This window comes from Sarcophilus harrisii, chromosome 4 (assembly GCF_902635505.1).
Source record: "Sarcophilus harrisii chromosome 4, mSarHar1.11, whole genome shotgun sequence".
NCBI lineage: Eukaryota > Metazoa > Chordata > Mammalia > Dasyuromorphia > Dasyuridae > Sarcophilus > Sarcophilus harrisii.
Window position 1 is genome coordinate 354,650,512 of NC_045429.1, and position 288,358 is coordinate 354,938,869.

A 288,358-nucleotide genomic window follows, 5' to 3' on the forward strand; every position below is an offset into this window, starting at 1 on the left:
CAAGGACTCAGGCCCATTTCTCAGGACCATATGACTTCAAGGAGAGACAGGCCCTTTATCCTACATTACAGCATGGATCTCTCACTAGAAGTCATTAGACAGGAATGCTATAGAAGTCACAACATAGGAATGTTATAAAAGGTCTGGTAGGTGCTGATTCAAGCCCTTCAAAGTCCAATCTGTTTCGGTCTAGTCAGCCAATGAAAAAAAACTTCTTTCAATTTTGTGGTTGGCCAACCAAAAACAATTGTAGGATGTCCATAAGCTATTGAACAAAAGTGCAGAACATCATTCAATGCCTTCAATGCTTCTAACTTACCACAATAGCTCTTCCAAACTTTTCTATCCCTCCCCAGACTTCCCACATGTCTTCCTCAACCCCTTAACTGAGAACCCTGTCTTATATTTTTACAAAAAAATGGAGGCTATTTGTTGACACTCTCTTTTTTCCCCCCTTCTCATCTCATATCAGCCACAAGCCTACTGCCCCTATTTCCTCCACCTGTATCTCACACAAAGAGGCATTTGCCAAGGCAAACCTCTGTATTTGCACAAATAATCCCATTCCAACTCATCTTCTTCAGCAGATTGCCCCATTGCTCCCCAGCAACTATGGTCACTTATATCTTCTGCCTTTTGTGGCTAATCTCCTTGAGAAGACCCTCTATACTAGGTGCTTTCACTTCCTTTTCTCTCACTCCTCTCTACAATCTGGCTTTCCAACTCATTCAACTGAAATTATTCTCTCCAAAGTTACCAGTGACCTCTTGACTTGCTAAATCCAACAGTCTGTTTTCAATCCTCATATTTCTTCACCTCTCTGCAGCCGTTGACAGTGCTGTTTACCCTTTTCCCCTTGGTTTCTCCTCCCTTGTTCTCCTACCCACCTGACCATTCCCTCTTAGTCTTTGAAATTTCTTCATCCAAATCATGTCCCACAAGGCTTTGTTATGGGCCATCTTCTCCTTTTTCATTTGGTGATCATTTCAGCTCCCATGGATTCAATGATTGAATTCATGAATTGAATTTACTATGTTAAATATACATATACATATGTGTGTATAAATATATATGTATATATTTACATAATTCTCAGATCTACTTATCCAGCCCTGATCTCTCTGCTTTCAGTCTCACATCTCTAATTGTCTATTAGCTATCTTGAATTGAATGTCCTATAAATATCCTAAACTCAGTATGCCCAGAATGGAATTCATTATCTTTTCTTCCAAAGCCTCCCCCCCTTCCAAAATTCCCTGTCATTGCATTATCAAATTCTCCATCACCCTGGTTTGAAGTCGAGGCTCTCTTTCCCACCATCATATCCAATCTGTTGCCAAGGACCATCCATTTTAGCTTTGAATATTTTTCTCATGTGCCTCCTTCTTTTCTTTACCATTGTTACCACCTGATATAGTTTATTATCACCTTATACCTGGACTGCTGCAATAGCCTGCTGATAGATCTCTCCAATTCAAAGCTTTCTCCACTCAGGTCCATCCTTTACTCAGTGATCTTCCTAAAGAGCAGGTCAGCCCAGTAGCTTGTAAACTCCATTGACTCCATATCACTTCCAGCCTCGGTTTGGCTTTTTTTAAAGTCCTTAGGCAAATTAGGTTAAATTGAAAGAGGCAGATCCTGATATTTCATTGTCTCAGTTACTTGCCCTTAGTTTGTTCTTTTCTTTCTTTTTCCTTCTGTCTACATAGGGTTTCATATACTTTCCTGTGCATGCTCTACTCAAAGAAATGTAAATTTGGATCACTGAAATTTCCTAAATTATCTTGGGTCTTACTATATTTCTTTCTTAAGGAACTAGCCTTAAACCCAAATCACTAGTAATTGACCAGCAATCCCACGTCTCAGGCCAAGTTCCACTTGGTCATTGTTTGAGCCCTGGCTGACTCAGAGTAAATACAAATAGGAATTATTTCTGTTTTAGCTAAAAATCCTAAGGAGCTTTGGCTTTCAAATTGGATTTTTTTTTTTGACTAGGTAAAAGAAGCCATTCTTTGCCTCATTTCTTACTTTGTCTTAATTAATGAATTGGTTTTAATCAGACTGAGCTTAAAAAGACCAAGATCTCCCACCACTGCATCCAGAGCCATCTTTGATCCTCCTGCTCTTGCCACTGGACCCATATGGTACTGGAGGAGAAAATAAAGTTGCTATCTTTGCACAAGCCTCTCACTTAAATCCAATTCACTTGCATGCCCTGATATCATCTCCTTGATGGTCATGGTCCTGAATGAAAGAAAACAATAACCACAATTTTCTTCCTCTCCAATATCCCTCCAGATGTCTTTAGTATAAGCTCTTTGACAGGAGGGATTGCCTTGCTTGCTTGTATCATTAGCACTTAGCATTGTGCCTGACAGAAAGTTAGTAGTCAGTAAATGCTGTTTCTCTTTGTTTGGCACCTACTATGTGCCAGACATTGGCTGGAAATATAAATACAAAGAATATAATGGAGTGAGACTTGGAGACCCGGAGGGGATGGAGCTTTCAGGAATGGGTATGAAGGAACAAGAGTGCCCTTCAGGGAAAAGCCCTGGACCAGGCAGCCATACAACTCAAAACCACAGGGGATTCTGAGTAGAATCATATGACAGCAGATGGTCAGGTCTTTACAATATAGTGAAGGTAATATAGGGTTTATTTTATTTTATTTAATTTTTTTGGATTTTTTGAGGGGGACAATCAGGTTTAAGTGACTTGTTTTAAAAACAATTGAATTGGGGCAGCCAAGTGGTACAGTGGACAGAGCACCAACCCTGAAATCAGAAGGACCTGAGTTCAAATTTGGTCTCAGACACGTAACACTTTCTAGCTGTGTGACAAGTCACTTAATCCCAACTGCCTCGGCCAAAAACAAAAAACAAAAAAACCCCAAACTTCCCAAAAAACCAATTGAATTAATTCCATTGATATTGAGGGGACTTGAGTAGTTAGATCTAAAGTCAAGCATAAGTTCATAATCTAATCTCACATGTGTGATATTGGGCAAGTCACATTATTGCTGCCTGCTTCAGTTTCCCTATGTATAAATATGTATAATATATGTATATGTATAATAATAGTATCTACCTTCCAAAGTTAATTTTGTTTATTGTTTTGGGCCAGGCAATTGGGGTTAAGTGACTTGTCCAGGGTCAAACAGCTAGGAAGTGTTAAGTGTCTGAGGTCAGATTTGAATTCAGGTCCTCCCAAATCTGGGGATGAATGCTCTGTCCACCTCACCATCTAACTGCCTCCTTCCAAACTTTTTGTGAGGATCAAATGAGATACTACTTGTAAAGTGTTTTGCAAATCTTAAAGTTCTATAAAAATGCTATAGCTCTGATGATTATAAATATTAGTATCATTATGAAAATCATGACAGATTAAGTGCCTTAGGTGACTCCCAGCTCAGAGCAACCTTTTCTTTGGGCATCTTTTCCCCTCTCCTCTCAGCTTTTTAAAGTCTACTCATCTTATTAAAACCTGCATTTCAGGAAAGGAACTAGATATCAGAACAAGCTTAGTAACTGATAACGTTTCCTTTTCAGGCATTTTATAAAGGGGGATCAAAATGTTCAGCTGAAGGGGATAAAGCTTGTGGGGAAATGTGGTTTCAAGCCTTGAGAGTAAGACAGTAGAAATATTTTGGGGGCATCCTCAAATCAGACCATTATAGGCAGGCTTTGTTCTAAGGAAGTATAAAGCCCAAGTTACAACCCTTCTGTGAATCAGCCAGGTGTGTCCATGTTATTGTCAGTGTATTAGGAAAGGCAGCAATACAAGGGAAGGACACAGCTTTTCTTTGTCTGGACCTATAAATGCATGATTTGTCCTATGGGCAGTCATCCCGAAACTATTCAGGAGAATATTTTTGGAACTGCAGACATCAGAAGCCAAGCAAAACAAGGGCTCCCACCCTCTACTTATTGAGATTATTATCAGATTAGTCTATTTTTTTTTCTGCACAGAAACCGCCCAGATAGACTGTGAGATGTCCCCATGTCTTCTTGTTGTTTGTCCTTTGTTCTCAAAAAGGACCATGACATCAGGGAGATGCTGACATGACTTGCAAGTGATTGAATTTAGGTGAGGGAGGGGTGTGGGAGGTCACCTGTCTCAGTTTCACTTCCAGAGCCATTTGGATCCAATGGCAAGATACAGTCCAAGACGACTGGAGATGGCCCTGAATGAAATGGGAGACCTTGGCCCTTTTAAGCTAAGGTCTTCAACAGGTCTCAAGTTTGATTTGAGGTCCCAGCCATTCATTGAATGTGGCAATTGTGGCAAAGATAGTCTTCTTTCACCTAGTCCAAAAAGAAAAATCTAAATAAATAAATCTGGGAAGGGAAGACCTTCAGGGTTTCTGACCAAAGCAGAAATGACTACTATTTACATTCAATCTGAGTCAATCAGGACCCAAACAATGACCAAATAGGAATTTGGCCTGGGACTCTTTGGTGGCCAATTAGACTCAGATTGGTTTTGGTTTAAGGCTTAAAGGAAAAAAAATGCTTTTAAGAGCATCTGTAGGTAAGGCCCCGTGTCTTATAAAGTTAAATAATGTGAGTGATGGAGACACCAGATAATGGCAGGCACCAAAAGTTGGGATTGGGTCATGTGAAGAATTCACAATGGCCATTCTCTTTGGCAAAAGGCAGATTTAGGGAAGAAGTTACAGAAAAAATGAAAGGAGACAGTAGACAACAGGAATGGTAAATATGAAATAGAGTTGGGAGAGCATATGAAAGGAGTTTGACTTAACAGATTTCAGACTGAATGACCTTCTTAGAGAGTGGGATCATGGAGCTAAATTGATCTTTATCTGTGCCTTCTCCATGCTTGCCTCAGGGATCAGTTTTTTTAGCTTCTCTCTGTCTAACACCATTCAGGTCCTCATAGTAAAAACATACAAACTGGATCTTTATACAACACACCCACACACCTTAAGTGCCCTCTTCATTTAAACTATCCTCCATACTATCTGACTTGGTGACTTTGTTAGCTCTTCATTCATTCAATTTCCATCTTTATGCTGATGATCCTCTGATTTATATATTCACTTCTTTCCTCTTTGCTGATCACCAGGTTACACCAGGATCACACCTCCAATTGCCTTTTAGACATCTCAAACTGCATGCCTTGTAGACATCTTAACCTCAATGTGTCCCAAACTAAATTAATTATTTTTTTCCCCCAAAGCCTCTAGCCTTCCAAATTTTCCCATTATTGTCCAGGACAACAATATCCTCTCGGTCTCTTAAAATGGTATCATGAGGTGTCATTTTCAACTCTTCACGGTCTCTCACCCCCAATTCTCCTATATCCAATCTATTTCAATTTTACTTTTATAACCTCTCTTTCATATGTCCCCTTCTCTCCTTGCCACTGCCACTACTGCGGGGCAAGCTCTCATTACCTCATTCCTGGACTATATCAGTCAGTCAATAAGAATTTATTAGATGCCTACTTTATGCCAGGCATTATACTAAGCCCTGAAGATACAAAAAGAGGCAAAAATACTCCCTGATTTCATGGAGCTCACAATTTAAGAAGGAAGACAGCAAATAACAAATATGTTCAAAATTTTGTAGGCCTGCTGATTGGTCATATTGCCTCAAGTCTTTTAAAATACAATTCTTGTTCCCCTCAGCCACCATAGTGATCTTCTTAAAGAAAATGACTGATCATGTCACTCTCCTATTTAATAAACTCCAATGCCTCCCTATTGGCTCTAGGATCAAATATAAAAATCTTATTTTTGGAGTTCAAAGTCTTTCATAATTTCCCCTCCACCCTATTCCAGTCTCTTTACACTCTTATGTACTCTGTTCTGAGATCCAATGGCACTGATCTCCTTACTGTTTCTCAAACAGGGTACTCCATCTCCTAACTCATGGTATTTTCAAACTCATGGTATTTTCACTGATTGTCTCCCATGCTCTACTTCTCCTTCTCTGCCTCTTGGCTTCCTTTAAATCCCAGCTAAAATTCCACCAACTAGAGAAAAATCTTTCTCAAGCTGTCAGTTCTAATGCCTTCTCTTGTCAAATATCTACAAATTATTCTGCTTGTAGCTTGTATGTACATAGTTATTTGCACCCCATTTTTCCTAGTAGACTGAACTCTGAGATCAGGGACTATCTTTTGTCTTTCTCTGTATCTTCAGAGCTTGGCAGCATAATGCCTGGCACAGTAGGTGCTTAATAAATGTTGAATGACTGACATACAAGAAAGTATCTAGCAGGTTATATTTTATTTCCTTTATGGTAAAATACACAACATCAATGCATGATACACAAATGTTCTGTGAATTGCTTCTTCAAAAGGGAACCTCCCACCTCTCACTGACCCTCCTAACATATTACATGGATACCTTGGGTGTTTTTATTTGCTTTACTTATAAACTCCTTTCTATCTTGAATTTTTTTCTTCCATTGCTTCACTCTCTATCTGTTATATTTGTCCCTTAGTACAGTTTGCATATGTGAGGGGTCACATACAAAGAGCCTTTTTTAGTCTATTTTGTACCCCATCAAATGAGATATTATTTGTAAAATACTTAGTATAGTACCTGACAGAAGGTGCTTAATAAATCCCTGCTTTTTCCCCTTCTCCCCCCGATCTTTCATTGTAGATTTGGTCCTCTCATTTTAGGAAATGCCCATATCCTTGTCTTCAGCCAGAATGCCTTAATATTTTTTTTCTCTTGTGCAACATATTTAGTTCTGGAAGGACAGGGGATGTATTCATCTGTGCTGCTGAGTCATGGAATCGGCTCAGGGAAAGAAGAAATAAGAACCAAGGGAATGAAAGTTGCATATGACCTAACTATTAGGGATTCTGTTGTTTTGGTTTGGGAAGTGGAAAATCCGTAGATGAATTAATAAATTGGAGCTCCTTGGTACTGGGAGATGCTGCTTTATTCTTTACCCTGCTTATTCCTTCCTAATATACTCTTTCCTGATTGACATCAATATTAACATCCTTGGGCAATTCCTGAAGGGATGCAACTTAGACTTCCTTCCTTCTGGAACCGATATCCCTAACAGGATTTGAGACCTAGACGAATTTTCACTTATTTTTTTTTTTAATTAAAAAAATTTTTTTTTCACAGTGAATTGGACAGTGCCCTATTTTAAATGATTTTGATTTTTTTTCTCTCTGGAGGCAGAGAGAAACGAACCCTTCCTTTCTAGGTCTTTTAAAATCCCTAGGCATTTTTGGAATCTTCTTTTCGTGGGGGAAACAAACTCTTAAAGATGCTGCTATCCAGAGGTCGGAGCTGACTGAAGAAAATGAGGAAGGACATCGATGAAGCTACGAATGCCAGGAAATCAATAAATGAATTGTGCCTTTCCGGTTCCCTTCATCTCACTCAGCCCCACTTCTTTCACCGTTCAGCAATTTTTTTTGCCAGCGATTTACACGGACCAACGGAGTTGGGTCCGGTGAGTAAAACACTGGGCATGGAGTCAGGACTCCCAGTGGCTGAGTCACCGAGGAGTCTTAAGGAAGTCTTCCCCTTCCCTTCAGATGTGAGGTTGGTGGTGGTGGCGGCCGCGGGGGTGGGAGACGGGATGCGCTTGTGTGATAAAGAGAGGGTGAGTTGGAGGTGCAGAGTCCTCCCTATTCCTCCTCTTTGAAATAAACACAAGTGGAAACAAACACTCGAGAGCCCAAAGTGACATAAGCTTAGTTTCTTTCTTTGCGGGGGAGGGAGGAAGGAAAGATTGGCCCAAAAGATCCCGGAGTAGCCTTGCAGCTCTGGCGTTCTAAGATCCTTTGATTTTTAATTCAGATGTGTTATTTACCTCCGCTTGAAAGCTCTTTGAGAGCAGGGACTCTTGCCTTACAGGGAGGGCTTGGGACCCTCTTTTGCATTTCTCTCCGCTTAGTAACGTGTGCACCCATCAAACTTCTCAAAAACGCTTCGATCGCCGCGGGTCTCCTGAATAAAAAGCTAGAATGGATCTGCAGGGGTTAGAGAAGCTCGGAGGAGGAGGTGAAGTATTGCGCTATTGACCTGAGGTAGGCGGAGGGCGTTCTCGGGTAACCCTGAATTTCAGGTACTAGGCAACTTCCTATTAGATCCGACTCGGTGCAATTTCCCCCTGGAATACCTATCCTTATAAAATTCCTGCAGGGGCTTGAAAGAAAAAAGGGGTGCGGGGGAGACTCTCCTGCTGTGCCCAGTCCCAATCTCTCGCGCCTTCCCCCGAGGCTGGTTACGGCCCGGAGGCATTAGCATCCCTGGTGAGTCAGGGGGAATTGAGTAACTAGGACCGCAACCGCCTTATTTGTTTTCCGGTTTTCCTCTTTCTCTGCCGGTGGAGTATGAGGACCTGTGTTCAAATTCTGTCGCTTATGTTTATACTGTCTGGAACCTTCGGTCGTTTGAATTCTCTGCGTTTTTTTTAACAAGGAGGGTTTGGTTTCTGAGAGCCTCTCCGTTTCTGAGACCCCGTAATTTGAGGATTCTCTAGTGAGGGTTCAAACATTTTTATTCCACCTCATTCCCCCCAAACCGGACTGAAACCAGACCAGGCCAAACCAATTAACCACAGATCTGGTTTTTGGATTCTCCTTGTCTTTATAGGAGTGCTTTCTAGAGACTTCTGGGGGGTTTCAAGTACACAAGGGGATATCTCGGCAGAGGGAGAGAAGGAGACGGAGGAGGGGAGTTCCAGAAGGGGATGGGAAGGCTCTGTCTCCGACTCATGGCTAGTCTCTGCCTCAGTCTCCCCCCCCGCCCCGGGGCTGCCGCCTTCCCCCCTCCCTCTGCGCGTCTGCCGCGGGGCACGGGGGGGGGCCGCGGGGGAGTGGGGGAGGCCCGCGCACGCGCAGCCGGCCGGGGCTTGGCGCGTGCTCCCCTCCTCCGCCTTACTCCCCCTCCCCCGGGACCAGGCGGCGGGCGCAGGGAGCGTGCGCGCGGCCCGCCCCGGGCGCGGGCGGAGGGGAGAAGGAGGGGCGCGCGGCTGCCCCAGCCCGCAGACGCTGGAGGCCGCGCAGGAGGGCGGACGGGCTACGCGAGCAGCGCAGCGAAGCGTCCGGGACGCACCGTACATCCCAGTCCTCCGGAGCCAGGCGGCGAAGCTCGGCCCGGCGAGCGCCGAGCTGGTAAGCAAGCCCTCGGGAGGCAGCGGCCGCGCCGGCCGCTCGCAAGCTTCGCTGCGCCCCGCGGGGCCGCCTTGGGCCCGCGGGGCGCAGGCCGTCACCGACCCCGGAGTCCAAGAAGCCCGGTGCCCACGCGGGACCGCGGTGGCAGACGGAGCGAGCGGCGCCAGGCCCGTGGGGACGTCCCGCGGGCGGGCGGGCGGGCGGGCGGCGGCCGGGCTCCGTGCTCCTCGGGAGCCGATCGGGGCCGCGGCGCCCCTTCTCCCCCGGCCCCTCCGCCTCTTCCCCCCATGGCTCGGTGGAACGCTCTCCCTCTTCCTCGCCCCTCGTCACTTGTCTTGCCGTGCTTGCCATCTCGTCCCTCGTCGCTGCCTCTGCTCCCTCCTCCCTTCCTTTGCTTTCCGTCCTTGCCTCTCGTCACTCCGAGTTGTTCATTTCGCCTCTCTTCCCTCCTTTCCCCATTTTTCCTCCTCTTCCACTCACCCCTTGTCTCTCCCTTCTCTTACGCTTTCCCTCTTTCCTTTCTCTTAGCTACTTTTTTCATTTCTCGTCAGGCCCCCGATCTTTTCTTCCTTCCCCTCCCTCTCCTTGTCAGTAACTCCCCCAGTTCTTTAGCGCTTCTTCTGCCTTCTTGTCACCACTCCCCATTTAATTTCTTTCCGATTGCCAACCCCTCAGTCCCTTTTTTCTCTTCCTCCCCACCCCGTCTCATCTCGTCACCCTCCTTAAAGTCCGACCTTCCCCAGCGCATCCTTTCTTTCTCATCTTTGCGCTGACTTTTCTTTTTCATCTTCCCTTCCCTCTGGACCTCTTTTCTCCCTTTGAGAAGCTCTTTGCTTCTCCCCTACCGCTTTTTGGGGCCCTTTCCTTCTAATCTGTCTTCCTGTTGGTGATTTCCCTTTTTTTAACCTGTCATCTTACTCCTCATCGCGCAGTACTCCTAAGCGGGCTGCAGCTGCTTACATATTCAACATTCGTGCTTGTGGATATCTAAGGAAACAGTTTGTCACGGTGTCAACGTTCAGTTTGATTATTTGTGGTTGTAGAGCATTATGCAAGCAGTCTTAATTCCCTATTATTTCCCTCTAAGTACTCCTTTGTTTCTGAGCTCAGATTCCTGTTGTTTTAAAAGTTGTGGGTGAATTTGTTTTTGTGGGGAAGGGTTTTGTACAGATAACATAACTTATTTTACTTAAGTTAATGTTACCAGTGTTGCCACTGGTGCTGTGTGGGTATCTGGGCAACCAAGTGACAGAGTCCTTTACAAAAGCAGTTTCATTGTGTAGGTATAATAATGACCTTTGTACTTTTAATCCAGGGACCTTGGGGCACTTTCTGAATATTAGTTCTTTAGGTTTGACAATAGCCATATATTTCAGGTAGGTGGAGAACATTATTTCATTTTACAGGTATGGAAATTGAGGGCGAGAGACAGCTTTTGATTTCTTTTTTGTCTGAGATAATAAGGCGAGTGATTAGCCCTTATGGGAAGGGAAACTAGCAGATGTGACCCATAAATTTTCTGGAGTATTTAATTAGAAATTTTCTAGAAGTAATAAAATAATTGACTATCTGTTTTAAGGTTATACTCCTACTTCAAAGTCAAAGAGCCCTGGAATGGACTGAGATTCAGATTATTTGGGTCTTGGGCTGCCTCCGAAATGGGGAAAGGCACTGACTCCCTAGTTGATAAAATGGTTGATAATCTAAAATGATTATCAGACAACACTTTGTTCATTTCATACCTCAGAGCTCTTGCTTTGCCTTTGGGAGCTATTTTGATCTTTGATCACATGAATTCTTTCAGTTGGAATTCCCCTATAGCAGATGGTTAAGCTCTTCCTTAGTGTTGCAAGTACTTGAGAATTAACAGTGATTGATATAGGGATGGTGTTGCCTAGTGGTTATCTGAATTCCACGCCAGGAGTCCTGACACATGGAGTCTGTTCCTTCTGGGAGCACTGACTCATCTTGTTATGCTATGTATGTGTGGTTCTTTCATATTTTGGCTCACCCCCATAAAAGAGAACATTTTCCTCATTCTGAGACTTTTAAACATCAGGGTTGGATATTAGGATCACTAATAAAAGTTTCTTTGCTGAGTGCCTATTAAAAGATTTTATCATTCCTGTCTGCATATTGTTTTATTACATAACAGAATAATCTAAAATTCTAGAAAAATTCAAATCAATCAGGCATTTGTAAAGATGAATTTGAAGGGATCTTTGTTTAATGATTACTCTTGCACTTGAGATTTTATTTTGAGATGTTTAACTGAGTTTATTTTAAAACTTGACACCATTCCCAGATAACCAATTTTGTGAAACTTTTGAAATAGGGCAGATAACAAAGCCATTGTTTTAAATATGACATATAAAGTTTCCATAAATAAAGTATCTTTATGTTTGGGACACATACACACAGTGCAGTTAACATCTTTGAATAATCTTAATGCTGTGAATATAATCATACTGAGTCTTCTAGGCTAGCTATCAACTACAAATGAAAGCTTTTCCCATTCTTTTGTGTATAACTTCTGGCTTAATCATTTTTGCCTAATACAGAGAAGGGGAAAGAATTGCTAAAAGAAGATTATTTAGAAATAAATGAAGAGTTTAAAAGTAAGAGAGCATTTATCTACTGTCACAATGTGAGTTGTTATAAAAAGGAGTAAACAAAAGGACAGATAAGGCCAAAAGAAATTTATAGTGGAGTGGTGGTTTTTTCCCTCTAATTGAATGTAAAGATAGTTTTCAACATTCATTTTTTTGTAAGCTTTTGAGTTCCAAATTTTTCTTTCTCCTTCTCTTCTCTCCCCTGTCTCCAAGACATCAAACAATCCAATACAGGTTATATATGTACAATTATGTACGACATATTTCCTTATTAGTCTTGTGAAAGAAGAATCGGAAGAAAAGACAAAAATCACAAGAAAAAAACAAAAAGGTTTAAAAAGTGAAAATAGTATGCTTCTATCTGCATTCAGACTCCATATTTTTCTCTGGCTGTGGGTGGTATTTTCCATCACAAGTCATTTAGAATTCTTTTGAATCATTGTATTGCTGAAAAGAATCAAGAGTATCAAAGCTGATCCTCACATAATGTTGCTTTTACTGTATACAGTGTTTTTCTGGTTCTGCTCACTTCATCAATTTTTGTAAGTCTTTAGTGGTGATCTTTATATTATTAGTTTGGATAATTATATAATTATATATATATATATATATAATTATATAAATAATAATTATATTATTAAAGTTTGGAATGCTCAGTTCCTGAAGTGGGTTTTATAATCTGAATTTCTACTTGAGTAGAAATATTTCAGTATTTCAAAAAGTCAGATTCTATCCATATAGGTATTCCTTTCATTGATATAGACTGCAGTCCAACCACATCTTCATCATTTCTGGGTCCAGAAAATTCATCTCTTGGTAGTCATCTCATAATGAACCCCTCTTTACTCAGCCCTAGACCAATCTACCAGAGCTTGTGAATTATTTGTATAGTCATTGAGAAATTATACTCCATTGTTTCATGAGAAAATAGAACTTTGATGAAACACTAATTGTAACTAGAAATGTAAGAATGATACAGAATGGAAATTTGCATTTATCATGTACTCATTTAACTTGCATATCTCACTACATTGAAAATACATTGAAAACATCTGAAAATATGGGCAGTGTTTTATAGCTGTAGAGCTACTGCTTTTGCAAAGAGTGCTACTCTAAAAATGTTCTGGTGAATGTAGAGCCTTTTTAAAAAATCAGTGATTTCTTTGTAGCAAATTTTTATCAGTGGAATATCCGTCTGGGTCAATGGGTATCCCTATTTTAGCTATTTTATTTAATTTAAAATTGCTTTCCAGGATGGTTGAAGCAATTTATTATTCCAGCAATAGTGTACTACTTTTCCATTGTCCCTCCAACAGTAACCAGTCCAGTCTCTTGTCATCTGGGTCAGTTTTCTGTGTATGAAGTGATTAGATTTGTTTTCTTTTCTTTCTTTTTTTTTTTTTTTAACTAGTAATTGGTAGCATTTTTATAAGGTAGTTAAGTTTAAAATTCTTGCTTTGAAAGCTCTTTTTCCTGTATTTTTTGACCACTTATCTATTTGGGAATGGTTTGAGATCTTTGATTTTTCTGAATTTGGGATTCTAAATCCTTTTTTTAGACATGACTCCCCCCCCCCCCCAGTGCATTTATTGAAACCTAATATTTCTATTTGTCAACCTATTTATAGGATCATAATCTTAAGATTGGAAGAGACCATGAAAGTCATTGAATCCAAACCCTTTATTTTCCAGATGAGAAACATTAAGAACTAGTGAGGTTAAGTGTCTTGCCTATAGTCTTGCCTATGGTCACTGACTTAGTAAGTATGTGAGGCAAGATTTTGGAAGCCAGTCTTCCTTTTTTCAAGTGCAATACTATATACATACTGCTTCTTAAAATGTTGAATGTGGCACCTGGATTTCAAACAGGGACGTTTTTGTGTGTAGTCAAGTATTGTGCCACTAAATTGGATGGAATAGAGATGCATGATTAGGGAAACTGCTTCTTGTTGGGAGGTAGGATAGATAAGGAGGGAGGCAGATTGTTGTCCTTGACATATTTCAGAGGGATCATTATGGTGTACTGTAAAATGTTGTATGATTTGGTTTGGCCTTCTGACATATGCCTTACCTTGAGAAAATCACATTATTTATATCTGAACCTCATGTCCAGATAGAAATCCTGGCCTTCACTCTGTGATGTTTATAATTAACTAGTGAAGTCTCTGTTAAATTAGCCTCCAGAGGATTGATACTCATATGCTTGTGTAAACATGTCTATTCCTTTGGCTCTCTGGATCTGCTTGGAGCAGAGACTGCCCCATCCTAGTACTAGTAGATACTTAGTGACAGTGGCTGCTTGGCTAGCTTGCAAATTCCTAAGGAACCACAATATATAGAACTTCAGTATATTTTCCTTTAATAGGATATATGGCTTCTTTAAAGCTAGATTATAATACAATAAGACTTAGTCTTTGGTTGTCGGGTCAATGGAGGAGAACTAGGAATTAGTCACTAGATAATTACTAGTGCTATAGTAGTGCAGTGGGGAGAGGGCTGAGCTTGGAAACAGGAAGACCTTAGTTCAAATATGGCTTCATATACTTACTAGCTTAGGATCCCTGGGCAAGTCACTTAATCTGTTTGCCTCTGTTTCCTCTTCTGTAATATGGGTGTGATAACTCTTATCTTGGGGTTTTTGTAGGGATCAAATGATAATTATAAAGCAATTTAGCACACTTCCTGGTATATAATAGGCGCTATATAGATGTTATTAGGAGCTATAATAGTATTGCTTTCTTTATTTCTTTTCTTTTTTTTTTTTAAAGCTTTTTATTTACAAAATACGCACAGGTAATTTTTCAACATTGACTCTTGCAAAACCTTTTGTTCCAAATTTTCCCCTCCTTCCCTCCACTCCTTTCCCTAACTGGCAGGTAGAGTAATAGTATTTCAGTTGCCTTTGTACCATGAGTATCATGAGCTAGAGTATGTAGGAGGGTACTAAGAGCTGTCTCTTCCTCTCACCTGGGTTTAAGTTTCTTACAATCTAATGGGGAAGACAAGTAAACAGATGTTTAAACCAGCTATAGATGGGGATAAATAGGAAATGAGAGAGGGAAGGCACTAGGGTTAAGAGGGATTGTAAAAGACTTTCTTTGGAAGTGAGTTGAGACTTAAGGGAAGCCACGGAAGACCATAGGTGCAGATAAAAAGACACATGCCCACCCTGAAGTGAAATCTGAGAAAATGCCTGGAGTGAAGAAATAGTGTCTTTTTCTCAGAACTGCCAGGCCAGTTTCAGTGGAGCGAATTAGGTTAATAAAATGATATTCTTTTTATTAATTAATGTAATCGCCAGTAAACTAGCTACCAAACAATTAGGAATCTTCCCTAAAACTCATTACTTTGGCTATTCAAGGAAGACTGATTAGACCTTATGTTCTGTGGAGACCTTAAGACTTCAGAGCAGCAGAGTTAAATATTAAACAAATTTTTACAGTACAACTGGAGCTTGAGTGCTGTTAACTTTCACAATAAGAAGCCTAATTTTTCTAATTTCATAACATTTAATATGTTAAAACATAATTTTTTCAGGTTTTAATATTTTATTTCTTTCAATTACATGCAAAAAAGTTGAATTTTTTTTTTAAATTATGAATTCCAAATTTTCTTTTCCTCCCTCCTTGCCACGCCCCCAAGAAACTAGGAAATTGTAATGTAATGTTTCCTTAATCACAGGCAAACATTTTAAATGATTTTTTTTATTAAAGTTTTTTATTTTCAAAATAGATGCACAGATAATTTTTCAACATTGATCCTTGCATAGCCTTGTGTTCCAAATTTTCCCCTCCTTCCCCATCCCCTCCCCTAGATGACCAGTAATCCCGTATAAAGCATAAATATTCTGCTGTGCTTGTTTAACTTTGTTGTCTTAAAAGTGGCTTGCTTTAACTGACATGATCTTAGTATATTCTTATCTTTACTCAGGAAACAAATAGTCTTATCTACTGTTGTCAGTATTTTCACGCTCTCTGCCATCTCAAAGGCTAAGTATCTATAAGGGCCTTTTAAAATCCATGTGTTAATGCTAGATTTTTCTTCTTCCCGTAAAAGAATCAACTTACCCGTAGTGAATTTTTTTACATCCTTGCTTCATTCTTAAAATTATAACATATAATTAATTAATCCTTCACAAAATGTGTGCTCTCCAACTAATATATACCTTTTAAAGCATCAAATATGGTAGAAGCATCAGGTTTTACTAACTAGAAGAAAAGAGAATATAAGTTAGATTTGCTTGTTCAGAAATTGGCAGTGTTCCCTATACGCAATTCTAAAGCAAAGGAACTAAGAATACTAATTGCAAGTGAGTTGCTACAAATTCTAAATCAAGATTTAAAATTATGAATTAATTTTGATAATAGTTGTTATACTGTATAGTGTCCTCATTGATTTCTCATGTTATATTTAGCGTTAGCTGTTGTTGGGACTTGATGAAGTTTATTGCGTGAGTAAAATGTGACAAAGAATGAAAGGTGTGTTGGATTCCCAATCATTTCTTTTAATTAAAATTAACTTTTGATGAGCATGAAGAATGCCTATTTCCCACTTTACAAAAGACAACTCTTTCAGAGTTAGATTTTTTTTTCATCTCTAGCACATAATTCACTTGATTTTATGAGTTTCTTTGTTCACTTTTTTTTTAATGAGTTTCTTTGTTCACTTTTGTGGGTATTTTTGTAAAATGTAAATTTTTGTAAATTTATTTGGTCTCTCACATTGTGGCTTCCCTTAGTGCTCACAACAGACACCTGTGGCTTTTCTTTTATTGAAAAACTTTATTGAAGGTGAAGAGAGATAACTGGATGCAGTTTAGATGATTCCCATTTTGTGGGCAACATCCAAAGCATCATAATTCGGAGCAAGTTAGACATAGATCTTTTTTCCATCAGGCTGGATCAGTATGTTGACCCTTTGCCACATGGATGCCATACAGCTTTTTACTGCCTGCTTGTTTTGATGCTTGTTTGCCTTGATGTCCCCAATGAAGACAAGGGTGGTATTGTCCTCAATCATCTTCCTTGCAGACTCAGTGGTCACAGGAAATTTTAATGATGGCAAGAGTGATCAAGCTTGTTGCTCCGAGGGGCACTTTTCCAGGGGTATTTGGACTGCCTTTGAAGTCTTAGTGTACCTGGCAGGTGGATAATAATTTGATTTTCTTTTTATGGTTGTGGACAGACACTGTCTGACACTGTCTTCTTGACCTTTAAGGCCTTGGACTTGCCTCTGTCTTGAGGAGGACAACCACTTATTTCCTTTTTTGCCTTTGGCACCATCTTGGGGGAAAGGTTGATTTTACTTTTATTAAAAAAATTTTTTTCTTTAAACATTGCCTGCAATTTCTCCCTACCCCTTTCAGAAACCAATCCCAAAATTTTTAAAAAGGAAAAAAAGAAAATGAGGAAGAGAAAAACAGCAAAATCAGTACATTTTAAAAAACTCTGAAAATAATTGCCATGTTTCACCCTTGTGAACCACTTCCCCCTACCTCTATGAAAAAGTTGGGAGGGGGCAGACTAAAGCTAATAATTTTTAAAATTTAAAGTAATGTTTGGGTTAGGGACAAAGAATCTTCTTATATCTTTTCCTTAGTTCTTTCTGATTTTTAAACGTTTTTTCTACGTAAATTGATGTCATGGTGTGTATTTTCTTTGTTATAAATTCATATGACTTTCCTTGCTTCTCTGTATTTGTCATATTTGTTGTTTTTTCTAATACCTTATTATTCCATTACATCCAAGTCTCACTGTTTGTTTAGCCATTCCCTAATTGATGGGCAATGCTATCACAAAAAATGCTGCCATAAATATTTTGGTATGTAAGGAACTTTTAAAAAAATTATCATTTTTTTAATCAGTCACTTTTTATTGGTGACCTTTCTAGTGTTCGTACCAAGCAGTGAAATATTTATTTGAGTTAAAAAAAAACATGGATGTTTTGGCCATTTTTTAATTTTTAAATGCTCTTTTATATAATTGTTAAAAGTTTACAATTCTTTTGCAGATTTTTTTCACATTTATTGACCTTATCTCCTGGGGGAATGGCCATTGTCTGATTTTTCTTATTAATAAAAAAAGTTGTAATGTGATTTTAGGGCTTTATAAAGAATAAATTGCAATACTTTTAGATTCTATATCCTAATGTTTGTTATTTTAATTTTCAAACAAAACAGTGGTATTATAGAGGTAAGGCCATCTAAAAAGCTAGCTATTCTCTGAACATTGCTCTTACCCAAATGTGTGAGTAATGCTTTGGGAATATTTTAGTAACTAGTAAAATAGTCTCTTTCAAATATAGTGAAATATGTTGAGAGCTAGATAGATGAAAGGAACTTCCTGCATCATCTTATTTTTGATTAACCACTAAGTTTACAGGTCAAAGAAATCAAGGGGATAGGATAGCTTGCATTACGTTTTTTGTCTTTTGTTTCCTGTTAGTTGACAACGTTCATTACATAGGTTGACATGGTTTATAGTTTTTGGGAACATAAAATTTTCAGAATTACATCAAGGAGTGTCTCTGGGGCAGAGAGCTAACATAGACTTCATCAAGTCAGTGATTTGAATTCTTCTTCACTCCACAAGAGGAAATTTGGTTAAGATGTGGGATTTCTCTTTAATTGTCATTTGAGATGTACTACTGATTTGTTTTTATAATACTATAATACCTGTAGTAAACAATATGATCTTTTAGAAAACCTGAGGTAAATGCTCTTGGTTTTAAGAATGTTGAAGTCTTCATCAAAGGATAATTAGATTAACTATTATCTATAAACATTTAAATTCTGTGGACTTTATTCTTATCCAGAGATGCTTTTTTTTTTTTTTGCCTTCATTGAAAACAAATATATATTTAGAAAAGTGAACTCCTGAAAACATGTGGTTCTTCAATGATTTTCTTTTATAATACAACAGATATGAACTATTCTGCTTCAGATTCAAAATCTGGTTGTATTTTATTGCTTGCATAGGGTTTTTTCCCTTTATACTCTTATAGTAGTTCTGACCTATATAAATCAAACTTCAGCATTCAGATCTATGAATCATATTATAATTTTATAGTTTACTTCTTGAACATTTTAAGAGAAGATTTATAGACTGTTGCACAAATTGGTTTCCAGTTACCACCAAACAGGTTTAGACTCATGTAATTGTGGAGCCTTGTAAGTATTTTCTGGGTTTATCAGATTTCCACACCCAAAGGAGGATGAATATCTTTTAGCAGCTAATTTTAGATTTACGTTTAGGTTAGGGATAAAGAATATTTGGAACAACTCTGAATTTCTTACCTTTTTTTTATGTTTATCATTACTCCATACCTTTATCGATTTATATTTTTCAGTTGTTTTTACATTTTGTTAAAGCTGTAGATTAGTTGTCATTAATCTTGTTAGTGTAATAAAACTTGAAAGTCAAGGAGTTAAATTTTTTCTTTGGTTACTCCACTGATTGACTAATTCAGAATCTGGATATAATTGAGTATTTTGTCTATGACTTGTTATTTGAAAAAAAAAAAGGCTAATACAATGACATCCTTAGCAATGATGTTTGTTTATATAGGAGACCAAGACAAGTTATGTTTTGCTAAATCTAAAAACAGCAGTCAGAAGGAATGAGGAAAATGAATGAAACCTAAATATGCTTTGGAGCCCTTGTAACATAAAAGACAATGCAGGTTCAGTGTAATAGAGGAAGCGCAGAATCTCTTAACCAATGTAATAGGGTACGAGTTAATCGTTTTACTTTTTTTTAACTTTGGCAACCATAATTCCTTTTTCTCTGAGAAAAAACTTTTTAAAAACTTTAAACAGGTCTTCTAAGTGGAATATATTTGCTCCTTTAATATAAGTCAGTAGGGAAAAAATGGATTCAAAGTCATTTTATAACAGACTTTCCCTGACTACATCTGTTTTACTCATTCCTTTTTAGTATGTGCTCACTCTACCACTCATTTTGGTACTTGTTTACTGTCTTGTGTGATTAGATTTTGTCTCTTCACTAAGATTGTAAGTGCTTTGAGGTCAGGAATTGTGTTCCTATTCTTGGCACTGCCCTCCGCCCTCCTTTCCCCCCAACAGGATCTAACAGGAGGTCGAATACAGAGAGTGAATGCTTAATATACTAATTTTTTGAATGAGTGAGGAATCAGTATTTATTTGAGTAGGATATCAAGTTGCTTGTTTTGATTTGACACATTTACCTTGAATGTAGATGTATATGAGCTAAATTCTGATTCTGAATCAGGATTTTAATCAGCAATTCAGGAAGCATTTATTAAGCATTTGTGGTGTTCAAGGTATTATACTTGAACTGCAAAGACAAAACAAAAATTAGTCCTGACTTTAAGAAACTAGCTTCCTATTAGTTGGATACAACATTTAAATAGGTATGATTTGAGGTGTGAGAAAATAGGAAGGACTTCCTATAGATAGTGCCACTTAGTGTGGAACTTTGAAGGGAGCTGAGTATTCTAACAGATAGAATTGAGTGGATATATTAGTTATGTGGGGTAGCCTCTGTGTGGTGAGAGGGAGATGGGATGCTGTGTTTAGGGAATAGCAATAGAATAATTAGACTGAAATAGATATTTGTGTAAGGGGACTAATGCTAACTAAATCTGGAAAGGTGGGGAAGGAGAAGTGATGATTAATATGAGAATAGGACTGAAACAGTGTGAGAAATGATTTTTAGGTAGAGTTATGATCATAGATTTAGAGACAGAAGGGAGTCTAGTGCTCATCTGAGATCAATTCATTCATTTTCCAGATGAGGAGACTGAGGCACAGAAAGGTTAAGTAAATGACTAGTGACAGGACTTGGTAACTGATTGGATATGGGAAATTAGATAGGGAGAAGGAAAAATGGTGCATGAATCAGATTGCATACTTGGGCAAATGGAATAAATGGGGTGCTCTCAAAGATGTCATTGAAGACTAGCAAATCTTGAGTTTACAGAATTTTAATCTAATACTATTGTACTATACCTGCTTGTAATATCCTTTTTACTGTCATTAGAGTGATAAATTCCCCCTGCTATAACATGCAGTCCAATTGCTGATGATATGAACATAAATAGCCATAAGATGACAAGATAATAGTTTAAATGAGAACATTGGAATGGTCAGTATTTGTTATACACAATTGCTAAGCCTGGGTTCCAACAGACTAGGGTGAATCTTTAATAAGCAAGGATTGGGTATTTCAGGTTTTATGACTCAATATATTCTTGTATCCAAGTGTACTCTTAATTTGACATACAGATATTTTCACAACAGAAATATTTGGAAATAAGTCAATTCAGGCAATAGGAGAAAGTGCAGAAAGAAAAAGATAATAACCTTAAATGTTAAGTTTTAGGTTTTAGAGTCATTTAAAGCTGGAGTGTTTAAGCATATATAGAATTCCTCTGTGTGTATGTGTGTGTGTATGTGTATATGTATATACGTGTGTATATACATACATACATATATTTATGTACATAAATTTGCTAAACTGCTAAAACTTTGAGGATTGCCACTTTTATATTGAACAATTTGTGGGACTGAGTGTTCTGCCAGAATGTCTGGTGCTGTACTGTACTTCTTTTTTCAGCATTTAATCTTAGTGTTTATTTTAATATAACTTAGTATTTAATATTTTGAGTACTGTTTGTAATATTTTTTCAGATGCCATTTTCTCTTATGATTTAAAGTTTGTTAGATTGTTAATTTAACATAGATAAAGACAAGATTTCTAGTGAAATACATTTCTGATTTTTAAAAATGGAAGACAGGAGAGAATAAATTTATTTAATTGAAATTCTCTTTATGGAAAACTTAACTGTGCTTCATCTGAGTCACTAAGTGGATTGTGATAATAAAAACAGCTGAGATTTATATAGTATTTTAAAATGGGCAAAGTGCTTTATATATAATATCTCAATTTGAGTTTCACAACAATCCTATGAGATGGATACTGTAAGTATAATAATAATAGCTAACATTTGTACATGTTATCATCTGTTATTATTACATATATTATCATTTAATCCTCATTTTACAGGTGAGGACCCTGAAGCTCTGAAAAGGTTAAGTGATTTCACATGGCTAATAAACGGCAGGACTCATGCCTCGTCATTTGACTCGCAGTAAAGCTCTGTCCATTATGCACTGCTTCCTCTTCATGGATGCTCACAGATATTTTTTGAAGAGCTAGAGAACATTGAGAAATTTAATTGAAACTAAAGAAGATTGGGGCAGTTAGATGGCTCAGAGGATAGACCACTGGCTCTGGAGTCAGGAAGACCTGAATTCAAATGTGGCCTCAAGACACTTCCTAACTGTGTGACCCTGGGCAAGTTATTTGACCCCAATTACCTCAAAAAACAAAAAGAGAGAGTGAGTAAAGGAGATTACCTAGCATTTATATAGGGTAGACTCTAGTGTATATTGTGTATCACTGAAATTTTGCAAAGCTGAAAATTTAATTTATAATCTTTTATACATTTGTTTCTTTTGCAACCATAATTTCTGCTTGTTAAATCTGAGGAGAGAGTTCCATTGCTACTGATCTGATTGCTTAGTTGTCTTGATAAAAAATGATTAGCCCCCACTGATAGTAGCATGACTGGTTTAACCACAATAGATCATTAGCTCTGAATTGTGGTCACTGCTTCAGGAATGGAGACTTTCCCCCTCATTCCTGATATGAGCCACTCTAATTTATCAGTGTTAAACACTACTTTATAGACTGACCCAGAAGTTCTGTTCTTCATGGAGCTATAAGTAATTGTTACTGGTTTATTTATTATTTACACTGTATGCCCAATGGGAACAATTAATTTTGTATTTTGTTTAGCACCCAGTGCTTTGATGCTTATTGTTAAAAGTTATCAACATCAGCTTTGGCTTTTGAGCTGTCTGTCTTAAGGATTTGGTTAAAATCAGTATGATGGATTAGTTCATGACAGTTTTCAATGTTGCTCTTCAACATGGAAAACATTTTTTTAATTAAAATTGCATTCCCCTTTCAGTATGTAATGAGAGCTGGAAAGGGCCTAATCCTGTTTCTTTTAAGTACCATGGATAGCAACGGTGAGCTCTCCTGATCTTGGTGATTTAATGCTCAATTTAAGAGAGACTTTTGTTCTCTACAAGGAGTGTTCACTCAGCAAGAATTAGGATTTCTTTGATTATAGTAACAGGTAAGATTTCTATTTCCAGCACATCTTCTGTCTGTCATTATATATAAAACTAAAATGAATTTGTTGTGCTTATATGACAGATACAGTAATTTATTTATAAATCTTACCTGCTTTTCTTTTAAAACATTTGGTTACTTTATAAAACCTAAGCACAGTTGGCAAAACAGGTGGGCAGAATGGCCTTTCACTCTCCTATTTCAGCAAATTTGGGAGGAAATGTTGTTGAAGGTCCCTGTTTGAGTGACCCTTTGATAGGTTCACCAGTCCATGGCAATATTTCAGTTTTTAGCTAAGGTAATCAAAACTGGAACATCTGGCTTAACCTATATAACCAATATGCTCAGGCATATTTGAAGGGAATTTACTTTCTTTTTTTCTTCTTCTGCATTTAAGGGACTATTTGGCATTGTTTAAAAAGTGCTGCTTTGAGATAAATAATGAGGACACAACCACATTTTTTACTGACATGAAGAAGCAGTTTAAATAGTCTCCAAGTCTTTAGACTCTGATCGTTTCTAATTTCTGTTACTTGTTAACTATGAGGGCAAGTCATCTTATTGCCCAGGACTTTGGGTTACTCTCTTTAAAATATAGCTAGTAGTGTTTATACAAAGGGGGAAAGTCTATTATATCTATGTCCCCTGGAAGTTTTTTCTTTTGTTTTTAGCCTTTGGACCATATTAACATTTTAAGCAGGTTTGTTGGCACTTTTTACCAGGCAAAAGATCATCAACAGGGATCAGATATCCTGACTGTCCAACTTGGATTTTACCCTGAAGATACACAGTCTTTTCTTATAAGTTCCTTCTTGTACAAAAAAACTTATCAGAGCTCAACAAATTAGTCGTTACAATAAACTGAGCTTGGTTTATACTTTAAATAAACTTGATAAATGACAGAAGCATTTGTGCTGAATAGTCCAGTGAGGACAAGGGACTTTTTTTTGTCCATAGTTGGCTTTCTCACCAGTGTTGCTGCTTGGGATACCAGGAAAAGTGCTGCAAAGTTGAGTCTTGATCATGAATTTAGATTAATAATTTAACATTTTTTGCTTTTCCATGGTTTTTCCTGTTTATCAAATATTGGGACAAATTATAGCTAATTCATTGATTTACAAAATTGAAATGAAAAAAGCTGTCAGTAGACTAAGGCAAAAACTGAATATAATGTGAAATTTAATAAGGATAAATATAACATTGTTTCACTTAGAATCAAAAGTCAGATGTGCAAACTTTGATTAAGAAAAGATGGCCAGAGACTTGTTCTTATAAAAAACACTTTTAATGGATTGCCATGTCAGTCTGAATCAACCCAGTGTCAGAGAAGCAGGCCCTTTAGCACTCCTTACTGCTCCCCTCTTCCTTCCAAAAAACTTTTGTGATTTTGGACTGAATGGTAGTATAGAATCTAGAATGAATGAAAGGAATGGACAGCTATAATCGTGCTCTGCTCAGATGTCTGTTGAATTATCTGTAGTATATTTTAGAATGGACATTGTCAAAATGATTGTTTTCATAAGAGGATTAATTAGTGTAATAAGTAGACTTGAAAGTATACCATACCAGGATTGGTTGGAAGCCTCAGAGGTCTTTAGCTAGAGGAAACTGAGATAGCTATCTTCAAATATTTAAAAATTGCCTTGTGGGCTGGGCTCCTATTACTTGTTCTTAGCACTTAGAATGAGGATAAACGAGTAGAAATTACTTGTGGGGCAAATTCAGGCATGATAGAGGAAATTATGACAGAAGTATCTAAAAGGAGAGTGGGGTATATCAGAAGGTATAGTAAGTAAGTTGCCTCTCATTTGAAGTTTTAAAATGGAAGCTGGCTGACCAGTCTCCTGCCACCTAGTTTTTGCAACCTCAGGAGTTCTTGGTACTTGGACTGGAGTCCACTCATTTGCCAAATCTTATTGCTTCTACCTTTGTGATATCTTCCATATTTATTCTCTCTTCTCCTTTCACATAATTCACCGATATAGTTCAGGTTCTTATTAATTATGTTTAGACTATTACAGTAGCTTCTTAACTGCATATATAGTATTTTCTCCTCAATTCATCCTCTACACAATTGCCAAAATAATCAGCCTAAAGTATAGCTCTAACCATGTCAGCTCCCTTCTTTTTTATTGGAGGACTGAATACAGAATTTTCAGACTGAGCCCTCCAAATTGTGGTTCCAGCCTACCTTCTCAGAATTATTAATGCTCATACATACACTCTCCTCCAGACATACTGGCTTATCTTGTTCTCAGCAATTCACCACTTTATCTGCTGTTTTCCTGTCTCAGAGTCTGTTATTTGTGCCTGAATGTTGTTTAAAGTAGTTTTTAAAAGCTTTAAAACCAGCCAGATTATAAGGATAGTCTCTTTGTAGACTATAGACGAAGCCATTTGTACCTCTACCTCTTCAGGAAGCTATCAATCATGTTGTGAAAGAAGAATCAGAACAAAAGGGGAAAACCATGAGGGAAAAAAAGCAAAAAACAACAACCAAACAAAGGTGAAAATAGCATGTTCAATCCATGTTCAGTCTTCAAAGCTCTCTCTGGATGCAGATGGATTTTCCATCCCAAGACTATTGGAATTGTCTTGGATCACTGTATTGCTGAGAAGAAGAAGAGCCAAGACTATTATAGTCGATCATCAAATAATCTTGCTATTACTGTATACAATGTTCTCTTGGTTCTGCTCACCTCATTCAGCAGCAGTTCATTTAAGTCAAGGTTCTTCTGAAATCAGCTTGCTCATTATTTCTTATAGAACGATAATATTCTATTACATTGCCATCATAACTTATTCAGGGATTTCCCAACTGAAGGGCATCCACTCAATTTCCAATTCTTTGGCACCACAAAAAGAACTGTTAGAAACATTTTTGCACATGTGAGTCCTTGCCCCCCCTCCTTTATGATCTCTTTGGGATACGGGCCTAGTAGTGACACTGCTGGATCAAAGCAGTCATGCAGTTTTATAGCCCTTTGCACATAGTTCCAAATTGCTCTCCAAAATGGCTAGATCAGTTCACAACTCTACCAGCAATGCATTAGTGTTATAGTTTTCCCTCATTCCCTCCCAACATTAATCTGGGAGGTATGGGTGTGGTAACTCAAGAATTTTTTAAATTTGCATTTCTCTAATTAATAGTGATTTAAGTATTTTTCATATGACTGCAGATGGTTTTAATTTCTTCATCTGAAAATTGTCTGTTTATAGCCTTTGACCATTTATCAAACTGGGCAATGACTTGTAGTCTTATAAGTTTGAAGGAAAAGAATCTGGAACTCAGTTTTTAAAATGAGTGTTAAAATTGTTTTTACATACATGTAACTGGGGAAAAAATAAAATACTAAATTTAAAAATATTGACAGTATGATCTGTAATGGGAATTCCATCTGTGTTCCATTAAGATAGTGATTTTGCTTTATATAACAGGAATTTTTAGAAATGCTAGAAACGAGCTTCCAAACTTAAATGGCTATAATTAATATTTTGCTCCATGACATTGATAAAAAATTTGTTCTTTTAGAAATTCCTGACCATAACCTAAGTTTAATTGCTGAGAAGATCCAAATGTTCCCATGTGACAATGTCTGTTTGTTATGAGATATGAAAATTAATCCTCTCTTGTGTATTGATGTCAATTTTCTAGCTAGTTAAATTCTATGTGTGCTGATTGCACTATCAAAATTTGAAACAACCCAAGAATTATTTTTAGTATTTCAAGTTTAAATTTTGTGTTTCATGTGAAGATCAGGATAAGTGTTATCCAGTGCTGTAAAGAGTACTGATGAGAAGTGGTAAATGGAATTGCATACCTTTTATAAAATTAAATTTTATTTTCAGAAAAAGATCTAAAAATAAAACTAGGGGTTGATTTTATGTGGAAAAAAAAACAATAAAAGAGATACACCATTATTTTATTAAAAAAAGAAGAAAATCAAATTCAATAGTATCAAAAGTGAAAAGGGTGAATTCACCAATTAGGAGCTATTTTGCCCAGTTGTATGTCAGTAAATCTAACAGTCTAAATAAAGTGGGTGAATATTTACAAAAATAAGTTTCCCATCTTAACAGAAGAGGGAATAATGTATTTAAATAACCCTGTCTTAGAAAAAGAAATTGAACAAGCTGTCAGTAAGCTTCCTAAGAGAAAATCAGATGGATTCATAAGTAAATTCTACGAAATGTTTAAAGAACAATGAATTCCAATACTATGTAAACATTTGAAAAAATAGTCAAAGAAAGATTCCCACTGAATGCCTTTTATGACACAAGTTTGTGTGGATACCTAAACCAGAAAGTGCAAAAATGTAGAAAAAAAATTTAGACCAGTTTTCCCTAATAAATATTGATGCATAAATTTAAAATAAAATTCTAATCAAGATTTCATCAATACGTCACAAAGATCATATACTGTGACCAGATGGAATTTATATCACGAATTCAGAGTTGAGTCAATATTAGGAAAGCTATCAGTATGATTAACAACATCAATAACAAAGCTAACAGATTATTTCAATAAATGCAGAAGAAGTCAATGCTATTAAAAATATTAGAAAGCATGGGAATAAATGGAGCTTTTTTGGGTAGTTCTGACACTTTTTTAAAAATAGCATTTTATAGTTAATAACTATATGTAATCATCTAGTGTTTGACAAACCCAAAGACCCCTTTTGGGATAAGAATTCATTCTTTGACAAAAACTGCTGGGAAAATTGGAAGCTAGTATGGCAGAAACTAGACGTTGACCCATACTTAATACTATATATCAGGATAAGGTCAAAATGGGTTCATGATCTATGTATAAAGAACAAGATTATAAATAAATTAGAAGAACATAGGATTGTTTACCTCTCAGACATGTGGAGGAGGAAGGAATTTGTGACCAAAGAAGAACTAGAGATCATTATTGATCACAAAGTAGATAATTTTGATTATATTAAGTTAAAAAGGTTTTATACAAACACAACTAATACAGACAAGATTAGAAGGAAAGCAATAAACCGGGAAAACATTTTTACATTCAAAGGTTCTGATAAAGGCCTCATTTCTAAAATATATAGATGAATTGACTCAAATTTTATAAGCAGCCAAGCCATTCTCCAATTGATAAATGGTTAAAGGATATGAACAGACAATTTTCAGACAAAGAAATTGAAACTATTTCTAGTCATATGAAAAGGTGCTCCAAATCACTATTGATCAGAGAAACGCAAAGATACCACTCCACACCTGTCAGATTGGCTAAGATGACAGGAAAAGGTAATGACAAGTATTAGAGGGGATGTGGGAAAACTGGGACACTGATGCATTGTTGGTGGAGTTGTGAACAAATCCAACCATTCTGGAGAGCAATTTGGAGCTATGCCCAAAGGACTATCAAATTGTGCATACCCGTTGATCCAGCAGTGTTTATATTGTGTTTATATCCCAAAGAGATTTTTTTTTAATAATTAAAACTTTTTATTGACAGAGCCCATGCCTGGGTAATTTTTTACATTATCCCTTGCAGTCACTTCTGTTCTGACTTTTCCCCTCCCTCCCCCAGATGGTAAGCAGTCCTATACATGTTAAATATGTCACAGTATTTCCTAAATACAATATATGTGTGCAGAACCGAACCGTTCTCTTGTTGCACAGGAAGAATTGGATTCAGAAGGTAAAGATAATCTGGGAAGAAAGACAAAAACACAAGCAGTTTACATTCATTTCCCAGTGTTCTTTCTTTGGGTGTAGCTGCTTCTGTCCATCCTTGATCAATTGAAACTGAGTTAGATCTTCTCTTTGTCAAAGAAATCCACTTCCATCAGAATATATCCTCATACAGTATCGTTGTTGTATATAATGATCTCCTGGTTCTTCTGCTCATTTCACTTAGCATTAGTTCATGTAAGTCTCTCCAAACCTCTCTGTCCAAAGAGATTTTAAAGGAGGAAAAGGGACCCACATGTGTAAAAATGTATGTGGCAGCCCTCTTTGTGGTGGCAAGAAACTGGAAACTGAGTGGATGCTATCAGTTGGAGAATGGCTGAATAAATTATGGTATATGAATGTTATGGAATATTGTTCTATAAGAAATGACCAGCAGAATGATTTCAGAAAGGCCTGGAGAGACTTACATGAACTGATGCTGAGTGAAATGAGCAGGACCAGGACTATACAATGGTTAATTCAGATGGAAGTAGTTCTCTTCAACAATGAGATGATTGAAAGCAGTTCCACTTGTTCAGTGATGAAGAGAGCCATCTACACCCAGAGAGAGGATTGTGGGAACTGAATGTGGGCCACAACATATTATCACTCTTTCTATTACTGTTTGTTTGCATTTTGTTTTCTTTCCCAGTTTTTTTCCCTTCTTGATTCAATTTTTCTTGTGCAGCAAGATAACAGTATAAATGTGTATACATATATTGGATTTCACATATATAACATGTAACATGTATATAACTGTATTGGACTACTTGCCATCTATGGGAGAGGGTGGGGGGAAGGAGTGGAAAATTTGGAACAAAAGGTTTTGCAAGGATCAATGTTGAAAAAATTACCCATGCATATGTTTTGTAAATAAGAAGATGTAATAATAAAAAATTAAAAAACTAAACAAAACAAAAAAATAGCATTTTATTTTCCCATAAAATGCAGATAAGTTTTCAACTCTCACCTTTGAAAAAGTTTGTGTTCCAAATTTTTCTACCTCTCCTCCCCCCTTCTAACCTTTGCAAGACAGCAAACAATCTGATATAAAGGATAAACACATGCATTTCTTCTAAACATATTTCCATATTTGTCATACTATGCAAGAAAAATCAGATCAAAAGGGGGAAAAACATGAGAGAAAAAAACCCCAAGCAAACAACAAAAAATTGATGACTTACACTTAGTCTCCATAGTTCTCACTCTGGTTGCAAGTGGCACTTTCCATCACAAGTCTATTGGAATTTCCTTTAATCATCTCATTGTTGAAAAGAACTAAGACCATCACCGTTGATCATCACAAAATTATAATATGTCAAACTATTAACAAGCATTATTTGTAAAAGACTAAGCTAGAAGTAAAGTAATCACAATGTGATCAGAGTTGAAGCAAGGATGTCCATTATCATTATTGTTATTTCAATATTATATAAGAAATGCTAGTTATAACAAGCAATAAAAGAAGAAAAAGAAACTGAAGGAATTAAAACAGTTAATAAGAAACAAAACTCTCATTTTTGCAAATAGTCCTAGACAATCAAAAAAAAAACCCTAGAAATAATTGTTTAGCAAAGTTACAGGATATAAAATAAACACACATGTTATCAGCATTTCTGTATGTAATCAACAAAGTTCAGTAGGAAGACATAGAGAAATTCTTTTTAAAAGAACTGTAGACAATATAAAATACTTGGGAGTCTACCTGATAAGACAAATCCAGAAACTAACTATATGAGCAAAATTACAAATTACTTTTTAAAAAAATTTTTTTTCTCCAGATCTTTATTTATTTATTTTTGTGTTCCAATCATTTTTAAAAATATAACTTTTTATTATTAACAGAGCCCATGCCTGGGTAATTTTTTTACAATATTATCCCTTACACTCACTTCTGTTCTGACTTTTCTCCTCCCTCCCTCCCTCCCCTCCCCCAGATGGCAAGCAGTCCTATACATGTTAAATATGTCACAGTATAACCTAGATACAATATATGTGAGCAGAACCGAACAGTTCTTGTTGCACAGGAAGAATTGGATTCAGAAGGTAAAAATAATCCGGGAAGAAAAACAAAAATGCAAACGGTTTAACATTCATTTCCTAGTGTTCTTTCTTTGGGTGTAGCTACTTCTGTCCATCATTGATCAATTGAAACTGAGTTAGATCTTCTCTTTGTCGAGAGAAATCCACTTCCATCAGAATACATCCTCATACAGTATCGTTGAAGTATATAATAATCTCCTGGTTCTGTTCATTTCACTCAGCATCAGTTCATGTAAGTCTCTCCAAGCTTCTCTGTATTCATCCTGCTGGTCATTTCTTACAGAACAATAATATTCCGTAACATTCATATACCACAATTTACCCAACCATTCTCCAATTAATGGACATCCATTCATTTTCCAGTTTCTGGCCACTACAAAGAGGGATGCCATAAACATTTTGGCACATACAGGTCCCTTTCCCTTCCTTAATATCTCTTTGGGGTATAAGCCCAGTAGTAACACTGCTGGATCAAAGGGTATGCACAGTTTGATAACTTTTGGGGCATAATTCCAGATTGCTCTCCAGAATGGTTGGATTTGTTCACAGCTCCACCAACAATGCATCAGTGTCCCAGTTTTCCCACATCCCCTCCAACATTCATCATTATTTTTTCCTAGCATCTTAGCCAATCTGACAGGTGTGTAGTGGTATCTCAGAGTTGTCTTAATTTGTATTTCTCTGATCAATAGTGATTTGGAACACTTTCATATGAGTGGAAATAGTTTCAATTTCATCATCTAAAAATTGTCTGTTCATATCCTTTGACCATCTATCAATTGGAGAATGCTTTGTTTTCTTATAAATTAGAGTCAATTCTCTACATATTTTGGAAATGAGGCCTTTATCAGAACCTTTTAACTGTGAAAATGTTTTCCCAGTTTGTTGCTTCCCTTCTAATCTTGTTTACATTAATTTTGTTTAGACAAAGGCTTTTAAATTTGATATAATCAAAATTTTCTATTTTGTCATCAATGATGATCTCTAGTTCATCTATGATCACAAATTTCTCCCTCCTCTACAAGTCTGAGAGGTAAACTATCCTGTGTTCTTTTAATTTTATTTATAATCTCGTTCTTTATGCCTAAATCATGGATCCATTTTGATCCTATCTACAAACTACTTTTAATACAAATAGTCTTCTATAAAGAACTGGAAAAATATTAATTGTTCATGAGTAGACTGAACCAATATAATCAAAAAGACAATTCTACTTAAATTTATTTATAACAATCTATTAAAAATTATTTTTACAGAGCTAGAAAAACTGTTAACAGAATTCATATAGAAGAACAAAAGGGCAAGAATGTCAAAGGATTAATGAAAAAGAAAAGTGAAGGAAGGTGGCTTAACCTTACCAGATCTCAAATTGAATTATGAAGTAGTAATCACCAAAATGATCTTATATAGGCTAAGAAACAGAGTAGTGGTTCAGTGGAATAGATTAGCTACATAGTACACAATGTAATGACCATAATAATCTAGTGTTTGAAAAATGCAAAGATCTAAGCTTTGGGGACAAAGAAATTAATCTGTTTGACAAAAACCTCCTGGAAAACCAGAAAGCAGTATGGCAGAAACTAGGTATAGAAGTATCTCATGCTGTATACCAAGATAAGTTCAGATTTGGTACATGATACATAAAAGATGATTCCATAAGAAAATTAGGGGAGCATGGAATAGTTTACCTGTCATATCTATGGATAAAGGAAGAATTTGAGACCAAACTAGAAGATAGCATTATGAGAGGTAAAATGGGTAATTTTGATTACATTAAACAAAAAAATTTTTGTACAAACAAAACCAAGCATAATGATTAGAAAGAAATCAGAAAACTGGGAAATTATTATTTTTACAGTAAGTCTCTTTGATAAGGGCCTCGATTTCTCAAATATGTAGAGAATGAAGTCCAGTTTATAACAACAAATAATTTCCTAGTTGAAAAATAGTCAAAGGATATATACAAAAGCTGTTTTTGGAAGAAATCCAAGTTATCAGTCATATGAAAAAATGTTCCAAATCACTATTGATTAAAGAAATGCAATACTATCTTACACTTATCAAGATTAACTAATAAGACAGAAAAGGAACTTGACAAATCTTGAAGGGGGTATGTGAGAAAATTGGGACATTAATGCAGTGTTTAATGTTGGTGGGGTTATGAATTAATTCAACTATTCTTGGGAGTAATTTGGAAAGATGCCCAAAGGGCTATAAAACCATATATACTTTTTGATTCAGCAGTAGTTGGATCTGTATCCCAAAAGGATTTTTTTTTAAAAAGAAAAAGGACCTATTATATACAAAAATATTTATAAGTAGCTCTTTTTGTGGTAGCTAAAAATTGGACATTCAGTACAAGCCATCAATTGAGCAATGGCTGAGCAAGTTGTGGTATATAAATGTGATGGTACTGTGCTATAAAAAAACAACCAGAATGCTTTCAGAAAACCAGATATGAACTGATCTAAAAGGAAGTAAGCAAAATAGGGAGAACATTGTACACAGTAAATAGCAATATTATATGTTGATCAACTTGAATGACTTAGCTTTTCTCAGCAATATAGTGATATAACACCATTTCAAAGGACTCATGATAAAAATTTACTTCATATCCAAAGAAAGAATTGATGGAATCTGAATGCAGATGGAAGCATAATTTTTTATTTTTCTTTTTCTTTTTTTGTCTATTTTCTTTTGCAGTATGACTGATATGGAAATGTTTTGCATGACTGTACATATATATGTATATATAATATAATAGTCAATTGCTTGCAGCCTCAAGGATAGAGGGGAAAGAGGGAGAGAATTTGGAACTCAATTTTTAAAAATGAATGTTAAATTTTTTTTTTTACAAAGGGAAAAAGATCCATTCTTGCAGAAAAGTTTATAGCAGTCCTTTTTGGTAGTGGCAAGGAACTGGAAACTTAAGTGGATGCTCTTCAGTTGGGGAATGGCTGAATAAGTTATGGTACATGAATGTAATGGAATATTATTATTCTATAAGAAATGATGAGCAGGATGATTTCAGAAAGGCTTGGAGAGATTTACATGAACTGATGCTGAGTGAAATGAACAGAACCAAGAGAACATGTTCACAGTAACAAGATGATTATATGATGATCAATTCTGATGAACGTGGCTCTTTTCAACAGTGAGGTGATTCAGGCTGCTTCCAATAGAAGGTTCTCTTGTGATGAAGAGAACCATTTGTCCCCCGGGAAGAGGACTATGGAGACTGAATATGGATCACAACATAGCATTTTCACCTTTTTGTTGTTATTTGCTTGATTTTTGTTTTCTTTCTCATTTTTCTTTTTTTGATCTGATTTTTCTTGTGTAGCATAATGATTGTGGAAATATGTCTAGAAGAATTGAACATTTAACATATATTGGGTTATTTGTCTAGAGGAGAGGGGGGAAGTAAAAAGGAGAACAGTATGGAACACAGGGTTTTGCAAGGGTGGATGTTGAAAACTATCTTTGCATGTATTTTGAAAACTAAAAAGCTATTATAGAAATAAATTTTTTTACATGTAATTGGGGGAAAATAACATGTTTGAAAAAATAGAAAAAATGTTCATTTTCTTGCCCTACTATCTCCCCCATCTTGAGAAAACAAGGAAAACAGAGTTTTCTCCAAAAATTGTATCAATATGTATTCTTAATCTCTCTGATAGGAAGTGAACATCCTTTTTCATCATGAGTTCTGGAATTGTGGTTGATTGCTGTTGTGTATCAAAGTTCCCAAGTCTTTGCAAGTTGTTAGTTGCAACTTAATGCTGTTGTTACTGCATAAATTGTCATGGATTCAGTTGAAGACCTTTTGAAAGAAGATAACTATTATGATATCAAAAAAACAGGTCATTCTGATTATCTTAGTTTCTTCTTTGAAAGATAGACCAGTCTGGTACACTAGGTTGAGTTAAGTATAGATACTATATACCTACATTTCAGCATAGTTTTTGAAAGTTTTTCATACTATGCTTTTGGACAAGAAGATGGAGAAATAGTGAATTCAGAACATACCAAATGAGCAGAGTACTCATTAACATTGGTATCAGCTTGGAGAAAGATTTTTAGTAGAACAGTTCAGGGGTTAGTTTGTGATCCTGTGCCATTTGTTGTTTTCCTCAGTAGGATAACAGCATAGTTGATCCAGTTTGTCAAATTTGCAGTTGACATGAACTTGGGAGGGGTTTTATAGACAAGGCCAGAATTCAAATGGAGATGGAACTCCTATTACTAAGTTGAAATTTAATTTGGATTATTTATAATTCTATACTTTGTTCAAAGAATCAGCTTCCCAAATCCAACTTTGGGGTAGAGGAGAGGAGGCTTGGTTAGACAGTAATTTGTGTGAAAAACATCTATGAATATGACTGTACTGAAAGCTCACAATGAAATAATGGTGTGAGACATGGCAACCAAAAGAGCCACACTGAAAGACATGATATTCATAACTACATTTGAATTTTGTCTGAACTGATTATAACATTCTTGAAATATTTACTTAATTAAGTTCTGGATCCTATCATTTCATGGAAAGCATTGATAAGCTGAAACTTGAATGTGAACTTAAACATTTATAAATCTTTCAGGTATTACACTGAGAAGTATTGCACAGATCTTCAAAGAATTTGCCTTCTCTACATTCTATTGGGAAAAACTAAGTGGGTGGAGAATGCCATGTTGTTCATACTCTAGATGGGGAGTCCTTTCAGATGGTCCATCAGTATTAGAACACCTCTTCAAATGAATATTGAATTGAACCCAGAATCAAATTAGTTGTTATTTAAAGTTTGATCTTTTGTTTTCATATCACCTACTGTATCCCTTTACCTGACACCTTTCCCAGAGTGCCATTATAACACACTCATTGTCTCCAGCCTTTTCATAAGAACTGGGGAAGTACTTTTTAAAATTTATTTTTGGTTATTACAGTTTCACAGCATTTTTATTTTGTTGTGTTTCCATTTACATTATTCTAGTTGTTTTTTGTGGTTTTACTTTGCTTTAGTTAATGTTCTATTTTCTGCATTCTTCATGTTTGTTTTCTTATAATTTTAAGTAATATTTTCAAAATAAATTTTTTTTAACATCATTAAAGTTTCTCACAGCATCTCTTCTCCCTTCCCATCCCAGAGAGCTGTCATATAACAAGTAATAATTTTAAGGAAAAAGTCAAAGTGAAAAAGTTCTCAAAAGAATTGCAAAAATATAATGACCAGAAAAGAACGCTCCAACTCACCAGTTAGAGAAATGTCAATAAAAAACGGAAGAATTACCTAATACTCTAAAAATTGACCAAGAAAGATGGAAATAATGTTGAAGGAGGCTATGGGAAGAGAGGCAGGTATACTAGTACATAGTGGAAAGAGCTATATATATTATCAGTGCAATTATTTCCAAAGCTTAAGTTCAGCAGTTAAAGTGACTAAAAATGTTTATAATGTTTGACTCTTATGAGTCCCATTATTAGGATTATACTGCAAGAAGGTCATTAATAAGACTTCATAAAAACCAAAATATTTATACCAGTACTTTATATGGTAACAACAAACTGAACTGTGGAATGGCTACTTAGATGGCACATAATGTAATAGAATATGACTGCTATATGAAATGATGACTTTGATAAATACAGAAATGCATGGAAAAATCTATGCGAATTGATGTAAAGTAAGCAAGTTCAAGAAAACAGTATACATGACAACAAAAAAACCCACAAAGGGCAAACATGGTTCCAAGGAAATAAAACACACACACCTTTGTAGAGGTGGGACACCAATGGGTAAGAGTATACTGCACATATTTTCAGACTATTTTGATGTATTGTTGAGTTTTCCTTTACTTTGACCACTTCTCTGTTAGGGAATAAAAATGGTATATTATTCTCAAGATATTCCAGTGTTTTTATAGCTGTGAATCATGGAATTAAGTTTCAGTAGAATCAGTATCTGCATCCAGAGAGGAAATATATAGAGACTAAATGTGGATTGAAGCATAGTGTTTTCATCTTTTTTTTTTTTTTCTCGTGTCTTTTTCCCTTTTGGTTTGATTTTTTCTTCCACAACATGACATGAAATTTGTTTAAAAGAATCACATATTTAACCTGTATCATTAATAGATTGCTTTTGCTGTCTTGGGGAGGAGGGGGGAGATAGGAGGAAGAAGAAAAAATTGTAGCATAAAATCTTGGAAAAATGAATGTTGAAAACTATTTTTACATTTATTTGGAAAAATAAAATACTATTGACATTTAAAAAAGGAATCAAAAAGGCATAAATATGAGAGATTCACAGAAGTTCAACAGATAAGTTTGGAGAGCCTGAATACTGTACTGTGATTCCTGGGTTACATTAAGAGGTCAAAAAGAAGGCCATCTTGTGAACTGTTTTATAAGAAGACACGACCAGAGCCTAAAGTTATTTTAGAATAGAAATAAAACAACAACAACAACAAAACATTTCAGGTCTAGAGAGAGGAAATGATTTTCCTTTGGGTTGAGATATGTGTTGGTGACTATAGATATGGGAGAGGGGAGAGTCACAGAAGTTCAAGGAATATGTTTGGAGAGCCTGAATACTGTACTCTGATCCCTGGGTTACAGCAAGAGGTTAGTGTTCATATGATGAGGAATAAGTTTTCCTGGGAGAAATGAGCTCTGCAAAAAACCTACAAAACTCAGGGACAGTCTTGTGAACTTGCGATTTCCAGTATCGGTTTTAGAAAGATGCTTATTCTAACAGTACTCGAGCAAATAGAAATGTTCCAATGGCTTCAGAAAAGAACTGAAAAAACATAATAGTCCATGGCCACCCAGCTAATCAGAAATGGAAGTTGTGCATTGTTTTTAATTTTTTCATGGAGCATACATGGTACAGCTTTAATTAACTATATTGAGAAGGGAGCACAATTTGCTTCTAAAATGTGTTATTGTTCATCTTCTTGAAAAAGTGCTGCCAGAAAAGGTAGATGAGCTGCTTATTTAGCATTTTAAAATTTTACAAGCTTCAGCCTGTATATGCTTGACACTTGGAAGGGCTCTCACCTGCAAAGCCCTTAGGACGTAACAGAACAAACTGAAGCAGCCCCTTCTCTCAAGGAACTGCCAGGGGGCCAGTACAGAGGGGCCTGCGAAGGCCATTGTTCAGTTACCCGAAGTGAAAAGAGTAGAACCAAAAGAATGAAACCATACTGAGTGGTCATTGAGGGAGACCGGGAACAGCCACAGGAAGTGCTGATAGGCCCGGGGTGGGGGGGGGGGTAAGGGGGAAGTGCACTGGTATATGTTGTTGTTCGGCCTTTGTGTCCTCCAAGAGGGCCATGACCGCAGGGAGGTGATGCTGGAAAGAGGGGAAAGTTGATGCTTCGCTGTGTTTAATTTAAATGTGCTTTGGCAGTTAAATGGTCAGTCTTTGATTCAAAAGATTGTTAAATAGTGCAAAATTCTAAAAGATTTCAGTAATATCCATGACACCTGAAGAATGTTTCTTAAATGGACCATATGTTCTTTTCTACATTAGGAATTGTGATGTGAAATTTAACACATTTGAAGTCCTGAATTTTGCTGTGCTTAATATTAAACAAGCTTTTTCTTTCAGTGTTATTTGATGAATGATTCTTTCCCTTTCAACGACATAATCTCAAACATTGCATGTTACAGCATTCTTGTTAGAGACCATACTGTATGTTTTATTGCAGAAAAGTTGCACATTAAATAGTCAGCATTCCTTATAGATGTGTTTTTCTTGGGGGGCGGAGTATTGCATCTAAAATTAACACTTTGCCAGGTTAAGCCAAACCAGCTTTAGTTTAGTATATATTCTGTTGTGTTCTTTTTTTTTTTTTTTTTAAATAGATGATCTCTAAGGTATGGTCTCTACCAGCTCAAATCTTAATGATTTTTATGAACTTCTTGATTTGTCTACAAAAACAAGTCATATTTTTTACATTGCTATTTTTATGCAGCTCCAATTCATAGTCACTGTGACCATCACTGCTTACCTGGGATTTTCCACATACAAAAGAGGGCTCCTGTGTACACCAGAATTTTCACTGCAAGTGAGTGAGCATATACTATTTTTGTTTATTGTTATTGCTAAGGCTAATTTTTTAAACCATGGATATGGATACAATTTTTGCTCCCTATATTCCCCTTCTAAACTAAGCCCAGGTGTAGGATCTTCATCAAATATGATTTGAGGTGTGAGAAGAATTGTTACACCTTAATATGACATAGTGAAAGACTAATCCTTGCCAGATCCGTGTCCCTAAGCCTATTTATCTGAGGATTTTTTTCATAGGGTTTAAGATTGGCAGAGGAAGGTAAAGATTTATGTGTAGAACATATTAGAATACCTATATGCATGAAACCATGAGTAGCCCAAAATGCCTGGGGCATAATAGTCTAAAGCTTTTTTCTGGATAAGTTTTGTCTTTGAGTAAAATGGCTACACTTTACATAATATACTAGAAGAAGTAGATCTCAGAAAATATTTGTACTTAGTAAAAATACAAACAAAAACATGGCATAATTTAAAACTAAAGGAAAAAGTGGTTCTTTTTAAAAGGCTTTCCCCCCTCTATTTTACATGTAAATAAACTTTAACAGAAGCTGTCTAAAATAATTCTCCACTATCTTCTTTCCTTCTTTCCCCCTCTTTGAGAAGACAAGTAGTTTGATGTATATTATATATGTACAGTCAATGCCCAATTCTTGGCAACTACATAAAGAGCTACTATAAATATTTTTATACATATAGATCCTTTTATTTTCTTTTTAAAAATCTTTTTGGGAGAAAGACCTAATAGTATATTGCCAAATCAAAGAGTATGTTGAGTTTTGTAGCTCTTTAAGCACAAATACAAATTGCTCCCCAGAATGGTTGGATGAGTTCTGTTCCAACTGTGAATTGTGACCCAATTTTTTCACATCCCTTCAAAAATTTGTCATTTTTCTTTTCTCATATTAGTCAATCTGATAGGTCTAAGGTGGTGCCTCAGAAATGTTTTAATTTGGGGCAGCTAGGTAGTGCAGTGGATAGAGCACCAGCCCTGAAGTAAGGAGGACCTGAGTTCAAATGTGGTCTCAGACACTTAACACTTTCTAGCTGTGGGACCCTGGACAAGTCACTTAACCCCAGTTGTTTCAGGGGGGGGAAAAAGAAAAGTTTTAATTTGCATTTTTCCAAGTAGTGATTTAGAGCATTTTTTCATTATGACTAACGATAGTTTTGATTTCTTCTGAAGACTGCCTGTTCATATCCATTGACCAAAAGTGGTTCTTTCTAAAAGTCCCAAATTTCTTTTTGTAGAATTCTGTTAAAAAGTCATTGTTTTTGTTAACTCTGGGGCTGCGGTCCTTACAACGTAAAGTGGAATAAGGATGCTGGATTTGGAGTCACCTGACTCAGGTTAAAGGAAAATCCTAGCTCTGCCATCTGTGTGACTTGGACAAGTCCATCATCTACAGGGGCATGTTTTCTTAACTCTAAGGTGAGGGAATTAGACTGGATGACTCTGGGCTCAGCGTAGTTCTTTGTGTTCCTATGTTTCTAAGTATATTCTTTCTATTGAATAGTTGTTCAGGAAGTTTGGCATTTTTATGCTTTTCTCTTCCTTGAGTCTGTTGGCAAGTTATGTTTCACAGGAGCTTTTTCTACGCCGTCATCTGTTTGCATTTGAATTTAATGTTCAGATACTACAAATAAAATATTCCTTCAGTGCTTTAGAAAATGATCGGTCTAAAGTTGGGAAAGCAGATCACCAAGTTCCCTCACACTGATGATTATTTGTATTTTGCAGGAACGAGGTTGTAATAGTTTCTGATTTCTTGGTGAAAGGACAAAAAAGGCGGCTTCCTCCCAATGATGAAAGTGTGATTGCTAGTGTCTTCATGAGCTCCAGAGGTCATAGCACACTTCCACGAACTCTGATGGCCCCTCGAATGATTTCCGAGGGAGAGCTTGGGGGCATCGCCCAGATCACGTCTTCCCTCTACCTGGGCCGGGGCAGCGTCGCCTCCAACCGCCACCTCCTCCAGGCCCGCGGGATCACCTGCATCGTCAACGCCACCATTGAGATTCCCAATTTCAACTGGCCTCAGTTTGAGTATGTCAAAGTGCCTCTGGCCGACATGCCCCACGCGCCCATCGGGCTGTACTTTGATACTGTGGCCGACAAGATCCACAGTGTGAGCCGCAAGCACGGCGCGACTCTGGTGCACTGCGCCGCGGGGGTGAGCCGCTCCGCCACGCTCTGCCTCGCCTACCTGATGAAGTACCACAGCGTGTGCCTGCTGGAGGCATACAACTGGGTCAAAGCCCGCAGGCCCGTGATTAGGCCCAACGTAGGTTTCTGGAGGCAGCTGATAGACTACGAGCGTCAGCTCTTTGGGAAGTCGACAGTTAAAATGATACAGACGCCTTATGGCATTGTCCCAGACGTTTATGAGAAAGAGTCTCGACACCTGATGCCTTACTGGGGGATTTAAGGCCGCCACAGCCTGCATCAGCAGCTCCACGGAGCAGAACCAGCATCTGCTACACACAATCTGCTACACCTTTCTTTTCAAATGATCGACTTTTGGTTTTCCCGCAAGTGTTTTTTACACTGGGTGTTCAAGTCTATTTTAAGAGGTAGGGTGGGTGGGGGAAGGGACACATTGCATTGCTAGTGACATTTTTAAAAGTAACCTTTTGAAATAGTGTTTACAAATGATGCTTTTAATCATTTTTAAACAAACAGTTTGAAAGTTAAATAATTTAATGACATATGTTTTGCTCTTCCTCACCCTAAATCTTTTATGCCTTTGACATCATTGCAGGTATCTGAGCTCACTTGAGAGTGACAATCACTTTGTGCTAGGATCAATCCTTCAGACACAGGCTTTTTACTCAAGGCTGCCAACTAAAACAGCTGCTTAGAAAAAATTTCTATAATGCTTCAGTCGTCAGTGGCGTCAACTGTATTCTTTCTCATTCATGATTCACTCAACCTGCAACTTCAAATAAGTAAACTTTTATTTAATTGTAAGTAATGATAATGAAATTTGCTGCAGAGATCATCTAGGAGTCACTTTATATGTGATCCTAGATTATATTATTAGTACTTTTAGTAAACTTGTAATCTTCTTAAACTTTTGTTAGGCAGATTTTTGTTTTTTCTGGTAATGATTTACTTTTATGTTTCTTATAAGGGTTAAAGAAAACATGATAAAATATGGGTCTTTCTGAAAAAATTATGAACATTATTTAAAATAAGCTTCCCAGCTGAGTCACGTATACCCATTCACACCATGCAGATGGGCAGATATCAATATCACAGACGAGCACTGCTGGAACAGTGAGAATAATGTGTTTGTTTAAAAAAAAAAAAAAAAGGTAAAAGGTCTTATTCTTTATCAGCCCATTGTTAAGTAGTATGCTTTCTAAAGCACTAGGGCCCCCATTAAAGGTATCTATTTAAAAAAAAAGAGTGCCTCTACTTATATTTTAAAAAAGTTAATAAAGATTATAAATGCAATGGATTTTCTTGACTGCAATTTGATTTAACTTAAGAAATGTCATGCAACCTCCTCAGTGATTAATACCTTGGGCAACACAGCTTTACAGGGGTTTTGTGGAACTTTATTTTTTTTTATTTATTTTTTTTTTGTTTCTTTTTTTTTTTTTTTTTTAATAGCCTTTTATTTACAGGTTATATGCATGGGTAACTTTACAGCATTAACAATTGCCAAACCTCTTGTTCCAATTTTTCACCTCTTACCCCCCCATCCCCTCCCCCAGATGGCAGGATGACCAGTAGATGTTAAATATATTAAAATATAAATCAGATACACAATAAGTATATATGACCAAACCGTTATTTTGCTGTACAAAAAGAATCAGACTCTGAAATATTGTACAGTTAGCTTGTGAAGGAAATCAAAAATGCAGGTGGGCATAAATATAGGGATTGGGAGTTCAATGTGTAATGGTTTTTAGTCATCTCCCAGAGTTCTTTCTCTGGGCGTAGCTGGTTCAGTTCATTACTGCTCCATTGGAAATGATTTGGTTGATCTCTTTGCTGAGGATGGCCAGGCCCATCAGAACTGGTCATCATATAGTATTGTTATTGAAGTATATAATGATCTTCTGGTCCTGCTCATTTCACTCAGCATCAGTTCGTGTAAGTCTCTCCAGGCCTTTCTGAAATCATCCTGTTGGTCATTTCTTACAGAACAATAACATTCCATAATATTCATATGCCACAATTTATTCAGCCATTCTCCAAATGATGGGCATCCACTCAGTTTCCACTTTCTGGCCACTACAAAGAGGGCTGCCTTTGTGGAACTTTAAACACCTGACATTTAAAATAAAATCACCCATAATCCTAGGGAGTAGCTGTATTAGACCAAAACTAATTCTAATTTACCTAACTCTCAAGCCTTTCTGGATTTGATGTTGACACTGACGGTGAAGTATACCAGTAGCTATCACTGTGTTTCTGGACTTTTTGTTCACTCCTATCAATAAAACATTATTTTTCCCTGCCTGGTGACTCTTCTGGAAAGGAGATGGCTTTTTGTTCTCACACCTGTTCTGTTATGCTTCGTTAGGGAAAGGTTGGAAACCTGTGGTACAGCAGGGAGAGAAGGGAACCAGAGGAATGTTGCAATGGTGCTAACAGATTTTGCTTCTGCACATGGATTTTGAGTATGAAAGTATAGGATTTTGCACCTTGTTAGGGAAAACTCCAAATGATCATCCTTTTATAATGTCAAAAATTTGTAACATTTCTTCTTGAAAAAGTTACCTCTTAAAAGTGAATGGAGAAATTCTTTCAAAGAAATCCTGGTAAAGACATTGGGAAGTAGGGTAGCTATAGAGAAAATTTAGCTTCATAAATGAGACTTTGAAAAATCCCATTTTTTAATCTTGCCCTTGAAATGTAAAAAGGCTGTAAACTGAAAAGTGTGCCATTCTCTAGGATTTGAATTTTAAAAGGTTGGTATTTATAAACAGAAAATATTTTCCTGAAAGAAATTGCTTAATGTGTAATGCAAGGCAATTATTAATGAAGAGCCATTCCATATTTGATAATATGGAACATACAGCATTCTACTAAAATGTACAGCACAAATCAGTCTTTTACCAATTTTTGGTTATGTTCCAACAACTTCATTTGGTTATTAGAGGGGTTTATCACTTTGTCACAAAGCTCACACCAACATATTGGTTTTTAACCACATACAAAATAGAATGAGAATATTGGGATTGTTAAGTAAAATTTCAAATACTGGTAAAAATGGATGTGTGAAAAGTGTTTGTAGAAAGCACTTGAGAGTTTATTTGTCATAGGGTGGGTGGTATATGGGAAGTTTAATTTCTTTTATAAAAAGTTGAGTAGTCCAAAAACTTTTAGGGGCAATTTAGCCTTTAATACAAAGCAAATAAAGTTAAATTTTTACATTATAAAACTCTTCAAGATCTTGAACAGAATGATTAAAAGGCAAGTAGTCAGTCACTGAATGTTAAACCTTCAGTATGCAACTGGATGCAATATTGGCTATTCACTGCTTAAGAGAAAAGATCCTTTTAGAGATATATCAACAAACGTCACCAGTATAGACAGAAGAAATTTAATTTTTTTTCAGCAATAAAATCAGAAGCCAATGTGACGTATGAAAAAAATTTTTAAAAGCTTATTTGTTCATCCTCAGAAGTAAAGCTCTATCTTGACAATGCCTGCTGTGGAAATCAGTCACCTTGGTTACAGTTTCCAAGGGCACAGGCCCAGGGCTAACCATGGAAATATCACTGAGGTGAAAGTAAACACAGCAGTACTGAGTCATTTAATGAAGTGGGTTTGTGTAAGCAGAGAAAGAAATGAAATTCCTGATGGGAAAATTTCAAGATATTCAAAACTGTCATTGCCCTTTATGCCAAAGGGAATCTTACTGAAAGCACTTCATGCAGTGTGTCATATAGAGAAATGTGTCATATATCCCTGAAGTCGGTTGTCCTCTTTGGAGATATAGCATTCTGGGATATGTCTTAAGATTTAGAAACTTCTGCTTAATAGGTGAACCAGAAGCGAAAGAACAGCATTATTCATTAGGGACTGCTGTCGCAGGATAATGTCCTTTGAGCATTTGCACAAAAATAAACGAGTTGCAAGCCTTGGTTGGCCGTATTTTCTGCTATCATCACTGATAATTATACATGGAATCTACTAGCTCAATCAGAAATGATCAAATACTTGTATTAAAATGACATCTATGGAATTACATTTACAGGTTTGTGGGTAGACCCTGTCAAAAAATCTACTTAACCTATGGAAACTTGGTTTAATACTAATGGAACTTGGTTTAATACTAATAGGTGGAAGTCCAGTCTAAACACATCCGGGCCATCCATCTGTCATACTGGCTGATACTGTTGAACAGTTCCACTCCAATACATGTTACACTTTTCTCTCTCTATTCATTTGTTAACTGGAGTCAAAACCAAAACCATGAATAAACAAAAACTGAATTTCCTTTACGGTTTGTCATGGGGAAGGGGGAAATAAAGCAATTATAGGTAAATACTATAAACTCTTCTTAGCAATCCAAGCTAAGTACAGTGCAGTGAGATAAGGAAAAATATATAGTACTTCAATTTGATTTTAAAGTAATGTTTTTCTAAAAACCAACTGCTGGATAGAGTAACTGCCTGTTTTGGTATATTTTCCATAGTACTGATGAGTCCTCAGCAGCCTTGTTTTTTTTCCTCTGACAACTGTTTTCAATTACATGACCATCTCAGTTTAAAAGGCAAAAAAAATTCACACAGAAAAAAAAATCCACAGCACATGAGCCTTGTCTTTTTAGATTTTAATTTGTCTGAAATGGTCAGAAGCTCTTGCCATAACTACTGCTGTCCTCCAAAAGTGTTAAGAAAATTATATACCCACAACTAGGTCAGGGAGTATTGATCTTTTTATATATTTTTATACATATGTAGTCATCTTCAACAAAGGCCACTCATTGCAAATAAATACCATTCAACTGTGTGCAGTTTCACTAATAGAAAATCTTCTTGGAAAATGTAATGGTTTTGGGCTTTGTCCAGAGGATGGGATTCAGGACAGGAATGTTACCAAGGAAGAAGAATCAGAGGATGGATTTGCAAACTGAATGTGCGTGGTCTGGGGTAATCATTCTAATGTGAACACTTTCCTATCAAGATGTCTGGATGTTTTTGAGAGATGGTCTTCTTTAGCAAACTCAGTTCTAGAAATTGGGGAAGAGGAGAGGTTTTGTAACAATGTGATACGGTAAAGTTCGCTGGGACTCCACACAGTACTCTTCATAAATCTAGCCATCAGACCAAACATTAATTTTAATCCTTTTATTTAAACAGTAAGCAAACAAATGCATTTTTATCCCACAGGACAAATAACATTTCTATATCTAAATAAGTAAACTCGGTATTTTCATAATTTCTAGTCCTACAATGGTATTTCTTAGGTAATTATTCACAGTTTTAAAATTGTAGCAGCAAATGCTTCCTTAGAGAAAAATGATCATCTCTATGTTAAAACGTAAGAGAATGAAAGATTTACAAACCTGGGGTGTCTAACACAGTCTGGACAGGAGGGTAATAATCAATCTCCCTTCTCTTATCAGTAGCTCTGCACGATGGGGGCAGCTCTCAGAGTGCTAATTGCTTTTATTTCAGATCCTAAGTAGGATCAATAGTCCTCAGAGGTTACCAGTCATGGCTTGGAGTCTCTGTAAGTGCCTTTTGTGAAGTTCCTCATATGGATTCATGGAGATAAGTTTGCATTACTCATTTATTGGTCCCCTCACTACCTGGGGCACGGCAGGAAAAAGCTGGTGGTTTGGTAGAAGGCCTTCTTAGAGTAGATCTGGTAGGATGAGTCCAGGAGGTTTGGGCTCTACACAATTGATCCAGAAGTTGGCACAGCTTGCATGATACTGATGTCCTCCATATGCCAGTTTGAAACTGTCTGTCTCAGAATTGAATGCCTAGAAAAACAAAAACGTTGAGGTAGAAGGGAAAAAAGTCAGGCTTTGTGGAGTAACTGCACTATAATTGGTCACTTTTCCTTGAGAGGAAATAGATGGGTGTCAAACTCTGTGAATTCCCAAATAGACTGAGGTTTGTAGAAGAATTGGCTGTGGCCAAAATGGTAAGGTCTGTGAAAGGTGAAGTGACAGCACTATGCCTTTGCTCAAAAAGAATAGATTCCTGTCAATAACTTGGCTTTCAGCAAAAGATGGCAAATGTTTGTGAAGAAAAACTGCACAAAGAGAGGCATGTGAGGCCACAGTGACCAGATGAATTTCTTGGGCTGCAGAAGATCCTTGCTTTCATTTAGTGGGATGGTCCTTTTCTAATAATTTGATTTACACATAATCTAGCAACTTATTAATATTCACATTTGATTAATGAAATCTCAAATGAACTAAAAATAATTCTTATGTGATTGAGAGCTGATCCCATAGTGATATCTGAATCAACTAAAAAGTCTAAAGCAATTGCCAATAACGAGAATGCTCATAGCATTCACCGTTATCAAGACTTATAGCTCAAAAATGAAAGAGAATTAGCAAGGAGAATAAAAAAAATCGCCTTGTCTTCAGTCACTTGCGTTGGTTATTTAGCATTCTTGGAGAGATTAATGGAAATTAAAAAAAATCACACTCCAAACTTAAAAACCTAAATTATTTTGACTCTGGAGTTTAATGGACTCGACAAATCCTGTAGCCCTTTAATTTTGTAATCTAATCTGGTCACTACACTTCCATGGGTTCTCCATAAATTGGCCACAAAACTGTCCTGCATGATGTAGGAGGAAGAAATATGTGAAAAACCAATCATGGTATACAAAAGCATGCAAAACAAAGACAGAAGGGAAGTCACAAAGACACTGATTAAACATTACGGCAACAAAAATGACTGAAGGATTCATGATAGGAACAATTCAGAAGGGCAGTGGAATTATCCAATATGTCTTCCACACAGAATTAAGATGATGAAGCTAAGAAAAGATGTGACTGGTTCATACTTTTTTAGGATGCTCTTCTGCAGGTTTCTCTTCTTTCTGAAATAATGTTGAAACCAAAAGGTCAACAAGACTCTCAACACGTTTGCCTACCTCCAAATTGTTTCACGTTTGACCCTTCTTCACAGCCCCACTGTGCTTTGTACCTTGGCTATACACACTGAAAGTAGTAAGTTCATTAATTTAAAAACAAAAACAGACTGATCTCTTTTCCCCTTCCCCCAACCAAATCAGTATTTAAACATTCTGTCCTGATTGCTCTTTATAAAGAAAATAACCACTGGCTCCTTGGAACTTTATAACAATTATAGCTTCAGGTGACACCATACATGTGAGGAAGATACTACAAAGACTGACTAGAGGTTTTCCCAAGGGACCTTGAAAACAGCATTGGAATTAGTCTGGGCCAGCGGGCGGGCCTGGAACTTACTCGGCTCCTGGAATCGACATTCAGGAGGCATACCCCACAGGCAAGTTCCTGGGCATTTTTAATCCCAGGACGCAGCATACAGGATGAGAAATCCAACGAGTTTTCATCTGGCTATAAAGACAATGAGACAAACAGTTAAAAGCCCAACAATTCCAAATGCTATTTATTAGTTCACCCTTTGATCACCGCACAGTGCTAGCAACGATCACATAATTACTAGTATTTGTCAGGAGGTTTGAGGCAGCGTGCATGTTCTGATTTCTGCCTGAAAGTCCCTGTGCCCAAACAGTAATTATTTATGAGCAATAAGGCAAAATGACGTTCACTTTACTTTTGTAATGAAGTTTCCTTATTCTCTATTCTCACCCTCCCACCCAACAAAAACCACGCCCATTTTAGCCCTGGTCACTATGGAGACTCAAAAACAGGTATTGTAGTTTCTTGAGCAACATCCCCCAGTTAAAGTTGTGCCTTTCCAGATCATACAAAAGGAACAAAGGAGGGAAAATCTTTCTCATAAACCTTAGATTTGGAAAGTTTTAGAAGTCACTTAAGTTCAATCCACATCTGATACATAAAATTGTTTCAGCACATCTGATACGTGGTCAGTCATGTTCAGTTGCTTACATGTTCTGTAAGTTGCGATAATTTATGAGCTTTTGCCCACTCTGGTCAAAAGCAATTGGTGCTTCAGTTTCTCTTTTCTAAAATTTGGGATAGCAGTTGTTCTAGTTTCAAATAGAGTTCTGGAGGATCAAAAAAGATTCTGTATATACATAAAACAGCTTGGAAAATATGGTTTTCGGCAGTAATACTTTAGGTGGAGATAAATGGGGAGACGTGTATAGTATTCTAGACAACATGCAATTCCAAAGTGCAGGTATGGCAACTCCTGATACATTAAACCTATCATAAAAATTAGATAATTAAAAATATAACTGAAAGGGATTTTAAAAGGACTGATTAAAAACAGAACACCATCTTTTGTAATCCAGACTAGAGATAACTCTCCTCATGCTGCTAGAACAGAGCCACTTGAGAAGTGGAAGGGAAACATTTTTGATCTTTAATATTAATTAACAGAAATATTCTAGTAGTTATTTGTGCAAGGGATAAAAGAAGTAAGGTTATACCATATTCAGTAAAAAAAAATTAGGGTTTGGCATAATTTACCTTGTAGACAAATTATGCTTTTAGGTAAAAGGATAAATTTAAATTTTGATCTTGTATAAAATCATGTACATGCAGTACACTTTGTCTATACTGAGACTATTGTTTGCTAGTCTACATTTTAAAAGACATACATTTCATACTACATAAAAATGCAGGGCACAGAATCCTAAGTCTAACCAACATTAAATGGCTATAGTACCTCCCAAGAAAACATGAAACATGATGTAAATACTAGATCTGTGACTACCCGAATTTCACTCTACCACAAATTCCTCTGTCTTCTCCCTCCTTTATCAGCTGGCTCTCAAGCATATTAACTGTAAAGTCCATAGCATATACTTATTCACTGCATGTCAAAGCAGTTGTAAGTGTTTGGACTGAATTTAAGATAAGTGTGATTTTCATTACCTAAGCAATAGTTGGAATTCCCTTCTCTAAGCCATTCCTGTTTGGCAGAAACTCTGGCTTTCCTTGTTTTCCAGAGCTATAGTCTTTCTCCTTTTTTAAACTTAAAAAGGCCACTGGGTAGGGGAAACAAGGTGAAACCTGGTTTAGTCGATCACCATAGAGCAAGCCACTCACAGCTCTAAGCATGTCAATAAAGCAGACGCTATTCTAACTAAGAAGCTTGGAACCATCACAGTCTGTGTCCTCCTAGCTAATCCTATTGCAAGAGGGAGACTTTCTTCAGCAATACAAGAAATTGTGATTATTCCAATGAAATGAACAAGATGGGGCCCTGCCAATCCAGAGAGGAGATTCTCAGAACCTCCGCTAGCATTAAGTAATGGTCAAACAGTAAAAACTTGAATTTTTCTAAAGGTACTGCACTTGCAATAGCCTAGCTGACATGATTCTGACAGCTCACTTTTCTGGTGGCTTCTCTTAATGGAGAAACGTCTACAGAGTCGCTGCAGAGGTTTACAGATTTGGAGCTCGAAGGGACCTTCCAGGTAACTGAGGAAAGAGAGGCTCCTCATCCTTGGAAGAGGTCAGGCTAATAGTAAGGAGCAGGGCTGGGATCTGGACCTGAGCCCTAACTCCAAGGGCAAAGCTCTTTTCCATGTGGTCATACTCTTGTCATCCCTAAATCAGGGCCTCTCAGAACCCTAGAGGACAAAGATCAGAAAGAGCCCACAGAAGACATGCTGTCACTAGTCTCTAGTGAACCTTTCCTCGCCTATGTTTCTTTCTTTCTTTCTTTTTTCTTTTTTTTTTTTTTTTGCTGAGGCCATTGGGGTTAAGTGACTTGCCCAGGGTCACACAGCTAGGAAGTGTTACGTGTCTGAGACCAGATTTGAACTCGAGTCCTCCTGACTTCAGGGCTGGTGCTCTATCCACTGAGCTGCCCTATTGCCTATGTTTCTTACACAGAATGTGTGTGGATCAGGCAAAACAGGTTCTGGATACCAAGTTTATGTGCTCCTCTGGCCTCTCTTGTTCTCCTAACTTCTTGATGAACAAAATACTCAATCTGATTCCACAAACACTGTATGTACTATGTACTAAGCACAATGGAAACAAAGACAACTGTTCTTCCTCCACACAACCCTCCTCTCCCATACAGTCTCTGTCCTTAAGAAGTTTAAATTCTAGACAAATCAGGAGAGGAAAGAAAAGATTCCATGTGTACACAATAAATATAAAGTAATTTCAGGAGAAGGGGGGACAGGGAAGGCTTTGTGGAAATGGTGACACTTGAATTGAACCTTTTAAAAAATAGAAATTTTTTTCTATGACCTATGTTCTTTAGGAGTAAGGTATATATAGGTGTCAAATGGATTTTTAAAATACTAATACACTGGAGCTGTGAACTGATCCAACAATTCTGAAGTATAAGGAACTATGCCTAAAGGGTCATAAAACTCTGCAGACCCTTTGATCCAGCAATACGACTACTATGTCTATATGCCAAAAAAGGGAAAAGGACCCACATTAGCTCTTTTTATGGTTGCAAAGAACTAGAAATTGAGGGGATGCTCATCAAATAGAAAAAGATTAAATAAGTTGTAGTATGCTATAAGAAATGATGAGCAGGTTGATTTCAGAGAAACCTAGACTGACATGTACTGATGCAAAGTGAGCAGAATCAGAACATTATACACAATGTATCAGCAACATTGGACGATGATCAACTATGACAGACTTAGCTTTTCTCAGCAATGCAGTAATCCAAGATAATTTCAATACACTCGTGATAGAAAATGCCATCCACACCCAGAGGAAAAAACTATGGAAACTGAATGCAGATTGAAGCATGTGATTTTCTTTTTTTTTTTTTTTTTTCTTTCTACTGGTTTTTCCTTTTTGTTCTGATTTTTTTCTTTTGCAACATGACTGATATGAAATAAGTTTAAAATGGCTGTTGTACATGTATAACCTATATCATATTGCTTGCTATCTTAGGAAGGTGGGAAGGGAGAAAAATTTGGAATTCAAAAAAAATTTTTATACTCAAAAATCTTACAAAAAAATGAATGTTGAAAGCTATCTTTACATGTAATTGGAAAAAAATACTATTAAGAAAACAATATCCCCAAACCAAACCTCCCCCCAAATAAGAATTTAGATAATGTGCATATGGTCCATATATATGGTCCACAGTATTATTCACTGTTTATAGTACCTTTTAGCAAAATGTAGTATTCCTGCCTATCTCTTTAGATGCATTTGCTTTTGCTTTGTTTGAGATATTATAATAATCCACTTAAAAAAAAAAACTTCTATTGAAGTAAAATAGATTCTGCTCCAGCCCTTTATTTTAATTCCATTTTCTTTTTCAAGAGTTTCTTGTAATAAATTATTGTTGCGTTTTAATTTCTAGTCTATTCTTTTTTTTTTTTCTAGTCTATTCTAAGGCAGAATTTTGTGAATGGATTCATCCCGTTCACATTTTACAGTTATGATGTGTTTTTCTCTCCATTCTATTTTCGTATCCGCTTTTCCTCCGACTACTGTCTCTACATTGTATAAATTATTCCCTACTCTTACTTTCTATTCTACTTTCCTATTAGATAAATGAATTTTTATACCTAAGTGTGTATGTGTATTGTATCCTCCTTTAACCAGTTCAGATGTGAGGTTCAAGTGTCTCTGATTCTGCCCCGTGTTGTATAAACTCTTCTTTGCATACCCCTTTGATGTGAGATAATTTCCCCCATTATTCCTCTTCTTCTAGTGCATACCTGTTCCCTACCCTTTTATTCTTTTGAGATAGCTGAACAGATTATCAGGCTCTCTGTCTAATTAGACTGTCAAATCTTTAGTGATGATGAGGTATCACATATATCACTTGCTTATATAAAAATATAAACAGCTTAATTTGGTTTAATTCTTTGTAATTACTCACTCATGTTTACCTTTTTATACTTTTCTTGGTTCCTTGTATTTGTATGTCAAACTTTTCAATCAATTCTGGTCATCATCAGAAATGCTTAGAGATCTGTTATTTTGTTAAAGGCCCATTTTCTCTCCTGAAAGATTATATTCAGTTTTGTTGAATAGGTTATTTTTTGCCTTCTGGAATATTATACTCCAAACTCTCCACTCCTTAAGTTTAGTAGCTGCTAAATCTTGTACGATCCTGATTATGCCTACTACATATTTAAATTCTTACCTTCTGATTTTTTGTAATATTTTTCTTTGATGTGTGAAATCCAGATTTTGGCAAAATATTCCTGGGAATGTTCATCTTGGGGTTTCTTTGAGGAAGTGACTCTCATGTTCTTTCAATTTCTATTTTCCCTCAATCCTAAGAAATTGGGAGGTTTTTTAAAAATGTTTTTTAAAAATATGATATCTAGGCTCATCCTCCTCTTTTTCTTTTTTATGGATTCCAGGTATTCCAATGATTTCAGATTATCTTTCCTAAATCTGTTTTTCAGGCCAGTTTTCCCTGAGGTAGATATTTCACATTTTCTTCTATTTAAAAAAAAAAGTCCCAAACTTTTGTCTCTGTTTTATCATTTCTTAATGTCTCACAGTCAGTCATTAGCCAGCATTTGGCCAGTTCTAAATTTCAAGGAGTAAGTTTTCTGCTTGTTTTTTTTTTTTTTTGGCAAGGCAACTGGGGTTAAATTACTTGCCCAGGGTCACACAGCTAGTAAATGTTAAGTGTCTAAGACTGGATTTGAACTCAGGTCCTCCTGACTCCAGATCCGGTCCTCTATCCACTGTTCCCCCGAGCTGCCTCAAGAAGTAAGTTTTTTGTACCTCTTTTACTAGATTTTTCCTGCACAGCTAACATTTCTCTTCTCATTTTCCCCTATGGCTCCCATTTAAAAAAATAATCTTTAAAAAAATTCTTGCTTTAATTCTTCTAGGAATTCTTATTGAATTTGTCTCCAAGGTGCATTTATGTTCTTTGAGGTTTTGCTTCTAAATTTTTGTTTTTGTGCATTGAGCTTCCCTGTCTTCATAATAGCTCTTTATATCGTCAGTTTTTCTTTTTTTGTTGTTGTTGTTTGCTTCTACTTTTGGCCTCCATCTTGACTCTGGAGTTTATGTTTGTGTTGGGCTCTGCATGCTTTGGGGGTGACTCTGGCTTGAGCTGCTGATTTTTATATCTGGCTGCTGCTTTCACAGCTCAATCTGGGAGCAAGCTTTGAGTGCTGTCAACATAGTTGAGATCCCCAGGGGAGATCTGTTCTTTGACCTTTTGGTTTGAGTTCTGCAAGTTCCTTGACCCAACTTTGGATCTAATGGCTTGTTCCTGGTTGAGATTTTCAGCAGCCTGTTCTGGACTCAGCCACTAATAAGCCAGCCCATTGGTTATCTCGGGAGATTCACAAGAATTGAACTCCAAATCCCCGTTTGGTCTGAGATGTTATACTGTTTAGTTTTCTTTTTTTTCTGGAGGCAATTGGGGTTAAGTGACTTGGCCAGGGTCACACAGCTAGGAAGTGTTAAGTGTCTGAGGCCAGATTTGAACTTAGGCCTTCCTGACTTTGGGGCTGGTGCTCTATCCACTGTGCCACTTGGCTGCCCGCTGAGATGCTATACTGTTCTGGGGATCAATGCCAAATAGCTACCATGTTTCTTGGAATTTGTTCCTTGTTCAGTATGCAGCAAGAGCCCATGGTTAGGTTCCTCTTTGCCCTGGAGCTGTGATGGAAAATTGGGTAATGGGGATGTCAAATGGCACTCATTCTTATACCAATGCTAGTTCAGGAAACCTGTGCTAACTCTGCATCTGGTGCTTCCTGCCCCCTGAAATGAGTCTCCCTCCCACCACTTTTAAATTAAATCTGCATATTAATACTTTATCCATTATTTTCTTAAGACTATCAACAAAACAATAACTCAAACTCTGATTTATAGTATTTGCCAATTTTTCAGGTGTAAATACTCACAGTGAAAAATTTAATGAGTGACTCATAGTAGTCAGTATGAGCTGACTCCAGCACACCCTTGATCTAGTTTAAATCCTGCCTTGTCTATTTGGTTCTTATGACCTTGGAGAAGTTATGTAGGCTTTCTTTTCTTTTTTATGTTTATTTTTTTCCTAAAATTTTTTAGGTTGAATATGTGCAATTATTTAAAAAATATTTCCACATTTGTCATGCCATGCAAAAAAAATTAGACCAAGAGGAAAAAAACCTTGCGAAAGAAACAATCAGAAAGTAAAAATTCTGTACTCTGATCCACATGCAGTCTCCATAGTTCTCTCTCTGGATGTGGATGGCTCTTTCCATCCCTAGTCTACTGGAATTACCTTGATCACCATATTGCTTAGAAAAGCCAAGTCTATCATAGCTGATCATCACATAATCTTATACAATGTTCTCTTGGTTCTGCTCACTTCCTCAGCATCACGTCATGTAAGTTTTTCTAGGCTTTTCTTAAATCATTGTATTGATTACAGTTTCTGAATCTTTCAGAATTTTGTCTTTACAATATTGCTGTTACTGTATTATTCTCATTCTGCTCACTTGATTCTGCATCAGTTCATACAAATCTAACCAGGTTTTTCTGGAACTGCCCCTTTCATAGTTTCTTCAGTACAATATCATTCCATCACATACACATACTATAACTTGTTCAGACATTTCCCAAGCAATGGGCATCCCCTTCGGTTTGATTCTGTTTATGGCACTCCTAACCCCTGATTACTCAGGCTTAAAAGCAAGGTTTCTGGGTCAGTTATAGTATAATGGGTATAATGGATAAGGCTCTGCACCAGGAGTCAGGAAGATTTCAGTTCGAATCCAGCCTCAGAACTTTACTAACTTGTGTGACCCAGGCTAAATTAATTATCCTCTGTATACCTCAGTTTCCTTATCTGTAAAGTGAGAATAATAATAGCATCTATTTCACAGGGTGGTTGTGAGAATTAAATTTGTAATAGTAACAAAAGCACTTGGCACAGCACCTGGCACACAAGTAAATGCCATGTGGTTATTATTATTAGTATTACCTTTTGATTTCCCTCTCTCTGTCTAAATCCAAACATTGGGCAATTTCTATTAATTCTATTTCCACAATATATGTCCCATCATCACTCTCCCCTTCTCTAAACCCCTGTTCCTCTCTCCTGAAATACCATATTAATTTCTTAGCTAGTCTCCTACATCTTTTTCTAGGCCTCTTTTATTCAACTCCCCTTATCTTTGTGATGCTGTTTGAAATCGAGGATAGGAATTTCTGTCATACATAAACCACTTTTAGTTATTTTGATGAATTTACAGTTAACATTAAGTGAACTGAACAAAAACTTTCTAGTCAGAGGATCCTGAACCCAAAATTTCCTTCAAAATGACAAAAACAAAAACAAAAACAAAACAAAACAAAAAAAACAGAATCCCATTTCTTGTTGTGAAAGAGCTACAGGGTTATAACCAGTTGACTATAGTTCTGCTGCTTTTGGTATGACACAATTATAATATTCTGGGAATTTTTCTGATTTAGAAGATACTTATTCCCTTTAAACATGGTACGCTTAAATTTCAGAAGCCCCCAAAGAGCTTGTCACTGGCTCCTGGCAAAGATGATCATGAAAAGGATTTTAGATTTGGAGCTGGATGAGATCTTAGCAAATTTCAGAAGCCCCCAAAGAGCTTGTCACTGGCTCCTGTCAAAGATGATCATGAAAAAAATTTTAGATTTGGAGCTGGATGAGATCTTAGAAGCCATCTAGTCCAAGCCCCTCATTTCACAGAAAAGAAGGTTAAAAATGACTTGTCCCAGGTAGAAAGAGATGGAGCCAACAAGCTAACCCAGGTCCCTAGACACAAAAATCAGCCTGTTTTCCACTTCCCCACCAGCAAAAACCAGGCTAGGTTGGATTCTGAAAGGCTGTGTCATATTCATGACTCACAGGCTGCATGGAAAGGGGATGGAGGAAGAATTCTCAGTGTTTTGGAATCTGATTAAAATGTAAATTGGGAAACGATTAACAACAACAACAAAAAAATACAATACAACAAAGATAACTTAATTTTTTTGAGTGTGTTTTTTAAGTCTACATTTAGATACTAGGGATCTGTTTTTATTTGAGCTTGACATCACCATTGTCTAAGATGGTTCAATAAATATAACTCCTTTTTTGTTTTTTTTCCAAAATATAATAGGATGGGACAATTCAAATTGAGTTTGGAAAGAATACTCCCACATTTTTAAATGTCACATTATCTTTTCTTTAAAAAAGAAAAACCTCAAAGTATCTATGCTTTTGCTAGGTATTTTGTAGATGTATCTATTTTTTCTTTTCAAGAATGAGTACCGTAAGAGTGAAAAAAGAGGCTTCTTTTGGATACTTTTTGCATAAATCAAATTTTCACAGAATTTGACCTAAGGACTACTAACAAAGTGAAATGACTGATATAAAATCAAAGCACTTTGCAATCTTAAAGGAAAGATGGCTTTTTGAAAAAAAAACTACAGCCAAGAAAGCATCAACAAAAGCATGAGAAGCAGAGCAGTCTTGCCCATTAATATCTGCCAAGTACCACCACAAAGCAATCTGCAATTGCCTCATTTTTCTTTCACTGCAAAATGAAGGAACTTGACTCAACTTCTGCAAATCTGGAGACTCAAGTCACATCTCATGCTTTCAAATGAGAATCACTGGGGTTGGTTCTGGGGGGAGGGAGGGAGGAGGAGAAAGAGAACTAATAAGGCCCTTAACATCATAAGATTTCTTACTTGAAACAGATAGGAGTATGGGCTACTGATGAATTCTGGAGGGTCTTTTTTGCAAGGTGGGACTGCTTTTTCCCTTAATTGCATTATTAAATCAAGTAACCCATTAGAAGATGCTATTTATGAATGTGCATTGGAGGAGATAGACTTTGGTGATTCTTTCGTCCAAACACTTATTGATTATAAATGAAGAAATGGAAATTCAGAGCAAGTAACTTCCTTATAATAAAGGAGCCAGGGGGAGGGGGAGAGTAAGGACAAGATGTTCCCCTAACTTTGTAACAATTGTTTCCTTTACTATGGCTCCACTGGGGTCCTTGGCACACAGCTCATTGAATGGCTATTGAGTAAATCCTAGAGAATCTATCAATAAGTTGGTTTTGTTAAGAAAAGTATACATTCTTAAAATCTGAGAATATGGAAGTTAATTAATTCTGGCACAGGTACAGGATAGAATAGGTAATTAATAAATGATCATATATTGATTTTGGCACTTAAAAGATTTTTAGTGTATTTTAAATATATTTTTTTAACTTTGGGCATCAAATTTTCTCCTTCCTTCCACTCCCTTCCTCATCCCCTAGTGAGAAGGGTAGCAATGTGATATGGCATATAAGGGGAAAAATGTACTTGCTATTTACTTTTCCTATTGGACATCCTCTTATAAATTCTATTTATAATTCCAGATTTTTACAAATATAGAACAGAAGCCTTTCTACAATTTAAGAGCCTCAGCTGCTGTAGCACTGTCAGTCATCAAACATTTATCAAGAACTCACCCTGAGCTCAATGCTGGGGATACAAAGAAAAGGCACAAGTTAGTCCTTGGTCTGTAGGAGCTCAGAGTTTTCTAATTGGGGAGACAGCAGGCAAACAGCTACATACAAATAAACTACACACAAGATCAACAGGAAATAATCAACAAGGGGAAGGCACTAAAATTAAGAAGGCTTCTTGTAGAAGATGTTTTAGCTGGGCCTTAAAGGAAGCCAGGAGGTAGAGGTGACGAGGAGAACATTCCAGGCACGAGGCACAGGCAGACCAAGTGTCTGAAGTGATGAGATGAGATGGAGTGTCTATTTAAGAAATAGCAAATTGGTCATTATCACTGGATCAAAGTGTGTGTGTGTGTGTGTGTGTGTGTGTGTGTGTGTGTGTGACAGACAGAGAGAGAAGGAATAAGAAAACTGGAAAAGTGGGGAAGGGTGTTAGATTACAAAACACTTTGAACGCCAAAGGATTTTATAATTAATCCTGGTGGTCACAGGGAGCCACTGGATTTTACTGAAGAGGGGAGGTGACATTGTTAGATTTGTTCTTGAGGAAGATCTCTAACAAGTGAGAGAAGAACGAACTAGAGTGGGGAGACCCTTGAGAAAGGCTCTGCAGGCTACTGCCACAGTCCGAGTGAGCGGTGATGCGGGCCTGCACCAAAGGGGTGGCAGTGTCAAGACTGAAGGGGACCCAGATGGCAGATAAAGATAACATCATCAGCTTTGGCAACTGATTGGATATAGGTATTAAAACATAGTGAGGAGCTGGGGAGGAGGGCGTTGGCCTCCAGAGTAATCAGAAGCCAAGGCACAGGTAGATGAGTTTAGTTTTAGATAAACTGAATTTAAGAGGGCGACCGGACTTCCAGTTCAAGATAATCAGCAACTCTAACTAACAGGCAGTTGAAGATGTTAACTAGAAGTCAGTAAAGAGATGTTAAGGTTAGATAAATGGATATGAGGATAATAAGCATAGAGATAGTAATTAAGTCCATGGGAGCTAATGTGATCACCAAGTGAAATAAGATAGAGGAGAGAGAGAAGAGGGCCCAGGACTGAGCCCTGTGGGATATCAAAATTAATGGGCATGACCCTGGACCAAGATTCAGCAAAAGAGACAACTTACTCATTTCCCACAACTTCTTCCCCACTGGCTCACCCACACACCAAGATAGTCACATCCTTGATCAGACCTTTACCCATAAATGCATCAGTTCCATGTTTATGAATTCTGAAATTTCCTTATTGGATCTTAATCTATTGCATTTCTATTTCTGCTTTCCAATACTAAACTCTGCTCTTTGTCCACTGTGACTACCAACCCCTTTTGGTTTTCCCCTAGGACAACATCCTTGTAGTAACTGCATTCCCCTCCTTTCTTTCCTATCTTGACCCCTTCCTTGAACCACTTCAACTCTATACTGCTGCTCTTCTCATATTGCTGATTTTGACCTTGTAGCCTCAGCCTTGGATCACTCTCACCATCTACCACAGATGCTGTTGCACAAAGGTGGATAAAATCAGCAAACTGTGCTGATTGGGTCAACTATGTTTTTTTTTTTTTTTTTTTTTTTTTTTTAATAACCTCAACTGGACCTTCATTACCACTTGGCAATCCTTTTCTACCTTCCTAAATAACACAGTATCCCATAATTCACTAGTGGTTCTTCCAAACCTTTTCATCCTTTCTCAAACCTCCCATGCTTCTCATTCTCCCTACCTTCTCAGATGAGAACCCTTTCTTATTTTCAAAAAATTTGAGACCATTTTCTAAGATTTTCTCTTTATCTCAGATACCTTCAGCCACTTTCTCCACCTATATGAGTCTCATATAATGAGGCTGATGGTCCTTCTCCTGGTTAAACACTGCTTGCTCATGTAATTCCATTCCATTCTGTTTCTTACAACACAGATCCGTCCCCTCTATTAAACCACTCTTTTACTTAGTTTCAATCTCTCCCTGTTTACTGGCTGTTTCCCTACTCAAACATTCCATATTGTTCTGAATCTCTCCTGAACATTCAGTATGTCAGAAGTGGGAACTGAATCCAGATCTGATGCTGAATAACTGCTTTCTATTCACTGTACCTGATTAATTAGGTAATCATGGAACATGACTATTTTCAAGACAGATCCCAGTAATTCAAGTCTTTTAATTTTAAATGTGGGGCTGAAGAGGACTAACATTTGTTTTCTTCTACTTTCTGCCCTTCCCTCCTCCCTCTTTTTCCATTTTCTCCCCCCTTCCCCTCTCTTTCGAGCCTGTCTCTCTGTCTCTCTTGCATTCATTTTGTCTTCTACTAGGAATCAAGTTTGTCCACAGACCAGAACACTTCTCTGGTAGCTTACATGAAATCCTGTTCTTCTAATTGCTAGTATAAAAAATGATTTTCTTTTCCTCACTATGCTACACACCCTCAACAAACGTCACCACTTACCTGTTATAAAGATTAAGTATGCATCATAAACACTCCTGACAGCATACCAAAAGAAAGCCTCTCTCTACTTTTAGAACAAGGCTTCTGGGGAAGAGGACATTGCATGGGATGATCTTACCGTGAGTGTGGCAAGTGACATGAACCCTATCAGGTTGTTCCATGTCTTATCAATGTCCTTCAGCAGCTGCTGGAGATTTTCACTGCACACTGCGGTGGCCTTGATCCCTAGCTCCACACGTTTGGTTACTCTGTACACCTCAACAACACCTGTGAACAAGAGTAAACGTTTGGAACGCCAGGTAAAGAGGCAAGCAGCATCATACTTGGGGTGATACTTTAGTGGGAACAAAGAAATGATCACAATAGAGTCAAAAGCCTCACTGACCCATGTATACAAAGCCCACAAACCAAGGATCTTCCCAAACACACCATACAAGTCTGGAGACTTCATGGACCCTTCTTTAAAGTCTTTTAAGATTCATTTGTTGACATTCAGAGAGTGGTTTTAACCTGACTTAAGGAGGAACACAAAGTCTAGTTAGAGGAAGAAACTTAGGTTATACAATAAGAATCAAGGAAACCACAATTTCTGATTCTACTCCCATTTTATCACTATCCTGGGATGCTTTTGTGTCGTCATTTTCTCCATTTGCAAATGTCAGTCTAACATGAATTATATCTGGCTTGAGGTTTTTTAATTAAAAATGCTTCACAGCATATATGAAACAGACAATGAAAATCGAAAGCACTATGATTTTCAATAAACAAAATACAAAGTTACATACCTAATAAATATTCCATGCCCTGTGCTGACTGAATTACTTCTGTGCAAACAGATGAACTACTGATTCCATTTAGAGTGTCATTTGCCTTCTTAATGATCTAAAAGACATGACATGACAATGTCATTAGATTATCTCTAAGAAAAAAGTGATCAATGACACAATCAAAAGTGAATATTGCAAAATTATAAAGAAAAAGCACAGCCCCAAGGAAGAGATATGAAGACACCTTTCCTAACTCTTTTGTAGAAATGAGAGGTTCATGAAACACTAAATATATCTTCAGTTATTTTGATGTATAAATCAATTTTGCTGGTTGTTTATCTTCTTTTCTTCTTCTTTTTTTAAATAGTCTTTATTATATGGGATGACTTTCTACTGGGGTGGAGGGGAATGGTTAGAGTTAGAAATTTAAATCATGTGAAAAGATATCAATAAAAATGTATTTTTAAAAATGGTTAACAGTAACAAAATTAAATTTACCATTGTTATTGAATCAAATTTAATAGCCAAAAGATAAGTATATAAATCTTTATAAAAGTTCCTTTTGAAATGTAGACTTTTGTGATCCATAACTTATAAACAAGTTTATAAAGATCATAAGATTTTGAGCTGGAAGGGATCTAATCCATTTCCCTTATGTTTTATCTGAAGAAACAGGCTCTCAGAGAGTTTAAAAGATGTGCCTCAGGTCGCACAACTGGGCAGTATCTGAATTTATTCTCTAACTTCAAATGGAGTACTGTTCTTTTGCAGTACACCCCCACTGCTCTCAGAATTTCATTAAATCAGGAAGAAATCATCCTTCTGCTCTTGTCCTCCTGCCACTGTCTTCTCTTCACTCTCTCACCTCTCCTCGTTGGAGTGACAAAGGTTTGTGTTTCACTCACAAAATCTCCAACTTAGAGATAGTTTTACTTTAGGAATAAAGTTAAAGATAATTCATTATCTTAAATTCAGCCACACTTAAAGGAATACTGACTTGGTAAGCCAAACATTCTTGTAAAAAACTTTATTTAGATGGATCAAATTCAAAGAAAAGGGGGGATATCTGACATCAGTAATGTGTAGTACTCATCACTGAAATTTGGGTGTAAACTCCAGTTCTCTTAGGAACATCCTTCCTCAATCCTAAGGAGGGTAAAATATGGCCCTAAGGGGGAAAAAACTATGTATAGGAAGATATCTAACACTATAAACTATATACTCACAAGTAGGGCACTTCCCAAACATCTCTGCCATTCATATGCATATCTTTCATTCTCCTGTTAAAAAAGAAAGGACTACCTTAAAACGGCAAAGAGCAAGCCTGACACTTTTTATTTTAGCTTAAATAATTTTAATTCAAAGGACATTCTCATTTGTAGATTATCCACTGGATATTTATTCTCTAACAAATAATAGCATTTTATGTACAAAGCTTTAGGTATAGCAGGTGAGAAAGTTTGGCTAAATCAAAGTATTTAATCACAGGGAGGTAACAATCTAATAAGACAAGAAACACAGATTGTAGAAGACTTGAAATACCAGGTAGAAAAGTTTGAACTTTACTTGGATACACGATAAGGTTTGAAGAAAGGACTGGAATGTATGCATAAAGAAAAATGATACTAGCACTTGTACAAAGGACTGGGAAAGGAGAGCAGAGGTGGAAAGACCTTTAGTAGAGTGGTTACAATGATGATAGGGAAGGGACAGATATTTCACCTATAACAGGAGGACCTACCAATTGACTGATTGAGAGAAATGAGAAAGGAAAAGAATAAAAAGGAACTCCAGAAGGTTCCAAATGTGGGAGAGTACAAGTGAATGTAGAGGTTATAGAAAGAATAACATTTAAAGGGAAATATAATAAACTTTTTGGATACACTGAGTTTGACATATAGATAGACCATTAACAGAAATCATCTGTAGGAATTTGGAGATGGGAATTTAAGATTCAGAGAAAGATCAGGACTACAGACACAAAGTTGGCACATTTTGTTAGCATGGAGCTATAAAGTTTTAACTCAGAATGAGTGAGACTGCCAAGAGAGAAAGAGTGTCAAAAGAAAAAAAGGTCAAAGACCAACTATTTGGGGAAATCCTTTAAATGATATAAAAGAAGCAACTGATAGGACAAGAGGGACAATGTGGCCTAAGCAAAAATGGATGTTGAATTTGAAAACCCACCATATGAGCCTTGGGCTCTGTGTGTTCTTGGGCAAGACATTTAATCTTCTGGTTTTCGTTTTCTTACCAGTAAAATAAAGGGCCTATAGATAACCTCTAAGGATCCTTCTTGTTTTAGACTTAGGATTTTAGCAGAAGCAGTGGAATAAGAAATCTCTGAAGCCAAGTGAAGAGAGAATTAGTTTTGGGTTCCCCATGGTATCAACAGCAGAAAAAAAAAGGCTCTGGAACTTAGTGATTGATATGAAAACAATTTCTATAGAAGGTGAAAAGGTCAATTAGTCAAAGAGAATTTGTGTAGTAACAGCAAGAAGAGGCATGGGTTTTAGGGGTCACGAGAAGGCTTTTTTAGGTGGGGGGGCCCATACATATTTATAGACATATGTGAAAATTGAAGATGCATGGAAGAGTAGAACTAGTGACTGGATTAGAGTTGAGGTGGAGAGATAACAGCAGGGAATGGGGCTTGCCAAGATTAGACTTGCTAGGCAGCAGGAAAAGTAATCTGTCCTTGGCAGGGCAGGAGAGGTGGTGTAAAATAATGCTGAGGCCTGAATGGGATGAATTAAGGCCACACTTGATGACCTTAATCTTCTCTGCAAGGTAAGAGGCTGTTATGTACTCTAAGTATGGGGTTATCGGCATGTTTAGCATCAAAAAGCAAGAAGAAAAAGTCTGAGAGTCACTGAAAGGTTATGAGATAGCAAGTTAGGAAGGGAGAATCTGTTTTGCTTGACTATGAATATTTGTTGCATAAGGTTTTAGTTTTTTTTTTTCCTCAATGAAAGTGGCGGGAAAGAAAATAAATGCTAAACTGAAAGGGGGAAAAAAGGAAAGCAAATAGGTTTGTCAAATAGCAGTAAAGGCCTGACTATAGTTATTCCACAAACTTGTAGTGGATAAAATTAGTTCAGTTTCACTACTTTCTCTGTTGCTGTTTAAATTTAACTACTGGAAGAAATGGTAAGATTTGAATATTCAAAAACAAAGACACAACTCCCCATCCTAAGAATCCCAGGAATACAGTCTGAATCTCACATTGATTCCATTTACAGGATGCTATTTTTGAGGAGGATTAACATTTTCATAGATGTTTACTCCAATGAAATCACAATAATAAAGGAAAATTTTCTCAAGCTCTTCAAGAAACACTTTTTTTTCCCATGTGAAATTATAAAAGAAATAAAAAAATTGTTATAAAAGTTTTCAAAAGCTGGAAATTTGCTCCTCCTAGGAGCAAAAGCATGGGTAATCTACATGTCTCTTGTATCAAATAACTGTACTTACTTCAACCTCCCCAGTTAGGTCCTTGTATTTATCCCGGATAACAGGAAGAGCGGGCTTTTCACTTAGAGTGTTGGAACGATCTCTGAAAGGTTGCTCTAAAGCTGGAGATGGAGTGGAACGGCTTATTTCTTTATCACCAAGGCTCAAGCTTCTTTTATGAGATCCTAAGAAATATTGAAAGTGCAATCAAAGGGTTTCTATAATGTCTCATGAATTTAAACTTGATTCCAAACTCAGTCAAGGAAAATCTTTTTAAATTGGAAATAGTCAATTTATTACTGATCCACTTCTTCTAATCTCCCCAAAGCATGTGTTTGCCTGATGGAGATAAGAGGTATGGCCCACATGAGAAGCAAACCTATGACATCTTGATTTCCTCAGCAGTGCTCTAACCAAATGAACTAACTAGCCACATACTATTATCTTCATTTCTTTAGCTTACTAAAGGTAAGGTGTAATCTCAGTGTAATTGTCCTACTGGCCTCAGTTTAGTCCTAAAGAAAACTCATTCAGCCTTTTCCCATAGACATTAATTTCATATCTAGAAAATGTTTCTTTCATTTAGTAACTCTGATCAAAACAATGACCAACCACAATCCCAAAAGACTCATGATGAAACATGCTCTCTATCTCCAGACAAAGAGCTGATGGACCTACAGATTTTGAGGCTTATTTTTTTCTACTTCTTTTGGACATGTTTATTGTAGAAATTTGTAATGGGTTTTATTTTTCTTGTCTTCTCAATGGGTGAGGGAGGGAAAGAATTTGGAACTGGAAATAAAATAAAATTGAATTAAAAAAGGGAAATTTTTCTTTCATTGATAATAGGAAACAAAATATTCTTAAGAAAGAGAGAATGTGTAATTCCAAGAAGCAAAACCATGACAGAAAAATCTGCTCTTAATTTGCTCACCTTGAACAGAAAGGTCAAAAGTAGCCAGTTCATTTTTGATCATTTCTTCACTAGATTTCATCTTGCTTTGTGTATTAGCCACCAGAAAGTCAAATTTGCTGATTTTGGGCTTTTCACTTTGAAATTCTCCAAAGTCATCAGGACACTCTTTTGGAGTTTCCTGAGACATGCCACTGGCAACTGAGACTGAAAACATGGTATCTTGGCTCTGTTCAGTTGCAGGTAGGTCCTGTTTTTTTATGAAATCCCCACTCTCAATGTCTCTTTGTTCAGTGGGCTGGGAAAGACCATTTTTAAAGTTTTCAAAAGCTGAAAATGTAGCCTCTGGAAGAGTATCATCACTTGGAAAGGTTGTCACTTTGGAAACTGTTGTCATGGTAATGTTTTCTGAACTGCCAAATGAAGTCTCTTTCTTCTGAACAATTGAAGTAGCTGAGGAGGAACTACTTCCTGCAGAGAGGACAAATGGAGAAAGCATTCTGCCCGGAGAAGCATCATCCCTGTCTGACCACTCACAGCTTGCAAGGGCACTCATGGAAGAATTGCTACCATAAATCCCCAAAGTAGCATACTTTAAGTCATCGATATCTGAAAGGAAAATAAAATCCTACAGTTAGAAAAGTGGCTCATTATCTAACTAAAATACCCTAAACTATGCACAAGTGAAACGTAGAGAGAATCAGGTTTAGAGTTTTATGTTACATTGGAACTAAATTTTATTTTTTATATTGTATTGTATTTAGTTTTGTATACCTTAGGTCAAAGTGGTATTGAGGTTTACATTCAACTTATACGAAACCATTTTCTTGGGGTATGAAAAAGAAAAAAATCACATAAAAGGACTATTAATTATGTGTTGTTTATAATAAAAATTTTAGGTCTTTTATAAGCTTAATTTATGTGTAGCTATGTATATAAAATAAATGACATTAATAACACACTATTCAATTGGGAAAAAAAACCCCAAAACACCAAACCCAAAACAAACTTATCACTTTAACTATTTATCTTTGTCCTGATTTTGCCCAGACAAGGCCCTCAGACAACACAAGTGTAAGAGAAAGAAGAAAAGCATATGTGTGTGTGTGTGTGTGTGTGTGTGTGTGTGTATAGGGTAATTAAAAAGGAAACAAAAGATTTCCAACATTAAAATTAAGATGAAAATGGCAGTACAGGTCCCTAGCTTTGAATTAGTAAGGACTTTGTTTCAGACTAAACCAAAAATGTTCTAGTGGGACTTTAATTAGGCAGTTACTTACCCAGTCATTATTTGGACCACTGTGTGCTTCCCACTGTTGTGACGGGGTGTGAGGAAGGAAACAATCCGATCATCTATTTTAGCCCATAACACTGATATTAATAACCAAAGGTCTGGTTCTTATCAAGCTGCCTGCTTCTCATTCAACTTTTTCTTCCTCTTCTTCTTCTTTCTCCTCCTCTCTTTTCTTTCTTTTTTTAAGTGAAAACCCCAAGCCAGAAAACATATTACAAAGCATCTAAAATCCAAGTATGTGCTTGGTATGTTTTTGCTGGCACTAGTGAGAGCTTAGACAGGACTATTAAAAACATGAAGTGAATGCTCCTGAATGAAGTGAAGCTAAATTGCTATTTAATGGAAATGGCTTCCAAGTCAAAAAAAGAAACAACATATTACTACTTGTGGGAGAAGGAAAGGCAAAAGGGTTTCTTAATTGGTTTTCAAATAGTAACCTTTTTCTTGTGGCCTTGCTGGGTGGGTTTATGGGCTTAGACTATTTAAGATATGCCTCTTTTCACCTGATTACTACAGAAGTGAGACAAACGAGTTAACATCTCAGCTTCTTAGACCCATATTTATTATCCACAGCTGTCTATCATCCCAATTTGCCAGGCCAGTGCACCAGGTAGTTTATTTTTTCTTCTCAGAAAAAACTGGGTAGGATTCTGACATCTCTGCAACTCCCTGCACAAAATGCTCCCCCAAATTACTCTTTTTCTCTCTTAATTAGTTAGAGAAAGGGAATTAAGACCAAAGTTTAAAAAAAAAATCTGCATGTTTTAAAAGGAACCCTTTCTAGGAAATTAAGTTTTTTTCCACAGGATGATAGAATTTTAAATGTTGCCTCAATTATAGCTCATTCAAAAAAAAAATCAAGTTGAAAATATATAGAAGATAGCATAATCACTATGAGAAAAACCTCATTATAGATGTTCTTGTTTCTCCCTTCTTAAAAGTAACAGTAGGTATATTGTCTCATATAAGGTCAAACAAATAGAAAGTTTGTTTCAATTAAATGTGATCAGGGCCTTAAAGTGGGGCTATTTTTATTGTACTATATCAGAATATTGATTCATGAACCCATGTTAAGAATTATCATGCCATCTACTAAAGAAATTATAAATTTCCTAAATGCTGGAAATTCACTTACTGAAAAATCAGTTCTGATTAAAAATTATAAACCAGTTTCCATGGAAATAAAAAGCTCCCTTGTGCAATTATGGTCATAATTTTTTTTTTTTAAAAAGAGGATGATAGGGGCAGCTAGGTGGTACAGTGGATATAGCCTTGAAGTCAGGTTAGACCTGAATTCAAATCTGGCCTCAGACACTTAACACTTCCTAGCTGTGTGACCCTGGGCAAGTCACTTAACCCCAAATTGTAAGCAAAAAAAAAAAGAAAGAAAGAAAAAGAGGATGATTGTATATAATTATAAATATATCATTTTAACTAAATAATTAATCTGGAAAGATTGAAATTATTTGTATGACTGCACACCCAAATCTTCAACAAATTCCAGTTCATATTGGAAAATAAGATCAGCAAAAAGACTATGTTTTAGAATAAATCACAGAGATATCCCAAATAAGATACATGTCAAAAGACAGAATTTTTTTAAAAATTTAAAAAATAAGTTATTAGCTATCTAAGAATTAAAAATTGATTTTAAAAATCAAGTTGATTTTCAAATGTCTAACATTTATTTTTTCTAAACTGATTTGCAAATGTAAAGTGTGGAGGGAAATCACATACAAAAATTGTTATTCTATATGTTGGTTTATCTTAAAAAAGTTAAAATCATCATTAGGAATTTCACTGTGATTACCAAAATTTTAGTATTGCTAAAGAATACAAAATCTCTGTAACATATATGCATATTTCTTCAAGGTAAACTTCATGAGCACCTCATTCTTCCCTCCCTTCTCATTCTATACATACACAATGTGTATCTGAGAGTATGATAATCTTCATAATACTGAAGAGATTGCCAAGCTAAAACTTTTTATAAGATATATGGTATAAATGATAGGAGAATTGTCTGGCAAACTAAGGTTTCACCCTACTACTTTATGTTGTATAATCATTGAAGCTTCTAAAGCTCAGTTTTCAATGAACAGGTACAGTTAAGTAAAGTGTGACAGAAAGAGGAAAGAAAAGCAAAAGTAGTCTTTAACATAATACAACAAACCAGTAACAATTACTACATTTCAAATTTTATAATATTCTTGGATTGTATTAAATAGAGCCATAATTGAGCTCAAGAGAATGCACCTTTAGTTGTGTGTTTTAAATACATGTATTTGTCTCATACCATACCATGTCCTACAACATTAACTTCTTCAGTGTGCCTAGGGGACAGACCAAAGTAAAGAACTATACAGTCTGCTTTTTCACCATGGATCACATATCAACATTGGATTTCTTGCTCATGCTACAGCAGTAACATTAGAGATTCCCACCTTAACCTATAATTATATTTCCTTGAACAAACAGGTTGGTTGAAACATTTTGTTCACTGCATGCACAAAAAATTCAATTCTTTCAAAAACCAATTTCAAAATGAAACTTTCAAACAAGAACAGTTTATTTTTAAAATTAATTTTGGATCAATGTGGGCAAGAGGTATATTCTAATCAAAAGATATTACTACTTTTACTGTAGGAAGCTCAGGATTTGGGAGTCATTTCCATACAGATCTTTTCTAAAACACCAGGCACATGTCCAGAAGACAAGTGTTCTGGAATGGGGACAGAGAATAAATTCCATTATCCTAAGGAAAACTCTTATGGAATAATAAAAATGTTTACTGGATCATGGAAGAACCTTTTTTACCACAGCCTACATTGTGATGTTAACTTTCAGTTTCTTTCCTCCTAGTTTCATATTAGCATCTCAGAACAGTCAAAAGTCTGGTATTTTCTACTAATTATAAATATAAGATGACATCAGTCTATGAAAAAGTTACAAACCAGGATTAGTGCTGTTGAAGAAAACAAGAATGATATCATAGCAGATTTCTGATAGGTTATTAAATGGTGACACATAACTGCCTTCCCAGTATTACTCATATACATAAAATCTGCCATTTTTCATTTGAACTAACTAGTATAAATTTAATTACCCATAACTTATTTTTATCCATACAATCCACAAGCAAGTTACAGAGTTTCCATTTGATAGTGCTAAGTGGCTATCTAAAAAAAGTAGAAGATAAAGGACTGTTGACATCTTTCACATTCATGCCACAGTTCAGGAGAGTGGAGAAGACCAGTAGCTAGGTGGTTATCATTAGGCAACTGATCAGAACCCCAAAGACCATCCCATCCATCCCCATGTTGAACAGAATGGCTATGCCAACAGAGAAACAAACTGATAAGGGAGTACTCCCAACTAGAGATAAGAGCAATTCCACATGTTCCAAGGTTGACTTCTTTCAGTAACATATTTTCTACTCTTAAAAGTTCCATTGCATTTCTATAGCATTTGCAGAAGTACTTTAAATGTGCTTAAGTGAGAAAAATAAAGATTTCAAGTAATCTCTAATTACGAAATAATCTGATTTTTTAAACAGGTTGAGAATTCAGCATTCTTTCTTGTAATTCTTTTACACCAGTTGTCTTTTAGGCCCAGCTGATTTTTAGAAATCTTTAAGACCTTTAAGAGGAATTTATCAATGTGTGATATTGGACATTTCTTTAATTTATAAGTAACAACTTATAAACTACATACTAAAGATGGCTTATGGGTCACTATGCTATAAACATGCAAGAAAGTTTCCCATAATACTGCTTTTGCTTTCTTTTACTTAGATGTGGTTACAACAAATAATCTGAATTCTTTCCCACCTCCAGAAATTCATTTTCAATACTGTAGTATTGAATCCAGCTAGCTTAACTTCTTGCCTCAGTTAAATTTCCTTTCTTTTTCAGTCAAGAATTCAGAATTCTGATTGAAAAATTAGCCTAGGATTTTCACCACCAAAGGTTTCCATGGTTTTTATTTAAAAAACAATATCTACAGGTTTTTCTTCCATTCTGCTCTAAAATGAGAAAAACAGCATATATGTTTGACTAACACAGATTCCTAAGTTGCATTGGTAGCAATAAACATGTTTTACAATATGGATTTTGTCTTGACCCATCCAAAGTCATTTTGGGAGTGAGGGGAGATCATGTTCCATAGATTATTAATAATAAATGAAAACTCAATCAGACCCCCAAATAAACTCTCAAGGTGGGGGAGAGGGGAGGAGGGAAGTGTGTGGAAATACCAAAGGACACAGGAGCTAATTCTGAATCCGACTCACATTTAGGCCTGAAGTCCTCCAGGAATTAGCAGTAAACAATTTTCACTGTAGGATCATCAATTTAAATTCAGAGTAGGTCTATGGTGACCAAAAGTCATGTCAACACCATTTGATGAGCTATTTTGAAATGAGTTTGTAGATATCTAATTTTCAATGGTTCTGTTAATTTTTCTCTCTACTCCTAACGTTAAAATTACCACACCTAATGTGAATAGGCTCTTACAATATGAAACCCACTTACATGGTTCTTCCCTCCAGAAAAGTCAGGGTAAGCTTACTTTAAAAAGGTAGGGAGTTTCCTCTAACATTTAAAAGGAACAGCCCAAGTCCAATATCTACAAAACGCACATGAAAGGATGTCTATCAATGGAATTAAAAAAAATCTAAAATGCCCTTCCCAAATAGCTATGGTATTTCTGTAGGAAACAGGAATTGGAACAATCCAAAACAAAGGACAAATAGCTCTGTGGATACTACTGATTCTGAACTTAGGTATGACACAAGTTCTAGCTCTGTTTTCTCCTTCTCAGGTACAAATTACACACACCCCCAGACTTTCAAAATATGCCAAGGTATTATTTATTAACACAGGACTTACAGATCACAAAAAAGATAGTGATACAGAAGAGCTCAAAAAGGAGTCATCAGAATAAGCATGCAGGTCAGTATTTGCAGAGAGGAATATACTAACGCAAGTTTGAGAAGGCACATTCACACAGAAAATGTTTAAATTGAAAAAAAGACATCAGAAAAAGCAGCAAAAAACCAGGTATTGATTAAAATACAAAGATTTTTAATGTCAAAGAAGAGCTACTACACAGGTAGGCAGATGCAGCTAGTTTGCTAACCTTTTGATAATGTTACAAAATGAGGTGAGCTCCTGCTGCATTTAAAATAAGAGTAAGGTGGTCTTGACTGAACAATAATTAAAATATGTAAATGAAGAGATTAAATTTAGAGGGGAAAATATTAAAGCAGTCTAGTCAAAACTATCCGTAGCAAGTACTCAAAGTGTTAACTTGAATATATGCAAGAAATCAGGCAAAGTTATTAGTATTCTCTAACTTCCATACAAAGAATTATAGCAAAGTTTAAAGAGACAGTATCCTTTTACAGAGTTAACTTAGGTCACTCAATCGGCTTAAGGTCCTTGGAAATTGCATTTTATTCCCTCTTCATGAGCTCTAATGCTTACTTTCCTACTAAGGGATAAGTGCAACCTACACACTCAGAGGGTAGGATACTATGATGTTCATGGGTAAAGCCAAATCAAGCTTTCAAAATTCACTGCCCTTGATCCCTTTTAATACTTTTCACTGCCCTTGATCCCTTTTAATACTTTAATGCAGCAATTTTGTGCAACCATAACGTAGCACAGTGGTCAAACAACAACCCTTGCTAACCACTCTAAAGGGATACTGCTCCTTTCTGACATGAAATTTACAGATCAAAGGGAAGAGGAAACAATATGCTTTTGAGAATATATGCAAACTGAAGAGACTTGGCTTGAACATTACAGGTTCAAAGCTAGAAGTGTTCCAAACATACATAAAAAGAACATGAGAGCACAGGAGGTTATTTTAACAAATAAATCAGAGCAAGCTCAGTCAGAAGACTAAAACAGAAAAGGGCTGGAATAAAACTTTCCTCGTGAAAACATTTAGCTTGGCATTGTGAAAGAATACAGACTTACTTTCAGAAAAATAGCTTCTAATTAATAACTTCAGTGTTCAAAAGACTACTACCCAGATTACACACTATTATTTCTTAGATATAAATGAAGACAATCATCACAAAACAGAGCAATCTGCAATTAACTGCCATGGCCCCCAAGTAGCTAGTTTATACCCCCCCCCAAAAAAAAAGAAAAAAAAGAAAAAAAAAGCAGCATAGCAAAATCACTGTATTGAACAAAAAAGAAAAAAAAAGATAGAAAAACATTTGAGAAAAAAGCACATAAAAAGTAAGTAAACATTCAAGAGCATGAGGTGCTATTTGGATAGCCTGCTGTGTTTAGAACATTTTGCCAAGCAGCAACATGAAATATGAACATTCTGACTAATTGTTGTTGCTCTTGGTTTCAGTACCCTTGTCAGGAACATGTCCTGTCCATGTCCTGCATACACTTAGGAAGCCAAAAGAAAGATCCAGGTTTGTTTTCAGACATAAAAATACCATATGATGCAAAACTACAGAACTATATAATTTTTAATCCAGATCTGTAAACTTGGAAGAAATTTCTTTTATGGAAAGAATTGATCCTTACAGTAATAATTCTTACAGTTAACAGTGTGTCCCCCTCCCATTCAAAAAACTTTCAACTGCATAATGCTTTCTTTATAATAATACAGTAATACTGAGATATTTCTCATTATTAAAGGCCACAAAATAGGTTTAACTGTCTCTCTATGTACATATCAAAAGAAAAAAAACTAGGACACTTGGGAAATTAGTTTTTATGCTATGAAGTAAGACTGGAGATACATTTGTTTCATATGCTGTTCTATTATCTAACTTCATAGAGAGTTTAAAGAGGGCCACTTAATAAGATACATTCAGCTAACTTTAATTTTCCCCAAATAACTAACTAGAGCTCATCTATCCTAGATAGATTTGTTATAATTAAATGATACCAATATTAGCGTTAACACTGAAAACTGTGATTTCACTGACAGTAACGATGCAAAACCTCCTCCTTTGCCAGTACCTGAAACACAGTACATCAATATAATCTTTTTCCCTGCTTTTTTGAAAGGACATATTACTTAGAAGCTTTTACTCTTGGCATAGAGTGTGCTTCTGTAAACCTAATTAGAACACTAAGTAGATCACTTTTGATAGCTGTAAAATGTACCCATAATATGAGAAAGCAAGAGGTATACTGACCTCACAAACTGCAAGAGCACTGCTAACACTGAAAATGTTTGTTCAAATCCCTGGCAATGCTGAGTTTTTCTAAGTGTTAAGTGTTCATGTGCCTTAGAGACACCAAGTTGGTGTAAGATCTCAAAAACAAAAGTATTTTAACTAATCAGTCTCATCAAGTGGTCAAAAAAGTCAACAATTACAGTGTTTTAGAGGGATATTGGCAACTAAGGGGTTTGCTATGAAGGAACCTCTCACAATGGTAAAGGGTTAGAGTATTAATACTGTAAATCAGCAACACAGAATTATCTTTGAAATGTATTACTATCACCAGAGCAATCGCACCAATTCCTCACCTGCTGCAGGCGGATGCTGGCCACTAACTGTGGGCAAATCCAAAGAGCTATCAGACATGACATGCTTAAGATCTCCTCCTACATCAGCCAGTTTCATGTCAAACTGGACAGAGAGCGCATCTTCCGAGTCCTCCTTGCCAACACTGCTACCACCAATGGAAGGCAGGTCCAAAGACTTCACAGAAGCAGAGTCTTCTTTGGCATGTCTGAAAGCTACCACTTTTTCCACCAGAGATTTGTCTGAATTACCACACAGAGATGAGAATTTGTTTGAATGGAAGTCAGCAAAATCTTCGTCACTTTTCCCTGAAGGAGTGCCATCTTTTAACTCTTCCATCCCTATTCCAGGGCCCTCCAGAGAAAGCTGTTTGAAGACATCATATTTGGTTGGAGCAGCGGCTGAAGAGTTCTGCCCATTTCTCACGGCGCTGCCTATGCTGCTAGTCAGAGGAGCAGTGCTAACTTCTTCTTTAAGAATATCATATTTATCATCTGCCTTTTGCTCAGACAAGCTGGAGCTATTACTGAAAGCCATAAAATCTGCAAAGTCATCTTGTCCCCCAACAGATGCTGAACTAGAATATCCCCCAAAAAGGCTGAATTCTCCAAAGTCATCAGCTAAGCTAGAATTTTTAGTTGGTGCTGATGTGGTGGCAGTTGCGGCAGCAGTTGTTGGGAGTGATCGCATGGACAATGATTTTGAAGAGCTAAATGCATCTGGAAAAGAAAGTGGTTTCTCGCCAGGGGCACCAACAGAGGAAAACATATCTAGATCTGCCAAGTTCAGATGATTTTTAGCTTGTGTTTGTTGTTTCTGTTGTATGGTTAAAGAGGGGAAGGGAATTGGAAACATTTTGTCTTTTGTTGGTGGTTCTAATGGTGAAATACTGTCGGCTGTTTTAAAATCTGTGAAGCCATCATCTGTTCCTGTAGATCTGAATTCTGCAAGGCTATCTCCTGAAATGAAAAACGGAACAAGGATGTTTAACTTAAAATCACATAATGTACACTGAATCCAATATCCTGCAAAATGTCAAATATATTTATTAATTCTGCTTCTTCCATTGTTGAGTTGAATTCACATATTTAACTTCCACCTGATCTTTTTGTGTGTTCACTCTCCTCTAGATGCTTATTTTGGAAATCATAGATTATTCCCACACTGAACATGGATAAGGAAATAAATAAAAACCCTACTGATGGCTCATTTCACTCCTCAAATGCCTTTTAATTAGTCATTTCCACAAATGCTTCAATGTCCAATATCAGCAGTGATGTTGCTGGTCTTTCATTGTCAGGGTCAGGGCTTCACTACTTTCTGTCCTTGTATATGGCCCACTGAGCATACAGTGAAATGAGAAGGGTTTGAGGATTATTGGAGGAGCTGTGCCTGGGAATGGTGTTCTCCCAAGAATAAAACTTTTATATGTTAAACAATAAGGGGGGGGTCCAAATGAGCTAATGGTATTGGTAAAGTAATAAGAAATTCCACATTCATACCCAGGGAAAACATTTTTTTTAATTGTGCATTTTCAATACAAGACTAGATATAAACTGATATTCCTGAATTACATGGGCATTAATTTAAAAGAAATCTTTATCAGAAAGAGAAAAATAATTCTCCTTTCCCAAAAATGTCATCTAAGACCATAGAGTTCCCAAGTACACAGTGCATAGTATATTGTAGGCACTTAACAAATGTTTATTGATTTATTTATCTTTGCCTCACACCTACCAGTAAAAAGGTTCAGAACTCTTAGAAAAAAGGTACTCAGTCAGGAAATATAAGTCTCACTCTTTATGTTTCCAGCTTCCCTTGAGATATAGCTCACTTCCTTTTTAGGTCTAGTTAGATATTACTCTCACTTAAATGCAATGGAATTCTGGCAATCAATGTCATTTTATATTTCAACCTCAGAGATATGCTAAAATTTTGGTTCTGTATCTAAATAACCTAAGGAAAAGGCTGCTAACCAAAATTTTATTGGTAGCTAAAATACTATACAGGAACATTTCTTTATTTTTTTAATGTTTTAAAAAATTAAAAGAAAATTTCTTTTTGTTTGCTTTTTTTTGGGTGAAACATTTGGAGTTAAGTGATTTGCTAGTAAGTGTTAAAGTGTCTGAGGCCAGATTTCAATTCAGGTCCTCCTGACTCCAGGGCCAGTGGTTCTATTCACTGTACCATCTAGCTGTTCTCAGGAAAATTTCTTTAAAGAATTAAACCAGGCTTTGTTGAAAATATAAGCCAACATCTGGGTCTAAGATTGACAGTTCTCATTCTTTGTTACTGTGATAATGATATCATCACTTATATCCATAATATTTAAAGATCTAATTAGTTGTAGTTTTCCAAATTTCTAAAAATCTTTTATAAGGCAAAAATTAGATAGCACAGAACTTGGTACATAATAAGTACTTAACAGACAAATCAAAATTATAACAAATATTGCTATAAAATATGGCAAAGCTACTTTTCCAGTTTTATGACACATCTGTCACAGACCTGTGCCATCTTTATGACACATGCGCAACTCCTGCTCACAAATGGCACTTTAATTCCAGGTTCTGAGCTTTTTCTATTGGCTATTTATTCCCCCATACCTGGGATGTACTCCTTCCTCACAATTGCCTCTCAGAATCCCCAGTTTTCCTCAAGTCTTAGTTCAAACAGCACCTTCTACACAAAACTTTTCATAACTCTACTTTCCCCTCACTTTCCAGTGTCCTTATGTCAATTTTGTGTACACACACACACACACACACACACACAGATTTTTGAGGGAAGAGATTGATTTTTTACTATCGTGGTACTATTGCACAGTAGCTAAATGCTTAATAAATGCTTACTGACTGTCTAAAACTCATGTCTGGATAATATCCACTATAATGTTCCATTATTAAAAGAAAACCATTTTTTCCTGTCTAAGGAAACCTCAATTCTTAAGTCACAAAATATAATCTTTAATACTTGAAATAATTCCATAGTAATAGATTTTGTAATATTTGTTAATTTAGTAACAAGATTGATTGCATATATTAATTTTTTTTTGCATAAACAAATCCAATGGAGCTAAAATTAAAAGAGAAACACTTGGGGGAAAAATCTTTGAAACAAATTTTCTCTGCTAAAGTCCTTATTGTCAAGACATGTAAGAAACTGATTCGAACTTAAAAGACTAAGTGTCATTTCCCAATTGATAAATAGTAAAAAGATATAATATACACTTCTCAAGGGTGCTCCCAAATCACTACTAACTAAAGACAATTTAAAGCTTTTTTGAGATTCTATCTCATACTCATCAGATTTGACAGAGATGACAGAAAAGGAAAATAACAAATTCTGAAGAGGATATAGAAAAACAGATACATTACTGCACAGTTGGTAGTCCTGTGAATTAGTACACCATTCTAGAAACTGATTTGAAATTAAAAAGAAAAGTTACTAAACTAAACCTTTGACCCAAATAAACCATTGCTAAAGCCTATACCCCAAAAATGATCAAAGAAATAGGAAAAGATCCTTTATGTATAAAAATATTTATAGTTCTTTTTTTGATAGCAAAAAACTGGAAACTATTGAATCCATCAGTTGAAGGACAGCTGAGTAAATTGTGGTTAATGAATATGCTAGACAGACATGAAGAGATTTGTGTATATTGATAGTGAATTAAGCAAGATAAGAACAATTTACACTATAATTTCATTATAAAAATTAACTTTGAAAACTTTTATAAAGTGATAAAGAATGAAAAATGCAGAACCAAGAGAACAATTTCTATAATAATGATACTGTAAAGACAACTATAAAAGCTTTAAATACCATGAATGATATACTTACCATCTATCATTCCAAAGGACTGATGATGAAACATATTATATAATCTCCTGACTGAGCTAATAGATTTAGGATGCAGAATGAAACATATATTTCTGATAAATGAAGGAATTTGTTTTGCTTGACTATGCATATCTTTTATAAGAAATTTGTTTTTCTCTCGCTTCTTTTGGTTGGAGTTAGGAATGAGAGTGAGACACAATAAAGTTTTGTTAATTAAAAAAATAATAATTAAAAAAGAGAAATGGGAGGGTGTTAAAATTGTGGAAATGTTTCATGCACTTCCAAATTCACTTAATTGTGAATTTTGCTTAATTACTTTATTTTGTTAGGAAATCTTTCATAGAATGAAGATAATCTATAAATGCTTTACAACAGGGGTCTTCAAACTTTTTAAATAGGGGGCCAGTTCATTGTCCCTCAGACTGTTGGAGGGCCGGACTATAGTAAAAACAAAAACTGTTTTGTGGGCCTTTAAATAAAGAAACTTCATAGCCCTGCGTGAGGGTGATAAATGTCCTCAGCTGCTGCATCTGTCCCGCAGGCAGTAGTTTGAGGACCCCTGCTTTACAATGTAAAAACAAATCATCAATAAAACTTAAAAAATATGATGAATATAGAAAAACATGGACTCATATGATCTGATGCAGAGTTAAATAAGCAGAGACAAGAAAACATACAATAACTACAACAACATAAATGGAAAAGCCACAAAAGAATCAAAAGTGAATGATGCAAAATTACAAAGAACAAGCAGGATCTTAAGAAGAGAGAAAACAAGTTCCCTCAATCCTACTTGCCTGCCTTTTTAAAATTATTGACCAATTTTTGTCTTTTTTCTTTAAAAAATAAGATTTGATATCTGAGAAAGGGGAGAGAGGCTGGGAGAAATTATGGTGATGTAAAAAAAAACCAAAAGTTTAATTTTAAAATTCTAAATCAGGGAAGCATGGGAAATAGAGGAAGTAGAACTTCTCTGTTAATCTAAAATATATAACCAGTTCACCAGCATAAATGTCTAAATGAACAAAGACATTTTTATTCATTATCTTCATTTTTGTACAGGGAATAAAATTGCACTCAGATTTCCCCGAGTCTTATGTTTTTAATATACAGTACTAACAAGAATGAAGTCAACTTCACAAATGGACAGAAATCTTGTTAAACATTCTCAAAATAACTCTGGATTTTAGGTAATTCTATCCATGTTTATACCAGAAAACATGTTTTATTTCATATGAATGGAATAACAATTCACATTTAAAATTTGATGTGCTACTCTAAAATAATCTGTGAAATTGACAACTTTTTGTTTTATTTTTTAAAACAAAAACACCACAAGCAAACTAAACTTACTGATGAATTGTACACTTTTCCATTAGTGAGGTAAGCTGGTGAAAAGGTCAAAAACAAATCAGCATTGGGTAATTTATAAGTTGACAACTATTTACAAAATAGTGGCAGTAAATAGAAACTTTCATATCAAAAACTACCATAGCATGACATATTAAGTAAATTATTCCATGAGTATCCTTTTGAGGTTACTTGTTTCCAGTGAACAGTTCTGAGCCTTAAAAGTCTATCTCTATCCTGTCACATTTCTGTAAAGGATATTGCAAAAGGTAATTTCTGACACAGCCCCTAAGAACACTTATCGTCTTTCTACTGTTATAAAATAAATTTGTCATTATCTTTCTAAGAAAGATGGCTGGTTTATAAAGATTTGTTGTACACCATCCTGAAGAGAAAGAAAGCAGAATTATATCCTGTCAATTAGTAAAAAGAAGCCCAGTTAATCCCAGAGACAGGAATCCTAAAATGACATTTCTAGCTTGGTAGAGGCTAGGCTTTTGTGTTTCTAATCACTGGTGATCTGATATATTCTTATTAAAAGGAACATGAGTAGCACCAAATGACAAAGTTGGAAGGGGTAAAAGGGGGGAAAGGGAGAGAGGGATATGAGAGAGAGAGAGAGAGAGAGAGAGAGAGAGAGAGAGAGAGAGAGAGAGAGAGACTATTTGTTGCTTTAATACAAAGTAGCTATAGCTCAGCAGCTCAAGTCTTGATCTCCCCACTTAATTCTGTAATATGACAGTCTCCAAGAGGAAGCTTAAATCCCTAACTAGAAAACTCTATTCCAATGTTACTGTTATTGATTTATTCTTTTTTTTCCTAAATAAACCTCACTGACATGTCCAAGGATATCCTAAGTTTTTACTAAAAATAAAAACTCAAAACAATATATTTTTAGTACATTGCCAAAAACTTACCTAAGGACTTATTTTCTGCGGGCTGCTCTAATTCTCTGAAAGCACTGTATTTGTCTCCATGTTCTACAATGCATATAAAAAAAAGGCAAAAGTTTCATTGAGATTACTGTGAAGGTATTCCACAGCTAAATATAATTTAAAACCTAAAAGACTAGTATTTTGCTTACAGCATAAAATCACTACCAAAATCATAGAAACATGAAAATTATATGTTTCATATTTTGAGCCAACAAATTTTGTTTTTACCTCCAAATGGAGCTGTGTTTTCTGATGTTTTATCAATAGCAATTCCTTTAAATACAGAATATTTATCTGTTGAAGGCGGTGCTTTTGTTCCTGGAAGTGGTATCAAAGAAGGGGCACTAGAAAGGCAAGAAAATCCTTTAAATGTTTAACACATTAAATTCTTCAATATTACTACAAATCATATAAAAGCTTGATTTCCAAAACAGAAATTATATAATTTCCAAAAAATCATTTGCATGCCAAAAGTTAAGGTAAAAATTTTGATACTAATACAATTATGAAAATCCTTTTACTTATTTTATCTTTTTAAAAAATTCAGATTTAAAAGCAGCAACCTTTTTATGAATTTATGAATATAAGAGTGGTCAGTCACATACTAATTCTAACCACCTCTTCAAGCCAAAATAATAGATGAGTTTGTGGAGGTGAGCGGAAGCAATGGTGTGATTATGGATATAAAGCCCCTTTGATACAAAAGCATAGAAGTGAACTGCTCTAAACATGCATAACCAATCTGAGAAACTAGATTTTAAAAATATATTATGTTAACCTTATTATAAGTTATATGCTTTAAAATGGGTTCAGAGAGGTAGAATAGGAATGATAAGAATCAGAAGTTATGAAATGTTGTTCAAGCTAAGCTTGAAATTCTCTGCTTTTGATTGCCACTGGCAGAAGTTAACCCATCTGATATGAAATAGTAGCATTAATGCAATTTGCATTTTTACAAGAAACACACCAGTGGATTCTAAGAGTTATCTTCATAGCAAAACAACAATCATCTCACAATTAGATTAAAGGCTTTTACTGAGAACATATTTCTTACTGCATAAGGAAAGTAGCATTATCTATGTTGGTAATTTGGAAGGCTCAAATACACATGCCAGCTGCTGGTCTCCTTCTCCCCCCCTTATCAGACAGTGGCAAGCTCCCAGGAAGAACAACTTTTACATATGAATGGTTGTATTCTAGCTCCAGTTTAAGTCATTCAATACCACTGATAGAAACTATATAAATGAATTTCTTTTTGAGTCCTGTGCACCAGAGCAAAAATCTTTCCATAGTCATTTAAATCTTATCAGTTGCCTACAAGCAAGTTACAAACCCAGCTCTTATACATGCATGCTAATGGTAGTCCACAGTGCTTCACAACTATGATTGCATCAAACTATAGTTGAGATATAATTTAATTTTACACTGCTGTTAGATAGCTAACAAATGTCTACTTTGCAAATGAAATGGGTAATCATATATACACTATAGATAGACTTTAAAGAAAACTCTATAAGTAATTAGACTAGAGCTCATTGTACAAAATGTTGTTAGATGTTTTTACAACTGAATAGAAAGAATTAATGCAGTAGAAAAGACAGGCAGCTGCACGATATATTTTGTCTTTTGTGACTAACCAAAGAGAGTTTGTTATAGCTTTGTGATTTTAAGTTGGTAAAATCTTTTTGCTAAATCTGACATTTAACTAAATAATATTAATTTTAAAAATATATTCACCATAGAATAAGGTAGTTAGAAAAAAATAGAGCATCCTCAGGGTAATGAAGTGTTGCTGATTAAAACCAATGAAATGAAATCTCATTCAAGAAAGGCTATGACTCAGTCTGTAATTTTATGCATACCGAGAATGAACAATTCATTGTAGTCTCTTCTTCTGAACTCATTATTAAAAAAACAACTGCTAATTGCCATGAAAGTGTTTGTATCATTTACATATAAACAGATTCATTCCCAAGATCTAAATAGGAAAACAGTTAGAATTTTTGTTCTCCAGTTCAGATGAAAAGTATATAACCCAGTATTTAAAATTTCAAGAACCATGATCCTTTCTACATAAACTAAAAGCTTCTTGAGAGAAGAGGTCCAAATAAAGCCTCTAAATTTGTTCTCACTATTGTCTACACTGAAACAAAAACAAAAATACATAGTGGCTACTGCATACTTTCATCTTCCTTTTTGATATCTGTGGAGAAGTAGGCATTGATGAGTACCTCTATTCTCTTAGACAATTTTTTCCTCCCTTGACTTCAAAGATTCCATAGTCTCTTGATTCCTTTCCTCCTTCTTGAGTCCCTTTAACAACCTTTTCTCTTACTCTTAAACATGTGAGTCTTCAAAGTTTTGTCTTTTCTTTTTGGTTTTATTTCCTCGTGCTATATCCTGTCTTTCCTTGGCATCCTTATTCATTCCCATGGCTTCACTGACAACCAAATGGCACTCAAATTTCTCTATTTTTCCTGTCAAGACCAAGAATCACATCTCCAACTCCTTCACCTGCATCTCGAACTTAAATGTCCTAAATTCAGGCTGAATACATAATCTTTTCCCCCAACTCTGTTCTTCTTGAAGTCACTGTTTGTGAGTGCTAACACAATCTCACTTAGTTTGATATATTTGGAATCTTGATGTTGTAGGACTCTTCTTTTCCTCTCACCTCTCATTTCCAGTTACAAATGATATTCACTTTACCTATAATATCTTTTACTACCAACGCCTCCTCTCTAGTTCATCATTATTAGCCTAGGAAAAACTCTTATTTCCATTCATCTTGGCTACTATAATATCTTAATAGATTTTCCAATCATTCTTTCTTCACTTCCATTTCCTCCTCTATTCCCTAACAGACATCTTTTTTATGCATGTCTTATCATGTTATTCTGTTTAAAACTCTAGACAAAGTTAAGACTCTTCAGCTGGCATTAAAGACCTTTAAAATCTGGCATCAATCTATCTTTCCATTTCCAGCTTTATATTACTCACTTACACTGTGTAACTTACAGTTCTTCATACCTGCCCTATGCTTTTTTGATTCAATGCCTTTGCTCAAGCTGTTCCCTAAGCCTAAAAAATTCTTACCCACTCACTTACCCCTCCCCAAGCTGAATTCCTACCCAAGTTGATGATATAGGCCTGTCTTTCCAACTTTCAAGCAATGGGTACACTTTTACTCCTTCCTCTGGACTCATTAGATGTTATGGGACTGTTGAAATACACTTTGTTTCCTACTGCCATTTCCTGGTTCTCCTACCACTATCACTTAGTATCTTTTCCTTTGACATTCACTCAATGCTTATTTACTATCCAATCAAAATTCTGGTAGTCAATGTCTACTGAGCTGTACTGATTTTCTATTAGTTCAGTGCTTAGCCTACAGACTTTTTCTCTTTCCTTTGAATCTTGCCCTCCTACTGGGGTTCTTCAACATACATATCAGTTTCCTCAAACACTCAAACTTCATAGTTCAACATAGTCATTTCTTATGATTTTATGTCCCATTCCCACTATCCTACGATGGTTCAGCCACATATAAATGCTTGATCTTGCCATGATTCACAAATGTATCAAACTGAAATTCCCTTATCTGATAACAATCTGCCTTGTAGGTCTTGTTTGTTTTCTATACCATGATCTCCACCCCCCTCTCCAAACTCTTCGTTCTTTCCCAGGCCATTATTTTTGCACTAGCCACACTCTCCTTCCTTTCCCATCTGGATCCACTGGTGAACCAGTTCAGGTCTATATTGTCCTCTGGAATGCCTTGCCATCACTGTTTGTGCTCTTCTCAACTCCAGCCATCACTGCTTTTCCTATTAATACATGTGTTTCTGAAACTAGAGAAAATCACAAAATCATATTAACTGGTTAATTACAAATGTAATTTATGTAACTTTAACTGGGCCCTCACTGCTACTAGGCAATCCTAATTAACTCACCATCCCACTCACCAAAACACTCATTACTTCTTTCAAACATTTCCATTCCTCCTCAATCTTTGACTGCTTCCCTTCCCCTTCCCCATTCTGAGGACTCTGTCTCATAACTTATGAAAAATTAAACCCATCTTCCTAAATCCAATCTACTCTCAATATCTGTTGAATTTTACTTTCATAATATGTGTCAAATATGCCCTCTTGACACTGCCGCCATCTTGGTGCAGTCTCTTACTAATTCATGCCTGAAGTACACTGCATCAATTTGCTAGTTGATGGGCTTGCCACAAGTCTGTCTGCTGAAGCACAAATCTGACCATGCCATTCCCGACCTCCTCCCACTCATACTCCCTTATCATGTCTAGTATCAAATATGAAATCCTTTGTAAACTGCCCCCCTTCCCCCCCAATCTGCTTACACTTCACACCTGACTATGTACTCTGGCATTCTGTGACACTGGTCTCTCAGCTGTTTCTAGAACAAGCCACTTTATCTCCTGATACTGGATTATTTTGCTAACTGTCCCCCATGCCTGAAAAGCTCTCCCCCTTCCTTTTTCCTAGCTTCTTTCAAATCCTAACTCATTTTTTTCCTTCTACAGAAAGTTTTTCCTAATGCTTTATAATTCTAGTGCCTTCCCTCTGTTATTTCCAACTTGTCATCCTGTGTATAGTTCATCTGTTGTTTGGATGTTGCCTCTCCCATTAGATTGTGAGCTTTCGCCTTTCTTTGTATCCTCAGTAATTAGCACAGAATCTGCCATATCAAAGACACTTAATAAATGTTTACTGACATAAATGTTTTAGAGATTGTCTTTCCTCATAAAATATAACATCTTTCAAATGATCTCCAGGTTGCATACTGGGAGTGCCCTTCAATTCACTTTATTTTTCTGCCTTTATTGTAAATCCTTTATCTAAATCCTACTCATTTTTTTTCGAAGACATATTTTCTATTATATCCTGACTCCCTCAACTGGACTACTGGCAGCCTCTACCCCTTGAATTGCCCTCATAAGCAAGAATCATTTCCTTTAAGTATCTTTTCACTTTTTCTGGAAGTCTTTACAAGAATGGCTTCCACTTCTGGCAAATCAAAATCACTAATCACAAGTTCTAAGATACCCTACAAAATTGGTGTTTCCTTTGCAAATCAATTTCTATTCTATAGCTTAGCTAATGTTCTTCACTATGCCTACATGACTTGATTGTTTACTTTTCCACTTGCTCCTGAACAAATCAGACGTTTTCTTTTTTTAAAAAATATTACTCAAGATTCATATCTTCCATAAAGACTTAATCAAATTACGATAAAAACTTTGATAAAGATTTAATGGACTGTTCAATACTGATCAATCGAATCATCACACTAAATATATTCTTATTTTAGGTGAATTCAATAGAATTAAAAGTTTATAGTATTGATACAAATTTATCTTACATTTGTTGACGCATTAAAACTAAGGAATTTTCAAACTACAGTACATCATATATTAGTCAGGAAAAGTGAGGACACTGAAGACTAAATTTATGACATACTAAGCCCAGAGAAATAAAAAAAGGTAGTTTAAATTTTAGGAGTTTGAGTATATAAGTCAGGAGAATCTTAGTTATGGAAAAATTTCTATAGCATAGAGAGAACATGAATGTATTCAAAATTAGGTCTACACTGTGATATTAATGTAAGGAAAAGAAAGTTGCAAAATACTGCTATAAAGGAAAATTAAATTAAGTTGGAACTAAAACTCCCATCGGGTACAGATTGCTGAAATATGCCCAATATGATTACCATCTTAAATGCTCAAAATTAAAGACAAATAAAAAGTAAAACCCCTAAAGGAGTAATGTGCCATGGGAATTTGTTCCTGTTTTATTGTGGAAATCAGTGAAAAAAACAGAATTCACTTTACAAAAATTCATTTTTACAGTGAACTTGCCATAAACATTTACTCAATTCAGTTATAACTTGTGTATATATACTTTTAAAGTAATAAGATTGTTGTTATAAGACTATTGTTAACACAAGGATTGAGAAACCAGGATCACTATTTTATGGACATATGTTTACTGTGTTTATCTTTTCAGGTGTTTTCATTTGATTTGGCCTGTCTTTCTCATAAGATTGCAAAGCTCTTCAAAAAACAGAAAAATCATATTAACTACTTAATTTGTAAGACTTTACACTGTCTACAACTGTTCTCTTTATATAACATACACACAGTAAATACTGAGTAATTGATAGATAAATCACTACGCAAAAGAAATGATGAATGATATGGCATAATTGAAACATATATATAAGAGTTGTTTATATGTATTGACAAAAACAATAGTTCTAGGAATTGGTTAAGGGAAAAACATACTTTAATGTCTGATGTGTTCTTCATTTTTGTGTGAAACAGGTAACTATTTTAATCATGAAAATGGGATAACCGGGCATGAGGATGAATCACTGTAAAAAAAAAAAAGGCTTCAAATGGTATTAAAAAATGCTAAGATGCCAATAATTGTTAGTGCAGAAATTTGAAAGCCTACCATTTTCTCAAATTGAAGATAGGAGACATATGTGAATAGCTATATTTAAAAATATAAGTTCTGCTTTTTTAGGGTGGCAAATTAAACTATAAAATGGGGATGGTCTTAGGTACTAGAAATTTTAAAAAACCCATCCAAACTGTAAGCTGTCTCCCCAAAGGTATTTACAAATCCCAATATATAAAAATTCGAAGCCATTTGTTTAACTGAAAAGGAACATTCACCTACATTTAATTCATCTCAAAAGCAACCAAAATAAGCAGCAAGGGAAGATGGCAGAAACAGAAGTTGCAGGTGGAAGAAAGTGTGAAGGCCAGAATGTATACAAAGAAGGGATAATGAGAAGTATTATAAGTAAGGAATCAAGTTCTTTCTAAAAGATGAGATATGTTTTTATGCCATTAACTATAATGCTGAACAACTCTTTTCTACCTGCTCCCATGTTGGGAATTAGCTGTTTTTGAAGAAGCAGGCATCTCTTGGAAATCAGTAAATGAATCATCAAGTGATCCTGACTTTGAAGCATCTTGAAAATCTTGGAAGTCATCTTCTTCTGGTTTTACTACCTAGATTATAAAAGATGTTAAGTAAATAAAAAAGATTAATACAAATAAGCCAAAAATCTTTAATCACATATCCTAAAGTATTAAGTGATAAAGGAAGTCTTTCTTACAACTATTCTTCCATTTTTAGATGATCTTTGATCAATGCAAATAGTAAAGCTGGTTTGAAAATTAAGACTCAATCTTTAAAATTAAAAGATTGACATTTTGAGTAATTTACTAAAGAAACCTATCATTCTTGAACTGGAAAGAATTCTAAATAATAGCTGCTATTGAAATAATCTCATTTTCTAAAGGTTATCAAAAGAAATAGGTACAATAATAATAGGTGAAAACAACTCAATACATATTAGATGCTTAATTCCTTTTAACATAAGTAGTATCAAGCATTTAGCTCACATATAGTACTAATGTTAATATTTGGGGGAAAAATTCCACTACAATAAAGTTTAGAAGAAATGAAAAACAAAACTTTCTATTTACCAAAAAGAATTAAGTATCTTTTTAGATCATCAAAATTTCTTTCTAAAGGAAAAAAAAAATTACATTTGCCTTTTTCTATAATACTGAATTCTGATGTATGCTCTTCAACTATTGGTGCTTAACTTCAATGATCCTTTCTGTAAAGAAGTTATTTAAATTCACCTTTGGTTATTACTTGGATTGTGCAAAGTACAGTAACTCCACTGACCTGATTTGCTGGGTAAGTTGGGACAAAACCACTGGAAGTTTGAGCTGGAGCTCCACCCACTGGTGCAACTAGGTTAATACCCATGACTGGTTGTCCAATGTTAAGAGGCATAGAGACTGTAGGACCAGAAGGCATCATAGTCTGCTGACTCACTGGGGTAGGAAGAGTCATAGGAAAGCCACTCAGATTTGGGACAGGAGCAGTTGGGAACTGGTTTAATGTGTCAGGACTGATTGCAGGCACCCCCCTCTAAATAGAACAAAGGGAAAAAAAATGCAAAATCTTAAGATTTAAGACTTACATTTCAAGCTAAAATGATCCAAACTTAAAAATACAGACAATGAAACAAAGTCTCATTTAAAATCTTGTTTGTTCTATAAATAAATCCAAATCTAAAAATACATTAAATAAAAACTGTAGAAATTCTACTTTGAAATGTTAATGATGTTATACCTAGTAAAGCTACCTTACTTATTCCCAAGAATTAATGGATAAAAATTTGTCTATAAGTAATAGCAAACATGCCACATAAGCTGTATGATACAGAAATCTCTGAATTTGTATATAATAAAATTTAAACTATAATTCATGAGTAATTATACACTATTATAAAAGAAATGTAGATATGTAAACATACATAATACAGCAAAATATACAAAATCTCTCCTACCTACATTGGTTTTACTATCTAATTTTAAGAAAAACATGTATACCTGAGTTAGAGCTATCATGGCTAAAACAGTATAAAGTTCTTCTTTAGTAAGTTTTCCAGGGGTAGTACGATTGGCTAAGGCCCAAATTTGCCCAAGGGTTTCCCTGGGAAGTCCAGATGACATCAGGATGGGATAAAGTTTAGCGGTATCTATTCCAGTTGGAGTCATAGTGGTTTCTAAAATCTTCTTATATGCATCTAGTAAAGAAAAGAACGGACTGCATAATTACAAGTGTAAAAATATTACAGATGAACAGATATTTTAGAGTTTGTTTTGCTATCTAGCAATCCACTACATACTGCCTTGCTGATTGGCCTGATTGGTTCACTATTGCTTGAGAGCTAAGAATAGTTTTTATATTATTAAACAAAGTTTTATTCTATCAAAAAGTATGAAAACCATTTTTAGTTCACAGATAGTCAATACAGAAACAGGCCTGCATGTGTATCAATTGATCTCCGCGTAGGACAGCCACATGGCTCAGATGATAGAATGAGGAAGACCTGGTCTCAGACACCAGTCATGTGACATTAATCACTTAGCCTCTTAATCCATTAGAGAAAGAAATGACAAACCACTCTAGTATCTTTGCCAAGAAAACCCTATAGACAGTATGGTTGATGGGTCCATGGAGGACCTAACTGAACAACAATGCAACAGCAAAACATTTCTAATTAGGTGACAGTACAAATGTTATAATTTTATATTTTATGTTATGACTGATTTGTGTAACTTAAAACAGAAAAACTTTCATAGCACTCCAAATTTTTGGTTTTTGTTTTTGGCATGGGTGCAGAAACAATATTCTTTTGCCTGGCATAGAAAAAAGGATAATTTAGCATTTTAAAATATATTCCTGAAGGTCTTCCAAGCCATGCCATAAGACTTTGAGAACATGGTATAAGATTAACATGGACAATCTCTTCCCCAAACAAATTCATGTAAGAGAGTCTTCCCTAAGACTTCATTAACTGGATAGGAAATAATTTTAACACAATTCAACTATGAAAATTTTCTAAGAAGTTATCTTTCTTTCTTTTTTTTTTTTTTTTCAATCCAGCAAACATTTATTTATTAAATCATCGACCATGTGTCAGGTATTATGCTAGACACTGGGTAGACAAATATAAATATAGAAAAACAATTTCTGCCCTCAACAACCATCATTCCATTCCATATAACTTTTTTTTTTTTTTAATTTAATAGCCTTTAATTTACAGGATATATACATGGGTAACTTTACAGCATTAACAATTGCCAAACCTCTTGTTCCAATTTTTCACCTCTTAACCCCCCCCCCCTCCCCTAAATGGCAGGATGACCAGTAGATGTTAAATATATTAAAATATAACTTAGATACACAATAAGTATACATGACCAAAACATTATTTTGCTGTACAAAAAGAATCAGACTCTGAATTATTGTACAATTAGCTTGTGAAGGAAATCAAAAATGCAGGTGTGCATAAATATAGGGATTGGGAATTCAATGTAATGGTTTTTAGTCATCTCCCAGAGTTCTTTTTCTGGGTATAGCTAGTTCAGTTCATTACTGCTCCATTAGAAATGATTTGGTTGATCTCGTTGCTGAGGATGGCCTGATCCATCAGGACTGGTCATCATCTAGTATTGTTGTTGAAGTATATAATGATCTCCTGGTCCTGCTCATTTCACTTAGCATCAGTTCGTGTAAGTCTCTCCAGGCCTTTCTGAAATCATCCTGTTGGTCATTTCTTACAGAACAGTAATATTCCATAATTTTCATATACCACAATTTTCAGCCATTCTCCAACTGATGGACATCCATTCAGTTTCCAGTTTCTAGCCACTACAAAAAGGGCTGCCACAAACATTCGTGCACATACAGGTCCCTTTCCCTTCTAAGAAGTTATCTTTCAAGGGAGTAAACAAAGTATCTAAAATTAAACAACAATACAAATTTCAAGAAAAGTTGAAATTAATTGCCTTTTTCTGTTGTACTGCTACTCAGTGCCTCTAGTTTGACTAAAACATTCTATTGTTCCTTAAACAAGTGACAATAAAATTTGATTTAGAATAGTACCATGAACTTAATGCATACCATTCCAACACAGAGATCTATCCAAATAAGGAATAATGGATATATTTATCCAAATATCCAAAATAAAATTAGCCAAAATAAAACTATTATATTACATTAAGAGTATTTTTTTAAACAAGTCATTCTTGGAATGTATTGAATTTTTTTTTTTAACATTTTAAAAAAACCACCATTTGTCTATATTGTGTGTATCTATGTGTATGAAACTATATAACCTAGCCCTGATTAAGTTTCACCTTACTCCTAATAAAATGAAGAATAATCTCTTATAAAATGTGATTGTCAAAAAAAAAAATTAGAAATAAAGTACGCCAGTTAAAAAACAAAACAAAACAAAAAGAGGAAAGAAAAAAAAAGGAAAAAGTTGACAATATATTTTTTGGAGAGAGTTTAAACTTTTGGCATAAATTTCAACTCAACATAGTACCATTTGAATTATTTCTGTTACTGAGCACAACAAGAGGATCAGACATACTATTGAAAATATCTTTTAAGTATTAAAGTAATTTAGACTATTTTTATTCACTTGTGCTATTTTCATGAACTACCTAAGAAGTGCTAAGGAAAAAAAATCATATGGCACAATTTATAATACTAATGAATATGAAAAGAAAATGTTAAAAAAAATTGACTAGTGATGTGAACAGGACTATTATGAATATGCGTTTGTTCACCACATATGTAATGAGTGACTGAAAACAGCATGAAGTGCAAGCAGTGTACTAAGTCCTTCATATAAAATGGAAAGGTGAGACAGCACCTGCTGTTAAGAAGCTCACATTCTAACTGTGTCATAAAGAAGGCTTCAGCTACAAATCAGATAAAAAGGCCTTATGCTCCTTAGCAGCAAAGCAGGTAGTAATGCATCTTCCAATTTAAATGTCATTTCCTTTAATGAAACCATATGCTTTTTGATGGAACCAGCTGATAGTGCTAAAGATCTTTAGTGTTGAGGATTCTATTTTTTTTGGACTTTAGTAGCTGTGGAGGCTAAAGGCACTATTTCCCCAATGAAGGAAGTTGCCAGATTGCATCTTAAGGATTGCCATTGATATTCAGGGTGCTGATATTGAGCAGTGAGATCAGCAGATGGTATTGGTGCTAGTGGAGATGGTGGGTTTCTTTCCCCATGAGGATTTTTCTTTTTGATGATGGCTGTGGGGAACAGGCTGGGAACAGGGTTGAAGGCCTAAGAAACTGCTTTTCCCAGGATTCCTGAATTTAATGCCTTGAGTTGTCTCCTTGATGGTCTCAAGTGGAGGTAGTGGTCAAGGTGATCTGACTTGACTCACATATGTCATCTACTTCTTTCTCCAGGTTCTTTCCTGCTTTGACTAGGCTGGCTTAATTACCTCTTTAGTAATTTAGCAAATAACTGGTGGCTGATGGGGAAAAGAGGCCCCTTTCCCCCTCAGTGTAGATTGAAAGAGGGGCTGCACTTTTTTTTGGGTGGGAGCAACTCTTCCTGGGGCTCTTGGTTTCAGGGTTTTTCAGAAAAAGGGTTGGCAGCATCCTCCCTGAATGATGTGCATTATATTTGTTAAAGGAATATATACAACATAATGCTATACATATAATTTTTTTTGGTATTTGTATTTGTATTTGTTTTGTATTTCCTCCAGTACCAAACATACTATATTGCAGAGTAAATACTAATTGTTTATTGAATACACACATATAAAACAGCTGAGATCTGAATCTAGGAAAACCTGGATGGTATGGCAATGCTTTTGTCTTTATATCCCTAGTGTCTCGCCCAGTAGGTACTTAAAAAATAGCTGATGAATTAAGAAACACTTCATAACTTACTTTGACTAGTATAAGTCAAGAAAGGTCTGAAAGGCTACTGACTGCCCAAGAGATCTCCCCAAAATCCAATTTTTAGGTTAGAATGAGAAGATAGCATTATTAGCTTTAATTTAACTATTCTGTTAATTATATATTAGAGAAAATTATTTGGCAATTGCAATAAAGTTCTGTGATACAGAAAACTTACATATAAATTCTCTTGTAGGAAAAACAGACCTCAAAGGACTATTTGATGAAGAGAAAAACTATACAGAAAACATTCAAATGAGGAAAAGCTGGATAAATGAGACGGTACTTTTTTCAGAGTAGAAAAACATATGGAATGAAATAGTATCATCACTTGAACAGGCTAAAATCAGGTTTGAAATATACTTCAATATATGTCTATTCATTATGTGAAAAAGGAAGTTAGTCTGATCACAGTTATAACAGAACTTTTAAGTACTCTATCATGGAACACAACAATGAAATATTTCCTTGTTGTTATTGTTAGGAAGAAAATACTAATCTGGATGGTACATATGATGTACAAAACTAATGTCCTCAGTGATCCCTTGTTATGTTAAAGGCATGCTCTTTTGAAGCTACCTGGTTAAACAGCAATCTTTGGATACTTAAGCCAAAGGCAAAGTTAAGGAGAATAAAATATTTCTTATAAAAGAAATTGGTAAATTTAAAATATGGTTGTTTTTAATCTTCTAATTTTGTGATCCATTTAGAAAAATGCAACTTATGGAACAAAGCAGAATATAAATATACTATGCTAATTATAACTACCAAAATTAATAAAATAAAAAAATACAAAGAAAATGATTAGAGGGTATATAGAAGCAAGACATCTTTGAATTTCTTAAATGGGCATGTACTTTCGAAAAACCTTCAAATTATAAATATTTTGAAGTTTTTTTTTATTAAACCAGACATAATTTAATTGGTATAGGAAACTCCAATGAAGAAACTTGGCAACAAATCAGAACCTGTTCTAAAGAGTTGCCCAGAAACACTGACAGATTAAGTGACAAGCCTAGGACAATACAGTCTGTGTGCAAGAACCAGTATTTGAATTCAGAGAGGTCTTCTTGACTCTGTGGGTAGCATTCTATCTATTGCCTTTATAAATACCACCATTTAAAATTTTAATTTGCAAGAGTTTAGTTGAATGTTGCTGTCGTTTTATAATTTTTGTAACATATTTCAGAGTCTGATTCTTTTTATAGAGCAAAATAACGTTTTGGTCATGTATACTTATTGTGTATCTAATTTATATTTTAATGTATTTAACATCTACTGGTCATCCTGCCATCTAGGGGAGGGGGTGGGGGGTAAGAGGTGAAAAATTGGAACAAGAGGTTTGGCAATTGTTAACACTGTAAAGTTACCCATGCATATAACCTGTAAATAAAAGGATATTAAATAAAAAAAAATAATAATTTTTGTATTGTCAACAGGGAAAAATACAATTCATATACAATCAAAATGTGTTAATAAAACCTTTTTATTTAGTCTGCATGCAATTTTAATAGGTGTTGGGGAAAAATATTCTGGAAGCAATTTATAAAAGGGACTTTTAAAAAATTTTTACCTGGGACTAAGCTCTCATTATAAATCCAAGAAGGTATCATAGGCTGGATTGGATCTTGAGAAGGGAATACACCCACACCTAGGAGATATAGAAATATTATCTAAAACAGAGTACTTTTTTTAAAAAAAGGAGAGAAATTCCTCTCAAACAGATTAAAAACACACCACAATGGATAGATACTAAAAAAAGTCACCAACATACCAAGAATATAACCAACTATGTCAAATATGTCTTAAGAAATAAATTTTTAAAAATCTAAAATATACTAGATTAATACTTTAAATTATATAAGGTTTCATTATCCTTAATATATTATGAACCTGAAAAGAAAGCTAGCCAAGAATGGTACTTTTAAATACACATGTATAACCAATAGCATAAAATTTTGCTTGAAGCATTTTCTAATACTAAAAAATGATTTTTTAAATCCTGAACTTGCCACTATTGCAAAATTATGTTTTTATTTCAAACAAATCATTTCTCTTCCAATAGCATAAATCTGATGTTTACACTTCAAATCTAGGAATCCTGCAAAACATCCTTCAAAGGACTGCTTTCATGAGTTATTCATATTCTGTTTCTGAAATTTATCTGTGCAAGCTGAGTTTATAAAATCTCAATCTTCTATTCAGCAATACTCAAAATGTATTTCATGAAAAGAAAAACATAAAATTCTTATTGGTGACTTTCATAGGCCTTATTTTTAATCTCCCACCATCCCTGGAGGAATAAAGATCATCAAGGAAAAAACCAAACAGGATGTGGCTTTTGTAAAATTAGAGAAAAGTATTTTAAAATAGGAATGAATTTGATTATAGAAACTTGTTATCAATTTTTTAAAAGAAGAGCATGTTGAAAGAATTCAGAGCAAAATCTTAAAAATACTGATTAGGAGAAAGAATAAAATATGTTATATTTATATATGTATATATTAAGCAAGATTTTAACAAGCAAAATCAAGTAACATTCACTTCAGGATTAATGCTTAAAGGTGTTAGCTTTCAAGCAACATTTGGTTAAAGTGCATTCATTTTTTGTCAATGTTTCATGAGCTCACCACTCTCTTCAACTGACAGGTTTTGGTCTGAAGTCTTTTCTGCCTCTGCAATGATGGCACCATTTACACGTCCACCTACAGCACCCCCGTTATTGGCTGTTAAACTGGGATGGCTCTTATTGGCATCTGAGCCTGAGGTTTTGTGCCCAGCTTCAGAAGTATTTAATTTAATTTGCACCTGCCCAGACGTACTTAAATCACAAGATATAAGGAACTTCTTCTCCAGGGAAGGGCCTAAACAAACAGCATTAAGTATTATTTATATTTATAACTTTATTTTTATTCAACCCCATTTCCAGTCCCACAATTATTTAAAAAATAATTTCTTTCATTTTAAAAATGTCAGACTCCCAAAATAGCATATCCAAGTCACTAGATCTCTGATGGGTTTCTTGTAATAGCCTCCCCACTGCCCACTGTTGAAAGGGGGAAAGGGAGAAAGACATGGGGAGAGACTGCTTTGGTTTGATCAAATAAAAGATAAGTAATATTTTCATAAAAGACCAGTGATGTGAAAATAATTCCTGAAATCAGAAACTGATACTATAAAAATCATTTAAACCACAACTTTTCTAGTATCCTACACCTCTGAATTAGATATCTATGGTGATGGATAGCAGAATTTCTTCAACATTTATCTACAAACCAAGTGTATATTGATTTGCCTACATTACTGTATTATCCTCTTTAAACATGAATTAAATTTGATAGTCTAGATAAAATAGAGGCATCTGATAATGCTATCTATGAATTACCTGTTTTCTGTGTACTGTGTGAGGTTGAAGCAGTAGAAAAATAAGGACCCTGCCCAGGGGCACCATGTAAGGCAGAAGACACTGGAATCTGTGCTGGAGGGAGGGGCTGGGTCACAGCCTTCTCTGAAAGTAACTGGCCACCTGGGGTGGTGGAATGGAAAGACTGAAAAGGCTGGGAAGAGGATGAAGAGCCAAATATGGGAATTTCAACAGGCCCTTGCATAAAGTCACTGAATTCTTCTTCATCAAGAAAGGCAGAGGATTGGGAGACAGTTACAGTAGAATGGGATGGTGTGGGACAATCTGTAAAATGGAAAATGGCAATGAAACATACAGAAATGGAAGTCAATGGAGAAAAAGAAATAAAGATGGGGCATATAGTTCCAAAAGAGAAATACTGAAACATGAATAGTGGAAGTGGAGAAAGAAATAATCCAGGTAACAATAGTCAAATGAAATTACATGAATCTATCAAAAATATCAAAAAGGTATACCTGAACAATTTAAGTGTGTCAGGATTTTTTCTTTTTAATGAAAAAGGACAACTGTTATTTTGCATCTCCGTCAAAGGAGAAACAAATATAAAATTCAAAATGTCTCTCCTTTTCAGGAAGATGTAATGAAGTGTATTTTTTTTTTTTCTGAATGAAATCAAGTTGTCCTAGTTAGTAACACTTGAGACAAGAAGGAGCAGCAGTATTTCTGGATGAAATCAAAAAAATCAACTTACCTGGTCATTGTTCTTGTAGTTATAGTGCAAATTAAAGATTAAAATCTAAATACATTAAGGATAATCATATTGATGATTCAGTTTTGTCAGAAAATTTAGGAATACAAAATCAACATAAACTTACAAGCATTTAATTTTTGGTTAGTCTTGCCTACGCTCTCTTTTAAACACCTCTTCTTTTTAAGACCTATATTTCAATGTGAGAAATTTCCATTATAGAAATTTTCCTCCCTACTAACACAGACCCTGTACTAACAGGTTTTCAACTTGTGGTCAGTGAGGGCTGCTGGTGGGGGGAAAGGAGGGACGGAAAGCCTGACTGATTTGTTCATGGTCTTCCAGCCAGCATGTGTCAGAGGCAGGACTTGAACCTGTTTTCCTTACCTCAAGGCTGATCTTTTTATCAACATCACATTGCCCTTCATTCAAGGTGTCACAATCATTACAAAATGCTGCCTGCTTTTGATAAAATAAAGAACCTAAAAATCCAAGAGAGTAGTTCCTAATACAAAATTTTCAACAATTAATTCGGCAGTTAAGATGGAGCACCAAACTTAAAAGATTGCTTGCACTAAAGAGAAAGACACTTAAATATAAGGGAGAGGGATTGTAAACCAGTTCATAAACATCATTACTAATTTTATATAGCTTAAATAAGAGGGTAATTTAAATTTTAAACCCATTTTTCAAGGACTACATTTGGACAATATCCATTAAAAATGCTAAGTTATTTTTAAAGAAACATTTTAATTACACGTTGAATTATCTGAGTTCCAAAGACATAGAGAAGAGTTAAAATTTTTTTTTTAAAAAGTGGACCATTGTCTGATGCCAAATAATAATCACATTCTGTTAAAAATTTCTGCTTCTGAAAAAAAAAACCAGTTGCTTTTTTTTATCTTTTGACATTAAGGAAATTTACATTAGAGATCTATAGAATAAAGATACAATTATTGAATAAACATTATATTTTCAACAACAACAAAGAAGTTATCACATCGTGCTTCCATCTACTTTCTCAACAGGGAGAACTAACTATTCTAATCTCTACTTTAAAACCTCAAAATGGACAAGGCCTAAAAACTTTAGTCTCCTTTAGGAAATTACATCGCCCACAATTAGCAGATTTGCTCCTAATGTAAAGCTGCTTAAGAATTGGACAAATACACATCCTTGTCCTTGTTCTTGAATTAGCACAGTGCCTGCCACATATTAAGTGCTTAATGAATGCTTGCTAACTGACTGACCAGATGGGAAGGAATATAAATTTATATAGCTCTATTTCCCAGGCTAAGCACTTTTCAAATATTTTCTCATTTGATCAGTATTAGTTTATGTATTGAGGCAATACATCATCAGAAATGAGGAAGAGATATTTGGTCTATCTCTTAGGAAAGGGATTTCTTTTTCCCTCTGTTAATTTTGTTTAATAATAAAAATTTATAATATAAAAGGAAATTCTTTGGTAGTAGGTTCTATGAGAATATATATAGTTCATGCTTAAAGCAGACTTCACAACTCCTACAAAGTCTTAATTTTATCATCCTAGTACATTAAGAAGGCTCAACTACTTGATCAAAGCTGTTTAAACTTACAAGAAACTTTGAATTTATTTACAATGGAAGGTGACTGTCCTTCACTGATTAAAGAACTGTATTATTGTTTGAGGAGGATGATTCAGGGTTCTAAACACTTTTTAGCTGCTAGATCTAAAGCAGAAAACGGTATTCTGCACAGTAGAAATCAGCTGAAGATCAGGAAGAAAACACTATCTGAAGGAAATCATCAGGAACCATAGCTGATAATGCAAAGTATTTTGCTCCTAATGGGCAAATTTATAGTGTCTCAAGACAAAAGAAACAATTTTAAAACAATGTTTAGACTGATGTTGCCCATCATTCCCTACTTCTCCTTTTTCTAGGTACCCTATTGGAATATCACAAATTTCTATCAATTTTTGTATTACTTCCTGCATTACTGGTATATGACTTCGTTCACAGACAATATTTTCATCCTGATATTTATCTGATTTTTAATTTTTAGAATTCTGCTGTTCACTTTGGCTTTGATAAATAAAAAGGCATTTGAACCTTTATCATCTTCCTCAAATAATTCCTCAACAATTCCTTTATCAGTGAGAGATATTTTTCATTTCAATATTATCTTGTCCTACGCCTGGTATCTTTGTACTTTGGGTCTATCATACTCCATCCACTTTCTATATATAAAAATGGCACTCTGTAATTCTTCAGTTATCACAAGAGGACACCTCATTAGTTGGAAGTCCAAAAGACAAAAAATGTCATGACATATTATTTTTGAATGAGCTGAATCAAATGCCAAAATATCAAGGAATTAAAATTACAATATGATTGCTATCCAAAGATGAGAATTATTTTCATTTCCAAATGACAAAGGAAGTATTCTGGGTGGGTGTTTGTTTTTGTTTTTTTTGACTATTTGTATAAAGACTAGAAAGAAACATTTATTCATAATATTTCAGTTTGTTTAAGGAATTTTACTAATGCTACAATTCTTATTTCAGTGCATCTTAAGAACAAATCCAATCACATTCAGATAATGAACTCTGAGGTAGAGCTCATAAAAAAAACTGTCTAATTATTTTACAAAACAATGAAAATGAAATGACAAACTCCTTCATTTCATTCAGATAAGTTAATGATCTACTATAATAGCTGAGCTAACACAGTACTCATTTACATACCAAAGACTTAAAATTAAAGTTATCATACTGGTATTTAAGCAGAAGATTAAAAACCTTCCTCCAAATAATGTTCCAGACCAGAATTTTTACCTCATGTAAATTTCAATGCATTCAATTCGGCATTTAGCTTGAAGAAAGAGCTCAACTCTGAATCCTAAAACACTTAATGATCACTTAACTGACACAAGAACTAGAAATTGCCATATAAGAAAAACAAGCAAAATTCAGTAGTTACTTGTTTTTATTTCTGTGCTTCTTAAAAATAAAGCTACCTGGTTTCTTGGGATGTGATGCTGGAGTGGGGTGCATCTTAGCATCTCTGGAAAATCCATCTAAGTTCCCTTTTATAGCTTCCAAAGCATCATCTCTACTCTTCTCTCCTGTCTGAGAGATAACAAATACACATGGGTTTTACACTATGCCATTGTTTGCCTCCTTCACCTCCTAGTCCTAACCAATCAATATTACCCCCATTTCTTTTTGACTCTTACCCTCCCTCCTTCTGACTATATATATATTTTAGGTGATGTTCTCAAAGGAAAACTGACACTGATGGATATAGAAAATAAAGGCAGTGAGGCACAGGAGCTAATATGGCCTGCGAAAACTAAAAAAGGAATCCAATAAGTCCCATCTTCTACCCCCACACTGTAAACATAATGACATAAAGGGTTTACTATAGTTATACTAGAAGTAATTTGTATAGTGAACAAGGACAATAAAAACTTAGAGGGAAACAAAGAGTTTGAAATGTTTTTTAAGAGGGAAAAAAGCAAATTAATAGTTATCGTAGTAACTACAAAAATTATAGAAAAGCAGCAAATATTAAGGGAAAGAGAACAATTTATATTGATCTTTTTCTTATTACTGAGTATTTTACTCTACTGTCTTAAAAGAAAATCTATGGATCTTTTTAAGGAAATAGAAAAAAAAAGCTACAAAAGAACTTAATGGGCAAACAAAATGAATAAATTCAGGTACTGGATAATTCAAACATATGGACAGGAGTTCTTAACTATTTTTGTCTCATGGATCCCTTTGACATTAGTGTCATAAAATCTAAGGACCCCTTTCTCAGAATGTTTTTAAATGCATAAAATAAAACACATAAAGGTACAAAGGGAACCAATTCTATTATTAAAATTGAGTCATCAAAATACTTCCTAAAAAACAATCAAATTCATGGACTTAAGATTAAGAATCTGCTTTAGGGTATTAGTCACTGCCTTAGGTTAAGAATTTGGTTCCCCACTATACTGAATGAGGAGTGTGTTGGATAAAGATTATTCCAAGTTGATCTACCTTGGGTTTCACACTACTTAGAAGTCTGAGTTTTTGCTTCTGTTCTTCAAATTGGCGTCGTTTTCTTTCTTCTTCTAAGAGTTTTTGCTGCTGTTCAAATCGTTTTCTAAAGGAAATAGAATGCCAATGAATAACCATATGCCATATACACAATTACTAACACAATTATTACTTTAAAATATCTAATTTTATCCTCATGACATTTCCATCTCCCTTTCTTTTATTTAAGAAAATTTTAAACCTATTTCAACTACTTTTCTTCCTTCTCATTTTTTTCTTCCTACTGAAAAAAAAAGGAAAAACAAAACTTTCACATAACAAATAAGCCTAGTCTAATTCCTATATTGGTTATGTTCAAAATGATGTCTCAATCTGCATATTAGCCCATCACTTCTGGTCAGGATGTAGGTAGCATACTTCATTACACTCCCATACCATAATTTATTCAACCATTCCCTAACTAATGAGTATCTTCTTAGTTTCTAGTTGATCACCACAAAAAAAGGATGCTATAAATATTTTTGTACATTATTCATCCTTTTTCTTTTTATTGATCTCTTTGTGATATAGATTTAATGGTGTTATTGCTATTTTAATTACTTTTTTGGCACAGTTCCACACTGACTGGACTAATCCATAGCACTGCCAATAGTGCACTGATTTGCCTGGCTACCCTTTCCCAACATTCCTCCAGTCCTTCATCATTTGCCATTTTCCTTTTTTTTTTTTTTTTTAAAATACTAACTTTGCCACTATGATGTGTGAAGTGGAATCTCAGAGTTCATTTCCTATTTTAAAAATTATCAGTTCTTTGAAGCATTTTTTCATATGGCTATAGATAGCTTACATTACTTTCTTTAAGATTGTCCATCCTCTGACCATTTAACAATTGGGAAATGGCTTTTATTCTTATAAATTTGATTCAATTTCTTTTATGCCTTGGAAATGAAACCTTTATCAGAGAACCTTGAAGCAAATATTTTTTCTGTGGTTAATTTTTTCTCTTCTAATCTTAGCTGCTTTGGATTTATTTGTGCAAAAACTTTAAAATTTTATGTAACCAAAACTATCCAATTTATTTTTTTGTAATCCCTTCTCTCAATTAGTCATGAACTCTTTCCCATTTCATGGATCTTTGTTCTACTAATTTATTATCTGACTTAAAATAATAGGTCATATATCCATTTGGAATTTATTTTAGTATATGGTATAAAGAAGCGATTTAAAACTAATTTCTGTCAGACTGTTGTTTAGTTTTCCTAACAGGTTTTATCAAATCAGTGAGTTCTTATTCAGTAGTGGGGATGTTTAGGCTGTTAGGTTTGTTTGCATAAGTTATGTTAGAACAATAATCTGTTCTGCTGATCACTCATCCTATTTAAAAAAAATACTATCAAATTGTTTTGATGGTCATTGCTTTTCTAGTAAAGTTCAGGATATGGTACTATTAGACTTCTTTCTTTTGTCTTTTCTATTATTTCCCTTAAGATTCTTGAACTTTTGTTCCCCAAGAATATACATTTTTTAGTACTATAAAAAATAAACCTTTTTGAGTTTGTTAAGGCATTAAATAAGTAAATTAATTTAGATAGTATTGTGATTTTTATTATAATGTCTTGGCTATCCAGAAGAAATTATTTCTGCAATTATTAAGGTTTGCCTTTATTTCTTCAATGTTTTATAGTTGTATTTATATATTCCTGTGTGTAATCTTATAGGTAAACTCTCAAGTATTCTATACACTCTGTAGTATCTTAAGATGGAATTTATTTTTTGCCCCCTCTTCTTGATGGCTTTTCTTTCTTTACAGAAAATGTTGATGATTTATATGGATTTATTTTACGTCCTGCAACTTCACTAAAATTGTTTTTATTAATATTTTATCTGGCTCCCTATCCCATTATTTCATCTTAAAAGAGCAATACTTTTTTTTATTCTTCACCTATGCTTTTCCTATTAATTTCTTTTACTTACTTTGGCTTCATTTTTTATTGATTTGCTGATAAAGGTTGGAAAGGAAGGTTAAAGAAGAGCATATGTTCTTGTACCCACTAAAAGTAAATATATAAGAAATTAGTACTAGCTTTGACCAGAATAAAACTATTGTTGCATATTGTAGTAAAAGAACATGGGCCTAAGAGTCAAACAATTTGGGGTTCCAGTTCAGAACCCCATGTCAAATAATAAACTGGCCAAACTTTGACAAATCGTTTCACTATGTTCATTATTTGGCTCTTTCTTCACCTATTAAAATGACTTAGATTAGATAACTTCTAAGTTTCTACCCAGTTTTAAAACTGTAATTTTAATAAGAATTTTGAAGGAAGATTTAAAAAAAATTTCCTGATTAGAATTGGAGACACTCCTAGAAAATATTTTAAGTCAGTAAAATTTAAGTTTCCATACAATTTGATCTGTCCCAAAGTGGGATGAACTCCCTTGGGAGGTGGCTGCTTCCCCTATTCTGGATATCTTCAAGCAGAAGCTGGATGATAATCTATCTGGAATGTTATAATAGGGATTTTTTTTTTGTAATATAAAAGTAAAAAAATTTTCAATTAATAAGACTTCATATTTTCTCCCTGTGATCCCTACTCTTCCCACCTCCCACCCTCTGACAAAAACAAAAACAAAAACAATCGGGATTCCTTTTGGGTCTGGCTTGTATTAGCTGTTCCAATTGTTTCCAAGTCAAATCTTATGAATATAATAAATCTGAGGCAACTGTTTTTGTTGTATATTTCTTTTTTGTTCATGACTAATAAAGGCCACTTACTGTTGCTCTTCTGCAAACTGCTTTTGCATGTCAGGGGTATACTGTGGACCTGGGGGACGCATCCCTAAAAAAGGAGTTTGTCCCATGTAAGGCATTCCTGCTGCAGTCATTGGACCCATTGTTATCCCTCCCTAGAAGAAAAAGAATCAGAATTGAGAAACAAGTATTTATTGGGCAACATGTTAAAAAAAATTGTTTAATGCAAGGTATACATGATCAAAAAAGTTCTGAGGACTATAGGCTTAGATGAATGTAATGGCTCTGTAATTTTTCTCTCTAACAGTCTTAGATATTTATTAGCTATGTGACTGTGGACAAGTCACTTAATCCTGCTTGCCTCTGTTTCTTCATCTGTAAAATGAGCTAGAAAAGGAAATTGCAGACTCACTCCAGTATCTATGCCAAGAAAACCTCAAAGGAGGTCACAGACATGAAATAACTGAACAACAAAAAATAATTCTAGTAGAAAATATGGAGATATATCAATCAGATTAGTGGTGTCAGAGTAAATTAGAAAGCAGGGCCCATGTTGACTTAAAACAAACCAAATGATTACCTATGTACTATTGAGTTTTTACTTTGTTAAATATTTTCCAATTACAAAATATTTTAATTTGGTTTCAGCCTCATTAGGAAGTGTTGTTGCTGTGCATGTGACACCTTTGGGCTAGATGATTGTGTAACTGGATGGATACAGAACTAGATGAAACACAAACTTGGAGAATAATCACTAATGGTTCCATGTGAGCTTGCCAGGAGGTTGCCAATAGGTTGCCCAAGGGATTTGTGCTTGGTCTCTTGACATTTTTGTTTATGACATGAATAATTCACAGATGACCCAGAACTGAAAGGCACAGTTACCATCATGGACGGTCAGAAATCATCATGGATGGAAAGTCAGAATACAAAAAGATCTTGAAAGGATAGAACACTAGATGGAATCACTTAGGATGAAATTCAATAGGGATAAATACCAAATCTAATACTTAGCTTAAAAAAATTACAAGCATAAGAAGGGGAAAGGCTTGGTAAATACAAGAAACAACCCCTAAATCAGATTGTATAAAAAAATTGGGGGGAGAGGATCATGGTGAACTATAAATTAACTTTCATTTCTATGCATCAGTTTAGGAATGATACTGATATAACTGGCTAGTAAAAAGAATAGGCAACCAGGATGCTAAAGGATCTTGAGTTTATGTTACATGAGAATTGTTTGGCCTTGAGATTACATTCAGGGGAAACAAGATAGCTGTGTTCAAGTATTTGAAGGGCTAGCACATAGAAGAGAGATTGGATTTGTTCTATTTGCATCAAGAAGGAAGAACCCAGGGCAATGAATACAACTTGCAAAGAAGCAAATTTAAACAAACTTCCTACAATAAGAACTGTGGGGTGCACTGCCTACTACTTTAAGTAGCAGTCTTCCTTTTATTGGAGTTGTTAAAAAAGAGGCAGGACGTCCACTTGTCAGGTATATCATGTGGATATACTGGAGTGGAGATTCTTTTTTTGACGTTCTTTTTGAACTAGATGGCAACTAAACACTTCCAACTATAAAATTTTGCCATTCTTCAATATCCCCTACCTACTCCATGATTATTTGCACCTTCCCTTGTGCTATTCTTCCTCTAGCTTTTTATTAGAAGCTCTCTCCCCTTTTCTAATCTATTCAAGATGGTCTCAAGAACCTGGAAGATCTTAGTTTTTGTATAACCTCTGACACAACTGATTGTCATACCAGCTCTGATACATACAAGTTTAGCAAGTCAATTAACTTGTCAGTGCCCCAGGTAACTTCTTAAGACTCTAAGTTGCAGAAAGTGCTGATCTGCATTGGTAGAGGCAGGTTCCTCACTTAGAAATTCGTTATACCAATGATGGAAATCTTGAAAAAAATTTAAGACTGACTTAAAAATTTCTTATCCTATTCATATTCCCTGACTACTTTGGCCCAAACAGATTTCTTAACTCCTCTAAAGTTCTAAAACACTGTGCATAGTAAAATCAAAACCGAATGTGTTTTCTGAGGCAGAGCATACCTGATACATATATTTATATACAAGAGACTTAATAGCCCCAACACTGCCAGTATGTATCCTTGGCTCAGTCATGTCATCTCAATGAGATTCCGTGTCTTTGTAAAATATGCTAGACCAAATTATTATCAGTAAATTAATCAACAAGAATAATATTAAGTTTCCCCAAGGTCTAACATGCTGTGAGTCTATGAACAACTCTGCTATCTCATTGCGAGACAGAGGTGCCTCCTGCTTCTCAAAGCTGTGCCAGGGGATTTCAGATCTTGGTAGGTCTAAAATCTAGATAGAAATATTTCAAATATGAACCTGGAAATGGTTAATATATTTTCCAACCATTGAACAGCATAACTAAGTTTGAAGAAGCTCATCACATGGTTAGCTTCAGGGCAATTAAGTTTTTGGTGATAGGAACTCATGAAGTATTTCTACTTAAAAAGAATTATAACCTTAATTGTCAAGGAAAGTATTCATACTGAAAAAATGACAAATCAAGAAAATATTAAGATTAATGAACACAATGAATGGACACATGGTTCCACTTTGTAACTTAAACCCCTCTTTCGAGTCAAACTGCTACCAAAAACCTTGGTTGCCATCTTCATTCAGACTCAGTCCTGGACATAAAATCTAAGCCACTTGAGAATCATAGTGCTTCCCCACCCTTTATCCCCACCAGACATTGAAGTCCTTTCTTGAACTAAACTGCCAAGCATTCCAACTCTATTGCAGAGAGCACAACTCCCCTGGGCTGGCCACATCATTCGAATGCCAAATTTAACGCTTGCCAAAAAAATTATCTTATGGAGAACTCACACAGGACAAGCACTGACAAGGTGAACAGGAAAAGCAATACAGGGACACTCTCGAGCTATCACTTAAGAACTTTAGAAGTGATTGTATGACATCAGAAACACTGGCATGGCGTGCTCTCCTCAAAGAAGGTGCTGTGCTCTATGAGTACAAAGCAGAATTGAACTGGTTCAGAAGAAAGAGGAGATATGCAAAATTAGAGAAGCTACCCCAATATTCATATGGAGTATTTGTGTCTAACCTGTGGCAGAACATTCTGAGCTCATACTGGTCTGATCAGCCACAGTCTGACATACTATAACTTGATTCTAACACAGTGATGTTATTTTGGTCCTCTTTGAAAATGAAGGACAACCACCAACCAACCATATCCCACCATCAGACCTGGAGAAATTAAACCATTACTGCCATGTTGACTACCACCTCTACCCAGACCCTGATGGAGACAGCCATCCTGAACCAAGAATTGCCTTAGGGTTAGCCCACTGTCTTCAGCCATCATCTTGGGAAACAACCCATGGAAGATAAGAGTCTAGCAATTGATTCTACAAAACCACTAATACTGTGGAATGGCTCAATATCAGAAACAGATATGATTATATCAATGAAAATAACATTAAAGAATAAATATTAACATTTAACATTTACTTTGCTGTTACACAATAAGGATTATAGGATCTTCTATCAGACTTATAGCTGAAACCTTCCCTATGTGTTCTCTGACTCATTAGAATACGAGCTCTTTGGAATTAGGGACCATCTTACTTTTCTATTTATATTCCCAGAGCTTCACACAGTACTTTCCCCACAGTTAATTGTTTAGTAAATGCTTCATTCTTTCCCTCAAACAGCAATAGACTTGTAGTCTAGGTACAGTATTTCCTTAGTATTTAGTCTTCAGAATCCTTGTCATAGTTGCTGGATTTATTAAGTTTCCTTAAAATGATCTCCTGAAATACAAAGGCAGCTTACTTCAGCTTTTTTTTTTTTTTTTTTTTTTTTTTTTTTGTTGTTGTTGTTGTTGTACCTAAAGATCCTCCACTTTAATCTATGTAACTTTGTATTTCAATATTCCCAGGATGGGGAGGGAGTAAACAGGGGGAGAAAGGAAATTGTGAGGCAGTGTGTTATTCAGCAGAGAAACCCTAATCAGAAACAAAAGGTGGTGGTAGTGGAGAAGGAAAGGACTCAGGCGTCAGAAAAAAGAAACTGGGGAATCAGGAAGCAGGCTAGATGGGGACATGTACTGAAGGTTTACACTAGCAGGAGATTTTAACCACAAAGTTCTTCACCTCTGGACTTCATGGCTGTTGGTACCTATGCCTCAGACAAGTTCAGTAAATACTAATGGTTTCAACAGAGGGAGTCCTACTTGCACTGCTAAGATTACAGCTAGAGAGGACGAATACTTCTTGATGGTTCAAGTGGGCAATTCTGAAGGTATTTTCCATCACTGTTAATGAGTAGATAATGTCTAGGTTGTACAGCACTATATTAGAAGGGTGCATTCTGGGATAAATAGATGACATAAGTTTGGTCTGGGAATTGGATCTGTTTCCATGGGAAAATATGTTCTACATACTAATTTACAACGATAAATGTACAAGTTAACTTTTGGAAAATAAACTGTTTATAAGATGAGAACTGCATACAAAGAGCCACATATAGACTAATATTCTTCAAGAACACCGAGTTTTAGGGAGTGGCTAAAAGAAAAGAAGCCTTTGAAGGGCCCAGAGAAGAAAACTTATGATTGTGGCAATTCTCAGAGGAGAAAAGGGATGTGGTACAAGGTGTTACGAAGAACTGCATACCACTATTTACTTAAAAAAAAAAAAAAAGACGCCATCTGAACTCAGCTCCAAATCTTCATGGGTAATAAATTCCTCTATTCCTGTGAGGTTCAATTTAGTTGTTCCATCTCCTAGAGTTGTCCCCTGAATTTCACAGATGAAAATCTCTTTTTTTCATATTTCTCATACTTAGTCTGGTCTTTTCTCCACTTAAGCACAATTGGCCTTGTAGCAATTATTTGTAAATGTAGCCTTATCATTCCCATTAGATTATAAACTCCTTGAGGGCATGACCTATCTTATCTGCTCTTTATCCCAGTTGCTGGAACAGTGTCAAACATATAATTTAATAGGTAAGAACTGAACAGAATTATTCACTTTTTCTCATGAACTCAAAGTTTTGTAGTTTTTTCTTTTAGAACTATCAAAAACATGTTTTCTAAATTCCCCCCCCCCTCCCCGCTCAAGTATAGTACACATAAAAGCAATAACACACAAAGAAATTTCAGAAAAAAAATTAAGGTTATATTTTCCAGGATTTTTAGAAATAATGTTGATGAATAGTCAGTAGAAAGGATCTAGGGTACAAAAAAGAATCTTTCCTCAAGAAAGCATTAATTTCTTATATTTTGCCATTCAATATTGTTATGCCACAGTTCTCTTTAACTGTCCTGACTCAGTTTCCCTGTACTAGTTCCCCTGTCTCAGTTTCTTTAACTGTTCTGTTCCAATCCCCTAAGCTGTAAAACTCCCCCTCTGGCTCATTAAGACTGAGGACTATTTGCTCTAAGATTATAAATTGTTAATGCAAGCAAGATAAACAAGAGAGTAGACTTCCAGACTCTTTTCTGTCCTCAAGAATTTACAACATCCCTCTAAAATATTCCAAGATACCTCACTGACATCTTTATTTCTGTGTATGTTTTTAGGATTTATGGCCTCCCCTATCCTGATGGAAGTTTTTGCGCCCTTTTCCTCTTCTGTGTTTCTAAAAGGTATTTAAGTGTTTGAGATTCTCCCATTCATGGCTGGATACTGGATTCTTTGAGATGGATCCCTTGGTCCCAGTGTATATCTCTATCTGACTGGATAATTTGAGACGAGAGTCCTGTCCAGTCAATTATGCTCTCCAATTAATAAAATATTAAAAACTATCTAATCTCTCTCCTGCCTCAGTTTCTCCGGTATTACAATATAACCATAGTAGAGGAAAGGTTGCTAGAAATGCCCACAAAAATTATTAAGTGGTGCTAGTTACAATGCTGCAATATTTATCAAGGTTTTCTTGGTCTGAGAATAACAAATATAAAAAAACAGTAGTGATTAATGAAGGCCACTAAGTGGGAAATGTAAAGACCTGTCATCACTCCACTGCCAGAGTTGTGGAAAAGCCTGCTTCAGATACATATGCTGTGTCTCATGGGGCTGTGCCCAGGATCTGGACGAAAGAGTCTTCTTATTAGTAAAGGCTTGGTCTTTTCAAATTACATTGAAGTTTGTTTCAAATCAAAGTAAATAACAAATTTCAAACTGGCATACTATTCTATATGTATATTTATTAACTAATCTCTTACCTTTTGGATAGTAAGAACAAGATATTTTAAGTCCTCAAAATGATGTCAATATTAGCATCACCAATGAACAAAACTAGGAAGAGCCTTTTGTTTCTTGGGTATGAATTTCATGGTATTAATACTACCCCCCCAAACTTTCCCCCCTCCCTCCACACACCCTCACTTATGACCTGCTAGCTTAGTGTGATACTCCAGCAGGTCTGAAGTCTGAAGAATTACTCCTAGCATTCCACAGCTGACACAACAGAAGCAGAGAGCTCTGACTAGAAGCAATCTGTTTTCTAAATCAAGGATGTGCGGCTGCCAATATTGCCAAGCCTAGCTTGTGGCTTATTTAATAACAATTTGGCTTTCCAGCTAAGTGCTGGCAGTTAAATGAATACAGCAGTGCTAAATGAATGCAGCTTAAAAATTATGTATTGACAACTACTTAAAGGATACATAAAGTTATAAGATATAATTATCTTATATTTATATTCTGTATATACATATACATATGTATATACAGAATATAAAGTTATTTTGAATAGGAGCGATAGCACTAAATATTTGGGAAGAAGTGGAAAAAACTTCATGTAGAAGGTGATGTTTCCTGGTTGAAAGAAGAGAAGGTTTCTCTAAGAGGAGGGTGAGGAAGGTTTCTAGGTAGGGAGATGGCTAAGTATGGAAATGGGAAATGGAGTGTCATGTCTGAAGAGAGAAAAGCCCAATTTTACTGGTTTATACAGGAAGGGGAGTAATGTTCATTAAGACTAAAAAGATAAGCTGAAGTCAGGTTTTAAAAAGCTAAACAGGAATTTTTACTTTATGTTAGAGGCAACAGGGAGCTACTGGAGTTGCTGTGTTGAGGAATGAGATGGTCAGATCCGTGTTCTAGGAAACATCACTTTGGAAGTAATGTATAGGATGAAGTGGAGAGAGGCTCGAGGCAGGAAGAAAAATCAGGCAACTATTACAGTAATCCAGGTAAAAGGTGAGGAAGAAATAAGCAAAAGTGGTAGCAGTGGAGAGGAGTTAGATTCAGAGATGTCAGAGAAAGAACTGGCAAGATGACAACTGACCAGATATGTGGTGTGAGAGAAAGTGAGGCTGTTTGGCTGTTTTAGGCTTGTCTGACTCTTCCTAACGCCATCTTTTTTTTTTTTGAAAAGATATTGGAGTGGTTTGACAAATTGCCATTCCTTCTCCAGCTTATTCTACAGATGAAGAAACCAAAGCAAACAGGGTGAAGTGATTTGCCCAGGATCACACAGTTAGTTTAAGTGTCTGGGACCATATTTGAACTCAAGAAGATGAGGCTTCCTGACTTCAGGCCTAGAGCCCTAACCATTGTGGCACAACTATATCTAAAGCTGTTTGAGAAAGTGAACAGTTGAGGATAATGATGGAATCACAAACCTGGAAGACTGAAGAATTTTGGTACCGCTGACAGAAATGAAGTTTGCAAAGGGGAGGGTTTGGGGCTGGGGTTGGGACAGAGATAATGAATTCCCTTTTGGCCACTGAATTTGAGATGTCTCTAGGACAGTTAGTCTGAAATGTATAGGTCTAGTTGGTTAGTTTTGTAGCATTGAAGCTCAGGGGAAGACTGAGGCTGGATGCAGAGATATATGACTCATCTGTATAGAGATGTTATTAGGATCCTTGTGAACTAAAGTATAAAAAAATAAGTATAAATGAAGTTACCTTTCAACTTCATACCACATCCAACATCTGTCTCCACTCTACTTTTTGAACACAAGTATAATCGAACTGACAGCTTTATCTACTTTTCTACCATTTAAATAATTAATTCATTATTTTGTTTGGGCAGAGCACATATTAGGGGTAGAGAGCTATTACCAAATGTCACCAAACATCAATTGTAGCACAAAAAGGCTTCAGATACCTGCCAGTGATGTTTATTTTCTAGTTCCTTGGGATTCTAGGGCCACCATTAGCTAAGAGTCTCCAATCTCTTAATCTCTGATTAGACTGCAGCAATTTGTTATCTCTAAAAGAACTATTTTATCTGGATTGAGATTAATCAGTGAGTCAAGAGTAAACATCTAAGCGTTATGCTAAAATTTGGGAATACAAAGAAGTGCAAAAATAGATCCTATCCTCAGAGAGCTCCCAAGACAATGGGCACTGAGATTTTGAAAATAGGGACTTGTCTTTCCAGGAGGTGAGGGATACAAAGAGAAAACAGAAAAACTGCAAAAGAAAAACAATTTAGGGGAGCTATTTTACCTCTAAATAGTTGGGGGGGGGGTAAGTATCAACACAATGGCCTTCAAACTTGTTATTTTTGAAAAGACAAATAGGGCTTTTGATTTAAATGGTTACAGTTTTTGATGCACATATTTCTAGTAAACATGTCAATTCACTAAAAGGAAAGAATAACATTTGAAGTTTTAAAGCTTCTAAAAAGTAAACATAAAGGGAATTAGTCAAACTAGACTTTATGGAATATATTGTAGCAATCCTATGTTACCTGGCAGCATCAAAAGGGCCCCTCTTTATTTCCTGGAATACTGTAGTACCACCTCGGTTGTTCTTTGTGTCTCCACTTCCTCTTTCCCTAGTTCATCCTAAATAATACACCCAAATTAAATTCCTTAAGTGCTACTTTCATTATGTCAGTACTTGCTCAAGAACCTACAAGCAATGCTCTATCATCTGATACATTTAGTTTTATTTTAAATAACATTTAATTATTTTTTAGGTAAAAATAAATATAAATAGAAATACTGTAATATTTCCTTTTTGTATTCTCCATAGATTATGGATTTCTCAGAGATGTGAATAAGGGTAAGAGTGTATTAAACTTTAGAGACCACTGATTTGAGGACAACTGCAACTAAATGTCCAAAGGAATACAGATAAAAGAAGCCGATCAATTCTCTTTTCAATTATTTTATAATTATTACAGGTAGTAACAGTAGACTTGTAGGGCATATGACTATTTGAAGTTAAGATTTATTTGGTATGGATAGTTCCCACATTAATGTAAATTATAACCCATAAAAGATTTGCCCCCCCTGTGCTATTCTTGTCCCTGTTCTTCCAAATATACTACAAGGATGACTTAGAGGCTAGCCAGAAGCTTTCCTCTATGTCTTGTTATATTTTGTTAGTATAAGTACAGTATTCCATTTCTCTATTATCCCTCACCACATGATCAATCCATGTCCCTTTCTTTTTAGAATAAGTTTTATTGCTTTTGTTGTTACATGACAGTCATTTCTGGATATGATTTCTCTTTTTCTTCCTTTTCCATTCACTCTTGGAACAAAGGAAAATGTTAAGCCAAATCAAACAATGAAGTGACCAGGCTTGACTGTACATGTGATATTTTATGCCTGTAATTCTTTATTTTTCTATCAAAAGGTGTGTTTCAACATCTGTTCTCTGGGAATAAAGAAAACTATAATAAAAATAAATTAGAAAAAAAGAGAAAGGCCATTGGATTTAGCCCCTCCAAAAGAAGTTAATTGTAACTTTTGAGGTTGGAATTTCAGTAAAGTAGTGGTAACAAAAACCAAACTGCTGAAAGTTTTTTGAAGGCATGGGAATGAGAGTTGCAAGAATGGATCAAATATTTGAAAATGAGAAAAACTGTATGAAAGTAGAAAAGAAAGCAAAATCAATTTGTCTATCATCAGGCATTTAGGCGGACACTCTTCTAAGTGTTTGAGATATTTTAAAAAAGATGAAACACTATCCTTTGTCCATAAAAAGCACCAATATTGTAGACAACATGTAAATAATTAGGACATACAAGACGTAGAATAGATGGAAGTAATCTCAAAGAAAGTTATATGTATGTATGGATGTGTATTTTATGGGTGAGGATCAGCAAAAAGGCCAGTAGAGTTGGGTTACAGAGTATGCAGAAAGGAGGAAAGCATAAGGCTAGAAAGGTAGGAAGTGGTCAGATTATGAGACTTAATGCCAAACACAGGAATTTGTATTTAATCTTGGAAGTCATAGGGAGCCAATGGAGTTATTGAATATAAATAGTCTAACATGATCAGACCTTTGCTTTAAGAAAATCACTATCACTTTCTCAGTTAAGTGGAGAGTATGAGGGGGTAGAGATTTGAATCAGGGATTCCGGATGTCCAGGTGACACATGATTGGGGTTTGTACAATGGTGGTGACTATGTGAGTAGAAAAGAAGGGGATATAAATGAAGTAGAAACTTTGAAGGTAGAAATAACAAGATCTGGCAACAGACTGGATAATATGGAGTACAAATAAAGAATTAAGAATAACACCAAAGTTGAAAGTCTGGGTGACTAGGAGAATGGCAATACTCTCAAGATTAATAGGAAAGTTGAAAAGGGCAGTGTTTGGGGAGGAAAGGTAATAAATATTTGGACATACTGAATATGAGATGCTTACAGGATATCTCAAAAGGGAGCTGGTGAATCAGGAATAGAGTTCAAAAGACAGATTGGACATATAGAATCATCTGAATAGATATGAAAATTGAACCCATGAGAACTGATTAACATCATCAAGAGAGAGAATACAGACCGAGAAAAGGGCCCAGAACAGATTTGAGGGAAAAACCATGGTTATCATGGTTAATAGAAGGCCTAGACCACCCAGATGAATATACAGGAGACTAAGAAGCAATGATTGGTTGCAGAGGAGGAGAACTAAGAGAGGAGAGTATCAAAAAAAAAATTGAGAGAGCAGAGTAATTTAGATGATCATCAACAAGTGTCAAAGAGAGGTCAAGAAGTATAAAGACTTGAGGAAAAAGTCATAGATTTGTCAATTAAGAGATCACTGATAACTTTGGAGAGGGCAGTATCAGCTGAATGAAGTTAGAAGTCAGACTTCAGATTTAGGAGAAAGGAAAGTGGAGGTGACCAATTGTAGAGAACCTTCTCAGAGTTTAACCACAAAAAAGAGGCAAGATACAGAATGATAGATAGTAGAGAGACAGATCAAGTGAAAGTTTTTTAAAGATGGGAAAGACACAAACATGTTAATAGTCATTGTTAGAGTTAGAGAGAAACCAGAAGATTAGTAAAGGAGTAAGGATGCTACTAAGGGCAATCTGATGAAAAAGAGAGGGGAGTGGATGGAGAATTCAGGTAAAAAGGTTTATCCAACTCATTAGTCAATAGATAAGAAGTAGATGGCAATGGGGAGCAGTGAGGACCTTGTTGAGATTGAGAAATATTTATTTGTATGTGTATTTATTCCACAGTTGCATTCTCCAACTCTGTTCACTAGCACATGGACAGAAATGAAGAAGATGGATGGAGTAATCTTGAATTGAAGTTTGTCAAAGCATAATTGATGATAAGGACATTTGGGCAAGGGATTCCAGAGTAGAGGATGATAGATGTATTTGAAGTGGTTCACCAACGGGTTAAAGAAAGGCCTTAAGGCCAGGAGAGACCAAAGCATAGTTAAATGCTTTTCTAAAGGACAGACCAGATCTGTGATTTCACAAAGGCAAGAATTCTTGGTGACAAACTCACAATGGTATAGAGAGATATGGTATAATTATGGAAGGAGCGTATCAGAGGAAGTAAGAGGGGTCTTTAGTACAAGTAGAAGGGAAGGAAAGATACAAAGATAATGGTATTCTGAGGTAAAGATGAGGGTATATGAGGTAACTCATTCCAGAAGGAAGAGAAATCAACTGCTAGAGATTATAGGTATGCTCGGAGTGGGGATAATTAATAGCATTAAAGAGTAAAAAAAAAAAAGATGGGATAATTGTAGTGGTGAGTTTGACAGAATTCATGAAAGTTAAGTATTAGTGAACAGCAAGTAAGGACCAGCTTGACATCTGGCAACATGATTTTGTTTTAAGTCCAACTTTGAATGTGCATCTTTTAGAAGTTCTCAGTGACCTGGGAGGGAAGAAAGTCAGAAGGAAGATGATTCAGCATTCAGGATTGTTACCATCTGACTTAGGAAAGGTTAAATAAAGGGGCAGAAAAAAAAGAAGACATTTGACCAGGAAAGTTAGGATAGAAAGTATTTCAAAGGGTAGTACACTCAGAAAAGTAGGAGCAATTGAGTGAATGGATGTCTTAATGAAAGTTGAAAACAGGTTTGGTATAGTGAAAGAGGTGGCAAGGAGGTTCTAATTAAAGAAAGAATATTGATTTAGAGTTCAAGAGAAATGACAAAAACCCATCTTCTTGCTCTCCCTTTCTCCTTCGTTGTTTCTTCACTCTCATTCTAACTATAGTTTATCTCTTTCAAAAGGAAGCTTCTCAAGGACAGAGATTTTATCCCTCTATATATCTAGTTTTGCTGTATTATATTTGATTGATAATATGCTGGATCATAACATATCATGTTCTAGATTTTTTTTTAAGACTGAGGTTTTTAATCTTTAGCATTTAAATAATCTCTAAACCAAAAGTCCAGCAAAAATAAGGAAAGCAATTAGTAGATCTCTTTCAAAAGGCTTGTTTTTCTAATCCTTCAAATGCACATTTTGATTCCTTTTTTCTTCTTATTTGCACGTACTTGTGACTTATTTAGATAATAAAAATAACTAACATTTTTATAGCTATTACTATGAGCTGGGCACTGGGCTTTGCAGTTAATCTCATTTGATTCTGCTATTATCCTCTTTTACAGATAAGGAAACTGAGGCAAAAAGGTAAAGTAATTTGCCTAGTATCATACAGCTAGGAAGTGTCTGAGGCTACATTTGAACTCAGGTTTTCTTGATTCCAGGGCCAGAGATGTACTGTGCCATCTAACTGCCCTCTTTAGATGGTAAGTTCTCTAAGGGAATCAATAACCTAAATATTAACAGTCTCTAGGACACAGAAATATAATAGTAACAGAAATTATACCTTTGGAAATAAAAAGTTAATAAAACAAGTACCTGCATGGTGATAGGTCCTGGAGACATTTGAGAACTGTAATTCATTCCCATCATGCCCTGCATATTAGGCTGCATAACAGAAACCATTGGAAATCCTTGTTGCTGAATTGGCATCAGACCTATTTGAAAACATAAGAGCATTATTCAAGTTAATAACTTTTAAAATGTGCTCTTAAAACTCTGTTAAGTAATCCTTTGGAGTATACTAGTAATTAAGCATTCATTTCATAAATAGTAATTAGCATGCAAAGTATTGTAACAGTAATAAAGATTAAATTGAAAATATGAAAGGCAACAAGAAACTGTTATGTCAGAAAGAGTTCAAATATGCCTTAAAATAAGTTTTGTAATCCATTTCCCCCTTTCTCATTGATTTTTAAATATAAGTGGTCTAAATTTGATCTCTGAAAAGACAAAAAAAGAACATTCCTCCTTTCTTTGCAGAATTAGGGGGATTATGATCATAGAATACTGTATATATAGTCAGACTTCGTCATGTGTTAATTATTTTGCCAGAGCCCTGTTTGTAGTGGCTAGAAATTGGAAAATTAATGGATGCCCTTCAATTGAAGAATGGTTGGGTAAATTTTGGTATATGAATGTTGGAATATTATTGTTCTGGAAGAAATGACCAGCAGGATAAATAGAGAGGCTTGGAGAGATTTACATGAACTGATGCTAAGTGAAATGAGCAGAACCAGGAGATCATTATTTACCTCAACAACAATACTGTATGAGGATGTATTCTGATGGAAGTGGATTTCTTTGACAAAGAGAAGATCTAACTCAGTTCCAATTGATCAATGATGGACAGAAGCAGCTAAACCCAAAGAAAGAACACTGGGAAATGAATGTAAACTGTTTGCATTTTTGTTTTTCTTCCTGGGTTATTTTTATCTTCTGAATTCAATTCTCCCTGTGCAACAAGAAAACTGTTTGGTTCTGCACACATATATTGTATCTAAGATATACTACAATATATTCAACATATATAGGACTGCTTGCCATCTAGGGGAGGGGGTGGAGGGAGAGAGGGGAAAAATCGGAACAGAAGTGAATGCAAGGGATAATGTTGTAAAAAATTACCCTGGCATGGTTCTGTCAATAAAAAGTTATTATGATAAATAAAAATAAATAAATTTAAAAAAACATTTAAAAAAAAAAGGCCAAACAAACTTCAAAAAAAAATTTTTTTTTGCCAGAATTTTTTCCTTCCTTTTTAATTATTTGTTACAAGAAATAGCTTGTTGGGTAAAAAAGAGGGAAAAGTTTGGAAATGAAGATTATTTAAAAACATCAATAAATGTTAAGGACCATGCCTAAGTGTGAAGGGGCAGGTTGATTCTCCTAAAGCCCCCACAGCTGTGAATCATAACACACTTGAAGAAATTGTAAATCCGTCTTTACCGATGTTGCTTGTGCATTGGGAATGAAATAAATTGGAGGCAAGAGAGAAGAGAGTGGTCAAAGAATGCAACTGCCTCTCAGTCTCCTTTGTATTGTTATTATCCTCTCACATGAAGGGATCTATTTTGCTGGTCAAAATTAGCTCCCCAGCAGCCACTGGCAGGTTGCTGCCGTAACAAATAAAATTTATAAAAATTAAGTAGACAAATATTCTCTTTGGGTTATTGTCATTGTAAGTTTCCCTTTTCTTCTTTCTTCCTCTCTTTTTCAAGACTGTGCCTCTATCTTGCCAAAGTTGAAATGTAAGGTCTACTTACAGAACTGATTCTATTAATTGACAAGGCTGTTTCTGATCTAAGCTAAGTCAACCTTCCTTAGGCAACTTCCTCTTTCTCCCACTCTCTCTGCAGCTCAGAACTCTTATGATCAAGAGATCTTTCAACCTTAGTGGATGGGGAGAAGGGTTTGCAGGTATTTACCACTATACCTGGTCATGTTCAATTTCTTTGTTGATCAAAAAAATTTCAGGGCATTATTGATATATTCTTTTTGTAACACAATTTAAGGCAATATTTTGGGTTTTCTTCTCCATGTGTAACTTTTACTTAAAATGACAAAAGTAAGAAATAAGTTAAAAAAGCCCACAATTATAACAACAAACATAATTTTATAATTATTTTTTTTAAAGAAACTTAAAAAAAAGAGAGTTCTGAGAAGTCAAGATGGCAGACTAGGCAGGAAATCACATGAATTCTCCATCTTTGCCTACAAATTACTATAACATCGTACATCTCACATCTTCCCCCCTGCCTTTCTTCCCTCCTCCTTGGCAAGGAACTGGAAAGTGAGGATGCCAATGGGTTAGGGAATGGCTGAATAAGTTATGTTATATGAATGTTATGGAATATTATTGTTCTACAAGAAAAGATCAGCAGGATGATTTCAGAAAAGCCTGGAGAGACTTATATGAATTGATGCTAAGTGAAGTGAGTAGAGTCAAGAAAACATTGTACACAGCAATAAGATTAGGTGTTAATCAACTGTGATGAATTTGCCTTTTTTTATTAGGTGATGATTCGGGCCAATTCCAATAGCCTTATGATGGAGAGAGCCATCTGCACCCAGAGAGAGGACTGTGGGGATTGAATGTGGATAACATAGTATTTTCACCTTTATTTTGGTTGTTATTTGCTTGCTTTTTTCCCTTGTTTTTGATTTGATTTTTCTTGTCCAGCATGATAAATGTATAAATATGTTTAGAAGAACTGTACAAATTTAATCTATAATGAATTACTTGCTATCTAGGGGACAGTGGGGGAAGGGAGGGAGAAAAACTTGGAACACAAGGTTTTTCAAGAGTGAGTGTTTGAAACTATCTTTGCAGATTTTGGAAATAAAAAGCTATTATCAAAATTAAAAAAACAAAAAACAAAAAACAAAGTACTCCCAAAAGAATTCTGGAATGGCAGAATCACCAAAAAGACAGGGTAAAACAATCTTCTAGCAAAAGAAACTTGGAAGGTCAGCAGGAAATGTCTGTCTTATTTGGGTAAAAGGGGAGCACAGGTCAGGATAGGAAACATCTTGGCAAGTCAGCAGCAAGTCCTCAATCCCCACTATGGTGCCAGGTGAGCAAGCACATGCCAACAGCAAGACCCCATATGCCTCAGAAGAGTTCTAGGAGGCAGGTAGTTACCAACACCCAGACTTCACATATCAGGCCAGTGCCAACACCCTACTTGCCTCAGGGCAGTGCTGGAGGAGAGGGCTGAGCCTCCTCTATGCCCCAATGCAGGGCCAGGTGAAGTAGGCCTTTGTGGCCTTCAGCAGTACCAGCTACCATCCACCCCATCCCCTTAGTACAACAAAGGCAGAAGATAGCACCTTAGGGTGCTTAGGGTAGCACCAGTGCGGCAGCAGGCAAACAATCAGGGTCAGCAGCCTCCAGCACAGGAATCTTGGGACAGTGTCCCTTATACCCTGCAGCAGAACTCAAATTTAAAAGGGAGGGAAAAGGCTGGGGAAAAGGTAATCAACAAATTTAAAAAACCCAAACACCTGATCATATAAAGTTGTTATGATGACAGGGAAGATCAAGTCACAAATTCAGAAGAGGATAACAATGGCAAAGTCCCAAAGCAAAAAGGCAACTAAACTCAAGGCCAGAAAAAATTCATGGAGGAACTCAAATAAGAGAAGTAGAAGAAAAATTGGCAAAAGAAATGAGTGATATAAGAGAACCATGAAAAAAGTCAACAGCTTGGAAAAAGAAAATAAAAATCCTTACAAGTAGAAAAGGAGGTATAAAAGCTAACTGAAGAAAATCCTTAAAAATTAGATTTGGGCAAGTGGAAGCTAAGGACTTTATGAGACATCAAGAATCAATTAATCAAAATCAAAACAATGAAAAAATAGAAAATGTAAAATGTCTCAATGGAAAAACAACTGACTTGGAAAATAGATCCAGGAGAGATAATTTAGAAATTATTGGACCACCTGAAAACCATAATCAAAAGGAGGATCTGGACATCATTCTTCAAGAAATTATCAAAGAAAACTGCCCTGACATCCTAGAACCAGAAGGTAAAATATTAGACATTGAAAAAAAAATCATCTATCATCTCTGGAAATCCATTAAATGAAAACTCCCAAGAATGTTATAGTCAAACTCTTAGGTCAAGGAAAAAATACTGCTAGCAGAAGGGAACAATTCAAATAGAGGGGAGCCGCAGTCAAGATTACACAGGACTTAGCAAATGTAATATTAAAAAATCAAAGTGTATAATATTCTATAAGGCAAAGGAGCCAGGTCTACAACCAAGAATCACTTACTTGGAGAAACTGAGCATAATTCTTCAAGAGAAAAAATGGTCCCTCAATGAAGCTTTCCTGAGAAGACTAGAAATGAACCAAAAAAAATTTGATTTTCAATATCAAGACTGAAGAGAAGCTTAAAAAGGAAAGAGAAATAAGAGATTCAATTGAGGCTAAACTGTTTACATGCCTCCATAGGAAAATGACACTTGTAACAGTGCATTAATAGTGCAGTTAAAAGGAGCATATATAGACAAAAGGTGGGGGTGATATTGGAGGGATAACATTTAAAAAATTAAAGGATAAAAAAGAGGATCATACTGGGAACAGAAGGAAGGGAAAGGCTGAATGAGATAAATTGTCATATGAAGAGACACTAAAGACCTATTACAGTGGAGGGGAATATGGGAGGGTGGGTGGTGGGTATCACTTGAACCTTACTTTCATCTGAATTGGCTCAAAGAGGGAATAACATACATACTCAGTTAGTTATAGAAATCTATTTACATAATCAGTTAGATATAGAAATCTATCTTACTTAATAGGGCAGTAGAAGGGAAGTAGGGTAAGTGAGGAGGAATAGGGACTGACAGAAGAAAGAGTAGAAGTGGTGGTCAGAAGCAAAACACTGGTCGGGAGGGAAAGCTTGAAAGGAGAGAAAAGATAAACAGGATGAAATAATAAGAGTAGAGGAAAATACACAGTACAAATCATAACTCTGAATATGAATAGGATGAACTCTCCCATAAAATGGAAGCAGAGTGGTTCAAATACCAGAATCCTGTAATTATATTTCCAAAAATGACACCTGAAGCAGAGACACACACATAGAGTAAAGATAAGGGGCTGGAGCAGAATTATGCTTCAGCTAAAATTAAACAAAACAAGACAAAACAGGAGTAGCAATCATGATCTCAGATAAAAGCAAAAATAAATCTAATTAAAAGAGATAAGGAAGGAAACTACATCTTATTAAATAAAAAGTACTATATATAATGAAATAATATCAGTATTAAACATATATAAGCACCAAGTGTTCATAGCATCCAAATTCTTAAAGAAATTAAGTGAATTCAAGCAGGAAATAGAGAGCAAAACAATTACTAGTGGAGAACCTCAACTGTTTTCTCTCAGAATTAGATAAATCCAACCAAAAAAATTTAAAAGAAATTAAGGATGTGAATAGAATTTTAGAAAAGTTAGATGTGATAGTTCTTTGGAGAAAACTAAGTGGGAACAGAAAAGATTATACTTTTTTCTCACTGGTACATGGTACCTACACAAAACTGCCACAAAAATCTTCAAAATCAAATGCAGAAAGACTTAACACATCTTTTTGGGATCATAATGCAATAAAAATTACCTTCAACAAATGACAGTGAAAAGATAGATTAAAAATTTATTGGAAAGAAATAATCTAATCCTAAAGAATAAGTGGGTCAAAGAACAAATATAGAATCAATAATTTTATTGAGGAGAATGACAGTGATGAGACAACATGCCAAAATTTATGGGATTCAGCCAAACCATAGGGGAAAATTTATTTCTTTAAATTCTTACATTACTAAAACAGAGAAGGAGCAGATCAATGAACAGGCATGCAACTAAAAAACAAAACAAAACAAAACCTCAGAGAAAGAGCAAATTAAAAATCCCCAATTGAGCACCAAACTGGAAATTTCTAAAAACTAAAAGTGGGATTAATAAAATTGAAAATAAGAAACCAACTGAGATAATAATAATATGAGCTGGTTTTGTTGGGGGGGGGACCCAGAAAGATAAACCACTGAAAATCTGATTAAAAAAAAAGAAATTTTCCTGCATTATCATCTAAAGAAATGTTTATATATTAAGTAATTATGTATATACATGAAAAGGATATAATAGATTTTTGGAAAATTCTAAAATTCAGCCTGCATCATTATGAGTGAAAAATAGGTCAGGATGAATCATTCCCTAATATTCATTGAGCTGTTTTTTCTTTCTTGCTATCCTAACTAGTGACCCATTATTCTGTTTCTACACTGTGACAACAGGTTTGGGGGGTGGGGTAGGGAAAAAAGAGAGTATTCTCATAAAAATCAAACCCTCCAGAGAAAACAGGGGGAAAACATTAATAGAGAAGAACATCCAGATCAGTTTAACACAAGAAAGGACGTTCCAGTGTGGAAACCTCCTCCACTAATGCTAAATAGCAATTTACAGAAAACTGCCCTAGTGTATTAACAGAACAGACAGATAACATGCATACATGACTTTCCCCACAATGAAAAGACATCCTTTTCAGAACGTGGTCCTAAATGGCACAGCCGCCACCGATTAGAGATCAATCACAGAACTGGAAAGGACCTCAGGAACTCCTATCTGAAAGAAAATTTTCACTAACATATTCAGTAAACAGTCAACCATCCTTTACTTGGGAGAACTCCAAGAAGGGGAAACTTACCAACTTTAGAAGCAGCTCATCTAATATTTACTTTTAAATGTTAAGAAATTTTTGACATCAAACATTCACTTCTTTGCAGCTTCTACTTATTGCTCTAGGTATTGCCTCTAAAGCTAAATAGAGTAAGTCTAATCCCTTCTCTTGATGAGAGCCTTTCAAATACTCTACAAGAGGTATCATATTCCCCCAACTTATCTTTTCTCCAGGCTAAAAGTCCCTACTTTCTTTCAACCAATTTTCATATGATAAGGACACAGTCCAGCTTATCAATGTCTTTCATAAATGATGGTGCCAGGACTCAAGAGAAGACTCTAGATCAGACCTGATGAGGGAGAAAGCAGTACAGTTATTATGTCTCTCTTCCTTGAAGTTATGAGACAGAGGAAATTTTAACATGAAATGAATATAATATTCATGATTTTTTATTCCATATTGTACAATAGAGTCAGAATCACTCAAAATCCTTGGGATCAAGGGCTCCAGGAAGGAAGTGAACAAAAGAAGAGGAAATTTATGTACAAGAAATTCATTTAACTATATGAATTTGGTTTAAAACAATTAACTTTCCTCTTTCACAAATTCAATACCATTTAAAAATATAAATTTTGTTCTGAACTTAGCAAACATCAGGAAATGAGGATTCCATATAGAAAAAGCAGGGAAAAAATCCCAAACTATATATGAAACCATGAATCTCCATTTTTTTTTAAAGATATAAAATACATTCAGCATGTTAATACCAAAGCTGTCCTGCTCGCTTGTGTACTTCTGGGAATCTCCACTTTCAAAAAAATATTTCCTCAATGTTCCTATAATTAATTTTTTGGTAACACTATCATCTTCCATCCCAGTTCTTTTTAAAAGTATTTCCTCTTATCTAATAAGCATGGTCAAGAAAAACACAGATATTGGTCATTTCTGAAAATATATCTCTCATTCTTCAGCACAAGCTCATCAATCTACAGAAGCAAGTTTCACCATCAATGTTCTGAGGTCATGGCTGATCAGTGCATTGATCAATCCTTCAAAGTAGTTTTTCTTCTTAATTTTTAGTCTTTGCATAAATTATTCTGTTGGTGCTGCTCATCTCACTCTGCAAAAGTTCATAAAAGTGACTCTCCCTCACTTTTTTTTTTTTGGAATCAGTTAGTTATGACTTTCTTAATGCGACCCAGGATCACAGAGACTTTTTTGTGTCATTTCAAACTGAAATGCAAACACTGAGTTTCCAATACACTAAAATCCCAATATTTTCAGATAAAATACTATCTAACTATGTTCTACCCCAACTTACATTTGTGAAGTTGATTTTGGACTTATGTTGAAGCTGCCTGAGTTGCCTAGTAACTGAATGGGATATATATATGTGGGTAGACTGATTTAAGATATCTGAAATTTAAATGTGTTTGAATAACATTAGAATATATAATAATGAAACCAAATGAGGGGTTTTGGCAAAAAATGTTTTTGAAGTTGAACTATCAGCTAAAGCTTAGCTTCAACATGCTATCTTCTACCTCGTGATATACAAGTAGTCCTCCCATTTTTAGAATGGACTTTGCCTTTCCAATCCTTGTCTTCTCCTTCATGGAAGCTCAACTACTCTTTCATCCATGAAATCTTTCCTGATTCCCCCAGTTATCAGTGTTCTTTCTTTTCTTAATTTTTCATAAATTACTTTGATCTCTTTGCTGTTCCCTTTATTTCTCTACTTTCTACTTATTCTTTTGAATAAGCAGGGCTGCTTAGTTTTTCCTTTCAATCTCCATGCACTGCTTTGTTCATATATGCATTTAATAAATAAATTGAAGGGTAGCTAGGTGGCACGGTGGATAGAGTACCAGCCCTGAAGTCAGGAGAACCTGAGTTCAAGTCAGGTCTTAGGCACTTCACACGTCCTAGCTATGTGAACCTGGGCAAGTCTTCACTTAATTGTCTCAAGAAAAAAAAACCGAATCGAAGAAAACAAAAATTTCACAAAGAAAAAGTATACTGCTTAGAATTAAAGAGCTTAGAAGAAAAGACTTTTCAAATTCCTCAAAAAAAAGAAAAAAATTATGACTACCTCACTCTGATCCTACTTCTGAATTTTCTCTTTCTCCATGAAAATAAACTTATAAATTTTTCAGCACTTAAGGAGAAATGAGGAGTGAAACTAATCATTTCACCCCAGAGCCCATTATAAGAAACTTTAAAGGTAGATGTCAAATGTGTTCTAGGCAGCAGAAACATTCTATTTACTGGTGAGAGTTTCTGTTCATTTTACCCATTAACCTTCAAACTCAAAAATATTAATTCTGAGATAAAGAAACATTCAAAACAAACTTTCACATACCTTGAGGGGGTCCTATTCCACCCGCAACAGGAAATATGAAGCTGAAATATATAACAAAACATATCATGGTCAAAGGCTTTTTTTCCCCTTATGCTTTATTGAATACTGGGAATTTAGTAAATTTCTATTGCTCCCAGACAGACTGATCTTAAAAAGTTTTTTTTTTTCATATTTCAGTTTTCAGTGATCCTGGTGATAATTAGGGATTAATTTAAAATGCTATAAAATTGCTGGAGAAATAAGATAGATCTGCTGGTCAGTCAGGCTTTTTAACTGAACAAGATTTTTAGTTTAGGGTTTTTTAAAAATTATGTTAAGATCAATATATTGTTTTTTTTTATATGACAATTTTCTATGAATAAGGTCTTTGAGTTTGTTCTGTCATAGAAGACTTTTAGTAACTTTAATCATTGATTTGTGTGGGACATATGATTCAATGATCTTCAAGAATCTATTTAACTCTAAAATTCTATGATTCTCACCGTAAAAAAAAGATTTCCATACTATTAGTTATAATGACCATGTCTTCATGACTTAGCTGAAACTGGAATCATGCTACCTATAAACTTGTAGCTCAACATCACTAATTTACATTAAATAGGAAATGAAACCTAAATGAAAAGTAACCAACAACTCACTTAAAAAAAAGTCCTTTATTACTTAAAAGGGGAGACAATGGCATTTAAAGAATCAGCTTAAGAGATTTTTTCAAGTCAATATTAAATAGTAAAACAATTAGCCATCTGTAACAGGGGCTAAGTGGAAAATGAAGCTTTATATGGGCTGGTTGTGTTACTATAGCTAACTGACTCTTTCTTAACATTTCTAAAAGAAAAAGAAAAAGCAAGACTGGGAAAGCCCCACCTGTAATGAAACATCTTACCAGTACAACACACTCACACTCTCTCTCTCTCTCTCTCACTCTCACACACACACACACACACACACACACATAAATACCTTGATACTAAGTGAAAAAGCATTAGGTTTTAAGTCACTGCTCTGTCACTGACTAGAAGTCACAATGCCCACAATGCTACATCTACCAAATGAGGAAGTTGGGCTTAATGTTGTATCTACTTCCTGCTCAAAAATTCTATAATTCTAACTTAGAGACATTGCTGAATAGAAACTTTCACAGGCACCTGTAATGATTTACCTATTAACTTACTTTTGCCTTTTCTTTGCATCCCCAAAAGTCCTATTAGACAAGTAGTTGACTGAAGAGTAACAAAAGGATAACACAGCAAAGAAAGAATCATGGAAAATCCTGATCAAAAACTGAATTATCATCAATCTGTGTTGTAGTGATTTTAGATATATAACTTCTAGACATTAAAAAAATCTCTGGCATCTACCCCTTCTTTCCTACTTTTACTCTAGTTCAGAATAGTTTTTCATGTCTCTTTAATTGAGCTTTGTTCCTCCACACTTTGTGGGTCACACACAGCCAACAAATACAATTTTCCTTAAACGTGAGGACTTTGATAATAATGTCACCCACTTTCTCAAAAATGTTCTTTGGTTCTGCATTGCTAAGAGAACTGCCTTTACTTGAGGTAGCCCTGACATATGAAAGAGCATTGGCTCCAGTCAGAGGTTCTGGACTTAAAACTCAATTTTACCATTTATTCTTGAAGAGGGAACTCCAAAACTTAAAATCCTTGAAGGAGAAAATCTGCTTCAATAAGGGACACTCACCAAGTCTTTTTTCTTTAAATGAATTTAAGTTTTGACTGCTTGAGGGGGGGAATGAAGAGGGAACCCCAAAACTGAAAATCCTTAAAGGAGAAAACCGCATTTGACTCTGCCTCAGTGAGTGGACTCCACCCCAAGAACAAATCTTTGTTATCTGGGTGGGATAAGCTCAGTCCCAAAACCCATTGAATTCAATTCAAATTCTAACCCTAGTTGAAATCCAGTGGGGAGCCAACATGGGACTCTACCCACGAGCCCCCTTCAGCTTGTAGCCAAAACTCCCTATTATATAAAAGAGCCAAATTAAAACCTTTTCTTTGCAGAGGTTCTAAATATGCCAGCCATACCATGCTTGGCACCCCAAGGAGATTCTGCCCACTGGAATACTGTTTCCAGTGCCCTCTTATCTTTACCCTCACATATTTACCTACTTTCAATCCTCATAATAAACCTCTTTTATCAATCTAGATTTTCCCCTCTGTAAATTCCTTTACAGAAAACTGCTTGCGTAGCCAAAAGGGAATGCTCAGAATTCCCTACCCTTGTGCTGCCACTAGACTTTATTTAAGTCCCTGACCACCAGAAACCCTAATTTCATTTGGGTACCCCAAATCTAAACCTCATCATTCTCACTAGACTGCCTCCTCATCCATAAAATTAGGATTGGATCTTTAAAGTCCTTGGCAAATCTCAAAATATGGGGTTCGGGATCCTTAACTGTAAAAAGAAGGGCAGATCTGGAAAACTTCTAACGTCTCTTCCAGCCTTAAAGTTACAGTGAAACAGAACACTCACTGTTCCCTGTCCATTTGGTCCATTTCCCCTGCTTTTGCATTTACTGTTTCCTCTGTGGTGCCCCTTCCTACTTCCTCTTATTAAAAACCTTCAAAGCCTAATTCAAATATAACCTCTTCCATAGTGCTGTCTCTGGCAAATAGGAGTACTCTTTTGGCATTCCCTTAGAATGTACTCTGTATCACTCCTATGGTATATCATATATGCAGACATTACAGAAGATCCAACATATTGTTAGAATGTCTATCATATGTATGTACTTTAGTTCTCTATATACATATTATTTCCTCTCAATGTATTTTGAGTCACTTAAGAGCAGGAACCATACCTTGAATATCTTTGCATTCCTCTCAAAACTCTGCACATCACAGATAATCTATAAATTTCTGCTTAAGGAATTTAAAAAAATAAGCCTAATATAATAATATAATATAATATAATATAATATAATATAATATAATATAATATAATATAATATAATATATAATATATATAATTATAATATAATAAGACTAACTTGGAGTTTCCATTTCCTCTTCTTACTGTTGTAAGTTTAACTCAATGACTTCCAATGGATTTTGTATCCAGACTTAGTTACCTACTATAATACTCTATCACTTAAAGTATTACAGATATTTGAGAAACCAATCAAAAGTTAGCTGATAATTGAACCAAACTTTGTTTACTGAACAGAGGTAACTGAGTCAAGTACCCAGTTATATAAACTAGCTAAGAATTTAATTGCCTTTTCTTTTTCTCTAAAACATACTAAGAACACAAACAAAATGCTATGGAAAATAATAATGCCACACTGAAATCTAATATTTTTAATTGCTTGAAATGTTTTCTCCTCTAAAAGGCACATTTTAGTATTTACTCTTTCAGTTTTTAAAAAAAGCATTCAGTTTTTACACTACAGAACAAATTAACATATTCCCCCATTCTGAGGGGGGACTAATGGCTCTTCAGAGGGTTAGCGGACAAAAGGCAAAAAAAAAAGTATTCAAAAAATAGGGATCATAAGGATGCACCATTTTCTTTTTCAAGAATCAGTCTGTTTCAGAATTTTTTCAAACCTCTGCCCAGAGCAACAAAGTCTTCTAAATGAATTATCAGAATTCACTGCAAGGATAATTTATCACAGTAAAATTAAAATGTGACAAAAAAATCTGGAAAGTTCCCAAAATACCATATACTATGAGAAAATAATATCTAGATCATCAACTATTCAAGTCTTTCAACTCGAGGGTGAAATGTAAATATTAAAAGCTGTACTTGAACTGTGGTAATAAAGCACAAAAACAAAAGTTCAGTTTTAAAATGTAAACCATTATTTCAAAATCACTATTACATGTATAGGAATCCTTTCATATTAAAAAAAGCGTATAAAGGGATACAATGTTGTTAATACTAAACATATTCTCAATTTAGTCTACAGAAGTATAATTGAGTAAAAAGGTATAGGAGGCATAAAAATGGTCCTATGCTACAGCAATTTATTAAAAAGTGAAGTTTCCTAGTAACACAGTTCCTCAGATAGTTAGATGTCACAAGTTAATTACAAAGTTTGGATTTTCAAAACATCTTCACAGGAGAAAAAGGAGTATTTTCCAAAAATAACTCAGGACACTGAAGATAAAGGGAACTTTATCTCCACAAGCTTTATTCATAGGAACAGAAATAGGGATGAAGAGCACCTCAGAGGCCCCTGCTTAATACTGTGTCACGGTGCCCTTAGACATTTTGATGAAGGCAGCGAACTCCTTCTCAGAATAATCCTTTTAAGGTTATAAAATAAGATTGCAAAGGAAACAACTCTATTGAAGTCGTTATCAAAACGGTTATTTTCTTAAGCTCCCCTGAACTGGAACAACCTCTTCGCTTCCAAGTTGAGGGAGATTAGAGGCAAGCCAAGGTGACCCAGGTAGAAAGCCTGGAGGGTGGGGACTGCAGTCCGGACCCCTGGCCGCACCTGGAGCCAGGACGGGGGCCCCGTGCATGCCCGGCCACAGGAGAGGCTCGGGACCTGCCCATGCTGCTTCCGGGGTATCCGACGATACCGCTTGCTGGAGGCCAGTACCACTCCGCCCGGTGTTTACTAGGCGCCCCCGACGCGTCGGCACCGAAGAGGGGCACCAAGGCAGGGAGCAGTTTCTGCTTTAGGAGCTTTGTCTGTTCTAGTTCCGCTAGCCAGCGCGGCTCGCCCAGCAGAGGGCTCCGGGCACGGATCCGTGCCTCCGCTTCCCTCCCGCGATGGCCCACGGCTTTTCTCGCGCAGTTGAGCGGGACACAAAACAAGGGGGCTAAGGGCAGGATTGGGGATGAGGGAGGGGTCGGCTACGAGCAGCTCGGCTCGAGGATGAGCCACCGCCCGCGGCGGACATCTCCCTAGCGCAAACTCGCCCGGGAACAGGTGGCTGTGAGCAAGGAGCAGAGATCCGTCCGGGGGCCAGCTCGGCACCAGCCCAACCTCCCCGCCCCCGCCCCTCAAGGGTCCCGCGCAGCCGCAATCACCAGTTTCCCCGCCTCGACAGGAGCCCCCGTCGCCTGGGCAACGACCCTCCCATTCCACCCCCAGACCCCGGCTCAGCTACAGTCGGCAACCGTCCCAACCTCCGTCCACGCCTCCGCACGGGCGCTGCACACACACCTGCTTCCCCCGCCAGCCCCAGCGCCGGCCCCGGTCGCCCCTCCGCCAGCGCCAGCGCCGGCTCCCGTTCCCGGCCGCAGCGCCATCTTCCCCGGAATCTGCTGCCACTGCCGCTGCCACCTTAGGAGGCTCTGTCAGCTGAGATCAGCCACTTCCGGGGCAGCGGGCGGCCCCGCCTGAGCCCAAGCCCCACCCCCACCCCTCCCCGGCTCCTCCTGCCTGAGCGGAGTCTGCATGGACACGTGACCCGCCCTGACTCCGGCAGGGGTAAAGCCCCATCCCTCTGGCCGGGAACTCTGGCTTTCTCGGAATACTTGCGGGTCCGGCTTGCTTGCCTGTGCCTCGCCCTGCCCCGGCCCGGCCCTCTAGGACAGCGCAGGACTGACCCACCCTTCCCGGCTAAGACCCTTCTGGGTTTAGGGACAGACCCGGGTTGGATCTTGCCTACTAGGAGCAAGTCACTCAATAATAGTAGCTAACATAGAGCGCTTACTTTGTGCCCGACACTGTGTAAGCTCTTTACACCTTCCCCTTGGGAGGCACAGACTGGCACCGAGGCAGGATCACACAAGTGCTGAAGCGGGATTAAAGTCAGTTTTTCTTGACTCCAAGTCCAATGCTCTTTCTATTTCCAGCTGCTTCCTCAAACCCCGCTCTGGGCCTGTTTATCTGTGAAAATGGATAAAACAAATAGGGGATGGCGCATCTGACTCTTAATGAGCCCATTTCCCGTTTTCTTGGTAAAGCCATTGGAGTGGTTCGCCATTTTCTTCACCAGTTCATTTGACAGATGGGGAGACGGAGGCAGAGTTAAGTGATTTGCCCAGGGCCACGCAGCTAGGAAGTATCTGAATTCACTCCAGGGCCAGTAATCTGGTTGGCGATGGGATGGGAGGATCAAGACATGCCTCCAGTAGGAGATGGCCATTGAACTGTTAGTTATGGATACACCACGCCCCAGAGGATGTGCTCTCAGCTTCTTTCTGGCAATTTAAAAAAATTATTCAGTGGATCACTTGAAAGCATATAATCTCCATCCCATATTTTGAAAACTCCTAAATCTATGCCTTCCACTGGCTGAGTCTCCTACAATTAAGCCACCTGCCTTTCCTCCATCCTCTCTTAGTCTCGGATTACTTTAACCTTTCTTGCTTGTAGTCAATATAAATTGAGAATGCAGGATTTTTTTTTTTTTTTTTTTTGAAGTGCACTCACAATCTGTTCTTTCAATGCAGAGTTGCAGTGTTTAGTTTCATACACTTTGGTAAGATTAGTTAAGACAGAATTGTAAGCATATTTAATTGTAGAATAAAGTGCTTTAAAACTAGCTAAAAATCCAACCACTCTACTTATTTACAAAATCTTCATATTCCCTTGGAGTAAGGCAAAGAATAATTTCCATCCTCATAAGAAAAACAGATCTGGAGAACAGATTAAGAAGAGAAAAACATAAGAATAGTTGGACTACCTTAAAGCTACCACCAAAAAAAGATATAAGGATGCAAGATATAATTAAAGAAACTTGTCCCGAAGTGTTAAAAGAAGGGAAAATAGAAAGGAAAAAACGCACAGATCACCACCTGAAAGTGATCCTATGAGGAAAATCTACAGGAAGATGATAGCTAACTTTCAAAGGCCTCAAATCAAGAAGAAAATATTGAGCAATAAGAAAAAAAAATCAAATACAACAGAGCCACAATTATAATCCCATAAAATCTAACAGCAGGTACATTAAAAAGACTGTAGGTTTTGGAACACTATATATCGAAGAGCAAAAGTATAGGATTGCAGCAGAAAATATCATACCAGCAAAGTTAAGCATAGTCTTGAGTGAAAAAAATGATGATTGGATGAATTGTCAGACTTTTGAGGTCCTGTTACAAAAAGTCCTGTTTGCAATAAAAAATTTGACATATAAAATCCAAGAGAAATACTAACTAAACATCAAAGATTAATTTCAAGGTACTCAATAAGGACAAACTGTGTTTTATATGTAATATAAACTATATGTTTAAAATTGCTACTAGTAAGTGAATAGTTTGAGAGAAAAATTGGAATAAAGCTATGTGATTCTTAAAAGCAAAATCCATGTAGAAAAAGGCAAAATAAAGTGATTAGGTAATTTGAATGTGGTATGAAAGCAAGAACTGACACAGTGGAATTAGATGGACAGAATCCTAACCATATCAAGAATGAGTTAAAGAGGGGGCAATACATATATGTATACACACACACATCTTCTAAATTTATTAAGAAATAAGACAGGCATTAGGATATGGGGAGGTATAGAAGGGTATATAGATTAATGGGATTAAGAGGGAAAAAAAGAGTGGGGAGAGGACAGGGTAAGATCCTGGGAGCAGGTAGTAGGTATAAAGGAGTCAGCAAAAGAGACACATAAACATAATGATCAAGAGTAGAACTGATTAGGAAAAAAGCAAGGGTAGTAATCATTGATCTCAGACAAGGTTAAAGTTAAAACAGATTTAATTAAAAGAGAAAAAAGGAAACTATATTGTCAGTCATTGTTTTAGATTACTTAAAATACATAGCATAAGATTGGAATATTGCTGTGGTATAGCAAATGATGAGTTGGATTTAGAAAAATGCTAAGACTGGGACCCGAGAAGGATGATGTTATCCACCTTTAGAGTAGCAGAACAAAAAAGTGTAGTATATAACCTCACATGGATGTATGTGATCATAGATATCTATGTATGTTATATGCATATGTGTGTGTGTGTGTGTGTGTATCCATGCTTAACTGCAACCTTCTTGGAGGAAGTGAGGGGGAAAAAGGAAAGAATGAAAGTAGAAAGGGCACAGCAGAGAAAAGAAAATTTACAAGCAAAGATACACAGTTCTGAATACATACAGTATTATATATATGTATATTTACTTGAAAAGCAAATCATTCCATATTTGAATATATGTAGTATACACACATGCACACACACTTTGTTGAAATGCTAATTATTCCATATTTTAAATCTTCCCCATATTCTGCTGGGCACATGACAATGTTTTTTTTTTCTTTTTCTGTTTTGTATTTAAGTTGTAAATTAAATATGTATACACACACACACACACACACACATATATATATATATATATATTTGCTGAGGCAATTGGGGTTGAGTGACTTGCCAAGGGTCACACAGCAAGGACCTATTAAGTGCCTGAGGTCATATTTGAACTCGGATCCTCCTGACTTCAGGGTTGGTGCTCTATCCACTAGCTGCCCCTAAAAATATTTTTAAAAAGAGACTAATTTCTATCACCATTAGAGGATTTCTTACTTTTGCTAGGGATTTAATTGAAACAATTATGAGCAAAAAATTCAGGAAAACAGACCTATAAAAGTAATGAGACCTTAAAACTGTACTAAGACTTTTGGGATATGGTATCAAGTAATAGACACATACATACATACCTATCTGCATAAGCTTTTGAAAAAGTAACCTCAGGACAACAGTGGGGATGGAAGCCTGATAGCAAGGGATACAACTTGTGAGAAGCTATAGCAATGAAAAGGAGGGACAGGGAAGGAGCAGAATGAGTTATACCTTTCAAAGGAAGACATTTTTAGGATTGGGGAAACCAGAACATGTTTGTGAACAGATGGAAAGGAACCATGTGATGGGAAGTCTTGAAGGCTCAGCTAATATTATTTAACAGATTTGTAGTGGGTGAAGTGAATTCTTATTTCACGTATTTTTTTCCTCCCAAGAAAACAATGGTGAAGGTTTTGTTAATGGAATGGATAAGGATTTCCATTCTAACTCACATACTGCTGCAAAAGTGACATTCCTAAAATATGGGTCTGGCTGTCACTTTCCTATTCACCAGTGGCTCTCGTTTTTAAGATAAAATACTTCAATTGGGCATATAAAGCTCTTCATAGTGGGGTTCTAGCCTATCCAGGCTTATTTTATGTTCTTATCCCCATAATTTTGGTCAAACTGGCTACTTCCTATTTCTCATCTTTATATTCCATCTCCATGCCAGTGCAATTATGAGCTTTTAATTTGTTCACATTCCCACCTTCCTCCTTTTCCCCAGCTCTCTCAAGCATCTAGTTTTCTTCATTTAAAAAAATTTTTTTTATTTTAAAACCTTTTTATTTTCAAAACATATGCACGGATAATTTTTCAACATTGACCCTTGCATTTTGTGTTTCAGATTTTCCCCTCCTTCCCCTAGATGGTAAGCAATCCAATATATATTATACATGTTAAAATGTTAAATCCAATATGTGTGAACATACTTACACAATTCTCTTGCTGCACAAGAAAAATCAAATCAAAAAGGAAAGAAAATGAGTAAGAAAACAAAATGCAAGTGAACAACAAAAAGAGTGAGAATGTTATGTTGTGATTCGCATTCAGTTCCCACCATCCTCTCTGGTTACAGATGACTCTCTTCATCACAAGATCATTGGAACTGGCATCAGTCATGTCATTGTTGAAAAGAACCATGTCCATTAGAACTGATCATTGATCTTATTGCTGTGTACAATATCGTGGTTCTGCTCATTTCACTTAGCATCAGTTAATGTAAATCTCTCCAGGCCTCTCTGAAATCATCCTGCTGATCCTTTCTTATAGAACCATAATATTCCATAACACTCATACACCAATCTAGCTTTCTTCAAAGCTCAGCTTCAATACTCTTTCCTACAGAAGGCTTTTTTTTTAATGCCCACCCCCCAGAATTCCCCTCTTACCAAAATCACCCTTTTTGTATGTCTATTTGATATTTACAAGTTTCCTCATAGAATCAGAGAAGGGAACTATTATTTTTATCTTTTTGGCACCTGAAACATTATAAGTATCTAAAAAATGCGTAATGATTGATTTGAAATTTGGGAAAAGTGTAAAGGAGACGTAAGTATTCTATAATTACATCTTTTTACAATGTTAATTAACAATGCTCCCTCCACTCATTAGTCCACAATAGTGAGCCTTACCTTTATTAGAACATATGATTTAAATGAGCAGACAGTATGAACTGAGGCCACTTTTGTCACATTCTTGAGATCAAGAAACTTTTATTCCATAGTACAAAATTAGTATTTATTTTAAAAATGCCAGGCCTACATGCATCAAAGAATAATTTCTATTTCCCTATGTAGTACTTTTGACAAGGATTAGATTACTAGATGTAATGAGGGCAAAAAACCCTTAGGGAGGCAATTGAATAAGAGTGGTGCCAAAAGAATATCAAGTAATAGGAACATTCATTCCTATCAAGATAATCCACAGATCAGTTTTCGACTAAAACCAATGGATATGGAAAGATAGGATGCAACAATATGGTTAAGTAGTGGATAAAGAGGCACTGCTGGCAGTGGTCTAACTGCTTCCACAAGACGGTTGGAGTACTTTGTTGATTTTCCAATCATATGAAGAAGACAGTAAGAGCTTGAACTCATTTCTGGGGGCTTAAATTACTCTAGTCAGGAGTTACAGAATGGAGGGTCCTTTGTTGTGTCCATCTCACAAAGGCATCTCCAAGCTATTTAAGGAATGTTAAATAAGCAAATGTTTGGCTACACAATGTTTGACTTTCATGATTCCAGACACATTTCGAAAAAATGTTCTCAAATTCATAGCTGACACTTGAAGCTGAGCCATCCAGCAGTGGTCATCCCCTCCATCTACAGATGAAATTTCCAGAGATAATCACTCATCTTTGGGTGATTCTTGGCCTATTTATGCACTAGATCTTCTATAAGAAGTATTCCTGTCACAAACATTTCCAAGGATGATTCTCCTTCCAAAGCATTATCCTTAAAGTCACCTGAAAGTTGAAACTTGATAAGAAACAGTGATAACACATGACCATGTATCACTTTCTGAACTGAGAGCTTCCTGGAGTTTTATTTCAGTGTAGGAGATAGGTGACTCAAAATGCTCCATGAAAACAGCACTTAATAATGGAATACTTAAAGCCAACAGAATTATATTTCTGGAATAGTTTTTGAAATCTGATTATTTCTGGTTTTAGTAGGTACTGTCTTCTTTCCAGCATTCTGATGAGTAATTTTTCTGTGAAAAAGAAAATCAGAGAGCAATTGAAATCAGAGGCAGCCCCGCCTCCACCAGGACCTTCTAATCCTTCCCAGCCAAAAAATATCCTCTTCTTCTTGGAATCCTGAATTGTACCCTGCGCCTCTCTTGAACTCATGTTCTGTTATGCATTATTACAAAGGATCATACTCTATTTCTCTCTGCTTTTCTCCCAGGACCAGGCAGAGTGCTCTCCATGAAAATGGCATTTAAGAAATAGTTAGAGATCAGAGCTGCAGAGCTGAAAGTTCCTTGAAGACATCTTATAGAGGGCAGAACTTTTAGCATCTAGTTCAATCTCTATATTTTACAGATGGGGAAACTTCCTCAGACTCCAGGGCCAGAACACTTTCCTTGTACCACCCTGCCTTTCAGGTAGATGCAGACTTTAGCACTACTCACAATTATCTAGTACTTTAATGTTTTCAACATATTCACAATGGCTTTTAATTTTACTTCCTAAATTTAACTTTACAGTGTTGCTTTTAGCATCCTGCTTACAACACACTGTCAGGATAGTGGTACTCAAGTATGACTCTCCAGAAACCAAGTGTGATCATAATGGCTTGTGATGAGAGTAGATTCTGTATGACCTGAGTGAGCCCTGTAAAATTATGTAAAATCACTAAAAAATGTCTCCTTTGATCTACAAACCCAAATGGTCTTGTATCCTCTCAGAGTAAGATAAGCTTTCTTGGGGGAAGTCACAACTCCAGGCAAGATTTCACATTCACCTGAGACTTCCCTTAGACTCATGCATAAAATGGGTTCAAAAAATGACTCTGCAGATCACTTCTTTCTTGAGAATGATATGCCAGCCAAGAGAATTCCTCTTGGTATTTCTTTAACAATAAAGCTTTTCACCATAGCCTTTGGGTTTAGCAAATTCCTTTGCTCAGAACCCACCTTCGAGAATGAACCTCACCCATTCCTGCCTAACCTCTTTTTCGGTATCCTCATCCCTCATTATTTGGCGGCCCTTCCATGAGGTTTTCTTCCAGGAGGGTCTTTTTAACTGAGGTAAGCTCACCATATCATCCTTTCTATAGTGGGGGACAGCTCGAATTTCCTGGGGCCCACATGTGGAGCTATCTTGAGCTTTGCCCTCATGCAGATTTGTCTCTCTGAAGACTCTAAGACAACTTCTGCAGGGTGAAAATGACCCTCTTATTGAAGAGAGCTTTTGTCACATCTTTCTGTCTCTCTAGGGACACCTAGAACAGATGAGAGCTATAGAATTGGGAAAGCTTGGGGCTTGTGGCAGGATGGGTCAGTTTCCTTCCTCCATTCCTTAAGATTCTCCCTTAGGCTGTCTCTTTAAAAATAGGGACAAATTAGGCTTGAGAGATTTAAAATAAAAAAAGCTCATCTATTTTTGCAATACTGCCTGGCTGCAATATAAGTTAGACAACCAAGAGGCATGGCCAATTAATGGCTCAATCAATTTCACTACTATTAGGGAACTAGACTTATTTTTCAGGGGACAGGGTAGATGGACCGAGGTTCCCCATGTTCAAGCCTTCATGGGTCTATCTCAGGATCCTAAAATAAGGTTAAATTGCAGAATGTTGCTAGTTAAATTTACTTGTGGGAACTGGAGATAGACAATGATCCCCTGAGTGATTCCCTCTTTTTCACTTCTTTGGGGGTGCAAGGAGTATCTGTACCCTCCCCTTCCCTCTCTCGTGGCCCTCAGCAGGACGCTCCCAAATTGCCTCTAGAGCTGCCCCCTTATCAGAAAGGGGACCTCAGAGCTTACATTATCCAACATTATAGCTAGATTCCTAACAAGCTTGCAGTCTTTCTAGTTTATAATAACTCTTTAGTTGTGAACTCTTAAACTCCTCTGACTCATGCATATTTTGCATGACAAAATATTTTATTTATTTGACACCTACCAGGACAGAATTCCTAGTCCTTCCCTAAATGTCTCCTCATTGTGCCCTTATTAGTACACCTCCATGTCACTCCCTCAGTATCGTTCCTGTTTCCTCTTTTCCCCTCACACTTGTTCTCCCTGCCCTAGGGAGCATGTTCACTGCACCAGATTTATTCTAAGAGCTACCCCTAACCAGTCTCCCCACTTCCAGGTTCTCTTTTCTACAAGTCTTTCTTCACAGTCACAAAACACATATAGCTTGGCCATATTCTTCCCTTGCTCCAAAACCTTCAAGAGTTTCTTATTGCTTACAGAATATAATACAAATTCCTAAGCCTCTAAACTGAATTTACTTTGTCCCACTGGCTTTATCCTCTAATTAGACTAAATGCCCATTCAGGGACACCCCATTCTATGGGCAACTGGTAGAGCAAAGGAAAGAGCTCTGGGCCTGGATTCAGAAAGATCTGAGTTTGAATCCAGCCATAGGCACTTATTAGCTATGGGATGGAGGCAAAAGACTTGTTTCCTCAACTAAAAAGTGGGGATAATACTAGCACCCACATTCCAGAACTGTTCTAAGGACTAAATAAGGTAACATTTGTAAAGAATGCTTTATACAGTGCCTAACAGTTAAGTGCTACATAAACATTAATTATTACTTTATTATTTCATCTTGTTTAGTTTTGCTTACATATAGATCAATTTCACAAAATAAAGTCTCATTTAATTAGAAACCCTCCACATCTTTACCTGTTGCAATCTTTCTTTTCCTTCAAGGCCCAACCCAGCTACAACCTTCTCCATGAATCCTTCCCTATCTGATTTTTTTTCACCATTTGGTTGAACTTTTCATATATACTCATCATATTTAAATTTTCCCTGCACATGGAAGGTACTTAATGTTGACTGAATTGCCCAATAATCTATAGATTCCCAAACTGAGCATCTTCTAAATTATTTTAAAAACCTCCACAGCATTTTTCCACCCTATCTAACCTCATTTCCAAACCACTACTTTCAAATGTAAAATCTGAGGTTGGGTACTTCATTGTTCTTTGTAATGTCATGTTCATTGGGGCTTACAGGTAACTGGGAAACAAAAACTTACATAATGACTTTTAACTTATTTGTGTCAAAGTATGCAAGTTTCCCAATTCTTGACATTCCCTCTGCTTACACTTTTCCTGCTCCCAACTACTCTACTAAAGCTTATCTATCTTTAAGAGGCTATCTAATTCCAATCCTCACAAACATATTTCTTTGAATTTTTATTGGCCAGTGATTATTTAAAACAAAAAATAGTTGTTAACTTTGTATCCCTAATTTGACAATAAGCAACTCTGGATACCTATTGTATATTATATATCTTTGCATCACCTATGGCATTTAACGAAATATTGGATCCACAGTGGGGCTCAGTACTTGTTTACTGAATGAAAAAGAAGAGTATCTATCATGTGCTGTTTCTATTAAACAAATATTGTGTTAATGGAAAAATGCACACTGTTGGAAAATTCTCGTAACATGGAAACAATGTTTCAATTTCAAAAGCAGGAATCTGGGACTTCTGAAAAAATAGTTACTGCTGGTCACGCAATGGATGGCATGTGATGGGTATTCTGACTAGTGGTAATGTAAAACCCCATTTTCAAAAGGTAAAAAATGAGAGGACCAGAGTACATTGACCAAAGTACTCCAGGGTTCAATTCTTGGACTACAAAGCCATCAAGTCACCAGAAGCTGGATAACATTAAATTTTCCACAGTTCAAAAGAAGACTGTCATATTATCTGATGGATATAGAAATAGTACAGTAGTTATTTCTAATCACATACTTACTTTTCACTTTCATCATTTTCTAAAAAAAACTTTGGTGTTGTATTAATGCTTTTTCTTTCCAATGGTTTCTTAATCATCTTCTTTTTCTGTTTGCTGAGAAATACAAAGAAGGGGAGGCAAGAGTGAGATTAATTGCAATTCAACAAAAAATCTGCCTCTGGGCTCTACCCCTAAAACAGTTTTTTCACTCACTGAAACTGATTTAATTGCACAGATCACCACTTAACATCAAGAGCTAGGTGGTACCCACAAGATGTTGCAGAATTCAATTAGTTTTAAAACATTATAACTTGATGAAAAATCCACCTTAATGAAATAAACATTATATCTGTATCCTGTCTCTTAGGGTGGCTTCTCACGTCTTCAAGCTTAATGAACTAAAAATTTCCTCAAACAATTAGGCCTATCTTTGGTGTACTTAGACAGTAAGAGAAAATAACCCCAAATTGAAAACTGCTGGGACCTAAGACTGGCAGGGTGAAAGTGTGGTGATATTTACAATGCTTTGAAGACAAATACTTTCATTTTAAAGATGAAAAAAAAAAAAAAAAGAATTCCTGAAAAAAGATTTTACAGAATTATTATGAGAATGAGTCAATCTATTCACTGTTAGAAACAAAACAAAAATGCATTTATTGTATATGATAAGAAGTACCCGTTAGTGTGATGTTACCTTGGAAGCTTGTGGAAACTTCTGATGTACTCTGGCACAGGGCATCCTGCTTGCTGTATCACATTGGCAACACTAAAACATAAGCCCATGGTCATAAATTGGTATCTCAGCAGATCATTGCCAATATCATCAAACCCACTTAACAATCTAACAAACTTTTGGTACGGTAGCACAAGGCTCTGTACATTAAAAATTATGTAATGATATTTTGTTTCACTAAAATGATGTGATCTCATGAACATTAACTGTGGAATGTTTGTGGGAAGGTTTGATAGTGGGACTAATAAAACAGTAACCTGGTGTGAGAATTTAGGATGAGAACCGCAATTAAGATCAGCTGCTACTGGTACTTAATTTTTATCCGGCAGTGAAACCACAATGAGCCCCATGTATGTGAAGCAGACATGGGCATCTCTTATAAAAGGCATTAATCAAGCATAGTCTAATCTGGGAAATCCAATTCACACTAAAGCTAGGTTTTCCCTGAAACTTCCACAATGCTTAAAATACAAAATTTCTCACTTGGTTTTCATATTCTGTTTCATGATATCTTCTCAATGAAAATCCTTCCAACCTCATAAAATTTTTTTTTGTTAACACATAAAAAGAGTTAAACATTTCCACACTATTTTCAGATATTGATTATATTTGAAATATACTTCATTTTCCATCTATGGCCTCTAAGGTGGGAGGCATTTGAGCTTAATTCTTCATACATTAGGTAAATTCTCCAACAGTCCCAAAATAGTTGATTGGCAACACAAAGGCTGAAAACACATTCAAATTAAACTCAACAAATATCTATTAAGATGTTGTGCTAGATGCTGGCATCAAAGTCAAGAACACTATTATTTCCTAATTTCAAAGATCTTTCATCCTATTTGGAGCAGTGAAGGGGAGTGGGAGTGAAAATGCACTATAATAAGTAAATAGAGAATGTACTCTAACCATAAAGGAAGTTTTGTGTTATCACAGTAGTGATGAAATGCCAAAATAAAGGTTCCAGAATAACATTACTACTAGGTATTCATTATAAGAAAGAAGGTCTGGATTTGTAATTTCCTTGGTATAGGGAACTCTTAAGGTAAAGAAACTCCGTCTATGAATTTATAGTATTAGCGTTATCTGGGGCAGAGTGATTAGGTGATTTATCCAGAATCACAAACTTAGCATTAGTGAGAGGTGGATTTTGAACACAGATTGTCATAGCTTCAAAGCCATCTTTCCATCCTTTATGCCAGGCTGCCTGGCATAAACTGACAGAACAAAACAGAGTCTAAGAGCCTGGATTCTGAAAATGTTTCCTGTACGTAAAGACTCCACCAAAAAAAAAAAAAAAAAAAGTGCTACAAACAAATCATATTGTTTTTTTAAAATTATAAATACAGTGATGATGATATAATCATTAGGCTTACTGTCTACCAAATAACTGATAATTTTATTTCTCTTGTTAAAACTAAAAATAAAAGTCTGTTCTCAGCACAAAACAGGCCAATATGCCTAATATTTTAAGAGCTGAAACAAAGCACAGCTTATTCTTGGCCAAACATTATTAGACAAGCCTGTTTTTAACAGAACCCAGAATTTGGTGATTGTGTGAAAGAGCATTCATTCCTATAAATAAGCCTGCAAAACTGTTAAAATGACCTGGGTTCAGTGTCCTACTTAATATACTGGCCTAATTGTGTGATTAGACATGATCTGAGCAAAAAATTTTGAACAAATAATGCTGTGAAAACTCCTGCCAGATAAGACTCATTTTTGTTAAACTAATTCTGATCATAAAAAAGAGCAAACTATTCTGCCTATGGCTCCCTACTGGAAAGCTGAAATTGGCTTTTCTTGAAATCTAAGTTACTGATAGCACTATCAGGCACCTTTTATGGATGGACTTCTGATCTAAAGAAATGACCCCAAAAGATACTAGGAATATGGTTCTACTAGGAAATTAATGAAGGACCACAATACAGTAAAAGCAAAATTAAGAATATAAATCCTTAGCTTTACAGATTATGGACTACTATACAATGCTTGCCTAATTATGCATAATTTCCTGAAGGCAACAAAGTGTCAATGAACCAAGTCTTTTTTTAAAGACAGTTTGGGGATTTATGGTGCAAATTTATTAAGCAGTTCTATAGGACTTTGGGAAGACAGGGTATCACATAAATGTGAGCTAGTATTACTGTCAAATTTTGTGCGGAAGTTGTTCTTCCCCCTTATACCTCTTTTCTCTGCTTTTCACCTTCAAGCAAACCCAGTTCACACTAAAGATAAATTTCCCCTGAAACTTCTATATTGCTTAAAATATAAAACCCACAAGTATCCCACTGCCAAAAACATAGCAAAAAACTTTTAAAATTTTCATATTCTGTTTCATACTATCCTCCCAATTACCGTATTTTACTTTTTTTCTCTTACAGCTAGCCAGCATTAGTCCTGCTGTGCTAGCAAAACCAGAAGACTGAAAGTCAAGAGAAAAATATTTTAGTTCCAGTTCTATTTTAATTAGATATTATATGACCTTGGACAAATGGAAATCTCTGAGCCCTGTGGGGACAAATACAGTGAGGGGAAATGGACTGGGTGAATTAAAAAGTCATTTCTAGTTCTCAGATTCCAGGATTCTGTGACTTTTAAAGTTCTTTTCTAAAGGAAAAAGAGGTCTTCTAATTAAACACACTTGCTATCTTGATATTGTAGGGACTATAATCAAGAGCTGAAAGGACTGCCAAATATAATTCTAATCATGATTATTACAGTTTGGATTTATAATAAATCAACTGCAGTGCTCCCACAAAGTCCTAAAGGACAGAATTAGAAACACTTAACTGTTCATCTTATGACTATCTCCCTTGGGAGATGTTTTGTTGAATTTTCCTATTCCTTGAGTAATATCTAGTAGATCATTTTGTGGTAAGTAAGCAGATTCTGGACCTAGAAATGTCTATGATTAAAAAATGAAATGCTTGGTAAAAATTTGACAGTGGAAACACAAAAATGTTCCTATTTGACATATTTTCAAACCAAAAAACATGTTGAACCCTATTTCATAGTTTACCTTCGTAATAATGGCTTATCATCCTCAGTAAAGAATGTAACAGCCTTCCCTTTATGTCCTGCTCTTCCAGTTCGACCTAAAAAGTCACAAAGAAAGATTATGGATCAAGCCTTGCTCCAGGTCAGATACAGGAAGTGTCATAATTCATGGATTTCTAGTCATCAAAAAATTAGCATGACCAAAGAGAAGAGAGAGCTGGTCACAGTGGATTGAAAGTATCCTGAGAAAAAGGATCACTTTTTGTTGAAATAAGAAAGCCACACTCACCTATCCTATGGATGTATTCCACTGCACTGGTTGGAAAGTCGTAGTTGATTACTAAGTTCACACCTTTAAAATCAATTCCTCTTGCTAACAAGGCTGTACAGATGAGGACCCAGATTTTTCCTGCTCTGAAACTATGGACTGTGTTATCTCTCTGGTTAATAGGAAACAGATTAAATATTAGATGTTAGCTAATCTCTAAATTCTACTTAAGGAATAGAAAAAATGTACTATCTTAATTTGATATAAAAACCATTTATTTTTAAAAACCCAGCAAAGATGAATTTCAGAGTTTCTATAGAATACATTGCTCTCACCTGCTGCTGGGTTCTCTCTGCATGAATTACATCCACATTAATACCTTCATAAATGAGTTCGTGGAAAAGTTCTTTAGCTCTTTCAATGGACTGAACAAAAACAAGGACAGGTGGGTGGAAACCCTGAAAGAGAAAAAAGCAAATCAGTATGTACAACAACACTTCTAATAAGTTTTACATTTTTTTTTTTTTGGCCAGGGACAGGGTGAAAGGGAGGCAAATGGGGGTTAAGTAACTTGCCCATGGTCATACAGCTACATTTGAACTGTGATACTCCTGATTCCAGAGCTGCTGCTTTCTCTACTGTGTCACCTAACTGATCCAGTTTTTTGGACAAAACAAAACAAAATCCAAAAATATACTCTCCATAATCAAATCTGTTCAGTTGTTTCTCAGTCACGTCTGACTCTTTGTGAGCCTATTTGGGGTTTTCTTGGCAAAGATGGTTTGCCATTTTCTTTTCCAATTCATTTGACTGAGGCAAATAGGGTTAAATAACTTGTCCACAGTGACATTGCTAATAACTGTCTGAGACCAGATATAAATTCAGTAAGATGAGTCTTCCTAATTCTAGGTTCAGTGTTCATATAGCTGTTCATATGTTCATTTCATATAGCTGCCCATAACCAAGTATATAATTTGTTAATATTGTGTGTGTGAGAAACTACCACTATCACACACTTTTAATAATTTGTCAACTCTCCTTTCATTGCCATACTTTTCCAACAAATGATCCATGTGGACCATTTCTTTACCTCCCATTCTCGTCTTAAAAAAAAACAAAAAAAAAAAAACCTTTTACCTTTATATAGCATTACAGCTGCACCACCACAAAGACAAAGCCCCAGGAGTCCAGAAATCACTTTGGACAATAGATATTTTATCTCTAAGCCAAGTGGAAAGAGATGCCAGCCAAGGGCAAAACTGATTTATTAAAAAAAAAACAAACTTATATATAAAACATTGTGGAGAACTATGGCAGCTTACAAATAAGATTATTACATTAAATAGAAAGACATTGAAATGAAAACAAGTCTAAAGTAGCTTGATATGGGACTCAAAAGAGGTACATTCTAATAATAGCACTTATAGAGAAAATTGGCAGGAGTACAACAAATGAACACAAATGGAACAAATCTGTCAGTATTTCTTTAAAGATCAAGTTGTATCCTAAGTAAAAGAAACCACATTTGGACACTGAAATCAGTTCATAATGTCCTATGAGAAGTAGAAATGCTACTAAAGAAGATAAAGCTGACAAGGCTGGGCCAGATCAACCAAACAGAGAAAATTTGTCTTGGAGGCAATATCATTTTGAAATCATTTCTTAGGGAAGGGAAAAATTTATAAAGACTGGAAGGAAAAATCAATATCTCCCTCCCAAAAGGTGATCAAAAACTCCTGATTGATCTTTTATCTTCCTATCTTTATAAAGTCTTTATTAAGAATGTACATCAAGAATATCCTTGATGGAAATAAGGCAAGGAAACAGGAATGATTTTCTAAAATGATTCTCTACAGCAGACCACATCATTATAGTAATACAAGTGACTGAAGATTCAGAGAATACAGGATCCCACTGTGTATTATATTTTAACAAGCATTTGACTTGTTAGAAGCAAAACAGCATGAAAAGTCTGTCAACAGTCTTTCATTCAAATGTTAGTCACACAAGATTCCTTGATAAATATAATCCAGAGAAAACACCACTGAACCATACTTTGATTACTGCCAAATAAGGCATCAAAGAGGGAAATGAACAAAGGTTTTACCCATCCTCACACCAAACGTATTTCAAGAGAAGAGGGACTCCCTGTAGAGGATGAGATCTCTCTGGACTCATTTGTGCAGATGGTGATCATATTAAGTACCTTAAGTCCCAGAATATCACAGGGATGACTAAATGACCATGCATATGAGTAACTTGTTCATGGTCATAAAGCTATGAGAGGAAGGATGTGAAATCAGGTCTTCTTAATTTCATCTCTCTTTTCACTCTTAATATGCTACATCTCATTTCTTATATCTGGTATGAGTGCTACAAACAACCAGTTATAGTTGGCCTAGAATTGAGCAGGCATTAGGGGAATACTGGATTTAATTTGCGAAATTATGCAATTGTGAGTGATATTGTGGTCAAGAGGACAACACATGTTGGGAGATAGCATGCTGCAGTGCATTTCCAAAGATGGCCTATCCTCAAGCTAAGATGCTATAATGAATGAATGGCATATAAAGGTCAAAGGGAAAAAATCCAGGCAAAGTATTTAAACATAAAGGAGATATGGTTATATAACATGAGCAAAGTAGAAAAGATGGACAGCTTGAGTGCTCTACTGGAATCTCTTAAATGCAAAGGATAAGAGGACAGATTCCAGCTTTTGGTTGGATCGCTGTGGAAATCTATATAAGAAAATGGGCAAAAATCACACAAAATGTGATATAGATAGGCTATAACTTGTACAGAAAGAGGGAATGTTATACTGATGAAATCAAACATTCACTGAAATACTCAAGGGTTGTATGGTTTGCAAAATATTTTTCTCACAACAACCCTATGAAGCAAGTTATCACCTATATGACAAAGAAGAGAAAACTGAGAAACTGTTAAGTAACTTGCCTATGATTCCAGAGATACTTAAGAGTTTAAAGTGAGATTTGAAACCTCATTTTCTGAATCCAAGTCTAACACTCTATCCAGCAGACTACAATGCTTTTTTCAGGTCAATGAAATTGGTGTCTACCCTTCAAATAAATTCAATGAACCTTGTATTTAAGCTATACTCACCTTCAGTATTTATCCTCTGGTCTAATTCTAGACTCTTTTTACATGTTTTTCCCCTGCTGAACTGATTTTCCCTCATATTTTCAAATATTCCTTCCACACTGTTGATGTTCAGATTTGTATCTCTAGTCCCATCTTCTCATTCGCATCCAAGCTCCAATACCATATCTTCAAATGATAAGACCTCTCCATTTGAATTAAAGCTCCAAACCTGAAGCTTCAAACTAAATTCATTGTCTTTCTCTTGTCAAAATCATCCCTACCCCCAATTTCTGTCATTGAAACCAATCATTTTCTTAGTTATCTATACCTGACATCAATTGATCATCTTTGATTCTTCCCTCTTATTCATCCTCTATCCACTAAATTATCAAGACCTGTGCTTACCATGTGTCAGGCATGTGCTAAGTGCTTTACAATTATTACTTCAGTTGAGTCTCGTAACAATCCTAGGAGGTAGGTACTATATATCATTCTCCTTTTACAGATAAGGAAGTTGAGGCAAACAGAGGATTAAGTGATTTGTCCAGCATCACTCAGCTAGTGTCTCTTATAGCTGATTTGATTCACTCCATTTCACTTAGCCAATCAGTTATCAGATCTTATAAATTTTTCCTGAGAATGTGTCTCCATCCAATTAATGTCACTCCAGGTGTCATAATCCTAACCCACATGCCTGAAATACAACAGCTTCTATATTGTCACTCTCCTTCCTACTCACCACTGCTAAACTCATCTTTTATAAAAATTCATTTTCATTGTATCACTCTCCTGCTCAAAAATCTTTTAATGATTTTCTGTTTACATAAAATTTTGTCTTTAACTCAGTTGACATAAATTCAGTCTTGGCAAGCAAGACTCTCCATAATCTGAATCCCATCCTCCTTCTTCAGCCTTATTCTCTTTCTACTGAATGAAACAGCATTTATTAAGCACTTACTACATGAAATATATAACACAATGCACTCTGCTCTGCAAGATCAATATTCTTCTAGGACATCAGTGTAATTACTATTTCTATATGACTAGTAGACATTTAAATGTTTATTCCCTTCCTTTTTCCTTATTTAGGCAGTTTCCAAATGGAAAGCTTTCTCCTCTCTTCTGTCCATCCTTTCAAGAACCAGATAACTCCAAGAATTCCATCAGTCTTTAGTCCACAATGATTTCCTATCACCTTCTTTGAACTCCATAGTAAATAATGTTTGTATCATTCTTTTGGACATGTATGTGACAGCCATTGTTTGTTGAATGAATGGAAATGGAAAGATCTGCTCAGTAGTATACACTCTTGACAAGACCTGGGGGGGGGGGGGGGGGGGGGGAGCAGGAGAGTGATGGGGGGGTCTGCTATAAAAGGTGAAGAAAAACAGATCATGAGACTACACATTGCACCAGAGTAAGAGTTAGCCAGAAACCCTGGATTATGTACTTTCCTGTGATGCTTATTAGCACTGGAACTCTAGACATATCTGTATTGTGAGTTAACTTTCCTCTTCAATGAAGTGACAACCCTTGTACACATTACACACTTTATAGAGCAGCTGGGAGGCCAAAATGAGGTAATATATGCCAAAGTGATTTCAAAAAGCAAAGTTCTGTAAACAGATAAAGTTATTACTTTTGTTATCATCACCTTCTGCACCGCCAAGATAGGCCCAAAGGGTACCTGCCAACAAAACTCGATTATAGAATAGGAAATGACCAAAAAATGTTTATGTCTCTGAACCTCCTGGGTCCATGGCTTGGTGACTCTGACCCAGGTAAAGTAAGAGGCTCTAGAAATACCTTCTTAATTAGGTCTCTCATAGCTAGAAGTTTGCCTGTCTCAGATCCAACAAACAGGAGTTCTTGTTCCACAGTCTCTGCCGCAGAATTCCTAAAAACAGAAATTATTTGTCAGAGAAGACAGCATAGTCTGAAAGAGCTCAATATTTTACTAAACAATTGATGCAAAGTAGCTTTAATGATTACACATCTGCCCTCTGCTCATTCATGTAATAAATTACTAGTATGAGAGCATAAACTCAAAATGAAATCTAAAAGGGAAAAACACAGACAAGCAGATCACTGGTGATAATATCCATACTGTGGCCCTTTTATTCTTAATTTAGCCATCAAGAAACTAAACTGGCAATAAGCAAGCACATTTTCATACCCTGCCACAGAATTAGGGAAAAACCACACAGATGAATTAAAATACAACCAAAATCAACCAATATTAAATATGGGACAATATTAAAAAAAATAAGAATTATCTATCTTTAATTGTAGAATTCATATTCATTTTAGGTCAAAAACCATCTTTCCAATATGCCAAAATTGGACTCTTCTTGTTAAAAATAGAGAACATCTATTCAATAGTAGAGAAATTACCTTGCTCCAATGGAAATAGAAATAACGTTGTCCAGGTTGAGTTTACACCACTGTTCCACATCATGTGCAAACGTTGCACTGAACATAGCTCTCCTGACCTTGTGGGATGTGCAAGCCAGGAAAATGAAAGCCAGCTGGTCTCTGAAACCAGTCTTTCCATCTTCAAACAATTTGTCAGATTCATCTACCACCAGCCATTCCACACTATGAAATGATAAAACAGACTTTTTGGTTAGTAAGCTGCAATGAAATCTCTTAATCTCAGTTTCCTCCTCTGTAAAATGGTGATCTTAAACTAGATGACCTCTAAAGTCTCTTTCAGCTAAATATCTGTGACCTTATGTGTAATATTCTCTTTAAAATGTAATGTTCTCTGTTGAGGTTTTCTTGGGGTCTCTGGAAGCAGCCTTCGTTTCAGTTCAGTAATCACCACATGAGTAGCCAGGGGTTATAGTCCAAATCCTTTATTGTCTCCTTCAAAGTCTTATCTCCTTCACTTGGGGCTCGGTTAGCTTTCTTCAAGGCCTTTTGGAGTCTTGGTTTCAGTGGAGAAGCTAAGGAGGAGAGCCTGCCACGAAGGTGGTGTGAGATGGGATGAATGAATCTCAGTCCAAGGGCTTGTGCTTCAGCCTCCAGCCACCACAGAGGTGGACGATGGAATGAATCTGTCTTAGCCTCCAAGAGCTTTTAGTGCACTTGTCCTCTCTGGCTCTGAGAGCTTCTCTTTATATGTTCCACACTGAGTATATACCAATCATTATATCACTAGGAAACCATTATTTGTTGTGAGATTAAATCAGTGCTAAACTAGATTTAACCATTGTCTTCTCAATTCCACTTAGTACCTTGTTTCAAGTTCTGGCCCATAACATCTCCTCGTAGGATTAAATCAATCATACCAAACCATGCTAAATTAGATAATTATTGTCTCTATCAATTCCACTGTCTTAGTACCTTGTAAGAATCCTTTGTTTCAAGTTCAGAATTCTGCCCCATAACACTTATGATTCTTTTGTTTGGGGCCTTAAATGTGCTTGTTCTCATTTCAGATGGCACTAAAATAACCACTCTGAATTTTGATTAGCACCTTCAAATTTTTGTTATGCATTTGTAACCATCAAAATTCTATTTTGTCTTGTCTTGCTGTCAATTCTGTCCTTTATAATTAACATATTATCTAGTGTCTTTAAAAATGGGACAAGTACCTGCACCTGCTACTGAGAGAACAAAATACATTTGAGGAAAAATCAGACTGAAATATCTAAGTAGATAAAAGAACTTAGAGGTCATCAGGTCTAAGACCTCCATTTTACAAAGAAGGAAACTGAGACCAAGTGATTTTGTCTAAGGACACGTAGGCAGCAAGAGCCAATGAACTGATGCTAAGTGAAATGAGCAGAACTAGGAGATCATTGTACACGGCAACAGCAAGATTATACCATGATCAATTCTGATGGACATGGCTCTTTTCAACAGGAAATTGATTCAGGCCAGTTTCAATGATCTTGTGATGAAGAGAGCCATCTACATCCAGAGAGAGGATTATGGGAACTGAGTGTGGATCACAACATAGTATTTTCACTCTTTTGTTGTTGTTTGCTTGAATTTTATCTAATTTTCCCCTCCTTTTTGACCTGAAGTTTTTTTGTGCAACAAGATAAATGTATAAATATGCATGCCTATATTGGATTTACACACACACACACACACACACACAGATTTTTTTTACCATGTATAACATATATTGGATTAGTTGCCATCTAGGGGAAGGAGTGGGGGGAAAGAGGAGGGAAATTGGAACACAAGGTTTTGCCAGGGTCAATAGCGAAACATTATCCTTGCATAGGTTTTGAAAAGAAAAAGCTTCAATTAAAAAAAAAAAAAAAAAAAAGAGGCAGAGCCAGGATTCTCAGGCATATTTCCTGCCTTTAAATCCTAGCAAACTTCCTGCTGCACCACACCCAAATCATCAGAGTATGTATTATTTTGTCATGCAGGGAGGAACATGTGGCACAGGAGAAAGAAGAAGAGATATGGAGTCACAGGACCTGGATTTAAATCTCAGTTCTGTTACTTTTTACCTATATAACCCAGGGGGGCAAGGCCACTCCCTTCTCTGGGGCTCAGTTTCTTCTTCTGTAAAATGAAGCAGATTGTACTTGATGATTCTGAAGATCTGTCCCAGCTCTAAATCTAAGATTCTTGAAAAGCAAATCAAAACCTTTCCTATCTTACAGATATCTACTAGGAAGAGAGCAAGTATATAAGGAGAGAAAGGCAGGACTAAATGAACTATACTTCAGAATTAGTGGTCTCTCTTGTGACTAGCTAGCTGGGAGCTATTTGGTAATGGGCTCAATGAGATATATTAATGATAATCATAATAATGACAATGAAAAATGATAAAAATAATATTTATACTGAGTGAAAGGAAACACAGAAAATTTCAAATGGCAAGAGGAATAGCTGAGGATAGAAAATAATCAATTGAAGGAAATAAACAAAATACCAAAAAGCACTCATTAGCAAACTCTGTATACATACTTTTTTAGGTCTATTCCTGGAGGATCTTGTTTCAGCAAATAAATTAGTCGATTTGGAGTAGTCACAAGAATATCTACAGGAAAGGCAAACAGAATTCAATCTCCTCAAACTAAGAAATTTAACCTCTTTGAAATTTTATGAGATTCTTGAGGGAAAAAACCAAACCCACTATGAAATTAACAAGGCAACAGCCACAAAATTCCTGTTACCTAGTGGACCAAACTGGCTCAATTTGAACACGCATGCATCATCATGATTCCCTAAATTTTATAGCAAGAACATTCTAAGTGGAAAGGACAGATTTGGCTGATTCTAGAATCTTGATCTTTGATTACTAGGTCAGTGCTATTCTTACAAACAAATCAATTGTCCAACTTGATTTACTGCTGTCCAACATGATCAATTGATGTCTTTCTTTCTGCTGAGGCAACTGGGATTAAATGACTTGCCCAGGATCACACAACAATAAGTGTTAAGTGCCTGAGAACAGATTTGAGCTTAGGTTCTCATTATTTCAGGGCAAACCGCTCTCCTGCCCATCTAGTTGCCCCCATGATAATCTCTTAAAAGCAATTATTCAAATTCCCTTACCTACTGCACATCCCCAAATGGATCTCTTACCAAATTTCTTAGATGATTTAGGCCCAAACTTCTTGGCTGCCACAGCTGCTTTGTGTATCATATGTATTCTGAATCCGGTGCCCTCAGAGATTCTTACTAACTCTCGATGAGTCTGAAATAGATAAAGGCAACACTGAGGCAAAAAACAATTATTTGCTTCATCAAAAAAGTCCCATCAGTCATATTTTTGTGAACCCCTTGGACTAAACCTCTAATTAATCTAGTCATGAATTTTAGCATTTGGGAATTCCAAAGAACATTTCCAGAATCAAAACCTAGTTCCAAAGAATTAGACACAGCACAAAACTATTCTACACACATCTGTGTAGTGCTGTGAAGCTTCTAGACTGGAGCAATTTGAGTAGATACTTCATTTAAACATCAAAAAGAGATGAGTGCCCTATACAATCTTGCTTTTTCAAAAGAAGCATAAGTTTCACTTTTGGATGAAAATTTAAAGATGATTTAAACATTAGGGTTGGTCTTCATCTCAGAGAATCCTTAAAAAAAAATTCTTCCCCCAATTACATGTAAAAAAATTTTTTTTGATTATACATGTCCATTCACTTTTTAAAAAATATTTTCATATGAATCATGTTGGCAGAGAAAAATCAGAACAAAAGGGAAAAACCATGAGAAAAAAAAAAAGGAAAAAAGTGAATGTAGCATGTGCTGATTTACATTCAGTATCCATTGTCCTCTCTCCACCTCAGAGAATCTTAAAAGCATTTTAGGAAGAGTTATACAGAAAATAAAAACTTGTTTTCACACATTGTGAGTTACTCGTATAGAAGAGGAAGCCTTTTAAAGCACAGGGAACACTAAGCTTTACAGGAATTATGGAGCTAACTGTAACTAACTTGTGTGTCTTTGGTCTTTCCCCTCTCTGGCTTCAGTTTCAAACTTCACAGAACAGGAAAGATGGATGAGCTAACAATATATGCTGGACAATAAAACACAGTCGGCCCTTAGAAATTTTCTATTTCCCCCAAGACAGAGGCCAAAGAACAAAGTCCTACCTGGCTGGCAAGTTCTCGTGTGGGCGATATGATCAGTGCTCTGAAGCCTTTATTTGTTGGTTGTTTCAGCTGCATTAAAATAGGAATGCTAAAAGCCAAGGTTTTTCCAGATCCAGTAGGGGCAGAAGCCAACAGTTCACGACCCTAAAAATCAGAGAATACACCAAGTACCATTAAAGTCAGAAAAAAGATTGGCTAATTATTTTTTATCTTTAAGGATAAGTTAAAAAGTAATTTGATGTTGAATTTCCTGGTCTGAAGAGATACCTTCCTTCACTCTGAGCTGACAAAACTTCATTGGTGGTGGTAATAGTAGTAAAAATAACAGCAGCTGGCATTTACATAGAACTTGGCATGGGCCTGATACTATGCTAAGAACTTACAAATTCTATCAAATTACGATTGTCACCACAGCTCTGGGAGACAGGTGCTGTTATTACCTCCATTTTACAATTGTAGAAACTGAGGTAAAACAGAGGTCACACAGCTGGTAGGTGCTAGAGGTGGGACATGAAGTCAGGTTGAGGCCCAGTATCTTATTCTTGGTGTTACCTACCTACCTCTCTGTCTCTGGCTGCTGGGTTCCTCTCTCTGCACTTGTACACTCATTCTGTGTCATAAGTATCTGTGTCCACACTAAATTGAAGCTCCTTGAGTTCAGGGCCTCCACTTACCCATCTTTGAATTCCCTTCATTAACCATCAAAGTTCCTTTATATACAGTAGGCATTCAATAAATGCCTGCTGAATTGAGTGGAAGCTATCTTTCAGAATCTGGTCAGATATTGTCAACAATCACCAGAGAAACGAAATTAAAGTTGTAGACAACACTTTCAATTGGTTGAGTTTTTTGGAATTTTTTTTTTAATGGAACCTCATCATCTCTTCTCCAACCTTGTCTCCTCTCTCACAGTTTGCTTCATCTTGGTATCACTATTCTGTTAGGAAAATCTGTAATTTCACTTTTTGGCTGGTTAAGCAACAAATGAGTGGAGTTTCTAGCAAAACATCATTGCAAAAGCTAACTTTTGCTAATGAGATAGAATAAAAGGAGAGAGAATCGAAATAAATCATCTATAAATCTGAATTTGTCCTTTGATTTAAATTCCTTTTTTTCTATACATATTTCTACATTTATCATACTGCACAACAAAATCAGATCAAAAAGAAAAAAAACAAGAAAGATAACAAAAAGCAAGCAAAGAACAAAAAAGGTGAAAAAACTATGTCAGTCACATTCAGTCATGACTGACTTAAATTTTCTATGTCAAACTTTTTGTTATAGCAAAGTAATAAAACTGTGTAATGATTTCTTTCTTTACTCACCATCTGGTGGAGAATTTAATATATAAGGAGATAAGCAAAAATTAGGAGGCAAAAGGAAGAGGAAAGGGCTTGGGTCCTGAGTCTGATTAATTCAGAGAGAACTAAACATACTTTTCATAAAGTCCTTGTAAATGTTAATACTTTAATAATTTGAGCTATAAAGAGCATAAAAATTATCATTAAGTGGCATTTTAAAAACGCATTTGTTAAGACAACTACAGAACAAAATTATTCATAATGATAATCTCTGGCAATCTCTTGCAAAACACTTTACTCACTTGATACTCACATTGCTGATAGGCAGGTACTAGTATTCTTTCCATTTTTATAAATGAGGAAACCAGGCATTTGAGGTAAAGTAACTTGCCCAAAGTCACAGAGCTAGCTAGTTAAGTCCCAAGGTAAAAGTAAAAGTCAGTTCTGATTCCAGACACAACACTCACTAAATCACCTAAGAAAAAATAGTTACTGTGAACTTAAAGGAAAACGTGTTATAGCTAAATCCACAGTAGCCATGAGAATAAAATTAGCTTTTGTTGTTGTTGTTAGCCATTAATTACCCAAAATTTGAATTGCAGAAAGCTTTAGTTTTTAATAATTAAACAGCAAAGAGTTCAGAAACTGTTTAAGGATTAATATTTCTGGAATATTTTCTGAGAGAATGGACATAATAATTACATCCAAAGAAAGACAAGCAAAAAAAATTTTTAGCATATAAACTAGAGGTTTCAAGAACAAGAAATAAAAAGTATAATTCTGAGCACAGTTCCAGTCAGCCAAGTTGTACAATCATTAAACCCAGACAAAGAGACTCACATGAAGCATGACAGGAATTGCTTGCATTTGGATTGGTGTGGGGGTCTGGAAACCTGCATCTAAGATGTTTTGGAGTAGTCGAGAGTGGATCTTGTATTCCTGGTCAAGTTGCTGAAATGAAGTAATAGGTTCCGGAAGATCAGTTCCTTGGATGTGAATTTTGTGTTTATTTCGGAGGCAGTTTATCTGGAAAATCAAACCAAATGGTCTCTGTGAACATATACACACTGCAATCGAATTCCTAGTACTGAAACTCAGAGCACATTAAAATAAGAAGATCTGAGGTGCTATAGCATATATTGTTAAGCCCTGTAAGGACAGTAAGTAGGAGATGCCCCTCAAGCCCTTCTCAGAAGTCAAAGATAACTAGAGAATGGCCAGCACTTGTCCAAGTCTTCCTTATATTTAACCTTTGACTTCATACTATACCATCTCAATGTAAATTCCTGGAAGAAAAATTTAGACTAATAAATCGATGAACCATTATGTGGTGATATAAATACAAAACTGAGACACTTCCTATGATTTAGGAATATAGATTTGACAGACACTGTCAAAATTCAGGTGAGAGATGATGAGGGCTTGAATCGCTTTGGCTGTGCTGTGAAGAATTGTATATATTACTAATGCTAAAAAAGTAGACAGACAGTAGTTGGCAACTGACTGGCTATGGGGGAAGGATGAAAATGAAAAGGTGAAAATAACTCTTAAATTTTGAGTAACTGGAAGAATGATAGTAGCCTTGACAGAATTAGGGAAATTAGGAGGAGGGATGAGTATAGGGAGAATGATAATGAGTTCTCTTTTGGACATGCTGAGATTGAAATGATTTTGAGACATTGAGATGCAAATGTAAAACAGAAAATTGGATGTGTGGGTTTGGAGGTCAGAAGAAGAGTGGATTTGTATATCTGGGAGTAGTATACACAGAAATTATAAATGGATTCATGCGGTCTAATGAGATCACTTATAAAGACTAGAACAAAAAGAGGAGTGGGGCCAAGGAATAGTTCTGGGTTCTACATCTGGGGGAGGGTTACATTCTATGACTAGATGATGTCTAAGATACTTTCGAATACTAAATCTATGATTTTCATAATTTAACAGTCTAGACTCAACTTTATCCTGTCAAAATATTTTGCAGATATCATTTTCCCCAGAATTAAGTCTCAGCAAGGTATGCCCTGAGCATAACGTAACAACAATCTTTTGCACTCTGGATGATCTCACTCTCTGGCAAAGTGTACTGTTTTGACAGGTACCAGGTTTTCACTGGGAGAACTCCCCTATTTCCCAGGGACTTAAGAGCTAGAAGCAGCTGATCAATCACATCTCTTGACATGCTCATGATCCTTGTTTCTTAAGAGTATCAGGTGAACTGAACCAGGTAATTTAGCACACCATGCTAACTCTGGTCTTGTACCCTGTTGTAAGATAATCAAGTTGGAGATTCCACAGAATTAGGGATGCCTGTACTGCCCATTCATGAATGATTATGTCATGGTCCAATTTCTTATGTGGATAAAGCACTGCTGTTGCCCCAGCATATTAAACCCTTGGAGGCAGCAAGAGGGGAGGAGAGGAGCTAAGCTTCTATTTACAAGTATTTCCTCACTCTAAAATTAGTTAAATTTCTGCTTACTCTCTGACACACCTGTCCGTAGCCTGCTCTATTTGGCTTCAGCCATTTCCAGGTTAGAGGCTGGTTCCTGTTTGATGACCCCAAAGAAATTTAAGACCCTAAAATGATCCAACCTAATCAAACATCAGGAAACAGCAATGACAACAACAACATGAAATCAAGGAAATAATCTCATCATGTTTTTTTGGTTTAAGAAATTAGCCTAACCTTTTGCTTTCGGAGCCGTTCCAATTTCTCTGCAGTTAGTTTATTTTCTTCTTTTCCTTTTTTATTTTTAATCTTGGCTTCCAGTGAAGACATCCATAGTATAGTCTCTTCTTCCTTGTTGGAACCAACTGAAATAGTTTCTAAAATTCAAAAGAGAACTTAAAAAAAAAAAAAAGATTTTGGGCATAGCATTCATCTTTACCAAATATTAAACTTGCATGTCCATATTCTTTGAAGGATATCCTCTTTAGTTTATAGACATAACTTCTGGTGCAGAGATTCTTCATTTTTTGTGTGTGTCCTTTTGAACCACAGTGGTAAAACCTATGAGAAGCTTCTAAGGATTATGTTTTTAAATAATTTAAGAAAAAGGTCACCAGCCCTGAATTCAGGAGTGTTGGAATCTTTACAAAGTGTTAAGCCATTGGAGTTGATTTGATCTTAGAAAGAGATATATTTTGGGCCAGAACTTGAAACAAGATAACTAAGTGGAACTGATAGAAACAATGCTTGTGTTCACACTTTTAGAGAGCTCATAAGTATCTAAGTACTCAATGGAGTTCACACGTTTGCCTCCAGAAAACCTTCACACAAGAGGACCTGAGTTCAAATGTGATCTCAGACACTTAACACTTCCTAGTTGTGTGACCCTGAGCAAGTCACTTAACCCCAACTGCCTCAGGAAAAAAAAAAAAGTAAATTCCATTTAGATATTCACTAATTATAAGACAGAGATGTAACTTCTTCTCCACTCAAGTTCATGAACTCCCTGAAACCCAACTACAGTTCCCTTGGCAATTTGTAGATCCCTTAAATCTTAATGCAATAGAAAATCGTACTCACCAGGAGTTTGTTTTTCCTTTTTCATGTTCCGTTTCCTCTTCCTTTCAATTCTGTTATCCTCTTCACCTTCAACTTTTTGCTGCAGTCTCTCCTCTTCCTTGGAGAGGCTATTATCCAATGAGGCTTCATTTTCAGCAGGGGTAGGTTTCTTCCTTCCAAAGAAGTTCAGTTCCTCTAATACCTCTGAAGAATCAAAGTCAAATTTCCTTTTTCCTAGCTGAGAACCAAATAATTTGAAATGAAACTGACTCTCATTGACAGTTTTCTCCCCAATCAGAACTGGCAGTTAGGGAGGCATGTGCTCAGCATCAACACCAGGTATTTGTGTATCTACCATATACAGAAAGGGGATAGATATGGAACTGAATATAAAAAGCAAACATTGTTTTGAGGGTGGGTTCAATTCATAGTCCCGATTCAAAAGGCTTATCTTTCCAGTATTCATAAGCAAAACAACTTTGTTATTGCTCCTGAAAAAGGTTGTGTTAATTCATTCCCTCTATCGGTTCCATTCACCATCCCTTTAACTTTCTAAATCAAAATACTGGCTCAATCCATACCTCACATTATATATATATATATATATATGTATATTTCTCTCCTGTTACAATGTAAGCTCTTTGAGGGCTAAGGCTGTCTTATTTCTGTATTCACATTTCCAGCACAGTTTGACACATAAGTACTTAAGTGCTTTTTCATTCATTCATTCATTCATTCATTCCCTTCCTCATTCATACTACTCATTTGACATCTAGCATCTTTTTATGTAAATGCGCCCCTCCCCCCTTTCCCTCCTACATTAGATCGCAAATCCCTTTCAGGATCCAAGTCCCCGCTTTCTGGTGCAAGGCGCTCTGCGGGCCCACAGGGTGACCAGAGCCGCCAGAGACGCCGCGCTTAACAACTTTTCTGGGGTGTCAAAGCACAGGCACCGTCTATTTCTGAACACGTGTTCGGGCGGCCCCGCTGCGGACGCCGAACCACTTCCTTCTAGAGGCCAGTTTGGCTGCCCGAGGCAGGGCCGTGACGCGAGACGTCACATAATTAATGAGGAAGAGTAAGGCGGCGAGTCAAAACTGCGCAGCGGGTGCGGGAGGACCAACGTGCTCCTGACAGTCCTCCGAGGTCCGGCGCGGCCCAGGGGGCGTGGATCCGGCGGAATTCCGGCCCGTCCTCGCTTCCTGACCCCTTCCTCCCCCTCCTCCCCCTCACCTGGAATCGGGCCGCGTCCGTCTGGAAGCGCCTCAGGTCGAACTTGGCTCCGGCGCCGAGGCGACGAAACAGGTCGTGAGCATCCATAACTAGCCGGCAGTCACAGCGGGGGCAACACTCATGCGCATTGCCGCCGCGCTCAGCGTGAGGATGTAAGGGAGAGGAAGAGGGCGGAAATGACGAAAAGGGCGGAAGTGACTCCGCGATTACGTCATACGACGCAGTGCTTGCCGACTGGTAGCATCCTATAAGGGACCGTTGATTTAGAATTTAGTTAATTTAGAATTTAATCTATTTCTAATCTGTTTTTAAAAGGCTCCACTAGGGACTTCTGTGTAACCATTGTATGTGTCAGTCTTAAGTCAGTTGGGACAATAACTTTATGCGTGAGCATTTTTCCTGATTTCCAAGAAGTAATGGAGGTGTAGGCAATGGCTACGTCATTGCGGTTTAAAATAAATAAATAAATAAAAGAACTAAAAGGATATTAAGCGGCCGTCTTTTTTTTTTTTTTTTTCTTTAAAAAATTTATTTGGTATTTTATTTTCCCGTTACAAAAAAAAATAAACAACCCAAACTTTTAACATTTGTTTTTAAAACTTTTTGAGTTCCTACTCTCCCACCTGCTCTCACCCCGTCCCCCATTGAGAGGGCAAGTAATTTGATGTAGACTATATATGTGTAATTATGCAAAACGTTTCTGTAATAGTTATGTTATAAAAGAAAACACACCCCTTCCCCTCAAAAAAAAGCCCTCAAGAAAAATAAAGTTTTAAAAAATATACTTCAGTGTGTGTACAGACACCACCAGTTCTTTTTCTGTGTGTGGATAGCATATAGCATCACAAGTCATTCAGAATAATGTTGGATCATAGTATTGTTTAGCTGAATCTTTAAAATGATTTTAGCTAAGTCATTCACAGCTGATCATCTTGACAATATTGCTGTTAATGTTGGAGTTCAAAGGAGACCCCAAAAGATGGGGGTTGCAGACCAGCGTCCTGGTCCTGTTTCAAAAGAATTTGCAGACTTGAATCCATTTCCAAGCCGGGAGGCAAAGTTTATTACAATTGTAACACCAATCAACACCAAAAGGATTTAGCAAAGAATCAGGAACAAGAAGACACATTTATAGAAAAAGTCAAAGATCTGATTCTTTATGCCACTGATATGCTAATTTTATGGCCTAGAGATAGTATTGAGGAGTGGTGTGATATTCTCCTCACCATTTGTCTCAGAAACCCTGTAATCACTACCCAATAATTTGTTATCTGGCAGTCAGCAAACTTTTACAACTACCGTATTCCTAAAGCCAGGAGACTTTAGGATCATTGACAAACAGATTGTTAGAACAATAGCACTCCTAAGGTCTGGGGACCTCAGGATGACTCTGTATTTCTCTTTGAAGCTGCACCCCCATCATTACTTTCTATACAGTACATTTCACTTTGTATCAGCTCATGTAAGTCTTTGCAAGTTTTTCTGAGAGCATCCTGCCCACAATTTCTTATGGCACAACAGTATTCCATCATAATCTCATACCACAATTCAGCTATTCCCCAAATAACGGGTATTTCCTTGATTTCTAATTCTTTGCCCCCAGAAAAGAGTTGTAAATATTGTTGTACATATAGGTTCTCTCTCTCTTTTTTTAAGATCCTTTTTTGGAGTACGGACCTAGGTTTAAAGACATAAATGGTTTTATAGCCCTTTAGGCACAGTTCCAAATTGTTCTGCAGAATGGTTGAAAAATTCACAATGTCAGCAACAATGCATTAATGTCTCATTTTCCCCACTTTCTCTCCACCATTGTCATTTTCCTTTTCTGTCCTATTAGCCTATTTAATATATATCAAGTAATCACTTAAATCAAATTAATTTATATTCTCCAATCAGTAGTGAAGTAGAAAGAACACTTGTTCATACGGCTATTGATAGTTTTGATTATTTTATTTGAAAGTTGTTCCTATCTTTTGATCATTTGTCTGTTGGGGAATGCCTCTTGTTTTTATACATTTGAGTGCTCTCTATATTTGAGTGCTTTGTTCTGACCATGACCACTCTTTTCAGTCCTGGAATTGTGAGAAGGGACCCCCATTCAAATGTGGCTACAAATTCTGGTGTGCTAGTGTTCTTCCTAACCCTGAGACTGTCACCCAGGACTGTGACCCAGGGCTGAGTGTGGGCAAAGCAATAGAATTCTACTTTCATTCTAGCAAAGATACCTGTATAATCAATCTCTTTCTGATCACTTGTTTGACCTCCTTACTATTTGTGGCTTGAGAGCTCTGGAAACAGCCAATATCACTGCTGATTCAGTGGCTCAAAGGGCCTTGTCCTAGTTTTCTGGGGCTGGGGATATGCTTGTGCTGGTGTGGACTGTCATGGACTATGCTCTACTCTCACCCTGGTGCAACAAATCTTTCCTACTGACCTTTTCAGTTGTCTTAGAAAATTGTTTCCTTCTGCCTTGTGAGTTATGATGTTCTAGAATTTGTTTAGAGTCATTATTTAAAGGTATTTCAAAGGGTCTGGGAGAGAACTCAGTGAATTCCTGCTTATATTTTACCCTCTTGGCTCTGCCCTCCATAAGAGGCCATTCTTTTAAAAAATGTTTTTTTAATCAATGAAAATACTTTCTTTCCCTCCTCTCTTTCTATCATTGAGAAAGAAAATAAAAACAAAAGAAAATTCCTGTTACAGATATGTATTATTATGCAAAACATCCCTTCACTAGTGGTGTCCAAAACACAGCTAAATCTGTACCCTGAGTATACTACCTGTGTGAGGGGGTTCTTTTCTTTTCAAGGCAGTTAGAGTTAAGTGACTTGTCCAGGGTCACACAGCTAATAAGTATGGAATATCTAAGATCAGATTTGAACTAGGTTGACCTACCCTTGGGTAGGTACTCTATGCACTACATCATCTAACCTATCCTTCAAGTTATTATGACTCCTTGGAATTTGATTCTTCATTGCATTGATCAGTTCTAGTGACTTTCAAAACCAAATATGATAATAGAAGAAGTTGTTTTCCTGGTTCTATTCACCCTGCATCAGTTCATACAAGTCTTCTCAGATTTCTCTGAAACTAACCCTGTCATTGTTTGTTTTGGCACAATAGAATTCTATCATATTCATGTCTAATAACTTTTTTTATAATTCCCCAGTTAATGAACATTCCCTCGTTTTTCAATTCTTTGTCATTGCAAACAGAGCTACTATAAATATTTTGAATAAATGAGTTCTCCCTTTCATTGTTTTTTGGGTAAGAACCTAATATTGGTTTACAAAATAAGTGGCTAATTTTTATTATGTAAAGTTATTATTACTATTATTATTTTTGCTGAAGCAATTGGGGTTAAATGACTTCCCCAGGGTCACACAGGTAGGAAGTGTTAAGTGTCTGAAACCAGATTTGAACTCAGGTTATCCTAACTTCAGGGCTGGTGCTCCATCCACTACACCACCTAGCTGCCCCCATTATATAAAATTAAAAAGTTGTTGCATTTCCATAACCAAAACATCTAAAATTAAAAGGATAGCTTTACAGCAAATTTCTCTGATAAAGATCTCATTTCTTAAAAATATGGAGAACTGAGCCAAATTTAGAAGACCAAGTACCATTCTCTGATTGATAGATGGTTAAAGGATTTGTATGAATAGGCATTTTTTTCAGAGGAAGAAATCAAAGCTATCAACAGCCATATGGAAAAGTATTCTAATCACTAAAATTAGAAAAATTAAAAATAAATCAATTCTGATGTATCACCTCAAGCCCATCAGATTGGCTAAGAAGATGAAAAAAGAAAATGACAAATGCCGAAAGGGTTATGGGAAAATAATAATGCACTGTTAATAGAATTATGAATTCATCTAACCATTCTCAAAGCACTATGAACTTTGTCTAAAAGGCCATTCAATTGTACATATCCTTTGACCCACCTACGTTGCTACTAGGGCTGTGTCACCAGGAGATCCAAGAAAGGAAAAGGATTCACAAGTGCAAAGATATCCATAACAGCTCCTTTTTGTGGTGGTGGTGGTGGTAGCAAAAAACTGAAAAAGGAGGGTATGTCCATCAATTAGACAGTGGCTAAACCAATTGTGGCATTCAAATATGATAGAATACTACTGTGCTGAAAGAAATGGTGAAAATGATAGTTTTAGTAAAACCAGAGGAGACTTGTATGAAATGATATAAAATGAAGACAGCAGGGCCAGAAGAACAATATTGTAAAGATAATCAACCCTGAAATAATGAGGAACTCTGATGACCATAATAACCCATCACAATTCCAAAGGATTCATAAAACATGCTATATACTTCCAAAGAGAGAATGATGGAACCAGAATGCAGATTGAAACAAATGCTTCCTTCCTTCCTTCCTTCCTTCCTTCCTTCCTTCCTTCCTTCCTTCCTTCCTTCCTTCCTTCCTTCCTTCCTTCTTTTCCTTCTTCCTTCCATCTCTCCTGTCCTGTCCTGTCCTGTCCTGTCCTGTCCTGTCCTATCCTGTCCTGTCCTGTCCTGTCTTGTTCTCTCCTCTCCTCTCTTCTTCTCTCTTTTCCTTTCCTTCCTTCTTTCTTTCTTTCCTTCTTTTCTCCTTCATTCGTTCTTTTTTTCTTTCTCCTCTCCCTCATTTTTTCTTTTTAAAAACATAGCTAATATGGACATTTGTTTTGCACAACCATGCATTTTTGTAATAGATTTGATTTTTCTTGCCTTCTCTTTGGTTTGAGTAGGGGGTAGAGGAAGGGAGAGAATAGAAGACTAAAACAAAAAAGAATAAAATAGTCTCTGTGCTTTAAGAAGAATTAAAATAAAATAAGCTAATTCAGGCCCGGCCATATACTAGCTATGATTAATCATTTAACCTCCTTAAGCCTCAGTTTCCTTATCTGTAAAATAAGGATAATAGCATACCTACCTCTTTGTGAGGATCAAATGATAAAAACAGATATAAGGCAATTAGCACTTCAAAAATGCCATATAAGTGCAAGCTATTATTATTAATTTTTCTGAGCTTCAGTTTCCTTATCTATAAAATAGAGATATTATTTATATTTTTATACTCACTGCTCTGCTGTTAAAAAATAAAATAAAACCAAAACCCCAAATTGTTCTGTATAGTGCTATTTAAATATCATTTATTATAATTTTGTTATTATTGCCACAAAGAATTTGAAGATGGGAGAGGTGAATGGATTTTTCCAAGGTAATATAAACAAGTAGTGAATATAATAGAGTTCAAGAAAGTAAGGTTATCTAAGAGAACACAAGTTTGTGAGAGTAGAAACTGTTTCTTTTTTCTTCTTTTTAATCTTTTATACCTTTATACTTAGTACTGTGTCTGGCATAATAATAACATGATATAGTATGATAACATTATATATTAATAATATACAATAAACTATATTATATAAATATATTAATAATATATCATTATCATATAGTATATATCAATGTAATACATCATAATAATATATAATATATTAATAATATATAATAATATGATAATAATATGCATGATAAATGCATTCTGAATGATGACTGTTTGTATACTTTGTAAGCTTAGGCTTAGCACAATGATTTGCACAAAGTAGGACTAAAGTAAATATTGAACAAGAAGGCAAATTTGTATGGGTAGATTGGGAAAATTCTGGGCAGGCTGTGTAGGAGGCGTGTGTAGGATAACATCTTATCTACCCTTCTGGATCTTAAAATCTTTAAATATATATATATATATATATATATATATATATAATTTTCCAAACACATGCATAGATAATTTTCAATATTTACCCTTGCAAAACCCTTCTTTCTCAGCAGGCAGCAAGTAATCCAATATATGTTAAACATGTTAAATTCTTCTATACATATTTCCACAATTATCATGCAGCACAAAAAAATCAGACCAAAAAGGAAAAAAAATAAGAAAGAAAAAATGTAAGCAAACAACAGCAAAAAAAGTGAAAATACTATGTTGTGATTCGCCTCAGCCCCCACAATCCTCTCCCTGGGTGCAGATAGTTCTCTCCTCACAGGTCTTAAAACCTTTTAAAAATATTTATTTTCATTCTGAACTTTATAAACATAAAATAAAATGGATGTTTGCATATACACTGTAGAACAGAAAAGGAGAATTGTAAATGAAAACCGAAGGTCTCTATTCTATACACCTTGTTTTTCTTTTAAAATATATAATGAATTCAACATATACCTTTCGAAATTATCTTGTTTGCCTGTAATTCTTTCTGGTCTTTTCCTGCCAGTGTATTTAGGGGGAAATTGTTTAGTGATCCTCTTTTTTTCTTTCTTTTTTTGAGTTACTCTTTTCCAACCTTCCCCTCAGCCCCTGCCACCCACCCCTATCCCAAAGCCCCACTGATAAAGGTGTCTCTCCTTATGAGGGAGATGAATGCTCTATCCTGCCTATAGTTTGGAAACTTGTGGAAAGCTAAAAGAGTCCCAATCTTGCCAGTCTATCTTTTAGGACTCTTCCAGGCCAGTCAGTTGTGAGACTCTTGGAATGACAGTTTTCTTCAGGGCTGCTTACCTTCAAAGCTTGGGGCTGGGTCTGTGCCATTTTTCTAGTTGCTTTGAACTTTTTTCCTTTCTTTCTTTCGTTTCTTTTTTTTTTTTAAATAAAATAAAGACTGGAAACATCAGAGGCATGACCCTGATACTGTGACCATATATCCAAAGACTTAATTCAGCAAAAATCTAAAAATGACAAAATAACAATTTATAGGAGGGATGCTTTTATTTGTTTCAGTATCTATTCACAATCTTCCCCAGAAAACAATAATAGTAAAAAAAATTTATTGAACACGTAGCAAATATGTTGCTATGTTAAGTATTAGGTATAAAATCCAAAAAAGAAAGAGTCTTTATCCTCAATGAGCTTACAATGTAAAGGGAGGAAGACAATACCCAAAATAAAGTTGAAAAGAGAGAAAGGAAGGGCAAGGTAGAGAAATCAAAGAAATCCAAAGGAAATCATGTCTCTGAGGGTTAAATGACTTTTTCCAATTGTTAGAGATGAAATTTGAACTTGAATTTGTTTTGTTTTTTTTTTTAATTTAATAGCCTTTTATTTACAGGATATATACATGGGTAACTTTACAGCATTAACAATTGCCAAATCTCTTGTTCCAATTTTTCACCTCTTACCCCCCCCCCACCCCCTCCCCTAGATGGCAGGATGACCAGTAGATGTTAAATATATTAAAATATAACTTAGATACACAATAAGTATACATGACCAAAACATTATTTTGCTGTACAAAAAGAATCAGGCTCTGAATTATTGTACAATTAGCTTGTGAAGGAGATCAAAAATGCAGGTGTGCATAAATATAGGGATTGGGAATTTAATGTAATGGTTTTTAGTCATCTCCCAGAGTTATTTTTCTGGGCATAGCTAGTTCAGTTCATTACTGCTCCATTAGAAATGATTTGGTTGATCTCGTTGCTGAGGATGGCCTGATCCATCAGAACTGGTCATCATCTAGTATTGTTGTTGAAGTATATAATGATCTCCTGGTCCTGCTCATTTCACTCAGCATCAGTTCGTGTAAGTCTCCAGGCCTTTCTGAAATCATCCTGTTGGTCATTTCTTACAGAACAGTAATATTCCATAATTTTCATATACCACAATTTATTCAGCCATTCTCCAACTGATGGACATCCATTCAGTTTCCAGTTTCTAGCCACTACAAAAAGGGCTGCCACAAACATTCGTGCACATACAGGTCCCTTTCCCTTCTTTATAATCTCTTTGGGATATAATCCCAGTAGTAACACTGCTGGATCAAAGGGTATGCACAGTTTGATAACTTTTTGAGCATAGTTCCAAACTACTCTCCAAAATGGTTGGATTCGTTCACAACTCCACCAACAATGCATCAATGTCCCAGTTTTCCCGCATCCCCTCCAACAATCATCATTATTTTTTCCTGTCATCTTAGCCAATCTGACAGGTTGAACTTGAATTTGACTCCAAAGTCGCTGAGTTTTCAACTATCCCAGATAATGAACAACATTAAGTTATGAAGATTTAAGTTCAAGTCTCACCCCTGATGCCTACTGTCTGTGTAATCCTGGGCAAGGCACTTAACCTCTCAATGTGCCAGATGACTCTCTAATAAGACTCTGTTACTGAAAAGGTACTGTCCTGCATGGGTAAAAAATATTCATTACCATTGAGGTCCTAAAACCTGTTATAAAACGATACGAAAAATGGCAAAGGATCTATTATCTTAACCATCTACATCTTAGTAGAAGGTAGATATAAGGGAGCTACTTGAAGTACATAGAGGTTAAATGGCATAGGTAGTACATGTCAGAGATGGGTTGTGAGCTCCAAACCCAGAATGCTGCCTAGACTTATATAATAGCGATATTTTTATTGCAATATCTTGATATTGCTTGAACAAATCATTAAAATCTATAATAATGACTTCTTATTTTTCAAAATATATGCAAAGATAATTTTCTTTTAAAAATTATTCATTCTTAATATACATTGCTTTATGAATCATTTTGGGAAAGAAAAATCTGAACAAAAGAGAAAAACCATAGGAGAGAAAAAAAAGAAAAAAATGAACATAGCATGTGTTGATTTACATTGAATTTCCATAGTTCTTTTTCTGGATGCAGATGGTATTTTCTATCCAAAGTATATTGGGATTGCCTTGGAGCAAAGAAAATTTTCAAAAGTCACCCTTGCAAAACCCTATGTTCCAAATTTTTCTCTTCTTCTTCCTCCTCCCTTATACAACAAGTAATCCAATATAGATTAAACATGTGCAATTCTTTTAAACATATTTCCACATTTATCATTCTGCACAAGAAAAATCAGAATAAAAGTGGGGGAAATGAGAAAGAAAAAAACAAAGGTGAAAATACTATGTTGTGATCCATATTCAGTTTCCATAGTTCTTGGTCTAGATGCAGATGGCTCTCTCCATCACAAGCCTTGAGCAAATTTTTAATCTAACTGGACCTATTACCTGCTTAGACACATATTGACAATAGTTTTAATTCATACAGTACTTTATAGTATATAAACCATTTGTGTAAAAACCACAAAATCTTATGAATATCTGTAAAAACTGTTATTTATATTTTATCAATGAGAAAACTAAGTTTCAGAGAAGTTAAATGACATGGCATTTGGTCATAGAGGACCAAGATGCGAATCCTCTGATTCCTACTGGGAATCTGGATTTATTCTATGATATCATAGCTGCCTCCTTGTGAGGGGTTTAGATTAGACCATTTGATGGTCCTTTCTAACTGCAGTGTTCTAAGATTCTTTGAATATTTCAGCCACACGTATATCTGGAAAAGATAACCGAATGTTGGGTTTGTGGTCATAGGTCATGGGTTCAAATCCTACTTCTATTTTACACTTCATGTGATCTTAAACAAATCATATAATTTTTCTGAGTTTCAGATTTTTTTCTGCAATATGAAGAAATTGAACTTGATGACTTTTAGGGTCCTTTCAATTCCAAATCTATAATCTATAAATGATTTATTTACAAGGGTCAAATAGTGACTGATATCACAAATAACAAGGCTCAAAGGATCTTATGCTTCTTTGAAATCTCATTGTTCATAGACCACTGTAAGGTCCGGGTTAGCTCCCTGGAGGCCTTAGAATCTAGCCGGAGTCAGGATAAGCAAAAGTCCTTGGTCTTTAGGGGGAGAAATGAAGAGGATGGACAAGACTGCCACAACCTCCCTTCTCTTCATCCACCTCCAAAGTGACTCTGGCTCATCTCACTGCATCCCCTAATCCCTCTTTACAATTCTCTTAACCCCAAGCATTGAGCTAGCATTAACTGTGAGAAGAGAAATTCCAAACATGCTAATAGAGTTATTGTCCAATAGGTAATTAGCCTTAAGTGCTTGATTGTTTGATTCAAGTGCACCTATTCAGAGTTTCAGCCCTTTACAACCACATTGTTCATTTTTTTTTTCATTCTTTGTGACCCCAGTTGGATTTTTCCTGATGAAGATATTGGAATGCTTTGCTTTGCCTTTTCCTTCTTCAGATCATTTTATAGTTGAGGAAACTGAATGTTAAATGTCTTACCCAGGGTCATATAACTAGTAAGTGTGTGAGGCTGGTTTTGAACTCAGGAAGATTAATCTTTCTGTATCCAGGGCAGAAACTCTACCCTCTGAGCCATCTATATGCCTCCTATAGACCAAGTATTTTATTTCAAATTTTCAAGTCACTTAAAATAAGATTTACCCAGTTATTCAACAAACATTTATTAAAAGTCTTCTAATTTTTGGGCACTGTGTTTCACATGAGGGTTACAAAGACCGTTCTCAAAGAGTTTATATTCTGTTTGGAAAAAAAAAAAACTATATAAGCTAAGTGAATGTAAAAGTATTTATTATTATTATTATTGGACTAGCAACTGAGAGAATCAGGTTGCATCTTTTTTAGGAGGTAGTGCTTGAACTAAATTTTGAGAGGCAAATAGGGAAAGGATGGATACTTGAAGCATGAGAGAAGATGAGGAAATTTGAGATGTATTATATAAGCTGAACAGCAAACAAGCCCATTTTGGCTTGTACTTTAGAAATGTGGGACACAATTCTCACATCCTCTTGCCTTCTTAAATCAAAAGTTAACATATTCCAGAGGTGAAATTTTAACACAAACGGTGAATATGATGTAAGTTCTTAAGGACCTGGAATCAGAGAGCTGAATTGTCTATTCCAATCCCTTTATTTCTCAGAGAGGAAATGAGGCTCAGGGAAACGAGGCCCAGGAAGTTACCCACCGATCACAAAGTTAAGTAATTCCAAATGCTTAGTTTTATAATCAGAGGGGAAGGAACAGAAACTATCTATGTTGGCCTCAGGGTGGCACTCCAGAGTAACCCTGGAATCTAATAATTACCTGAGCTGAGAAGACCTGAGCAAGAAGTCTAGATAAATAAGAAGCTGATATAAACTGTGGGGCTTATGGAATTGAATTGCTGAGTCACAGGTTTATTAACTCAGGATTGGAAAGGACCTTGGATATCATTCTTGCCTAACTTGCTCATCCTAGAGATGTCCTGACATCCAGAGAAGTTAATAAACTTGTCTAAGATTATATAAGTAGTGTCAGAGAGAATATTTGGAACCTGGTCCTCTGACTCCAAACCCAACCCTCTTTCTCTTGTACCATGCTATGGTCTTGCTGACTCCCCTTACCCTGACTACCTCAGCCCCACCATTTAAAAGATACTAGAAATGTGAAGCTCATTGGTGTCTGGGGAAGTTTGTTTCAAATAGTTTAAGTTGTCAAGTTCCTAATCTACCGCAAAAATTCCATGAATCTGAGAGTTAAGCATGATCTTGAGGGAAGTGGGGTCCATAACATATCATGATTTTCAGAACCCCATGGTACCTACCGGTGCTTGTAGACACAATGTCAAAAGCTCAGAATGATGATGATTGTGATGATGATATTAATTGTAATGGTTCCCATTTACTGTGATAGAGAGAGAGGAACATCTAACCTATTGGTTCTGTCCTAGATCAAACCCCATTTGGTCATGGTTTGGGTCCTGATCGACTCAAACTGAATTTAAATAGCAGACATTTCTGCTTTGGCCAGAAACCCTAGGTCTTCCCCTCCCAGATTCATTCATTCATTTAGATTTTTTATTTTGTACTAGGTGAAAGAGGAGATTCTTTGCCTCAGATGCTACTTGCTTTAATTGCTGAATGGATGTGGCCTCAGTCAAGCTGGACCTGTTGAAGACTTAGCTTAAAAAAGCCAAGGTCTCTCATTGCATCCAGGCCATCTGCAGTCCTCCTGATTTCTACCTGGTCACTGGACCCAGATGGCTCTGGAGGGGAAAGTGAGGCTGGTGACCTTGCACAGCCCTCCCTCACTTCAATCCAACTCACTTGCATGACATGTTGTCAGCTCCCTGGTATTATGGTATTTTTTGAGAATAAAGGACAAGCAACAAAAATAGTGCACTGGTAATGCTGACAGAACCAGCAGCAGTTAAGTCAAGTCAAGGAGAGGCAGAGTTGTACAGTAGGAAGAGTTCTGGATTTAAATACAGATATTGACACTATTTGAATGATGTTGGGAAAATGACAACTTTTATGAGTTTTGATTTCCTCATCTGTAAAATGAAGGTGATAGACTAGAGGGCTTCCGAGTTTCCTCTAATTCTGGATCTATAATATTAAGATGTGGGTTAGAGTTACATCATGTCTAGCTCCTATTTCAACAATTCAGCAAATATTTTTTCTTTGATCCAGGCATTAAGCTAGACACTGGGGGGTGAGGGGAGAGGAGAAGTACAAAGATAAAAGGCTCTGCCTTTGTAGCTTAACAGCTTGTAGCCTATTACTGAGATGTCTGGTTAAATCAATTATCTGTAGATAAGAACCTAGTGAAAACCCTAGGTATGAATATCTCTACATTGTACCCTTCACCTTTTGCCATACAACAGCATTCAGACTTCTGACCATTTTGGGTGGGGAGGTGGGCAGAAGATGGGAAGAAACAAGTATAGGAGTGAGGGTAGGTGTAGTCAACAACTAATAAGATTCTGTCTTTGTACTACAACAGAAGTCCTTATGGTATCAAAAATCTAGAAATGAAAAGGAACTTTAAGCTTTAATAATTCAAAACAGCACCAAGATTTTTGGGACATTATTCTCTGAATCAAAATCTTCAAAAGGATCAGTGCATTTGTTTTCATTCAATTTAGAGCTAGATGGGCTATGAGAGATCATCTAGTACAATTCCCTTATTTAAAAAATGGGGAAAGTGAGGCAGAAAATGATGAAGTGACTTGCTCATGCTCACCCAAATTCAGTCATAAAACTAGATCTCTTAACTAGACAAAATCCTGTGCTCATTTCCATTGTCCATCTCCTAGGGCATATGTTTTCTCAGGCAGGAGGGTGGTAGAATATAGCTTTCTAATGATGAAAAGAAAAAATCCAAGTAGAAAGTGATCTGGTCATGTATCACTTTTCTTTAACAACATTTAGACTGGCACAATTTCCACAATTCTTCGGCTCTAAAAAGCCTATTTATCCTTAGATAGAAAGACACCCTATTTTTTAAATAAGTAAATTGGTACCTTAAAACAGTCCTGGCTTTTTTGATCTTCTTTGATCTTTATCCTCTTTTTGGAAATTAGTTTTCACAGGAGGGAAATGGTAGAAGAATTACCTGCATGATATTGCAGGTAAGAGCTAGGTATATACTGTTTGCTTCCTTTAATCTCTAATAGTTAGTGACCACCTGAACATGGAACATCATGGTTTGAGTTATGTAAATCAGATTGAAATGTATTCTTGTGGGCTACATATTGGCTAGAAAAACCAATTTATTTATTTATGTTTTATTGTATTTTTGTTAATCTTGCTAATCATTTCCATTTTGATCTGGTTTGTTGACCTCAGGAGTTTTGTGGCCAGTTATGGTCCATAGACAGTGAGTTTGACACTTTGGTCTACATATAATTTACCTATATGATTTCCTACTGTAGAAACATTTTCTATAGTACTTATTTCCCTTAAAAAGTGAATAATGATGATGATAGCATTATATAACACTTTAAGGTTGGCAAAGGATTTTACATATTTTATCCCATTTGATCCTAAGAAGAACCTTAAGAAGTGTATGCCCTAATTAATCCCATTTTAAGATGAGAAACTGAGGCTGAAAGGTTGACTTGCCCAGGATAGTATCTGAGGCAGGATTTGAACCCAGGCCTTTCATTGTACCATCTAAATAAATAAAGTCAAAAAGGATCACTGAAGATAAAATGAACAATTTTGATTATAGAAAATTTTGGAAAAGTCTTTGTATAAGTAAGTCCAATGCAACGAAGACTAAAAAGAAGATGGCCAACTGGGAAAAAACTCTTTGCAGGTTTCTCTGATAAAAAAAAAAATCTTATTTCCAAGATATAGAAGTAACATTCAAATTTGCAAGTTTTTAAAATTATTTAATAATTGATAAATTTTCAAAAGATACAAATAGGCAATATTCAAAGGACAAAGATCTAAGCTATTTACAGCCATATGAAAAAAATGTCCAAATAGCTATTAATTAGAGAAGTGAAATTAAAAACATTTCTCAGGTCCATCTTGTATCTACTTATAGGTAATGGAATGGATAGACAAATTTGACAAAAGGGAAAATGACAAATGTTGGAGGATCTCAGAAAAATTAAAACAGAATATGCATTATTGATGGAGTTGTGTTCAGTCATTTTATAAAACAATTTAGGACTTTGCCCTCTAAAGTTGTTAAACTGTACATGCTCTTTGACAGAATAATACTATTATTAGACATGTACTTCCAAAGAGATCAGAGAAAGAAGTAAAGGTCTTATATGTACAAAATATTTTTAGGAACCCTTTTTTGTAATAGAAAAGAACTGGAAACTAAGGAGGTACTAATCAGTTGTGGAATGCCTGAGCAAATTATGGTATATGAAATACCATTATGTTCTAAGAAATGATGAAAAAATTATTTCAGAGAAACCTGGGAAGACTGTATGAACTGATATAGAATGAAGTGAGAGGAACTAGAACATGAATGTATATTATAACACTAACATTGTATAAACAAATCAACTTTAAAAGACTAAAAACCTGAGATCAATCATGATTCCAGAGCATTAACCTCTTCATGGTAATCAACTAACATGAATAAGGAGACATGTATTTTTGGACATGGTAAGTGTGAGAATTTCTTTGGCTTGATTGTTATTATGTGTTATAAAGATTATTTCTTTATTTTTTTCTGGGAGAGGGAAGAAGAAGCAGTGGGAGAAATTAAAAAGCGCTTAATAATTGAATTGAAAATTGAAACTGAAAATTGAAAAAATAATTTGAAAACAAAATTGAAAATTGAAAAAATAATTTGAAAACAAAATGAAAACCCTATTTAGTTCCTCTCTTGGGCAGAAATCTATTAAGGAAGTGAGAATAGAGTTTCAAGGATCAATAACTGTTTTAGAATCTCTCCAGGAAGTCCTCAGTCTGTTTGGGGAGAGTGAGAAATACCTCTTATTAGGTCCCAGTCCCAGTCTTATTAATTAGGATTTTGTTTACATTTTAATGCTATCTGATTTCATGGTATGAGAAGCAACATGGCTCAGTGGATAAGGTACTGGACTTGACAGTTAAACAGACCTGGGCTTATTTCCCACCTCTGCAAATTACTAACTGTGTTGCAAGTTACAACCTCTTGGAGTTTGAGTTTATTCATCAGTGAAATAAGAATAATAGCACCTACCTCACAAGATTGTTATGAGGCTAAAATGAGATAATCTACTGAAAGCTTTACATAAGTGTCCATTGGTGGACACTTTCATTCAGACATATGAGGCTGAATCTGTGCTCAATTATGATCAAGAAATAATAAAATATTGAATATTAGAGCTAGAAAAGCTCTTTCAACTCACCAAACATAATCACTTCTTGACCATGTGATGAGCATAAAACAACAGGAAACTTTATTCAACGCCTATTATATGCCAGGCACTGTGCTAGGTACTAAGAATATAAAGAAATGCAAAGGACTCTGACCTCAAAAAGCTCACAGTATAAGGGGTAGACAACATGCAAAGAATTATGTACAAACAAGATATAAATAGGATAATAGTAGATAATAAATAGAGGGAAGGCACTAGAATTAAGAGGGATTTGGTCAGGCTTACTATAGAAGATAGGATTTTAAGTAGGGCTTAAAGTAAGTCAGGGAAACCAAGAAGCGGAGATGAGGAGAAACAGCCCTCCAGACACGGGAGGAGGGGGGCAGCTAGTGAAAATGATCAGAGTTGGAACTGAGCCTCATGAGCAAAAAATGGAGAATAAGACATTTTCTTTGATCTTTACAACATCTCAAACCTCTACAAAACAGAAATTATGCACAAAAGATAAAGCAAATCTAGCTGTCTCTATGATTTAGGACACCCAGAATTCAAAAGGTTAAAAGCTGAACAACCAATCAGCCAACCAAACTGAAAAACAACCTGTGAACTAATGCCTACTCCGATCTTCTTCAGCATCTGTCCTCTTCTGCTTTCTAAGATATTGGCAGTGAGACTGTACTAGTAAACCCAAAGATTCAAAAATCAGACTTCCCACAAATTTGATCCCACAACCTGGTCCCCATTTTTTTTTCAGTGATGCAGAGACCCTGGTTTGAGACTAAGGAAGTTTTCTAGACAGACAGAAAGCATGGCAGTAGCACTTCATGATTACCACTTCTGATGTGAGGACTTGCTAAGCTCTTTTTAGGAATGTAGCATGCACAGTAGTCATACCCTGGTAAATTGTCTTGGTAAATAGACTAAACAAGGTTCCCCCCCCCCTTTTTTTTTATAACTTTATTGACAGAACCCATGCCTGGGTAAATTTTTTTTTTTACAACATTATCCCTTGCACTCATTTCTGTTCCAACTTTTCCCCTCCTTCTCTTCACTCCCTCCCCCAGATGGTAAGCAGTCCTATATATGTTAAATATGTCGCAGCACATCTTATCTGTGTGCAGAACCGAAGAGTTCTCTTGTTACACAGGAAGAATTGGATTCAGAAGGTAAAAATAACCCGGGAAGAAAGACAAAAATGCAAACAGTTTATATTCATTTCCCAGTGTTCTTTCTTTGGGTGTAGCTGCTTATGTCCATCACTGATCATCTGGAACTGAATTAGATCTTCTCTTTGTCAAAGAAATCCACTTCCATCAGAATACATCCTCATACAGTATCGTTGTTGAGGTATAAGATCTCCTGGTTCTGCTCATTTCACTTAGCATCAGTTCATGTAAGTCTCCCACCCCTCTCTGTATTCATCCTGTTGGTCATTTCTTACAGAACAAAATATTCCATAACATTCATATACCAATTTACTCCAACCATTCTCCAATTAATGGGCATCCATTCATTTTCCAGTTTCTAGCCACTACAAATAGGGCTGCCACAAACATTTTGGCACATACAGGTCCCTTTCCCTTCTTTAGTATCTCTTTGGGGTATGAGCCCAGTAGAAACACTGCTGGATCAAAGAGTATGCACAGTTTGATAACTTTTTGGGGATAGTTCCAAATTGCTCTCCAGAATGGCTGGATGTATTCACAGTTCCAACAACAATGTATCAATGTCCCTGTTTTCCCACATCTCCTCCAACATTTTGCATTATCTTTCCCTGTCTTTCTAGCCAATCTGACAGGTGTGTAGTGGTATCTCAGAGTCGTCTTAATTTGCATTTCTCTGATTAATAATGACTTGGAGCATATTTTCATATGGCTAGAAATAGTTTCAATTTCTTCATCTGAGAATTGTCTGTTCATATCCTTTGACCATTTATCAATTGAGAATGGTTTTATTTCTTATAAATTAGATGTTCTTATATATTTTGGAAATGAGTTTTTATCAAACCTTTGACTGTAAAAATGTTTTCCCAGTTTTTGTTTCCTCTAATCTTGTTAATTTGTTTTGTTTGTACAAAACTTTTAATTTGAAAATCAAAATTTTCTATTTTGTAGTCAATAGGACTTTTATAAACCTTCCCCTTCCAGAATCTAAGGGTAAATATCCTATGCTCTTCCAATTTATTTATAATTATTCTTTTTTGATCAGAACCCATTTTGACCTTATTTTATATGGTGTTAATGTGGGTCAATGCCTAGTTTCGCCATACTAATTTAATTTTCCCAACAATTTTTTTCAAATTGTTTCTTATCCCAAAATGGGTCTTTGGGTTTTTCAAACCGATTAAAAAGGCTGGATAAACAAGCAAAAACCAGTGGGTCTCAAACTTGTCAGGAGTTAGGGAAGATATCTACCCCAAGACTGTGAAGACTTCTTCCATAGGAATGGGTGAATGAGAACACTTTGTTGTAGGGGACAGGTAAGGGGTTGAAATAGGCACTGTGGAATCCAGGCCAACCACCAAATTTCCCCCATGCCATTGTCCAAACCTGAATTTGCCCTTGCCACAACTGATGACCCAGGGAAGAGAAGAGGCTGAAGACTTTGCACAATTCTGCCTCATTTAAAACCAATTCACAGGCAAGTCAAGATATCATTCCATGATGTCATTGTTCTTCTTCAAAAAACAAAGGATAGACAAAAACAACAGGTACTCCAGGAATAGAAGCTTTCAAGGACTGTGACAGACCAAGTCATGGAGTCTTAAGACAGAAGTGGTCCTCAGTTCTGAAATGAGAAAGATGGGCCGAGGAATGGATGTTAACAAAAGACCTGTGGGAGAGCAGAAGAATGGAGGGAAAGGGGAAGAACACATATCTGGGTATGAAATAAAAGTCAATACCATGTTCCACTCTCCCATTCCTTTCAGAGTTTTGGAGACCCAAAGAACAGAAATCAACCCTGTAGCACAAGAGCGTTTCACTCTCTGAATTGTTGGTGCTGAGGAACAGAAGAAGCCAGACAAGACACCAGGAGAAGACTTGTGTGTGTGTGTGTGTGTGTGTGTGTGTGTGTGTGTGTATGTGTGTGTGTGGAATGTGGAGGTGGAGTGTAGGTGGGGGGGGTGTTGGGGAGGTGGGTAGATGCAACCTCAAGCCTGAGAGAAAGAGCTTGGTGGCCAGTTGGAGATAGATAGTTCTGTCTACCTAAATGTCAATCGGGCAAAGACTCTACTCAGCATGGAAGAAGGCTGAGATGTTTTGAGATTCAGCTCCCAAAGACAATACCATCAGAAGGGAGACAGTGAGGAGATAAGCAAAAATGGGGGAAAAAAGGATGAAGAGGAAAAGAATAAAATAAGCAAAGATCTCAGGAGAAAGAAAACTCAGAGATTTTGTAGACTAGCCATTAAATCAATGAGTAAAACACTAATAACAGAGGAAAAGATGGTCTCCAAAACCAGTAAACAAATTTAGGCATCTATCAGTAAATTCTTTTTTTTTTTAATTTAATATCTTTTTATTTACAGGTTATATGCATGGGTAACTTTACAGCATTAACAATTGCCAAACCTCTTGTTCCAATTTTTCACCTCTTACCCCCCCACCCCCTCCCCTAGATGGCAGGATGACTAGTAGATGTTAAATACGTTAAAATATAAATTAGATACACAATAAGTATACATGACCAAAACGTTATTTTGCTGTACAAAAAGAATCAGACTTTGAAATATTGTACAATTAGCTTGTGAAGGAAATCAAAAAATGCAGGTGGGCATAAATATAGGGATTGGGAATTCAATGTAATGGTTATCAGTAAATTCTATAAAAGAAAGGAAAATGACACAATACTTGATGAAATAGAGGACTCTGTGGAATGTGAGGAGATCATGGCACTACTGTATAATGTTCCTTGGTGGTTCAAAAGATAAATAAAGAATACACAAGTAGAACTTGCCTGCACAGCAAAAATAATTGACAAAATGGAAAAACTGGATTCGGCAATGGCAATCCTAACCAAAGAAACAAAAGAGATTGGCAGCACATATATAGAAATGAAAGACAATCAGAAGAAGAAAAGAAAAATCAATACCATTAAAAGAAAATATTGTCAACATCCAGGCAAACCATATTGATTTTGAAGATAGGATGTGTAGAGACAATCTAAGGATCATAGGTCTTCCAAAAGAACATGACAAGACCAAAAAACCTCAATACTATAGTGAAGAAAATAATAGAAGAGAGGTACTCAAAACTTCTAAACATAAAAAATGATATTCCAATGCAAAGAAATCACAGACTGCTTTCAGGAAAAAAATCCAAGAATGAGACATATAGTGGTTAAATTCAACAATTTAATTCAGATACAATAAATTCTTCAAAGCATCAGGAAATTTTCCAATACAAAAGTAAGGACATCCAAATAACTCAAGATTTTTTTGCACCCATCAGAAAGAGAAAGAAGGAAAAAATAGAAATTCTGAAGAACTGAGAAAATACATTAGCCAAGGAAAGCAATAGCAGCAAAATAACATCAGCAAAAAACTTCTTTCTAAATATACAGACTATATCTATCAGTTGTGGAAGGGAAGTTGTAGTATATGAAGTTGAAGTATATGTAGTATATGAATATGATGAATATGAATTTCCCTCAGAAATGATGAAGGGTTGGTTTCCCAAGGAGGGAACCAAGGAGGGTGGTGATAGGGTCCTACCATGGGGCATTGTCTTCTCTGAGAGCTGAAAGAATTGGCATTGTTCTGAGAATGAGGCATAATGGAGGCAAGTTCTATAAAGCAGTAATAGAAACTGCATGGAGGGCAGAGCCTAGAATGGGTAACTTGGAAATTTTGATTGCATGAGAAATACAGAGAATATAGAGAGACTAGATAAATATAGGACTCATGAATCAGAAAATAAAGGTCTAGAATATACAGAAGCAGAGATAGCAGAATGAGGAGAGTGGGAGAAGTCATTTTGGAAAGGGGCACAAAAATGAAATTTGAAAGAATAATGAACTAAAAAGCTATTAAAGGGGAAGAAAGAAAAAGGAAAATCTATTTGACTTAGGGGAAAAAACAGAAGAAGAATTGTATAACTATATCTAACTAAATAACCAGATCTAGCCAAAGTAGGAGAAAAGAAGGAATTAATAAACAAAATCCCAAAGGGAAAAGGATAATGAATAAGAGGAACCAGTGGGAATAGAGTTAGCTTAAAAAAATTAATCAAAGTAACTGAAGGAACATAGTATTGTGGTTACTACAGAAGAGGAGAGAAATTATATTTTGAAAAAAAAAAGCTTCTAACATTAGAGACAAATGGAGGAAAATATAAATCTAATACATATAACTTTATTTATATATGAATAGATTAAGCAGTCAAATAAAGTGAAAAGGAGTTACAGAATGGATAGGAAAACAAAATCCCACAATCCATTGCTTACAAGAATCACATTTCAGAAACAAACACATACCCAAAATAAAACTGAAGAATGAATATTTTTTTTACAGTGCATTGAGTGAATCCAAAAAAAGGTAAAACTTGCAATCATGCTATTGATAAAGCAAAAACACACATTCAGAGAATTAAAAGGGATAAATAAGGAAACCACACTATGCTAAAAGGAATTGTAGACAGCAAAACAATATCAGTAATAAATTGATATTCTCCAAGTGCCTTAACATCTAAATTCATAAAGGAACTGTTATTTGACCAACAAGAAGACAGGCAGGAACACAATAGTGACAGGAGACTTCAGTATCTCTCTCTCAGTTTTGAATAAGTCTAACAGAAAGAAAAATAGAGAAGGAAAATATGGAAATGAACAAATTACTAGAGAAACTAAAGTAAAAAAGATTTATTGTATCTTCTAAATGGGATTGCAAAATAATATTTTATATATATATATATTTTTTTTTTTTCTTAGTACTACATGGTACTTTCACAAAAATATACTAAGGCACAAAGATATTGCAAGTGAATGTGAAAAGACAGAAATAGTTAATATATCCTTTATAGAACACAATGCAATCAAAATAGTCATTGATTCAGGAACTACATACAAAAGATACAGATATAAATGGAGATAATAATGAAATCATAAATAATGAGTAAGTTAAAGAAAAATCATGGAGACAATAACAATGCAAAAATGGTAATAATTGAGATAATATATCAAATTTTCTGAGATGCAACTAAAGTAGTCCTCAAGGAAAAAAAAAAACTTCATAACCCTAAAACATATATTAACAAAATAGCAAAAGAGAAGACTAATGAACTGAATCTACATTTTAGAAAATTAGAAAGTCAATAAATAAAGTGAAAATGTGTACAAAAGTGGAGATATAAAAATAAAAGGGGAACTAAATAAATTAGAAAAAAACTCCAAATGACAAAACTAAAAGCTGCTTCTGATTAAAAAGAAGAGGGCAGAAAATCAAATCAATAAAATAGTAAAACCAGAAGAAATTAAAAAATTCAGAACATATTATTCACAATTGTATGTAACAAAATTGAGAATCCAAAAGAAATAGAAGAATATTTTCAAAAATATAAAATACCCACCCTATCAGAAAACTAGATAGGAATCTTAAGTAACCCAATCTCAATAAAGGAAATAGATCTTAAATATAGATTGATAGATCTGTAAATAGATCTGTAAAGGAACTATTAAAGAAAAAAACTAAACTAAACTACTCCTGGTTCTGAGAGATTCACAGAAGAATTCTATTAAACTTTGAAAAAAACCCAATATTTAAAAATTGAGAAATAAAGCACTCTACCAGAATCTTTTTTATGAGGTAAATATAATTCTAATACCTGAACCAGGGGAAAATAAAACATAGAAGGAAAACAAACTATAGACCAATATGATTAATGAAAAATAGCTAAAATTTTAAATTTGTTTAAAAAACAAAATCCTGTCAAGCAGATTACAGTGGTTTATACAAGAAGTTATTTATCATGGTTAAGTAGAATTTACACCAGGGTAGCAAGGATGATTCAATATTAGGAAAAGAATTAACATAATCACATTAAAAACCAAAATATGTAAAACCATATGATCATGTCAACAGGAAGAAAAAGCCTTTGACAAAGAATGACAATCTTTTACGCTAAAAACATTACAAAATATAAAAACTATCAAAAAACTTAGCACTGGAATAAAGTAGGTATATAATAAATATATATTTATTGATGAGTTGATAAAAAGCTTCTATCTAAAGCCAAAAGCAAGCATAAAATACAATGGGGATATACTGTAACCTTTCCCAATAAATATAAGAGAGAAGCAAGGGTGCTCAATCTCCCCATTATTATTTAATATAGTTCTGAAAATATTAGCAATAACAATAAGAGAAGAGAAATTATTAATGATGTAAAGATAGGTAAAGAGGAGATAAAGCTATATTGACTTTCTGATGATGTAATGATATACTTAGAAAGTCTTATCAGTAAAAATTTTAATTGAAACAATTAAAAGTTGTAGGCTACAAAAGAAACTTTCAAAAATATTTTTATATGGTTATAAGAAAATCCAAGAAGCAAAAATAGAAAGGGAAATTCTATTTCAAAAAAATTACATATATAAAACACCTGGGGATTAACTCACCAAAGCACACAAAAGAGTGGATAGATTCCATTACAAAGTACTTCATAAAGGAATAAAGAACAATTTAAAAAGCTGGAGTACTATTGAGTGCATATGGCTAAGCCAAATTCATTAGAATAAAGAAATGACAACACTGCCCAAATTAATTTACAATTTTTAATGCTATACCAATAAAATTACTAATGGAATACTTTATACAATTTGATAAAATAATAACAAAATTCATTAACTTCCCCCCCCCCCAAAGATCTAGGATATCAAGGGGAAAAAAGAAGTAAGGGGAAATAGTAATTCCAGACCTCAAATTATATTTTAAGTTACCAGTCATCAAAATCATCTGATATTGGTTAAAAATACAAGATAGATCAATGGAACAGATCAGACAAAGGAGGATCAGAAACAATGGAATTCAGCAGTTCAGTATGTAATGAAATGGAAAACATAATAATTGATAAAAAGTGCTGGGAAAACTGGAAAGCGATTTGTTAGAAACTAGACTTAGAATCAATAAGAATGTATTCCACACTATATTTTAAATGGACACATTATCTTAATATTAAAGATCATACTACAAAAAAATTGGAAGAAAAACACATCATATACTCCTCATAATTAGTGGTGGGAAATGTATTATTAACCAAAGAAGAGTCAGAAACAATTACAAAAGATAAAATAGATGACTTTGATTATTTTAAACTGAAAAGCTTCTTCAAAGAAAAAATTAATGAACATGGGATAAAATGGGAAGTGGAAGAATGGTAAAAACATCTTTGATGAGGGTTTGATATCCAAGAGTTACAAACAATTAATAAACACACACATGTAATACTAATAATCATTTCCTGATAGATAAGTAGTTCAAGGATATAAACAAACAGTTCTCAAAAGAAAAATTACAACCACATGAAAAAAATTTACAATAAAATCATTAATAGGAAGAGAAAACAAATCAAAACAACTCTGAGGTTTCACTTCACACCTTGCAAAATACACAAAAATGTAAAAAATGGCAATAGCTCTTGTTGGAAGTGTTGTGGAATGACAGGCACACTAGTAAATTGTTGGTGGAGCTGTACAATCATTTTGGAAAGCAATTTAGAATTATGCAAATGACTTGACTAAAGTGTTTATACCCTTTGAACCAGAGATTTCATTGCTGGCCTTATACCTCCTGGAAGCCATTGATAAGAAGACAATCCCCTATCTTCAAAATATTTATTTCAGTACTTTCTGTTATAATTAAGAATTGAAAACAAAAAAATTCTCATTGATTAAGGAATGGCTAAATAAATTGTGTTTCATGAATATAATGGAATCTTGCTGTATTGTTAAGAAATGATGTGTGTGATAAATACAGGGAACAATGGCAAAATCTAAGTGAACCAAAGCAGGATGAAGTGAGCAGAGACAAGAAAGATATACATAATAATTACAATAATATAAATTAAAAGAACTATATAACAAAAATTAAAAAATGAATACAACAAAATTATAAAAATCAAATGGCACTTGAATGAAGAGATATTTCCTATCCTATTCGTTTATGGAGGTGGGAAATTGAAAAGTGTTATGTGTTACATATGTTTTTGGATTTTTTCAATGTATCAATCAGTTGTGCTGATTTTGTTTTCTTGTCTTAAAAATACTATATTTTAAAATATGGAATTGAACTCAGGAATGGAGAAGAATACCTGGAAAAATTGTGATGATATAAGAAATAGAAAACATAAAAACAAACATTAATCAAAAAAAAAAAAAAAGAAAACAAAATGCCTCAGAGTTAAGACACAGAGTTTCTTGTATTTATTTTAGATCTGAAGATCTTTATAAGCCAAATAGATAACTTAAGGTTATTTAAAATTTAATTTGCCTTAAATCAAGGGGTTAGACTAATTTAACTTAATTTAATTCAACAAACACTCAATAAATGCCTTACTGTTCAAAGTACTATCTGGGCTGCTGAGTTGCCCTCAAGGAGTTTATGTTCTACTGTTGGAATACAAGTACAAACAAACTAATTTCAAAATAATGTAAAATAACTTCAAGAGGGAGAGAACCCTAATAGCTGAGGCTATAAATAAAAGTATAGTTTAAAAGATAACATTTGAATTGTTCTCTAAATAATATCCAAAGTTCTAAGATTCAAGTCCCTTTCTGTCCTCTGATTCTAGGAGTTTATCACTCTAGGAATTTGATTCTATTATCCTGTGACTGCATGATTCCACTATTTTGCATCTATGATTTTATTATTCCTTGAATCTATGATGCTCTGATTCTATGAGTCTGAATCCATAAGGACACATGGCATTCTTACTATTGTTGTACTTAATTTAGGATGTGTGACTCACCAAGCCTCTTGCAGGAGTCATATTACTTCTTGATATCTTACTTTCCTAACTTGTAAAATGGGGAGAATGTACCCCACCCAGCTCAATGGAGTGGTATGAGCATTATCTTACATAGATGCTGTTACTATTCTCTGGAGATGTCAAGCCAATGAGTGAGAACGTCAGCAATAGTCTCTGACAAGCAGGAAATGACACAACTAGAGTTCTTGCCCCATCATTTTTCATGTAGGGCAGACGTCATAAGAAAACCCTACATAAACTTAAGTATAATATATAAATATAAGTGATGATTATGACTATTGTTATTACAGGTACTGCTTTTATTATCAGCAATAAATTGCAATTAACCTGATGAGCAACATTGGGACTTGGAGGGGGATTCTCTCTTTTCAGCTTGGTCCTATTGATAGTTAAAATGTCTTGCATCTGATATGGAGCTCCTCCAGAAGAAACTTGATAGGATACATAGTAAAATGTGGCTAGAGGATGGAGGAAAATATATTTTCTGTAATTTTCCTAGGTTTTAGATAAAAGATAGAATCACAGAATGTTTGAGTCAGAAGGGACCTTAGAGATAAACTAGTTCAGAGGCTGGCACACTACAGTAGAGGACAAAATCTAGCCCTGTATGCATTTTTTACATTTTAAAATAATTTTATTGTATTTTAAAATGTAAAAGCTATTCTCTTTTTCCATTATTTTTTATTTTCAAAACATAAGCATGAATAATTTTCAACATTAACTCTTGTAAAACCTTGTGTTTCAATCCCCCCCCCCCATTTCCCCACTCTCTCCCATAGATGGCAAGTAATCCAATATATATTAAACATGGTAAAAATATATGTTAAATCCAATATATGCATACATATTTATACAATTATCTTGCTGCACAAGAAACATCAAATCAAAAAGGAAAAAAATGAAAAAGAAAATAAAATGCGAGCATACAACAACAAAAAGAGTGAAAATGCTGTTGTGATCCATACTCAGTTTTTATAATCCTCTTTCTGGGGGTAGATGGCTCTCTTTATCACAAGATCATTGGAATTAGTCTGAATCATCTCACTGTTGAAAAGAACCATGTCCATTAGAATTGATCATTATATAATCTTCTTGTTGCCATGTACAATGATCTCCTAGTTCTGCTCATTTCACTTAGCATCAGTTTATATAAGTCTCTCCAGGCTTCTCTGAAATCATCCTGATGATCTTTTCATATAGAATAATAATATTCCATAACGTTCATAACTTATTCAGCCATTCTCCAGCTGTTGGACATCCACTAAGTCTCCAGTTTCTTACCACTACAAAATGGGCTGCTACAAACATTTTTGCACGTATGGGTCCCTCTCCCTCCTTTAAGATCTCTTTGGAATATAAACCCAGGAGAAACACTGCTGGATCAAAGTAAACCCAGTAGAAACACTGCTGGATCAAAGGGTATGCACATTTTGATAGCCCTTTGGACATAGTTTTAAATTACTCTCCAGAATGGTTGGATCAGTTCACAACTCCACCAATAATGCATCAGTGTCCCAGTTTTCCCACATCTCCTCCAACATTCATCATTATCTTTTCCTGTCATCTTAGCTAATCTGACAGTTGTATAGTAGTATCTTAGAGTTGTCTTAATTTGCATTTCTCTGATCAAAAGTGAGTTAGAACATGTTTTTATGACTAGAAATGGTTTCAGTTTCTTCATCTGAAAATTGTCTGTTCATATATTTTGACCATTTATCAATTAGAGAATGGCTTGAATTCTTATAAATTTGAGTCAATTTGATATATTTTAGAAATGAGGCTTTTATGAGAACCTTTGAATGTAAGAATGTTTTCCCAGGTAAAAGTTATTCTCAATGATATTGCTTGCAGTCTCAAGAAGGGGGCAGGCAAGGAGAATATTTGAAATTTAAAGTTTAAAAAAGTTATGTTAAAATTATCTTTACATGTAATTGGAAAAAATTAAGTATTATTAAAAAATTTTTTTAAAAACCATTCTCAGCTTGCTGATCAGACAAATAGGTAGCTGGAGAATGGAGTCAGAGCTCAGGTTAGTTTTCTGACTCGATTCCAGATCCATGTCCACGTCCATTTTTTCATTTTACGGATAAGAAAACAAAGGCCTCATAAAGAGAAATTACTTTCTATGACTATACATTGTTAGTAGTATTATCAGGACAGAAATCCATCTCTTAGTCCAGCACGATTTGATTTTTTCCCCCAATCTGTCCAAACTTTACATTCCCTTTCCTGTCACCAAACATTTGCAGAATCTGTAGCTTGTGCCTATCATTTTTTAGTTCAAGTCAATTCAACAAATACTAATCAAGCATTCCTTATACTCAAGACACTACAACAGACACTGAAAATACAAAGACAAAAATTCTTGGGAGATACAGTTTACACATGAATAACACATATAGAGGGATACAATGTAATTTCAAGATGTAGAAATAACTGGAGAATCAGAACAAGCTTTGCAGAGGAGGTTCTAAGGGAAGGGAAAAGTGAAGGAAGAGGATAAACATTAATATAGTCCTACCATGGGCTAGGTACTACGGTTAGTACTTTCACAAATATTATTTCATTTGATCTTTACAATAACTCTGTGAAGTTAAGTGACTTGCCCAAAATCACAAAGCTAGCGAGTGTCTGAGTCTGGATTTGAATTCAAGTCCTACTGAATCCAGATCCAGTGCTCAATATTCTCTGTGCCACTAGCTGCCTCTATAAGACAGAGATTCTAAACAAAGGGGGACCATTTATATAAAGGCACAGACTTGGAAGACAGAATACTGTATATGGGAGATAGCTAACTAAGCAGTTTTACTAGAATGAAGAATGCATAAATGGGGCAGAATATGAAATAAGATAACAAAGGGATATGGGAATCAGATTTTAGAGGACTTAAATATCAGTTTGGGGAATTTGTGTTTAATCTGTATCTGTATCTTTCTACATTTTAATCTCTCATCTTCTCATTTTAGGTGCTACCTCTTCCATGAAGTCTACCAGTGCTTCCGGGTATTAGTTCTTTCTCCCTCCTCAAATTATTGCTGTTATTAAGACTAAGTCTTTCTGTATCTCACCCAAGCCACTGAAGAACTTTATCCCAGTATTCATAAGCAAAGGAGATTTAAAGCAATATTTTTCTGACCTCATATGGGTTTGCCCTTCTTTAAGCAGCTTAGTTGGCCCTTCACTAATTATTCTGTATGACATCCCAACAACTTTTACCCCCTCCTGAATGTAGCTCAGAACTCTCAAATTCTAGTGATCCATCAGCCTCAGCCTCACCAGCAGCATTGCTCTGCCTTTCTCAAATTATCTTCTGTTTACTTATCTGTGTACATATTATATTTGTCTGCTCCCTCAGGATAATGTAAACTCTTTGAAGACAGAGTTTATTGTTTTTATTTTGGCTAATTTATTTACTTATTATTTTAGCCCTAGCATTTTTTGTTCTTTTCTGTCTGTTGTTTAAAGGTATTTGTTTTTCAAAATAAGTTCAAAGAATCACTGGCACTCAGCTCTGACCTGAGCCACACTGTGAATTTTCTGAAACATATTACTTGTCTGGGATAGCCTCTCGAAACCCTCAAAAAGAAACATTTGGCCTTAGCACCCAAATCATGATTTTACTAAAGTTTGAGACTTTGAAAAACTGAGTGATCTGGACCAGTGGTATCAAACTTGAATAAAAATAGGGGTCACTAAGCCATACATAAGAATCCTGATGGCCCCATATTGATTTTGAAAACCACATGTTAAAGTTTGATATGTTTTATTATATTTTTATTAATTTTATTAATATTTCCCAATTGCATTTTAATCTGATTCTAGACATTAAGGCATATTGTGCATGTTTAATACTTGTAGTCTAGACTCAAATATTTCTGGGGAAATATTCCTTTGAAATACATGAGGACTTATAAGCATGAAGAAGAGATCTGTAGGTGAAGAACAGAATGAGAATCTTTTTATTTTTCTTTATCATATTTCTGAGGACTCAGGATTTAAGAGAGACATGCTCTGCCTGTGACTGAAGGAACAGCTCTGTGGAAGAGGAATCTGGCCAATGGAATGCCAGGCTTGGTCATGGGGTGCCCAGATATCTTATGAAAGAATTAGATGCCAATAAATTGTCTCATACCAAGAGTCAGAGCTAAGGGCCCCTTATAAAAAGATCTCCTAGTCCTATGCTTCTCACAACACCTGTCTTCTTCAAGCTTTACTCCAGTCTACAAAGAGGGTAAGTAAGTCTCCCTGAGTTTCAAGAGCAGGGTGATGGGGTGGGATGAAGAATTTTGATAACTTGGTGCCAGAAAACTCTGAACTAAATAATTATTGAAACATCCAGATGCAGATAACAGAAAGGAAAGATTCAGATAAAATCTGGTTGAGTATCCAAAGGATGGGAGGAATACTGTGTTGGTAAATTGTTTTAGGATATCCTGGGTCTTGCTTGTATTTGCAGTTGCCTATTGAGCATAAATTTCTGGGATGTAGAGACTCTGGATAATTTAAGGCAGTGGATAGTGCAGAAGGAAATTTTATTTGGTTTTCTGATGTGTCATATTTTTTTCTTCATATCTGGTAAGATTCAGTTTGGAAATTCTTTGACCCAGATTACTATCAAAATGAGTTTGCCTTCCCAGGTCACACCCTGGATTAAGTGGTGAGAAAAGGAGGTCAAGGAGGTAGAAATTACTCAGGAATTTACCATATTCTAAAGATAATCCACAAATTAGGCAAAGAAGATATAAAATAAGATAAAACATTAATAGAAAAGGAAAGGGAAAGGAAAAGAAAGAAAAGAACAGAGTAAAATAGAATAGAATATCAACAAACATCAATCAAACAGTTTACTGTGTTGAGCTTACGTATATAAAGAAAGATCCTTTCTCTCAAGGAGCTTATAGTCTAATGAGCAATATGCAAACAACTGTTTAAATGTATATACAAGACATTTATTATATACGTGTACATATGCATACAAACATGATGGGGCTAGGTGAATGGTGGTGAGGAGAATGGAAGGTAATTTCAGAGTAAAGATAATATGTGTGTGGCAGGGCATGGGGAGATAGTGAAAGAAGTGCTAATAGAGGGGAAAGAACTTGAAGCAGGAGTCAGGAGACCTGAGTTAAATTCTTTCCCTTTAATTTTCTAGTGGGATATCCTTGGAAGAGGTGCTAAGACTTATTTCTCAGAATCATGGTTTTCTCAAATATTAAACAAAGGGGTTGAGTTAGATGATCTTAATAGAAATTTAGAATTGAGAACAATCTTAGAGATTATCTAATTTAATGCCCTGCAGCAGATCCAGAACTAGAATCTTATCTCCCTACACTATAATTCTGCCAGATGTGGAGATTTTAAATGTAATTGTTTAATGCTCCTCTCCCCCAATGTTTAATAGATGTCTCAAGATTTAGAGAATGTCTCCTTATTAATGATCTCATTTTATTTTTCCCTTTCAGATTCAATACTTGAAGAATCAAAAAATGTGTGACCAGCAGAAACAGCCACAGTTCATGCCATCTTATATAAAAGGCTCAGCTTCAGGGCCCATTCAAACTACCCAAGGCCCGGCTTCATGCGAGGCACAGGTTTCTGGTGGGAGTGGACCAGAGGTATCCCAGTCTAAAACTTCCTTCATAAAAGGCTCTTCTTTCTTCCAGAAAGGCCAGTCTAAAAGTGTGAAATGCCCACCTCCATGCCAAACTACCTGTGTGAAGTGCCCACCTCCATGCCAAACTACCTGTGTGAAATGCCCACCTCCATGCCAGACTACTTATGTGAAATGCCCACCTCCATGCCAGACTACTTATGTGAAATGCCCAGCTCCGTGTCAGACTGTCTCTGTGAAATGCCCAGCTCCATGCCAAACTCAGACTAGCATCAAATGCCCAGCACCTTGCCAGACGCAGACTTGCTATGTCCAGAGCGTTCCTTGCCAGCCACAGACTTACTATATGGCCCCATCTGTCAGATACTTGGCACCTCAGTACATGGTGCCATCTTCCTACTATGCTTCTAGTTCCTGTGGCACCACTTGCTGCCCTATTGCTCCAATGAGCTTTGGGGTGAGACCTTTCAGGCGTTGGGTTCGTGGGCCCCAGAGTCGTGAAGGATACATGGGCTGTTGTGAGAGTTCGAGCTGTGGCACTTCTGGCTGTGGCACTTCTGGCTGCTGCAGCTCTGGCTGTTGTAGCTCTGACTGTTGCGAAGGTGGGTGCTGCTGCATGGGAATCCTGCCCATGAGAGCTTGTGGCCCTCTCTGCTGTGCCCATAATAACTGTTGCTGTTAGAAGAGCTGATATTCATCCCGCCTTCATCACCATCATATCCCTCTTCAATACCAGCTTGCTCTTACTCCAGCTCTGTCATACCTTACTCAGAGACCCTGAAATCACAACGATTGGGAAGAGCAAAAAGATAAGAAACTCCTAACATGTTCTCCATGCTATGCTTGCTACTTTTTAAAGGCTGCCTGCTAGAGTTAGATCAAAATAGCTAAAACTTGTGCAACAATAAAACTGAGAATATATATATCAGTTACCTGTGTGGTCATTTTCTCTTTGCTTGACTTCTCCAGAACCTTACTTCTTTCTGTACCCAAAGCTCGGAAAGATCACAGAAGGAATAGGGGATGGACTAAGCTTGTCCTAGAACAGATTTCCAGTTTATTTTAGAACACACAGAGTGGTTCCAATTTAAAATTGTTCAAGGAATGGAATAAAGGTCTCTTTCTAGTGAGAAACCCTCTTCTGACCATTGACATCAATAGTGATGAAGGATCATAGGGTCATAGATTTAGAGTTTTAGATATGACCTCGGGTAGTTAGGTAGTGCAGTGGATAGAGTGCTAGTCTGAAGTCAGAAAGACTCATCTTTCTAAGTTCAAGTCTGGCTTCAGACTCTTACTAGTTATGTGACTCTAGACAAGTCATTTAATTGTTTGTCTGAGTTTTCTCATTTGTAAAATGAGCTGGAGAAGGAAATGGCAAGCCACCCCAATCTCTTTGCCAAGAAAACTCCAAACAGGGTCACAAAGAGTTAGACATGACTGAATACCTACCTATGATGTTAGGGAACTTCTGATCAATCTATTCCCTTTATTCTCATATGAGAATGAGGACTGAAAAGGCTAAAATAGCTTACTGAAAGTCATACAAGTAGCAAGCAGCAGTGTGAACCAAATGCTGATTTTTTCTGACTCAAAATCCACCTTCTCCCTCTCTTCTCTCTACTAAACTCAGATGTTGCTTAGTTGTTCTCCTTCCTTCTTGAAGAGAACCAAAATGAAATCACTATTTTGAAATCAAGGCAAAGTGTGTCCAGTTGTGACTGATAAGAACAATATAAACTTGGAAGGATCTACCAAGGTTAGGCATAAATAGTACATATGAATTCACATTTGGAGTAGAGCTGTCTCTAAATTTGAGCATCTCATCTTTCTTTTGTGTTACTACAATTCTACTTCACTCATGTAGCACAGCTTCTTCTGTTGAGCAGTCTTTTGCTTGTATTTCCCATGTCACCTAATTGATTCCAAAATTCTTCAGAGAGTCCTTGAGAGTGACCATGTATTGCTTTTTCTGACTTCTATTTGAGCACTTACCTTGTGTGAACTTTCTATAAAATAGTCTTTTAGGCAAATATATGTTTGGCATTCAAACAAACGTGGCCAGTCCATAGAAGTTGAGTTCTCTGCAATAGAGTCTGTATGCATTAGTAGTTTACTTGAGAAATTAAACATATCAGTGTCTAGCACTTTATCTTTTGATTTTCAGAATCTTTCCAAGACAATTCAAATGGAAGCAGTTCAGTTTCCTGTTATATACCTGTATACTGTTCAGATTTCACAGGCATGCAACAATGAGGTCAGCACCATGGCTTTAGTGTGGTAGTCAATCTAATAGCTTTTCTTTCCCACACTTTCTTTTGGAGCTTCCTGTATGTTGAGATGGCTCCGCTAAAATGTGTTTTACCCTCATCATCTATGTGTACATCCCTGGAAAGTATATTGTCAAGGTAAATGAACTCATCCACAGTATTCAAAACTTCTCCATTTGCTGTAACTGACGGTTCTTTGTATGGATGGTATGGTGCTGACCAATGGAGAACCCATGTTTTCTTGGTATTGATTGCTAGGCCAAAATTAGCACAAGCAGCAGAGAATCAATCCATCTCAACTTCAAAATCATCTGCAAACAAAACAAAAATCATGCACAACTCTCCCTTCACTTTGTAGCCTTTTCAAATCAAATAATTTACCATCAGTGTGATAGCTGACTTTGAAGCCTTTTTCATCCTCATTGAAGGTATCTGACAATATTGCTAAAAGCATCTAAAAAGCATGGCAGTAAGCACACAGTCTTGCTTCACTCTATTGAGTGAAGCATTTCATCATTTATTATCAAGAACTTGTGTGCCACCATGAAATTGCTATATAATGAACTTCTCCGGACAATCAAATTTGGACTTAATTTTCTATAAATTCTCACAACTGATAGTATCAAAGGACTTAGTCAGATTGCTGAACATTGTACATACCATCATTGTGTGCAACATCAGTTTATCAGTTTGTAGAAAACACAGATGAAACATTTTGTATAGATAATGAAGCACTCTATGTTATCTGTTTCAGAGTCCTGACCACTCCCATATATGACCTGAACCAACTGGTATCAGCAAGGTGAGTATTATCACCTACTTAAATTTCCCAGGGTAGCTTAATACTTATTTGCATAAGCTAGCAGTGAACACAGTCCCCTTTCTCCATCTGCACTTCTTTATTCCTGGCTTTGCTCCACCAACTAGCCATGGTAGCCAGCAGTACCACGCCAGAGCATGATATTTGATGGCAGTTTGTGACCTACGGCACGGGTACTACCTTAAGGTGTCAACTGTGTTCAGAGGCCATATATCCATGAAGGAGGGAGATGAGCAAATGTTCAGTGTTCAAAAAAGAACAATAGTTACTTGGTTGAATAGATCTCCCCAAATGTGAAAATGGCTATCCGGGACCTCCCTTCCTAGGGCCTGAAAATGCCTGCCAATTTTATTGGTAACCATACTGCCTTCTAAGAGCTCTTTAAGCACATTTCTGAGAAGTTTACAGCCATGTTTCATAGAAAAGCTTTCTTACACTTGCATACTGGAGAGGGCAGGGATAAAATGGAATTCACTGAAGCAGAAAGCAATATGAATGATTTGCTTAATGAGCATCAGCAGTATCAGGATGCCATAGTTGAGGAGGAGGCTAAAGAGGAAGTGGCAGAAAACTGCATCAATTATTACTCTATAAATTATGTTGAAAATTATGTAAACTTTTTATTCATTCACAAACTTGTTTTTTTTCCTGATGTTCATGTCTTGTTGCATTTTTGTACTTGCTGTTTTTCTATTTTTTGACATCAAATGGTGTATAGATAACACCATTAAAGCATTTTTCATAGTGGGAAAAAGGACATAATTGGGGTAAAGTAACTTGCTCAGACATCTATTCTACTCCTGGCATTTATTCTGGAATAGTCAGGCAGCAAACACTATATTGACCATTCCTTGGCCCTTTCTGAAGTCACACTGATTTTCAGGTAGATGACCATCATCCAGGTGAAGAATTGGCTTATTAAGGAAGACTATGACAACAATCTTGCCAGCAATGATTAAGAGAGCGATACCCCCCTCACCTTCACCATGATTGACAGTCTATTTCCTTTACCTTTACAGAGAAGAAAAATGGAGCTATCCTTGAACTCCTAGGGGTTAACCTCTTCTTGCCATGTAACCTGGAAATTTCTGTCAGCTTTCAAATGAACAGTGGATCACTTGCCTTGTAAATCTCAGCTGGAATAGAATCAGCACCAGGCACTTTGCGTCAGGAGAGAAGCCTAATGGCATTCAAAATATTTTCTTCATTTGGAAGTTCAGCTACAGAGGGATTGACTTCAATTGATTGATGACCATCTGTTGAGACCATGTCTCCAGAATTATGTCTTTATCACTAATCAATGTGGCTTCATCAACACTGAGTAGTTGAGATGCACCAAAGGTCTTTGTCTCATAAATAACCTTTGGGACACCATAAAAACATTTTGGCTTGTTACTATCAGTATAAAACTAGATTTTATCTGCTTTCTTACTGATCCAAGAATCCTGCATCTTTACTTTTGATGAAGTTAAATGCTGCTTGTTTAGAGGTAAATGAACTATCCTGCTGGTAAACCCTGTGGAGTTCTCATTTTTTATGTTTAGCAGTTTCTAAATTTCCTCATTATTGCTGTCAAACCATCTGCATGTTAGCCAGTTAGCCATTCTGGCCCAGATGAGAAAATGAAGTGCTGTACACCAGATATCTGAAAGTTGCCCATCTCTTTCTACTCCACTGTTGACCCCTCTTTCCCTCCAAGTTAGCAGTGGAATTGTTCCCTCAGAGTAATACTCTAATATTGATATTAAATCTTGTGGTAGTTGTTTTGCCTGAGGGATGATACTTGTTGAATATGAATATTTAGCTTGAAGAGGATAAATTTATGATCAGTTCAGCACTGTGTCACACATTGCATTCATCACTCTCACATTCTGCCTGTCTCTTCTCTTTATAATGATATAGTCTATTAAATGCCAGTGTTTTCTGTGAGGGTGCATCCATGAAGTTTTATTATGTTTAAGTAAACAGAAGATAGTATTGGTGATGAGAAGGTAATGAGATGCATAAATCTTCAGTAATAAATCACTGCTGCTATTATTATTTCCAACTCTATTTCTCCCAAGAACTCCCTGCCATGTCTGACGATCTGTACCTATCCTCTCATTCAAGGCACCCAGAATTATAAGTTTGTCCTCTTTTGGCACATTGATGATGTGGTCTTCATAAGAATTTTTCTTTGATTTTATCAGGGCTTGTCATGATAGGAGCATAGGCACTGATGGTGGTGGCTTGGTGTATTCCTGCAAGTGGCGATTTTAGTGTCACAAACTTGTTCACAGATATACAAGATATTGTATATTTGATTAGATTAATTTTGATTGCAAAACCTGCAGCAGCTTTATGACACTCCCTTCCACTTCAGAAAAACATTTTATCCAGCTCTGACTTTGGTAAGCTGGCCTTCATTTGCCAGCCTTGTTTCACTCAGGACTGCTGTTTGAATGTGATACTTTCTGAGTTCTCTCACAAAAAGAACTGGTCATCTTTTAGGTCTGCTAGATTCATGTTGTTTATAAGCATGCATACATTTCATATACTGATGATAAGTAGAATCATCCTTGCAAAAGTATGTGTACTTTATTTTTTGTTTCATTCACAGGGTGGGATCCTTTCCTGCCATGGAAAGCAGGCCAGGGTTGGAACCTTTTCTAGTCCCTTCCTCACATATGGAGGTGAGCAATATGAATCTTGAAAAAGGCTGCTCAGACACCCAGGAAACTGCTGAATCCCACTGCTGCTTCCAGTGAGAACATGACTTTTTATGGTCTGTAAGCAGGGTTGTGACTAAGGTCCCAGTATAGCTATACATGCTACTTTGTCACTTGCCTGTTGCTAAAGGTCTTTCAGATAGGTAAAAATGGCAAAATTATATGGCTGATGTCTTTTGATTTCTGCATAAATTGGATTTAGGTGAGACAGAGATGCAGAAAGTCATAGGCTTCATTCTCTCTTCCAGAGTCAATAGAGTCAAGACAAAGTCAAGATGACTGGTGATGGCTGAAAATGCAGTGGATGACCTTGATGGCTCTGATGTCTAACCATATTCCAAATGCTCCACAAAGCCTGCTTTAGTACCCTTCACTGCTTTTGGAACAAATTGTTCTCATCCATCCTTCCACTAGAGGGATGTTTTCACAATCTTGAGGGAGCCATTTCCCCAACTCACTGAAGGGTTTTAGACCCTTTAGTTACCCTCAACTTGGCTTAGCTCACTTGCCCAGATGATTGACCAGGATGTGGCCCCTGCATATGCTACAGTTTCTTGGAGTCACAGGTGAGAGTTAAGTCCCAGATGGGCACCAAAGATAGATGAGCAGCCCTGAAAAGGGTTCAATAACCCTCATGCCATTCTCTGGGCAATACCTTGATCATAATGCAGACTTCTTGGCTTGCCTGATATTGGAAGGTATGTGAAATTACTACCTGGGTAGTTGTAAACACATATTCAAATTAAAAGAGTGATAAAGCACTATCTCCTTGAAGGGCTGAGTAGCTGGGCAAAAGAGCTTTCAAAGGCCAATCTGGAGATCACATTACAGGACACAAGTTTAATTTTCTCCCTAGGTTCTGTAGATACAATTAAGTACATTGAAAAGACTTCTAAATCCTAGGATATCTAAATTTCATTAACATATTAATAATAGGTAAAATAACATATTTTATGTTATTTTATGTAAGCACATAAAATAACAATAATACATAAAACAACATAAAATGACATAATACCTTATAATAGGTATGATAATAAAAATACTTTATTAATATATGTACTTCTGCTAACACTGTCTGGGATTCTTAATCTGCTGACTGTGAACTTGTTTTTAAAATTGTTTTGGTTTTTTATAAGGCAATTGAAGTGACTTGCCAAAGGTCACACAGTTAATAAGTATTAAGTATCTGAGGTTGGATTGGAATTCAGGTCCTCCTGATTCCAGGGCAAGTGCTATATCCATTGTGTCATCTCTAACTGTCCCTAAAAATATTTTGAAAAATATATTTTCATGTAATTAGTTTCCTTTGTAATACTAGGTATTTATTTTTCTGCCTTAAAAATATTATTCTGAGGAGGAAGTTCATAGGCTTCACCAATCTGCCAAGTCTATGATACAAAAAAAGATTAGAATTTCTTGAATTAAGCCTTCAAAGCTCACAGGAGTTATCCACTGGCTCTAGATTAATGTCCAAGCTAATTGGGGACCACTTCCTCATGGCATTCTAGTCTTCTTGCTACATCAGAGTAAGAAAGATCATAAGAATGGCTTCTTTTTTCTTTATTGGTATATAGTGCTCAAAGAGGTATTATTTATAATCTCACAAGTCTATACTATTTCAGTTGCCTGGGGTGATTGCGTGATTCCTGCCTTCTTTTTTTTTTATTGGAATGGGTAATGTGGAACTGGCTCAAGTCCATGTATATAGTTTAGAAATCTTGTCATGTCCTGTTCAAGGAGAAGACATTCTGAAGCAGGCGAAACTTGGCCAGAATCATGATCACTAAGAATGTGATGACTAGGGTAAGATAAATTGAAATGAGAAAAAGCAGGCCAGAGTGGATGGATGGGTTTTAGAGTATTTGAAGGATTTATTTGCCTCAGTTTCCTCGTCTGTAAAATGAGGATAATAACAGTACCTCCTACTTAGGGTTGCTATGAAGACCAAATAAGATAATATTTGTAAAGTGCTTTGACAACCTTAAAGTACTATGTAAGCATCAGCTATTTTTAGTGTTGTTCTTGTTATATTCTTTTTGAATTTTCCAGAGACCCTTAAACCTCCCCACCTCAGTCCAGCAATGAATCCATTCAGAGTTTTGGAACTAACACTCTAGGGTTGAGCTGTCTTGATTGGCAAGTGCAAATTTAGCTCGGCTTTAACATCTACCCAGCCCCAGATCGTTCTGTACAATACAGGAGATATATCCCTTCACCCCTGTCTCCTACTTTTCACATCCTTCTAAAAGGACAGTAATCAAACCAAGGCTATCATTATTTCTGGAAAGGATCACTTTACCATCCTCTTGACTCATCAGACTGAAACTCCCTTTCCACATCACCACTATCCTATATGTGTTGTCTCTCCCATTAGAATGTTAAGTTCCTACCTATTTGTTTTCCTAGCATTTGGCATAATGGTGAGTCCATAGAGAATGCTTAGTCGGTCAGTCAATAAACATTGGTTGTGTCAATTCTGTGTCAGGCTCTGTGTTAAGTGCTAGGGTTTCAAATATAAAAAGAGAAAGATAATTCCTGCCTCTAAGAAACTTAAAAACAAATGAGGGAAGACAAAAGGAAATGGAAAAGAAAGTGGGAGTGTTGTGAAGTTACTCATAAGAAAGAGCATGATGGAAAGTCAGAGAAGTCTCAAAGTCATTTTGTTGTTTAGCTGTTTTTTAGTCATGTCTGACTCGCTTCATAATCCATATTACTTCCCTTTCTAATTTGAAATTTTCTTGGCAAAGATACTGGAATGGTTTGCCATTTTCTTCTCCAGGTCATTTTACATTTGAGGAACAGGGTTCATTGACCTGCTTAGGGTTATACAGCTAATATGTTTCTGAGGTCAGATTTGAATTCAGGAAGATGAGTCTTCTTGACTTCAGACCTGATACATTATCCACTGTCACCTATTTGTCTACCCAAAGTAGTACAGCCAGATAAGAAATGAGATGTTTTGAGGTTCTTTTTTTAAAATAGCATTTTATTTTCCCAAATGCATGCAAAATTAGTTTTCAACATTTGCTCTTGCAAAATCTTGTATTTCAAATTTTTCTCCTTCCTTTCCTCCTTCCCCCCTTCCCTAGACAGGAAGCAATCCAATTTAGGCTAAACATGTGCAATTCTTCCAAACATGTTTCCATATCTGTCACGCTACAGAAGAAAAATCAGATCAAAAGGAAAAAAAACTCCACAAGAAAGAAAAAACAAGCAAAAAACAACAACAACAACAAAAGGGAAATACTATGCACTGATTCACATTCAGTCTCCATAGTTCTCTCTCTGGATGCAGATGGCTCTTTCCTTTACAAATCTATTGGAATTGCCTTGAAGGTGAGCTTTTTAACTAGAAGTTTTAGGATTAATGATTCCACCATTCAATTAGAGGAAGAGAGGATAATGATGACGTAGAATACTCAGGCTTATAGGATCTTACAGAAAGTTTTCCTAATAATGGATATGTAGGAAAAGTCAGAGAATTTCCTTAATGATTAACAAATGTTTATCCATTCATCCATCCATCCTGGTTTCTGTTTAAATAAATTTAAATTACTTCTAGTTACTGGGTTAGCTAGTTAGGAGCTACAGGTTGGGAATTAAGTAATAGATATGAGTAGTTAGGTGCCTAGAAGGATAAGTATCAAGGATAAGATAAATGCCCAGAGTCCATTAAGTACCAGTGATAGGGTCCAATAAATGATGATAAGGTATAATAAGTCACAAAGGTGGGGAGTCATCTGGAATGAATCCACAAGCTCAAACCATCTTCAGGGCAATGGGAAAAGGTTTTATTGTAATGCTACAAGGTGGGCAAAATTCCCATTGAATTCGCAATTAACCAGGGAAGAGGTATGACCTTTTATGAGAAAGGACCCAAAATATGGTATATAAGACAGCTTTGGGAGTTGATATCTACAGTAGATATCAACTCCCAAAGCTGTCTTGTAACCTCCAGACTGTATAAGTTAACAGTGGGTATAGGTACAGGATGTTTCTGTCTGACATGATATTGTCAATTATACTGACATGATACTGTCAATACAGGACAATTCTACAAAGTCAGTTTGCTCTTCACTGGGGTCCACTTAGACACTGGGTTGCTACAAGGGACATGGGCTTTTATTAGAATGTATTCACCCCATCACCAGAAATAAAGGATTAATGCCAAGGACTGAAAGTAGTATGGCTAAATTCTGAGAATTTTAGAAATATAAATCTGTTACAAGTTAAGGAAGCAAGCCATTTTCAGAGTCTCAGTTTGTCAGCTGGGAAGAAAAGAAAAGGAGAAGACAAATTTAAGAATTCCCTCCCCTTCCCTTCCCCCCTTCCCTTTCCCTTCCCTTCCCTTTCCCCTTCCCTTCTCCCTTCTCTTCCCTTCCCTTCCTTCCCTTTCCCCTTCCTTCCCTTCCCTCCTCCTTCCCCTTCCCTTCCCTCCTTCCCTCCCTTTCCCCTTCCTTCCCTCCCCTTCCCTTCCTTCCCTCTTCCCTTCCCTCCTCCTTCCTTTCCCTTCCCTACCCCTTCCCTTCCCTTCCCTCCCCCTTTCCCCGTCCCCCCTTCCCCTTCCCTCCCTCCCCTTTCCCCCACCCCTTTCCCTTCCCTTCTCTTTCCCCTTCCCTTTCCTTCCCTCCTCCCTTCCCTTCCCTTCCTTTCCCCCTTCCCTTCTCTTCCCTTCCCCCTTCTTTTCCCTTCCCTATCCTTCCCCCTTCCCTTTCCTTCTCTTCCCCCTTCCCTCCCCTCCCTCCTTCCTTCCTTCCTTCCCTTCTTTTTTCCTTTCTTTTTGCCGTCTTCCTTCTTTAACACTTGGTTAATTTTTGTAAAAGTGCCATACATGGATTAAAAATATGTAGACTTCTTTTAGTTCCCATAAAATAATCATTGGAATTTATCATCTATATCTTTTCTAAGATTGTGTTCAGGTCCTTAACTTCTTGTCTAATCTAAAATTAGATTTGTTTACATTTAAAAGGAATATGTTGAGGTATCCTTTTATTATAATTTTACTGTCTATCCCTGAAATTTGATTGACTTTTTATTTAGATGCTATGTTATTCAACACATATATGTACATGTATGTATATACATATAGAGTACTGATGTTGATTCATTATGACTTTAAGCATAATAAAATATTCTTATTTGTCATTTTTAAGTCTATTCATCTAAAATTATGACTGTTTCCCCTGCTTTTTTGAATTTTTCTGAAGCCTAATAGATTCTACCCAAGACTTTTATTTTGAAGTACATTCTTTCAATAGAGGAATTTGCCTTATATTTCACTGAAAAAAATTACAACAATTTGCCAAGTTTCCTCTTATCCACTCTTCTTCATATTATTATTCAGAAATGCTTTTTGCCATTATCTTGTCCTTTACACCTATTCTACTAGCGGCCTTTTTTGTTGCACAGGCAAACTCCTTTACATATAGAAATAATCCCATTCCATTTAGGCTTCTCCAGTACACTATCTCTAGCATCCCTACACTTTTACTAATCTTCAGTCTTTCCCTTTAACAGTCTTTACTGTTTGCTTCCTTAGCTACAAAAAACAGCCAATGTCTCTCCCATCCTCAAAAGACCTTTATTAGGTGCTAGGGAACTTAGCTGAGGACCCCGACAATTAGATTTTTCCCTTTGTTCTTGTTCAGTTGTTTCAGTCCAGCCTGACTCTTACTGACCCCATTTAGGGTTTTCTTGGGAAAGATACTGGAATAGTTTACCATTTCCTTCTCCAGCTCACTTTATAATTGAGGAAACAGAGTTTAAGTGACTTGTGCAGGATCACACAGCTTATAAATGTCTGAGGTCATACTTGAACACAGAAAAATGAGGCTTCTTGACTCCAGGTCTGGTATGCTATCCCACTGAGTTACCTGATTGCTCCCTGCTAACTTGATTTCATGGAGATATTTCATCTCTCTCCATCCTTTTGTGGATAAATTCCTTGGAAAGTCTGTAATTGACGCCTTCACTTTCTTTCCTTTATCCTTCTTCTTAATACTCTATAGTCTAGCAGCAAATTGAATCATTCAACTGAAATTTCCCTTTCCAATGTTATTAGTGACCTCTTAATTACCAAATCTAATGGCTATTGCTCAATTTTTTTTTTCCTTCTTGACCTCTCTGAAACTTTTGACACCATCAGTCACTTTTTTCTTGATACTATTCTTTTCTCTAGGTTTTCCTGGTTCTCCTACCTATCTGTTCCCTCCTCCTCAGTCTTTTTGTTGTGTCTTCATGCTCACTACCTGTGGATATCTCCAAGGCTCTGTTCTGGGCCTTTTCTCTTCTCCTTCTATATTATTTGATTTGGTGATTCTAAGCTCAACATGTTCAAAACTAATCTTATTATCATTCCCTCTGAGCCCTCTATTCTCTTTTTAAAACTTTACATTCAGAATTTGTTTATTCTATTGATGTTCTATTTAGTAGAGGGAAAAATTCACTTTTAAGATAGTAACTATTTCAGTCTTTTAATGGAGCCATAGTTTCATTGGTATGGGTATGCCCTATTGTACAAATACACTTTGCTACCTCTCCTTACCCTGTGTAATTTTTATCCAAGTTTTTCAATAAATCCTTCATAGAAAATCTATCATATTTGAAGAAGACAATCTTTTAATATTTGGAGGACACAAGTGAATTGAGTTTATTGTTACTCTATACATGATCTATTTCCTACCAGTCATACGTTTTCTTAGTGATTCTTATATTAAAGAATATTAAGATGAAAATTTATCAATAAAGCTTTATTTTGCTGCTTACAGTGAAATTATCTAGTGCAGAGCAGAATGTATTCATATACATTTATAAGACTAAAAGAAAAGTTACTCCAAAAATCTTGAATTGCAGTCAGTCTATTCTAATTTAGATATCTTTTAACATTCTTAAGTCTTTTTTCTATTTTAGTCTGAAGTGAATTATTTCTGTTTATTCTGAGTTTTAAGTTCCTGTGGACTCCAAAAAGTTACCACATGTTCAAAGTAATTTTTCCACCAGTTTGATTCATCAAAATAATACTCTTTAAATGTTTGAAAGTAATTCAAGAAATATTATATAATTATATATTATATGTATATGTATAATAGTTGAAATATTTTAAAATAACCTACACAAGTAAAGTTTTCTCTTAGTCAGATTTCACAATTCATCCTAATAGTACTTATTCATTAGGTAATATCAGATTAGTATATATCATTAGGAAGCTTAAGAAATGATAATTCTCTCTGAGGAAATGAGCTTTTTGTAACTTAATAAAGTACTATTACTTAGATTCAGTCAACAGGAAAGATCTTTGAGCCTCTTGGCATAAAGCTGTGATGTGTAATAAACTGCTGGAAAGTGATATAATCTTGACAACTAAAATAACAAAATAAGAAATATGGAGAAGGGAAGGATATTTATTCCAGATGGAGGAAATCTTGAGTTGTAGCTCTCTTTATCTTGTACTGCTGTCATCTTCCTCATACTCAAATGTTTGTTGCCCTGAAGGATTTTTGTCCCTGGAAGTTGGCTTCAGTCATGAAAAGGAAACTAATTTCTAATGGATAATTTTATTAAAAGTTTTGTGGACAATATATGGATTGTGAATGTTTTAAGTTTAAAACCTAAACCGCGTACCCCTTCTTATCTTGTACTTTTGCTGATTATTCTTTTATTATTATTTACTTAGCTAAATACATGAAAACTCTAGTCATTTTCAGTTTTTTTTATCAGCAGAAAGTCTTTTATATATTGGATTGTGTTACAAAATTTGACATATTTTGGACTTTTTGTCATTACCAGTACTTACTAAATTTTCTTCAGATTTGAAAACTGTGGTTCATCATGTTAACAGATTATTTTCAACTCTACATTTTTGAGTCACTGTTAGCTTCCTATGACTTTTCTTCTTTTCTTCCATCACTTTCATCTTTGCATCAATCATATCCATCAATTTGAGATTTGCATTCCATCCTGTTGTTTTAAAGATCATCTGATGTTGGTGTGATTTCCTTGTGAAACCGGGAAAATTCTTTATATACAAAAGCACACACAATTTGGATGAAGACAATTTGGAACCTGGGTAGTTTATCTTCCTTTTGCCTGTCCATCATAGGAAATGGTATTTTCTGCAATACTGTTCTCTGCAAGTCTAAACCAGGCTTCTTAAATTTTTTTCACTCATGACCTCTTTTTGCCTAAGAAATTTTTATGTGACTCCAGATATATAAAATAAGTAAATAATGAACTACTGATAATTGTAATTTTGCAACTCCCACATTCTTTCTATAGGGAATTGACCCGCAGTGGGTGCCTAGACAATGGAAGTCCCATCTAGCTATTCAGTGAAGAGTGGGCTATCCATTACAAATGTCCAAATCCAGGCTCCCTCCACTTACTTATAGTGATGATAGCAGGCAAAGTATTGTGTATGCTCAGAGAATGGAGCTCCCATTGGTCAGTCCTCTATTAACATTAGCAAAACAAATTGAGTAAAATCCAAAGTCCTTAGATTTTTAATCTTCCTAATTTTCCTATAACTGTTGAGACTACTACCATTCTTCCAGTTATCCAAACTCAAAACCTAGATTATCATCCTCCACTTCTCATTCTTGCCCCCATAATCAATTAATTACCATGTCCTGTCAATTCTTCTATCATTATGATTATCTCTCATGTATGTCCCCTTCTCTTCTCTGATACTGCAATTACCTTGACGTAGGCTCTCATTACTTCATGTTTAGAATATTGCAGCAACCTTCTGGTTGATCTCCCTACCTCAAGTCTCATCTCATTCTAGTCTATTCTCTACTTGTTCATTCACTCAGTCTTAAGCTACATGTATGACCATATCCCTACTCTTTTCAATAAACTCCAATGATTTCCTATTGCGTTCAGAATCAAATCAGCTGTCTACTTGGCATTCAAAGTCTTTATAACCTGACATTCTTCTATATCTCTAGTTTTCTTACATTTCTTGTTCTTTTCCATATACTCTGTGATTTGGTGGTCTCCTAACGAGGCACTCTAATTCCTACTAAGAGCATTTTCACTGGCTGTCCCCCTGGCTTTCCTTCCTTATCCTGGCCTCCTAACTTCCCTGTTTTTTCCCAAGTCTAGCTAAAATTCTTTGATGTAAGAAGTTTTTACCTCCATTAATACTAATGCTTTTCTCTTGACTGATCCTAATTGATCCTAATTTAAAATAAAGATCCTAATCAAACAGTTGAAATCACAGGTCATTATTGCTGCAAATGAGTAGTTTGATTATAACTAAAGGTTTGTTACCAGCCCCAGTCCCTTTACTAGAGTCATTGGTTAAAAAGAGTAGGAACTAATATATAATCTTTTTTTTACTCCATTCTCTTTTTTAATTTTAATTTTTAATTTAATTTTACTCCATTTCTTCCCTAAATGGGAATAGGTTTGAGCCCAATGGTGCACCTACATTTCATTCTTTGTCATAGATGCCCATGCCAATGCCTAAGGTTACAGGTCTGTGTCACCTGAAGTGCCAGAACACACTGGTAAGCAAACAGATTGACCTGAATGGGGAAAGAGAGGGAGTGGATGAAAATGTAGAACAAAAATGTCTGGAAAGAATTGGATCAGATACTGCACCCTTAAATTGGCTGACAGCCTGCCTTTGTGCCAGACATGCAAATTCCCATCTCTGTGGACTCCTCCATATTTTCCTGCTTTCTTTGTAGTATATCTATATCTATATCTATATCTATATCTATATCTATATCTATATCTATATCTATATCTATCTCTCTCTCTATATATATATCAGGTGCTTTATAAATGCTTGTTAATTGATTTTTCTCTTTATTTCCTGTGACAGTACTAAACACCTTTGTAGTTGTTTAGTCATTTCTGACTCTACATGATTTCTTTTGGGGTTTTCTTGGCAAAGATAAAAGAGTGGCTTACCATTTCCTTGTCCAGCTAATTTTATAGATGAGGAAACTGAGGTAAACAGAGTTAAGTGACTTGCCCAAGGTCACATAGCTAGTAAGAGTCTGAGGATAGATTTGCATTCAGGAGAATGATGAATCTCTCTTATTCCAGGCCTGACACTCTTAATATCTATGCTACCTAGCTGCCTATTAAACAACTACTATTTTACAAATCATGATTCTTCATGGAGGAAGCCCCTGAGGACAGTCCTGGACTATAAATCTGTGATCTCTAAATCAACAAATATTCACTCCACATGCTGCCTCATTGGAGACTGGAGATGACAGAGGCTGGTTCAGTTTTGTACCTGTATTCCTTATTCCTGCCATAGAATAAGCATTTAATAAATGATTTTTTTTATTCATTTATTCTGAGGTCAGATTTCACAACTATGGCTGTGAAGTAATAATGCATAAATAGGTTGTTCCACTTTAGTACCTTGCTTTGCAAACCTTAAAGCATTATATAAATATTAGCTGTTATCATTATTGTTATTATTATTATCACTTCACAACCTTAGGTGTTATTCTGTCAGTTTCATTGCATATATCAAAGAATATTTAACAACAGGTAATAGCAGGTAAATATCTCAATGGTACAAAACCAGGGCTTAGTATAGACCTGAATAGACCTTAGATGAACGATGACATCCATAAGGATGGCATTGATTATTGTGGTAAAAATAACAACCTTGGGGGTGCAATAATTTTATTTGAGCCTTTCTCTTTTCTACTCAGTAGACTATCAGCCATTTGCAAATCTTAAATAGGTAAATGCCATCCTCCTCTTCTTCCTCCTCCTCCTCTTCCTCAATCCACCTGGTCCAGCAGAGAACACTGGGTGATTTTAATTAATACTAGAGTGACATGAATATAGTCTTCTTATATTTTTGTCTCCATTACTCAGAATTAATTCTTTCATGGTTATCCCTTTCTTAGTCTTAAACAACCAGATGAATCAAATCAATCTGCATTTATTAACCCATATTTTTAAAGTCTCTGTTATGGGTTAAATACCATGCAAAGACCAAAATGAAATAGTCTGTGCCCTCATTTTATTAGGGAGACAACATGTTCACCTATAAGTATATACAAAACTAATTCAAGGTGATTTTTGAAGCTACTAGCATCTAGGAAAACAGGAAAGGTCTTATGGAGATGTAGTACTTAAGCTGAGAATGGAGGGAAACCAGGCATTCTAAGAAGCAAAACTGAGAAGGCATGAAGATATGAGATGAGAAACAAGACAACCAATTTGGCTGGGTGAATAGGGGGTGGGAAGGAACCAGTGAAATTTTTTTTGGATACATTCATTGTTCCACTAACAATGTATTAGTTTTCCAGTTTTCCCACATCCCTCCAACATTCTTCATTATCTTTTTCTGTCATCTTAGTCAATCTGAGAGATATGCAGTGGTACCTCAAAGTTGTCTTAATTTGCATTTCTCTGATTAATAGTGATTTAGAGCACCTTTTTATATAATTAGAAATGATCTCAATTTCTTCATCTGCAAATTGTTTATTCATATACTATGACCATTTATCAATTGAAGAATGGCTTGAAGTCTTATAAATTTGAGTCAATTCTCTACATATTTTAGAAATGAGGCCTTTATCAGAACTCTTGAATGTAAATTCCCCCCCTCCCCCCAGTTTATCGCTTCTCTTCTAATCTTGTCTGCACTGGAGACCAGTGATTCTTGTCCCCTATTCTTTTTCTCCAGTCTTCCCACTGCCAACCATTAACATCTACATTCTCAGGACTTAGATTTTCAGCTAATTGCAGGGCTGGGAAGCAATATGATAAATGAATGCCCTTTGAGCCTTATAAATTTATCATAACTTAAACTGTGTGAGAGAAAAGGTCAATGGCTTGACTTATATTTTGTACCATCCCTTCAGTAAGATCTCTATTATAAGGTTGATGAGCCATAGACCCAAAGGATGGGATTTCTGATGATCAATTTCTAGCCTTGGGATAGACTCATGATGGATATTTTCGGGAGATCAGGAATGATCTAAGTCTAGGATCAGAAGTGGATCAACTTGCTGTTGAAGTGCTCAAAAGGTGAGTAACAAAAGCCTCCAGCTAGGGAATGTTGGGAATGTCATGGCTACTGGGTAGATTGCCAAAAAGACTGATCATGTAGGACATTCATACCTCCTGATCAAAAAGAGCCTAGATCAGATAAAAAGAATCCAGCTTTCCAATAAGTCTCAATCCTGTACCTTGTGGGTATTTTTCTCTAGTAAACTGGATGAGAAATGAGTTGAGAAAGGGTAGGTAGGTCAGTGACCTTGATTGAACAGTAGCCAGTTCTCAGGGATGCCTATTCCTCCTTAAGCCTTTTGCTGGTCAGACATATTTCAGACATGCCTTATTTTACATGACATTTGGGTTTTTTTTGGGCAAAGATAGAAGAGTGGTTTGCCATTTCCTTCTGCAGCTCATTTTACAAATGAGGAAACTGAGGCAAACAGGGTTAAGTGACTTGCTTAGGGAAAGGTAGCCAGATTTGAACTCAGGAAGATGACTAGTCCTGACTCTACATGTCAGTGCTCTCTCCACTGCAACACTTACCTGCCCCAGACATGGTATAGAGCAGCAGAAAGAGGTCATAGCTGCAGAAAAAGCAAGAGAAGTAGGGGTAGGGAGAAGGGAGAAGAGAGAAGGCAGCAGAAGATAAATCTTAGCAAAAACTCTTCCCATCCCATAGACACACACACATATACACAAAATCTTCATATAGTCAATACATTTTTAAGTTTTTCTTATATGCTGGTGCTGTGCTAAGTAGTAGGGATACAAAGAAAGGCAAAAAACAAAAACAAAGTCTCCAAAACAAGTAAAAAACTCAGTCTTTTTTCTCTGAGGCAATTGGGGTTAAGTGACTTGCCCAGCGTCACACAGCTAGGAAGTGTTAAGTGTCTGAGATTTAAACTCAGGTCCTCCTGACTTCAGTGCCGGTGCTCTATCCACTGCACCCTCTAGCTGCCCCCAAAACCCAGTCTTTGTCTTCAAAAAGTTTATATCCTAATGAAGGAGACAATATGTAAATAACTAGGTTGGTATAGGCTATGTGCAGAGTAGGTAGAAGGTCCTCTCAGAGGGAAGGCACTAGAGGGAGAGGTGTATTTATTGGAAAGACACCTGCAGAGATCATTATATACTTCAGCAACAATATTATATGATGACCAGTTCTGATGGACCTGGCCATCCTCAGCAACGAGATCAACCAAATCATTTCCAATGGAGCAGTAATGAACTGAACCAGCTACACCCAGAGAAAGAACTCTGGGAGATGACTAAAAACCATTACAATTGAATTCCCAATCCCTATATTTATGCCCACCTGCATTTTTGATTTCCTTCACAAGCTAATTGTACAATATTTCAAAGTCTGATTCTTTTTGTACAGCAAAATAACGTTTTGGTCATGTATACTTATTGTGTATCTAATTTATATTTTAATGTATTTAACATCTACTGGTCATCCTGCCATCTAGGGGAGGGGGTGAGGGGGTAAGAGGTGAAAAATTGGAACAAGAGGTTTGGCAATTGTTAATGCTGTAAAGTTACCCATGCATATATCCTGTAAATAAAAGGCTATTAAAAAAAAAAAGGAAAGACACCTGCAAAAGGGGAACAAGTGAGGAAGCAGAGATGTAAGCAAGGAAGGGGAGCATTCTAAGCATGGGTGGGGTGGGGCATGGTGTGGGGTGTTATATATGAACAGCAGCAAAGAGTCCAGTATAATTGACTATAAACAATGAGGCTGCTGTTGTTTGTCTGGGATAGGGGAGTGCAATAATAATATTAATAATAATTAATACTACGAATGAGCCCCAAACAGATTAAAATGTATTTGGGAAATATTTGGAACAGACATAATGTTAATAGGTGCTTTTCTAAGGTAATATTAATCTGTAATGTCCCTTACATATAATTTAGTGGCTTTGGTTTCTATGCCACAGAACTAGATGATCCTTTAAGGCTCCTTCCTTGAACCTCCTTCACTACCTGAAAGTGGTTAGAAAACTGTTGGTTCAAATCTGGCCTTGGATTCACACTATGTGAGTCTGGGTAAGTCACTTAACCCTGTATGCCTCAATTTCCTCATCTGTCAAATGAACTGCAGAAGGAAATGGCAGAAAGAAACAATTCCAATATTTTTGTCAAGAAAACCTAACTTGAGTCACTGAGAGCTGGATATGACTGGATAACATGTTATTGAGTGTATTTTGAGTTATTATGAAGACATATTCAAAGAGATGGGCAGAATAATCCTCCCAGGTTGTAAAGTAATAATAATAATAACAGCTAATCTTTATACAGTGGTTTAAAGTTTGCAAAGCAAGGTACAAAAGTGGAATAACCCACTTATCTTGTTATATCACATCCAGATATATGAAATTTTACCTGCTCAGAATGAACAAATGAATGAAAATAATTAAGTGCTTACTATATGCCAAGAATCAGGGATATGGCTATAAAAGCAAGCTGGTCTTGGCTACCAAGGATCTATTATGCCAGAAACAATATGGTGGAGGGAATAAAGTTATAGGCTTAAAGATAGGAAGATGGACCTCTGATCAATTGGAACAACTGGCATTAGCTATGCTTGCTTGGGCAAGCCACTTAATTTCTATGGGCCTGAGGGAACTTCTTAAGATTTATCTATTAAATCATAGATGGTCCACACTTGCTGGAGTGAGCTCTCACAGAGTGAATGTCCCACACCCTTTATCTTTCTTATATTCACTGTGCCTTTTTTCATTGTGTCATTCAGAGAGAACCTTCAATCTCAGACAAATGAGTCCCTGATGGTGAGTTTAGCCATCAGAACAGGTCTGGGGAGGGATATTTGGGGCATCCTGGGTGTCCTAGATATCTTGCAATTGCACCACCTCTGCACCACCCACAGTGGTGATGTAGCAGGGCTACCCTAGTAGTGATTAATGAAGGCCACTAAGTGGGAAATGTAAAGACCTGTCATCACTCCACTGCCAGAGTTGTGGAAAAGCCTGCTTCAGATATATATGCTGTGTCTCATGGGGCTGTGCCCAGGATCTGGATGAAAGAGTCTTCTTATTAGTAAAGGCTTGGTCTTTTCAAATTACATTGAAGTTCATTGTGCTAATTGATTCATACAGAATTTAATAGGGCAATGGCTGTTAACCCCACTTTATAGATGAGAAAACTGAGGCCCAGAAAAGATAAGTGACTTGATTAAAATTTCGTACAGTAAAATCTATTGAAGTATAGTGAAAGGATCAAGTCACCAAGGAGCGGGGAAGCCTTTGTGTGTGGATACTATCTAGATATGGAAGGAACCTTAGGGAGGATGCAGTCCCATTCCCTTCCTTGACAGGTGAGTTTATGAATTGCATTATTTGAGGATGCTAAGAATCATTGGGATTGGGAATGGTGGGAATCTCTTTTATTGGGAAAACACATAAGGACAGACTTGATCAAGAATGATTATGATCTGACCAGACCACTGATCAGTCTCTGGTTGGGAATAAGTAGGAAATATTACCTCTCCTACTTGGAACCTTTTTCAATCCTTGCTGCCCTTCCCCAAACCAGCTGTTCCCCCTCTCCCTGAAATTATCTTGTTTTTGTATTCATATACTTACTTTATATATACTTATATGTATACATGTTGTTTCCCCTTCCACCCACTTCCCCCACAGAATGTAAGCACCTTAAAGGCAGGAATAATTTATTCCTGGTACAGTGGAAAGAGCTGGTTCTGATGTCAAAGGACCTGGTTTCAAATTGCAGCTTTTATGCTTCTGTGTGATCTTGGGCAAATCCCATAACAAGCCTGTTGCCTCAGTTTCTCCATCAATAAAATAAAGAAGTTGGAATAGATGGCCTCTAAGGTCCCTCCCAGCTCTAGATGCTATGATTCTCCAGCACCTAGCATATTGCCTGAAACAAAGTGAGTGACTAATAAATGCTTGTTAATTGGTTGTAAAGAAAATGTTGGGTATGTAGGGGTAAGTAGTTTCCAAAACTTTGAATACTAATCTGATTTTATCCTCTAGACCATTGGCCTCAGATACAAATTGATCCCTGCTGCTGCTGCAAAGTGACTTAGAAAACCACAAATTAACATTTTCTATGTTTTACTGTATTTTTATTTCTTTTGTGAAACACTTTCCAACTACATTTTGACCTGTTTTGAGCACTTTTAGTTGTAGGTAGTCAGAATTCTCATTGAAAAGTTTGAGTAAGGGAGTAAGACAAAGAAAAGAAAAGTATCATGGAGATTAATTTAGTAGCTTCTATAAGGCAGGCATATGGTACAGTAGATAGAGCTCTGGATTTAGAGCCAGGAAGCTCTGAGTTCAAATCTGGATTCAGGTATTTTTAAGCTGTATGATCCTGGGCAAGTCATTTAATTGTGTACTTCAGTTTCCTCATCTGTCAAATGAGGTGAAGAAGGAAATGGCAAACTACTCTAGCATCTTTGTCAAGAAAACCCCAAATGGGGTCACAAAGAATTGAATATAACTAAAAAATCCTGAACAACAATCCCACTTTGGATATAAGAGGAAGAGACTACAGGCAAAGAGACTAGGAAGGGAGCTCTAGTAAAGTATCACTTACAATTATCTTTTTTAAAAAATATTCTATCATATTATGGAAATGCTCATTTTATTTCTTAAGTTCAGAATAAAATAATAAAAATTTTAAATATCTGAATGTATGTTAATAAGGGTTTGAACTAGACAGTAGATGGTCAGGAAAGAATAGGCATGAAGATATTTTGAAGGGAAAGTTGGGGGTATCATAGGAGATCACAGGTTTAGAAACAGAAGGGACCTTAGAAGTTATTTAGAATAATCTTTTCATTGTATAGGTAAGGACCAGATAGATCAAGGCACTTGCCAAAAGTCACACAGCTAATAAGGAACTTGGATTATAGCTCTAGAGCTTGGGGTATTATAGGGGGAAGACTTTTGAAGCTGTCCAGCACAAAGTTTCTTAAACTGTGGGGGATGCAAAATTATGATTTATTATAAGTAAATGTTTGATTTATATACCTATATACTTGGAGTCACGTGAAAATTTCCTAGTTGAAAAGGGGTTGCAAGTAGAAAAATTTTAAGAAGCCTGATATAGTCAACCCTCTCATTTATAGACGAGGAAACCAAGGATGGTAAAATGTCCCAAAGATTCCCAAATGATCCAAGGTTACAGAAGTTATAAGTGGCAGAGAAAGGATTTGAAATCAGGTCACGTGTTTTCAAAGGCAGGATTTTTTTCCACCATAATATGATGCTCCCAGGAATAGACAGATACAATGAATTAAAATAAGTGGGGGAGCTGAAGAAAACTACAAAGTTTTCAAAACTAGATGTTGAGCAACGGCTTAAGAATCAGTGGCTGGCTGTATGGACCTATTTCCCATTGCCTGCTCCTTTTAGATCAACTCTGAAAGCATCATCTCAGCTAAAGGGTTCATACTCTGGGCAATGGAAAGAGAATCTTCATGATTGTCTCACCTCGAATCTGTACCATCTATCATGTAATATCCCTGCCCCATTTCTGAATTACTGATATTACACAGAAAATTCCTATTTCCTTAGATATTATTGAAGGTGTCTTTTAGTGTAAGTGTTCTTAATTTTTGGTGTGTGTTAAAGATTCCTTTGGTAGAAAGCCTATGGATCCCTTTCCAGAATAATATTTTTAAATGCTTAAAATATATAGGATTACAAAGGAAACCAATAATATTGGAATATAATTATCAAAATATCTTTAAAAACAAGTTCATAAACCTCTAGATTGAAGTTCCTTATCTACAAGGTGAAACCAAGTCATATATAAGATATGACATCTTACAGCATTTTTGTGAGCCTAAAGGAATGTGTGAGCTGTTAAGTGGCTATAGTACTAGACCTAAAGTCAGAAAAACTCATCTTCTATTCAAATCTGGTCTTAGATTCTTGCTAACAACTGTGTGATTCTGGGCAAGTCAGTTAACTCTATCTGCCTCAGCTCCTTATTTGTAAAATGAGCTGGAGAAGGAAATAGCAAACCAGTATCTTTGCCAAGAAAACCCTAATTGGAGTCATGAAAATTTGAAAATGACTGAACGACAAAAAAACGAAGGTCTTATTTATCTTGAGAAAATCACAAGAGGAATTTCATTAGAAAAGTGATCATTTTCATTTGATTTTTAAAATATGACCTTTTGAAATGTAATTTTTCTTTGGGGTCCTTACTTTTCCTGTGAGAAAGGGGAGAAGATATGCCTATAATTTTATAATGGAAGTTAATGGATAATACCGTTTTATTTTTGGAAATTCACTTTTAGATAATATGTATGTGTGTGTGTGTGTGTGTGTGTGTGTGTGACATCTATTCCACAGTGTGAGAGTCCCACAACTGCCATGTACTCCCACCACTGATATTATTTCCATTAGCATCTTTTTTTTTTCGAAAAAGAAGGCTCATAAAAGGAGGCATAATGACTCTTTTCAGAATTTTGAAAGGGTGTTATGTGGAAGAAAAGTTAGATTTGTTCTGTATAGCTTTAGATGGCAGAACTGAGTGCAATGGGCAGAAGTTGAAAGTAAATCAAATTTTTTGCTGTGGAAAAGCAACATAAGCTGCCTTGGGAAGCACTGGAGCACTGGAATAAGGAAGATCTGAGTTCAAATTTAATATCAGATACTTCTTAGCTGTGTAACCCTGAGAAAATCACATAACCACTACTTGCCTCAGTTTCTCCATCTGTACAATGGCCATCACAATAGCATCTATCTTGCAGGGTTGTTGAAAAGATCAAATGAGATATTTATAAAGTGCTTACCACATAGTAAGCCTTTAATAAACACTTGTTTCCTCCCTTCCTTGTCAGCTTTCTCACTCACTGGGAATCTTTTTTTTTTGTGTGTGTGTGTGTATGGGGAGGCAATCAGGGTTAAGTGACTTGTCCAGGATCACACTGCCTGAAAATGTGAATCCAGATTTGAATCATATCCTCCTGACTCAGGACTAGTGCTCTATCCTCTATACCACCTAGCTGCCCCATTCATTGGGAATCTTCAAGCAAAGGTCAGATGACCACTTGTTGAATGTGTTATAAAGTGATTTTTTTTTTTTTGGTTCAGTTATCCAGTTGAACCCTTCCAATTCTGAGATTCTCTGATTTTGTGAAAATGTTTTTATTTATTCTAATCCATCACTTCCTCTTCTGAATTCCTAAAGATAATTAAGTCTATACCAATTACAATAATGACTAATATTTATATAGTCATGCTAAGTGCTTTACAATTGTTCTCTCATTTAATCCTCAAAACAATCTTGGGAATTGGGAGCTATTATTATTCCCATATTGTAGATGAGAAAATTAAGGCAAATAGAAGCTAAGTCACTTGCCCAAGAACACACAGTTAATAGTTTCATTGCCAATTTTATACTGTATATATTTTTAGCTTGTTACAATGGTCTTAGTCTTTTGATTGTTTATTTCTTTGGGGTGGGGATGGGGTGCTAGGGATTTCAATGATGGGAGGAACTTTCAGTGAGGAAGCTCCCTCTATCAATGAAGAATTTTTAATCTTAGAAGATTGCTTCTTGGGACGTTAAAGATTTTAGTATCTTGGCCAGGTCACACAGTATGTGTCACACGTGGCACTTAAGCTCAAGCTGGTTTCAAAGCCAGCTTTATATCTAATATGCTACAAAATGTCTCTCTCAGACTTAGTCACTTGTTATAATCTTTCATTGTATTTCTCTTATCATGTCAATAGATTTTTTTACTTCCATTTCTTGTCATATCTACTTCAATAGGTTTTTGTCTCTTCTGGAAAAAAATGATCTTGTTTTCCCTCATTACATGCAAGATCAATTTTTAACATTAATTAAAAAAAGTTTTGCATTCCAAATTTTCTCTCTCCCTCTCTCACCTCCCCTTTAATGCTGGCAAGAAATTTGATATAGATTATACATGTTTAATCTTGTTTAATCTTTAATATTACCATATTAGTCATGTGGTGAAAGAAGACATAGACTCAAAGGAAAAAAAACCCCTGAAAAAAAGAAAGTTAAAATGGTATTCTTCAATCTGCATTCAGATGACACCAGTACTTTTTCTGAAGGTGGATAGCATTTTCCATCATGAATCCTTTGGAATTGTCTTGTACTATTATGCCACAGTTTCTTTGAACTGTTCTACCTCAGTTTCCATGCACTAGTTTCTCTAATTGTCCTGAGTTTCCCTAATTGTTCTGCCTCAGGTTCCTTGTCTGTTCTGCCTCAATCCCCTTAGTTGTAAACCCCTCCTCTGGTTCATTAAGACTGAAGACCATTTGCTCTAAGGCTATAAATTGTCAATGTGAGACTCAAGATAAGGGGGAGTTCAGACTTCCCGGCTTCTAACTCTCTCTGCCCTCAAGAAATTTTGGCACTACCCCCCTCTAAATATTCCAAAAGATAAGACTATCTGGGATCCCTCATTGACATCTTTACTTCTGTTTATTCAGACATCCTGATTCTGGCTTCCAGTTTCCCTCCATCCTGCTAGAACCAAATTTATGTTCCTGAAACTTCCCACTCTCATGTGTTCTGACTCCACCCCTACCTTGGTCTACCTCCGTAGCTGAGCCATGTGGCTATATATGTCATTGAGAACTCACCATTCACCACTGGATACTTTGAGATGAGAGTCCTGTCTAGTCAATTATACTCTCCATTTAATAAAATATTAAAAACTCTCTAACCTCTATCTTACCTCAGTTTCTCCAGCATTACAATACCACTGTATTTCATAAGGATAGCTAAGTCGTTTTCAAATGTTTATCATATAATATTGCTATTACTGTGTAGGATGCTCTCCCGATTCTGCTTGATTCATTTTGCATCAGTTCATATAAGTTTTTTCAGGTATTTCTGAAATCAGCCTAATGATTATTTCTCATAGCACAGTAATACAATCACACACCACAACTTGTTCAAATATTCCCCATTTGGTGGGCATCCTCTCAATTTCCAATTCTTTGCCACTATAAAAAGAACTGCTACAATTATTTAGATCCTTTCCATCATTTAAAAAAATTTCTTTGGAATACATACCTGGTAGTGGTGTTGCTGGATTAAAGAATGGTTTTTGTCTCTTTTATGTGTTTTTGGCACATATATTTCTAGTTCTCATAGAATATTCCAAAAGTCTTGAATGAAAATTTCAAAGCTATAAACAAATAGCCTGCAGCTTTAATAGCTTAAAAACGGCACTAAAATGTTTGGGAAACCCTGTATCTTAAACTGTTTCTAGATCTATATTAATCATGTATCTTGATAATTACTTATCTCTAGTTTCAGCCATCTCTCTGCCTTCATTATTTCCTGACAAAATTAGGAAGATCTGAGATCTGAATTCCACTTCTGAAATTAGCTTTGTGACTACGACTAAATCACCATTTTTCAGAGTCTCACTTCCACATCTATAGAACAGGGATAGTAACACCTACCTCATAGAGTTGTAATGATGCTCAAATGAGATTATTTCTGTAAAACACTTTGTAAACTTAAAAAAATCCAAGCTTTCACCATCATTTCTCTTTTAATATATATAGGAAGTCTTATAGGGTCATAAAAATTTTTTCAGGGATCTATTGATTCATTACTACTGCCAATTGCCTAATCAACATATAGATACTTATCTTTAGAATTCATTTATGCTTAGAGTACAAGCTCATCTGGATGGAAAATCAGAGAGCCCAGAGCATCAGCTTCAGTCACCTGATGTACAAAGTAACTATGCAAGTATCATGCATGCAATGGAATTTTACTGAAAGTAGGAGGGAAAGGTAAAGATTCTGCATTGGGAAGGTTGGGGCACTAGCTTGTCCAAATTAAAGTTTACATTTATACCCTAAGCTTGATTTTACAGACTTTAGGGGAATGCTTGATTTGTGTGCTTCAAGCTGTCAGGAAACACTTTTCCAAAGTGTTTATTAATATAGTGCCAGCAAGAATTCCAAGTCAAAAATCCTCCTCAATATAGAATGCTCAAGCTGAAAAGGACATTAAGGTTCATTCACCTATATAAATATATTTATACATTTATAATTCCATGTACAGGGTGTCTCAAAAAGTCTTGGTGAAATTTTAAGCTTAAATAGCTTGTTTAAATAGCTATATTTAATATAATATAATAGTATATTACATATATAGAATAGTTTAATAGCATTAGTATAATATTAGTATAATAAGCTATTTAAGCTTAAAACTGCACTGACTTTTGGTATATCTTGTGTGTGGCTGTCTCTTCTCTTTTGATCTCTTTAGTTCTATTGCCAGACTTAGTTAAATTTTTATAGCTCTATCCCTATGTCTCTACATATATGGAATTACAGAATGCTAGACCTGAAAGAAATCTTAGAAATTTTGTAAGGCAAGGTATTTCTCAACCTGTGGGCTATAGATTCTTGGGGGCCAGTTGTATGTGAAAATTATTGTAAGGGGTCTAAGAATCTATACATGTGAACCAACAAAACAGCAAACAGACTTCCTGTGGACTGCTGCTTGAGGACAGGGGTTATTTCATTTTTATCTTTTGACTCCTTACATAAATGTTTATTTATTTGATTGTGCATTCTGAATCCAATGTGTGTTTCTTGTATCCCCTTTTCTAATAGTGATGGTAGGTACTAATTTGAAATATATGTAGATGCTATTGTGATTAATATAATACAAATTCATTTAAATGTTTCTGAATTTTTAGTAACTTTAGTCATTATGCATTTCTTTAATAAGCAGATACCAATAGTATAACTGTTATCATATGAGGAATGGGCTATAAACTTTTGAAAATCACAATGCTAATAAAACTAGGGATGGAGCTTTGGAAAGGGTGACTTGAGTCAGCATATCCAAATTTGAGTTTTCAATTTGCCATTTACTAAGCAGGGTGATGAGGTTAGTGGCTTTCAGAGAGTTGTAGAAATCTCCTCTTGGTCAATGCAGGTTCTACGTGGAAGAATTCACGCACTGGAAATATTAATCGGCAAAAATGAGAGTTTATTGTTTGATAGGAAGCCAGTTTTGCTAAGAGACTGACTTCTTTAGTGGCAAAGTCCTTTTAGGGAAATGGAGGCTGAAACTGAGAAGAGAATGCCTTCTCATCAGGCAGAGTCCTAATAGCTATACCAAAGAGGCAGAGCAAGCTGCTACCTTCTGAAAAGAATGAGTTCAGAAATTGCTCTTTAAAAAGGAATCTTGAGGCTCAGATTCGGGTTGAAAAGACACAAGATGCTTATCAATATCCAATCCAGATCTCCAGTTGGAATTTAAAAGGGTCTGGCATTCCCAAAAGATCAATGGGGTGCTTTTTGACCAAGATTTCTAATTGAATAACGATACAACTTAACTGGGGAGGTATGCTTTCCCAGGAGGGCCTGAGACTCCAAGATCAAAAAGGAACACAGTTTCAGAGTGATAATTTTAAAGGGAACAGAGTTTCACTCTAATCGTTCCATATCATTAAATTTGTTTTTAAGGGAGTTTTTTTTCAGATAATTTCTGTGTTTTATTTTGCAAACTCCTGTGAAGTCTTATCAGTTAACACACAGAAGCAAAATATTTCAAATCAGAAATAATGAATTTAAAAGATTTCCATATGGTCCCTTCAAGGAGAATCTGAACAAATCATTTAATTTCTCAGAATTTCCTCATTTATCAAAGGGGGATAACAATCCTCATACTCTATACTTTTCAGGGTTATGAAGAAAGCATGATTCAGATGGAAACACTGTATAAATTCAGTTATTATATTATCCATGTACTTATTAGAAGGTAAGCTCTTTGAGAATTCTTTGCTCTTTTAGTGGGACGGGATGGGTGATTCCTACTTTTTAGGATAAGGTCTGTCACAGAGTAAGTATTTAATAGGGCAGTTAGGTGACACATTAGATAAGAGCATTAGACTTGGAATTAGGAAGACTCATTCTCCTGAGTTGAAATCTGACCCAAGATACTTTCTAGTTATGTGATCTTGGGCAATACATTTAACCCTATTTGCCTCAGTTCCCTCATCTGTCAAGTGAATTAGAGATGGAAATGGCAAAGCACTCCAGCATCTCTGTCAAGAAAATCTCCAAATGGGGTCTCAGTGAGTCTGAAATAACTGAATAAGTATTTAATAAATGTTTACTGACTGATTGATATGGCCAAATTGATATCTAGTTCTATGTCTTTTTTCCCCCTTCAAGGTATTTACACCTATCTCTTGATATTTATATCTGTCTATCCATTTCTTCCAGTGAGAACATATTGGTAGGCATAGGTAAGATAGTTAAAGGATTGCTTTAGACCTCTTACTCCCACTCTCATAAAGGTTTGGTCCCTCTTTTGTGGTAACTCTATATCTTCTATATCCACTTATATAATAAGTCCATTGACTTTTTAGGGCTCTACCATATGATTTGTTGCTCCAGAGTATTCCCTCTACCGTCTTTATAATTATGACCTGCCTGGTCCTAGCACTCCATTGGGCCCTGCCCACTATGTAGGACTGAGGTCTGGACACAGGTATTATTTCCCAAGCCATCATAAGAAAACTTGGTTATCATTTAGTCCAATGTCCCACACTGTTTCTTCATCTATAAAGTGACAAGGTACTCTCTAAGGTGACTTCCAGTTTTAATGTTTGAGGTTCCTTCTTCTAAAGCACAGACCAAAAGCATGAATCTATTGGAAGAGAATCTAAGGGCCTGGGGTATTCCTACATAGCTAGGACCTTTCCTGTTTTCTTTTTAATCACACTCTCAGGCTCCTCCTAAAACTGTAACCTTCTCCCTCTTAGAACAGTTGGGTTACCCTAAGTGTAATCATCCCCATTCACAAACTGCAACCTGCCACCCTACAAGTTAGATGAGTAATGGAGGCTTCTAAGAAGGGAATGTTTGGGGATGTGTCACCCCCATAGGGCAGTTTGTGAATGAGGCTGCCCAGGATACAAGGGCTGTGCCTTGGAGCTAAGGGGCAGAGCCTAGATAAAAGAGCTTCTCATTTAAAGTCCTTAGTCTACCTTTCTTCAGTTATTGCCATTGAGTCAGGTGAGCATCTAGCCAGGGTCCTTGGTGGGAGGGCTAGAGCCCTGTCCTGAGCAATGTAGAGTTGGTGATCCCTGTTCTTCACAGAGGAGCTGGGAAGAGACACTTGGTCAGAGAGCAATGAGAAGAAACCATGACAGTAAGCAAGGGTGTGTGGGGCAAGAAGAGGAAAAGAGAGGAGTATTGGCAGCTGGCAGAGGAGGGAGTAGGGAGGAATCAGAATTGGATAGATGGATGGATGAATAAAAAAAGCATTTATTAAGTACTTATCATGGAACTCAGATGTGGCAACTGTCATGGTTTAGACAGTTCCTGACCTTAACAGTTCTTGTCCTTAATCAGACTTGTTGTGAGGAACAAATGTGATATTTGTAAAGAGCTTAGTGCAAATCTGACACATAGCAGAAACTATATAAATGCTTGTTCCTTTCCTTCCTTCTTTCCCAGTCTCATATACATATTTATACAGAAATATACGTGAGCTGGTACAGTGGGAAGTGTACCAGACTTGAAGTCAGGAAGACCTCAGTTTGAGAATGATCAGTTAATTGGAATCAGTACCAGCTGGGTGGGGCAGTAGATGGAGTACTGAGTGTGAAGTCAGGAAGACTCAACTTCCTGAGTTCAAATATGGCTTCAGACACATCCTAACTATTTGATATTGGATAAGTCACTTAATATCTCTTTGCCTCAGTTTCCTCATCTGTAATATGGGGACAATGATACCTTCTAGGGTTGTTGTAGTATCAAACAAGGTAATAAATGTAAAGCACTTAGCACAATGTTTGGCACAGAGTAAGTTACAATAGTAACATATAAATGTTGGCTATTTTATGAGGTGTACTCACATAATTTCCTTGACCCTTCTTTACCATAGATATGAGTACCTAACAAGAATGTATAGAATTTTGATATTTTTCTAGGACATGGGAATGAAAGTTTTTAAAAAAGAGGTTGATTTGGATGCCACCATAAGGAAGATATTATCTAGATACTTTGTATTCAGAAGGCAAAGAGTTGAGAGAAAGAAAATCTTAGAGCTCACCAGCAGTCTCCTGATTACAGGATTTCTCCTGGTCACTTTCCATGCCCCTGTAGTAGATTTCAGTTCTGACCCTGGAAGTTTTCATAAACTGCCAGTCTTCTATGAAATTATAGTGTCTGAAGCTTATGCATCTAATTTACCATTTGATTCTTTATCAGGTGTGGTGAACTTGTGCAGAGATGTCCAACCCGCAAAACCAGCAGCTGCACCATCCCCCTCCTAAATACACTGAGAGTCTTCCCAAGTGCCCTTCTCAGGCTCCCACTATAGTTTCTTCCTGCTGGAACTCTAACTCTGGAGGATATGGCAGATCTGGCTCTGGAGGACCATACAGCCCATTTTCCCACTGGAGGAGGAAATCCATCCGACGCCGCCCCCAAAGTTCTGACTGTGGTGACAGTGGGCAGAATCAGAAGTCTGGGACATGTGGAGGATGTGGTGGCAGCTTTGGGGGATGCTGCTGACTTAGTTCTTTCAGCTCGCAAGAGCAGTCAATGACCCGCCCCCAGCCTACTGCTTCTCTTTTTTTCCCCATCCTCTTTCTTTAACCTTCTTCCTTACTCTTTGGGTTTAAGATGCTAAGAGATTCCAATGAGGAGTTCGAAGCTTTCTGCCAAGGAATTTATTTCATGCAGCTATCCTGGAATCCAAGTCAACATCATCACCTGTGCCTTTCTGAAACTCTCCTTCAGATTTATATTTTGGAATTGCACTTTATTCTGTAAAACAATAAAATTTTTTCTTAGTGCTATCAGGTTTTTGTTTGATCCTTTGCCCTCCATACAAGCTGGTTCTTGCTGCCAATGAGAAAATGTTTATAAAACACTTTGCAAACCCATATTAACGCTATATAAAATGCTGGTAATAATTATTTCTATCCTCCTACTCAGTTACCCACTATTAGGTCACTGCCATGAGGTAGATATTGAGTTGGGAGGTCAAAGAACAGGGTCTGTTTTTCTCTAGGAAATATGTAACTTTCAGTTTTTCAATTTCCCTTATTCCATAATCCAATTTGTTGCCAAATCTTGTCATCTCTACTTTCACAACAACTTTCCTATATATTCCCTTCTCTCCACTCAAAGTTTATGCTCTAGTTCAGTCCTTCATTACTGGACTATTATGTTCGTCTCCCAACTAAATTTCCTATTTCCAGTTTCTTTCCATTCCAATCCAGCCTCTACTCAGCTTCCAAAGTGATTTTCTAAAAATATAGATCTGGCCTGTTCACTGACCTCTGTCCTCAAGAATCCAGGTTCATTTCTGCAAAATGAGGCATTAGAGTAGATCTTTGTATTGTCTATTGGTGGCATAGTAGATAGAGCGTTGAGCTTGGAAGACCTGAATTTGAAACTTACCTCACACAATTATGCTAGGGATAATAATATTTTCATCATTCTATGGTTGTTGTAAGGATCACATCAAACCTTTGCAAATCTTAAAATATCATATAAATCTTCAGGCACAGGGTTTAGTGACTCTCTATTACCTTTGAAAAGAAATACAAACTCTTCTGTTTGGCATTTGAAGTTCTAGACAAACTGGTCCCCTTTTATCTTTCCACTTTTTCTTTTCTCCAACTATTCTGCTCTGGCCTACTGGACTTGAATCTGACACTCCCATCTCCTGTTTTCATATCTTTGGTATTGATTATCTACTACATCTGGAAGGGGCAGGTTATAGAGTCGATAGAGCACTGGACCTGAAGTCAGCAAGACTTATCTTCCTGAATTCAAATCAGGCCTCACATACTTGTTAGCTGTAAGTCACTTAATCATATTAATTTCATTTTCTTTATCTATAAAATGACCTGGATAAGGAAATGGCACCATTCCAGTATTTCTGCCAAGAAAAATCCAAAAGGAGCCCCAAGAATTGAATATGACTGAAAATGACCAAACAAGCAGAGCTTTCTAGATCTACTTACCTCCATCTTGGCTTCATTCAAGACTCAGTTCAAATATTTCTTTCTGCAGGAACTCTTTCCCAGTCCCCCCAGGTGCCAGTGTCTTTTTCTCCCAAATTGTCACCAATATTCTTTGTGTATATCTTGTATGTACCAAGTTGTTTTTCCCATTATAAATATTCTTTGACACCAGGGTCTGCTTTTGTGTTTTAACTGTTCTTAGGTGGTTGGAATAAGTACTTAATAAAGACTTGTTGGCTGATTAATTAATTGATTCATTTCAGTGTATATCAAGTAATACATAAGGTACCTAGGAAGAAAATTCACCACCATTAATTTGATTTAGTAATTTAGTAATACCACAGTCATATAGACAGTTTCTGGGATGTAAAACATATATATGTCACCAGGTCTGTCCTCAAAACCTTTGAAGCAAAGTAGGACTTGCTGTAGTCCTAAAGAATCCAGGTTCATTTATGCAAAATGAGGCAGCAGAGCAGATCTTTGTATTGGCTGTTGGCGGCATGCTGGATAAAGTGTGGGCTTCGAAGATCTGAGTAGAACCATGAGAATATGGTACACAGCAATAAGATTATGTGATGATTAACTCTGATGGATGTGGCTCTTTTTAATAATGAGGTGATTCAGGCCAATTCCAATAGACTTGTGATGGAGAGAGCCATCTGCATCCAGAAAGAGAACAATGGGGACTGAATGTGGATCACAACACAGTATTTTCATCTTTTTTTGTTGTTTGATTTTTTTCTTTCTCCTTTTTTCCTTTTTGATCTGATTTTTCTCATGTAGCATGACAAATGTGGAAATATGTATAGAAAAATTACACATGTTTAACATATATATTAGATTACTTGCTTCTAGGGGAGGAGGTGGGAGGAAGGGAGGGAGAAAAATTTGGAACAGAGGGTTTTTCAAGGGTGAATGCTGAAAACTATCTTTGCTTATATTTTGAAAATAAAAAGCTATTATTAAAATATAAATATTCAGGCACAGAGATCTCATTGACCTTGGAGACTGTGATTCTATCACTAAATCTAAACATACCAAATGTTTCACATATATTTGAAATGCCTTATGTTTGCCATATGTTTGAAATGGTCTTTCTTCAATCCCTAACCACTGACTATAGAAATCCTTCAGAACCCAGATTCAAAGCTACCTGCTACAGGATGCTGTCCTCGATTCTCTACTTTTCACATACCCTGAAAGTACTGTCCTCTTAAGTCTCTTGAAAGCTAGCCAAGTGATGCAGTGACTAGAGTACTGAAGCTAGAATCAAGATAGATGTGAATTCAAGTTTAGCCTCAGACATTTACTGTGTCTATGCTATGTAATCCTAGGCAACTCACTTAATCTCCATCTGACTTCATTTCCTCTTCTGCAAAATGGGGATCATAATGTACCTATCTCCCAGAGTTGTTTCAAGATTCAAATGAGATCATATTTGTAACATGTTTTGCAAACCTTAAAGTGCTATAGAAATGCCAGCTATTACCATTGCAACATTCTACATTGTATTGAATTTAATGTGTACCTGCCTTAACGCCTTTGTGACTAGACTGTGACTTCTTTGAAGCTGGTGACTATGTCTTACAAAAAGCAGTATGTGTGACATACAACAACGGACCAGGATTCAGAAAGAAATGGGTTCAAATCTTACTGCAGACTCTCCCTTTCTAAAGGTGCCATTTTAGACAAGTCACTTAGACTTTAGACAAGTCCTAAACTTCATTTTCCTCAACTATCAATGGGAATAACATTAACATCTATTTTGCAGGGTTATTGTAAGGATCAAATGAGATACTATATTTAGCACTCTGCAAACCTTAAGGACAGCTAAGCAGAGCAGTGGTTAGAGCTTTGGGCCTGAAGTCAAGAAGGCCTGAATTAAAATTCAGTCTCAGACACTCAAAAGCTGTGTGACTCTTGGGTAAGTCATTTAATTTTGTTTGCCTCAGTTTCCTCATCTTTAAAATGAGCTAGACAAGAAAATGATAAACCATTCTAAGATCTCTGCCAAGAAAACCCCAAATGGGGCCATGAAGATCAAACATGGCATGAATGAACAATAACAACAAATCTTAAAGTACCGTGCAGGGGCTACCTATTATTATTTTAGCCTTAGTTTTCTCATCTGCAGAAAGTGTATACTGATATCCACACACTTGCCTCACAAGGCTGTTTGTGAGGGTTAAATAATACAAGTTTCAAAGTTTCAAAACACCCTACATAAATGTCAGTTATAATTCATCTTTACATTCCTCTTGAGTGTCTAGTTGAGGTCACTGAACAAATAAGTCCCTATTAAATATTTGTTGAATGAATAATGAATGAATCGATAATAACAATAACAATTCCTGACATTTGCAAGATGTCTTATACTTTTACTCTTTTTTTGATATCTTTTTATATCCCTCATCGATGTTTTCACTAGTTACAGGTATACTTTAAAGATATTGCAGGGTCAATTCCAGAACACAATTCCAGAACAACAATAAAGTGAGTCATGTGAATCTTTCAGTTTCCCAGTGCATATAAAAGTTATATTTATACTACATTGAATTCTATGTAGTAGTATTATAGTCTAAAAAACAATGTGTATAGGTTAATTAAAAATACTTTATCACTAAAAAATGCTTGCCATCATTTGAGACTTCAGTGAGTCATAATCTTTTTGCTGGTGGAAGGTCTTGTTTTGATGTTGGTGGCTGCTGACTGATCAGGGTGAGGGTTAGGGTGGCTGGCAATTTCTTGAGATTGACAAAAATGAAGTTTGTTTTATTGATAGACTTTTCCTTTTGCTTGAATACTCAGAGGTCATTGTATGGTTAATAAATGACTAATTTCAATGTTGTTATGTCTTAGGGAATAGGTAAGCCAGAGGAAAGGGAGAGAAATGGAAGACTGGCTGGTTGATGGAGCAGTTAGAACATGCAGCATTTATTTAAGTTTGTCATCTTAGATGGCCATGGCTCATGACCCTCCCAAACAATAGCAACATCAAAAATTACTGATTATAGCTTATGATAACAGATTATTATAATAATTAGGAATTAGTTTGAAATACTGTGAGAATTACCAAACTGTGATACAGAGAAACAATGTGAGCATATACTGTTGGAAAAATGTTGCTAAAAGTTGAGTTGCCCCGAACCTTCAAAAAGTACAATTATCTGTGAAGGGCAATAAAATAAAACTCAATAAAATGAAATATGCCTATATAAGAAACTCCTAGAGGAGGAAATTCCCTCTATCAATTCAGGTTGATATTTCACTGTAATCCACAATCTTGGAGAGGGGCCTAGAGCAGAGGAATCAAAAACACAGCTACCAGTGGCCAGCAGCACTTCTGAATGTACCAATTAAAATACACTAAAATATTGATAATATTACACTTTAAAGCTAAGACAATGTGCAATTAGCAAGGTTCCTTATATAGAGTTAAGTTGCCTCCATTTTAATGTGAGTTTGACACCAAGACTCTAAAGCATTAAGATTTTAAATGATTTGTCCAGGATGACACAGACAATATGTGTCAGAAGGAGATCAGGAACCCAGTGTTCCTGGCCTTAAGACCAACTCTCTAGCCTCTCTCTCTCTCTCTCTTTCTCTCTCTCTCTCTCTCTCACTCATAGACACACACACACACACACACACACACATATATATATATACAATTAAAATTTTTTTATTATGTTTTTTAGGGGAAGGTAATTGGGGTTAAGTAACTTGCCCAGGCTATACAATTAAGTGATTTGCCTAGGGCTAGATAAGTGCTTAAGACCAGATTTGAACTCAGATTCTTCAGAATCCAGACTAGTGCCCTATCCATTGTACCACCTAAGGCCCCTTCATATATACTTTCATGAAATGCCATGAAAGGGAAAGATGGAAAAGGACACAGAAAGACAGATGGGGGTAGGAGTTCAAGACAGGTAAGTGTCATCAGCTTCACTATTTTGTTGAAGGCCAATCCTAAGGGCCATTGTGAGATAATGAGCATCAGAACTGGGATATTCCTCCAGAAATCAACTAATTTAATACCTTATTTTACAGAAAAGAGAACTGAAGAGAACAAGGTCACACAGCAAACTAGCAATAGAACTGGATATTTAGTACAGATCCCATATTTCCCTCTTTTTCACTCATCATGAAGAAGACAATGTGAACCTGATTCCCATTGTCCATTGAATGTAAAGTTGAATCTAGCTAGGAGATTAGAGCATTCTCAGGACTCTGATTTCTTGCTCTTGATCCTACCCTGCTCCCTTTCCCATTCACAACAAATGCAAGTTCTTTACACAGGTGAATTGTGTTCACCAGGAAACATGGTGGATATAAAGGGGGAAAATGACTCTTCAGAGCTTTTGTATGCCTAAAAGAGTATAATCATTCACATATGATTTAACATGCCTAAGCTAATGAAGTGCATTCATTCTTCATCATTCATTCATTAATTCATCCATCAGTTCTGTCATTCATTCAACTAGCATTTATAATGGGCCTACTATGTGTAGCACACTCTGATAGGCACTAAGATAATTAAGACATAATTTCTGCCCTGATGGTGTTTGCTATTTAGCAAGGAGATATGACACACAAATATGTAATGTTCTAGTACAAATTTAGAATAAATACAATGGAGAATGAGATGTAATAAGAGTAGAAAAGAAATACAAAGTGCTATGTAAGCTCAAAGGGAGGAAAGCTTATTTAAATTAATTTACTCATCAATTGGGGTAATACTTTTTCATCTAAGTTTTATAATTTTCTACTTAAGTTTGGAGTTGTAGTTTGTCTTTCCTTCTCAGAAAGATCCATGACATCATGAGGTACTGTTTTGACTTGTGTATAAATTGGATTTAAGTGAGGCAGGCCTGGGCAAAGTCATCAGCCTCACTCTCTCCTCCAGAATCATCTGAATACAATGTCAATACAAAGGTCAAGACAGCTGGACTTGGCCCCAGATATAAAGGGTGACCTTGGTCTTTCTAAATTAAGGTCTTCCCTAGGTCTCAGTTTGTCTGAGAGTTTGGAATAAATATATAACAAGGAGGGTCTAATACACTATTCAGTGAGACTGTTAAACATTAGTTTTGAATTTCCATCCTTTCTATGGGAAACATAGCTCTAATTTGATAAGTAATAGAAATCAATAGGAAAATGTAATTTAATTCACAAAAATTCAATTTAAAGAAATGTTCCTAGGATTCCATCTATTATAAGATACCTTGTAGTACTCATAATTATTGTCTCTATCATAAGTCATGAATTAATATCTTACTGTGTGGCAGACGCTGTCCCAGGTGCTGGGTATGCACAGATTAAAATAAAATTGCCTTTAAAGTCCCCAAAGAATTTATGTTAAAAACGAGATTTAGCTTTAGCCTACCCTGACCTCTCCTTCCCTTGAGCTTCTATGATACCTATGGCGCATGCCACAGAATCTTATTGTCAGTCTGACATTGTTCTATGTGTGTTCCGTTGAACTACATCACACTTGTCTTCCCAAGGAGAAGGTAAGCTCCTTGAGGGCTGGAGATGGTGCTGTAACTAGGAGAGGGCAATAGGGATATTGTTGCAATGCATAGATTATATAGTGAATGCTGACAGCACTTATTCTCGCTAATGGGCTGAAACAACTGAGTTAGTACCTCATTGACAAGAATAATTAATTAAAACAGGAAGCTACCAGATGGTATCACATATCCTTCCCCTGAGGTGAACTTCTCCAAGGTCTGTCTCCTAACTTATTCCAGTGGTAACCTCTCCAGAGGTGGCTTCAAGGTGTCCCACAGACTCAGATCTCCTCCCCTGCAGTAGGGCAACCTCATGGGATCTCTCCTCTCACTGGTCTTTGGGTCTGGAGTGGGGGTGAGGGGTTTGAGTTCTAAGGTAAAGAATTTTCAAGACCTCTTCTCCTTCCTTATTGTAATCTCCTTCCCAGTCCCACAAAGGGATTGATTAACAAAGGTTGTCTTTCATGTAGATTGCCCTGAATCTGATATTTTGTCCCAAGTGCCAGAATTGCTAGGGATAGGTCTTGACAGTTGCTTACAACCAATCAATTAACAAAGATTTATTAAATACCTATGTGGTAGGTAGATGTTTATATATATATATGTATATGTATATACACTTATACATATACATATATATTTTATCATCATAAGATTTCTGGGTAGTAGATGCTATTATCACCCTCATTTTACAAATGAGGAAACTGAAAAAGGCAATCTAATTGATTTGTTCAATGTCCAACAATTAGTAAGTTTCTGAGACCAGATTCTGAATTCAGCATTATTGCTTCCAGATCAGCACTCTATTCTAGGTGCCTTATTATACATACATATACATACAAATATATGTATATATTTAAATGTTTATTTGCAAACATTAATGTGCTATATAAATGCTAGGTTTCCTGATCTTAGACTTCAAAGTCTGCTTAGGAAAATAAGTTTAATAAATAGGAAACCACCGAAAACAACACAAGGTGTATGAATTGGTTTTGAATCCAGACTTTGCAGATTATTAGCATTGATGGAAACCAAGAGCAAAGAATATCTCAGGGGGCTGAAGGATGTCTCTGGGGAAGGAGGACTTGCAATGGACAAAGGCAGGCTCTAAATATAGAGGTCTATTTCTCTATTTCTTTTTCTCTGTTTGTCTCTTTCTTTCTTATGTTTTCTCCTTCCCTGCCTCTCTTGTTTTCTCTCTGTTGGACTCTTTCTTCTGTATTATTTTCTATTTGTCCACATGGCTAGTATTCTATATTTGTCTACTGATCATGATTTCTCTTTATGTATTCCTATATTTCTGTCTCTAAGGATCTCTATATAGTGTTCTGTTCCTACATAATTTACCTTCATTTCTATTTTTATTATCAGACACCTCTTTATCTCTAAAACTACATCAACAGCATTTCTCACTGTTGCATATCTATCATATATACATATATAACTTAAAAAAATAAAAAAACCAAAAATCTTTTTTATGTCCTTCCTACCCAAACCTCAGTGGAGAAAGAAAAAACAAAACAAAACCCTTGAAACAAAAATAGGTAGTCAAACAAAACAAATTCCCTAGTTGCCCATGATCAAAAGAAATGTGTTTCTTTCTGTTGTACTTGGACTCCATAGGAGGTAGGTAGCCCAGTTCTATTATTGGTCTTCTGGAATTGTGTTTGGTCACTGAACTATATATATTGATTCTTTTCCACCTCCAAAGCAATTGAAATTGCTTTCAATTTCTTATATTTTTTTCACCATAAATCTAAATATTTCCACCCCAAAACCAGGTAATACATCTTGTGTTGTTTTCTGTAGTTTCCTGTATATCAAACTTATTTTTCTAGCCAGACTTTGAAGTCTAAGATCAGGGATCCTGTGTAATAATAATGATGATGATGATAACAATAATATTTATATAGCACTTCAAGGTTTGCAAACACACACACACACACACAAAGTTATTCAGGTAATTTCTTGTCATTTCGTTGGTAAGAAAATCTGTGATATTCTTGGTATGCAAACTCTACACAGACAAGTCTATAACTTCACAGCTAAATTTTAGGAATTTACCTGAGGCTTAGAGTTATAGTGACTTGCTCATGTTAAACTACTAATATGAGTTAGGGAAAGGATTTCAGTTTAATTCTTTCTGATTCTAAATACATCATTCTATCCAATCTTCCCTGTTGCCTCTCTAAAATGTTTCATGAATTGAGTGAAATTAAAAAGTATCTACTCTCCCTCTAGAAAATCTCTCTCCTCTTTAGCTCCATCTTTATCTATGTAGTTCATTATCTTTACGTATCTAGCTTCATCACATAGCTCTTTTTCTATTGAGGATTATAAGATTGTAGAATGCTCATAGGAGGCAAGGATCTTAGAGATGATGTAGTCCAGAGTGTGGTCCTTTTCAGTGTGGTCCAAATAAATTAAAATGTATTGAGAAATGTTTAAGAAAATAAAAATATGATACAATATAGATAATGCTAATTGAATCCCTTTCTATTTGAGTTTGACACTATTGATAATCCAACTCTCTTATTTTGCCAATAAAATCTGGAAGGATTCAATGCCTTATCTAAGGGTGCACAGTAGTGTCAGAGCTGAGTTATAACTATTTTAATCTCCACTCAGATGTAACTCTATTCCAGTTTCACCTTTCTTTCTTTACATATCTGTATGATATATTATTTTTGCTCAGTTTTGATTGTGTCTGACTCTTTGTAGCCCAATTTGGAGTTTCTTGTTTGCCAGTTCCTTCTGCATTGTATAATATACACACACACATACATATATAGATATATAAGTTCATAATAATATCTGTCAGAAAATGAAAGCTATTATATTCCAGTGTGTATGTATATATATATATATATATATATATATATGTGTGTGTGTGTGTGTGTGTGTGTGTGTATGTATCCATGTGCATGCATATATGTGTGTGAGAGAGATTATCATTGAAAAGGAACCAAACCTAAATTAATGTACATAAAACAATGGGTTTTGAAGAATTATTAAGTTTCCAGATTCCTTATAACAAAGAAAGTTCTTGGGGAAAAACCTGGCGCCTCCATAAAAATAATGCAGCATAACAAGCATTCCAAAGAGAAAAAGAAAATTGTTTTTCTTCTTATTTGGGGAACGTTCCACTTTAACCTCTACTCTTTAAGCCATCCATTATTCTAGGTTTCTATGATCTTATGTTAGAGAAGGAAGAATCCTCTGTTTCACGGTTTGGGATTGGTTTAAAAAAACTCAGGACTATTTTCCTATGCAAGTCAGTGAAATGGTTTTTCCCCAGTGTTCCACTGAAGGCTACCTCTGCCTCTTCCATCCCTTCCCCTTCTTGTTTCTACTGAAGTTCCAAGGACCCAAAAATGAAAGAAGTTGCAGTGTTCCTTAGTATCTGAGCTTTGTCTAGTACTGGTTTTCATCATTGTATTCTCCAAAGATTCAGCATCTAAAATGGAACCCGCATTTCCCTCTACTCATTGAAATTTAATGCTTCACATTGTGACAGAGCCATATATAGTCGACACTTCTCATACCTTCTTTCTCTATTCCTTATCTCACACCACAGGTGGTTCCAAACATATATTATAGGGGACACATGACATGGTGGACAGCTACAGTACCTCCCCCTTAGCTAATCTCAGGTATTGAGGGGATGTAAACAGCTGACCTTGGGTCTGAGTAGGGAAGGTGATTATAATAAAAAGCTAAAATTTGTATAACACTTTAGCGGTTGAAAAACATTGTACAAATGTTATCTCATTTGACCATAATAACAACCCTGTGTGGTAGGAATTATTATTATTCTCATTTTACAGATAAGAAAACTGAGGACAGGAAAAATGAAATGGTTTGCATAGGATCATATAGTTCTGTCTAAGGCAGCATTTAAACTCAGGTCTTCTTGATTCCAAGTCTAGCCCTTCTTCCATCACAGTTTACTCAGTTTACAATCACAGGATCAGAAAACACATTAGTAGTTATAGCTCTGGTTCTGGTCCATATGAGCAACAAGATGGTTTTTTTTAAATATATACTTTTTTCTTTTTATAGCAAACACAATTTCAACATTAATTTTAAAAAATGAGTTCCAAGTTTTTTTCTCTTCCCTTCCCTTTCTCCTTCCTAACTGGTGAACAATTTGATATATGTTACATATTTGCTATCATGTAAAATATGTTATCAAAGAAGAAACAGACCAAAAGAAAAATCCTATGAAAACACTGAAGTGAAAATAGTGTGATTTATTCTGCATTCAGACTCTATTAGCTCTTTCTCTGACTATGGGTGGCATTTTTTGGTCATTTTTTTCTGGAATTGTTAGGCAGTCTTTTAACTCCTTTTTTCCCCATGAAGATGACACATAAATGATGGCAAATGCAGCCCGTCCCCATGAAGTGGAAACTGTCAGGTCTGAAAAGGTGACAGATTTTCTCTATGGTAGCTTTTTATATGCTAATGTGAATATGAAAGATTGAGTCACTAGTTCAAAGCCTAAGAACTTTTGGACATTCTATTTGCCATACATGGCCTACTCAGACCCAAGTAACATGCACAGGCCTGGATGTGACCTTTTGCACATGGCCAAGCAAGCACAGGCAACAGAGAATCAAGTATATCAATCAACTAACATTTATTAAATACTATGTGCCAGGTACTACGCTAACTCCTAAGGATACAAAGAAGCGCAATAAAACAAAACAAGATAAAATGTTTTCAAGGAACTCATTCAAATGGAAACATTGTTTTTTTTAAGTTTTGTTGTTTATTTTATTTTTTATTATTATTATAGCTTTTTATATACAAAACATATCCATGGGTAATTTTTCAACATTGACCTTTGCAAAAACTTGTTTCAACTTTTCCCCTCCTTCCCTCTACCCCCTCCCCCAGATGACAGGTAGTCCCATACATGTTAAATATGTTAAAGTATATGTTTTAAATACACTATATGTATACATATTTACAGTTATCTTGTTGCACAAGAAAGATAGGATTTAGAAAGAAGGTAAAAATAACCTGAGAAGAAAAAACAAAAATGCAAGTGTGGAAATGTTATGTTGTGGTCCAAACTCATTTCCCAGTGTTCTTCTCTGGGTGTAGCTGGTTCTGTTCATTACAGATCAATTGGAACTGATTTGGATCCTCTCATTGTTGAAGAGAGCCATGTCCATCAGAATTGATCATCATGTAGTATTGTTGTTGAAGTGTATAATGATCTCCTGGTTCTGCTCATATCACTTAGCATCAGTTCATGTAAGTCTCTCCAAACCTCTCTGGAATCATCCTGCTGGTCATTTCTTACAGAACAATAATATTCCATAACATTCATATACCACAATTTATTCAACCACTCTCCGATTTGTGGACATCCATTCAATTTCCAGTTTCTAGCCACTATAAAAAAGGCTGCCACAAACATTTTGGCACATACAGGTCCCTTTCCTTTCTTTAATATCTCTTTGGGATATAAGCCCATTAGTTACACTGCTGGATCAAAGGGTATGCACTAGATTGATAGTTCTTTGGGCATAGCTCCAAATTGCTCTTCAGAACGGTTGGATCCGTTCACAATTCCACCAACAATGTACCAGTGTCCCAGTTTTCCCACATCCCCTCCAATATTCATTGTTATCTTTTCCTGTCATTTTAGCCAAGGAAACATTGTTGTAATCTGGAATTGTTTCTGGAATCCATTCTAGAAGAAGTAATCAGTTATAGGACTGGAGTTAATGGGCTTAGACAACATCCAGCACACCAGTTTTGCCATTATTTGGGAGTTGGTTAATTACTAAAGTCTGTTAAATCCCATAGGAGAGGGAATGTGACCTTTAGAATTGTATGTTTGTGTGTGGGGAGTGGAAGAACATGGTGAATGGCAGAACTTTGTAATCCCCAGCCAGTTTGTAACCTCCTAGGACTTCCAGGAATGGAGGAAACACATGTAAGATGAAGAAGGATGAGGGAAACAATAGTCTCTTCCTATTCCCGAAGTCTCAGCCCTGAGCTCAGACCCACCCAGGTGTATACAGGGAGGGAACCAGCCAATGGAATGCCAGTCCTTGTCACCAGGACTTCAGCTGCCACCCTTGTGAGAGGAGCAGATGCCAATAAATTGTCTCATGGTCCAAGGCAGCTGGAACTGTATAAAGCAGCAGCTCCCAGGCCCAGGCTCCTCAGCCAGAGTGATCACATACCATCAAGAAGGGTAAGTCTTTGATAGGGAACAGGGGGCTTGGGTTAGGACTGGAGAGATGGGATCAGGTGACAAAGAGTCACAGCAGCAAAACTGTTGGGAACTATGAGGATGGAGAAAGAATCAGTGTACCTATTGGGGTTTGGGGAGAAGAGAGCAGTACAGAGGAAGGTGATGGGAGGTGGTTTATGTAAAACCAAGGTGGTCTTTGGTAATGCAGTGATGAACTGATTGATTTATATTTGATATTTTTTATTTGAGAATAAATTAGAACCTCCACTTAAATCTTCCATTGAAGTTTCATCCTAGTGGTGGAGGTAACCATAGATTATAATAGGCTCTGTTAGGTGAGAACAAGATGGAAGAGTTAATCAAATTTGGACAGCTATAAGCAAGCTGTTTTATGACAGACTGTCTCTTGTCCAAGAAATGGGTGTGTTATGTTTGAAGAGATTCATCATTAAACTGGGCCATGGGATAATAGCCACTGACCACAACAACTATTGAAAATCATCTACCTGATGGTAGAGGGGTTGGTCCCTGCTTGGGTAGAGGATCCATTCATATTCATAAAGTCACAGTTCCTCCTTGGAGAACTGTGGTGAACTGACTAGTGTGCCATCTCTCTCTGAGGGGATGGCATTTTTACAGGAAAGACTTGGGGCCCAGCAAATGAGTTTCAGAAATCTGAGAAAAGGTTGAAGGAGGATTTGGCAGATCAATAAGCCATAGAGGTTTTCTCTGAGTCTCTAAAATAGATGATTGCCTTTTCTGCCTTTGTGTGATAGTTTTTGTTTTTTGTTTGTTTTTGTGAGATAGTTTGACCTAGGACAGGCGAGGGCAGGGGTGGGGGTGAGGGGCTACATGTATTTAGATCTGGAATGCTTGCCTGTATAGAAATGTATCCATTACATCTGTAAGGCCAAAGAGAAATATATTCATGAATATATGTCTGGCTTATACATCCTAGCCCCCAAGCTTCTAGTCCATGCTTTTTTTTTTTTTATTCTCTTAAGCTCATCCCAAGGAAAAAAGGAATTACTATCAGCAGGCTTTCTTTACCTAGGTATAAACTGGGGGTTACTGTAAGCAGTGGGCAAGGAAAGAGTTGTTGGTTTAGTTGATGTATGTGGATATTATTCAGCTTGAGCTGGATGGGATGTTAGAGATCATCTCAAGCTTCCTCATTTTATGAATGGCTGAAGCCAATATCTAGAGGTAAATTGACTTGCCCAAAGTCACACAGGTACTAAGGAAGAACCAGCATTTGAATTCATCTCCTCTGACTCTAAAACAATTCTTTCCACTTCATGTTGGTGCATATAGAACCATTTGAAGTAAATTAAAATTTTCTCTGACAAATAAAAAGGTTTGTTTAAAAACAAACCTACTATAATACAAATGTTTTGCTTGGGTAGTAGCCAGTTATTGTGTGCATGCTGCCAAATAACTCTGACTGGATTCTCCACTTCTCAATGGGTGGTTTTGGCAGTATGTCAGCACAGTTTTTTCCATGTGTGCATGCCTCTGTGTGTGACTTCATCTCTCCATTATTCACTTGCATAGAGGCAAAACATTCCACAGACAATACGAATTCCAAAGAGCTCCAGTTTTGGTTGGCCCAAAGTGTTGTGTACAATGGTCAACAATCCAAAAAATCTTTTTTGAAAGGAAAGGTGAGAGAGGCATATGTGCAGCCCAGTGAATGATATTTGGTTTTAGGTCTTTTTTTTTTTTTTTTTTTTAAATTGAGGCAATTGGGGGTAAGTGGCTTGCCCAGGGTCACACAGCCAGGAAGTGTTGAGTGTCTGAGACCAGGTTTGAACTCAGGTCCTCCTGAATTCAGGACTGGTGCTCTATCCACTGCACTATCTAGTTGCCCCTTTAAGTTCCTTTTAGGAGCAGTTTTGTGAGAGGGTAAGTGTCTGTGTGGCTTTCCCTGTGTTTCTGCCTCCGATTAGCTCTCAGGAGCTGTCATGTGGAGATCAGCACCAGATTTTGGATCCAGACAACTGGGCTTCAAATTCCTGCTCTGTTATTTTGGTAACCCAGTGATCTGTGTGAGTTCACCTCCCTCCCTGGCCTTTAAGTTTCACCATTTGCAAGATGAGTTTGGATCCTCATTCTGCTTCCTGCTCCAAATTTTAGCTGATTCTGGGATTCCTTCTCTTCCCGCCCCCCTCCCAAACTAACCTGTGCTCTCTCTGCCCACAGAGCACTCTCATCTGGAGTCAGCATCATGTGTGACCAGCAGAAGCAGCCCTACCTGCCTCTCCCAGAGTGCTGTGTGAAAGGGAATTCTTTTTTCCCCTCTCCCTCTTTCACCCCTATAAAAGAACAGGCCTCCGGTGAAGTACAAACTCTTCAGACTTGCTGTACAAAGGGCCAAGTTGTAAGCCAAGCTCAAACTTCATCTGCAAAAGGCCAGACCCTATGCCAGTCTAATATATGTTCAGGAACGGGTCCAGACCCGAGTCAGTCTCAAGCCAATCAGATATGCTATATCCACTACCAGGTCCCACCCCAGGGCCAGGCATCCTATGTAGAATACCAAGTTGCACAACCTGTTCAGACCTCCTACATACAATGCTCCCCAGTGTGCTGTACTGAGACTTACTACGTGCAACGCCCTGTGGAGACCTATGTACCAGCTCCTCAGCCAGTTCAGACTTACGTAGAATACTACCCTCAATACCAGACGCAGGGATATTATAGCAGCAGCGGCCCTCAGCGCCAGGCTCAGGGGTATTATACCACCTGTACCTCTCAACGCCAATCTCAGTACTATGGCGGTGCTGCCCTTCAGAGCCAATACCAAGGAACTTACGGCAGCTGTTCTCAAAATCACTATCAGCAATCCTATGGTCGATGTGGACCTTCCCGCCCCCCTCAGTCCTCTTATCGGAGCTGCTCTCCCCGAAGACCTCAGCCCTCCTATGTTGGTTGCAACCCTCCGCGCACATCCCGGCCTACCTATCGCAGCTGCTCTCCTCCACACGTGTCTCAGCCTGCCTATCAGAGCTGCTCCCCTCCACAGGTGTCTCGGCCTACCTATCGCAGCTGCTCACCTCCATGCGGCCCTCCACGTGGGTCTCGGCCTACCTATAGGAACTACTCACCTCCATGTAGCCCTCCACGTGAGCCGCGGCCTATCTATCGGAGCTACTCACCCCCCTGTGTCCCTCGGGAGTCAAGGCCAATCTATAGGAACTGCTCTCCATGTGGCCCTCCCCGCGCGTCTAGGCCAGCCTATAGGAGCTGCTCTCCTCCCTGTGGCCCTCCACGCATGTCCAGGCCTACCTATAGGAGCTGCTCTCCTCCCTGTGGCCCTTCGCGCATGTCCAGACCTACCTATAGAAGCTGCTCCCCACCACGCAGATCTCAGCCTTCTTATACATACTGTACTCCTCCACGCCAATCTCAGCCTTGCTATAGTAGCTGCCCTCCTAGGCGTCCAGATTCAGGGTCTTCCCAGAGGTGTGGTCCCAAATATCGGGTAGAAATTTGCTCTCCCAACTGTCCTTCTCAGGTCCCCATAAGGAGGCAGCCCGTTCAGATCCCTCCCATCAGACGCACTTACCAGGACTCTAGTACGCAGTATTCTTGTAACTCTCCCCATCCCCAGCCGTGTTCAGAGCCACGTGCATTCCGAGATGCGTGTTCCTCCCCGAGGCCATGCCCGCTCCCAGCTCCTCGCACATGCTGGCAACCGCGCCCGGAACCGTGCTCCGCACCCCAGCCTGAGCCCTGTCCTGAGCCGCGCCCGGAGCCACGTCCAGCACCACGGCCCTGTTTAGAGCCCTACCCAGAACCTTGCCCGCATCCGGAGCCACCACATATGGAATCCCGTGGCCCTAGCAGTCCTTGCAACTACCCCAAACCATGTCCGTGCCCATGCTCTCCCGGCTGCCGTGAATCTGAACCTCGCCATCTAGATATCGAGCCACCCCGCTGCGGCCCTGCTGGATACAATGAGGAAGAAACCTATGGCTCTGTAGGATGTTCAGAATCGCGAGGGGGTAGCTGTGGTCCCAAAGGTGGGGCTTTTGCTGGAGTGAAGAGCTGCTATTTCTAACAAGCTTAGTAGGAGAGAATTTGACTTTCCAGTCAAATATATATGTTTGAAGCCGTTCTGCTCAAAAATTTTCAATGACTCTCAGCAGCTTACAGGATAAATTCTAAGTTTTCTTACCTGATAGTCAAGAAACTTCACCATAAGGCCAAATCCTGTATGCCTCTCCCCTCTCTTTTCTCTTCTCCCATCTCTCTCTCTCTCTCTCTCTCTCTCTCTCTCTTTTTCTCTCCCCCCCACCTTCTTTACATTTCTCTGTCTCTCTTTTCCCCTCCATCCCTCTCTCCCCAGACTTATCTCGCTAGTTATCAAACACATTTTGCATTTTCTCACCTTTACAAGACCTGCTCAACTCCATTCCCTTCTAGCCATGACTCAAGGTCCCTCCTCCATAAACAAAATTCCAGCCTACTTTGATAGTTCTTTGCTCTGAACACTCACTACCTGGTCCCTATGTTGCTGCTGTGTGGGTGAAATATTCTCTGCCCTGAGACATCATTGGAAATTTTTATTTTCCTGGGATTTATGTCCAATCTCCTCCAAAAGTTTGGGAAATTATGAGAGGGCAGGAGCTGTGTCTTAGCCTTCTTTGTATCCTTTCAGAGCACCATGCCTTGATTGTAGTGACTAATTGTTGTTGATTGGCTGATCCATCCAAACTCTCCTTCCCTCCATATCACTTTCACTGGTGGGTCTTGGTTCATTCTCCCTCTCTTACCCTCTCCTCGATGACACCTGTCCTAAACCACCAAGAGACAGGATTGACAGCAAACTTGCAACAATAAAGACCAGAGTTTAAAGACCATTTTGTCTGTTTCTTTAATCTTGAGCCTCTTTGTGGTTTCAACAAATGAATTTTAAGATCAAAATAATTTTTTTCTTTTCAAAAGGATAAACAGAGATCTTTCAGAGTTTCTTTGGCCTGTTCATGCTTGCTACAAGCATTCTCTCTATATGGTGGTCTATGGGATGGCAATGCTGTGGCCAAAGTTGTTTGTCCAGAGAATCTTCATTCCCACCCTCTGTGCTTAATCAGTTCTTCATGATGAATGAAATGCGTTCCTTAGGAAGAGAATATTTCCCTAAGCAACAGTGGGCTAGGATGTGCTCAAGCATCATAGAGTTAGGGAGAGACCTGTACCCTTCCATTGAGGAAATGACCACAGAAAACCATGTTCAAAAGTCAGATCTTTAATTTCGAAGCTGAAATGGAAATACAAGGCTACAGATGGACAGAGCCTGTTACAGATGGACCTTAGAATATAGAATATGAGTACTTAGAAATCATAACAGCAAAAGGATCATCTTAATCTTTTTTTAAGGTTAAAGACCCACTTCTTAGAATATGTTTTTAAAAACATAAAATATATAGGATTAGGAAGAAAATTAGTTATATTGGAATATAATTATCAAAATATTTAAAAAAATAACAAATTGACAGACCTCCTGAAATCTATCCATAGGTCCTATGAATCTCTGATATAGTTCAACCTTCATATTTTTATTTTATTTTATTTTATTTTTATTATAATAACTTTTTATTGACAGAACCCATGCCAGGGTAATTTGACCTTCATCTTTTTAAAGGGAGAATATCCATACTCACAAAGGGACAATGACTAATTAACTAATTAATGGAAGAACTCGTTGAGAATTCTGGTGTCATTCCAGTGCAGGTTCTTCTTTTTGTTGTTTTTGAGGCAATTGGGCTTATATGATTTGCCCAGGATCACATAGCTGGCAAGTGTCTGAGGCTGGATGTTTTTTCCTCTATAAAACCACACATTTCTTTATTGTTTTACAATTTATAAAATCCTTTAGCAAAAATTTATTTTGATTCTTAATGTAACAGCCAAAGCAGGTATTACTCCTGTTTTTTTCAGATTCCTTGGATTCTATTTCATATTTTAAGAATATTTATTTTTTAATTTATAGAATAAAACAAACATGTCCATAACATCCAATAAAAAAGATGATTGCACATGAAACCACAAATTCGTACAACTTGCTATTCCCTTTAAATACAACAAAGTTATCAGATAAATTTCCTTTCCTCCCTTTTTTTTCTTCTTCCCCCTGATTTCCCATGGCTATCATTAGACATAAATAGGTATATATATATATATATATATATATATATGTATATATATACATACATACACATACATATGTATATATGTATACATACATACACATACATATATATATATATGTAAAATTATTCTATATACACATCTATATATTTAAGTCTAGATTTGAACTCAGATTCTCCAGACTACAGAGCCAGCACTCTGTTCACTGCTTCACCTAGCTGCCTCTATGTATACATCCCAGGGCATGTTCTAATACACCACAACACCCTTTAGTTTCGTATGTGGCTCTTGCCTCTTTTCCCTGTGTTCTTTCCCCTCTCTTCCTATGATCTTGATCCTATGTAACAGTGTTGTTATTATGTAAATTATTTTCCCTATTCTGCTTATTTCATTCTTTAGCAGTTTATGTGAGTTTCCAGGTTTTTGTTGGTAACACATCACATATAATTATATTAAATGTTTATATTATATGTGATATTACAAATTGTTTTTCTGATTCTGCTCAGTTCATTATGTATCAGTTCTCATGAATCTTTCCTATTCTTCATATCTTATAGCACAATAGTGTTGTCATAAACCACAGTTTGTTCAATCACTTCTCAATTGATGAAAACTTTAGTTTCCAGGGTTTTTTGCCACCAGAAAAAGAGCAACTATAAATATTTTTGTATATAAAGAACCTTTTCCTCCTTCTTTGATCTCCTTTGGGTAAGGGCTCGGTGTGGCATAGTTAGGTATATAAATAGATTTGGAAAGGAATTTAGAGATCATCTGGTTAAATAAAGCCTTTCAACTTTTTTTGAGGAAGAAAAGCAGCTTTAGAGAAGTTGAGGGACTTTCTTGAAGCTGGGACTCAAGATAGCATGGCAGTGAGAAGAATGCTAACTTTGGAGTCTGAGGACCTAGGTTTTCATTCTAGTTCTGCTAGTTATTATCTGGGAAGGGCCCATCTTAGTTGAAGAATCTAACCTCAATTCATAGAGAATGAAGCTAGGACTTAAGTCAAGTGACCCTTAAGTCCTACCTTCATTCTCTGTGAATTGAGAAGGTTAGATTCTTCAACTAAGACGGGTCCTTCCCAGATCTAAATCCACAAACTGCTATAACCTGTTGCTTCAGATTGGAGGTTGGGGTTTCATTTAAGATGTGAATCAGTGGCTTATATGGGGAGAGAACTAGGAGAGAGATTGCTTAATGAGTATGGGATGATAAATAATAGAAACTGAGAAATAAGATGGAAAACAGGGATAAAGCCATTATCTTGACCTGAGACACTCATCCCAAAAATTTCAAGCTCCTCCCTTCCTTCTAGATCCTGTTTTATATTTCCTGCCCTCAAATTTCACTCACCTGTTTCTTCCTTTATCCTACAACCTCTCTACAGGTATTTAAAAATATTTATTGAGTTTCTGAATTTGGAAATGATCTGGATGTCAGGAGACCAGGAATCCCATTCTAGTGCAGATACCAACTATGCAACCTTAAGAAAATCATGGAACAGCTCAGTGGCACAGTGAATGCAGCAGCAGCCCTGGAGTCAGGAGGACCCGAATTCAAATTTGACCTCATATGTTCACTAGCTGTGTGTCTTTGGGCAAGTCACTTAACCTTGTTTGCCTTAAACCATCACCCCTCACCAAAAAAAAAAAAGAGAAAAAAAATCATAATTTCTCTTGTTTTCAGTTTCTTCATCTATAAAAGGAGTAGAGAGAAGGGAATTTTACAAGTCCCTTCTATTTCTAACATTTTTGTGTGGCCTATGAATGAATGTCTGTGGAGTCTAGAACCTCAAGGACCCTACAATTGAATAAAGAAGATGAGACCTGTAAACGAAGTAGTAGGTAATTGAGATTATTTGAGAAATAGTCAAGGTCTGCTGTATTTTAAGGGAGGGAACACAGTAATATTCACCTCTAATATAAACATCATGTGTATTAATAGCACAAAAACTAGTAGTATAAATATTCATCAGTATGTACTCTGCTTCTTTCCCCAAGAAAAAGGATATATAGTCAAAAGATATGAATGATATTCAGGTGAAGAAATCATTAATAAGGGAAATGCAAATTAAAATAATTCTGAAGTTTCAACTCACAGTTAACAAATAGGCTGAGTTGAAAGGAGGAAGAAATCAATGTTGGAGAGTTTGTGGGAGGACAATAATGCAAAAGCATTTAGTGCTGAGCTTGATAAAAAATAGGTGCTTAATAAATGCTCATTAACTTGGCTTGATGAGTGTGTGTGTGTGTGTGTGTGTGTGTATGTGTATCTGTGTGGTCTTATACAGAAGTGGATCAGGGTGAGAATAGATCAATCATGAGAAATCTAGATAAAGATAAACAAATTTAAAATTTTTTGAGTGCAAGAATTTATACTTGTTCACTCATATTTGAACTCTATCTAGATTGAAACAGAGAAAATATTAAGTTACCATTAAAATTTTTATACATTTCATGATTTGCTAACTACTTGACAAAAAAAGTTACTTCTTGTCATCCTCACAATAATACTGTGAGGTAAATAGAACAGCAGTGAAAACTGTTTTTAACTTGAAGTCACAGGAGCTGATTTCAAATTCTAGCTTTATGCAACTTATTAAAGAAAAACAACTCTAATGAGGAGGAAAAAATGGGATTTATCTGAAGAGACTAATGTGGATACACAGGGAACTCACCAGCCAATTTAAAATAAATATTCAAGATAAGTAAGGGGCTAATAATAGATCATAGTAAAGCATCTAGCTGCCACTGGTTAATTCAAGTAGCTTAGCTTAGACAAAGAAATATTGATTCTTTGATTGATGAGTCACTCTGATCATATTTAAAAGATTATGGGAAATAGGAGAAGTACTACAAGGTTAGAGAAGAGCAAATTTAGTTCATACCTAAAAAAAAAAGTTGGGTAGAAGTGGGTAAGGAAGGAATAGAACATAATTTGCAACTATAAACCAGCAAACAACTTCGATTCCTGAGAAAATTCTAGAATGAATCATTAAAGACATGGTTGATTAACTTCTAGAAAGGGAAATAGCAATTACAAAGACAGCATGATTTTGTTAAGAACAGGTTATCCTATGCCTATCAATTTACGGAATGCCCGAACAAGTTTTTGTATATGATTGTGACAGAATACTATTGTGGTATAAGAAATGATGAACCAGATAGTTTCAGAAAAGCAGGGAAGACTTATCTGAATTGATGCAAAGTGAAGTGAGCAACACCAGGAGAACATTTTATTTATATAAAATGTTGACATTGTAAAGATGATCAGTCAGTCATGAGAGATAGCTACTCTGATCAAGATGACGACAATTCCAAAATGTTATCTCCCTCTGGAGATCTTTCTTTGGATCTATCTTTCTTTGGAGAGAAAATTGATGAACTCCTTTTTTAACTTTCTTTTTTTGATCATTTTCTTTTGTAACGTAGCTAATATGGAAATGTTTATATGACTTTTCATGAACAATCAATATCAAACTGTTTATGTTTTGAAGTAGAAGTGAGGGGAAAGAGGAAAGGTGAGAATTTAAACTCAAAATTTTTAAAAAAATGAATGTTAAAATTAATTACTTATAATTAGGATATATTTAACAAAATAAACAAAAATATATTTTAAAAAAGAACAGGTTATTCCAGACTAATTTTTTTCTCTAATAAGGTTACAAAACTGGTGGATCAGAAGGACATGCAAAGTTTTTAATAAAATATCTCATATTTTTCTTGAGGAAAAGTTGGAGACATGATCTAGAAATCAGATGGATTTCAAAAAGACTTTGCTGGTTGCACTCAAAGCCCAAAGAACAATTGGTAAATGGTTCAATATTGACATGGTAGAAGATGCCCAGTGGAATGCCCCAAGGATCTCTCCTTAGTCTTATGCTATTTGGTATTTTTATCAGCTTAGATGGCATGCTTACCAAATTTGCCAATGACACCAAAGTGGGAGGGATCTGACAGATGTATGACAGGTTCAAAAAAGTTCATGAGAATTTTAGAAGAGGAGTTTCTTAATTTGAGGTCCATGAACTTAAAAAAATTATTTTAGATAACTTTTTCAATATAACTAGTGTCTTTTGTAATGCTATTGTACACATTTAAGACCATTGGTTTCACCATATTGCCAAAGAAGTCCATGATAATGAAAAAGGTTAAGAACAACTGGTCTAGGGAATTAGAATGAATCTAATAATAACAATAAGATGAAATGTAATAGAGAGAAATTTGAATGTAAGGAGCGTATGTGTGTGTGTGTGTGTGAGTTTATATACTGTTGAGCTCTGAGTTACATCAAATCTTACACTTGTTTTAAAAGAATTGATATCTTAAGTATAAAGTAGGAGAGGCATGGTTGAATAGCCATTTGCCTGAAAAAAATCTGAGGGTTTTAGTAGATGAAAATCTTACTATGAGTCAGCAAACTGATCTAATGTACTAAGAGGGTTTTATTTCTCCAAAGAGGGTAGTGATAATCCTTCTGGGAAGCTAGATGGCAAGGTGGATAGAGTGCCAAGTCTAAAATCAAGAAAATCCATCTTTGTGAGTTCAAATCTGACTGCAGACACTTACTAGCTGTATGACCTTGGACAAATCACTTAAATCTGTTTACCTTAGTTTTCTCATCTGTAAAATGAGCTGCAGAAAGAAATGGCAAACCATTGCAGTATCTTTGTCAAGAAAACCCAAATAGGGTCACAAGAGCTAGACATAACTGAACAACAGTACAAGTAGTCTAGTAAGGGTCTGATGCAATATTTGACTCCTGGTATAGTGATAAAAATCTACTGTCACCTATTTTTCTGAAGAAGATTCATGGTTGACATGATATCCATCTTCATGCATTTGAGCCAATGCCCTGGAAAATAGGTATCATTTTTATAAATTATCTTTACCTACTCTATATTTTTTGATCCAACTATCTCCTCTAGCTTGTAGATGAGGCTATAAACTAAGACTCACAGCAGTGAAATGACTTGCTTAAAGTCATGCTGCTTAGTAAGTGTTTTGTTTTGTTGTTTTCAGTTGTGTCTGACTCTTTGTGATTCCACTTGAGGTTTTCTTGGTAAAGATATTAGACTGGTTTGATATTTCCTTATCTAGCTCATTTCACAGATAAGGAAACTGAAGCAAACAGGGTTAAATGACTTACCCACGGTCATATAGTTAGTCAGTGTCCGAAGTCAGATTTGAACTCAGGAGAATGAATTATCTTCCTTATTCCAGGCCCAGAATTCTATTCAATATGTCACCTAACTGTCCACTAGAGTTTATTAAGTATCTATTATGTTTTAGGTTCTATGCTAAGCACTAGGGATACTAAGAAAGGTAAAAGCCGTTCCTGCCTTTGCAGTCCTACAAGGAAAACAACATGCAAACAGCTATACAGATAGAATAAATTAGAGATACTTTTAGAGGGAAGGGATAAACAAATGATACATAAAAAAATAGTTCATTGATGGGTAAGAGAATAGATAGTTAACAATAAGAGGATATGATGATGGATAATCAAATTGGCAGTGAGTGAAGCATACTTCTTGCAATGTAATGTGACACACTGAAAATCATGCATACCTATGATCATGGTTCAGAAGCCAGGAAGGGAAGAGAGAATGAAGTATCCATCCTTTTTACCCTCCCACTTTTACCACAGTTGGCTGTAGAGATTTCTATGTGGAGTTGGAACATTTAGAGTTTTGTCAAGAATTCAAATTGAGATGACTGGATCCAAAATGGGTCACATGGACAATCCCCTACATTACTCCATATCCATGTCCGTATTCTTACTCAGTCAACAAACAGTTCCTCTTAGCCACCAACTGCATTGCACAATGGCTTTTAGTATCTACTGAACACCAGTGATGTTAATCAATCACCAATTACCATGTGACTTGACTTAAAATAACTCATTTTTACATAACACTTCCTCAGAGTTTATTTTGACCTGATTAAAGCATCTCACAAATATCTCTATGAGTAGGATGGCTATGTGGGCAAGACTACAGTACAGTTAGGTTTACAGCTCACCAAAAAGAGAGAATTGATTCATGGGACAATATACATATTCAATTGACTTCAAAAAGCATTATTAATCTTCTCCTATGAGTCATAATACAAAGATAAAAATGAGACATTTCTTGCCTTGAGGGAACTTCCCCTCAACCTGGGAGGAGGCTGAATGGGATAAACTGAGTGAAGATCTCTCATAACAATCTATGCCCTAATTGTGACTTGAGACTTTGTAAAAACAAGTTGAGTTATAGCCAAAAACCGCAAGTGTTTGATTATCTTAGATAAACATACATTTCCCTTGGTTTCCCCTAACACTTTTTCATTAGCATTTTAGTACCTAGGTAAAGAGTGTGTTGTTGACTAGTATTCTTTATTTCTGGGCTCTGGGTAAAATTAGAACTCCCCAGCCAATGGAAGAAAAGGTCAGAAAGAGGGAATGGGGGATTCTGGTTATGGTCTATCTTTTGCAGTTTGCACTTTGCACTCCTTTACTGACACCTTGTCTATTGAGAGTTGCCCTTTCTTTTGAGATTGTAATGGTTTTTAAAAAAATAATTATAACTTTTTATTGACAGAACCCATGCCTGGGTAATTTTTTACAACATTATCCCTTGCACTCACTTCTGTTCCGACTTTTTCCCTCCCTCCCTCAACCCCCTCCCCCAGATGGCAAGCAGTCCTATACATGTTAAATATGTCGATTGTAATGCTTTTTACCTTGAGAGTCTCTGATTTAATTTGGGTAAGGGTCATTGACCCATACAAGGCAAACAGAGGAATGCCAAAAAAACTTAATTGTTTGGACTAACCTCAATGTATGTATTAGCAACTTAGACGAAGACAAGCTTGCCAAATTTGCCAATGGCATCACAGTGGGAGGGATAGTTGACATATGGATGACAGGTTCCAAAAAAGATCTTGAGAATTTTAGAGGAGGAGTTTCTTAATTTGAGGTCTATGAACTTAAAAAAAAATATATTTTAACACAAAACTGAGGGGGAATTTTGTAGTTATTCTGCTGACTGGATGGGAAGAGTATATTTAGCAAGATAAAATTAAAGAATACATGTAAAAGTTAACATATGTAAAGGATACATGCAGGAAAAAAAGTCCTGCACACAAATCAACATCACAAATAAATCATTGAGGAGTACAATCTCAATTAAAGTCCTCCTGAAAAAGATTTGCAATTTTTAGTGTCCTGTAAGATCTATTTAATTCCAATTCACTGGCAAATCAAGGTATCACTCTGTAATATCATCCATCTTCTTTAAAAACAAAGGGCAACAATTTGAATCAAATAGCGTAGTACTTGGTACTTATTAGGTATTTAATTAATGCTTTGTGGATTGGATGATTGGTATACATGGTTGCAAAATACAACATAAGCAAAAAGTAAAAAGCATAAACAAAAACATCCTCAGGCTATATGATTAGAAGCATAACATTTCAAGCAAAGGAGAGACTTTTTGAGCTGTACTCTGCCCTACTCAGGACATGTTGGTAGTGTTGTATTCAATTCTGGGAGTCACAATTTAAGGAATTAATAAACTAAAATATGGCCAGAGTGGTATAAATACTTGAAAATCAGTTACATAATTAGGTCAGTAGGCAGAGTGCTAGGTCTGGAATCAGGAAGACTTCCTACTTGTATGATTCAGGGTAAGTCACTTAACTGCTGTTTTTATCAGTTTCTTTAGCTATGTCCATCAATGTGGAGATAAAATGGGGATAGTCATAGCATCCAGAGTTACTGTTAGGATCAAAATGAGATAATATTTATAAAGCACCTATCACAGGTCTGGCACATCATAGGTCCTTAAGTGATATTTCTTTCTTTCCTTAAGTCAAAAATGAAACTATTGATAGAACTGGAACAAATATCTTTCCATTCCTCAGCATATAGTCTTCCAAATATTTGATGTCAGGTATCAACAACCCTAAAGTTTCCTCTTTTCCAGGTAGTGAACTTTCTATTATTGGAAGTGTTCAAGACAATAATGGATTCTGGAGATGCTCTTGAGGACAATTCCTACTTGGGAATGAGAGGTAATGTTACATGATCCCAGAGGTCCCTTTCTACTTTGAGATTCAATGAACTATCTTTGGAGAACTACTAGTGTTCACTTTTACCATCCTTTTTGTAGAGAATGACAGGGCATCAGGGATGGTCCCAATCTTCAAAAATCTTAAAGTCTAATTGGGGGGACAAATGAAATAACCGAAAAAAAAAAACCCAAGGCAAACCTGAAACCAACATTGATTTGCATAGCACAGGCACTGAACCTACTGATAATAAAATCCTATTTTGGATTTTAGAGAAGAGCTATGATAACAGATGAATCTAAGGATTAAGATTACAAAGAAACAGGAACTTCCCATATGGCCATACTATGCCATGGCGGGCTGATCAAATAGAATTGATCAAATCAATGGCCTTCAATATGCCCTTAACCATAAGAGTTGATCATCTTTGTGTCATGTTTTTCATTCACATATAACACAAATAGCAGATAGCTCTTAGAAAACATCTAAATAATATTTTTAAAAATTAAAGCTTATCTAAATACAATGAATATTTGTTAAACACCTACCTTGTACATAGGAAAGGATCAAGTGTTGATTAAGTACTCGCTATGTGCCAGACACTGTGCTAAGAACTTTACAAATATTATTCCATTTGTTTACAGTATAATGTAGGATATAACATACAAACCATGTAAAAACAAGCTGTAGACAGTATGAATTGGATAAATTTCTTTTTTCCCTTAATAATAATTTTTTTTAATTTTCAAAATACATGCAAAGATAGTTTCCAGCATTCACTCTTGTAAAACCCTGTGTTCCAGATTTTTCTCCCTGCCTTCCCTCTGCTCCCCTCCTCTAGACAGCAAGCAATCCTATATGCCAAACATGCACTTCTTCTATACATATTTCCACATTTATCACGCTGCACAAGAAAAATGAGATGAAAAAGGGAAAAAATGAGAAAGAAAACAAAAAGTGTGAGAAAGAAAACAAAAAGTAAATAAACAAATAACAAAAAAGGTGAAAATACTTTGATGTGATCCACATTCAATTCCCACAGTCCTCTCTGGATGCAAATGGCTCTTTCCATCATATCTATTGGAACTGGCCTGAATCATCTCATTGTTGAAAAGAACCATGTCCATCAATGTGGAGATAATTTCAGCAAAAACAAATACACAGTGATGCTTAAGAAAACAAATGTTTCCTTAATGAAACACTGTGCTAGGGTTTGGAAATATAAGGAAAAAGAAGAGAAATAATTTATGCCCTTGAGAAGCTTACATTACCTTACTGTTAATGTGAAATATAATAAGCATATAGCTAATATGTTTATGAGAAGTCTAGAGAAGGCTTCTTGTAGCAAGTGGAATCAAAGCTAGGCTTTTCAGGATGTATTTATACATGTTGTATTGCTTGTCTCCTCCTTTGGAATGTAGGCTTCTTGAGGGCAGGGACTGCCTATAATAGGTAGAGTAGAGATGCCTATAAATATAAATTATTTTGATATTGATAATTTGGAGTTGGAATATTTACAGCCCCAGGTTTTAGCAGTTCCTGACACAGAGTAGGCTCTACATAAATGCTTGCTGATTTTAGATACTCTGGAGATTTAGCTAATACTGTGTAAACAACAACAACAATAATAAGACAATAATTCTCACTTAAAAATACTTTTAAGATTGACAAAATATTTTCTTCACAACAACCCTAGGAAATAGGTAAGCTCAGAAAGATTAAGTAATTTGCCTGATTCACTTAATTAATAAATATCAGGGCTGGGATTAAAAAACAGGTTTTCTGATTTTGAATCTTGTGTTCTTCCCTCTTCAACACATCAGTTAACAAAGCACTTCAAAGAAATATTGAAATCTATAGAGAGAATATTGTGGGGAAATATTTGACAGAAAAGAGAAATATTGAACACAGAAAATATAATATGAACAAAGGCATACTAGATGTTGTAGAGTGAAGGGTTAAAATTTTCTGTATATTATAGACTTCTTTGGCATATAGGTAAGGTGTATAGAGATCTCTTCTCAAGAAAAAACAAAACAACCCAAACATTTGTTATCTACTTTCATAGTGTAAGAGAATGCTAAATTTCAGTTAGGGATTAGTGAAAAATTAAAATGTAATTTTTTACTTTCATGAATATCATGAAATTTAGAGTTGCATGGATCCTAGTTCAGGAACCCCTGTGGTAGGGAGATATTAGATCCTGTGATAAGATATTATATACTAATTGAGATTCAATAGGAGAAGTAGAAAAATGGAAATTAGAGAGAAGGGAGGAACTAGACACATATGAAAAAGGCAAGAATACTGATATAATTTTTTGAGAACAAGGATTGTAGCATGGATTAATTAAATTCAAATCAGCAACAGCCACCTAGCTGTAAAGTTCTAGGTATGTTGCTTAGCTGATGTTTTCTTCAGTTTTTTATCTCTAAAGATTATAGGTGATTCTCAAAGACTAAGTTTCAGAGAAGAAGGAAGTTTCTCACTGAGAGCTCTCTACACCAATGAAATCACAGGTTCAATCTCCATCCCTCAATAGTCAAAGCAATATGCTGTGCTCTAGGCATACAATGACAAAAACATAACAGTTCTTTGCTGTCAGATTTATTCCCAATGTGAGAATTTTTGGCTCAGGCTTCTTTTTGTTACTTTTGTAAGAGAAGACTGTGATGAAACTCTGGCTCCTACTTCTTGCCATTACTGTGAGAAGAATAAAAAAAAAAAACTGCTCCAGTCACTCTTTTGAGTTTCAGATGTCTATGCTGGAAGTTAGAAGGTCACAGAAACTTCAGAATCCGGGTTTGGAAGGAAGCCCAGCTCCTTTTTTGACTATCTGGCAAGTGTCCTTTTTTTCCCCTCTCTTCTGTTACTTATTCCCAGACATGTATACCCTTAGTTTTCCTTCCTGCTTTCTGTCAAATTCCATGTTGCTGTGTTACTTATGTGTTCACATTGTATATAAGCGGATGCTCTCTTACTTTGTATACAGATGAGCTTGCCTCTGAGTGTAATAAAACACTGCAGATAACTATCTTTGTTGTAGTGTTTGACAGCAACAACACCTAATCAATAGATCTTTGAATAATTTTTATCTTAGCAATGGATAGGGGAGCTGGGATCTTGAGGCAAGTCCAAGATTTTTTTCATTACATTATGCTGCTCCTCTAATCAATCCCCAACCCCAAAACAAAACAAAAAACCCTACAAAACCCCAAATAACAAACAACAAACATCGAATTAAATTAAACCTAAACAAAAAAACCCCAAGATTTTCCTGGAGAAAGAATGTAAAATGAGATTTAGAAACATGACTGGGATACAATATGCCAGGGGAAAGATTTGGGAATCCTATTGAGGTGAAATAAAGAAGTTGAAAATTGGTATTGGGAATAGAATGTGAGATCTGAAAACCTGATTTTGGATTCTGCCTCTGACACTTGCTAGGTATGTAAGGCTAGGCAAGTCATTTATCTCTCTGTGCCTCAATTTCTTCATTTATAAAATGAAGTAGTTAGATTTACTGATTTCTGAGTTCTTTTCCAGCTTTAAATACATGATCCTGTTATTCTATATGGGAAGAAAGATTTTGTTGTTGTTGTTTTGGGGAGGTGGGGCAGGAGGACAACAAAAATAACACCACCACCACTACTACTACTACTACGACTACTACTTCTTCTTCTTCTTCTTTTTCTTCTTCTTCTTCTTCTTCTTCTTCTTCTTCTTCTTCTTCTTCTTCTTCTTCTTCTTCTTCTTCTACTACTACTACTACTACTACTACTACTACTACTACTACTACTACTAGTTCTCTGTTATCAGCATGTTACTTTAAGGTTTGCAAAGCACTTTACAAAAATCATTATTTTATCCTCACAACAACCATGAGTGGTTGGCTCTATTATTTTCCCTATTTTATAGATTACAAAATAGAACAAATAGAGATTAAGTGGCCCACTAAGAGCTCTGTCTACTGCACCACCTAGCTATTTCTACCAAGGACAAGGTTGGGAGTTGAAAATGTGCTAAAATAAAATATATTTCTTAGTGGAAATTAGTTCAAGTTTCAATGTAATTGCTCAATCAATGCCTGAGACAGTCCAATACACTTTGGACCTTCTCTAGTTATTAAGGAAGTTTAACTCTTATACCAAGGCTATGGTTATCTTCTTCTACAAGTGCCATTCATTGCTCCTAGTCCTTCAAACTTGTTCAAGCAGGACAAATGTTGACCTTCTTTCAATGAACACATGTCATTGTTCACCAAGAGTGACATGATGACCCCACCTGCTGCATAATGATAGACTTCACTGAGGATTCAGAGGCACAACAGAATTACTGAGGGTGTGTGGCTGGTGTGTAATCAGAAAAAATTCTCAACTTTAGAGGAGAGATTGTGCCCTTAGTCGCTGAAAAAAGAAACTTGTTACTGCCCTAACAACTAAAGGGAAGGGAAGGGAAGATAGGAAAAGAAGGGAAGAGAATAAGCACTTATGTAGTGCCCACTATATGCCAGGCACTGTGCTAAATGCTTTATAGATATTTCATTTTATCCTTACAATAACTCAGAGAAGTAGACATTATTATTATCCCCATTTTGCAATTGAGAAAACTGGAGCAAATTGCTTAACTAATTAGATATTTCTATAGTATTTGTTCCCACTATCAATAACTTCTTTCAACATATACCATTGACTGAAATTGAAGTGGCAACCCCAGGAAGGGGAGTTTGACCTCTGACCTCTCCTCTGGAACCTATCAAGGGCACCAGGGAAAAATAATAGATGGAATGGGAAGGGGAGATACAGTCTATGTCTTCAGAGGGCATTCAGGCTCTTCTCTTAGGGATTCACAAATATGAAGGGATAGATGCCATGTAGATCCCTCACAAATAGGCCCCCCAAACTTAGGTTGAGAAAATGCAAAACTGAGTGGAAACAAATATAGCACCTTGTCTGCTCTAGTCAGGTCACATTTGAATGGATATAACTGGTACATAGTAAGGATAATAAGCAAGTTACATGGTGTATATAAGTCTAATCAGAACATTGATGAAAAACAGGGTCCAGACTATGGAAAAGAGAAAATATATTTGAGAATGAAATGTGGAGAAAGAATAAATGGACAAATAATTTATTAAATGTATCAAAAATTGTCCTACATATAGTAAATAGAAAAACAAAAGTGAAGACAGCCCCTGTCCTCAAGGAGATTACATTCAGCAATATTTCATTTTCCCAAATAGATGTAAAGATAGTTCTCAACATTCATTTTTGTAAGACTTTGTGTTCCAATTTTTTCTCCTCCCTTCCCTTATCTCCCCTCTCCTCAAGACAGCAAGTAATCTGATATAGGTCAAATATGTGTAATTCTTTTAAACATATTTCCCATAATTTGTCGTGTGCAAGAATAATCAGACCCAAAGGGGAAAAAACATGAGAAAGAAAAAACCCAAAGAAACAAAAAAGTGAAAATAGTATGTTTTGATCCATATTGTCTCCATAGTTTTCCCTCTGAATGCGGATGGCATTTTCCATCACAAGTCTATTGGAAATGACTTGAATCACCTCATTGTTGAAAAGAGCCATATCCATCTGAGTTGATCATCACATAATCTTGTTGATACTGTGTACAATATATTCTCATGGTTCTGCTCACTTAACGCAGCATGTAAATCTTTCCAGGCTTTTCTGAAATCAACCTGCCCATCAGTTCTTACAGAACATTCATATTCCATTATATTCATATACCATAAGTTATCCAGACATTTCCCAACTGATAGGCATCCCACTCAGTTCCTTGCCACCACAAAAAGGGCTGTCACAAACATTTTTGCACAGGTGGGTCCTTTTCCCTCTTTTAAGATCTCTTTGGGATATAGACCCAGTAGTGAGACTGCTGGATCAAAGGATATGCACAATTTGATAATCCCTTAGTCAGAGTTCCAATTGCTCACGGAGCTTACATTTAAATGAGAGAGATAATATATACAAGGAAGTGGTGTCCAGGCAATTGGGTATTTTGAATTGGAAATTCAAATTGAATTTGAATTGCTGGGATGATGAATGGATAGGATAATAGATGGACATACTCTTTCTAGGATCAATGGCAAAATTGATTTGATTGTAATTCTTGAAATGACATAGGAGGGGATAGGATATTTATGAGGTAGCAAGGTGACTGAAGAAAAACCAAGTGGAGAGGGTGGCATAAAGTAAAATAAAGCCAGAGCAGACATCCTAATACTGTGGTCTAAACATGAGACATTAATAAATCAGAACCTGAAGTCCCTGTATGGGAGATACCTGTGATAACTATTTTCAAATATTTGAAAGGCCATTTGTGGAAGAGGGATTGTACCTATTCAATTTGCATCTAGATTGGACAACTATGAGCAATGGATAGAAATTATGGAGAGGCAGATTTAGGTTCAATAGGAGGGAAAACTTACTAACGATAGGAGTGGTCCAAAAATGGAATGAATGGGCTACTTCAAGAAATAGCAAGTTTCTCTTTACAAGAGATCTTCCAGTGCAGATTGGATGACCACTTCTTTGGGCTGCCAAAGCAGTATTTAGAATTTGTATTTTAGGTGCCCAAACCAGTTTGAAGCAGGAAGTCATCTAGTATTTGCAATAGCAGAGGTCGGTCAAACTGTGGGTATAGTCAAAACATGAGAGGGAATGGTCCATCCCAGGGACTCCTGCTTCAATCACAGGGGGATTGTGTGTATGGGGAGGAGAGGGAAGAAGGAGAAGCAGACATGGTAAAGTGACAGGTATCTATGAATGAAAATTTGAAGTAGGTGAGGGACTAGAGTCATGTGCAATGATATAGGCTAGTAGAGGATTCAAGGTGTAGAGATAAAGGTCCACAACAGGGAGGAATGATGTTCTTTAGATGTCAGAGCCTTGGGGAAAGTCCTGGCTATTACAATTCAGTTATGCTTCTTATATTGACTTCCCTAACTTCTTTTGAGTCTCAACTAGAAATCCTACCTTCTACAGGAATTTTCTTTAACTCCTCTTAATTCCAGGACATTCCCTCTTTTAATTGTTTCCCATTTATCTTGTATGTACCTTGCTTTGTATTTTTAAATGTTGTTTCTATCATTAGACTGTAAGATCTTTGAAGGTAGGGACGAATTTTTTGTGTTTTTTAATCTATCTCCAGTACTTAGCACAGTTCCTGGAATATAATAAGTGCTTAAAGAATGTTTATTGATTGATTTGCAGATCCTATAGAAGGAATTCTTGCTCAAATATGTATTGGATTAAAAAACCTCTAAGGTTCTTTCCAATGTTGTCATTCTAAGGAATTAAAATAGTCATCTCAATCATTAAATATTTGTTATTTACCACACACACGGCCAACATTTTATCCAACTATCTATCCTATGCAGTCTAGCATTCTCTTACATCATACTCACACACCAACATCCCACATATTCAGAGAGTATGAATTGATTTCAATAAAAATTCAACAGAATCAGCACTGTACAGTGAAAAGTAAATTGGATTCGGATCTGAGTTCAAATTCTGATGCTGCTACTTAGTATCTGTGTGATTTTGGAAAAGCTACTTAACTTTTCTGGATCTCAGTGTCCTTAACTATAAAACAAAACTATAAAATTCTCTAAAGATCAATTGAGGTCCCAAACTATAACTCTATGATCTTCCACCACAATGAACTTACTTAGTATTCTAATTAAGAAATGAATTTTTAAAATTATCTTCTGAATTTCTAATTTGTTTATTTTTATTTATATATGTTTATGTATTCATATATACATATTTCTTTTATATTTACTACACAAATATATATACATATATGTATATTATATATATAATATATTTATATATTTTTTGTTTTACATTCATTGATCTTATTTGTTTATTGATTACTTGGGATTATCTATGCATTGTTTCAATCTGTGAATGTAGGTATTCAAGAATCATGTAACTTGGTATAAGTAAAGGCTAGGAGGGCTTCTGGAGAGGATCTGGAATTTGGAGGAATGGTGGTAAGAAGAAGTTGGGTTTGGACATTCTGACGAGGTTATTTTGCATCGATAGATTAGGTGAGTTAACAAAATGGTAGAGTGAGATTGTGGGGTGGGGGGGGTCACAGAATTTGAACATGAATCAAATGGCCTCAGCGGAAACCCTCTCTCCAGTGTGGCATAGAAGTGGAGGTCAGAGATGGGCCCCTCCTTTTCTAAGTATTCAGATTCCTGCCTTGATGGCATCTCCCCCTGAACCTGATGATGAAGAGATATGTGATGAACTGTCAGTCATAGAGCCTATGTGGGTGGAAAGTGACATTCCACAAGCTTAGGTTGTGTCTCACAAGACAAGGGCAGTACTCAAGAGCAGTATAAAAAGGATGCTGAGGGATAGGATACCTCAATCTACTTGCCTTCTGTGGTGATAGACTGAACCCTACTCTGAGAGTGAATCAGGTATGTGAATCCATCTGGGGTAAGGGATGATTGAGAACCAGGTCAAGGGGAGAAGAGGGAAAGAAGACTGGCACCAGGGATGAGGGGAAAAGTCAAGGATGTAGGTTGTAATGAGGGAGATGGAACTGATGGTTATCATGGTCCCATCTTGCTCTGACATTATATGACTATAGGTAAAAAGGATATGGGATGTTGGGAGCAGGGGAGATGGTGTGGAAGCAAAGGAACAATAAAAAGAAAGGATCTACATTGCTTCTGTTTGCTAGAAATTTCCAATTATGTCCTTAAATCAAAGAGGCTTCCATCAAGTCTCAGAGATGCAAAATTTTGACTATCACACTATTGCATAATGGGTTGTACACAGGAAATGAGAGGATAGCTTTGAAAAGAGTCATATTGCTGGAAAGAACTCTAAATAGAGCTCTTCAAATTGTGATCTTAAGCAGGCCAAATCAGTCTCTCTCTGGTCCTGAGTTTCTTTGTCTATGAAATGAAGCAATTGGAGCAGGGGATCTTTAAGTTTCTTTTTCATTCTCACAATGATTCTGTGATTTATTTTTTGCCTGACCATGGAAATATGATTCCTTAAATTTTGGGGGAAGTTACACAGTGCAGTGTAATTAATAGACCCTGGGCCTGATGGTCAATGGTATTATGTCTTGTTTTTCTGTTTCTATGTGTCAGTCACCTTAGTTCTCCAGGTTTCTATTTTCTCATCTGTCCAATGTGAGGGAACAATTAAATGATCTCTAAAGTCCTTTCAAGGTCTAATGTTTGATGGTCTGGCAGCACAGATTTCTCTGGAATGGTTCCTGAAGAAAATATATCATCACAATGTTATTTTTTTCTATCCAAGAAAAGATTGCAACCCTCAGTTGGTTCCCAGTTAGGATATCTTTCTTTTTCAAAAAGTCTTCTCAGTTTTCCTTGGCTGACCCAAAATAATCTTTTTAAATCTTGAAAGATTAAGAAACAGGCAGTAAATATTTGGGTCTCCATCTACCCTGTCTCTGTTCTGAAATACAAATCTATATAGAGACACAAATAGAGCATCTTCATTTGACTTCCATGATCACAAAGAATAAATTTGGAGCCTGCATAGTGTGTGTGTGTGTGTGTGTGTGTATGTATGTGTGTGTGTGTGAATGTGTGGGATTGATGGAGGAAAGTTTTGTAAAGGAGAGTTGGGAATTGACATAGAGGGGAGTACTGGACAGTAATAAATCAATAAAATGAAGAGTAGCAAACATTGACTCCTAGGATCAGTCATTCATGGGCTCAAAAGCTCAGCAGGAGTCACTGATACCAGTTTCCATTTTCTTGTTGTCCATCTTGGTCCAGCACTAGATATTTCCATAAATTGTTGATGTCATAGGGATATTTTGGGAAACCAAAGATGATCCTAATTTCCTGTTTGATTCTCTCTCAGGTTTCCTGAGCTCCCACAAAGATGTCTTGCCAGCAAAGCCAGCAGCAGTGCCAGCCTCCTCCCAAATGCCAGACCCCCAAGTGCCCACCAAAGTGCCCTCCTAAGTCTCCATGCCCTCCCCCTGTCTCTTCCTGCTGTGGCTCCAGCTCTGGAGGATGCTGTGGCTCTAGCTGTGGGGGTGGAGGTGGCGGATGCCATAGCAGGAGATCCCGAAGACGCCAACGCCATAGCTCAGGATGTTGTGGCCATAGCAGTGGTGGGAGTTGCTGCAGCAGTGGCCATAGCAGTGGTGGTGGAGGCTGCTGCAGCAGTGGCCATAGCAGTGGTGGTGGAGGCTGCTGCAGCAGTGGCCATAGCAGTGGTGGTGGAGGCTGCTGCAGCAGTGGTCATAGCAGTGGTGGTGGAGGCTGCTGCAGCAGTGGCGGTGGGAGCAGTCAGCAGTCCGGGAGCAGTGGAGGATGCTGTTGAACTGGTCCCCTCAGTCAACACCAACTATATTAGAAGAATAAAAAAAACCAATGACCCTGCACCATCCTGTAGTTTCTCCCCACTACTACTTTCATGTCTTCTCCCTTCCTTCCTGGAACTTGAATTCCTAAGATTTTAGAAGCATTCAAAGTTATTTCCTGGGAAAATCGTTCTGTTGAAGTCCTGATTGACCCTGTTATTGATACCTGCTTGATCTCTTACTCCTGCTCTATATCCTGTCTTTTAAACTTTCTAGAAAGCACATAGGGGAGGAGAGGGGATCTCCAAACATAAAATTTAATGGTCTGATCCACAGGGTTCCTTGGTTGAGAAAGAAAAATAAAATGAGTTTACTTGGAATCCTGTTTCTGACTGCTTTTTTCCCTTTGCATTTTACCTTTATCTTGTTTTTCTTCCCTGAGTTGATTTCTATAATTTATAAACTTACTCCACCAAGTCCAAAGCAATAAGCTTGGAGATAAATACTTGACTAGCTAACATTGGAAATTGAAAGACCATAACTGAATTCAATAAACATTTAAATTTCTACTTGGTATTGTGGAATGAGTGCTAGAGTTAAAGTCATAGAATCTGGATGAAAATCTTTACCACATAATACCTCTGTGACCTTGAACAAGGAACTTAACCCCTCTGAATTTTACATTTTTCATTTTACAAATGAAAAACTAAGTCCTTGAAGTTGAGGACCTTGTCCAAGGTTCACCCTGCTAGAATTCAAAGCTGTAAGGTCAAAAAAGAGATAGATGATTATCAATTGGGGTTATTGAAAGAGGATTCATAGAGGAAGTGGTATTTGAACTAGAATTCTAAGGACAGGTAGGATGCTATTTTTTTTTTTTAGGTAATTGGGTCAATCCTTGCCCAGGATAACACAGCTAGTACATGTTAAATGTCTGAAGCCATAGGTGAACTGAGGTCTTCCTGTCTCCAGGGCCATTGTTCTATCCACTGTGCCATTTAGCTGCCCCTAGACAGACTTTTAATAGATAGGGACAATAAGGGAAGAGGCGTGGAAATTGTCCTCTGCTCAGGATATCCTATGAGTAAAGATTGGAGGGAGGGAGTATAGGAAGTGTTTCTGAAAAATAAAGTTATCTACTTTTGTTGGTGAATAGCTAGTAGGAATCTTTAAGCAAAGTCTATGGCGGCCATTTTTAGGCATATTTTACCCTCTCCCCACTTATTTTTTCTAATTACATGTGAAGATAGTTTCAACATTCATCTTTATAAGATTTCTAATTCCAAATTTTTCTTCCTCCCTTCCTTCCTTTCTTCCCCATGAAGCAAACAATCTGATATAGGTTATATGTGTGCAATCAAGTTGAACATATTTCCATATTAGTCATGTTGTGAGAGAAGAATCAGAACAAAAGGGGGAAAATGAGAAATAAAAAACAAAAACCAAAAAAGCAAAAATAGTATGCTTTCTATTTGCATTCAGACTCCATATTTGTTTTCTGGATGTGGATGACATTTTCCATCATGAGCCGATTGGAATTGTCTTGGATCATTGTATTGTTAAGAAGAGCTAAATCTGTTATAGTTGATTATCATACAATGTGGCTATTGCATATACAAAGTATCCTTGGTTCTGCTCATCAGCTCATCTAAGTTTTTTCAGGTTTTTCTGAAATCATCCTGGTTATCATTTCTTATAGACTACATTCCATTACATTCACACACTTATTTAGCCATTTCCCAATTGATGAGCATCTTCTCAATTTCTAATTCTTTGCTACCACAGAAAGAGCTAGTATAAAGATTTGTATACATGTGGGTCCTTTCCCTTTTTTAATGATTTCTTTGGGATACAAACCTAGAAGTGATATAGCTGGATCATTCCCAAATTGCTCTTTAGAATGGGTGGAACAGTTCACAACTCTACCAATGATGCATTAGTGTTCCAATATTCCCACATATTCTCCAACATTTATTATTTTCCTTTTCTGTCATATTAGCCAATCTGACAGTTGTGAATTAGCCAATGTGACAGGTGGTACCTAAGAGTTGTTTTAATTTGCATTTCTCTAATCAACAATGTCATTTAGTCCAGTTTATATGTAAGCAAGAATTCCCTTTAAAACATACCTAAAAAACATAAACTCAGAAAGATTTTAGGCATATTTTAGAAGGGATTCTTGCTTATGTAAACTGAACTAAATGGGCTATGAGGTACTTTCCCATTCTGAGATTCTGTGCCTGGAACATAACAGGCTCTCAACAAATATTTGTTGGAAATCTTAAAAAACAAGCACCAAATTATTTTTTTGAAGAATTTTTTTTTGGAGGGAATCTATGTTTTCTTTTTACAACACGAATTTTATAAGAAATGTTTTGTACAACTTCACATGTGCCCTCTCAATAAGGGTGGGTGGGAGGAAAGAAGAGAATCTGGAACTCAAAGTTTTAAAAACAAATGTAAAAGGTTGTTTTACATGTAACTAGGAAAAAGAGAATATTAAAAGACTGAAACATGAAAAAAAATTTTGCAACACCCCCCACTCTCCAAAAAAAGCCCCCTCAAAACAAAAACCCAAATGCTTGTTAGTTGGTTGGTTCTATTAGTCCAAATTTCAGCATCATCACTTGCTCTTTCCTCCTTGAATCTAGTAATGGAAAATCTCTGCTCCCTGACCCCCTTCTTTCTTACTCTCTCTAGGACCTCTAACAATTGTGCATCTTTAACCTTTTTCTCTCTTCATCTGCGTACAAACATAGGCTCACTAGATTTATAGCTAAACGGGACTTTTGAATTGATCCCGTCCTACTTCTTCATCTTATAAATGGCAAAACCAAATGCTAGAGTGGTTATGTGTCTTATCTAAAATTACATATGTACTTATTGGGAGAATTGTAATGCTCACATTCACAAATTCTAACAGCTTCTTTGGCTCCTTAAGTTAACCTCTATACAGAGTCATAATTAGCATATTTGACACTTAGGACAGGACATGCAAAACATGCCCTGGGCAAGTATTAAGAAGCATATCTTCAGGTCAACTTTTTAACCTGGGATGAAGTTAACAGAATAGGGAAAGATACCATTTGATAGCTTTCTATTTTAATTAGTTATTTTTATAAACAGGTACTAAGTTCAGTTTTTTCCTAATTATTGAAAGAATGTGTTATCAATATTATTTAAATTTATCTCAGGGCAAAGACCTGACCTATTTAACATTGTAACTATTCTAATTTTTTTAATGTGTTAATACTTTTTTTTATTATAGCTTTTTATTTACAAGATATATGCATGAGTAATTTTTCAGCATTGACAATTGCAAAACCCTTTTTTCTAATTTTTCCCTTTCTTTCCCCTCCCCCCTTCCCCAGATGGCAGGTTGGCCAATATATGTTAAACATGTTACAGCATAAGTTAAATACAATATATGTATATATGTCCATATAGTTATTTTGCTGCACAAAAAGCATCGGACTTTGAAATAGTGTACAATTAACCTGTGAAGGAAATCAAAAATGCAGGCGGACAAAAATAGAGGGATTGGGAGTTCTTTGTGGTTTATACTCATTTCCTAGAGTTCTTTCACTGGGTGTAGCTGGTTCAATTCATTACTGCTCTATTGGAACTAATTTGGTTCATCTTCATTGTTGAAGAGGGCCACGTCCATCAGAATTGATCATCATATAGTATTGTTGTTGAAGTATACAATGATCTCCTGGTCCTGCTCATTTTACTCAGCATCAATTCATGTAAGCCTCTCCAGGCCTTTTTGAAATCATCCTACTGGTCATTTCTTACACAATAATAATATTCCATAATATTCATATACCACAATTTATTTAGCCATTCTCCAATTGATGGGCATCCACTCAGGTTCCAGTTTCTGTCCACTACAAAAAGGGCTGACACAAACATTTTTGCACATCCAGGTCCTTTTCCCTTCTTTAAAATCTCTTTGGAATATAAGCCCAGTAGTAACACTGCTGGATCAAAGTGAATGCACAGTTTGATAACTTTTTGAGCATAGTTCCAAATTGCTCTCTACAATGGCTGGATGTATTCACAATTCTACCAACAATGTATCAGTGCCCCAGTTTTCCCACATCCCTTCCAACATTCCATATTATCTTTCCCTGTCATTCTAGCCAATCTGACAGGTGTGTAGTGGTATCTCAGAGTTGTCTGAATTTGCATTTCTCTGTTTAATAATGACTTGGAGCATCTTTTCATGTGGCTAGAAATAGTTTCAATTTCTTTGTCTGAGAATTGTCAGTAACTATTCTAATCTTATATATTTTTCTCTTTCTCTATTGAAATAAAAAAGAGTGTGGACTTAGTATCTTTAATTCCTTTTCATATATTTTGCCCCAATCTCTGTACTATAATGATCACTTTCATCATTCTATTAAAATTACTCTTTCAAAGATCTCTACTATACCTTCTCTATCTTCTTGATAGTTTTCTTGTCTCTTTCCATTCCATTAAGGTGGATATACCCTTTCTTCTGTCTTTATCTGTCTTATTTTCTTTCTCTACACTCTTTCCCTTGGCAATTTCATCAATTTCCATGTCTTTGTGTGGAATAGAGAGATAAGGTGAAAAACTTACAAGAATGTGTGAATTCTTTTTCTGTATTTTATTTTCATTATTTCCGTGTTTCCCCTATGACCTGTATAATATGTGCAGGCCCATATTTACTTGAGCCTTGGCCAGCTGTAAACATATTTACTTAAGCTAAGCTGATGACATTTATCAATATTTGACATTTATCGATATTTAGTCTATTAGCTTGACTACTGTCTGCGTAATTATCTGAAGCTTGATTTTCTGTTTCCTAGAAATCGGGGGATTTTGGGGAAACAGAAACCTTCCATTCCAATCTCTCCGGATAGCAACAACCAATTAGATGCCTTCCCCCTCCTTAATACTTTCTTGCTTGTGATGTAATCTCTTGTATAAAAATTGTGTATCTTTTCTACTTCTTTAGCCCTCCTACCATAAGCTTTCTCTTCCCCCTATCTCATGATGGGACGGTTCATCCTCCAGAGATTTAATAAACAACATTTCTGTTTTCTACTTTGAGTGATTTCTGAGTAGTCATTTTGGGTAAGGGTCTTCTACATCCCACACATATTCAAACACTCATCTGTGTGGATCATAATTGTGTGGATGTGAAACATAATTGGGAAATATTTAAGCAAATAAATAAAAATCTAGAGATTTAGGTTTGAATCCTAGCTTTGTTACTTAATCCTTGTGAAAATAAGAATATTTGTTCTTGTCTTCTAAAAAGAATTGTAAAGAAATCTTAGTGTCATATGAAAAATGAGTTAATATTATTCCCATTTCACAGATGAGGAAACTGAGGTTCAGAGATGTTAAAGAACTAACCTAAAGCTCTTACTAAGTAGTAAATGAGGGTCTCAAATTTAGATCTTGTGATGTATCTATAGAGTGGCACAGTTATGTGGTTGAAACAATGCTGCACTTGAGGGCAAGATAGATCTGTTTTTAAGTCTAACTTATGACATTTAGTTGTATTCCTATGAGACAAACCACCTAACTTAAGTTTTCTCATTTGTAAATAGGGATGATTACATGTAGTACTTAATAAGATTTGAAGGAGATAAATTACTTTGTAAACTTTCAAATTACAAATTCCTGGTATTGTTACTAGAGATATTTAATTGGCAATGGACAATTACTCTTTGGCTGGAGAAGGTATCCTCTCCTAAGGTAGGATAGAGAGGGGTGCAAGGAAAATATTAAGAGAGGAGCCTTGGCTTGCTCTCTGGGACAGGGTCAGGCTTTGCTAATATAGTATTTCTGTTTAAATATTTAATATTTTTATTTCCCATTTACATGTAAAACAATTTTTTACTTGAATTTAAACTTTGAGTTCCAGATTCTCTTGCTTCCTTCCTACCCACACCCCCATTAAGAAGGCCTATAACATAGTATTTCTGTGTGAATAAAAATCTCAACTTTCATGTATTGCTGTATGTTACTTTACTCTTTCCCTTGCTCTAAATATAAAACATTTTAACCCAAAACCCTTTTTCTGCTAAATTAATGGTTTCCCTACTATCTGGTAAAAGAGTAAGGAGGAGTGGCCCTGTATCCTCAGGATTGGAGGTTAAGGGAATGGTGGGGTAGGTGGAAAAAGGGGTAAGAGAAGAGATGAAGGGGTGGAAGGGTGCAAGAAGACAAGGAGAGGAAAAGTGAGTCAGAGAGAAAGAGAGAGAGAGACAGAGACAGAGACAGACAAAAAGAGACAGAGAAAGAGAGAAACAGAGAGAGGGAGAGAAGGACAGACACAAATAAACATAGAGACACAAAAAGACACAGAGACAGACATAATTAGACAGACAGACAGACAAAGACAGAGACAGATAGAGGAACGGAGAGAGAGGGTGGATTGGAGAGTGAATATATATACAGAGAATATCTTAGTTTGGGGGCAGGAGGGTTTCTAGGAATAAACTTTTCCCTTATTTTAATACTAATTTTGTCATCTTTTCCCATTCAATCCCTCATTATTCCTCTGGGATAAATCTTCACCTGCTTGTTTGCTTAGGTAATTCATCCTTCTGTTAACCCCATAAACACCCTGAAAACCTGCCCCTCATTTGTGGTAGCCCTTTTTGTAGTGGCAAGAAACTGGAAACTGAGTGGATGCCCATCAATTGGAGAATGGCTGAACAAGTTATGGTATATGAGTGTTATGGAATATTATTGTTCTGTAAGAAATGACCAACAGGATGATTCCAGAGAGGCCTGGAGAGACTTACATGAATTGATGCTAAGTGAAATGAACAGAACCAGGAGATCATTATACATGGCAACCACAAGATTATATGATGATCAATTCTGATGGATGTGACTCTTTTCAACAATGAAATGATTCAAACCAGTTCAAATTCTTCAGTGATGAAGAGAATCATCTACACCTACAGAGAGGACTGTGGGAATTGAGTCCACACCACAACATAGCATTTTCACTCTTTCTGTTGTTATTTACTTGCATTTTGTTTTTTTTTCTTAGTTTTTTTCCCTTCTTGATCAGATTTTTCTTGTGCAGCAAGATCACTGTATAACTGTGTATACATATATTTATGGACATACCTGCCATCTAGGGGAAGAGGTGGGGGGCAAGGAGGGAAAAATTTGGAACAGAAGATTTTGCAAGAGTCAATGTTGAAAAATTACCCATGCATATGTTTTGTAAATAAAAAGCTTTAATAAAAGCAAAAAAAGAAAAAAAACCCCTGTCCCTCAGGTTGATTCTCTGAGCATGCCCTACCCTCTGTCTTGTGTCTTTGTCTCTCTGTGTCTCTCTCTGCCTTTGTCTCTGTCTTTCTGTCTTTGCTTCTATTTCTGTCTCTCTCTGTGTCACTCTCTTTTTCTCCTCTCTCCATTTCTGTCTATCTCCATAGCTTCTCTTCCTCTCCTTGCCCTTATCCCCTAACACACACATGGCCTCAGGAGGAGTCTGGGCACATTTCCAGGAATGAAAAACATTTGAATATTTAAGGTTTGAACTAAGACTTCCCAAAGAGAAAACACAATCAAATCAAACCCTTTGAATTCAGGCTTCCTTAACCTTTAGGATAAATTCCCCCTGTTTTTTCCCTTTTCTTTCCCCATAATTCACTAGTCATTGAAAGTCTCAGTTTGTCAAGAAGAGGGAATCAATTTAAAAATAAGAGGGCTTCAAATCTAGGATTGAATGATTTTCTATGGATAAGAACTCCTCAGTTTCTGGCACAGGTAGGACAATGCATTGTGTACCTTAGGCAAGATTTGACCATTGCTCCTTGCTGTGCTTTAATGTCCATTGGACATTTTGAGCCAACTCTTGGGCACATTTCTGCTTGATAACTAATCTTTACAAAGAGAACTTCATCTCCCTAAAACAAGTGCATTTATAAAAAAGAATTATTCCTGAGATCCTTCTTTCATGCCTTTTGCTCATTTGCTCTCACTGGTTATTTATCTTCCTTAACATTCAGCTTAGGCTCTTTTTAGTGCTACACAATTAAGAAATATCCCCTGGCTCTGATTTCTCCCTGCCTGCCCTTCCTGAACACAAAAAGGTCAAGATTTCCCACTGCATCCAGGGCCATCTCTATGATCTCTATCTGGCCACTGGGACCCGAAGACTCTGGAGGGGAAAGTGAGGCAGGTGACCTTGTAAAGCCCTCTCTCCCTTAAATTCAACTCACTTGCCCATCATGGCATCATCTCCCTGATGTCATGGTCCTCTTTGAGAATGAAAGACAAACAACAACAATAACAATGAGGAGAGTGGCAGCTTCAGTTAACAGGAAACCCTCAGAAAGTCAATCATTACTATGTTTAATTTCTATAAAATTAGAAAAAAAATCTGCCTATCATCAATCAGTCAATCTTTGTGTATCTCTATCTCTGTTTACATATCCTATTGTATCTCTATTTACATATCCTATCATCAATCAATCAATCAATCTATCTGTATCTGTATCTGTATCTCCATTTATATATTTTCCTGAGCTGGGGAAATACATTTACTACAGCAAAGTGAGCAAGATCCTCGGGATGCCATCCACTGTTTTGTTGACATTGCAAATATTATTAATTGATGGTTTGGATACAGTCTTGCCTGGAGGGTAGGAATGGACCAGATGACTTCTGAAAGTCCTTTCTTATCAGGAGCATCATAGGAAGTGATGAGTTGTGTTAAGAATTTCTTGTTTGTGAGAAGAATCGATTTCCTGGATCCTCCCCTGCAGCTAAGCCCCTTGGAAAACACCTACGATGAGCACAAGGTACACAGCAGAGCTCAAAGGCATGTGGTAGTTGATGTACTCCATCCCTCACCTTTCAGTGAATATGTTCAAGTGTGTGATTTCTTGTACTAATGACTTGTGCATGTCAATTAATCTATAACTAATCAATTAATAAACATTCAGTGAACCACTGGGTATGTTATAGCATAACTCCACTCTACAGGGAGTTTATAATCTAGTCAGAGGGATAAAAAAGTTGCACATAAAAATGAATGTTATAAAGATAATAATTGATAAGCAGCAGATGACTGGTTCAGATCAAGTCGGAAAACTGCAACATTCTAGAAGGAACATGGGATTTTGAATCAGAGGTGATCAGTTCAAATCTTGTCATTTGTCACTATGTGCATCGAACTTGAATATTCATTCATTCATTCTCCCAACATAGATTTATTGAGCACTATATGGCATGCTGGCATACAAAGACAAAGAGGTCCCTGCCCTCAAGGAGCTTACATTTTCTTGAGCAAATCACTTCCCCTCCCTTTGGTTTTTTCATTTATAAAACATGTAGCATTTGAATTAGATAATCTCTAATGTTTTTCTTGGAGTAGCTACATGACTGCTGAATCTGGCATCAGGAAGACCTGTTCAAATTCAGCCTCAGACACTTACTAGCTGTGTGATCTTGGACAAGTCACTTAATCTCGTTTTGCCTTAATACATTAAGGGAGGAAATGACAAATCACTCTAATATTTTTGCCTAGACAACTCCATAATGGGGTCATGAACACTTGGACGTGATAGGACAACAAAAACGATATCTCTTCTAGTTTTTGATTTATGATATGACTTTGATCCTTTCCAAATGTAAATCCTATGTCCTTATAAACTCACATTGGTCTAGAATAATCAAGGCAAACCTCATAGGAAAGGGAAAATGTGATCTAGACCTGGAGGGATTGATTTCAGGAGGCAGAGAAAGTTGGGAAAGACATTCTAGGCAAAAAACAATCAACCAACAAAAAAAAAAAAAAACAAATAGCCTCCTTCCTCCCCTCCACTGCCCCACCAAGAACAAGACTGTAGAATGGAAAAGGATATGGAGTAGATTGGTGCTTCTCAAGTGGAGAGTTCATGTAGGGAATAGTGGTAGATAAGATAAAAAATATGGAGTCTTGAATGCCAGACTGAGAAATTCAGACTTTGTCCTATATGCATTAAGGAATTGATGAGGTATGGAACGTGGCAGGAATATGGGTTGGTCTCCTAGTTCTCTCCTCAAATAATGATGTATGTAGCATAAATGTGCTTGTGCAGAGACTGGTATATATAAATATATACTATATATGCAAAATATAATGAATGTAAAAATAGACACTGTGTGTCTATTTTTGTATATAAATATATACATGCATGTAGACATATAATGAATATATGTGAAGGGTACACATGAACTTATATACACATATTTTTATATACATGTACAACATACGCACACAAACAAACTTGGGATGAGGAGGCAGCCGGGTGGCTCAGTAGATAGAGCCTGGAATCAAGAAGGCCTGAGTTAAAATCTGGCATAAGACATTTATTAGCTGTGTGATCTTAATCCACTGGAGAAGGAAATGGCAAACCACTCCTGTATCTTTCTGAAGAAAGCCCCATGGAAAGTATGGTCTATAGAATCACAAAAAGTTGGACGTGAGTCCAACGACAATATACTTGAGATGAACAAGGAGATAAAATTCTTTGATGGTCAAGGAAGGAAATAGAAATAGTTCAGAACTGGAAATAGAGATCACATAGTTGCTTAGGAACCAATTAAGGGTTTGGGCTGGATAGCAATTTGGAGGGAATTGAGGGAAACTAGTAGGATTTGCAGATGAAGATTGACAAACTAGATTTAGTTTGCTTCCTCATGACCCTTTGTTCCTTGCTAGGCAATTAGGTGACGTGGTGGATAGGGTGCTGGGCCTAGAATCAGGAAGATATGAGTTCAAAACTGGCCACAGATATTTACCAGCTATGTGATCTTGGGGAAGCCACTTAACCTTACTTGCCTCAGTTTCTTCATCTGTAAAATGAGCTGGAGAAGGAAATGGCAAACCACTCTAGTATCTTTGCCAAGAAACCCCACAACAGGAAGATGCACCTGAAACAACTCAACAACAATATATTGTAAGAAGTCTGAAGGAAATAAGTATATATGGTGTTAAGTTTCTAGATGAAGAAAGAAGTAACAAGTTCAGTAAGTTCAAATTTACTTCACCTTCCTTCTAATGTTCTATGTACCTGAAATATCCACTGGAAAAAGATGATGCTATCTCCTGGGAAGGCTGGGAGGTAGGGAGAATCCCAATTGTATTCCCCATGTTACCCCAGACAAATCACAACCTCCTTGAGTTTGATCTTCCTTATGATCCAATGTTGTGCTAGATAAGCTCACATTACTTCCAAGTCTAAATTCAATATTCTTATTCCCCAAAAAGAGTTGATTTCAACATAATCAAAACCTGACTCTACCTCTCTCCTTCATTTCACCATTTATCTCTCATTCATATACTCAAAGTGTCATCAATGTCATTGTATTGGGGTGGAGGAGACTATACACAGGGGCACATGTTGTCATTTTCTTTTCTTCCTCTTCCCCACTTCCCATGTTATTTTTCTCCCTTTATCTAAGGTTTTATTTAAGCTTTCTCTGATTAATCACCTAAGTTGTCCTACCTTCCCAGGACTTGGTACTACCACAGCTTTTCCTCTTCTCATTCTGTCTCAAATCCATGTCCTAATTCTATACTTATTTCTACTCTTTCTTTAAAGTACACTTACTCTTGACCTATATTTCATATTCTACTTAGATCTCTTCTAGATTTAAAACTATGACTCTGTGGTTCTTTGATATTGAGAAATTACGTCTGCTTCTTTATCAGCCTATTGCTCAGATTTGCTAAGCTTTGTGACCCTAGATCCCTTTGCCTTTTTTCAGTCTCTGTTTTCTCATCTGTAAAATGGGGTCAATGACTCTAGCCTTATATATTTCTCAGGGATGTTGTAAAGGTTAACTTTCTATAAACTCCAGAACTATGTCAACTATTATGATGATCAATCTTTCTGTGAGCTATTTGTCCTAGCTCCTAGAGACAGGTATTGTTTCTCTATAGGTTGACTTCTCTTTAAAAATATTAAGTGAAAAATCCAGATTTTAATAATATATACTGGGGGCAAGGAGGGAGTTGATTGTAAGGGAAGGGTAACGGGGAGAGAATCTCCACATGATGGTAGGATTTGCTTCAAAGTTCTGGTAGAAATCCAACCCTCTTTCTGCATTTAAAGTAGGACTCAGCTCACAAATGATTGATTTCTGTCAACCACTTTGAGAATAAATCTACAGAGCAGAGCCACATGATAAGGTGTTTCTTACAATTATTTTGGGTGAAGATGAGAATAAAAATAATAAAAGTGAATAAATGGGGTTAATTCAGAGTTTTCCCTAAAGAAAAGCGGGTGACCTTTAGTTTGCCTTTTATCTTGGTAACTTTTCCCACAAGCATTCACAAGCTGGGTTTAGGAACACATCCATCATTCAGTCAGTTGATAAGATTTATTAAGATTAAATTCTAGGCACTGTGTTAGATGCTAAAGATACAAAGTTGTTGTTCTGTCCTTTGTTATGGAAGAGGACCAACAAGAGAAAGAAATAAAAAAAGAAACAACTCATGTCCTCAAGGAATTTACCTTCTATCAGGGCTGACACAGTCACATTTAAGTTGATACAAAACTAATCCAAGATGTTGTTGCAGGAGGCACTAGTAGCTAAGTGGATGGGATAAAAACAAGAAAAGCTTCATGTAAGAGGCAGAATTAGAACTGAGCCTGTTGCTGACCTGAGAAAGATATTAGCTGGATGAAAAACACCATGATAACATACTCAGGAAAGCAGTCCGTCTAGAAGCCTAGGTATCTGGAAATCAGCTCTCCCCCTCTAATGCACAAGTGAAGAAGGCAACTGTCTTTCTCAACCCCTCAGGTTGAGCAGGAAAAAGGAAAAGCCAGAAAATTTTTTTTTAAATGCTGTCCTGGAGGGATGGCCATCAATGGAGGAATGGCTGAACAATGGTGGCATATGATAGTAATGGAATACCATTGTTCTAAAATGAGCAGGATGATTTCAGGAAAACCTGGAAAACCTTTCATATATTGCTGCTGAGTGAGTGAGCAGAAGTAGAACATTGAACATAATAATAGCAACATTGTGCAGTGATCAACTTTGAAAGACTATGCCCTTCTCAGCAGTACAATGATCTAAAACAATTTCAAGAGACTCATGATGGAAAATGCTTTCCATATTCAGAGAAAGAACGATGGAGTGTAAATGGAGATAAATACATAATGTTTTCAATTTTTTTTCTTTCTCATGGTTTTTCCCTTTTGTTCTGATTCTTCTGTCACAACATGACTAATATGGAAATATGTTTAATATGATTGTACATGTATAACCTATATCAGCTTGCTTGCCATCTTGGGGAAGGGGAGAAAAAGGAGGAAGAGAGAAAAAATGGAAATCAAAATCTTATAAAAGTAAATGTTGAAAACTATCTTTACATGTAATTGGAAAAAATAAAATACTGTTAAATGGAGGAGGGAATAACAAAAGAATGCTGCTTCAATTTGCCCCAATGGTGTGCCATACACCAATCTGGCATGGATTTGACTACAGAGAAGACAGACTATGAAGGACAAGTTAAGAAAGTGCTGGGATTAATGGAAAACTCAGAAAACAGAAATTCTAAGAAATTTGGGTGAAGAGGAATTATCTATTCAAATAAATGGAGGAGGAAATGAAACGTATATATGGGAGATGACAAGAACACCAGGTTGGGAAATAATAGAGATACAACCCAGAAGGGTATGCTGAAGGCAGATTGTGAAAGGTTTTCAGTGCCAAAAAGAGGATTTGTATTTGATTGTAGAGGTAATAGGGAGCCAATAGAAGTAAGTGGAACTTGGAAGAAAGTTGAGTCTGAAAGTGATATGGTCAGACTTATACTTTGGGACTCTGGCACTATTTTGATGGCTGTATAAAAGACAACTTGGAGAAGGGAGAGACCCATACTCCCTTCTGCCTGTATTTTTCCTGGGTTTTGGTTCTCTGTCCCAACTCAATCCCACAGAAGGCAGGTCACCGTTTATCATTGGTCCCACCCTTCTCACAGCTCATTGCAGAAACCCTGCCACACATTCACATGGGCATCTTCCTATGTCTGCAACAATTGGTTATGTGAGGCTAAGGAATTCATTTCTGGGAACGTCACAAGAGGCTGTCCCATGGCAGATGAGGGTTATGAAATATCTGGATAAATTATACACATTGCTCCTCTGACTGCAGCTGCTACAGTTGGCTTCTGGCCAACAACCACAGCTCCTCTGGAAGTCCTGAGGCTTTGACTGGAGGAACCTATAAAAAGCTCTCATCCCTTCAGGTCTCAAAAGAGATTTTTGACTCCTGCACTCCACACTTTTTCCTGTACAACTGACCAGGTAAGGAAAGATCTCTGGGGTTCCCTGACTTTCTGCTCTGCCAAAAGGACCCTTTTCTTTGGTCCTGCCTGCACTGTAGTTAAAAAAAGAAGAAAAGGGGAAGGAGATAAAGAAAGGAGGTATGACTTTTTCAATAGTGTACAGGAGGGAACCCACAATGTCTTAGGTAAGAGTTACAAGAGGAATAGAGCCCACTAGTGGCATTAGTGGTTCAGAATGGGCTAGATTTGAGAAAGGGAACAGAAGAAGCCACATAGGCAGAGCATCCTCGCAAATCAAAGCATCTTCTTCCTTTGCTTTCTAGAGGCAGTTAAGCAGAACATGCTGGGCCTGAAATCAGGAAGATATAGCTTAAATCTAGTCTAGACTCTGCCTATCTTTGTGACTGTGACCAGACCATTGTCTGCCTCAGTATTCCCTATTGTAAAATGGGGATAATTAAAACTCTCAGAGTTCTTGGGAAGCTCAGATGATATAATATTTGTAAAACAACAACTATAATAATTAACATTTACATGACATTTACTATGGGCTAGGTATTATACCAAGCCTTTTGCAATTATTAGACAAACAGAGGTCAAGTGACTTATTCAGAGACTGTAAGTATCTGAGGTTAAATATGAATTTAGGTTTTCCTGACTGTAGTTTCAACACTCTAGCTGCTTTACTACCTAGCTATCCCAAATGAACAAAACTTAAAATGCATTTTGTGTGTGTGTGTGTGTGTGTGTGTGTGTGTGTTTAGAAATAATTGGAGTTAAGTGACTTGCTCAGGGTCATATAACAAGTAAATGTTTGAGATTGGATTTGAATTCAGATGCTCTTGACTGCAGGCCTGGTGCTCTATCCACTGAACCACCTAGCTCCCCTTTTTGTATATATTTATATGCACATAGATATATACACACATATATATATTTTACATTTGAACTCAGTTTACATATATACATATATAGGTTTTATAAATTTGTAATTTTATATATATACAAACTGAATTAAAATTCTATTTCTAAAATAATGTTTATATCAATATATACATATGTTTGTATATATATTTATATGTTTATATATTTTTTATATTTGAACTCAGTTTATATATGTATACACACATATATAAATAGATTTTAAATCTAGCCTATAAAAATAAAGTATATGTAATATACATATACATACACACAAATGTTCTTGTGGCTAATGGCCAACACAGAGGTAGGTTGTTAATATGCTCTTGTTTGGTTGTTTTTTGCTGCTGGTGGTTTTAGGAGAAGGGTGTTTACATGGTCAAGTTGGTCAGACCATGCCTGGAAAACTATGGGTTTGTCACAGGAGACTGAGGAATTGAGTTTTTCAAACTGATTAAATGGGAATAACTCTGGACATTTTAGATATGATTTATCACCAAAAAATTGGCAATCAGGGGTTCCCTGGGGACTGAGAGTAACTTCTTAATTTCTGTCTTGAATTCCAAATCCCATCTTGCCCCAAACAAACAGTATATACTAAGATAGAAATAATATAAATGAAGATAAATCTAAATGATGATAGAATTCAAAAGGTCAGATATAATGTTCATTGTTGAGTTCCTAGGACTGAGATGAAAATTTCTTTTTTCCTCTTAATTAAAAATTTCTAGATTATAAGAATGGAAAATTGTATATGCTCTCCATTAAAATATCTATTTTTATTCATTCATTCATTCATTTATTTATTTTTAAATGTTTATTTTTATAAAGTGGCCCGAGCTTTGACTTCAGGAGCTGGATTCAAATCCTATTTGATCTTTACGATCTGTGAGATCGTGGGCAATCACATAATAACTCCTGACCTCAGTTTTCATATCTATAAAATGAGAATGTTGTAATAAATGGTCTAGCTGGTCCTGTACAGCTTTAGATTGATGGTCTTTTGAATGTTGTTGATTCCTCCAAAATCCTACAGAGATGCAATGATTATTGGGAAGTGATTGATACATCACACTAAAGTCAATTTAAAAAATTCTATTTGCTCATTTTGCAGAAGTTCCCATTGAGTGCCAAGGGATAGGAACCTATAATCTTGACCTTGTGCTCTATTCTTTTCCAGATCCACTTCATAAGCATTACCGATGTCACAGCAGCGACAACAGCAGCCTTTTCCCAAGAATCCCACTCCAGCTCCTTGCCCAGCTCCTTGCCCAGCTTCCTGCCTGGTCCCTAGGTCAGGAGGTTGCTTTCTCACAAACCAGGGGCCCAGGGCACAAAGTCCCTGCTCCATGGGGAGTCAAGGACAGCCCCATAGGGCTCCTCGGAGGAAGCCCCGTTGCCTCCAAGGGGACACCTACTATCACTGCAAAGAGGAGGAATGCTAGGTGCCAGTGCCCTTAAGTGAAGGCTTCCATATTGCAGGGATGGCAACTGGGGGAAGGATGTGTTGAAGAGCAGTGAATTGTAGGGAATCTTCTACTGGCTCCTCTAAAGAAATTAGATGCTAATTAAAAAAAAAAGATGCCCAGAAGTCCTTCATTTTATCCTTCTAGTAAAGAAGACATCTTCATTGCAAGGATCTTCTTGGGGAGAACTGAATAAAGAATAATTGACTTTCTCTTCCCTGTCCTCCAGCTAAATAACAATAAAACTTCTTTGTTATAAACTCATTGGCCTTCAGGGTACCTTTGTGCTTTAACCATACCTACCCATCTAGTTGCTTTTTCCTCAGGAAATCTGACATTAAAAAAAATTAAACTTAAATACAAAAAACAAAACAAAACAAAAAAACAGAAAAAGAAAGAGAAAGAAAAAATGTTATGTACCCAGCAGAATATCAGGGAGGATTCAAAATAAATAACTACATTTCCATTTCAAGAAAGCTTATATAATAATAGAAAAGATTATGTTCATGACTTCATCTTTTTTTTTTTGCTTCCTTATGGGTTATTCTTTTATTTTCTACCATGTCCTTTTTACTTTATTTTTTTCTTCTTTCATCACCTTCCAGTGTCCCCAAGCAGGTTACAATTAAGAAGCATGAAAATAATAAAAAAGGAAGCACAAATATAATACATACATACACATGCATACATACACATATACATGTATAAATATATAAAATGAAATCTAAATTTTTTTTAAAAAGCAGCTAATCAGTGGGTTCATAGGATTTAAAAGCAGAGGTAGCTTTCTTGATCACTTTTGTACAACCCCTTCATTTTACAGGTGATGGAACAGAAGTCAGAAAGTCCCTATGGCCCAGGGAAAAGAGCATTGAGTGTGGAGTCAGATGTTTTCTATTCTTTGTTGTAGAATCTGTTTCCATTATGTCTGACTTTTTGTGACCCTATTTGTGTTTTTCTTGGCAAAGATATTGAAATGGCTTGCTGTTTCCTTCTGCCATGGATTAGGCAAACAGAATTTCTTCACCAGGGTCATACAGTTAGTAAGTGTCTTAGGTCATATTTGAACTCAGATGTTCCCGAGTCCAGACCCAAGAGCTCCATCCATTGAGTCAACTAGCTGCCCTAGATTTTTTTTTACATCCCAGCTAAAATCTTCCTTTCTAAGAGAAGTCTTTCCTGGTCCACCTTCCCTTTGTTGGTTGTCTCCAATTTATTCATGTTATTCTTGTTTGGGCAACGAGGTGACACAATAGATAGAGGACTGGGCCAGGAATCAGGGAAATCAGTCTTCAATTTACTTCTCTACTTCATTTGATGGATGATGAGGAAACTGAGGCCAGACTGGCCTTAGACACTTACCAGTTATATGATCCTGGGCAAGTCAACCCCTTTTTGCCTCAGTTTCCCCATCTATCAGTTTCCTCATCTGGCAAATGAACTGGAGTAGGAAATGGCAAATCACTCCAGTATCTTTGCCAAGAAGACCCCAAATGAACACAATTGAAATGACTGAATAATGACAACTCCTTTTTGTTCATAGATATTTGCCCAACATCTTCCATGTGTGACTGTGAGTTCCTTGAGAGCCTGGACTATCTTTTTGCCATTCTTTGTATCGCCAAAGCTTAATACAGTGCTTGAAACATGGTGGATGATTAATAAATGTTTACTGATTGATTGACTCTCTTAGGAACCACTCCTCTATATCCTGAGACTCTTATTGCCAGAGGAGCAGTCACCACTTTACAAAATTTTTTTGAGTGACTCCACCTATGAATCAAAGAAATGACAGGATTATAATCCATATTGGTGAATGCAATACCTGAATGTCTGAAATCATGGATTTTTGGAATAATGAATTTTAAGAAGTATCCAGAATAAAGAAGCTGATAGTATCTTTGTCTGCGGTGATCAGATTATATCTGCCACATGCTTTTCAGTGTGGGATACATAGCTCAAGAGGGGCATAGACAAATTGATATATAACAAGAATGGTGAGAAGAATGAGGACAATTGCAATCATACCCCAATACAAATGACTGAAAGAATTGGAATATCTAGCCTAGAAAAGGGAATTTCAAGATTTTAGGATTATATATAGGATTATATACAGGATCAAGATATATATGATTATAACTTTCAAGCTAAAAAAGACATGAGGTCATATAGTTCAAACCCTCATTTTATAGAGAAGGAAACTACAACCCAGTGAGATTAAATAAGAAGAGTGTTGGAATGGACATGATAACTATTTTCAAATATCCAAAGAGCTGTCACATGGGAAAGGGTGTAGACTTACTGTGCATAATTCTAGAATTAGGATCTATGGGTGGAAATTATAGGGAGTTAGATTTCAACTGGATATAAGAAAGAGCTTCCTAACAATTAGCATTGTCCAAAAATGGAATGGGGTGAGTCATGAAGTAGTGAGCTCTCTGTCACTGGAAATGTTCAAGTAAAGGCTAAATAAATAGCAATCCATTAGGAATGCTACCATGTGGTTCCCCAGAGATTAGGAAGTTGAACTTGAAGAATTCTGTTTTTTCCAGTTTTAAAATTGTATGAGTCTAAGAATGAACAAATCTATGGTGTTGATGTCCTATAAATCAAAGAGTCAGTGATCCTAGGTCTATTGATTATTCTGTGATTTCATGATTCTATGATTTTACTCCTGATATTACAATATAGTTCCTGGGGACCATCAGACTTCTAGAAAGCAAGAGATAGTTTTGAGTGTGGGTGAATACTTGTTCTTGAAGAGTTGATCAGGCAAGATCTTATGTCTACAAATTAACTCAAAAGTCTGCCAATTCTAGATACTGTGTCTTTCTTCTTTTGGTTCTTGAAGGCTTTTCTATCATTCCTTCTCATGGTTATCACTAGTCTTGGAATTGCTTAAATTACTTCTAGGCATTTAGCCATGCAAGTTTTCTGGTATTCCTGTCTTTGTATGTTTATGAGCAGTCTTCCCAATTATATTATAAGTTTATCATGAGGCTATGCCTTATACTTTGCCTCTTTTTGGATCATGACCATATAGTTAGTTCTGTAAGAGACCTTAGAAGTCATGAGTTCAATTCCCTCATTTTTCAGATGAAGAAACTGAATCCCAAAGAGATTGTCATTTGTCTAGAAATGTGCAGTTTAAACAAGAATCCAAGGCAGATTTGAATTCAGATTTTCCTATTTCCAAGTCCAGTGCTCTATCCACTAAAGTATGCCAAACTGACTCTACTTCCTGTCTCCCAGAGAACCTAGGACAGTCCCTTGCATACAGAAGGCAATAAAAGTTTATGAATTAGTTGAATGCTTCTAATCCACAGAAGGCTATTTTCCTTTAAGCCTTTAGCAGTTAATATTTCCAATTATCAATGAATATAAGAAGCAAAGAAATTTGAAGAGCTGGGAGAACAGAAAGGCAAATTTTGCCTACTATCTAGTTTGACTTAGGACTCCCTCTTTTCTCTCAATTATTTTCACTGGGTGAACTTTTTGGATCCTGACTCTGTCATTCAGTGTGTTAATGTTTGTTATCTCTCTCAGCAATGTGTCTTAAAGCAAATCTGACATATATGCCACCTCTGCTTTCATCTAAATCATTCATAAGTTTATTGAATAGCATAGAAATAAACAGAAATTCTTGAACCCCTGAAATAGAGATTCCTTCTCCCAAGATGACATTGAACTATTTATGATAAATTGCACTATCTGACCCATTCCAAATCTACTAAGTTGTCCTATTGTGTGACTATGGCTTGCAATTCCATATGGGGTTGTATAAATGAATGTGGGGGTTGTGAAATGATGATTTATATTAAGTAAACATTTGATTTGTATACCTATTATATATACTCACACTCCTGTATTGAGTAAAAATTTCTCAGACAAAAAAAGTGTCATAAGCAGAAAAAATTTAAGAAGCCCTAGTCTGATCATTTTGATTAAAACAGTTACCAAGTATGATTCTGGAAGGGTGATGGTGCAGAATGCTACCACTTTCTGACAGAGAATTAATTAATTAAAAATGCTGGATCTAGAGACAGGGAAACCTAAATTCAAATCTAATCTCAGATATGTATTAGCTGTACAATCTTGAGAAAATCACTTAAGTTGTGTTTGTCTATTTCCTTGTTGTAAAATGGAGATAAATAACAACATCTCCCAGAGTTGTTATGAAAAGCAAATGAGATAACTTAGTACAGAGTCTGGCACACAGTATTATATAAATATTGGTGGTTGTTATTATTTTTAGAGCTGAGTACCTAGCTAATCTCAGAGCCAAGATAAAATGTCAAGACTCAATTTTAGGTCTAGGGTTCTTAACACAGTATCATTTCTTCTTATGAATAGTATTTTTGTTCCTATAGATATGCCTACAGAAATCTATAGTTATCTTCCAGTTATCTGATACAGAACTGCATACTCAAATATAGACGCATTCCTACCCATAGATGTTCAAAGATCATTACCCCAAACCCTCATTATTTGGATTGGGTACCATATTTACATAAACCTGGTCCCTGCCCACTACAGACCTTCAAAGTATTTAAATATGGCCATGCTTGTGACCATGGTCTCTAGGGTTATAGAAGAGAGAAGGCACAGTTTTAAGATAAATCTGTGGCTGTGCATTCATTAACACAAGGCTCTTACCTACTAAGTTAATTGACTATAGATAACATAAAAAATCCAGACCAATCCTTCCTCCCTTCCTTTCTTGCTTCATTCTTTCCTCTGTTCCTTTCTTGCTTCCTTCCTTCCTCTCTCCTTCCCTTCTTCCCTCCCTTCCTTCCTTTCTCCTTTCCTCCTTCCCTCCTTTCCTCTCTTCCTCCTTTTCTCCTTCCCTTCCCTCCTTCTCTCCTTCCCTCCATCCTTCCCTCCCTCCCTTCTTCCTCCCTTCTTCCTCCCTCCTTCCCTTTCTCCCTTCCTTCTCTTTCTCCCTTCCCTCTCTTCCCTCTCTTCCCTCCTTTCCTTTCCTTCCCTCTCTTCCCTCCCTCTTTTCCTCCCTCCCTCCCTTCCTTCCTTGCTTCCTTCCTTCCTTTTCTCCCCATCTTCTTCCTTCCTTCCTTTCTCCCTCCCTCCCTCACTCCCCTCCTTTCTTTCCTTTCTTCCTTTCTGTGGTTAGTAGTTCTGGGTCCATATTAAGCATTTACTAAATGTCTATGAAATTGAATTAAAACAATGTGAACCCTAGATTGAGTTATGTCCTCTACACTTCTCTGGTGAAACTCTTGAAGAAGAGAGAAGCATTCTGGAACTTGGCCAGAGAAATGGAAGAAAGGAACGTGTGTGTCTTTCATTACTGCCCTGAATAATCACCTGGAAACTAATTTGATAAGAATCTCATCAACATCATCGGTGGGTCTGTTGGCACCCCACCCTCCTATTATAGGTACACCTAGGGAAGCAAAAATGTGGAGCATTTCTTCACCAGGCAGAAGGAATGATGAAAGCCTCTGAGGGCAGGGAAAGAAACTGGAAGTTGGGGTGGATAGGAATGTAATAGGGGAAGGCTGGGAAACATTAGTGTCTATGTAGTATAGGATTTTGGACTGCTAGGTGGCGCCATAGTGTACAAAATAGCAAACTTGGAGTTGAGATTAAGGTTCCCGAGCTCAAATCTGAATTTATACCTGTGTGACTGTGAGCAAGTTACTTAAACTTGCTTACTAAAGTTTCCTCATGTGTAAAATAGCTAGTGAAGAAATGGAAAACTACTCTGGCATCTTTGCCAAGAAAACCTCCTGGGTCATGAAAAGTTGAATACAAGTGAAATGACTGAACAACAACAAATGGAAGATTTGGTAACAGAAGGTATAGATTGAAATCACCCTCTGTCATTTACTATCAATTAATCTCAAAACACATTTAATTATCACTTATACTATATTAGGCTTTGGAGTTACAAAGCCAGGGAATGAAACAATCACTACTTTCCAGTTTATTTCCTTTTTTCTCCCAACAATTCCCCCCAACATTTTAATTATATAATTTTAACATTCTGTTTTTTAAAAAAATTTGAGTTCTAACTTCTGTCTCTTCCTCCCACCGCTTTTCATACCCACTGAGATGGCAAGCAATATATCAGTTTTACATGTGAAATGATGTAAAATACAGTTCCATATTAGCCATATTTTTTAAAAAAGCAAAAAAAAAAAAGGGAAATATAAAATTGTTCTTCAATTTTCACTCAGAGTTCATAGTTCTCTTTCTGGAGGTAGATAGCAGTTTTTTCATTATGGGTCATTTGGAATTGTCTTGGAATATTGTATTGTTTAGAGCAGCAAAATCTTTCATATTTGATCATCATTACAACATTGCTATTACTGTGCACAATGATCCCCTAATTCTATTTACTACACTCTGTATCAGTTCATATAGGTCTTGCTATATTTTTTTCTGAAGCCATCCCCCCACATAATTTCTTACAGCACAATAATATTTCATCACAATTATATGCCACAACTTGGCATATAATTGATAGTCTCTATCCTTCCCTAATTGATAGTCATCCCTTCAGTTTCCAATTCTTTGCCACCACAAAAAAGAGTTGCTATAAATATTTTTAAACTTATAGGTCCTTGGCAGGATGATTTCAGAGAGGCCTGGAGAGACTTACATGATGCTAAATGAAATGAGCCGAAACAGGAGATCCTTATATACTTCAACAACAATACTGTATGATGATCATTTCTGATGGTCTTGGCTCTCTTCAACAATGGGATGATCCAAATCAGTTCCAATTGTTCAGTAATGAAGAGGACCAGTTACACTCAGTGAAAGAACTATGGGAAATGAATCTGGACCACAACATAGCATTTCCACTCTTTCTGTTATTGTCTGCTTGCATTTTTGTTTTCCTTCTCAGATTATTTTTACCTTCTTTCTAGATTCAATTTTTCTTGTGCAGCAAGATAACTGTATAAATATGTATAGATATATTGTATTTAACATATACTTTAACATATTTAACATGTATTGGACTACCTGCCATCTAGGGGAGTGGGTGGAGGGAAGGAGGGGAAAAGTTGAACAGAAGGTTTTGCAAGGTACAATTTTGAAAAATTACCCATGCATGTTTTGTAAATAAAAAGCTATAATAAAAAAGGGTATAGGTCTTTTTTGTTTGATCTCTTTGGGATAAAACCCTAGTAGTGGGTTTTATCCCAAAGTTTTTGACATTGTGTCAAAGGGTTATGCACAGCTTTATAGTTCTCTGATCACAGCTCCAAACTGTTCTCCAGAATGGTTGAATCAGTTCAGCTGTCCAACAACAGTTCATTAATGTACCTATTTTCCCCTCATACCCTCTAGCATTTGTCATTTCTCATAGATGTGAGGTAATACCTCAGAATTGTTTTAATTTGTACTTCTCTAGTCAATAGTAATTTACATTTTTTCATATGACTATAGATAGCTTTGATTACTTCTTCTGAAAACCGTTCATTTATATGTTTTGACTATTTATTGAGGAATGGCTCTTTAAAAAATAAAATCAATTCAGTTCTATAGTCAATACATATTTGAAAAATTAGGCCTTTATCAGAGAAATTTGTTGTAAAATTTTTTGATATTACTTCATTGCTTATGGTACTCCTTAACACAATGTAGTTGGGATTATCTCCTTTAATTAAGTCTATTTTTGCTTTTACTTTGTCTGAGAGCCTGTTTTGCTATCTCTGCCTTTTTTAGTTTAGTTAAACCATATGAGATTCTGCTCCAACCCTTTATTTTAACTTTGTGTTTGTCTTTCTTTTCAAGTATGTCCCTTGTAAACAACATATTGTTGGATTCTGGGTTTTTGTCAATTTTGCTATCTGTTTTGTGGGCAAGCTCATTACATTCACATTTACAGCTACAATGGCTATCTGTGCATTTTCCTTTGTCCTATTTTCTTACATTTCTGTCTCTCTTTTTCTTTTTATCCAGTTCCTTCTCAAAAGTTTATTTTGCTTCTGGGCACTGTCTCCCTTAATCTATCCTTTTTATTCTCCACTTCCCAACTTTCTTTTATACCTTCCCTTCCTATTTCCCTATTGGGTAAGTTACATTTCTATACACAACTGAGTTTATGTGTATACATAGATTTGTCCCTCTTTTAACTAATTCTGATAAAAGTAAAGCTCAAGCATTTCTTGCCATTATACCTCGTTTTCCATTCCATCTCTTTCTTGTGTGCCCTTTTTATGTGAAAAAAAATCTCCATTTTACTTATTCTGTCCCTTTTCTTACAATGAATCCATCTTTTTTTTTTAACCACTTTATTTTTTTAGATCATTCCAACACAATCAATTCACACACATATCCTCTATCTATGTAAACTTTTTTCAACTTCTCTAATAATGATGAAGTTCTTAGGAGTCACACATAACATCTTCATATACAGGAAGGTAAACAGTTTAACTTTATTGAGTCCCTATGTTTACTCTTCAGTGTTTACCTTTTTATGCTTTTCTTTATTTTAATGTCTGAATGTGAAATTTTTTATTCAACTCTGGTGTTTTCCTCAAGAATGCTTTAAAATCCTCTATTTCATTAAATATCCATTTCTCCTCCTGAAATATTATATTCAATTTTGCTAGGTAATTCTTGGTTGTAGTGCTAGCTCTTTTGCCTCCTGGAATATCATATTCCAAGCTCTCTGCTTCTCTCATATAGAAGCTGCTAAATCTTATAATTTTCTGATTGTGAGTTCATGACATTTGCATTGCTTCTTTCTGATTCCTTGAAATATTTTTTCTTCAGCTTTGGAGCTTCGGAATTTGACTATCATATTCCTTTAAACTTTTCATTTTGGGATCTCTTTCAGGGGATAGTCAGTGGATTTTTTCAATTTCTATTTTACTCTCTGGATCTAAGACATCAGGACAATTTTCCTCAATAATTTCTTGAATATGATGTCTAGGCTTTTTGATCATGGCCTTCATATAATCCAATAATTCTTAAATTATGTCTCATCAATCTATTTTCCAGGTCAGTTTTTTTTTTCTGATGGGATACTTAACATTTTCTTTTATTTTTTTCATTCTTTAGACTTTGTTTCTTGATGTCTCATGGAATCAATAGCTTCTATCTGCCCAATTTATATTTTTAAGCAAATATTTTATTCAGTGGATTTTCCCCCCTCTTTTACCATTAGACCAGTTCTGTTTTTTGAGGTGCTATTTTCTTCAGTATCTTTTAATGCCATCTTTACTGAGGTCTTAATTCTCTTTTCACAATTTTCTTGCATCACTCATTTCTTTTCCCAATTTCCCCTCTACTTGTCTCTTTCTTTAACCCCCCTGGGAAATTTTGTTGGGTTAATTAACAATTTATTTGAGACTTTTTTGGAAGTTGTTTTCTCATTCTTGTCTTGCAAGTTTATATTTTAGTCTTCCCTTCCTTCAGAGTAGCTTTTTATGGTCAATTTTTTTTGTTCATTTCCCCAGCTTATTTCTTGATTTTGAACTTTATGTTAAAGTTGGTCTCTGCTCACCTTGGTGTGGGGAGATTCAGTTTGTGCTGCTGTTTTTAGAGCTAGTTCTGAGAGTCTGAAAGTTTTTGGTCCAAGACAGTATGATCCTGGGAAGAGGTATGAACACTGGTCTCCTGGTTTGTACTTCAGTCTCTTTTCAGGAGGAACCTTTGGTCTCTTGAAGCTGCAAGCTCTAGTGTTCCTCTTTGCTTTAGAACTGTGCTAAGCCCCTGCTCACTTGTGATCTACCTACCACCCACTCTGCCCTGGAGATGTGACTAAAAACTGTGTTTGGGCAGCAGTAGATTTAGTGACAGCTTTACCCAGTGCTTTTCAGTGGGTGTGGGAAGGGCTGAGGGAGAAAGAGAATTTGGAACAAAATATTTAGAAAAAAATGAACGTT

The 288,358-nt window shown here is 36.2% G+C and overlaps 6 protein-coding genes and 2 pseudogenes across 16 annotated transcripts; 5 read left to right on the forward strand and 3 right to left on the reverse strand.

Moving 5' to 3' along the window:
• The first annotated feature begins 7,712 nt into the window (after nucleotides 1-7,712).
• On the forward strand, nucleotides 7,713-42,184 carry DUSP14 (dual specificity phosphatase 14). Of its 2 annotated transcripts, none has more exons than XM_031966562.1 (4): nucleotides 7,713-8,028; nucleotides 38,626-38,718; nucleotides 40,462-41,294; nucleotides 41,483-42,184. In XM_031966562.1, the coding sequence occupies exon 3, from the start codon at nucleotides 40,553-40,555 to the stop codon at nucleotides 41,147-41,149; it is 597 nt and encodes a 198-aa protein (XP_031822422.1). In that variant the 5' UTR covers nucleotides 7,713-8,028; nucleotides 38,626-38,718; nucleotides 40,462-40,552; the 3' UTR covers nucleotides 41,150-41,294; nucleotides 41,483-42,184. The 2 variants fall into 2 exon arrangements, with proteins under 2 accessions (XP_031822422.1, XP_031822421.1); XM_031966561.1 differs by lacking the exon at nucleotides 7,713-8,028 and adding an exon at nucleotides 8,969-9,117.
• Nucleotides 16,544-17,059, reverse strand: LOC111720493 (annotated as a pseudogene).
• A 3,835-nt stretch (nucleotides 42,185-46,019) lies between the features above and the next one.
• On the reverse strand, nucleotides 46,020-131,351 carry SYNRG (synergin gamma). Of its 7 annotated transcripts, XM_031966563.1 has the most exons (23): nucleotides 131,225-131,351; nucleotides 126,082-126,122; nucleotides 117,080-117,198; nucleotides 104,002-104,132; nucleotides 101,226-101,331; nucleotides 100,196-100,307; nucleotides 96,469-96,771; nucleotides 95,714-95,947; nucleotides 94,657-94,734; nucleotides 89,186-89,382; nucleotides 88,473-88,721; nucleotides 87,651-87,784; nucleotides 80,962-81,077; nucleotides 80,716-80,778; nucleotides 74,608-75,564; nucleotides 65,823-66,410; nucleotides 64,910-65,073; nucleotides 62,662-62,715; nucleotides 61,454-61,550; nucleotides 60,787-60,935; nucleotides 48,146-48,256; nucleotides 47,719-47,754; nucleotides 46,020-46,675 (listed from the first exon to the last, which is right to left on the reverse strand). In XM_031966563.1, exons 1-23 carry the CDS (start codon nucleotides 131,308-131,310, stop codon nucleotides 46,544-46,546), a joined length of 4,257 nt encoding a protein of 1,418 aa, XP_031822423.1. In that variant the 5' UTR covers nucleotides 131,311-131,351; the 3' UTR covers nucleotides 46,020-46,543. The 7 variants fall into 7 exon arrangements, with proteins under 7 accessions (XP_031822423.1, XP_031822424.1, XP_031822429.1 ...); XM_031966564.1 differs by lacking the exon at nucleotides 47,719-47,754; XM_031966567.1 differs by lacking the exon at nucleotides 96,469-96,771 and having other exon boundaries at nucleotides 46,544-46,675.
• Nucleotides 131,352-137,074: 5,723 nt separating this feature from the next.
• On the reverse strand, nucleotides 137,075-160,961 carry DDX52 (DExD-box helicase 52). 4 transcript variants are annotated; one of them, XM_012548100.3, is made up of 15 exons: nucleotides 160,721-160,961; nucleotides 159,509-159,725; nucleotides 158,666-158,793; nucleotides 156,817-157,002; nucleotides 154,676-154,819; nucleotides 153,657-153,768; nucleotides 153,036-153,108; nucleotides 150,492-150,695; nucleotides 149,904-149,994; nucleotides 145,331-145,453; nucleotides 145,017-145,167; nucleotides 144,750-144,825; nucleotides 141,689-141,760; nucleotides 141,016-141,108; nucleotides 137,075-137,274 (listed from the first exon to the last, which is right to left on the reverse strand). In XM_012548100.3, the coding sequence occupies exons 1-15, from the start codon at nucleotides 160,805-160,807 to the stop codon at nucleotides 137,187-137,189; spliced, it is 1,845 nt and encodes a 614-aa protein (XP_012403554.1). In that variant the 5' UTR covers nucleotides 160,808-160,961; the 3' UTR covers nucleotides 137,075-137,186. The 4 variants fall into 4 exon arrangements, with proteins under 4 accessions (XP_012403554.1, XP_003768044.1, XP_012403555.1 ...); XM_003767996.4 differs by having other exon boundaries at nucleotides 158,666-158,805; nucleotides 160,721-160,958; XM_012548101.3 differs by having other exon boundaries at nucleotides 158,666-158,805; nucleotides 159,509-159,691; nucleotides 160,721-160,950.
• A 29,337-nt stretch (nucleotides 160,962-190,298) lies between these two features.
• C4H1orf68 (chromosome 4 C1orf68 homolog) lies at nucleotides 190,299-192,679 on the forward strand. The gene is made up of 2 exons (XM_003770622.2): nucleotides 190,299-190,371; nucleotides 191,603-192,679. The coding sequence occupies exon 2, from the start codon at nucleotides 191,627-191,629 to the stop codon at nucleotides 192,431-192,433; it is 807 nt and encodes a 268-aa protein (XP_003770670.2). The 5' UTR covers nucleotides 190,299-190,371; nucleotides 191,603-191,626; the 3' UTR covers nucleotides 192,434-192,679.
• On the forward strand, nucleotides 192,442-197,533 carry LOC100934891 (annotated as a pseudogene).
• A 33,537-nt stretch (nucleotides 197,534-231,070) lies between these two features.
• Nucleotides 231,071-242,141, forward strand: KPRP (keratinocyte proline rich protein). Its single transcript, XM_012550309.3, has 3 exons — nucleotides 231,071-231,276; nucleotides 236,987-237,276; nucleotides 239,479-242,141. The coding sequence occupies exons 2-3, from the start codon at nucleotides 237,173-237,175 to the stop codon at nucleotides 241,337-241,339; spliced, it is 1,965 nt and encodes a 654-aa protein (XP_012405763.2). The 5' UTR covers nucleotides 231,071-231,276; nucleotides 236,987-237,172; the 3' UTR covers nucleotides 241,340-242,141.
• Nucleotides 242,142-259,875: 17,734 nt separating this feature from the next.
• LOC116423329 (late cornified envelope protein 5A-like) lies at nucleotides 259,876-262,195 on the forward strand. The gene is made up of 2 exons (XM_031966571.1): nucleotides 259,876-259,938; nucleotides 261,368-262,195. Exon 2 carries the CDS (start codon nucleotides 261,389-261,391, stop codon nucleotides 261,833-261,835), a length of 447 nt encoding a protein of 148 aa, XP_031822431.1. The 5' UTR covers nucleotides 259,876-259,938; nucleotides 261,368-261,388; the 3' UTR covers nucleotides 261,836-262,195.
• The last annotated feature ends 26,163 nt before the right edge of the window (nucleotides 262,196-288,358 follow it).

Coding starts and splice junctions, on each gene's coding strand:
- SYNRG (XM_031966563.1), bottom strand. CDS start 131,310: ATGGCGCTGCGGCCGGGAACGGGAGCCGGCGCTGGCGCTGGCGGAGGG. Junction 96,772..100,195: donor ATCACATCCCAAGAAACCAG/GTAGCTTTATTT, acceptor TCCATTTTACAG/ATTGTCCCACACCATCCCAT. Junction 75,565..80,715: donor CGCAGAAAATAAGTCCTTAG/GTAAGTTTTTGG, acceptor TTTTCATTTCAG/GAGATAGCCTTGCAGAATTC.
- C4H1orf68 (XM_003770622.2), top strand. CDS start 191,627: ATGTGTGACCAGCAGAAACAGCCACAGTTCATGCCATCTTATATAAAA.
- DUSP14 (XM_031966562.1), top strand. CDS start 40,553: ATGAGCTCCAGAGGTCATAGCACACTTCCACGAACTCTGATGGCCCCT.
- DDX52 (XM_003767996.4), bottom strand. CDS start 160,807: ATGGATGCTCACGACCTGTTTCGTCGCCTCGGCGCCGGAGCCAAGTTC. Junction 159,726..160,720: donor CGGACGCGGCCCGATTCCAG/GTGAGGGGGAGG, acceptor TTTGGTTCTCAG/CTAGGAAAAAGGAAATTTGA. Junction 141,761..144,749: donor GATAAGCCATTATTACGAAG/GTAAACTATGAA, acceptor CTTATGTTTTAG/TGTTGCCAATGTGATACAGC.
- LOC116423329 (XM_031966571.1), top strand. CDS start 261,389: ATGTCTTGCCAGCAAAGCCAGCAGCAGTGCCAGCCTCCTCCCAAATGC.
- KPRP (XM_012550309.3), top strand. CDS start 237,173: ATGCCAATAAATTGTCTCATGGTCCAAGGCAGCTGGAACTGTATAAAG. Junction 237,277..239,478: donor ATCACATACCATCAAGAAGG/GTAAGTCTTTGA, acceptor CTCTGCCCACAG/AGCACTCTCATCTGGAGTCA.